The sequence below is a fragment of the Pan troglodytes genome, chromosome 9 (genome assembly GCF_028858775.2).
Source record: "Pan troglodytes isolate AG18354 chromosome 9, NHGRI_mPanTro3-v2.0_pri, whole genome shotgun sequence".
In the NCBI taxonomy this organism is placed as follows: domain Eukaryota; kingdom Metazoa; phylum Chordata; class Mammalia; order Primates; family Hominidae; genus Pan; species Pan troglodytes.
Genome location: NC_072407.2, coordinates 70,750,579 through 71,035,460, shown reverse-complemented (window position 1 = coordinate 71,035,460; position 284,882 = coordinate 70,750,579). Strand labels below are relative to the sequence as shown.

The following is a 284,882-nucleotide window of genomic DNA, read 5'->3' as shown; positions in this document are numbered from 1 at the left end:
TTGCTTGAGCTCACGAGTTTGAGACCAGCCTGGGCAACATGGTGAAATCCCATCTCTACAAAAAATACAAAAATTAGCCGGGCATGGTGGCATGCACCTGTAGTCCCAGCTACATGGGAGGCTGAGGTGGGAGGATGGCTTGAGCCCAGGAGATGAAGATTGCAGTGAGTCGAAATCATGCCACTGCATTCCAGCCTGGGTGACAGAGCCAGACCCTGTATCAAAAAAAAAAAAAGACAGAGAGAAAAGGATGAGAATTATTACAGACCTCTTTTCAGAAGTTAAGCAAGACAAAAGACCACAGAATGACATCTTTAAAATTTTAAAAGATAAATTTTAAAACTGTCAACCTAGAATTCTTTATCCAGAGAAAATATCCTTCAAAAAATGAAGGTGACACATTACCCACAAAAATTAACTTAAAATGAATCAATGACTTAAATATAAGAGCTAAAGCCTCAAAATCCTTAGAAAAGAACACAGAGGTAAATCTCCAATCTCCATGAACTTGGATTTGGCAGTGGATTCTTAGATATGACACCAAAGACACAAGCAACAAAAGAAAAAAATAGATAAACTGGACTTCATCAAAGTAAAAACTTTTGTGTCTCAAAGGACACCATCAAGAGAGTGAAAAGGCAACCTACAGAGTGGGAGAAAATATTTGCAAATGATATCTCATAAGAGTCTAATATATACAATTTTTATTTTTAAAAAACTTTGGCTAGGCGCAGTGACTCACACCTGTAATCCCAGCACTTTGGGAGGCCAAGGCAGGCGGATCACCTGAGGTCAGGAGTTCGAGAGCAGCCTGGCCAACACAGTGAAACCCTGTCTCTACAAAAGTACAAAAATTAGCCAGGCATGATGGCAGGTGCCTATAATACCAGCTACTTGGGCTGAGGCAGAAGAATCACTTGAATCCGGGAGGCGGAGGTTGCAGTGAGCCAAGATTGTGCCATTGCACTCCAGCCTGGGCGAGAGAGCAAGACTTCGTCTCAAAAAAAAAAAAAAAACTTTAACAGTTCAACAATAAAAAGACAAATAATCCAATTTTAAAGGAGAAAGAATCCGAATAGATATTTCCTCAAAGATATACAAATGACCAATAAGCATGTGAAAAAATGTAAAAATGTTCTACATCATTAGTCATTAGGGAAGTACAAATCAAAATCACAATGAGATACCAATTCACGCACCCACTAGGATGGCTACAATAAAAAAGACAGCTAATAACAAATTTTGGTGAGGGTGCAGAGAAGTCAGAATCCTCATACGTTGTAGGTGTCTACTTTATTCATGGAAAGGACCTGGACAAAGGTAAGAACTCACTGGGGTACACTGAATGAATGAACTACTGAATTAATAATTGAATGGAATCCATTAAATGAATGGAATCCCCCCAATGTCCAATTCATCAGCAAGACTTGTGAGCTCTACTTTTAAATTTTATTCCAAACCCAGCTGTTTCTCATGACCTACACTCCACAGCCACCACGCCAGTTCAGCTCCCACTAGCACCTGCATCAGACTCCTTACTTGTCTCCCAGCCTCTCCTCTTGTCCTTATCAGTCTATTCTCCATACAGCAGCCTAAACAAACTGAAATTTTAAATAAGTTATTGTCAAAATCATGGTTTTCATTTTGGATGGTGGGTACCTACATTAATATGAACACAAACATATATACACTAAAAAATAAAAGAGGGCAACCAAGATTAACAGGATGTCATGAAACAAGAAGTATTATTATTAATCCAATTCTATTCATCAGCTGTCCAATAAAAATGTAAGTAGGCTGGGCGCAGTGGCTCATGCCTGTAATCCCAGCACTTTGGGAGGCTGAGGTGGGTGGATCACGAGGTTAGGAGATAAAGACGAGCCTGGCCAACATGATGAAACCCTGTCTCTACTGAAAATGCAAAAATTAGCTGGGCGTGGTGGCATGTGCCTATGATCCTAGCTTACTTGGGAGGCTGAAGCAGGAGAATCGCTTGAACTAGGGAGTCGGAGGTTGCAGTGAGCCGAGATCTCAACACTGCACTCCAGCCTGGCAACAGAGGGAGACTCCATCTCAAAAAAAAAAAAAAGTAAAATTTTTTAGATGTAATAAAATACCATTTACAATGCCAGCAAAACCACTAAAACAATATCTAGAAATTAACACAATAAAGTGTACAGAACTTTTATGAGTAAAATTTCAATGTTATAGCCTGGTGCAGTGGCTCATGCCTGTAATCCCGGCACTCTGGAAGGCCGAGGCAGGCTGCATCACCTAAGGTCAGGAGTTCGAGACCAGCCTGGCCAACATGGCAAAACCCCATCTCTACTAAAAATACAAAAATTAGCCAGGTGTGGTGGTGGGTGCCGGTAATCCCAGCTACTCTACTCAGGAAGCTGAGGCAGGAGAATCACTTAAAACCAGGAGTTGGAGGTTGCAGTGAGCCAAGATCGTGCCACTGCACTCCAGCATGGGCAAAAAGAGTGAGACTCCATCTCAAAAAAAAAAAAATTCAATGTTATTATTAATTATTTTACAGGATGTAAGAAAGGATTTGAGAACAGAGAGACATTTCAGGCTATGGACATAATGACTTAACATTGTGAATGTGACAATTCTCTAATACAATAATCTGCAAGTTCTATGAGCTTCTACTGAAAACTTGAGAGTTTCTTTCTTTTAGGAATTCCAAAAATTTGCTCTAAAATTTTAAGGAAGAATAAAGATTCACAAATGGCTAATTCAATTTTGGCAAACAAAGTTAAAGAAGGGAGATGCATCTCATAAAATAAAATGACATAGCAGAAAGACATATTTAAAAACAAAACAAAACAAAACACTGTGTTAATGTAGGAACTGAGAGACAAACCAATGACACAGAATGAAGAATGAAATTAAAAACCCAGTCCCATGTGTAAATGGGAACTTAATAAGTCAATAGGGAAAGGATAGACTGTTTAGGAGACAGTGTTAGGAAAGCTGATCCATACTATGGAGGAAAAATCAAGCTCATAAAAAATAGATTCCAGTTGGATCCAAGAACCAAAATCTGAATGGGAAAACTATAAAAGTAATAGAAGAAAATAGAAAAGACTACATTTTTTATCCAGGGAGACAGAATACTTTCAGATTTAGAAGACACAAAATTTCAGAGAAAAAAATTCTGAAGAGTTGGCTATACCAAAATTTAGGATGTCTTCCAACCAAAGTTCACAATAGATAAAGTTGCCATAAAAAACAGAGCGTTCTCAGAGAAAAATATCTGCAATGTCTAAATCCAGGAAGGCATTAATACCTAGAAATACAAGCAACTCTTGCAAATCAGAAAGGAAAAGAAAAGAAACCCAATTGAAAAATGGACAACAGGTGTGAACAGACAATTTGAAGAAGGGGAACTCCAAATGGCTAACAGATATATGAATTGATGCTCAAACTCACTGTAATCACAGAAATGCAAGTTAAAACATCTACAGTATATCACTTTGCAACCATCAGGTTGGCAAAAGTTAGAAAAACAAATAACACCAAGTGTTGGTGAGAGAATGGGAAAACGTAAACATTCCTATTCTGCTGGTACAGGTGAAACCTGAAGCAGCCACTCAGAAAAAGAATTACCAGGCAATATTTAGTGAAACTAAATGTGCATATGTTCTATGACCGAGCAATCCTCCTCCAAGAATGTATCCCAGAAAAATCCTGAGTCAAGTCCAATGGGTACATGCATGAGGATCTCCAACACAGTGTTTTGGTGATAATGGGAATTTTGAAGCAAGCTGAGGATCCACAGTAAGGAATGGATAACAGATCAATGTGCATGATGACATTTTAAACCACAACTTTTGCATACAGCCACCTGGATATATCCTACAAACATATTGTCAAGTGAAAAATAAAAAACCCATCATTAATTCTAAATCACATTTATGTAAATTTAAAACACAATGGGCAACCACTCCATCTTGAAAGATATTGAGGTGTCCAAGGATTTGCGTGAAACAGGTTGGATGGATGCAAGCGGCAGGAGGAAAAAGGCAGCTAAGATGGGATGGGGAAGGAAACTTGAATAAATGGAGGGTTTTTAATGGGCTGATGCTCATGGTGTGTCTTAAACTAAGGAGTGTAGTTAATTCTACTCTTTGCCCTGAGGTCTAATTTTTTTTTTTTTTTTAAGAGACAGCATCTCGCTCTGTCTTCCAGGCTGGGGTGCAGTGGCGGGACCATGGCTCACTACAACCTCAATATGCCAGGCTCAAGCGATCCTCCCGCCTTGGCCTTTCAAGTAGGTGGGACCACAGGTGTGTGCCACCATGCCTGGCTAATTAAAAAAAAAAAATTGTAGAGATGAGATCTTGCTATGTGGCCCAGGCTGGTCTCAAACTCCTGGCCTCAAGCAAGCCTCCCAAAGTGCTGGGGTTACAGGCATGCACCACCACACCCAGCCCTAAGGTCTATTGTTTTTTTAATTAACTCACAGGGTTTGACAATTACAGGAGAAAAAAAAATGATTTCAAATGCTTCTATCAAATACTTTTTCTACATCTATTGATAATAATGATTTTTCTATAATAGATGTAGAAAAAGCATTTGATAAAATCCAATACTTCTCCATGATTTAAAAAATAATTCAAAGCAAGATAGAAGAGAATTTTTTAACCTGATAAAGGGTACCTATAACAGCTTTGTAGCTATAAAGGTGACCCTGGAGGCAGATCTGGGCTGAGTGAGTCACAGGAGTGGGGGAAGGTTAAGCCTCCCGGTCATGGTCTGTTACATAAAGAACCTGGAGGGGAGAGCTCTGAAGCTGGAAATTCGAGGGGCACCCAGGGGTCCCCCGTGGTCCCAGCAACACAGAATTTCACATTGGTGCATCTTCCTCTCGTAGGGATGAACCAGACTTTGAATAGCAGTGGGACCGTGGAGTCAGCCCTAAACTATTCCAGAGGGAGCACAGTGCACACGGCCTACCTGGTGCTGAGCTCCCTGGCCATGTTCACCTGCCTGTGCGGGATGGCAGGCAACAGCATGGTGATCTGGCTGCTGGGCTTTCGAATGCGCAGGACCCCCTTCTGCATCTATATCCTCAACCTGGCGGCAGCCGACCTCCTCTTCCTCTTCAGCATGGCTTCCATGCTCAGCCTGGAAACCCAGCCCCTGGTCAATACCACTGACAAGGTCCACGAGCTGATGAAGAGACTGAAGTACTTTGCCTACACAGTGGGCCTGAGCCTGCTGACGGCCATCAGCACCCAGCGCTGTCTCTCCGTCCTCTTCCCTATCTGGTTCAAGTGTCACCGGCCCAGGCACCTGTCAGCCTGGGTGTGTGGCCTGCTGTGGACGCTCTGTCTCCTGATGAACGGGTTGACCTCTTCCTTCTGCAGCAAGTTCTTGAACTTCAATGAAGATCGGTGCTTCAGGGTGGACATGGTCCAGGCCGCCCTCATCATGGGGGTCTTAACCCCAGTGATGACTCTGTCCAGCCTGACCCTCTTTGTCCGGGTGCAGAAGAGCTCCCAGCAGTGGCGGCGGCAGCCCACACGGCTGTTCGTGGTGGTCCTGGCCTCTGTCCTGGTGTTCCTCATCTGTTCCCTGCCTCTGAGCATCTACTGGTTTGTGCTCTACTGGTTGAGCCTGCCGCCCGAGATGCAGGTCCTGTGCTTCAGCTGGTCACGCCTCTCCTCGTCCGTAAGCAGCAGCGCCAACCCCGTCATCTACTTCCTGGTGGGCAGCCGGATGAGCCACAGGCTGCCCACCAGGTCCCTGGGGACTGTGCTCCAACAGGCGCTTCGCGAGGAGCCCGAGCTGGAAGGTGGGGAGACGCCCACCGTGGGCACCAATGAGATGGGGGCTTGAGAGCCGCCCACAGGTGCTTCCCATCTGTGCGAGCCCATGCCCTGGAGATTCCCAAGCCGTGAGCTGCCTCCCACCTCGTCCCTGCCAAGTGTCTGGCCCGCCTTCTTGGGGGAGCCCCAAGGACTTTGCAGCTGCATGTGGGGGTCACTTCCCTGCATGTCAAAACTCCCCACACCACCTGTGTCCTGGATCTCACAATGCAACCCCGCTGGAAGATGCAATTTATTTGTTTATAGCAGATCATCTGGTTGGGGGAAAATATTAGCTTTTAGCCCTACCCTGCTTTAAGCTGGTTATCTATGGGTGGATAACAGAAATCTCATTTGAATATGAAAGCTTTCTCCCACCCACCTTCTCTGCCTAAGACGGCATCTTTGTGGAGGAGGCAGGTGACCTCGGGTGATCTTTGGCCCTATGCTGGTCCTTGGGTGGCATCAACTGGCCACCAAGGTGGTGCCCCCGTGCACCTTTCCCCAGGTGTGCCTGAAGTCTGGCAAGTAAACGGTGTCGCCATCGCTGACCCGGATCTCGCTGGCTGTGGGCCATGAGACTCTGCCCCACCATCCCTCTGACCCCTAGCCAGCCCTTGACCCCTGGCATTTGCTATGAGGTCGCCTTACCCTGTCACCCCTCGCACCCAGGGCAGGCCTGTTCACTTTCCTCCAGGCCGCACTGGGAAGGGAAGAGCCTCTGCCTGGCTTCACTGGCAGTCACTCCAGCAGACGCTGATAGGACAGTGCCCCAGGCAGTGGAGGGCAGCCTTCCAGGCAGTGTCCCCCAGAGCCAGAGTCTCATACCTCACTGACTGTCCCTCCCAGGGCCCCCTCACTTTGCCCAAAAGCCCAACGACGGAACATCTGGGACACACATCAGCTGGCTCCACTCTCCTCCCTCCCCCTTTCCTTCCCACAGTCCCCTGGGTCCAGAACAAGGCAGATGTTTCCTGCACTTTCCACAAATCACAGCCCTTTCCTACCACCCAGCATCCAGCCTCGAGGCTCGGGGCTTGCATGGAGGGGGTGCAAGACAGGAGGTCCCTGCAGAGTCAGTCCTGGACTTAAAGAGGTGAGGGAGGAGGAAAGACGGAAGTGGAAAGATCCTGTCTCCAGACCACAGCCTGGCCTGCAAGCCTGGCACCTGGCTGCGTCATCCTGTTTTTCAGGTCAGAAGGTGAAAATGATCTTGTTCTTTCTCTTGGCATCTTTCTGAAGCAGTTTTCAGTCTCCTCCCAAAAGATGGAGCCTTCGAGCCAGCCAGGGCACAGGTCAGATCCTGAGACAGGAGAGGACAGCTCATCAGTAAGCTATAAAATACAGCCCTGGAATCAACTCTCACAGCCTGCAGTTCTGTGCCGTGGCAGGTGATGGTGTCCTGGGGACTCGAAGACTGTGCCCTGGACAGGACTCCCCTTCCTGGGCTCCCCCTGGGTGTTCATTGCCCTGGGCTGGGGGCTGTGCAGCCCTCCCAGAAGGAGAAATTACCTCTGAGTGCTTTCCCATCTAGGGCTCAGGCCCCCAGGTCTGTGTGTCCCAGAGAAGCATGCGAGGCAGAGTGGTGGCTCTTTCTCAGTCATTCCAGCATTTAGCGGAGCACTTGGTACCAGCACTGGCCTCAAATGCCAGATGCACTTAACAAGTGCTCATTTGGCCAGTAAGAGTAACTGATGCCTGTACAATGCTTTACAGCCCACGTTTTGTCCAGGATCCAACCCATATCTTCTGACTACAAACCCCATGCTTCACAACCCTTCTCCAACCTGGGCAGCCACGAGGTGGCCCAGTCTAAAGCCGACGGTTGGTAGGAAGACCATCTTGCTTCTTAGCAGTCAGTGGCTACCACAGGGCCCCTCATTTGCAAGGGGAGGAGCCCTAGAAATTGTTCACACGATGATGTTATGTTTCGATAAAACATATAAAATGATATATCTGTTAGACCTTCTACTCCGGTACCTCCATCACACTCCACTTTAGGTCAGGTGGCACTGGTGTGCCCACAGGTATTTGGGGGGTGGGGCTGAGTGGAAGAGGAGTTAGGGGGTCCCTGCAGTTTGGGCTTAGTGAGGTGCATTTATGTGGTTTCCGATCACTTCTGTGTGTGGTTAGGCAATTGCTAGCACCCCAGGGTAGGAATGGCTCCCAGAAACGTTGCCACTGCCTGCTGTGCCAGCTCCCCGGGCATCGTGGAAAGAGCTGCCTGAAAAAATGAACAGATGAAGGAAGTATGTGGGGGAGTGGGTAACAGAGAAGAAATAAGATTTGAAATGTACAGAATCAGAAGCTAGCTTACGGAAGAATCCTCCAATCCCCAGATGTACAACTCTAAGTGGGGGGTTCTGTTCTCACGGGTGCCTGCTCAGAGCAGGTCTCACCTGTTAGCAAGATCCTTGCTAATGCAGCATGTGTAATCAGAACACATACCATACCTCTTTTCTCCTGGGAAATGTGAAAGTACCATTCATGAGACACCCTGTTTTTGTATCCAAAATGCTGGAGCAGGAATACAAATGGCAAAAACGTCTCTGTGTGAAGTTGCATGTTTTATGTATCCAGCTATCACTCACTTAAAATAAATCCAATCAATGAGGAAAAACACAATTATCTTTCTCTTTTCTCCATAGAAAGTGTACAAAATTGATCTATGAAGAGGCAAGCAACAGTATGCAGCCAAAAATGTAGGACAAATATTAGAAAGGTTTGTTAAGCAGCTAATTATTAAAAATATTATAGGGCTTTTAATATTTTATGAAGTTTGTGTTACCTGCTCTTGCTTAAAAAACAATGTTTGATTTACTTTCTCATTCTAAATAAGTATTCATTTTCATACCTAATTTTGTATTTGTAACTTTCCTTCCTTCTTTTCTTCCCCCTTAAAAAGGGCCCCAAATCCTGTAGAAATTTTAGGTTCCATAAACCCTGGATCCAACCAGGAGCAGCAAGCCCTCTGGCCACACTAGAGCGCTGGAGATTTCCGTGTGAATAACCATAAAATTCCGGTAGCATAGTCCACACTGTCTGACAGCTCAATCCTTTGCTGAAACAAGTTTTCTTGTTGATCCCCCGATTTCCCCAATCCCACCCCAAGGTTCAGCCCTGTGGGGTCCCAGGTGGGAACCAGATGCGGAGGGAGGATGAGGGTCCTCCCACCACTCACTGATGGGGACAGGGCCTGGCTCTGGGAGTGAGGAGACGGGGGCTCCCCTCTGCCTTCTGGGTTCCCTCAGGCCAGGTATTCCCCCCTGTGGCCTCTTCTTCCCCAGCTGTGTAATGGGAACAATCAACCTCACCCTGCACTCCCCCTGAGGCCCCTGCGGGCTGCCGCAGGAAACTGGATCAAGAACACATGTTCTAAACAATCAAAAGTGATTCCAGAAAGGAATTCCTGACAAGAACAGCTTGATCAGGCCAACAAACACAGCTTGGTTTGGTTTGGAAATAGGTGGCTTCCAGATTGCTTGTTTAATAGAGATGAACAAAGCATACATAAATGCTGCCAGACCACAGCGTCAGGAGGCAAACAGTACCAAGTTCTTTATTTTCTATCATGGTACTTTCCTTTCTCTGGAGCCCCCAGTAGGACTCTTGGCAGAGACTTGGGTGCGGTCAGTTCAGGAAGGGCCCAGTCAACTCCAGGCTCCCCACTCCCCATCCCAGGAGTTGCCTCTCAGTCGTGGCCTCCCACGGACTGGACATTGTCTCCTCCATCCTTGTGGTTATCTACTTCCTGTGGCAGCCATTATCAGGTCACCTGATTTTTGTTCCCAGAGTCCCAAATTTATCTGCAACTTCCATCACCTCCACTGGCTAATTGCTGTAATAAAGCGTTCTCAAATCTCATGGTGCAGCGTAATGAAAGTTTTCTTGCTTATACCATAGACCAATGCAGGTGGATGGGAGGCTCTGCTCTACTCTGTCACTCAGAGACCCAGGCTTCTGATGATGTAGGACAGGTGAGCCCCCAAACTGGGGCTCAGCCAGGAGAGTTCTTGGCTTTGCCCAGGAAAGAATTCAAGGTGAGCCAGTGGTGCCGGGCACGGTGGCTCACGCCTGTAATCCCAGCACTTTGGGAGGCCGAGGCGGGCGGATCACCTAAGGTCGGGAGTTCGAGACCAGCCTGACCAACATGGTGAAACCCTGTCTCTACAAAAAATGCAAAATTAGCCGGGCATGGTAGTGCATGCCTGTAATCCCAGCTACTCGGGAGGCTGAGGCAGGAGAATAGCTTGAACCCGGGAGGCGGAGGTTGCGGTGAGCCGAGATCAGGCCATTGCACTGCACTCCAGCCTGGGCAAAAAGAGCAAAACTCCATCTCAAAAAAAAAAAAAAAGGTGAGCCAGTGGTGTTAAGACAGCAACTTTCATTGAAGTGGCAGAGGTACTGCTCCTCGCAGAGCACGCTACCCCATAGGCAGTGTGTCCAGATCAGCAGCTCAGAGGCTGTGCTGCACTCATATTTACACCCACTTTTTAAAAAAAATTTTTTTTTGAGACAGATCTTGCTCTGTTGCCCAGGCTGGAGTGCAGTGGTGCAATCTCAACTCACTGCAACTTCTGCCTCCCAAGGTCAGGTATCCTCCTCACTAAGTCTCCATAGTAGCTGGGACTACAGCCGCACACCATCACGCCCAGCTAATTTTTATATTTTTTATAGAAAGGAGGTCTCACTATGTTGCCCAGGCTGATCTTGAACTCCTGGGCTTAAGCAATCCACCTGTCTCAGCCTCCTACAGTGCTGAGATTACAAGTGTGAGCCACCACACCTGGCCTATACCCACTTTCAATTATATGCAAGTTAAGGGGTAGATTATGCAGAAATTTCTAGAAATAAGGTGGTAACTTCTAGGTTATCAGATCCTGGTCATGGAAAAGGGGCGGTAACTTCCAGGTGTTGCCATGGCAATGGCAAACTGACATGGCACTGGTGGGTGTGTCTTAAGGTCAGGTGCTTTCCCCTCTTCCCTGTCTTCAATCTGGCCAAAAGTCTTCCAATCTGGCCAAAAGTTCAAACCCTGCCTCTGGAGTCGTGGTCCACCTCCTACTTCACTTCTACCTTATGGCTCTGCCCTCTGCCAGATCCTCATGGCCTCTCATTCAGCCAGAGGATGGGAGGAAAGAGGAGAGGTCAAACATGGCAGGCCTCTATCATGAAGCATTCCACTGGCTGGAGTTCAGTCATGTGACCCATACCACAGCGGAGTCTGGGAAATGTAGTCCAGCTGAGAGGTGACAGTGTGCTGGCAGTCATCACAGCCCTCGCTCGCTCTCAGCCCCTCCTCTGCCTGGGCTCCCACTTTGGCGGCACTAGAGGAGCCCTTCAGCCCACCACTGCACTGTGGGAGCCCCTTTCTGGGCTGGCCAAGGCTGGAGCCGGCTCCCTCAGATTGCAGGGAGGTGTGGAGGGAGAGGCGCGAGCAAGAACCGGGGCTGCGCACGGCGCTTGCGGGCCAGCTGGAGTTCCAGGTGCGAGTGGGCTTGGTGGGCCCCGCACTCGGAGCAGCTGGCTGGCCCCAGGCAATGAGGGGCTTAGCACCCAGGCCAGCGGCTGCGGAGGGTGTACTGGGTCCCCCAGCAGTGCTATCCCACCGGTGCTGTGCTCAATTTCTCGCCGGGCCTAGCTCAGGGATTGTAAACGCACCAATCAGTGCCCTGTCAAAACAGACCACTTGGCTCTACCAATCAGCAGGATGTGGGTGGTGCCAGATAGGAGAATAAAAGCAGGCTGCCGGAGCCAGCAGTGTCAATCCGCTCAGGTCCCCTTCCACATTGTGGAAGCTTTGTTCCTTCGCTCTTTGCAATACATCTTGCTACTGCTCACTCTTTGGGTCCACACTGCCTTTATGAGCTGTAACACTCACCGCGAAGGTCTGCAGCTTCACTCCTGAAGCCAGTGAGACCACGAACCCACCAGGAGGAACGAACAACTCCAGACATGCCGCCTTCAGAGCTGTAACACTCACCGCGAAGGTCCGCAGCTTCACTCCTGAGCCAGTGAGACCACAAACCCACCAGAAGGAAGAAACTCTGAACACATCCGAACATCAGAAGGAACAAACTCCAGACGCACCACCTTAAGAGCTGTAACCCTCACCGCAAGGGTCCACGGCTTCATTCTTGGAGTCAGTGAGACCAAGAACCCACCAATTCTGGACACACAGCCATGCACTCTGGTGGGCCAGGAGAGGTGATATAGGCAAGTTCTCACTGTCTCAACCAGAGCAGCTCCTGCCTTGTTTGCAAGAAAGGAAAGAAAGGGGCAGAAAAGGACCGCAGGAAAAGCAAGGCACAATCGATACGCCAAAGCATTGTCCCACGATGCAAATTCATGCTGTTTTCTTTTTTCCTAACTCTTCATGTTGCCATTTGTGATACTGTCTAGGAACTGATGCTCTGAAATTAACAGGATGTTAACATAACTTATTCATGCACTGAATAAACGTTTCTCAGACCCCTATTATGTGCCTGTCTCTGTTGTGGACCCCAGGTGAATGTCTGAGCTTTTACTTTCTGTCCAGTCTTTGGGGCACACTGGCCAGTTGTCACGACCTGAGGCCTCCTCTCCCTCATCCATGCACATGAGACAGAACATCATGGTCTGATTTAACCTTCAGGTCACTCCCTGAGGTAGGTGGGAACATTGTCTCCCTTAGATAGTGACAGCTGCCAAGTGGCAGAACCAGCCCTGGAATCAAATTCCTCTGGCCGCTCCTTGACTGTTGGCTCCAGCTCCTTCTGATTGAAGCCGCCTTTGCAAAAATTATAACTGTGGAAATTATGACAGTGAAAGAAATCAGACCTAACCAACTCTGTCTTGCTTCGAACCTTTAAGCTGTCCTGTTCATTCCTGGGCATAGGCCCAACTAACTTTGGGAAGGAATTCAGTTCATGGTTTGACTCTGAAACAAAATTGATAACAGCCCTTTCCCAAAAAGACCCCCTTCTTGCCTGGGGACCAGTCTGCCTTTGCAGGACTAACAAATTAGCTACAAGATTAGAAATTACAGTTTAGGGGTCATGCAGTCTCTGGCTCCAAGAGCCTGAACCTCCCCAAATTGCTCCTGAGGATAATATCACTATTGTAAAACCTAAGATCAGTGCTTGAGATATTTTGCAGACCCTGCACTCGATGGACCAGTTGACACCACTCAGACCGGTAGTCTTGTTCAACCAGTTCTGCCATCCCACCCAGGAACAAAAGACGGCAAGAAAAACTTACTTTGACCCCCTGTGATTCCATCTCCAGCCTGACCAATCAGCACTCCCCACTTCCCAAGCCCCTACCCACCAAATGATCTTTAAAAACTCTGATCCCCAAATGCTCAGAGAGACTGATTTGAGAATTATTAAAACTCCAGTCTCCTGCACAGCCAGCTCTGCATGAATTACTCTTTCTCCATTGCAATTCCCGTCTTGATAAATGGGCTCTGTCTAAATGGGCTCTTGTCTAAATGGGCAAGGTGAACCCATTGGGCAGTTAGACTTCTACCATCTCAGGCTGAGAGGGTCAATAATAGGTGTCCACTATATGCTTGGCATGCAGCACAGCACAAGTGTGTCTCAGAGGAGGCATTAAAATAAAGCCATCCAGCACATTCAACAGGTCATTGCTGCTTTTTTTTTTTTTTTTTTTTTTTGAGATGGAGTCTTGCTCTGTCGCCCAGGCTGAAGTGCAGTGGAGCAATCTCGGCTCACTGCAGCCTCCACCTCCTGGGTTAAAGTGATTCTCCTGCCTCAGCCTCCCGAGTAGCTGGGATTACAGGCACCCACCATCATGCCCGGGTAATTTTTGTAGTTTTAGTGGAGACGGGTTTTGCCATATTGGCCAAGCTGGTCTCGAACTCCTGACCTTAAGTGATCCGCCCATCTTGACCTCCCAAAGTGCTGGGATTTCAGACGTGAGCCACCATGCCCAGCCATGCCTGCCAGTTTTAACTTGAGCGTGCCTCTTCCCTGTTTTCAGTCCACTGGGCTTAGGTGGGGTGGCTGTCACCCTTTGTTCCCTGTCCCTGCCTCCAGCTCTTATATTAAAAATATTTTTAATACAGGATTTTTAATGGAGATGTATTTTTAATGGAGATGGGGTTTCGCCATGTTGGCCAGGCTGGTTTCAAACTCCTGACCTCAGGTGATCTACCTGCCTCGGCCTCCCAAAGTGTTGGGATTACAGGCGTGAGCCACCGCGCCTGGCCAGGTCATTGCTTATTAAAGATGCACTGCATTTGCAGCAAAGGTGAAAAACAGAAAGAGAAACCATGGTCCTAGTTGTCAAAGAGCTCACTGACTAGTTGGGCAGACAAAACCAATCCACTTAAAAAGACAGAACAGAGCTGGGTGTGTCGGTACAAGCCTGTAGTTCCAGCTACCCTGAAGGCTGAGTCAGGAGGATCACTTGAGCCCAGGAGTTCAAGGCTCCAGTGAGCTATGAGTGTGCCAATGCACTCCAGCCTGGGTGACAGAGGTGGACTCCATTTCTTAAAAATTAAAAAAGAACAGTAAGGGCTGTAGATGTGATAAGGGGAATGGAGAGTCTCAGGAGAAGGAAGTGAGGGCTTGAAAGTCTGGGGGACTTCCCGGAGGAGGCAGGCACTGCCTATGCCTTGAAAGATAATAAGGATACACTGGACAAAGAGGAAGGAGAAGGCATCCAGATCAGGGAATCAGATGTACCCCAAATGCCCTTCTCTCAGGGGTGGTCTGATTGCCACTCTTCCTCCAACAGAGTCAGCCTCCACCCTCCTGATCATGCTGCGGGTCCCTCTCCGGCCGTGATCAAAGACCTGTATCTGATCTGGCCTACCAGACTGGGCACCAGCGCTCAGGGAGCTTGCCGATGAAATCAGGGAGCCCCAGGGCAGGTTGGCTACTGGGTCTCCCTCTGGAAGGCACCAGAACCTTCCAGAAATGGCAGAGGCACAGGAACTCAGGACCACCCTGCCCCCTGCTCTCACCACTTGCCTCTCTGTACATCGGCTCCATCCTTCTGTCTTGCACACGGGCCACCTCTGCCCCTGCATCCTGGAGGAATAGCCAGTTCCAAAGCCCAAGTTCTCCTGCCTCGGATCCAGTCCCACAGAAGCTGCATTTGCCCCTCAGGTCCAATTCTGGATTTCAAGGAGAGAGAATTAGAGTGACAAGTTGAGAAATGAAGAGGAACTTATTTTGTTATCTTTAAATTTATTGATTTCTTAAAGAACTAAGAGAAAGTTCAGGTAAAAATTAACAGGATATGAAACAGATGGGATAAAAGATGAATATTGAAATCAACAGAAATCAGTTTGAAACTGAGAACTGAATTGTAACCAAAAGCGATTCATTAAGAAGAGAAGATCAATTTGGAATAGAAGAAATCAGTAGGCTCCTGGATTTTTGATCGTCCAATTCATGATGAGGAGTACATTTTATGAACATATTGGGAAATATTTAAATTTCTTGCTGGTTTGACATCAAGGAAGACAACTTACATCTTGAAAAACCACTGCAGCACGGACATTGACAATAATGAATTAACGAGTGTTATCGCTTCAAAGACTATTTCAGATTAATCACTGCACAAGAAAAGCTGAAATGCCCTGAAATCTCACCAATTATGTATGAAAAACAACTTGAGAGGGGTCTTCAAAATTTGACAACAATCCCAAAAATGTACAGGACATTAGCAATAATCAGTTGTGAAGCTAAGAAACATCTAAAAACAATACAAAACACATTTTGATCACCCAGCTAAAACAAGATTGAATTAGCTTTTGATTCTCACTGTGGAAAATATTCAAAACCGTTGACATCTGAAAAGGATATCAAAGAGTGTCAGCCAAAAAAGGTAAAAAAATTATCACGACTGTTTTTCTGTATTATGTATTACTTGTGATATTTGTCAGCTTTTTAAAATCTGTAATTTGCTGTGATTTCTTTTCTCATTTTAAATAAGTGTTCAATGTTGTCCCTAATTTTGTATTTATAATTTTATATTCTTTTTTTTTTTTTTTTTTTGAAATGGGGGTCTCACTCTGTCACCCAGGCAGGAGTACAGTGGCACGATTACGGCTCACTGCAGCCTTGACCTCCTGGCCTCTAGTGATCCTTCCACCTCAAGCCTCCTGAGTAGCTGGGACTACAGGCATGTGCCAGCATGCCAGGCTAATTTTTGTATTTTTTGTAGAGATGGGGTTTTGCCATGTTGCCCAGGCTGGTCTTGAACTCCTGGGCTCAAGCAATCCTCCCGCCTCAGCCTCCCAAAGTACTGGGGTTACAGGCGTGAGTCACTGCGCCCAGACTGTATTCTTTTTCTTAATAAGCGCCACTCTTTGGATGGATAAGCTTTAGGTCCCACAAAATAATGTGCCCCCTGGATGGAAGGCAGAGGAGTTCCTTTCCAATTCCAGATGGTCAGGAGTTAACCGGGGACAGCTTGAGGGTCGACACTGGGCTTGCAGCTGCTGCCATACACGTTCATGAAAAGCAGGAGAATACCCAGGCCCTGGGCCAGGGTGGCGGCATCTGACTGCCCTGCATACCTTACTCAACATAGTGACAAGTCAGCCTCTAACTTCTTATTTTGAGATTCAGACTGAAGCTGAAGACTTTTTTTTTTTTTTTTTTTTGAGAGAGAGAGAGAGAGTCTCGTTCTGTCGCCCAGGCTGGAGTGCAATGGCGTGATCTCGGCTCACTGCAACCTCCACCTCCCAGGTTCAAGCAATTCTCTGCCTCAGCCTCCCGAGTAGCTGGGATTACAGGCACCTGCCACCACACCCTGCTAATTTATTTTTTATTTTTAGTAGAGACGGGGTTTCACCATTTTGGCCAGGCTGTTCTTGAACTCCTGACTCCTTGATCCACCCGCCTCGGCCTCCTGAAGTGCAAGGATTACAGGCGTGAGCCACCACGCCCGGCCGAAACCGAAGACTTCCTATGCAGTGCTGGAAGAACCACCTCCTCTGCCTGTTTTTGTAGCCTGGGCGCTGATTGATTTGGGAAAAGCAACTCTCACGATGCACTTCTGCAGTTGGCTAGATCAGACGCCTGTGGAATTCACAGCTTCATGGGTCTGTTATTCACTCCACAAACATTTCTGAGCACTCACCATGAGCCAGGCATTCCTTGTAAGAGGCTGCACATCCATCCATGGAAAAGGAGACATTCGGAAATTCCCGGAAGACACAGGACAGATCCTGACCCCAACCAGCCAAACCGTGAAGAACCACCCAGGGGCTTCTTCTGCCTGAAGGAGGTCGTCCTCCCCGATCTGAGGAGGCGGTCCCAGCCTTCCTAGAAGAGTTGCTGCCCTCTCCAGGGAGCTGCTGCCCTCTCCAGGGAGCTGCATTACAGGAAACAAGATTCCCCCCGCCCTACCCTCACAGTCATCCTTACCTTGGATCAGATCCCTGCGTGACCCAGGGTGGCTGGAGAGGAACGCAGGAATTTCATACTCTGCTGTTCAACATCTGGGTGATTTCTGTGGGAATGACATTTCGGGAGCGCTTAACAGAGGAGGGAGTCCGTTATTGAAGATCGAATGGAATGCGTCGATATGCGTGCATTTATAGAGCCCCTGCGTCCCACGGCCAGGCCCACAGGGTTGGATGTGGCCTAAGAATCTGGTTAGCATGGATCTGAAACTCACCCAGGCCAGGGAAGTCAGAGGACAGAAAGCCCGCTGCATAGAATGTAGAGGGAAGAACTCAAATACGTCAGAAAAAAACAGGTGAATCTCCCACGGCAGCCACTCTGCCACTCACCACTCCCCACAGAGGACCCAGAGGATGCTGTCCCCCAGGGACTGGGGACATATGTGGCGAAGGATGCGCCAGGACATTCTCGGATGCTCTGGCCATGGCGAGAGGGATATTTTGGAAGTGCATGCACTAGAGAAAGGACGTGTACAGATAGGTGGCCCTGTTGCCTGCGGTGGGTCCAACGTCCAATCCCCTTTCTAAAGCATCCAGAACACCCTTGGTAGGAACGGCCACCCTGACTTGATGAGAGGGTAAATCCAGTACCTCGTGCCCTGGAAGCATAAGGAACCCCTTGCTGAAAATCCTCCTTATCGTCTCATACAAACAGGGACAGGCGTGGCCTGCACTGGGTGAAAGGGTGTATCCCAAAATGCCGCACTCACCAGAATCTCAGAATGTGGCCTGATTTGGAAATGGGGTCTTTGCAGATGTACTTAGCTAGGATGAGGTCATATGGAGAAGTGAGGGCCCCAATCCAATATGGCAGGTGTCCTTATCAGAAAGCCATGTGAACAGACAGAGATGGAAAGGAGAACACTGCCTGATGAAGGAGGCAGAGGCTGGAGTGAGGCAGTTACAAGGCAAGGAACGCCAGGGTTGTAGGAGCCACCAGAAGCTGGGAGAGGGGCAAAGAGCGGATCCTCCCCTAGAGCATCCAGAGGGAGCCAACCTGACCCTGCTTTCATCTCAGACTTCTGGCCTCCAACACTGTGACAGAATGAATTCCAGTTGTGTTAAGCCACCAAGTTTCTGGTATTTATGGCAGCACGGAAAACCAATACACAGCCTAGGGCTGCCCACTGACACCTACACTCCCAGAGAACTGAAGCTCGACACAAGTAAGCCAACGAGAGAAGGCGCCCTGGCAACTTCTGGCCCTTGAGTAGCTCCTGTACTTCTCCAGCCTGTTCTCTAGGCAACAGTCAATTCAGCAGCTCCTTCACAGGCTTCCAATGAATGTCTATCTTTTTTATTTTTTCCTTAAGTCAGACAGGGCTGATAATAGCTGTCTCAACCAAGGAACCCAGACACACTTAATTGTCATTTGGGTAACTGCATAAGTGGAGATGTTTTGGGCAGCAAGAGAATGAAACTGAGGTCAAACTGGATCAAAGGGAAAGGAATGTATTTGCTTTAGTAACTAAAAGCTCCAAAATACCACGGCTTCGGGCATGGGTCGATCCAGGTGACCTAACAGTGTCATCAGGAACCTGTTTCTCTCTCTCCATCAGCTCTGCTCTCCACTGTGACCTTTTTCTCAGGGATGCACTCCCCCTTAGTTGGCATAATGGGTTCCCACTATGCAGACTTCCTTCCGTCCCACCAGCTCCGTGACTCCAGAAGGAGGAGAGTTCCTTTTCCACAGTACTTCCCAGAAAACTCCTGGGACTGACTCTTGTTGGATAAATTGCAATTGAGTCTTCTTGGACTAGAGACTGATGTACTTTTCCCAAAACGAATTATGGAGCCAATGGGGTGGAATAGGCTGATTGTCCAAGTCTGGAGCATGTTAAACTCAAGTGAAGCCAGAGGTGAGGTCACAATCCCCCACCGAACAACATCAGGGCCATGGACGTCATGGCCATTGGCTGGCCAGGTTTGGGATTTGGCTGGCCTCCAACTCTCTTAAAAGCATGGTTGTCTTGTGGAATATGTGCGTCCCATCAACTCCCATAATCAAAGCCAAGGCCTTGCAGAGTCACGGTCCTTCAATTGGCACCAGGGCCAAGATGTTCCTCTGATTTTCCCCAGCTCTTCCTGGTCTGCAACCTGGCTCTGTCAGTCATGCAATATCTGCAGGGTTGGGGGGACACTGCAAGGAACTGAACTGAATTTAATCCTCCTGAAGAATGTCAAAAACTGTGACTATAGGAGCACTGCCGGGACAGCCATGGGAGGAACTGATAAAAGAGGTAGGAAAATCAGGACATCACCCCGCGTCAATGTAACTACCAACACAAGCTGGAATAACAGCCAACTGTAGCTTTCGTTCCATAGAAACAGAGCGCAGATCCACTGTAGCTTTGTAGCCATGTGGGGCTACCTCCCCACATCCTGGGCTGGGCTGTTGTTTGCTGTTGCTGCTCGCTGATAAAATCTGCTACTTTTGTGTTTATGAGTCTGCGTGTTCCTTTAGGTCTTGATTTCTATTTCCCCAACATGGCTTATCTGCTCTGCTCCCATCCCCAGGTCACAGCTGAGGGGACAGATGGCTCTCACAGTTGGGATGACATCCAGCTTCTCAGGCAGGAAGCGTGCCCTGGAGGGACTTTCTCAGGTTGGCTGGCAGGACCCCTGCCTTTGCCGGGACTTCAGTGTGGAGTGGGGCATTCGTCGCTGCCTACAAGTTTAGCTCACTTGACTCTTGCTATAGTTTTGAGTGTATGTGTCCCTTCAAAATTCATATGTTAAAATTTAACCACCAGTGTGATAATATTAAGAAGTGAGAACTTTAGGAGGTGACTGGTGCCCTTATGAGAGGGATCGGTGAAACTAGCCAGCCCCTTTTGCCCTTCAGCCATGTGAGGACATAGGAAAAGGTGCCACTATGAAGGCAAGACTGGGCCTTCACCAGATACCAAATCTGCTGGCACCTTGATCTTGGACTTCCCAGCCTCCAGAACTGAGAGAAATAAATTTCTTTCTTCTTCCTTTTTTTTTTTTTATTTTTTTACTTTTTGAGACAGGGTCTCACTATGTTACCCAAGCTGGAGTACAGTGGCACAATCATAAATCACTGCAGACTTGAACTCCTGGGCTCAAGTGATCCTCCTGCCTCAGCCTCCTGAGTAGCTGGGACTACAGGTGCAAGCTGCCACACCTAGCTATTTTTTATTTTTTGTAGAGATGGGGTCTTGGTATGTTGCCCAGGCTGATCTTAAAGCCCTGGGCTCAAGCAATCCTCTTGCCTAGAAAGAAATTTCTACTCATCATTAAGTATAAGTACCAGGTATAAGGTATTTTGTTATAGCAGCAGGAACTAACTACGACAACTCTCAACCTCCTTGAATTGCTAATCCCTGTTGGAAGGGACCTCTCTGCACAGATCAGTTATTCCCATTTTCAGGTAATTCAGCTCCCAGAATACTGATTTTGTTGGATAGGACCCCCTACATTCTTTAGGGGGGTGATTAAGTTAACATGAGGTCATTAGGGTAGACCCTAATCCCACATGACTGGTGTATTAGTCTGTTTTCATGTTGCTATGAATACATACCACAGATTGGGTAATTTATAAAGAAAAGAGGTTTAACTGACTCACAGTTCTGCATGGCTAGGGAGGCCTCAGGAAACTTACAATCATGGAAGGCAAAACAGGCATGTCTTACCTGGTGGCAGGCAAGAGAAGTGTGTGCCAAGCAAAGGGGGAAGCCCCTTATAAAACCATCAGATCACACGAGTACCCACGCACTATCATGAGAACAGCATGAGCGTAACCACCCCCATGATTCAATTACCTCCTACCGAGTTCCTCCTTATGGAACTACAATTCAAGATGAATTGTACAAAGCCAAACGACATCAGCTGGTGTCCTTATAAGAAGTAGAGATGAAGACACAGACACACACAGAAGGACAACCTTGTGACTCAGGGAGAAGGTAGCAGAGTCTGCCAGCCAAGGAGAGAGGCCTCAGGAGGAACCAGCCCTGCTGACACCTTGATCTCAGACCTCCACCCTCCTGGACTGTGGGAGAATCAATGTCTGTTGTGTAAGCCACCTGGCCTGCAGCTTTGTAATAGCAGTCCCAGCAAATACATGTCAGGCCTTCCTCAGTAGACACACACAGTCTGAGCACAACATCAGAGTTTACACAAAGTAGAACTTGCATAACAACTTGCCACCTTCCCGCCAGCACCACAAATGGCACAGCTGGGCATTGAGAAGAAGCTAACTGTCCCCCTCCATACCCCACGCAGACCCCACCAATCCCACACATTAGTTTGCCATATGCAACACCCCACTCCCCGGTTGCAGTTTCCCCATCAGCAAGGAATCCTGCAGTTTTGAGAGATGGAAACCTTGTAACCTACACTAAGCATGCTCCTTCTCAGAGGTTATGGCACGCACAATTAGAACATCCATGGCATGGTCTTGTGTCAGGCATGGCTGGATCCTGGTGTGATGTCGCATCAGACATAGCTGGATCCTGGTGTGATCCTGCCTCAGGCATGGCTGGATCCTGGTGTGATCTCACCTCAGGCATGGCTGGATCCTGGTGTGATCCTGCCTCAGGCATGGCTGAATCCTGATGTGATCTCACCTCAGGCATGGCTGGATCCTGGTGTGATCCTGCCTCAGGCATGGCTGGATCCTGGTGTGATCCTGCCTCAGGCATGGCTGAATCCTGATGTGATCTCACCTCAGGCATGGCTGGATTCTGGTGTGATCTCACCTCAGGCATGGCTGGATTCTGGTGTGATCTCACCTCAGGCATGGCTGGATCTTGATGTGTTCTCACCTCAGGCATGGCTGGATCCTGGTGTGATCCTTCCTCAGGCATGGCTGGATCCTGGTGTGATCTCACCTCTGGCATGGCTGGATCATGATGTGATCTCACCTCAGGCATGGCTGGATCCTGATGTGATCTCACCTGAGGCATGGCTGGATCCTGGTGTGATCCTGCCCTGCAGGCATGGCTGGATCCTGGTGTGATCTCACCTCAGGCATGGCTGGATCCTGATGTGATCCTTCCTCAGGCATGGCTGGATCCTGATGTGATCCTTCCTCAGGCATGGCTGGATCCTGGTGTGATCCTGCCTCAGGCATGGCTGAATCCTGATGTGATCTCACCTCAGGCATGGCTGGATCCTGGTGTGATCCTGCCCCAGGCATGGCTGGATCCTGGTGTGATCCTGCCTCAGGCATGGCTGAATCCTGATGTGATCTCACCTCAGGCATGGCTGGATTCTGGTGTGATCTCACCTCAGGCATGGCTGGATCCTGGTGTGATCCTGCCTCAGGCATGGCTGAATCCTGATGTGATCTCACCTCAGGCATGGCTGGATCCTGGTGTGATCCTGCCCCAGGCATGGCTGGATCCTGGTGTGATCCTGCCTCAGGCATGGCTGAATCCTGATGTGATCTCACCTCAGGCATGGCTGGATTCTGGTGTGATCTCATCTCAGGCATGGCTGGATCCTGATGTGTTCTCACCTCAGGCATGGCTGGATCCTGGTGTGATCCTTCCTCAGGCATGGCTGGATCCTTATGTGATCTCACCTCAGGCATGGCTGGATCCTGGTGTGATTCTTCCTCAGGCATGGCTGGATCCTGGTGTGATCCTGCCTCAGGCATGGCTGGATCCTGGTGTGATCCTTCCTCAGGCATAGCTGGATCCTGGTGTGATCCTTCCTCAGGCATGGCTGGATCTTGGTGTGATCTCACCTCAGGCATGGCTGGATCCTGGTGTGATCTTTCCTCAGGCATGGCTGGATCCTGGTGTGATCTCACCTCAGGCATGGCTGGATCCTGATGTGATCCTTCCTCAGGCATGGCTGGATCCTGGTGTGATCTCACCTCTGGCATGGCTGGATCCTGATGTGATCTCACCTCAGGCATGGCTGGATCCTGATGTGATCTCACCTGAGGCATGGCTGGATCCTGGTATGATCCTTCCTCAGGCATGGCTGGATCCTGGTGTGATCCTTCCTCAGGCATGGCTGGATCCTGATGTGATCTCACCTCAGGCATGGCTGGATCCTGATGTGATCCTTCCTCAGGCATGGCTGGATCCTGGTGTGATCCTTCCTCAGGCATGGCTGGATACTGATGTGATCTCACCTCAGGCATGGCTGGATCCTGATGTGATCCTTCCTCAGGCATGGCTGGATCCTGGTGTGATCCTTCCTCAGGCATGGCTGGATCCTGGTGTGATCCTTCAGGAGGAATACCTGGATCCTGGTGTGATCAGCAGCCTGGCTCTCCCCAGCTCCCAGCTTTGGCTTCCTTTGTTAAGTCCTTTTCAGGCCGGCTCCAGCCTGTGAGGGCAAGTGTGCCGCCAGCAAGACCTGCTGGTCCTCTCCTCTCCAGCTGAAAGCCCAACACTTCTCCAAAACCCCATAAGAAGGTGGGCCAGGAGTGATGACAATTAGACCAGCTGGAGCCCCATGCCCATTCCTGAAACAATGACCTTGGTCAGGAGGTAGACTATGCTGTGGCTGGCCTGGGCCAAATGTCAACCCACAGAACCCCACCTGGAACCCAGAGATAGGGGAAACCCAAGAGGTCTCCACAGAGGAAGAGCAAATTTGTTCTGTGCAGGAAAAATAACCGTATTTCCCTACAGTGTCTGGGGTTGACTGAAGCACATTAGTCTCTGTATTAATTCTTCCTCACACTGCTATAAAGGAATACCCGGTGGGGCACAGTGGCTCACGCCTGTAATCCCAGCACTTTGGGAGGCTGAGGCAGGTGGACTGCTGGAGCTCAGGAGTTCAACCCGAGCCTGGACAACATGGTAAAACCCCATCTCTCCAAAAATCAAAAAATTTGTTTTAAATTCGCCAAGTGTGGTGGTGTGTGCCTGTAGTCCCAGCTACTCAGGAGGCTAAGGTGGAAGGATGGCTTGAGCCTGGGAGGTGGAGGTTGCAGTGAACTGTGATCATGGCACCACACTCTACCCTGGATAACAAGAGAGCTCAGGCACTGTCTCAAAAAAAAAAAGAAAAAGAAAAAGAAACACCTGGGACTGGGTAACTGATAAAGAAAAAGGTTGAATTGGCTCACCGTTTTGCAGGCTGCACAGGAAGCATGGCAGCGCCTGCTCAGCTTCCGGGGAGGCCTCCAGAAACAGTTACGGTGGAAGGCGAAGGGGGAACAGGTACATCTCATCTGGTGGGAGCAGGAGGAAGAGAGAGACAGGGGCGGTGCCTCACACTGTCAACCCGATTCCATGAGAACACTATCACGAGAATAACACCACGGGGGAAATCCACCCCCAGAATCCAATCACCTTCCACCAGGCCGCACATCCTACAATGGGGATTACAATTCAACATGAGATTTAGGCAGGGACACAGATCCAAATCATATCAGTCTCCAAGCACATGGACTACCAGTATCTCGGTATCTGGAGTCCTGGCTCTTCCCTTTTCTGCCACCTGGTGCCAGCATGCTCCCTGCTCTCCCGTGCCTGCCCTTCTCCAGCTGCGGGCCAGGACGGTGAGAACTCACATCCACAGCCTTCAAGATTCTCCATCACCAGCCAGCCCACGACATCAGGACTTTGAGCCTTTTATTCATTTCCTGTGGCTGCTGGAACAAATTGATGACATGCTTAGTGGCTAAGAAAAACACAATTTCTATTTTTTTTTTTTTTTTTTTTGAGACGGAGTCTCTGTCACCCAGGCTGGAGTGCAGTGGTACGATCTCAGCTTACTGCAACCTCCGCCTCCCGGGTTCAAGCGATTCTCCTGTCTCAGCCTCCTGAGTAGCTGGGATTACAGGCACCTGCCACCACGCCTGTCTAATTTTTGCATTTTTAGTACAGATGAGGTTTCACCATGTTGGTCAGGTTGGTCTCAAACTCCTAACCTCAAGTGATCCACCCACCTCAGCCTCCCAAAGTGCTGGGATTATAGGCGTGAGCCACTGCGCCCGGCCCACACAATTTTTCATCTTACAGTTCTGGAGGTCAGAGGTCTCAAGCGGGTCTTTGGGGCTACAATCAAAGGCCGTGCTCCTTCCAGAGGCTGTAGGAGGGAACCCACTTCCCTGTCTTTCCCAGCTTCTAGAGGCAGCCCCTGTTCTGTGGCTCAGGGCCCTGCGTCCTTCCAACCTCCACTCTAACACCACTTCCACGCTGACCCTCCTGCTTCCCCTTATAAGGACGCTGTGATTACATGCAGGGCCCACCCGGATCACCTCCCAGCTCAGGATCCTTTACTCAATCACTTCCACAGAGAACCTTTTGCCACATAAGGAATTAGAAATCAGGGCACTATATTTGTTGCCTGGGGCTGCCATAACAAAGTCCTACAATCTCCTTTGCTTAAAGAAGCAGTAATTTTGGCAGGGCGCAGTGGTTCACACCTGTAATCCCAGCACTTTGGGAGGCAGAGGTGGGTGGATCACCTGAGGTCAGAAGTTCAAGACCAGCCTGGCCAACATAGTGAAACCCCATCTCTACTAAAAACACAAAAATTAGCTGGGCGTGGTGGCACGTGCCTGTAATCCCAGCTACTCAGGAGGCTGAGACAGAAGAATCACTTGAACCTGGGAGGCAGAGGTTGCAGTGAGCCAAGATTGTGCCACTGCACTCCAGAGCCTGGGCGACAGAGCGAGACTCCATCTCAAACAAACAAAAAAAAGGAGCGGGCTCCAACTGGGGACAGCAATCCAGGGAGCCTCGCCCACCTGGCACTTGGCCACCAGGCACTTGGACACCCCTGTGGCCAGGAAGGGAAATGGGCCTGGCCTGCCCCAAAGGCCTGGGAGTGAAGGGTGTGGCCGGGGGTGGCCAGTGACAACCCTAAGGAGAGAAGAGGAGTAGAACCCGATGGCATGGGGTGACATCAGGGAGTGGTCTGGACAAGGAGCAGGGAGCCCCCGACCTCGCACCTGGGCTAGGAGGACTATGGTCAGAAAACTAAGCAATGTTCCAGAAGGGTCCTCAGCAGAGGGACCAGCTTAGTTAGGGCAAGAAGGGGTAGGGGCCACTCAGAGCAGAGGGCAGCATGAGAGGTTTTGCTGTTTGTCATCACCTCGGGATTAAAAGGATCCAGCCTGACTCTGGTGGAGGAGGAGGCAAATCTGCACATACCAGCTACCTAGAGGTGTCTTCACTCTCTGACCACACAAGGCTGTGCCCGAGCCCTTCCATCCTGGCGTCGTCACCCTGTGCATGCAGGATGCGGGAGACAGAGGCTGGTGCTCCTTGTGGGTGCCCTGACCCTCAGCGTCTCCAGGTTTGTCCTCTGCTGGGTGGACCTGCCCCAGCAGACACAGACGCATTTCAGCAAGGCTGGGCACCTCACCTCATCGGTCAGCAGCAGCACCAGCCGGTCACCTGCTTCCCTGTGGGCAGTCAGAGGAGGCAGAGGCTGCGGGAGCCCCTGGGGGCCGGGATCTGCCAGGCGGGGCAGAAGGAGTCCAAGCTGGAGGGGAGAGAAACACCCCCCACAGGCACCAAGAAGATGGCGGTCTGTGAGCAGTGCCTCCGAAACCCCAGCCCTGAGCCGCCCACCCCCGCCTCCTGCCCAGGCCTGAGGCCGTGGCCAGCCATGCACAGCCCTGCCCCTGGCTCCCTGCTTTTCCTGACCCCAGCATCCAGCGGTCACTTAACTGGCAGGTAGTTAGTGTGGGTCAGGCACGGAGGTGGATGAGAGCAAGACCTAGTGAGGAGAATGAGCTATGCAGGCCTGGCCATATGAAAATTCTAACCACCAGCAAGGCACAGGGACTGAGCAGCCGGCACAGACACCCATGGCCTCGGACAGCTGCTGGGGCCCTGCTGTGCCAGGTGCCCACCCTTTAGTCCCTGAGTCACTGAAAGAGAGGTCACAGGGGTCCTGGGGAAGAGGCTGGGGCAATGAGGGCCATGGGAAGGGGGATTCAGGGAGCTCAGGGAAGGGCTAGTTATCACCGGTACAGAGATGGTCCCTATTCTAATGGTCTGCAGGGCCTTCCTGTACGTGTAGCCACTGAATAGCAGTGTGGGTGAAGCGTCCAGAGCTGGCAGCCTGTGCTCAGCCATCTGAGCAGCACAGATGGCCCTGGACAGGGGGCGTGTTGGAGGGGCCTGTGGGGGGCCGCGGGCAACAAGCAAAGCTGTACCAGCTGCCTCTCCTGGCCTTGAATGGCAGCCGGGGAGACAGGTTGAGATCTAGGAGACCCGGTCAGGAGGTGGGGCAGGTTGATAGCGGAGGGGCACTCGGGCCATGGGATCCATCGGGACCACAGGTCTCTGCCAGCCCTGTTCACTCAGAGGCCTGCAGACCAGGAACAGGGCAGCTGGGGTGGGCACCCCCCCCTCCCAGGTTACTGTCAGCCCACTGGCTCAGTGCCCCCCAAGGAGACATGCCCTAACCCCAGTGGGCCCCTAGCACCCTGCACAGAGCATGCGTACAGCAGGCCTTTAACACATGCTTGATGGAGTAAGAACGGCGCTCCCTCGTGTGGGGTCCGACGGCTCTCCGCGCACTTGCACACGCAGTGGTCCGTCAGGTCACCCTCGCCTTTGTGCCCTTTGCCTCCTGCGTGGATCTGGGACAGCAGCGGTCGAGCCATGTGATCAGCACCTCCAGGCCGCGGGCCCTCATCTCCCAACCACTCCTCACCCTCACTCCAGGCCGCCAGCCCTCATCTCCCAACCACTCCGCACCCTCACTCCAGGCCGCCGGCCCTCATCTCCCAACCACTCCGCACCCTCACTCCAGGCCGCCAAGCCTCAGGGCCTCCACACTTGCTCTTCCCTCTGCCCAGAGCACCCTGCTCCCGCTGTGTGCAGGGCTCTACCCCTCACTTTATTTTTTTATCCCCAAGACAGAGGCTCACTCTGTCTCCCCAGGATGGAGTGCAGTGGTGCAATCTCAGCTCACCGCAACCTCCACCTCCCGTGTTCAAGCAATTCTCCTGCCTCAGCCTCCCTAGTAGCTGGGACTACAGACACCTGCCACCACGCCTGGCTAATTTTTGTATTTTTAGTAGAGATGGGGTTTCACCATGTTGGCCAGGATGGTCTCAAACTGACCTCAGGTGATCTGCCTGCCTCAGCCTCCCAAAGTGCTGGGATTATAGGTGTGAGCCACCGCACCCAGCCTCTACCCCTTCCTTTCTTCAGGTCACTGCTCAATGCCACCTCTTCAGAGAGGCCTTTGCCAACTACCTTTTATGAAATAATACAGCATGGCCAGGTGCAGTGGCCCAACCTGTAATCTCAGCACTTTGGGAGGCCAAGGCAGGTGGATCATGAGGTCAGGAGATCGAGACCGTCCTGGCTAACACAGTGAAACCCCGTCTCTACTAAAAGTACAAAAAATTAGCCAGGCGTGGTGGCGGGCACCTGTAGTCCCAGCTACTCGGGAGGCTGAGGCAGGAGAATGGTGTGAACCCGGGAGGCAGAGCTTGCAGTGAGCCAAGATCGTGCCACTGCACTCCAGCCTGGGTGACAGAGCGAGACTCCGTCTCAAAAAAAAAAAAAAAGAAAGAAAAAAAGAAAGAATGCAGCACGCACCCCCTCCCTCAATCCCCCCACCTCGCTTCATTTCTCCCTGGTGCAGTTATCACTGTCTGATATGTGACATGCATACACATCCACCAGGAGGACAGGGACCATGTCTGCTTTGGTCACTGCTGTGCCCCAGGCCTGGGGCCTTGCCTGGCACAGAGACATTTGCGGAAGGATACGTTTGGGGAAGGCTCCCACTTGGCAGGCCAGCCCTGGGCATCCGGGCAAAGATGGGGGTGGCAGCCTCGAGGGTAGAGTGGGGGTGGTAAACCAGGCGGCTGAAGCTCACACTCATCTCCAAGAGAGCCCCCTTTGAACAACATAACCCCATGGTGACTCTCCCCCCAACCCGGGTGGGAGCACCGGTGTTCATGTGGACACGCATGTGTGTGACTGTATAAATGAATGAAGGCGGGTGATAGGTGCCTGCCTGCCAGTGTGAGCGCCTACAATACCCGACCCACACCCTCTTTGGCTGGTGCTGGCCACTGGTCCCCACTAGCTGTTTCCCGCATCCGTGGTTTTCTCTCCCTGCTGCAGGGAAAACTCCCTGAGAGGAAGGCCTGACTCTCTGACTTTGCCCAAGGCTGATGGCAAAGCTGACAGTCAGTCAACAAAATCTGACTTCGGAATAAAAAAAGGCAGGTTGTGCAGGAGCTGCTGCTTTGCTTTATTTATTTTGAGGCTATGTTATTAGGAGCATACAAACACATGAGTGTTATATCTTCCTGGGAACTGGACCTTTCTTGATAACTTATGATGTTATCCTCCTTAATCCTAGTCATGTTATTTTCCTAACGGTCTGTTTTTGTTTGTTTGCTTGTTTGTTTTTGAGATGGAGTCTCGCTCTGTCGCTCAGGTTGGAGTGCAGTGGCACGATCTCAGCTCATTGCAACCTCCATGTCCCAGGTTCAAGTGATTCTCCTGCCTCAGCCTCCTGAGCAACTGGCACCCGCCACCATGCCCAGCTAGCTTTTGTATTTTTAGTAGAGACGGGGTTTCACCATCTCGGCCTGGCTGGTCTTGAACTCCTGACCTTGTGATCCACCAGCCTCGGCCTTCCAAAGTGCTGTGATTACAGGCGTGACCCACTGCGCCCAGCCAACAGTCTGTTTTGTCTGGTATTCGCAGAGCTCACCAGCTTTCAACTGGCTGGCGCTTGCACGGTTCATCTGCTCACCTCCTTTGACTTTGCTCTTTCTGTATCCTTATCTGTTAGACACATCACTTGTACACAATTTGGAATTGGGTTAAGCTGTGACTTCAAAAATTAAACCCACCATGGCAGTAAGCGGGTCTTTGGTGACTCCCCCGTTGCACCCTGGAGTCTACCCTCTGGTTGTGCAGGTGAACAGGGGGAGGGTCAGCCCTCCCTGAGGGGCCACAGTGATTGAGGGAAAGGACCAGCTCAGGACTGGCTCCAGCTCCACCACTGCTTCCCATCAGGTGCCCTCCTTGAGCCTCTGTTTTCTCATCTGTGCAACAGGGATACATCCCCCTCCCACCTCCAGCTGCTGTGAAGAAGGGATGTGCAGGTCCTGGGTCCATCTGTCACTGTCACTGGGCAGTGTTATCCCTAAGGTGGAACCCTGGGCCTTTTCAGCAAGAGGGCTTGCAGTAGGTGAGAGCTATCCGGGCACACCCTGCGGGTCAGCATGTGGCCACAGCCACCCTTTCGGGACCCAGTCCAGCCCAGCCTAAGCGGTCCCCCTCTGTCTTGTCCCTGGGCCCACCGAGGGTCAGCTGAAAGATGTCAACCCCACGAGGTACTGCAGGCTCTCAGAGGATGAGCCTTCATCCCAAATAAGGCCATGGTGTATTTGGCTCTCGAACCTAACTACATTTCATTTCCCATAGCAGGACTACTCCTGGAGTCCACATCAAACTTGGAGCATCCAGGTCACCACATGCCAGAGACAACCAGTCACAGGAGCCAAGGGAGGTCCGGGTGACCGGGGGAGGCTGGGGTGATGGAGGAGGCTAGGGTGACAATGGCCCTGGCCTGGCAGCCTCCCCTGCTCTACTGCAAGACCGCCCACCTCCACCCCCACCCCAGCAGCCCCTCTTGGCCCCTCTGCCGAGGGGAGTGCTGGCCTTTTCCAGACCCGCTCGCTGCAGTCTGACCTGGGGAGCCAGGAGCACACGGGAGAGGGAAGCACAGACAGAAAACAGAAGTGGCTGTCACCTCACCGAGGCTTCCTCCACCCCGAAATTCTTCTTTAAGCAGACACAGAGGAGGGGAAGGTGGGGGGCCACTAAGAGCCCAAGAGACACCACCATCGGGATGGATAAGCTGGCTGCCCCTCCCACTCACAGAGCAGGTGCATGGGCCGCCCCAACACCCCCCCCCACCACCACAGCGACCCCCAGTGGCGTGCCAGGGGCTCTAAGAGTGACTCGAGGCTGGCCCTTCACCGGGCAGGCAGCTCCTCCAGCTCGAAAACAAAATGGGCCATCCGGAAGAGGCAGCAAAGCAGGACCTCGGGATACACCACCCCCACCCTGCCCCCACCCCACCCCCAGGCCCCTACCCTGCCCCCACCCCACCCCCAGGCCACCACCCTGCCCCCCAACCCCCAGCCCCCCACCCTGCCCCACCCCGCCCCAACCCCCCACCCTACCTCCTCCCCAGCCTCCCCACCCTGCCCCCACCCTGCCCCAGCACCCCCATCCTGCCCCCACCCTGCCCCAGCACTCCCACCCTACCCCCTCCCCAGCCCCCCACCCTGCCCCATCCCGCCCAGCCCCCCCACCCTACCCCCTCCCCAGCCCCCCCACCCTGCCCCCACCCTGCCCCACTCCAGCCCCCTCAACCCTACCCCTACCCCACCCCAACCCTCCATCCTGCCCCCACCCTGCCCCACCCCACCCCCAGACCCCTACTCTGCCCCCACCCTGCCCCAGCACCCCCATCCTGCCCCCGCCCCACCCCAGTCCCCCCACCCTACCCCCACCCTGGCCCCCACCCTCGCCAATTCCCAAAGAATTGCTCCCCAGCGAGGCCCTGTGCAGATGGGCTGTGTGTGGCTGGGAAGGAGGGGGCCATGTACTGAGGGCCCTGGAGCTCAAAAGCCTCCCACGAGACCCCCTGCCCCAATCTCAGATCCCCCTCATGCAAATTGCTTCCAGCCATCATGTCCCCACCCAACCGGCTCCCACAGCCCCAGAGTGGCCTGAGACCAGGGGCCTCCACCATCCAGCCTGGACAGGGAGGCCCCTGCTGGATGAGGACCCCACTGCAGTAAGCAATTGGGGACCCCGGGCCATTGAAAGCTGCAGAAGTGAGCTGGCACTCCCTGTTCCCAGGAATTTCTCCCAGGGAAAAGATTTCACTGAAATGACCCCATAGAGCTGCCATGAAGATGAAAGGACACAGTGCAGGTGCAGGACTCGGCGTAACGCCCGGCACGCAACACAAACTCGAACGTGACTTCGCTAATAAAGACTTGGGTGCCGCCCTCTCTCAGGCCAGGGCGGTTCCTGGCGTCATAAGGAAGTTAATCATTCAGGCCCCCACAGCACCGGATACTACTGTTCCCAGCACTATCCTCGTTTTACAGGCGAGGCCACCTAGGTCTGGAGGGGTTGAGTGGCTTGTCACAAAGCCAGGAGGCAGCAGAAGTGGACTCTGCAGCCAGATGTTGGGGCTCCAGAGCCGTGAGCGAGCATAACCAACATGCTCTTCTCGCTCTCAGGGGTGGGTACTTGGGGGAAAGTGCGTCTCCTCCCCCGTCTCATGCTCTCCAGCCAACCCCAAGCCCAGCATGGAGCCTGCATCCAAAAACACGGGCGGATGCTTAGTATCCTCCATCTCCAACAAAGCTCAGGCCTGCACCCGGGGCACCAGGTGGGACCAGGACAGGGATGAGGTGCCATTCTGAACACTGGAGGAAAAATCAAAGCGCACGCTGGTTGGGGGAGACCTCAGCTCCCTGGGCAGAAAGTTAGAGGATTCTTTACTGGGTGCATTAGTTACCTGGAGAGTAACTATGGCTGCTGGAACAAATGACTGCCAATTTCACGGCTTAAAACAATACAAATGTGTTATTTTACAGTTCTGGAGGCCCAAAGTCTAACACAGGTTGGCAGGGCTGCGTTCCTTCTGTAGTCTGTAGGAGAGAATCTGTTCCTTGCCTTTTCTTTCTTTCTTTTTTTTTTTTTTTTTAAGACAGAGTCTCACTCTGATGCCCAGGCTGGAGTGAAATGGCGTGACCTCAGCTCACCGCAACCTCCACCTCCCGGGTTCAAGCGATTCTCCTGCCTCAGCCTCCCAAGTAGCTGGGATTACAAGCACACACCACCACGCCTGGATAATTTTTGTATTTTTAGTAGAGATGGTGTTTCACCATGTTGGCCAGGCTGGTCTCTAACTCCTGACATCAGGTGATCTGCCCGCCTTGGCCTCCCAAAGTGCTCGGATTATAGGCGTGAGCCACCACACCCCGCCTGTTCCTTGCCTTTTCTAGCTTCTAGAGGCCACCTGTCAACCTTGGTTGGTGGGCCCTCCCCCATCGTCAAAGCCAGCAGGGTAGCATCTCCAATCTCTCTCTTCCATCACCACATCACCGTGTCTGTCTCTTACATTCATGCCTCTCTCTTTTCAGGACTCTTGTGATTTGATTACACTGGGCCCACCACGATAATTCAGAACAATTTCTTTTCTTTCTTTTCTGTTTTTTGAGACAGGGTCTTGTTCTGTCACCCAGGCTGGAGTGCAGTGGTGCAAGCACGGCTCACTGCAGCCTCCACCTCCTGGGCTCAAGCCATCCTCCCACCTCATCCTCCCAAGTAGCTGAGACTACAGGCATGCATCACCACACTCAGATAATTATTTATTTTTTTGTAGAGACGGGGGTCTCACTGTGTTGCCCTGGTTGTTCTCAGTTCTCCTGCTGCAGCTTCAGTGCTGGGATTACAGGTGCCAGCCACCACATCTGGCCTCCTAAGAGTTTCTGAGTCTCAAGATTCTTAATCATACCTGCAAAGTCTCCTTTGCCATTTAAGGTAACAAATTCACAGATCCTAGGGATTATGACATGGACAGACAACGCTGGGGAGCTATTATTCTACCACACTGGGGAAAATGGCCTGCCCAAGAGGCAAGAACTCCAGACAGTGATATGAAAGGTTTTCCCCAACAAAATCACTGATGTCCTTGTAAGCTGACAATGAAACCACTAATCAACTCACCCTTCCCCCATCCGCACACCTAGAGCTTTCTGTGAGCTATTAGTGCTGTACTCTTAAATAAAAAGAGAGTCGGTTGGGCGTGGTGGCTCACGCCTGTAATCCCAGCATTTTTCGAGGCCAAGGTGAGCAGATCACGAGGTCAAGAGATTGAGACGATCCTGGCCAACATGGTGAAACCCTGTCTCTACTAAAAATACAAAAATTAGCTGGGCATGGTGGCATGTGCCTGTAGTCCCAGCTACTCCGGAGGCTGAGGCAGGAAAATCGCTTGAACCTGGGAAGCGGAGGTTGCAGTGAGCCAAGATCACGCCACTGCACTCTAGCCTGGAGACAGAGCAAGACTCCGTCTCAAAAAAAAAAAAAAAAAAAAAAAAGAGTCTGGCCGGACGCAGTAGCTCATGCCTATAATCCCAGCACTTTGGTAGGCCGAGGCAGGCAGATCACCTGAGGTCAGTGTTCGAGACCAGCCTGGCCAACATGGTGAAACCCCATCTCTACTAAAAATACAGAAATTAGCCAGGCGTGGTGGCTCATGCCTATAATCCCAGCACTTTGGGAGGCCGAGGCAGGCAGATCACCTGAGGTCAGGGTTCAAGAACAGCCTGGCCAACATGGTGAAACCCTGTCTCTACTAAAAATACAAAAATTAGCCAGGCGTGGTGGCTCATGCCTATAATCCCAACTATTCAGGAGGCTGAGACAGGAGAATCACTTGAACCCAGGAGGCGGAGGTTGCAGTGAGGGCCGGCAAGTCTCCCCGCTGCCCTGCACCTCTGTTTCCTCACCTGAAAACACAGACAGAACATCCACACCTCCCTCCCAGGGGGAGAGTGAGGGCCAAAGGAGACAGTTTTATAAAGAGTCTGGTTCAGAGGCTCGCTGCAAAGGCCTAAATCACTGCTGGCTTTTCAAGACATCCAGAGGACAGACTACCATGAAACCCCACATTTGCACTCCTAAGTAAGTAACCAGGAGAAGGAAAAAGACGTCCACATTAAAACTTGAACACAAATGTTCATAGCAGCATTATTCACAATAGCCAGAAAGTGGAAAAATCGAAATGCCTACCCTGATGAATGGATCAACAAAAAGCGGTGTGCCCACACAGCAGAATGTTATTCTGTCTTAAAAAGAAATGGCGAGGCCGGGCGCGGTGGCTCATGCCTGTGATCCCAGCACTTTGGGAGGCCAAGGTGTGCGGATCACCAGAGTTCAGGAGTTCAAGAGCAGCCCAGCCAACATGGTGAAACCCCGTCTCTACTAAAAATACAAAACAATTAGCTGGGCGTGGTGGTGCACACCTGTAGTCCCAGCTACTTGGGAGGCTGAGGCAGAAGAATCGCTTGAACCTGGGAGGCGGAGGTTGCAGTGAGCTGAGGTCACACCACTGCACTCCAGCCTGGGCGATAGAGCGAGACTCTATTAAAAAAAAAAAAAAAAAAAAAAGGAATGGTGAGCTGACACGCTGCAGCACCGATGAAGCCGAAAGACACGCTCAGTGAAGGAAGCCAGTCACAGAAGGCCACATGTTGTACAACTCTATGACAGGAAATGTCCAGAAGTGGCAAATCCACTGAGATAAAGTAAATCAGGCCAGGTGTGGTGGTTCATGCCTGTAATCCCAGCACTTTGGGAGACCGAGGCGGGTGGATTGCTTGAGCTCAGGAGTTTGAGACCAGCCTGGGCAACATGGTGAAACCCCATCTCTACAACAAATACAAAAATTAGCCAGGTGTATTTTTTAGCTGGGTGGCACATGCCTGCAGTCCCAGCTACTCAGGAGGGTGAGGTGGGAGGATCACTTCAAGCCAGGAGGTGGAGGCTGCATGCAGTCAGCTGTGATTGTGCCACCGCACTCCAGCCTGGGTGACAGAGTGAAACCTTAAAAACAGAGCTGGCACGGTGGCTCACACCTGTAATCCCAGCACTTCAGGAGGCCAAGGCAGGTGAATTGCTTCAGCCCAGGAGTTTGAGCAGCCTGGGCAACATGGTGAAACCCCATTTCTACAAAAAATACAAAAATTAGCTAGATATTGGTGGCGCATGCCTGTAGTCTCAGCTACAGGGGAGGATGAGGTAGGAAGATCGCTTGAGCCCAGAAGGTTGAAGCTGCAGTGAGCCATGATTGCACCACTGTACTCCAGCCTGGGCAACAGAGCGAGACCCTGCCTCAAAAAAGAAAGAAAATGTAAATCAGATCTTTCCCAGAGGCCCCCAGCCTCTGGGGGCCTCTCTCCTCTGTCCTCCACTCCGCTGTTCATTAAACAGAACCAGGTTCCCAGGTCCCCCTGGAATCAGGCTCCCAGGTCCACCTAGAATAGGCACAGGTCAAGGGGATAGGCTTGCCGTGACTGGCTGAAACCCCCAAAAGCCATTCCCTGGAGCCACACACCACACCTGGAACCACAGCTGGGTTCTCCTGGCCGGGCTGATGTCAGATGTCTCCCCCAGCAACCAAGGTGCAGAATGTACCAAGGTGTCATGACCTCTGTCAGAGAATCACACAGTTCTCCCAGCAGACAAGCGGGTACTGACACCTGTCATGAGACAGAGTGGGCCTGTGAGAGGAGGAGCTCAGCCCCTGTCCGGCTGACCCAAGTGACAGGAGGAACTCCGACCCTATCCGGCTGACTTGAAAAGGGCCAGGCTGAGAGCTGCATCCACCGCTGCTACAATGAAGACAAAGAGCTCCTACCCCAGGGGGGCTGCAGCCTTCCCTGCTTCTGCTCATGGCGAGGGGCCCCAGGTCTCAGTAGAACTGTCTGGTAGATGCCAATCAGGCTGACATCACTAGAAAACCCGGAATTCTGCATATACATGCATTTCCAGGAGTGTGGGACTTCTGGATAGCATATGTGCATTAAACAAGAAAGAAACACAATTCTTATTATTAAGAACATTTGGACAGTGCTTTGTGAGCCATTAAAGTCACTCGTCCCCCAAGCCAGAAGCGTGGGGATCTTCCCAGCCCCTCACCCCTGCAGGAGGCCAGTCTGCAAGTTCTGATGACTGAGCCCATGTATAATCAGCAGATGCGCCCCTGTGTACCCCACCTGACTCTGACTTCTCCAGACTATAGCTGCTGGCAGGTTTTCCACCTCAGACACCTCCTCAAGGCAGCCACCAGAGGGACTTTTCTAAGACACAAACTGGGCCAATTTCCCTCTCCTCACTGCCCAACTCTGGCTCACCCCAGCCCACAGCCACCGAGACCACACAGGCCTGGGATGGAGAAAGAACGTGGAGGACCCCAGACCCACTGGAAATCTGGCCTTTCCTTGGCACTTGCTGAAAAATGGGAGCAGCTGCGACCCCATCAGCTGCCTAACTGGAAAACCAGCAGGAATTGTCCTGTTCTGATTATAGAACCAACATTCATCATTGGAGAAACTTTTTTTTTTTTTAGCTATAAACGAGAGACCAAGAATCACACCAAATCCCAAAGATCAGAGGTGTTTACAATGGCCATACGCCTTCGTATCTTTTCTTTTTCTTTTTTTAATTTTAGAGCCAAGGTCTCACTATGTTTACCCAGGCTGGCCTGGGACTCCTGGGCTCAAGCGATCCTCCTGCCTTGGCTTCCTGAGTAGCTCGGACTACAGGTGTGCGCCACCACACCCAGCTCCATCCTTTCTATGCATATATGTGTGTTTGGCGTACGTTGAGCATGCTGATTTTGTAGTTTTATATCCAACTTTTGTCATTAAGCACTAACATTAAATGATTATGTAATATAATGTGATTATAAAATGATTCTACTGGTTGTTTACAAAGTATCTGCAAAGGGCCAGGTGTGGTGACTCACGCCTGTAACCCCAACACTTTGGGAGGCTGAGGTGAGAGAATCACTTAGCCCAGCAGACCAGTCTGGGCAACAAAGACCCTATCTCTACTAAAAATTTTTTTAAAAAATTATCTGGGCATGGTGGCATGTGTCTGTAGTCCCAGCTACTCAGGAAGCTGAGGTGGGAGGATCTCTGGAGCCCAGGAGGTCGAGGCTACAATGAACCGTGATTGTGCCACTGCACTCCAGCCTGGCCAACAGAGCAAGACCCTGTCTCAAAACACAAAGTCTCTGCAAAAGATAACTTAAATATTATAGAGCAACAGTCTCCAGCCTTTTTGGCACCAGAGACCGGTTTCGTGGAAGATAATTTCTCCATGGGCCAGGCCGTGGGGTGGCAGGGGGAATGATTTCAGGATGACCCAAGCGCATGACATTTATTGCACACTTTATTTCTATTATTGACATTGTAATATATAATAAAATAATTCTACAATTCACCATAATGTAGAATCAGTGGGAGCCCTGAGCTTCTTTCCCTGCAACTAGACAGTCCCATCTTAGGGTGATGGGAGACAGTGACAGATCATCAGGCATCAGAGTCTCATAAAGGAGCACGCAGCCTGGATCCCTCGCATGCGCAGTTCACAATAGGGTTCGCGCTCCTATGAGAATCTAACGCCGCTGCTGATCTGACGGGAGGCGGAGCTCGGGCAGTGACGCGAGCGTGAGGAGTGGCTGTAAATACAGATGAAGCTTCACAGGCGCACCCACCACTCACCTCCTGCTGTGAGGCCCAGTTCCTAACAGGTCATGGACCCGTACCCCTGGGACCCCCTGATCTAGAGAAACATCCATGTAAAGTTAGCGGATTGAACACACGCATCTACATAAGGCCACTAAATAAATTGATGCCACAGAATCACCTAAAGGCTCAGGAACTGGGGGCCTTGGGAGCCCAAGAAGTGGGGTGGGAAGGAGCTAAAATAAGGCGGGTGGATGGAAGTCTTTAAAAGAAGCAATCAGTCATGGAGACAGAAAATGAACAGAGATTCCAGGGGCTGGGGGGTTGGTATTTGATGGGGATGGAGTTTCCATGTGGGAAGATGAGAAAGTTCTGGAGACAGATGGTGGTGATGGTTGCACAATGCTGGGAATGTAAGGGATGCCGCTGAGTTGTACACTTGCTTACACAATGGTTAAAATGTTAAATTTCATGTTATAGATATTTTATAATTTTTATGAAAGCAGCAGCAATCAGATCTTCTAATCCCATCTGCTACTCAGAGAAGCCTCCTCCTCTACTCTGAGAAAAGACCAAATACCCGACTAGGCTCTGCAGTGGGTAAAACAGAATGAGTCTGCCCTAGGGTCCCAAGGCATAGCTGGGCGGGGGGACCCTGTACTGAGTGGAGGGTGATTAAGCAGGTGTATGAACAGAGACTGTGATTGCAACCTAGCACATCCAGGGGGAAAGACTTCTGGTCCCTGGCTCAACGGCCGGGCAGCTGATGCCTCAGTGAAGCCCACAGTCAGCGAGCCCTCCGCACGGTCTTGGAGAGTCAGTCCCTGGCTGATAGGAGGGGACAACTACCAGAATCTGCAGAAAGCCACGATGCGAAAGGCAGACGGAAGCCATTTGGAATCGAAACACTGCAGGAAAAAGAAAGCAGCAAACAATACAAAACCACACCCACAGACAGAAAAGAGAAGACGCAGCCCCACAGGGAGAGCACTGCAAAAAGGGACATGAGGGAAGGGCTCTTCGATGCTGAAAGGAAAATGGTGTGAATTTTTAAAACCTAAACAAAAATAAAATGGTTGGAAAATAAGGCTGAGGAACATCTCATTGTTTAAAAAAGGAAGAGATGGAGAGATAGAAAACAGGAAAAAAGATGTAAGAAGGCCAGAGGCAGTGGCGCACGCCTGTAATCCCAGCCCTTTGGAAGGCTGAGGCAGGTGGATCACTTGAACCCTGGAGGCTGAAGCTTCAGTGAGCTATAATCGCACCAGTGCACTCCAGCCTGGGCCACACACTGAGACCCTGACTCAAAAGCAGCGACGGCCTGGTGCGGTGGCTCACGCCTGTAATCCTAGCAGTTCGGGAGGCCGAGGCGGGTGGATCACTTGAGGTCAGGAGTTCGAAATTAGCCTGGCCAACATGGCAAAAACCTGTCTCTACTAAAAGTATAAAAACATTAGCTGGGTGTGGTGGCGGGCACCTGTCATTCCAGGTGTAATTCCAGCTACTCGGGAGGCTGAGGCAGGAGAATCGCTTGAACCCGGGAGGCAGAGGTTGCAGTGAGCTGAGATTGCGACACTGCACTCCAGCCTGGGCAACAAGAGCAAAACTCCATCTCAAAAAACAGCAACAACAACAAACCCAGAAACTGATTCTCTCTCTTCAAGATAAAATCTCGAGGGGCGGCCCTGTCCTGCCACTTCCAGCTTCTGGGGGCTCCACGTTCCTTGGCCTGTGGCTGCACCACGCCAGCCTCTGCCTGTGTTTGCAGGTAGCCTCCTTCTCTTCTCACATGTCTCTTAGAAGGACACCTGTTATTGGATTTAGGGACCATCCAGGTAACCCAGGATGATCTCCTCTCAAGAACCTTTACTTAATTACATCTGCGAAGACTCTTTTCCCAGATAAGGTCACATTCGCAGGTTTGGGGATTAGCATATGGATTTACCTGTGGGGAGGGAAGCACTCAGTCCACTCCCCGGGGCAGACCAGGCACTGGATTCTGGAGGCGCTGCACTCACCTGCCTACTAAACATCCCAGAAGAAATGTGAGCGGTATTTGGAGTGTGGGGAGGGATCAAAGCTGGAGATAATCAGCACATGACTGGCACCTAGGGCTGCGAGGCTGGGGACTGACGCTCAAGTCCGGTGCCCAGAAGACAGCCTGAGCCGGGGGCATGCGACTCACTGGGCGACTCTCAGGGTGGGTGCTGGGGAGCTAAGCAAACATGGGGTCTCAGCAGGGGACAAGGTCGGCCTGACCCTACCGCAGCCCCAGGGCCAAATTTCACCTCAGGGTCGGTGCCACCTTGAGACAAGCACCGGCCTCTCGAATCTCCATGTTCACTGTGCTCTGTCCAAATTCTTGAGCCACAGAACCCATGAATGTGACAAATGGCTGTTTGGGGTAGATGTGTTATGCAGCCATAGTAACTGGAACAGCTTTTTTTTTTTTTTTTTTTCCTCTGATGAATCAGAAAGCCCTGCCTTACCATCTAGTTTCATAGTGAGAGCCTGGCTCAGATCCCACTTCGTAACTGGCCGTTTTTGTTCCTTTTGCCCACAGGAAAAAAGGCTCCAGGCCGCCCCTGCTCCTGACCAGATGAGGACCCTAGCAGGTCCACAGCGTCCCCTCCTCGGCCAGCTGTTTCTTTTTCTTTCTTTTTTTTTTTTGAGACAGAGTCTCGCTCTGTCGCCCAGGTTGGAGTGCAGTGGCGCGATCTGGGCTCACTGCAACCTCCGCCTCCCAGGTTCAAGCAATTCTGCCTCAGCCTCCCGAGTAGCTGGGATTACAGGCATGTGCCACCATGCCCGGCTAATTTTGTATTTTTAGTAGAGACGGGGTTTCACCATGTTGGGCCAGGCTGGTCTCAAATTCCTGACCTCAGGTGATCCACCCGTCTCAGCCTCCCAAAGTGCTGGGATTACAGATGTGAACCATCGCACCCAGCCAGCCCTGTTTCTCTCTGTGGTCTGGAACACGGGGGTGTTTATCTTGAGTGTGGCTATATGTTTTCAAAACTCTTTCCATTTTTGCTGAGTCAGAGACGGGTTGGGGGGGGCCGTGCCTCTAAGTGTAAACTTGCAATGTCTCCATGACCAGAAGGCTGCCCTCATGATGGGGACGGGAGGAGCCTGTGGTATTAGCGTAAGGATGGACAGATGAATGGCACAGAACTGAGAACCCAGAAATGAACCCCTCCATTTATGCTCAAACAATATTTAACACGATGCCAAGGCAATTCCATGAAGAAACAGGAGTCTTTCAACAATTGCTGGGACAACTGGAGATCCGCATGCAACAACCAACCAACCAAACCAACCAACCTTTGGCCCTTGCCTTATATCAATACCATACATGAAAATGAACTCAAGATGGATCACAGACCTGAACAGAAGAACTAAATCTGTACAATGTCTAAAAGAAAACATAGGAAAAACCTCTGTGATCTCAATTTAGGTAAAGAGATGTTAGACATGACACCGAAAGCACAGCCATAAAAGAAAAAAAATCGATAAACTGGACTTTAAAAAATTAAAACTTTTGCACTTCCAAAGACAATATTAAGGAAATATTGAAAGAATCCAAAGACTGGGAGATAATATTTGCATATCATACATCTGATAAAAGACTTCTATCCAGGCTATATAAAGTTTTGTTTTGTTTTGTTTTGTTTTTTTGAGACAGGGTCTCCCTCTGTCGCCCAGGCTGGCGTGCAGTGGCATGATCTGGGCTCACTACAACCTCTGCCTCCCAGGTTCAAGCGATTCTCCTGCCTCAGCCTCCTGAGTAGCTGGGATTACAGGTGCACACCACCATGCCCCCGCTAATTTTTGTATATTTAGTAGAGATGGCCTTTCACCATGTTGGCCAGGATGGTCTTGATCTCTTGACCTCGTGATCCGCCTGCCTTGGCCTCCCAAAGTGCTGGGATTACAGGCATGAGCCACCATGCCCGGCCTAAAGATATCTTATATCTCAATAATAGGACACTTCAATTTATCTTAAAAATGAGCAAAAGATTTGAACAGAAATTTCACCAAAGGGCCAGGCACGGTAACTCACACCTATAATCCCAGAGCTGCCCAGAGGGATCCCAGAGTGGGCTGAAGGGCACCACGCTGCTTTGGGAGGTTTTAGGCCCACGTTATAGCCCTGGCACTTAAAAGGAATTGTGGTCACTGCTGGGAGCTTAGCAAAAGCTATATTCCCAGTATTTTGGGAGGCTGAGGCAGGAGGATGGCTTAAGCCCAGGAGTTCAAGACCAACCCAGGCAAAAAAGCAAGACCCTGTCTCTATGAAAATAATAATAATAAAAGAAGCCAGGTGTGGTGGCTCACGTCCATAATCCCAGCACTTTGGGAGGCCAAGGTGGGCAAATCACTTGAGCCCAGGAGTTTGAGATCAGCCTGGGCAACATGGCGAAACCCCATCTTTACAAAAAAAAAATAGCCAGGTGTGGTGGCACGCGTCTGTAGTCCCAGTTACTCGGGGATGCTGAGGTTGGAGGATCCCTTGAGCCTGGAGATCCCTTGAGCCCAGGAGGTCGAGATTGTAGTGAGCCCTGTTTGTGCCACTGCACTCCAGCCTGAGCTACAAACTAAGACCTGTCTCAAAAAAAAAAAAAGAAAAATTTACCAAAGGAGATATCTACATGTCCCGTAAGCGCATGAAAAGGGTGCTCAGCTTCCTTAGTCTTTAAGAAAATGCAAATTAAAACTACAATGAGATCATAGTATATACCCACCAACATGGCGGTAATAGTAATAATAATCAGACAATACCAAATGTTGGCAAGAACAGAAAAACTAGAACCCGCATACATAGCTGGCAGGAATGTAAAATGGTATAACCTCTCTGGAAAAGCCTGGTAGTTTCTTAAATGAATAAACTAACTTATGACCCAGCAATTCCACTTCTAAGAATCTACCCAAGAAAAATGAAAATGCATGTTTTCACAGAAGGACTTGAACGATCAATATTCATAGCAGCCTCATGGGTGAAAACAGCCAAAAAGTGGAAGCAATCTGAATATCCAATAGATGAGTGGATACACTAAATGGGTGTATCCATACAATGGGACATTGTTTGACAATAAAAAGAACTGAAACACTGATACACGCCACCACATGGGCAAACCTCAAAAACATCAGGTGAAGTAAAAGAACGCAGATGCACGGGGCTGGATACGGATGTTCCTCGACTTATGATGGGAATATGTGCCCCACAAATCCATGGGGAATTGAAAACATTGCAGACTGAAAATGCTTTCAATACACCTGACCTCCTGGGCATCGTAGCTTAGCCTAGCCTACCCTACACATGCTCAGAACGATTACTGAGCACACTCATCTAACACAGAACCTATTTGATAATATAAGTGTTGAATTTCTCATGTCATTTACTGAATACTGTACTGAACATGAACACAGAATGGTGGTTTCTACTGAATGCATACAAGCCTTTGCACCATTGTAAAGTCAAAAAATCGTTACGTCAAAACCACGGGGAGTTGGGGACAGTCTATATTTATATGAAGTTTCCAGAAAAGGCAAATGTATAGGGACAGAAAGCTGACTGGTGACTGCCTGGGGCTGAGGGCAGGAGCAGAGATTAACTGCAGACCAGCACCCAGCAGTAGGGACAGGTGGGGGTATGTGGCCCAGCCCCATGTGTACTAACATCATCGAATCTGAATCGTATATTTACAACGAGTGCATTCTATGGCATGACAATTACACCTCAATAAAGCTGCACAACAGAACAGCTCATTGGCAGCTGAGGGCCGGGGGAGATTGTGAGCTGCAGCTTCAGTGGAGAAGGCCAGAAGCCAAAACCAGAGCCAAGTGAGGTAGCAAAGTAATTCATATCCCTGGGTAATGAAGAACTGGCCCCAATCTGCCCACCCACACGAGAGGCTGCTTCCCCATTCTGCTTTTCCTGCAAGCAAAGAAGTTTCCAGACCAAATAAGGCTGCAGCTTTTGCTATGCTCCCAGCAGTGACCACAATTCCTTTTAAGTGCCAGGGCTATAACGTGGGCCTAAAACCTCCCAAAGCAGCGTGGTGCCCTTCAGCCCACTCTGGGATCCCTCTGGGCAGCTCCAAACAAACCAAGGTAAACAGAGCAGGCCTGCCCTAGGCCCGCCCTTGGCCCGCCCTTGGCCTGCTCGGCACAGGGCGGGGGCGAGCTGTGTTGGGTGCAAGGAAGCCAGGCAGACCCACACTGGGGGACCTGCAACTTCCACCAGCAGCTGACCGGTGGGCCCTTGGGACCTGGGCACTCTTGCCTCTGTCTCTGGTAGGAAAGGCCATTTGCTGAAACCCTTCTATAGGCGGCACGTGCCGTCTCGTTCCTCTCCACTGCTGCTTTGCAAGATGACGAGGAGGAGGGCAACACATTTATTAGAAGCCAGGCGCCGTACCCAAGGCCTTGTGTGTTTGATCATTTCATCTTCACAGCTACCTTGAGACAGGTCTTGTTACTTCCCCATGTTACAGAGGAGGAAACTGAGGCCCCAAGGCATGCAGCACATCCCAAGTAAACTCAGGAGCAAAGCCCAGAGCTGGCAGGGGCTCCTGCCTGTGCCCACTGCCCTGCCCGGCACCCCCGGAAAGGAGCACATGGCGGGGCTACCTCAGGGGAGCCGCACGGGTGGAGGTGGGCAGTTCTCCTTAGAAGGGAGTCCTCTACTCCCTTCCACCCAGTTCCGGCCCGGGTGGGCTACAGCCTGCAGCTACTGTCAGCAAAACCACACTCCAGCTGGCCAGGGAGACGTTTGGCTTGGGAAACTTTTTTCCTTTTTTTGGGTTACCCTATCCAGGCCAAACTGTAGGGTACTTTTCAAACAACCAGCTACAAATATTTTCCTAACAAGGCCTCTCTGGGATGAGAAATGTAAACTTTTTATGTTGCAACCTTGGGTTCTGGCATTTTAACAATGCATCACCAAGGGCCGCGGTGGTCAGCGCTGAAGGGGAGAAGGCTCCATGCAGGAGGCTGGGGGGCACAGCCAGGGAGACGACGAACCCGGAGCCAGGTCCCGCAAGGACGTGATGATGCACTTCATGTCTTCCACTTAGCACAGCTGGCGCGGCAGCAACTGTTCCCGTCCTGCTTCACAGATGACAAACAGGCTCAGAGAGGAGAGGTGACTTGCTGAGGCCACACCTCAGTGGACAGTGGTGCTGGCTGGCATTCAGACTCAGGTCCCTCCGATTCCAGAAGCTTCCACCCCCCAACCGCCCGGCCCACCGCTGATGCTGGCTGCCTTCCTCTACTTCAAGCTCCTCCTGGTGGGACGGCCCACAGAAGAACACCTGGATAAAGGTACAGGGCTTGGATTCCAATCGTGCCTTCTCTAATGAGTGGGGCGACACTAATTCCATACTGCCTCCATGCTGGGAGGGGTATGCCCGATAAGATAAACAGATGTGGGCATGACTGGGTCAGCAAAGATTCTTTGGCAGCAAGTGACAAAAACCCAAGGCAGACTTCTTCAGCTAAAAAAGGGGATTTACTAGCTCAGGACACCAGGAAGAATGGGGTGGAGGTCAGGCATGGCTACATCCAGGTGCTCAAACAGTGTCATCAGGTCACTCTCCCACCCCCATTTTTGGGTCTGTTTCTCTTTGGCCTCCTTCTCTCCTGCAGACAGGCTACCTAGGAGGGAGGGAGTGTGGCTGTCGGCTGTCTCCCACCCAAGAGCCAACATCTTTCAGCATCCGTGTCAACCCCAGGGCAGGACTCTTATCAGCTGTTTGGATTCTGGGAAATTAGGGAGCTTAAGCAGGCACCCCCGCCCCCGCCCCTGCAGGAAGAACACCTGTCCCTGTGTGCTGTGTCAACCGGGAGATGCTTCCAATGGTGCCCTCATCCCCCAAGAGCATCATTACACAAATGCCTCCCACAGCCACGGGTCCTCAAAGAGCATGAGAACTGCAGCCTTCTGTGCACGGTGCTCAGCACTTATGGAAACAACCAGATTAACTCTGCCGCACTTGACACAAAATGCAGTAGAGTCCTGGTCCCCTTCCCAAACAATTCAGTCCAAAAGCCACTTGACGGGAACAGACAAGGAAGGCGTCTAGGACAGGGGGAGGAGGAGGGGCTCTAGTGGCCCAGGGTGGGGTGTCAGCCCAGGTAGGAGGGGAGAGTCACCCAGGACCAGCAAGAACACGGCAGTCAAAGCGTGCAGGCCTGGCCTGAGGACACACTAGCCGAATGCGCTGCGTAAATGGCCTCTGGGGGACAGCCACCCTAGGTGCAGGTCAGGGAAGCTCAACCTCACTCAGAACCATCGGGGACATAAAAGGACATGAATGGGATTTAAGGAGAGAGGAGCCTGCACCGGGAGAGTCTGCCACAGAGAGGTCAGAAGGAGAGGGGGCTTGAGAGACGCGGCGGGGAGGGCACAGCAGCTGAGCAGAACAGGCAAAGGGCACGCCCCTTAGACCCGCAGCAGACACACTGGGGCAGTGTGCAACGTTTTCATTTAATTTTTAAATAATTTATATCCCTCTGAAACAAAACCCTGAGGCTCAGGTACATCATCTGAGGTTCTCTTAAATAGAAGAGTTGGTACAGGGCACCAGAGAAGGCCGGGAGGCTCTGGATCGGTAAGTGCTGAAGATGCTGAGGCTGTGGGGCAGCTTTCCCGGGACAGCCACATGGGAGAGCCGGCTCACCTGGTCCCCACGGTGAGGCGCAACAAGGAGGGGATGGCACAGGCCAGGCGCCTTTATAAGCCAGAGAGAGGTGCACAGGCCAGAAAGAGGTGCCCTCTAGACTCACAGGAGCCCCGTGGTGAGGAGGAGGGGGAACACTGCAGTCACCAGCAAACAGCAGACAGAAGGAAAGTGGCCCCAGCATCTGGCCGCATGGGAACGTGCAAGCCAAACGCCACTCCCTGCTCCCTGCCTGAGCGCCATTCGCAGAGTCTTGTTTCCTGTTTCCTCTCAGCACCCTCATCCTAATGGGCTGAGCTGGCAAGTCCCAGACATTGGAGGAGTGACTTCAAGTTTGAGGCCCTGGATATTCTCCAGGGACGGGAACCTTCCCCAGGATCCAGAGGCTGGGATGTGGGTTTTGGCGGGGAGTGAGGGGAAGGGACGTGCATTTCCCGAGCCCCACCTGCACGAGCACTGTTGTCCCCCAGGTGCTTTCCTCCACATTGTGACATCGGAAAAGCTCATCCCTGGGGTCCAAAAACCCAACCTTCCCCCACAGGGCCCTCCACTCCTCCCCCATAGGCCCCTCCGCTCCTCTGTGGCCCTGGTGGAGGCGGAGCATGGTCTGGCGGCGCCCTGGGCTACCATGGAGAGAGCTCCGCGGGGCGTGCGAGGATGCGGCCAGTCACGTCCCCCTCTCCTTCCTCCGGCTGGTCCTCTGGTTGCTGAGCTCGCTCAGCTTCTTATCCAGCCTCCTCTGCAGCTGGGCCCTCTTGGCTGGGTCCAGGGATCTGTCCTTGGTCCCGCTGCCGGCATAGAGGACCCCTTCCCGGCTGATTCTCTGCCGGGCATGGGCGCGAGCCCTCTCACCGCAGCCATGGATCTGGGGAGGACACAAGAATCACTGCTGGGCTCACAGGGGCAAGGAGGCAGATCCTGCAGCTGTGCCCATCAAAGAGCTGGGGGGCCACAGGCACCCCAACAGAGAAGGCCACTCCTCCCGCCATGTCAGTCCTTCACCCTGCAGGCTGCCTGGCGGGAGAGTGGTGGGGTGGTCTGCACCCTGGTGTGGTGGGAGCCCCCGAGTGTGCACACAGGAAATGGCACCACCCTGACTGACCACACAGTCCCTGCGGCCACTTCCCACTGCCTCCCAGCCTCCGCCTACCTAATCCACACTGCAGCCAAGACCAGTGACATCACAGCCCTGCTGACACCCTAGAGGGTGCCCCACTACCTTCAGATCAGGCCTGACTCCTCCAGGCAGCTCGCCAGGACATGCCCAGCCTCGACTCTAGCCATCCTGCCTCACATTATACTCCCAACTCTCTGACTGGGCCCGGGGCTTTATGCATGTTCTAAGGGTGGATAGCCTGCCTGCCCACCCGCCATCGGCCCTGTCCTCCCCAGCCCAGCTCCCACCTTCTGTCCCACAGGTCTCAGCCTCAGTGTTACTTCCTCCAGAAAGCCCACCCTGACTGCTGCATCTGGGTGGGTGACCCTGCTGCCACCCTAGCCCTGGGTTTTCTTCCTCGGAGCACTCAACACCTGGTACCGTATGCTGGTCTCTTACTCAGATCCCCCACCAGGCCCAGCATCCTCCAGGGTAGAGACAAGGCTGGTTCAGACCTCAGCTTCCCACAGGCGCCCACACCTGGCCCAGGGGATTCTCATCAACCCCGGCTCAAGGAATGAATGACACAGCAGCCGGGCCATGGCCAGCTCAGATGACGGGCTGCAGGCTCTGCCTCCCACCTCCCCTATGCCAAACAGACCAGATTAGGCCACTGACAGAACCCAAGGACACTGGGACAAAATTCCCTCTGCCCAGAATTCCCACTAACGTGGCTGCAGCTCAGCAAATAAGGCATTTTGTTTGCTTGTGCCCTGATGTGCTGAAAACCGATCATGAGTCAGTGTCTGATTTCTGTTTCTGAAGGTATCTGGAGCTCGTAAGGAGCTAACTGTTCCAACTGGAACAAGTCTGCCCAGGGTCTGCTTCCTGGAGACGGAACCCACCACCCCTCCCCACTGTCTGATCGCAGGAGGGGAGGCCGACATACCTCGGGCAGGTGGTGGCTGAGGCAGTAGCGGTGGCTGCAGAGCTCGCAGAACTGGCCCAGGGTTGTGACGCCGGCTGTGCACTTGGCAAAGCCGCAGGTGTTATCAGCCTTAACGGCGGCAGAAACCAGGGCCTCAAAGTCCTCCTCCGTGGGCAGAGCTGTGGCCGGATGTCCTGGAGAAGACCCGCGTCACTCAGGCAAACGGAAAGACAACACCTGGCCCCTCATTTAAGGTTTTAAAATCAATTCATGGCTAAGCACGGTGGCTCACACCTGTAATCCCAGCATTTTGGGAGGCTGAGGTAGGAGGACTGCTTGAGGCCAGGAGTTCAAAACTAGCCTGGGCAACATAGTGACAGAGTGAGACCCCGTCTCTATTAATTCTAAAAAAAATTAAAAAGCAGCTCATGTGTCTTCCCTCTGCTACCCTGTCAGTGCCTTGGGGCAGGGGTGGCATCACTCCTGTCCTCTAGCACAAAGCGTGGCATACAGTAGCTGCTCAACAAATGTTTGGGGAGTGAATTCCTCTGGAGCCCCAGGCTCTGGGAGGCCCCTTTCAAAGCCACCCATGTGCTGGTGTAGCTTCGCTTCAGGAATTCAATGAATCAATGCAAGCTGGAACTCCTGCATGCTCTTGCTGAGGAAAATGGCGGTAGCAGGAGATCCCCAAGACCGACCAGGTCTACACACTCTGCCAGCATATGCCTGGGCAACTCCCACTGCATGCCTAGCCAGCTCCTGCGGGGTGGGCACAATGCAGGATGTGGCAAATGGGGCAGAGCCCACCCAGGGACTCCACATGGCCCACAGGCAAGAATGGTTTTGCGCTCAGCCAGCCCCTGTGGTTCTGAGCATTTTGCCCATGACAACTTCCAGGCAGAGTGCACCCTTTCGCTGTGCAAGACCTCCACCCTCCAGGGCCACATGTTGCATGGGACCCCGTGATCGCTCCGTTCCCGAGGGGCTCCAGGGAGCCGTCCATGTTTGCTCTTCCAGGCCCCTCCTGCTGCCGCAGACATGCTCTGAGTGCTGCCTACTTGCTGAGTTCCACACAGGCTCTGGGACAAGAAGGTGCCCGTGACCTGATCACCGACCTAGGGGAGCCCAGACGGAGCTGGGAGTGGCATGACTGAAAATAAAGCTAAAATGACACAGGCACGGCGCCACCAGGAGGAAGCCCTTCCTTCTGTTGATGGTGGCAGGTGGGCTCCAAGTGGGGCCAGCACCAGTGAGGGGACACTGCCCCATGTTCTTATTAGTTGACTTACCTTTGGCTTCTTTTTTCTTTTTCTTTTCTGGAAGTTTCTGCTGCCCTGAGGCCTGCTGCTCCTTGCTGGCGGGCTGCCTCTGCGCGTTTCTGACTCTCTGCAGTCTCTCCAGGTGCAGCGTCCTCAGATCAGGCTGGTCTGGGCCACGCTGCTCCCTCGGAGGCTGCTCCGTCTGCGCAGGGCTAGCGGGCACTGGCTGGAGAGGGGCTGGGCCACCGGTCCCTGCTGGGGGTCCCAGGGCTGCTCGGGGTCGCAGGGCCGGCGGGGCCCTCTTGCTCACAGTGATGAACCTCCTCTTCCCTTCCCCGGAACTGTCGTGCCTCAGCCCGTGCTCCTCGGCTATTTGGTGGACCCGCAGCCTGTCGTGGGAATTGAGGGAAGGAGGAAACTCCAACTGCATCTTCTTGCTGGCCATGAACTCCACTATCATGGCCCGGAAGTGGTCCACGCCATCTTGGCTCTCCACTCCCTCTGGGCTGCCTCCGTTGAGGCTGGGCTGAGATGGGGCTTCAGAGGCCAGAGACTTCCCAGCCGGCTTCTTCCGGCCCTGTCTGGCAGGTGCTGTGGCCTCCTGGCCTCCCTCCTGCCGCTGGCTTCCGGTCCTGGTGGACGTAGCAGGTCCCTGGGGCTTGGTGGCAGCGTGGCTGGAACCCTGGGAGCTCTCATGGGAATAGTTTTCTGGGACAATATCGTCAAGATACTCAAAGGCCGTGCGTACTTCCCCATGCTGTGTGAAATACTCCACCAGGGTCTTCAAAAATGCATGGTTGTTGACAGTACGGGAGTCACAGATGACCGCCACGTGGCGTCGGGCACGGGTGACAGCCACGTTGATCCTCCGGTCCTCAGCAAGAAAACCAACTTCACCTACAAAAGGCCAGAGGGGAGTGAGAAGCAGGTTTCAGACTAAGAAACACAGTCAGGCTCCTATGCCCTTATCAGTAACCACCACCAAAAGTGTGGTCCCCTGTGCGTGGTCCACCATCCACACGGCTGCCCGGCCACGTGTGGCACCGTGATGCCACACCTGCCCTGGCATCTGGCTGCCACGGCTGACTGAGTGGGGCTCTGGGGAACCCAACTGGGTTCTGTCACTCCTTTCCTTCTAAGCCCAGCCTCAGGGGCCGCCTGGGGTGTGGCTGCAGCTGGCACCAGGGAGAAAGCACAAGAAACCTTCCAGGACCTTCCCTTCTTTCCCCCATAGCTTCTAGCCAGGCCTCATCTGCCTTCTGCCTTCTGAGAATGTCTCACAAAGCCCGTTCACTAAACCTGCTTCTGGGAACAACTCTCATCCCAAATGGGAAAGCCCACACACCACAGCAGCACAGAAACCACAGCCACGACCACCACACCCCGCGGCTCCGTGCATGGAGGCTAAAGGCCAGCTCTGGGCTGCAGGGGGCTCCACCTCCTCGGCAGGGTGTCCTGATCATTCCCAGCCCACCCTGCACCCCCAGCTGCCACCCCAGCCACCTGCTCCCTGACAGCACACTCATGCCTCTGAGCCTCCGCAGACTCTCCTGCCTGTGCTTTGCCTGACGTGAACTTACTAAGGACAGAAGCTGCACCATGAGCACACTGCCAGAAACCAGTGTGGCACCCAGCAGACACCCAATATGCCCCTCAATCAATAAATTCACTTCTGTGCTGTCCCCAAAGGACTCTGGCGAGGGCTCCGTACCTTTCCTGTTGGATCTGACGAAGGACAGTATCACGGCCTCCTTCTCTCGGCCTTGGAAGCCATCGACAGACTTGATTTCAAGCTCGGGGTGCCTGTGCACAAGGCTCTGTCTGAGCAGGTCCACCTGAAACACCAGCCGGGCTGTGGTTTCCTCACCCCCCATGCCAGCGCAGCAAGACCCTGCCCTTCAGCTCAGCAGAGGGCCTCACGCTGCGAAACAGCCAGGACCTGGGAAGCGGAGCCTGCAGGAGCCCCATGGGGAAAGGCTTCCCGTCCGCCCTCCTCACGGGCACGCATGCACGCCAACACCACACCCTGTCCCTGGCATTTGATCATTTCTTTTGGCTTATGACAGCCGCCAGCCTCAGACAGCCCTATGTGTGATGCCTGCACACCAGGAAGGTATGATGGCCACTTCCACAGATCCTCCCCATACTCCAGAAGGTACATTTTTCCTACCAAATGAGATACGCATGGGAACACGACCTGAGCCAGACCAGCAAGGCTCAAGGCTGAGGCTCCTGTGGGAAATGCCAGAAAAGGACAGGCTGTTCCGCCAGGGCTGCCTGTGGAAGGACTGTGTCAGCCTGAGGCTGCTGGGGTCACCCGGCAAATCTGGCCAGAACACAAGCCAGTGCAGAAGGCTGGGGCACCGGGCAGGGCAGGCGGGGCAGGGCAGGCGGGGCAGGGCGGGGCAGGGCGGGGCAAGGTGGGGCGGGCAGACGAACACGCAGAGGGGCCCCTGACGACATCATGTGGGCCCTGGATCCAGTCACAATAAGGTCAGCCCTACCCCTGAACTTTTCGGTCACCACAGCCAACAAATCACCCTTTTTCTTTCACCCTCTAGGTTGTGTGAGCCCCAGCTGCTCTGTAGAGGGACAAAAGGAAACCCTCATACCTGGAGGTTGTATGGCGAGACCACGGCAATGTCACGGGCTGGAACACCAGCGTCCACCAGAGCCTGGATGTGCAAACTGACGAGGCGGACTTCGCCTGGAGGGAAAGAAAGAACAGGTGAGCAGCACAAGGTCGCCCCAAGCGGGCATCCACCACCAACACATGTTTCGGGCACGTTTCTGTCTATCATGGCCAGCTGATCCTCCACTCAGGTGGCTTCCTGGGAGCTAATCATCTGTGTCCCAGGGCCCCAGGGCCCCAGGACCAGCCATGCCCAACTAACTTGAATTTCACATCAGCAATGAAGGCCTTTTGACTCCTATGGCCGTGCATCCTGTTCAATGTGGAACTGGGGAGATGGTGGTGTCAGCTGAGCAATGACAGTTCCCATCACCAGACCAGCCAGGCAGAGCTGGGCCACCATTCAGGAGAAGGCCGTAAAATGCTGCCAGGCCCATCTCACCCAGGAGCGGGCTGCTCACCCTGGAGAAAATGATGCTGCTCAGCCTCTTGCAGTGTGGGGCTCCGTTTTTTCACGGCCATCAACAACTGCTCTCAGCTCCTCCCGGAATTAGGCAATTTAAGTGCCTTTTATTTTTAAAGAGCTGGAGGTATGTTTAAACAAAAAAGCTGGCCATCTGCAAGCAAGCTCACCAGGGTTCCCTTTCGACTGTTCGTCCTCCTCCTCCAGCTCAAACAGCCCGCAGCCGGCGGTGTCCACCAGGAGCAGGGGCACACCCGTCTCTTCTGTGGCAGCCACACCTGGGAGGTCCCTGGCACACAGGCAGAGAGGGAGTACATCAGGGGGGCCACAGTGCAGCACTGAGGCCCCACCCAACAGAACCGACCCCTCCCATGAGGAAAAGGCTTAGGTAGGGGAGGACAATGAGCACATCAGGACATCAGATGGGAGGGAGTGGGCCTGACCCAGCTCTCCAGGGCAAGGCCACCCTCTCTTCCAAAAAGCTAGCCTCAGAGTCGACTTTCATGCAGAAAGCTTCACTTTAGCTTGCTGCGTAGAAACAGGTGACGCAGAGGATTAGCCAGGGCAGAAGGATGGGGCGGCGGGTGGGGCCGAGCTACTCACCTCAGGAGGTGCCCTGCCACGGAAGAGTGGGCTGTGAGCTGCCCAAGGTACATGGTGTCCGAGGCCCAGCGCATGATAGCCTGGTGCATGCGGTACTGCACCGTCAGTGTCCGCACCACCCTCGCGCCGTACTCCTCAGCCAGGCGTTCCATCAGGCTGAGCGACAGCCCTGCCAGCGCAGCCCTGCGCCCAGGAGGGAGAAAGGGGGAAGGCAGGCCTGAGCCCCAGAGTCCAGGTGTGAACCACAGCAAGTGAGGAGGACAGGCCCCAAACCTCAGGACCCAACTCTCCCCTGGATTCTGACCCAGAAGTCACCAAGGGGTGGGTTTGGCTGAATCACAGCCCCAAAGGCACCTACATCCAATCGCCAAGGCCCGTGAATGTTCCCTTACAGGACAACAGGGACGCTGCAGCTGAGATGAAGTTAAGGATCCTGGGATGGGGAGGCGACCCTGGATGACCCAGGTGATAACCCAAGGGTCTTATAAGGGGGCATACGAGGGTCAGTCAGAGAAGGTCACCGAGGGGAGAGATTTGAAGACGTAACACGGCTGGCTTCATAGACAGAGGAAAGGGCGACAAGTCAAGCAATGGCCTCTAGGAGCCGGAAAAGACTAGGAGATGGGTTTTCCCCTGGACCCTCCAGAAGAAGCAACCCCACCCACACCTTCATTTTAAGCCGGTGAGTCTGATTTTGGACATCTGACCCCCAGATTGTCGTTTCTGGAGGTCAGAAAATCTGTTGTTGTCAGCCACTAAGCTTGTGGTCATTTGTCACAGCCATAACAGGGAACGAACACACTCCAACATGCTCCAACTGTGAGCAGTCAAGTCCACTCCCACCAAGAACGGCTGCAGCGGCTGAGCACTGCCCAGGTGTCAGGCACTGCTGGGTGCGCCAGATGTGGATTAACTCCCTTCATCCTTATAACAACCTCATGAGGTGGCTACTGTTATGACTCCCATGTTACATGTAAGAAGGGTGAGACAGAGGAGGCTGCCAGCCCACAGCTGCCTGGGTGAGCTGCAGAGCCTGGACCTGCCCGGGCCACCTGGTGCCAGAGCCCACCCTCTGCACCACTACGGCTCACCAACCCCACCAAAACCCTGGGGCAGTACCCAGCTCCACTTCAGAGACCTTCCCTCTGGAAACTTACCAGACCTCTGTGATTAACGTATTTTTAATTCCAACAAAGTGAGGACAGGACACAATGATCAGTACCAATTGCAAACCCAAAACACTCAGCGCCAACGTCCTCCCCCAAAAACCATCCTACTCTCTGCAGGGAACGCCACCCAACGTCTTTCCCCGAAACCATCCTACTCTCTCCAGGGAACGCCACCCAACGTCTTCCCCCGAAACCATCCTACTCTCTCCAGGGAACGCCACCCAATGTTTTCCCCAAAACCATCCTACTGTCTCCAGGGAATGCCACCCAATGTTTTCCCTGAAACCATCCTACTCTCTCCAGGGAACGCCACCCAACGTCTTCCCCCAAAACCATCCTACTCTCTCCAGGGAACGCCACCCAACGTCTTCCCCCAAAACCCTCCTACTCTCTGCAGGGAACGCCACCCAACGTCTTCCCCCGAAACCATCCTACTCCCTCCTACACAACAGGGTCCCTGCTCAAGGGCACAGTTCCAAACTTCCCCCACCCAAAGGCTTTCCCGAGGATGAAGACCTCCTTTAAGGACATCTCGAGAACCTCTCCCTGGAAGAAGCCACTGAATAAGCGTCCTCCCACGCCTGTCCTCCCTGCTCCCAGGGAGGTTCTGATGGCAGTGGCTGCTGCCATCATGCCGGCTGCAGCAGGGAACCCTGGCTGTGGCTGCACACTCCATGAAGCCAGTGGGAGCCCCGCCCCTTCTGAGGTGGAGTGGCCGCTGCAGCCCAGACACAGGGTCACAGCTACAGACCCAGGCCTCCTGCTCCAGGAGGGCGGGGCTACAGCCGCCCAAACTGCAGCTGTGGATCTGCGTCTCCCGGTGCTCTTAGGGGAGCCGGGAACAGGTAGGATTTGCCTTTCCGCGTGCAGCTGCAGCCGCCAGACCTGTGGCTGCAGACCTGGGCTTCCTGCTCCACGAAGCAGGCAGGAGCCGGGAACAAGCAGGAGCCTGGCCTCTTCTGAGGTGGTGGGGTGGGAGCTCTTGGGTGCAGCTGTAGCTGCCCTCCCACTCTGCAGCCTGCACCCTCAGGCGCCCCAGGAAGGACAACCCCCCCACCGTCCCTGCAGGGTCATGGGTGTCTGCTTCCACTGCCTGGCCTCTCTCAGCTCCCAGCACCCACTCGGATCTCAGAGTGGGATTGGAGCCAAGCCCCGGGGCCATGAATGGCAGCAGGAGGCAGACAGAGTCCTGAGTGGAAGGGGACGGTGGAAGGCCAGGGAGGGCCTGAAGGCTGGCGGCTGGGCTGCCAGTCCTGTGGAACAGAGTGAGGACTCATGGTACCTATTCCAGGCCCGCCCATGGCCACCCATGGACCAATTGGCACATCCTTCCTTGCCTCTTGAGGTCCATAAAAGCCCTGGGCTCAGTCAGAGAAGGCGAGAGGACAGCCAGAGGACGGAGAGGGCAGAGAGGAGCTATGCTCTCTGCTGAGAGCTTCAGAGACCTGCAGAGATGTCCGAGTGACTTGCCTGCAGAGAGGAGCCACCCTCTCCAGGGCCTCCTCTGCTGACAGCTGAACACTCAACGGATGACCTGCCTACAGAGAGGAGCTACCCACTACTCTGAGCTGTTCTAACACTAAATAAAACTGTTCTTCACCCTTCACTAATCTGCGTACCTCATTCTTCCTAGATGCAGGACAAGAACTGGGGAAAAGGTGCTGCGGCCGCAGAGGTTTCCAGCCAGAAAAATCGACACCCCAGAGATCCCGTAACATTTCCACTCTAGATCCCCATGTGTCTCCCACCAGGACGATCTTTCAGAGCACCTTTCCCCAGCACTCCCCTTTCTTCCACCATCTTTATTTCCAACATCTTCCTCCCAAAGCTCACTCTCAATTACTATTTTTGACACCTCTCTCTACATACCCCCCAACTCCTGGGCTGCCCATGCCCCTGTGATGAGATTCTACTCGACAGGATTTCTTGCACATCTTCTTCCGGTCCTCGGAAAACAACGAAAGTTCCGAGTTCACAGCTTCTACACACCCACAGTGAAACAGAGAAGTGTTTCAAAAGGCAACCGAAATCAGAATAAATCAATCTTCCCCCGGTGGAAGTGAGGGCCAGGATGCAGGAGTCTCAGAAGCATTTCATTCCTCAGGGACAACTTTCTGAACAGGGACTTGTTCATAAGACAGCCCATGTGCCAGGCCCTGTTCACAGGCCTCGTCTAAGGGCAGTCAAGGGATACCATGCAGAGGGTTCATCTGGAGAGAGGGCACACCCGCCACACCCAGGCAGAAGTGGTCCAGGCAGAGGGGCCAGCGAGGCCTGTGTGGCTGGAGCAGTGAGTGCTGGGTAGTATGGGCAGAGGTGAGAGGGGGGCTGGGGGGGCGGGCAGCACTTTCTCCACCAAGACAGCCTGGGCCAGGCCACCGCATCAGGGCTCCAGTGTCTCCACCAGGACAGCCTGGGCCAGGCCACCGCATCAGGGCTCCAGTGTCTCCACCAGGACAGCCCGGGCCAGGCCACTGCATCAGGGCTCCGGTGTCTCCGCACGGCAGAACCATGGTTTGCTGAGTCTCTGCCCAGTGCCCTCCATCCAGGGATGTGTCTACAGATTGAAGACTAAAGAACCCACATCCACCCAGAGGCCAGTTAGCCCAGCCCACGGCTCTCACGGCACTCTACCATCAAACCTGCCTGGTTCATGAGGGGATATTCAACTCAACAAGCAGGGACGGAGCACCAGAAACGTGCCAGGCCCTGTGTCCAGTTCTGAGGCTACAAAGATGAAGGTGATGTGACCCCACCCTCGGGGAGTACATGATCTCACAGATGTGACGTCGAGATGAATGAATGCTGTAAGACGGGGTAGGAGCTGTGCCGAGAAACTGAGGAGGCACCGCAGGGGCTCTTGGTGAGCCTGGGGCTTCTGGCTGAGCGTGGAAGGACCGCAGGAGGGCGGGGGCAGAGAAGGGCATGTGAGGCAAAGGGGTCTTACTTGTGAGAGACTGTGGTGGGGGGCAGCTGCTTGTGATCGCCCGCCAGGATGCACTTTCTGGCCTTCAGCAGGGGGATCCAGCAGCTCGCCTCGAGGGCCTGGGCACACTCATCAATGACCACCACGTCGAAGTGGCTCTCGGGCAGCAACTTCAGGGGGCCATCGGCAGACGCACCTGGTGGAAACAGGGAGCCGGGAGTCTCCAGGGGCACAGCTGCTTCCTAACAGCGCAGCCACACCGGAGGAGACACCACCAAGCCGGGGTTTCATCAAGGCTTGCATTGCAACTGTGTGGGATAAATTTGTATCTTGTAATAAAAACTTGGCCAAGACATTTTAAAACTCATGGTTCCAGCTCACCTGTGTCTTAAGCAGTGGGTACTCTGGCCACAGGCCCCTCTGACCTTCAATCGGCAAAATTAATCACCCCTTCGGGGCTGTGACCCCAAGCCCAAGGGATGCTGTCTGAGTTCTAAATATTGTAACTCAATTATTTTCTAAATTTAGAACCTAATTCTTTTCTAAGGTGACTTTCTTGGACATACAGAACAATCAACTGCTGGGCACTCACCCAGAAAAAAGCCTCCATGTATTTGGCAACACAAACCCACTGCAGCAGCTTTTCCTTCCTGGGACACAGAGCAGCAGAGTGCAGCGTTCAGGCTGTGAGCAAGACTCAGGCCCCACGCTGTCTCCAGCCAACAGTGTGGGGCCTCAGGCAAGCCTCCCACCCCCAAGCCTGTTTCCTCACCCACAAACATGGACAATGACTGCATGTCATGCGATTGCACCACAAAGGGAGATAACATATACAGAGTGCCCGGCACGAGAAGGCGGGTTTCCATAAATGTGATCAATGTTAGTTCCCACCCTTTCTGCCTTTCATCTGAGTGAATTATGCTAATGATATGTACATAATGCCATGATGAAGACATACTGAGAAATTTCTCAAGATTGACTCTTCAGAGATGGCTAGAAAAAGCACCCACAGAGGAGACAGAACTTGGCTGGGCTTTGGATAATTAAGAGACATGTTTAGGTCACAGATGTGACTTCACAGTACAGAGAGAAACCAGACTTCGTGATGGAAAGGCACTTTCAGGAACTCACTCTACTTTTCCAACAACCAGCAGGGAACAGAAAGGCCACAAAGGCCACAAGCTGACCTTGTGGGGCTCAGGGGATACCTCCTGATTTCCAGCAAGTGCTGTCCTTGAAGCCAGAGAAGGATGTCAGCAAAGAGACTCTCACAAGCTCTGAGAATTCTCTCCTCCACGAAAGCAACAAGACATCGGCAAATGGTCAGAATCAACTTTCTCAGAACTCTGGAAACTCGCCAAAGGCTGCAGCAATCAGGGAAGTGTTCATTCCAGAAAAGCATCTGAATCCCCGTCAGCACGGGAGCTCGGTGGCACTGAAACCTGCCCTATTCCCAGCCATCCCTATGGCAGCCTTGAAACCCTCAGCCTGAAGTCAGGGTGAAAACCAGCACCTGCCAGCCCCGGGGGGTGCAGAACAGGGTTGGCATTCCTGAAGAGCCCCACTCCAGAAACTGTGCTTATCTCATCTGTCTGGGAATCCTCTGGTAGACCACACTCAAAAGACTTTATCTGAGCTCATGTAATACAAACAGCCTTTTCTCTGGTGGTGTTTGTCAAAAACAATCAGAGGTAACTGTTGAACATCACAGTTTTCTAAGACAGAGAATAATGGTCAGAGCAAATGATAGGATAACCAAAGTTTTAAGCTGGGGAATGAGATATCCTCAGGGGGCTTTGAAAAGCTCCAACATATTCCTGGGAATCTAGAAGGCCACACACATGTACAGGGCTCAGGAAAGACCTCGGGAGGCCCTCAGCTCTCACCTGTGGCTCAGCTCAACACACCACACAAACGGGAAGTGAAAGCTGAGAGTCACAAACAGCCTGGCTCTGTGTTGGAGGTGTGCCCAAGCACACACACAGAGCCACTCAGCAAAGACTGGGGCATTTATGGCTCCAGGAGTTCAGGGGGATTTCTGTCTAATCACTAGCTGGCCACTAAGTTGTATTAGACTTCAGTGGCCACGCAAGACAAAAAATACAGATTTTACAGAATTAGTCCAAAAAAGTCACTAAACAAACAACAAGTGGCAACAACAACAAACCCCGGGGTGGGAAGAGAACCTGACTTCCAGAGTTGCCACATTCTATTATTTAAAATCATCCATTTTCAACAAAAAACTACAAGGCACGTAGAGAGTCATGAAAATATGGCCAATATTCAGGGGAAAAAAGGCAATCAACAGATACTTGAGGCCAGGAGCGGTGGCTTACACCTGTAATCCCAACACTTTGGGAGGCCAAGGTTGGTAGATCACCTGAGTCAGGAGTTCGAGATGGTGGACGCCTGTAATCCTGGCTACTCAGGAGGCTAAGGCAGGAGAATCGCTTGAACCTAGGAGATGGAGGTTGCAGCAGGCCGAGATCACGCTATGGCACGTCAGCCTGAGCAATAGAGCGAGACTCCATCTCCAAAAAATCAAATAAATAAATAAATAAACTGGATACTAGAGAAAGCCCAGATGCTGATCTTACTAGACAAAGACTTGAAATATCAGCGATTCTAAGTATGTTCAAACAGCAAAAGGGAAACAAGTCTAAAGAAATAAAGTATGAGAATAATGTCTCACCAAATAAGAGAATATCAATAAAGAGACAGGAATAATTTTTTAAAAAGTACCACACAGAGGCTGGCATGGTGGTTCATGCCTGTAATCCCAGCACTTTGGGAGGCCGAGGCAGGCAGATCATGAAGTCAAGAGATAGAGACCATCCTGGCTAACATGGTAAAACCCAGTCTCTACTAAAAATACAAAAATTAGCTGGGCGTGGTGGCAGACGCCTGTAGACCCAGCTACTCAGGAGGCTGAGGCAGGAGAATTGCTTGAACCTGGGAGGCAGAGGTCACGGTGGGCCGAGATCACACCACTGCACTCCAGTCTGGCGACAGAGCGAGACTCCGTCTTAAAAAAAAAAAAAAAAGCACCACACAAAAATTCTGGAGTTGAAAAGTACAATAACTGAAATTCACTAGAAGGATTCAACAGGAGAGAATGATCAGCAAACTTGAAGAGAGGTCCATTGAGAAGATCCAGCCTGAAGATCAGAAAGAAAAAAATGGAGGAAAATGAACAGAGCTTCAGAGATCTGTGGGGCATTATCAAGTGAATCAACTGATTCATAATGGGAGTTGTAGATGGAGACGAGAGTAGAATAAGGGCAGAAAGAATACCTGAAAAAATAATGGCTGAAAACTCCCCAAATTTGATGAAGAACATGAATCTAAACATCCAAGAAGCTCCACAAACTCCATGTAATTTACTCACAGAGATCCACACCTAACACATGATAATCACACACTCAAAAGACAAAAGATGACACTTGAAAGCAGCAATAGAGTAGCAACTTGTCACATATAAGGAGCCCTCAATGAGATCAATAGCTGCTTTCCCATCAGAAAGTATGCAGGCAGTGGAATGACACGTCCAAAGGGCTGAAAGACTGTCAACCAAGAATTCTATACCCAGCAACACTATCCTTCAAAAAATGAAGGAGAAACTAAGATATGCCCAGATAAAGATGAGCTTAGAGAATCTGTCACAGCAAACCTGCCCTTCAAGAAATACCAAAGGGAGTCCTTTGGAGAGAGTAACTCAAATCTACATGAAGAAATAAAGGCAACTACATGAGTAGATATAAAAGACCCCATAAATGTATTTTCTGCTTGTGACTCTTTTTTTCTCCTGTCTGATTTAAAACACAACTGGATAAAGCAATAACTACAAAGCCAATTAGAATCTAGCCAGGTGTGGTGGCTCACTCCTGTAATCCTAGCACTTTGGGAGGCCAAGGTGGGCAGATCATTTGAGGTCAGAAGTTTGAGACCAGCCTGGCCAACATGGTGAAATCCAGTCTCTACAAAAAATACAAAAAAAATTAGCTGGGCCTGGTGGCATGCGCCTGCAATCCCAGCTACTCAGGAGGCTGAGGCACAAGAATCACTTGAACCCGGGAGGAGGAGGCTGCAGTGAATCAAGATTGTGCCACTGCACTCCAGCCTGGGCAACAAAGTGAGATGCTGTCTCAAAAAAAAAAAAAAAAAAAAAAAAAAAAAGAACCTCGACTCTGTTCCTTAGAGCAGCCCACCAGCTGAGAGGTTGTGGCAAACAGACTCTAAGGCAGGGATGTGCAATCTTTTGGCTTCCCAGGGCCATATTAAAAGAAGAAGAATTGTCTTGGGCCACACATAAAATATGCTAACATTAACAATAGCTGATGAGCTTTAAAAAAAAATCACACAGACAAAAATCTCATAATGTTTTAAGAAAGTTTATAAATTTGTGTTGGGCCACATTCGAAGTATCCTGGGCTACATGTGGCCTGCAGGCCTTCAGTTAGACAAGCTTGCTTTAAGGTATGCCCCAGGATCCTGGCCACTGGTATTCACATCTTGCATAATCCCTTCCCCTCGAGTGTGGGTGGGGCCTGAGACTTGCTTCTAATCCACAGAACAGGGCAAAGGTGATGAGATGTGTCACCCTCGATAACATTACATAAGACGATAACCCATTGTGCTAGGAGACTGTGTCTCTTGCTGGCTTTTAGGAAGCAAGCAGCCATGTTGGCAAGGCCTACGGGGCAAACAGCTAAGAGCGGCCTCCAGCCAACACCCAGCAAGAACCCACAGGGAACTGAATGCTGCCAACAACCACGTGAGCCTGACGGCAGATCTTTTCCAGGCAAGTTTCAGATGAGACTGCAGCCCCCACTGACACCTCGATCGCAGCCTTGTGAGATCCTGAGCACAGCACCTTGTTCAGCCGGGTCTGGGCTCTCTGCCCAGATAAGCTGTAGAATAATAAACGTGGGTTGTTTTCAGCTGCTACCTTTGTGGTACTATTATCACACAGGAACAAACCAGAGGTCTCACAAACACATTCCTAAACCCCAAAAGAGTGGTTGACAAGATTCCCACAACAGTCACAAGGTACACAGTTCTGTAACGGGAGTGCTCTCTCCTGGCTACAAGAGAGAATGTGCATCCTCCACCTCTGCCCAAGATGGAATAGCAGGGACTGCATTTACTCTCCCATCTCAAATAACAACCCCCCCGGCCAGTTATTTAAAATTTTTTTTAAATAACTGAAACCACACTCTTCAGGACACTAGACAACAGGTAACAAAGAAAAGTAACCCCTGAATAACGAGAGACAAAGGAGGTGAGCCCTGGGGTTACCCCAGCCTTCTGCCTTGAGAGTTTCCAGGAGAGAGTACAGAGAAGGGGCAGCCAGGTAGAACCTAGAAGGCTCCCTGAGTTGAGGAGACAAGGCTGAGAATCTGTGGCGACCAATGCAGGCAGAGTTTCCAGGACAAAATGCCAAAGAGACTGCTACACAGAAAAAACCCCAGAGATCTGCTGCGAGATTCCCTTGGGTATTGTGATTAGCACATGCTTACGAGAAAACTACTCCAGGCCTGGGAAAAATACCATCCAAAACAATGAGAGAAAAGTGCCCAGTGCTCACACAAGGCTGGGAACAGCACCTAATCCCACCAGTCAAACTCAAAAATCTCATGATGCAGGGTGCATTGGGTAGAAAGCTCAAATGGTCTTACCTCAGTACAGGGGAATATTAACCCCGGACTAAGCACTGATCCAGACCCTAACACATCTCAAAAGCAAGACTCAAAAGGATTAAACTGTTTACAAGTAACTTTACTGCTTCCCAAAACCAAGCACAAGAATATTATAGGAGACTGGGCGTGGTGGCTCACACCAATCCCAGCACTCTGGGAGGCCGAGGCAGGCAGATCACTTGAGGTCAGGAGTTTGAGACCAGCCTGGCCAACATGGTGAAACCTCGCCTCTACTAAAAATACAAAAATTAGCCGGGCATGGTAGCGCATGCCTGTAGTCCCAGCTACTCGGGAGACTGAGTCAAAAGAATCACTTGAATCCAGGAGGCAGAGGTTGCAGTGAGCCAAGATCGCACCACTGCACTCCAGCATGGGTGACACAGCAAGACGCTGTCTCAAAAAACAAAACAAAAAAACAAAAAAAAAAAGATTATAGGAATACAAAAATATTCAATATTCAGCATGCAACAACGTAAAATCCTCAATGTCCAGTATCCAAACAAACATTAGCAGGCCTACAAAAAGGTAGGAAAACACAACCACTCAAGGGGAACAGTTCATCGAAAGAGACCAAAAATGACACAGGTGATAGAGAAATAATAGTCTAGAGCATTCAAAACAGTTATTATAGTTGTATTCCAAATGTTAAAAAAATTAAGTAAGAACATCAAAGATATAAAAAGACTCTTATTTCTGGATGTCAGATGAAAGTTACACTGGATGGGACAGATGTGAGATTAGGCATGAAAGAAGGAAATTAGCGAACTCAGCAATAAGCAAGTATAAAGGTTCAGCTGTGCAAGATAAATTCTATAGATCTGCTGCACAACACGATGTCTATAGTTAACAATATTATATAGTACACTTAAACATTTAAGAGGGTAGATCTCATGTTGTGTTCTCACCACAATGTTAAAAAACATGAGGCCCGGTATGGTGGCTCACACCTGTAATCCCACCACTCTGGGAGGCCAAGGCAGGAAGATCACGAGGTCAGGAGTTCGAGAGCAGCCTGGCCAATGTGGCGAAACCCCGTCTCTACTAAAAATACAAAAATTAGCCAGGCGTGGTGGTGTGCATCTATACTCCCAGCTATTCCAGAGGCTGAGGCAGAAGAATCGCTTGAACCCAGGAGGCAGAGGTTGCAGTGAGCCAAGATTGCGCCACTGCACTCCAGTCTGGGCGACAGAGTGAGACTCTGTCTCAAAAAAAAAAACATGAAGCAAATAGCATCAGGGCAAATCAAAGTCAAGTTGCTTAAAACCAGTGATAAAGAAAGCATCATTTTCTTTCTTTTTTTTTTGAGGTGGAGTCTGGCTCTGTCGTCCAGGTTGGAGTACAGTGGTGCAATCTCAGCTCACTGCAATCTCTGCCTTCGGGTTCAAGTGAGTCTCCTGCCTCAGCCTCCTGAGCATCTGGGATTACAGGTGCCCACCACCACACCCTGCTAATTTTTTTGTATTTTTAGTACATGTGGGCCAGGCTGGTCTCGGACTCCTGACCTCAGGTGATCCACTCGCCTTAGCCTCCCAAAGTGCTGAGATTACAGGCATGAGCCACCACACCTGGCTGAAAAAATCTTAAATGCAGACAGAAGAAAAAAGACACGTTACATACAAAGGAACAAGGATAAGAATGACCGATTTCTCTTCAGAAATACTCAGGCAGATGACAGTGGACAACATCTTTGAAATATTGCAAGGAAAAGTGTTAATCTAGAATTCTCACGCAGCAAAAATATCTTTCAAAACTGCAGGTGAAACAAGATATTTTCAGACATACAAAAGCTATTGGACTGCATCACCGGCTGACCCACACTACAAGAAATGATCATGGATGCCTTTCAGGTGGAAGGAAAATGATGCCACGTGGAAATACATGACCTAAACCAAAAGAAAACAAAGCGCCAAAAGTGGTAACTACACGGGCAAATACGAAGACATTTTTCTTATTATTTAAATCTCTTTAAAGATAATTCACCATTAAAACAAGAACAAGTATTGTAAGGCTTAGAATATGCATATAAGAAAAATATATGACAAAAGCATAAATGCTAAGAGGAGAGAAATGTCAGCTTGCAATCATAAAGCCCTTATGCTATATGGAGGTGGCATATGAACAGACTATGATGAGTTGAAGACACATACTGTAAGGCCTAAAGTAACCACTGAAAGAATCAAATACAGATATATAGCTAACAAGCCAACAAAAACAAAAATAGGCCAGGAGTGATGGTTCATGCCTATAATCCCAGCACCAAGGTGGCCAAGGTGGGAGGATCCCCTGAGTCCAGGAGTTCGAGACCAGCCTGGGCAAAACAGCAAGACCTTGTCTCTATAAATTATCTTTTAAAAATAAATAAATAAATAAAAATAAAATCCTAAGAAATCTTCAATCATGGGGCATAGTGAGAACTTATGTAAAAAAAAAAAAAAGAAATGTTCAATTAATTAATTAAAAGAAAGCAGAAGAGGAGGAAAATATAACAAAGAACAAACGGCAGAAACTGTCAAACTGGATAATAAAGCAAGGCCCAGCTATATGCTATCTACAAAAAAATTCACTTTAGGCCAAAGTGGGAGGATCACTTGAGGCCAGGAGTTTGAGACCAGCCTGGGCAACATTGCAAGACCCCATCTCTAAAAGGAAAAAAGAAAAGAACATTTTTAAAATTAGCCAGGTGTAATGGCTCATGCCTACAGTACTAGCTACTCGGGAGGCTGAGGTGGGAGGATTACTTGAGCCAAAGAATGCAAGGCTACAGCAAGTTATGATCACGCCTCTGCACTCCAGTCTGAGCAACAGAGCAAGACTCTCTCTTTAAAAAGAAATAAACAGGCCAGGCACAGTGGCTTACACTTGTAATCCTAGCACTTTGGGAGGCAGAGGTGGAAGGACTAACTGAGTCCAGGAGCTCCAGACCAGCCTGGGCAACACAGTGACATCTTGTCTCTATTAAAAATCAAAAAAATGAGCAGGGTGTGATAGCACGTGTCTGCTGTCCCAGCTACTCAGGAGGCTGAGGTGGGAGAATCACTTCAGCCCAGGAGGTTGAGGCTGCAGGGAGCCATGATTGCACCACTGCAACTCCAGTTAGGGGTAACACAGTGAGACCGTGTCTCAGATATTTTTTAAAAGATCACTTTAAACATAAAGACACAAATAGGTTCTAAAAAAAAGGATAGAGAAAGATAGATCACACTAACACTAGTTGAAAGAAAGGTGGGGGCTGGGTGCAATGGCTCACGCCTGTAATCCCAGCAACTCAGGAGGTCAATGTGGGAGGATTGCTTGAGGTCCCACATTCATGGTTAAGGCTGGAGTACAGCTTTGACCGCACCACTGTACTCCAGCCTAGGTGACAGATTGGGACCCTGTCTCTTAAAAATAAAAAGAAAGCTGGACAACATGGATGAACCTTGAGGGCATTACACTAAATAAAACAAGCCAGTCACAAGACGACAAATCCTGCATGGTTCCACTTACTTGAGGTATCTAAAATAATAAAATTCTTAGAAACAGACAGGAGAATGGTGACTTCCAGGACCTGGGACAGGGAAAAAGGGAATTGCTGTTCAACAGATCTAGAGCTTCAGGTCTGCAAGATGAAAATGTTCTAGAGATCTGCTGTACAACAACATGCATACAATTAATGCTACTGTACTACAGACTTAAAAAGGGTTATGATGGTAAATTTTACATGTTTTTGACCATAATGAAAAGAAAAGCAAGCTGAAATGCTGAAATGATTATTTTAATATCAGACAAAGTAGATTTCAAAAAAGGAATATTATCAGGGATAAAGAAGGTCATTTCATAATGATAAATTTGTTAATTAATCAAGAAAACATAGCCCCACATTTATGACCCCAATAAAAGAGTTTCCAGAGATATGAAGCAAAAACCAATAGAACTGCAGGAAAAACAGACATGTCCAGTTATATTCAGAGATTTCAACATCCCTCTCTCAATACAGCAGACTTGAACCACATCATCAACCATCATGATCTGACTACTTACAGAACACTCAATAAAATCAGAACACATGTTCTATCAAGTGTGCATGGAACACTCACAAAGACAGATACCAGATTCTGGACCATAAAGTAAATCTCGATGAACTATCCAAGTCATGAGAGTATGTCCTCTGACCACATGGAACTAAATTAGAAATCAAAAACAGAAAGTAAGCCAGGTGCAGTGGCACATGCCGGGAGCCCCAGCTCCTCAGGAGGCTGAGCTGGGAGAATCACTTGAGCCCAGGAGTTTGAGTCCAGCCTGGGCAACATAGTGAGATCCCATATGGGGATGGGGATAGGGAAGGTGACGGGGATGGGGATGGGGACAGGGATGAGGAGAGGAGAGAAGAAGAGAGGAGAGGAGAGGAGCAACACAGTGAGATCCCACACAGGACGGGGACGGGGACGGGGAGGGGAGGGGAGAGGAGAGGAGAGATCAACAACAGAAAGATATCTGGACATTTCCCAACTATCTGGAAACTATATAACACTTCTAAAAAACCAAAAGGCAAATGAGATAGCATTTTGAAATGAATGAAATACAACAGATCAGAATTTGTGGGATGCCACAAAAGCAGTACTTAGGGAGACATTTATGGAGCTAAATGCTTGTATCAGAAAAAAAGAAAGGTCTCAAATCAATGATCTCAGCTTCTACATTAAGAAGCAAGAAAAAGAACAAGCCCAAGAAAACAGAAAACGATAAAGATCAATGTGGAAATACATGAAACAGAAAAACAATAGAGAAAAAGCAAAAGCTGGTTCTTTGGGAAGATCAATTGAAACCTCCAGCCAGGCCGGGCGCGGTGGGTCACACCTGTAATCCCAGCACTTTAGGAGGCTGAGGCAGGGGGATCCCTCGAGCCCGGGAGTTTGAGACCAGCCTGGGCAACATAGTGAGACCCTGTCTCTTTTTTTGTTTTGCTTTGTTTTTTTGGTTTTGGGGTTTTTATTTTTTTGAGGCAGAGTCTTGCTCTGTCACCCAGGCTGGAGTGCAGTGGCGCGATCTTGGTTTACTGCAACCTCCACCTCCAGGATTCAAGCAATTCTCCTACCTCAGCCTCCCAAGTAGCTGGAATTACAGGTGCATACCACAACTCCTGGCTAATTTTTGTATTTTTAGTAGAGACGGGGTTTCACCATGTTGGCCAGGCAGGTCTCAAACTCCTGACCTCAGGTGATCCACCCGCATTGGCATCCCAAAATGCTGGGATTACAGGTGTGAGCCACTGCGCCTGGCAGAGACCCTGTCTCTTAAAATATATATGTATGTATATATAAAATCTAAATTAAAAAAAAAAAAAAACCCTCCAGCCAGAAGAGCAGGAAAAAAAAGAGCACACAAACCAGTATCAGGAATAATACAGGTTATATCATGACAGATCCTGCAGACAGTAAAAGAAGAATAAGGGCATATTAGGAACCACTTCATGCCTCTAAATTCAACCGTTTACATAAAATGGACAAACTTCTTGAAAGCTACAAGCTCATGGAAGAAAAACAACCTGAACAGCCCTTTATCTATTGAAGAAGTTGAATTTGTAGTTCAAAACCTCTCTATGAAGAAAACTGCAGGTACGGAGGCCTTCCCTAGTGAACTCTACCCAACTTTTAAGAAAGAAATACCAATTCTAAACAAACTCTTCCAGAAAACAGAAGAGGGAACACACCCCAACTCCTTCTTCGAGGCCACACAGGCAGGATGGAGACGCCCCCTCACCTGTGTTTGTTGCAAGGACCACATTTGCCGAAGTGAGGCTCTCGAGCATAGCTGCTTCTTCCCTCTCCTTCAGTTCTTTTCTTAACAGTTTAATTTCATTTCGAAAATTACTTTTCTCTCTCTTATCCTGGGTCTTTTTGTTTTTCACCTATAAAGAAAAACAAAGGAGATACACTTACTTCAGTCCAACTTTGTACTTCTTCAACTCTATTTATGAAGTGCTTCTATCATTCGGTCCAGTTCAATAAACTCCGTAAAAAACACTCAGAAATCTTCCTTGAAAGAGACACAGATACACACACGCAACTAAGCACCTTACATCCTCACTTGCCTTGAAGTCACAGGAAGAGACATTTTAAGTCCTGGAAAGAGACCACGTTTTTAACTCAGAGGAGACCAGAAATTGGACCAGCCCTGCCCTGCACACAGGCATTTGATCTTGGGGAAGAAAAAGCGCTTGCCCACCCCAGGATTTGGGTTGTAGGAGCTTACGAATGGAGAGACTGAGCTTCACATATTATTCTACATTTTTCAAGAGATTAAAAAAATTTTTTTCAACCCATAATCAAAACCTCAACTTACTTTAATATCTCAAAAAGATGGAACTGGTCAGGCGCGGTGGCTCATACCTGTAATCCCAGCACTTTGGGAGCCCGAGGCAGGCAGATCACGAGCTCAGGAGATCGAGACCAGCCTGGCCAACACAGTGAAACGCTGTCTCTACTAAAAATACAAAAAATTAGCTGGGTATGGTGTGTGCCTGTAATCCCAGCTACTCGGGAGGCTGAGGCAGGAGAATTGCTTGAACCCAGGAGGCGAAGGTTGCAGTGAGCCGAGATTGCACCACTGCACTCCAGCCTGGGCGACAGAGCAAGATTCTTTAAAAAAAAAAAAAAAAAAAAGATGTAACCTTTCCTTATTTGTGATTTCTACTTTGGGGGATGGAGTTTTAGCAGGGGTGACAGGAGGTGTTTTACTGTGCATAATTTACAGAGAAAGAAAATCCTCAAAAGCACCAATTTCAACAGGAAATGAAATCACCCACATTTGTGATGAGCAAACATCACGCATATTCCTCCAGCACCTCGAACCTGCATGACATGCATCTATCCTTCCTCCACCTCCCAGCAGGCGGCCCATCCCCATGCTGCCATGCAAGCAGCCACGCAAGCAGCCTGGATGCCATGGGCCCATAGCAAAGACTGGCTCCCAGCACCCTCTCTGCTGCCGCCACTCCTCCGAGGTTAGGACACCGAGGGTGCAGGTGCCGACCGTGAGCACACAGGACAAGATGTGAGCACAGACATTAGAGCAAAGACTGGCTCCCAGCACCTGACCTGCTGCCATCACTCCTCCGGGGCTAAGATACCGAGGGGTGTAGGTGCTGACCGTGAGCACACAGAACAAGAAGTGAGCACAGACATTACAGCAAAGACTGGCTCCAGCACCCTCCCTGCTGCCATCAGTCCTCCGGGGCTAAGATACCGAGGGGTGTAGGTGCTGACAGTGAGCACACAGGACAAGAAGTGAGCACAGACATTAGAGCAAAGACTGGCTCCAGCACCCTCCCTGCTGCCATCACTCCTCTGAGACTAAGACACCGAGGAGTACCAGTGCCGACAGTGAGCACACAGGACAGGACGTGAGCACAGACACTACAACAAAGCGTCCACAGGAGAACCAAAGAGCTCAAAAGTTTCGGAGTGTCGGGCTGGGGGGAAAAGGCCCTCTCAAATGGAAGAAACCTACCACCGCCCTACTTCTCCAGCCGACTGGTGTCCTCTTTCACAAGGAGAAGGTGGAATGGACGGAAAGCTCTAGGAGGATGCCAATTTTTTCAATGTTTATGTTCAGGCTACTTTTCTCCCATTGCCACTACTAGCAAGACAACAGGACCAGACAGAAAGACACCCAGGAAAATGTTTGGTTTTTTTTTGAGACGGAGTCTTGCTTTGTCACCGAGGCTGGAGTGCAGTGGAGTGACCATGGCTCACTGCAACCTCCACCTCCCAGGTTCAAGAGATTCTCCTGCCTCAGCCTCCGAAGTGGCTGGGATTACAGGTGCCCGCCACCATGCTCAGCTAATTTTTGTATTTTTAGTAGAGACGGGGTTTCACCATGTGGGCCAGGCTGGTCTCGAACTCCTGACCTCAACTGTTCCGCCCACCTCGGCCTCCCAAAGTGCTGGGATTGCACGTGTAAGCCACTGTATCCGGCCGGAAAATGTTTTCTTTACAATTCCTCACACCTACTAACCAAGTGCTCTGAAGACAGTTGACACTCTGTTAAATGCTAAGTACAGTTCTCTATCAAAAATGGGCAGCCCTGGCTGGGAGCAGCAGCTCACACCTGTAATCCAGCACTTTGGGAGGCTGAGGCGGGTGGATCACTTGAGGTTAGGAGTTCGAGACCAGCTTGGCCCACATGGCAAAACCCCGTCTCTACTAAAAATAAAAAAATTAGCTGGGTGTGGTGGCACATGCCTGTAGTCCCAGCTACTTGGGAGGGTGAGGCACAAGAATCACTTGACCCCGGGAGGCGGAGCCTGCAGTGAGCCAAGACAGCATCACTACACTCCAGCCTGGGTGACAGAGCGAGACTCCATCTCAAAAAAAAAAAAAAAAAAAACAAAGGCCGGGCATGGTAGCTCATGCCTGTAATCCCAGCACTTTGAGAGGCCGAGGCGGGCAGAGCACCTGAGGTCAGGAATTCAAGTCCAGCCTGACCAATAAGATGAAATCCCATCTCAACTAAAAATAGAAAAATTAGCCAGGCGTGGTGACACGCACCTGCAGTCCCAGCTACTAGGGAGGCTGAGGCAGGAGAATCGCTTGAACCCAGGAGGCAGAGGTTGCAGTGAGCCGAGATTGCGCCATTGCACTCCAGCCTGGGCAATGAGAGCAAAACTCTGTCATAAAAAAAAAAAAAAAGGGGCAGCCTAATTTTTAAAATTATTAAAGGAATCGACAGAAGCAAGAGAAGATCAAGAGGAATGCAGACAGATAAATTTGCTCCTTAAAAAGACTGCAGATCAGAAGCCCACGCCCCACATGGACACTGGCCATGACACCTACAAAGACCTGGTCGATGTCCTTCCTGATATCTGCAACAATCTGGGCACTGTCGCTCCGCGCTAAAACCGCATCCAGGGAGTGCTGCTGAATGGACTCCAGGAGGCGGGCGGGGTGCCCCAGGCGCAGAATCCGCTGCTTACACAGAGCCAGGCGCTCCACCAGATTGTCCACGGCGATGTTGGAGGGGGCGCAGCACAGAACCTGGGAACCGCAAGTTAGGATCTGGTCATTTACTTTGTAATCAAACCACTGAAGTCGACACAAAAACAACAAAAAGCCTTAAAGGTAGAAAGAAGTACAAGGCATGTACACACGTGCTCTCAATCAAATCTTGCATTCATTTTCCAAGCCCACGTGTGATCCGATTCTTCAGGTACCCCAAGGTAAGAACCTGGGATACAGAAAGCCCTCTGTCCTTGTGACAAGGAAGGGGATCTAATTGAGTTGGTTAACATAAGCCACCTATAGACGGCAAACTAAGAGAGCACCCTGTAACTCACAGAGCTGTAAACATTCACCCCTAGACAATGCCATGAGGTCGGAGCCCACAGCCTGCCCATCTGTATGCTCCCCTGCAGGTCTGAGCAGCAGGACACTGAAGAAGCGAGCGACTCCCCCATCCCATGCCCTGCGAGGGGGACAAGGGAACCCTTCCCGTTTCAAATGGACTCAGAGTTGTCTCCCGAACACTGTAGCTCCACTATATTTTTCTTTCTTTCTTTTTTTTGAAACAAATTGCTCTATGGCCCAGGCTGGAGCGCAGTGGCAGGATCATGGAGAAACCGGCTCAATAGTCCCACGGACAGTTGTTTTTGGATAAAGAGAAATTGACCATCTGCTGTTAAAGCTTCAAACTTATTTATGTGAGTTTCTTCCTCAGAAAAGGACATTTAGGCCTCTCAAAAAAATATCAAAGATCTGAAAATCACCAGACCACTACGGGTGCCTCCTTGCCCTCCCTAGTTCCTGTTTTTTACACATTGCTACATTTCTTCCCTGCACTTAAACCCCTAGTTTTAGTCAGGGAGATGGGTTTGAGGATGAGCTCTCATCTCCTCGGCTGCACCATCTGATTATAAAGCCTCTTCCTTGGCAATACTTGTCCTCAGTAACTGGTTTTCTGTGTGGCAAGCAGCAAGACCTAGACCACACTCCTTGTGTTTCGTGACTTCCTGGGCTCAAGCTATCTTCCTGGCTCAGCCTCCCAAGTAGCTGAGACTGCAGGCATGCATCACCATACCCAGCTAATTTCTTCTATTTTTTGTAGAGACTGGGTCTTGCTATGTTGCCCAGACTGACCTCAAACTCCTGGGTTCAAGTGATCCTCCCCTCTTGGCCTCCCAAAGTGCTAGGATAACAGACATGAGCCGCCGCACCCAGCCACAGCTCCACTATTAAAAGTGAGATGCTGGCCAGGTACGGTGGCTCATGCCTGTAATCCCAGCACTTTGGGAGGCCAAGGTGCGAGGTCAGGAGTTCAAGACCACCCTGGACAACATAGTGAGACCCCATCTCTGAGGAAAAAAAAAAGAGGAGGTGGCAACCAGCAGAGGAGGCAGAGTCTCTACAGGCCCTTAAGCTCAAAACAAACAGCAGCTCAGGAAGGAGGCTCAGCCACCCACTCTCTACGCCCGGCATCGCCTCCAACCCCACTGGCATGTCCCAAGGCATATCTCCACCAAAGCGTGCACACAGGTGTGTCTTGGCTCACTTTTAGTGAATAGTCGGCACCCAATTAAAACCACCAATCTGCTCCCTTCCAATAAGTCATCTTTTCTTACCAGTTTTCAAACATGTGCAAAGACACTCACACATTGGAAAACCGCTGGACGTGATCTTTTAAGCAAGTGACAGGCTTCCCTGCGCTCTGCCTGAGTTCCATTGCTGGCTCTGCCACTCTGAGTGCTGGGCACTTGACCTTGTTTCTCAGTTTCCTCGTTTTTTTTTTTTGTTTTTTTTGTTTTTTTTTTCTGGAGATGGAGTTTTGCTCTTATTGCCCAGGCTGGAGTGCAATGGTGCGATCTCAGTTCACTGCAACCTCCACCTCCCAGGTTCAAGCAATTCTCCTGCCTCAGCCTCCCAAGTAGCTGGGATTACAGGTGTGTGCCACCACACCCGGCTAATTGTTTTGCATTTTTAGTAGAGACGGGGTTTCACCATGTTAGCCAGGCTGGTCTCGAACTCCTGACCTCAGGTGACCCACTCGCCTCAGCCTCCCAAAGTACTGAGAATACAGGTGTGAGCCACCGCACCCGGCTTCCTCGTCTACAAACTGGGGCCACTAACCACCTGCCTTGGCACAGGGTTTCAGTGAGGATTAAATGGGTGCTCAGAACGATGCCTGGTGGTAGGCAGCACCCAGTAAACATCAACCTACAAAACTGGCCATTATTCCAATTCTCATCATTATCCAACATTTTTATAAACCAGAAAGGTTTTTCAAAAAGCTCTTGAACTTAAAGTATAATTAAAAATAAATAAATAAATTAAAAAAAAAAAACTCTCCATGTGCCAAGATCCACAACGACTCAAGCTGATGCAGATCATGATAAAAGATCCTTTTTCAGCCATTAAAAATGTAACTGGGCCGGGCACAGTGGCTCATGCCTGTAATCGTAGCACTTTGGGAGGCTGAGGCAGGCAGATCAACTGAGGTCAGGAGTGAGACCAGACTGGCCAATGTGGTGAAACTCCATCTCTACTAAAAATACAAAAATTAGCCAGGCATGGTGGCGCATGCCTATAGTCCCAGCTATTCGGGAGGCTGAGGTAGGAGAATCACTTAAACCCGGGAGGCGGAGGTTGCAGGGAGCCAAGATCCCGCCCCTGCACTCCAGACTCTAGCCTGGGTGACAGAGTGAGGCTCCATCTCAAAAAAATAGAAATAAAAAAAATTTAAAATGTAAGTGAATAATAATGTACAATGTTATATTCCACATCTCAGAAAATCATTCATCTATGCACTGGACATGTGCATCGTATCCATTAACCAGACTATCTGATTAGCTGTTAACACCTCAACCAGACGCTGAGTTCCTGATGGGCACAGACTGGGCCCAGGCCAACTCCAGGCCCCTGCACGGGGGTGCACATGGAGGAGCACGAGCACAGCAAGCGTGGTGAGCAAATAAACCCTGACCCAGGGCCTGGCCGACACGAAGGCTGCCACGCCTCAGAGGGCTACAGGAGCCTTCCTCAACAACCCAGGCTACGGGTCCTGCGCGTGCTCCCCAAGACTCACGGGGATGCTGGAAATCAAACAGGGGCAGTCCAAGGCTCAATCAATAAATGCTCAGTAATGTTCCTGACCCATCCCACCAGAACTGAGGCTGGAAGGTCGCTGAGCACCCACTGAACATAACAGACCAGGAGCGGACGGGCTCTGACAGGGAGGTGGCGTGCACTGCCCACCTTTAAGCCTTGTTTCACAGCTTGAAGAATTATCTCAACCACAGTCGTGGTTTTCCCAGTGCCAGGAGGTCCATGGATGATGGCAAGTTCTTTCTGAGACAGCGCAAATGAAACCGCTTCTTTCTGGGAGGTGTCCAGGCAGGTGTTGAAGAATGTCAGCGGGTCTGTGGAAGAAGCAGCAGCGTGAGACTCAGGTGCTCTGGGGAGCTCTGTGGGTGTTCCTCCTCAGAGAGTGTGTGCCCCGGGGGATGAGTGATGCCTGTCAGGAACACGCCGGACCTCCCCAGGGGCAACCCAATCAACACAAAATTAAGTCTGCTTTATTTTCACAAGGTTTCTCCTTGAACAGGAATCGGCAAACTGTGGGCCACATCCAGTCAGCTGCCGGTTTTGGTGAGTTTCACTGGAGCACAGCCACGCCCATTCATTTACATACCGTCTACAGCTGCCTACTGTAGACGGTACGTATGATATGGCCCACAGAGTCAAAACATTCACAATCCATCCCTTTACGGGAAAAACCCCTGCTCTAGAGTAACAGGAATGAAGGAAATGTTTCCTAGAGCATATTCCTTTCTAACATATTGTCCCTCTTTAAAGTGCCCATAAAATGATAAAGACAAATGACAAAAACAATGATTAACAAATTCTAGGATTGTGTTTCTATTTTGAATCTTCCACGACCAAGACTAAAGACCTGCTTCTTTTTTTTTTTTTTTTTGAGATGGAGTCTTGCTTGTCACCCAGACTGGAGTGCAATGGCATGATCTCAGCTCACTGCAACATCCGCCTCCTGGGTTCAAGCGATTCTCCTGCCTCAGCCTCCAGAGTAGCTGGGACTACAGGTGAGTGCCACCACGCCCAGCTAATTTTTTGTGTTGTTAGTAGAGACGGGGATTCACCGTGTTGGCCAGGATGGTCTTGATCTCCTGACCTCATGATCTGCCGGCCTCAGCCTCCCAAAGTGCTGGGACTAAAGGGGTGAGCCACCGCGCCTGGCCAAGACCTGCTTCTTATGCTGTGCTCTTGAGAGCAGGTGGTGCTGTGCTCAGCCCTGCAGCCATGGCATTCGCTACATGGTGCCCACTACACAGAGACGCCTATCGGATAAGGAGCAGCTCATAAGCAAAGGGTGTTTGCTGACCCTGACTTGTGAGACTGAAGCCAACATGGAAGACGGCAGGGTGTGCAGCTAGTAACAGGCCATTGAACCCCACGTTCCCGTGCTCTAGCCAAGGCATTCCAGAGTCCCTAAGACACAGTAAATACATTTCTAATTCAGTCTGTGACGCATAGGAGCCCTTCAGTAAATATTTCATAGAAATAAAGCATTACTGAAATGTGACTGCATTTAGAATTTCCAAAGGAAAATGCAGAAAGAAAATGAGTATTTAAAAATAACACATCTTAAGGGACTGCATGCTGAAAGAGTGCTACAAAGTCGTCCTGTGTGTTTGAAGCTAACACAACACTGGCTTGCCTAGCACAGTATGATAGAAAATAGCTGTGGGGTAACCCTTGCATGAGGCTTGGCCAAAGCCACCGCTTTACAAATGGGCCAAGTCCAATACTCACAGGACTGTTAAATCATGGGCAGTGACTGGATGAGACAACAAACTCCTCCCAAAAATGACGTTCTCCAAGAACAGCAAAGGACATAAAAAGTGCACAGACCGGGCACGGTGGCTCACGCCTGTAATCCCAGCACTTTGGGAGGCCGAGGCAGGTAGATCACCTGAGGTCAGGAGTTCAAGACCGGCCTGACCAACATGGTGAAACCATGTTGTCTCTACTAAAAAATACAAAAATTAGCCGGGCATGGTGGCGGGCACCTGTAATCCCAACTACTTGGGAGGCTGAGGCAGGAGAGTTGCTTGAACCCAGGAGGCGGAGGTTGCAGTGAGCCGAGGTCGCACCACTGCACCCCACTCTGGGTGACACAGCAAGTCTCCGTCTCAAAAAAAAAAAAAAGATTTTTCCAACCTAAAATTGCTATCAAGCATAAAGTCTGATCAGCTTTCCTCTATTTTCACAAAGTACTAAGCTAAAAGAAATATCATTACATTTCAAAATAAAAGATTTATATACACTAAAAAGAACATTATTTTAAAACTCAATGGAGGCTAGGCACGGTAGCTCATGCCTGTAATCCCAACACTTTGGGAGGCTGAGGTGAGTAGATCACTTGAGATCAGGAGTTTGAGAACAGCCTGGCCAAGATGGCAAAACCCTGTCTCCACTAAAAATACAAAAATTAGCCAGGTGTGGTGGCCTGTGCCTGTAATCCCAGCTATTCAGGAGGCTGAGGCATGAGAATCACTTGAGCCCAGGAGGCGGAGGTTGCAGTGAGCCAAGATCATGCCACTATACTCCAGTCTGGGTGACAGAGCGAGACTCCACCCGCCCCCCCCCGCCAAAAAAAATTTTTTTTAACTAAAAACTCAATGGGGCCAGGCGCGCGGTGGCTCACGCCTGTAATCCCAGCACTTTGGGAGGCCAAGACGGGTGGATCATGAGGTCAGGAGTTCGAGACCAGCCTGGTCAATATGGTGAAACCTCGTCTCTACTAAAAGTACAGAAATTAGCCAGGCGTGGTGGTGCATGCCTGTAGTCCCAGCTACTTGGGAGGTTGAGGCAGAAGAATCACTTGAACCCGGGAGGCGGAGGTTGCAATGAGCTGAGATTGCGCCACTGCACTCTAGCCTGGGCAACAGAGCAAGACTCTGTCTCAAAAAAAAAAACCTCAATGGAACGAGCCAGTTCATTAGGACTGAGTACAAGGAGGACAGTCCAGTTCATGCAAGGCCCTCCGAGACATTCCTACAAAGATGTTCAGGGAGATTTCTTCTAGTCATACTTTCTCAAACTCTTATTAAAATGGCCCAAGGTCACACTGTTCTCTATACTTTCAGTAGTGATTTCAACCAAAAAAGAAAACTCAGAAGTTCTTACGTATTTCACTGGCAGGACTGGGAGCAGATCTGCCAAAGAGCACTTCTATGAGTGAGGAGGCTGGGCCAGAATGATACTTCTTCAGAGCAATCAGGGCTCTGCCAAGGGAGAAAACTAAAATTAGAACACCTGCAATTTAGTGCCCGAGCCTCTGCCCAAATGCTGCCACCAACTCCCATGAGGGCCACACCCACACCATGACTTGTTGCTCTCTTTTGTGCGACAGACATGGTAGGAATGGGTTAGCTGTGTTGAAGGAAGACGGTACTTAGGATTTCCAGTCCCATCCACTTACTTTTTCAGTCGCCTGTAAGTGACATCATTGGCAAGTTTTAACAGTCTGTAGGAATTCTCTCGGTCCAAGCTCAACTGGAAATCGTGGGACTCATCAAAGGCCACCGTGACCGACTTCTGGGTGACCCGGGTCAGGATCCCGGTGGCCAGCTGACTGCCCTCATTAGCAGCATCGTACAGGCCCACGATATCACCTGCAAAAACAAAGACTCAGTGATGCAAGACACTGGGGAAAGCTTCAATATCATTTTCTGTAATAAAATCCACTATACTCCAAATATTTTATCTTTGTTACTTTCTTTAGTAAATGCAATCAGTAACAGTTAAAAAAAAAAAAAGAAAGAAAGTTAGGCCGGGCACAGTGGCTCACGCCTGTAATCCCAGTACTTTGGGAGGCAGAGGTGGGCAGATCACGAGGTCAGGAGATTGAGACCATCCTGGCTAACACAGTGAAAGCCCATCTCTACTAAAAATACAAAAAATTAGCCGGGCGTGGTGGCGGGCGCCTGTGGTCCCAGCTACTCGGGAGGCTGAGGCTGCAGTGAGCCAAGATTGCACCACTGCACTCCGGCCTGAGCGACAGAGTGAGACTCCATCTCAGAAAAAAAAAAATCTCAAACTCTGCTCAGGTCTGACTCCAACCTACAGGTTCCCCTCCTGGCCCTCTCCTCTCTCATCTCATCTTCTCCAAATCCAGCCAGTATTCCAGTAATTGTTGGGCTAAAGTCTACGAAATCAAAATATGAAATTTAAAACTCCGTCACCACCAAAACAAGGCAGAGACACTTCCACAGTAAAAAGTACAGCCCTGGCAACGCTGCTTCCTCCAGGCTTCCAAGGCTGTGGTTGTCTAACACAAGCGTCCCAGGCGTGTGGTTAAGAAGCTTCTTCTAACTGCCCGTCCTTTCCAACCAGGCTGGCACAAGTTTAGCCAAAGCATGCTTGGCACAAGAAAGGGTTGGGAATACAGAAGTACACATCCTGCATGTTTACCAGCTGGACCAAGGCTGCCCATTACATAGAAACCTAAAGAGAGTCACGTGTAGTTTTTCTTTTGTTTTTGTTTGTTTTGAGACAGGGTCTCACTTTGCCCCCAAGCTAGAGTGCAGTGGCGTGATTTCAGCTCACTGCAGCCTCAACCTCCCAGGTTCAAGCGATCCTCCTGCCTCAGCCCATCAAGTAGCAGGAACTACAGGCACACACCACCACATCTGGCTAATTTTTCTATTTTTTTGCAGAGATGGGGTTTTGCCACGTTGCCCAGGCTGGTCTCGAACTCCTGAGATCAAATGAGCCACCCACCTCGGCCTCCCAAAGTGCTAGGATTACAGGCACCCAGTCACGTGTAGTTTTAAGTTTTCTAGTAGCCATATTAAGAAATTTAAAAGAGGCTGGGTGCACTGGCTCACACCTGTAATCCCAGCACTTTGGGAGGCCAAAGCAGGCGGATCACCTGAGGTTGGGAGTTCGAGAACAGCCTGACCAACATGGAGAAACCCCATCTCTACTAAAAATACAAAATTAGCCAGGCATGATGGCACATGCCTCTAATCCCAGCTACTCGGGAGGCTGAGGCAGGAGAATCACTTGAACCCCGGAGGCGGAGGTTGCAGTGAGCCGAGATCACGACACTGCACTCCAGACTGGGCAATAAGAGCGAAACTCTGTCTCAAAAAAAAAAAAAGAAAGAAAGAAAAGAAATGGGTAAATTATTTTAATAAGATATTTTTTATTTAACCCAATATATGAAAAATATTATTTCAACATGTAATCAGTATTCAGAAAAATTACTCAAGATATTCCCAATTGTTTTTTTAACATAATCTTCCAAATTTGGTGTGTATTCTGTATCTGCGGCAATTACAAGCCACACTTCAAACATTTGATGACCACGCATGGCTAATGGCTACCATTTTGGACAATGCTGATCTAGACAACTAAAACCCACATTAATTGTTGGACTTCTGATTAAGAGCTCTTCATTGCAACGCTTTATTCTCCAACTGGTCATTGTAATCCAGTCTTTACGAGGGTACAAGTCACGGTCTGAATGCCAGTAAATTTCAATGTCTGTCTAGGTCAATACGCACACACCAGAAGTAAAGCTGTTACTGGGAAGAGCTGCCGCGGACCCGCATCGCCTGGGCTCAAAGGTGACCAGCAGCCGTCCGTACAGCCCAGTGCGTTGGCTGGATACCTGCAGCTTCAGCAAACACACGCCTCGGCTCTGGAGCTCTTTCAGAGAGATGTTCTCCTGCCAGGACCTGGAAGACACCCGGTATTGATGCTTCAGGATTTTTACCAGTTTCTACTTCCACCCACCCAGGAAAAGTAAAAGAGAAAGAAACATAGATAAAGATCTACTCACAGGCACTAAATATGTCCCAATGGAACTCCGAATTGGCTCCACTCCCAATCCCGCTCCTCCTACATCCCCCTAGGGCAGTTAATGCCACAACCCTTCTCTCAGTTACCTGAGACAGATCTTTCAATCAGCATTCCCCTCTCTCCTCCCATCTGTCACTAAGTCCTATCAGGCCCCTCCCATTTCTACCTGGACTTCTCTGCCTCTCATCCTGGCTGCCACAGCCCCGGTTCAAATCCACATCACTGCTCACCTGGACTAAACAGAGCCTCTCAACTACCTTACCTCTGGCCTCTCCACGTCCAATCAAAAGCAGGAGACCCAAGAAATCCTCCTAAAATGCAAATCTATTCGCCTCCCTCACCTGCTTAACCCCGCTGATGGCCCACCCTTCACACACAGAACAGAAGACTAGCTCTTTAGCCAGGCCCTTCCCAGGCTCGCTCTGCCAGTCTGCTCAGCATCCTCAGAAAGAGCCACTGCCATGGGGGCTGACTCTGTCCTTGGCACCGTGCTGAGCACCTGACTGACAGGGGATCGTTTCATTCTCAGAGCAAGCCTGTGAGGTGGGAATCATCCCAGTTTTACAGATGAAGTAAGTAAGGCTCAGAGACAGAACCTGCAAAGTCACACAGCCATAAATGAAACAGCTGGGATTCTAAGAAACTCAACATAACTGCAAAAGCTCTCCATTGCCATGATCAAAAGCATCTCAGACAAATCCTACCCACATATGGCTGACTGCAAACTCTGGAAGCAGACTGCCTGACAGCAAATCGGGCTACAGTGTGTCACCCCGGGGCAAGTTACTTAACCCTTCTCTGTCTCCATCTCCTTAGACACAAAATGACAGTAACAGAAACCTACACTGCGGCCGGGCACGGTGGCTCACGCCTGTAATCCCAACACTTTGGGAGGCCAAGGCGGGCAGACCACGAGGTCAGGAGATCGAGACCATCCTGGCCAACATGGTGAAACCCCGTCTCTACTAAAAATACAAAAAATTAGCAGGACGTGGTGGCGCGCCTGTAGTCCCAGCTACTCAGGAGGCTGAGGCAGGAGAATCGCTTGAACCCGGGAGATGGAAGCTGCAGTGAGCCGAGATCGTGCCACTGCACTCCAGCCTGGGCGACAGAGAGAGACTCTGTCTAAAAAAAATAAAAGAAAGAAAAAGAAAAAAAAAGAAACTTACACTGTAGGGTTGGCATGGGATGAGGTGTAAAAGAATTAACGCATGGAAAGTACGTAAGTGTTAGCTCTGATTGTTTTGGACAAGTAAATAGTCCCATTCGGAAACAAGCCCGGCTCTCATGTACATGGCTCCCCACACCTCTCAGGACAGCTCCCCACCCTACCCCGCACCCACCAGCTTAACTCCAATTTTCCTTCAGGCACCACTCCCTCCTTGAAGCCACCATGACCCTCCCCAGGGAAGGGTCTTCCTCCTCCAGGCTCTTTCCCCGCGACACGCACGCAGCCGGCCCTGGACGCGCTGGAGGGGAAGGGACTCTCTGCTCATGCCCAGCCCGCCGTTGGCCGGATCGGGGGCAGCCAGTGCACCTGACTCATGCTGCCGGGGCCTGACTGAGAATGGGCGCAAACCATGTTTAGTGAATGAATAAGGGAAAGGGCTGCTAACTCGCTGCGGGTGGAACTGGGGTCGGGGCCAGGGCCCAGGAGTGTAAGCTTAGCGGGGGTCTCGGGTCGGGAAATCAAAGTGCTTCTTAAGGGTCCCCAAACGGAACGCGCTGCCCAGGAAGTGATGAGACTGACAACTCGGGAGGTGGCCAGGCAGGGGACGGACGATCCCTGCCCCTGACTCGAAGGGTCGGAGACGAAATTCCCGCCCCAGACTATGAGGCCGAGCCCCTCGGAGACTCTGCCCGGGACACGGCGGGACCGACCGCGAGGGAGCGGCGCCGGCGGCCTCCCGTACCTGCGCTCCTCCACCTCCGCGTCTCTCTCGAGCTCCAGCAGGTCCAGTTGCTTGGTCACGAAGCTCTCCACAGCTGCCGAGGCCATCGCCGAGGCCATCGCCGCCGCCGGCCTGGGCCGCGAACAGCCGACGTCCCGCTTCTGCGCCGGGCCGGTGTTACAGCGGGACCGGTGTTCCCCGCCGGGCCCGTGCGTTACGTACGCGGTTCGCGTCGTTTCCGTTTCCGGCCGAGGCTGCGGGAAGATGGCGGCGGCCATGGCAGCATCTTCCCTGACGGTCACCTTAGGGCGGCTGGCGTCCGCGTGCAGCCACAGCATCCTGAGACCTTCGGGGCCCGGAGCTGGTGAGACCTGGGATATGGGAGGAAGGGAGGACGCAGAGCGAGCGCTGCTCCCTGCGGTCTCGCTACGTATGTGCCTGGGTCCGACCTGGTGCCTTGTGTGTTGATCGCATTTGTGGTGAATATAGCACGGGTTTTGGAGTCGGGGGAACCCAGGTTCAGATTTTGATTCCTTCAGTTAGTAGCCTGAATACTGACAATAGCCCTTGAACTTTGGTATAGGCCCTATGTTATGGGGGAGAAGAGTGAGGCTCAGAGGAGCTAGGTAACGTGCCCAGGGTCACACAGCGGGGAAGTGGAAGAAGAGTACTTCAGGCGCAGTCATTTCGGCTCCAAAGCCTGTGCTTGAACCACTGCCCCCAGGCTGCGAGCTGGTCTGAAAAATGGTGATGGATATCCTCGCCTAATCTGAACTTATTCTGCAAAAGAAACAGCCGTATTTAAGGCGCTGGGCTGATACGAGGCTCCAAAAAGGTTATGTTCGTTAAAAACTCTATAAATCTCTGCCTGAAAATGGTTGGAGTGTGTATTTGTGTGCATGAGTGTTTATGTATGTTTTAAACCTGGGTCTCATGTCTCACCATGACCCCCAAAAATGGAAAACTGGATCTAACTCTATATTGGACGATATTAAAAGAATAGTACCATAATTCCCAAAACTTGGAAGCAACCCAGATGTCCTTCAGGAGATGAATGGTTACATAAACTGTAGGACATCCATACAGTAGAATATTATTCAGCAATAAAAAGAAATGAGTCATGAAGAGACATGGAGGAAACTTACATACATGTTACTAAGTAAAAGAAGCCAACCTGAAAAGGGGACATCTTGTATGTTTCCCACTATGACATTCTGGAAAAGGCAAATCTAAGGAGACAGTAAAAAGTTAGATGGGGGGGTAAGAGGATTGGGGGAGAAAAGGATAAATAGGTGGAGCTCAGAGGATTTTTAGGGCAGTGAAACTATTCTGTATGATATAATGGTAGATACATGTCATTATAAGTTTGTCCAAATCCATAGAATGTACACTACCAAGGGTGAACCCCTAATGTAGACTATGGACTTTGGATAACAATGATGTGTCAATGTAGGTTCATCAATTGTAAAGATTGTACCACTCTGGTGAGGGATGTTGATAGGAAGCTGTGGGCACATGGACAGGGGACATATGGGAACTCTCTGTACCTTCCACTCAATTTTGGTGTGAAACTAAAACTGCGCTAAAAAATAAAGTCTATTAAGAAATTAATAATAATCACAGAGTTGGGCCAGAGGCAATGTAGATGCCAAAATTGGCCATGAGTTGGTAACTGTTGAACCTGGAAAGGGATAATTGAGAGAGAGTTCACTATTCTGTTCTCTTTACTTTTGTATGCTTGACATTTTCCATAATAAAACTTAGGTTTAAGTAGGCAGGAAAGTTTTTACAAAAGCAGTGGGACTTACTTACTCCATTCTACCTACCTACATGAAACCGCCCCTCCAATGCTATGTTCAAGTACAGACTCACGCGTTAGGAGAGAAAGACACACAGTGAAGCGAGTAGAGACAAGGTGACCAAAACAGTGAGCAGCTGGGGCCTTGAAGAGTGAGCAAAGGAGACGTGATGGAAGTACACAGTCACAGTCTCTAGGACTACCTAAAGGAAATCCTGCGGGAGAGGAAGGAGACTGTTTGTTCCCTGTGGACCCAAAAACAAAGCTAGAAGCAAATTAGGTACAGAAGCCTGCTAAGTTTTTAATAGTGGGATGGATTTGCCAATGGGTTGACTGAGTAGTGTGCGAGAGAAGAGTCAAAACTGATGGAGGTTTGGGGCCTGAGCAACTGGGAGGATGAAGTTGCCCTCATGTGAGAGGGAGGAGTGTGGGAGAAGCAGGCATGGGAAGAAATGAGGAGCCTCTGGAGGTGTGAGGTGCTCGTCAGACATGAGTGGCTAAGGCAGATAGATAGGTGGGTATGCAAAACCAGGAGAGAAGCCCTGGCTGGAGGTGTAAACTTGGGAGTCACCAGCACATTGGGGGTGTTTAAATCCATCGGACTGGATGCAGTCACCAGAGGAATGGCCATGGGCAGAGAGGAGGTCAAGGCCAAGGGTTGAGCCCCGGATGCCCAAATGGGAGAGGAGAGGAGAAAGCAGCCGAGGAGATGCAAATGGGGAGCTGGTGCTAATGGGTGAACTTTAAAAAGGTGGTTTTTATGGTATGTAAATTATAGCTGAGTTTCTTTAAAAGTGGTTATTGAGAAACTGTTCTCTGCTTTTTACACCTAAGCACTTATTTTGATCCCCTGTCTTCTCAGTAGATTGAATGTCTTTGTTTCATGGTGTATTCCTGGTGTATGCGTTATCTACGGTTACATCAGAAATTACCCCAAAACTTAGCAGCTTAAAACATTTATTAACTCACACCAGTTCTGAGAGCCAGGAACACAGAAGCAGCTTAAGTGGCTGGTTCTGGCTCAGGGTATTAGCTTGCAGCAAGCAAGTCTGCAGGGGCTGTAGTTATCTCAAGACTCCACTGCGCCAGCGGCTGGAGAATCTGCCTGCAAGGTCGTTCCCATGGGTGTTGGCGATAGGCCTAGTTCTCCGCCATGTGGACCTCTAGGTAGGGCTGCTCACAGCAGGGCAGCCCTAAGGCCAGAGATCAGAAAGGGTGAGCACAGGCATCCAAGATGGAAGTCCCAGTTGGTTATCACCTCATCCCAGAAGCCACGTGCTAGCATGTCTGTCACTAGCTGTTGGACACACAGGCCACTCCCAGGGGGCTAACAGGGGTAAGAATAGCAGGAGGCGGGGCCCAGCAGGGCCATCTTGGAGGCTGCTCCCACACTTGGGCACAGATCGGAGTCTGAACCTACCAGGCACTTAGTCAAGGCATGAGTTAGTGGACGGGTGGTTCTGGTCTCAGGCGCTTGTAGATGATGTGGCTAACTGATCTCAACACATATAACCAGTAGCTGTAAGTGACGTTCTTGTAGTTTTGCTCACCTAGGTGTTTCTGTGGGCAGGCTGTCATGCAGTGGTTCATACCATGTACCAGGAGCAGCAGCTGTGCATTTAGCATCATAAAGGGCAGTTTGCATTTGTAGTATTAATGGTAATGATCTGTGTTTCTCTTCTTCCCTCAGCCTCCCTTTGGTCTGCTTCTCGAAGGTTCAATTCACAGAGCACCTCATATCTACCAGGGTAATATCAAAATGTGGGTTTTGGTGCCTCTTTTCCTTTCATTTGTAGAACCATCTTTCTAAAGTCAAAACTTCCTACCTTTTGGTTCTCAATAATATTTAAATTTCCTCTTTTGTTTTTAAGAGACAGAGTTTCACTATGTTTCCCAGACTGGTTTTGAACTCCTGGCCTAAAGTGGTCCTCCCGCCTCAGCCTCCTGAGTAGCTGGGATTACAGGCATGCACCACCACTTTCAACTTTAACTTTTTTGACGGTATTTTTCTGAGACCCTTAAAAGAAGACGTAACTGCAAGAGACCAAAGAGAAATTCCGTATGTGTTTGCTCTCTTTTATTATGGAGGAGCTTGAAGTCTTAACTCAAGATTTCTGATGAGGAAGTTTGTATCAGAGTCTCTAAGAGAAACTCATTATTTGAAAAAGCACATTCAGTGTTAAAATTTTATACTTGAGAAAACATTTTTAGGTATCATAAACTGCAGAAAACATTCGACAAAGTTCCACTCACTGGTGGGAGACACAGGAGCAGTGCAGGGATAGCAGTTACTGTAGGGACCCCCCCGGGGTGCAGTTCTGGCTGCCCCTCACAGCCTGGGACGCCAGGCTTCTGCAAGATGGAAGTAGTGTTCATTTCTATCTGCATGGGTGTTGGAGAGGATTAAGTAAATGTATACATTTAAAGTGCTTAGAACAGTGCCTGGCATACAGTCAGCACTCACAAAACATTGGCTGCTGGAACTGCTGCTGGGACTCCAGGGATCCTCTGCAGTGGGGAGATGTGGGAGTCTTTCTTGCTTCTCAAAGAAGCGGCAAAACATTCTGAGCATAGGAAGAAGTTGTAAGTGAGCATGTGGGTAGGTTGTGCCTACTACCCCTGTGTCCTGTGTGAGAGGTTAGCACCTTCCTGCCAGCGTGTTCTTCTCACACTGGGCACTGCTGGACCCGTATGGGGAGACTAGACATCAAACAGGTCAAAGACGTTTTGTAGAGAGCAGCACCTTCCTTGTCCTCCTTGTCTCTCAAGGTCATTGACCAACCACAGATCACGGAGTTCATGTCTCTAGGAGCTCCAAGCCCTACCCCACTGGGAAAGCATTCATTCCTCTCCCAGATTCGTGTGGAGCCCCTCCTGCGCGCCAGCCAACAGGACGGGTGGGCCTGGTCTTTGGTGTGGAGGCCGGTGCATTTTGCATATGGAGCAAGTCGTTTTCTTCCTCCTAATGCAACCCTGGAGTAGAAAGACTGAAATTTTACTTTGCAGTGGCAGCAGCAATAAAAGCTTAAAAACGGTTCTGAATAATTCGGTTTGGGATCTACCTACCCTTCCTCTTTGTAGACTACAGAAAGAAAGACCCCACCTCCTTTTGAATCTAGGCCCCCCCTCTTTCTTTCCTCCGTTCCTCTCCCCTCCACCGACCTGAGGCTGAGCAGGCAGGGGAGAGTTAGGAAATGAAGAAGATCTTGGGCTGGGCACGGTGGCTCATGCCTGTAATCCCAGAACTTTGGGAGGCCGAGGTGGGCGGATCACTTGAGGCCCGGTGGGCGGATCACTTGAGGCCAGGAGTTCGAGACCAGCCTGGCCAATGTGGCGAAACCCCATCTCTACTAAAAATACAAAAATTAGCCAGATGTGGTGGCATGTGCCTGTAATCCCAGCTACTAAGGTGACTGAGGCAGGAGAATCGCTGGAACCCTGGAGGCAGAGGTTGCAGTGAGCTGAGATCATGCCACCGCACTCTAGCCTGGGTGACAGAGCGAGACTCCGTCTCAAAAAAAAAAGGCATTGCCCGCACCAAGCTTGGCATCCTGAGGGTGGGGAGAGGAAGTGGCTGGGGACCGCAGTGCTATAGCTGCTGAGACTGAGCACTCCTAACACCGACCCTCACTGGCCGTGCTGGGACCGGCTGTGAACAGTAGCCATCTAATACCTAACACAGCCCTTTCAGGCGGGTGCTTGTTTTCCCATTTGCTCAGTTGTAGACACCAGGACACAGAATTGTCTGGGGTTCCGAGCCAGTTCTGCCTGGCACTCACCTGGGTGTGAAGGAAGAGCAGGCACCTACCTGGGAGGAGGTGGAGGTGGAGCAGGGAACGTCATGGTCCTGTTTGAGCAGGATGTGGTGAAGGGTCATTGGAGCTGCCATTCCAGGGCCACTGGATGCCAAGGGAGGCGGGAGAGCTGCTGGCCCTGTGTCCCGGGTTGTGGGGAAAGTAGAGGCAGCCTGTGCCTCCAAGATAAATGTGCCCCAAGACACCACAAGCCCAGCCTTCTTGGATGGGCACCCTTCCAGCACTGAGAAGTACCCAAGTGAGGGCTCTTTTGCAGAACAGTGAGAGTTCCTGCTTTGATTATTGAATGATGAGCCATTGTTCCCTGTGGCTCTAAAAGGATACAGGGAGCCTGTCCTCGGGGTTACCCCAGAGGGGCGGGGCCTGTCCGAAAGAGCGAGCCTTTTGTTGCCGGGGATCCCTTCCTAACATTTGTGTGTGGCCATTTCTTAGAGGATTTGAGCTGCCTTTTCAGGTGCTTGTGACATTTGTCTACGAAATGTGTTTTACAGATATGTTCCTAAAACATCCCTGAGTTCACCACCTTGGCCAGAAGTTGTTCTGCCAGACCCAGTTGAGGAGACCAGACACCATGCAGGTAAGACCTCCCTGGGAGAGAGAAGCTAGAGGGCACCACCTAGACCCTGCTCCAGTCAGCCACAGAGGTTGTCACCAGGCCACAGAACGAGGCTTCATGTTTCCAGATGCTCCCAGACACAGCACAGTGCCAGCACTCATGTCCATTTTCACCAGTTAACACCAGAATTTCAGATGTTTTTCATTAACTACTCCTTGAACACCTGCCACACTGCAGGCAGGTGGCATAATTGAGGGCAGGGGGCCCCTGCTCCATCTCGTCTGCTGCTGTTGGTGGGTGCAGCGACAGCTCTCCCCAGTTAGCACAGTTAAGCACAATTACTGGAAGCCGGTGCCACCCGGGCTGTTGGAGAAACATGCAGAGGTATCAGGACTCATGTCGACCTGGAGCCCGTGTCAGAAGGGACAGGATCATTAGCCACTCTTGCCATGATCCTCGCTTTCCAGAACACTGGAAATCAAGATCCTCGAGTGGAATCCTCTTATATGTTAAATACCGTTTGAGATTCCATGCGAGTGAAACAAGTCCGCCAAGAGTTTCACCCTCGGTGCTGGTGCTTCTGGTGTTGACAGTGTTTCCAGGGCAGGCACTGGGTCATCCCTTCTGTGTGTCTCGCCCTCGGTCAGGCCGGGGGATCGGTGCCCATTAAATGCTTGTTCAGAGTAAACGGTGCAGAAGAGAGGGGACTGTGACCTGGGTCAGAGCAGAGATAACAGGAACTGAGCACGGAGCCCCTCTGGGCACAGGCATGCAGGGGGAACGCGTCCTGCGCCGGGGGTGGGATATGGGGTTGGGATACAGGGGGCTCCTCATTGCAAAGTCCTCTCCTTTCGCTTCCTGGGATTTGCACACTTCTGGTCTGCTGGCTCCTCATTCTCATGAGAATGAACCAGGTGGAGGGTTTCGCCCACCCTAGAGTTGTAGAAACCTAGCCAGGCGTGCCGAGTGCTTAGGCAAGGGAGTTGCATGAGGCGGTTTGGGCGTTCTCTGCAGTCTTGGGGAGCTTCCTTCTGTGAAAGCCCCATGTGCCACAGTGCTGGTGCTCCTGAAGCAGCAGACTGACCCTGTGCCTGCCCTTGTGCCTGCAGGGGGTGGAGCAGGGGCTGGGCCGCCAGCAGTGAGGTGCTCACAAGGGGTGCTGGCTGTCAGGTCCACCCTAGGGCCCCACCACCAGGAGCTGCACATCACACTGCAGCGCGTGGGGGAGCAGGTGAGGGTGACTGCCCACCCACCCGCCTTCCCCTGCAGAGATCGTGAAGAAGGTGAATGAGCTGATCGCCACGGGGCAGTATGGCAGGCTCTTTGCCGTGGTGCACTTTGCCAGCCGCCAGTGGAAGGTGACCTCTGAAGACCTGATCTTAATTGGAAATGAACTAGACCTTGCGTGTGGAGAGAGAATTCGACTGGAGAAGGTGAGACCACCGAGCTTCTCTGGATATTCAGGGACTCAGCCACCAAGTATGTAATCCCCACGCCCCAGCTCACACGGAGGAGGGACCCTCGCCGACCCCGTCTCAGGTGGAGGCCAACAAAGCTGAGGCTCAGAAGGGACTTTGGGGGGCGCCCACGGCGGGGCTGGGGTCCAAGGGCAGGGCAGGCTTCCACTGCTCTGAGGGCGGTGCCTGGCCCAGCAGGTCTGCTCCCTGGAGGAAGGGAGACAGCACATAAAACAGTGCTGAGGGCAGAAACATGTCTTTATTGTGTTCCAGTCTTATTAATATATTCCCATAGAAAAATGCTTGATTGCAAAGATAATAAAAATCCCGGCTAAGGATGTAGTGCACTTTCTAGCCCCTGTCTATGAGGAAAAAACTGTTAAGTTTCTGCTAAGACAGTACTCTGTCATTAGCTTTGACAGCTGCTGCTGTTTTTCAATAGTAAACACTGGTTGACAGGCTAATTTACCTCACCGACCATTCAAAACTGCATGGTCTAGGCCAGGCATGGTGGCTCACACTGGTGACCCACCACGTTGGGAGGCCAAGGTGGGGGATTGCTTGAACTCAGGAGTTCAAGACTAGCCTGGGCAACATGGCGAGACCTCAGAGACCTCATCTCTACTAAAATTCCAAACAATTAGGTGGGCATGGTGGCACACACATGTAGTCCCAGCTATTTGTGGGGCTGAAGTAGAAGGATCATTTGAGCCTGGGAAGTTGAGGCTGCAGTGAGCCGTGATTGGCCACTGCACTCGAGCCTGGGCAACGCAGCGAGACCCTGTCTCAAAAAAAACTGCATGGTTTGTCTGTTTATTATTATTTTTCAGACTCAGTCTCGCTCTGTCACCTAGGCTGGAGTGCAATGGCGCAGTCTTGGCTCACTGCAACCCCCACCTCCTGGGTTCAAGTGATTCTCCTGCCTCAGCCTCCCGAGTAGCTAGGATTACAGGTGCATGCCACCACGCCCTGCTAATTTTTATATTTTTAGTTGAGATGGGGTTTCACCATATTGGTCAGGCTGGTCTCGAACTCCTGACCTCAGGTGATCCACCTGCCTCGGCCTCCCAAAGCGCTGGGATTATAGGCATGAGCCAACGTGCCTGGCCAGTCTGTTTATTTAGCTAGGCATTTCTAGCCTTCAGCTATGATTCTATTTGCTGGGGGCGTCTATTTGATTTTTGCCTACTCTGTTTGTTTGTTTGTTTGTTTGAGAAAGAGTTTTGCTCTTGTTGTCCAGGCTGGAGTACAGTGGCACAATCTCGGCTCACTGCAACCTCTGCCTTCCGGGTTCAAGTGATTCTCCTGCCTCAGCCTCCTGAGTAGCTGGGATTACAGGCATGCACCACCATGCCTGGCTAATTTTGTATTTTTAGTAGAGATGGGGTTTCTCCATGTTGGTCAGGCTGGTCTTGAACTCCCAACCTCAGGCAGTCTGCCCGCCTCGGCCTCCCACAGTGTTGGGATTACAGGCGTGAGCCACCACGCCCGGCCTGCCCACTCTTTTTATAAAATTATAATTACCTCTGCAACAGGTAATTTTTCTGGGATGCTTAATTATCAATATAAGTTACATGGTTTTCTTTATGAATTAAAGCTCCTCCTCTGAAGGCAGACGTTTGCATATTTGAAACATTTCACATTAACAAAAAATTCTAGAAAGCCCCTCCTAAGCAGATTGTTTTTTATAACAGGAAACCCAGTGGGAGTGCACATGTCATGCTGAAACAAACTCTAAAAATACTTATTTTATTATTTGTCACTATCTAATATGCGTGTCCGCTGAGTTTGTTATATGATATACTTTGTCTCTAGACATTTAAGTTGAGTATGATTGGATTTTTTCTTATCAGTAAAATTTAAGATGATCTCCAACATCTAATAAAAACACTGTAGGCCGTGCGTGGTGGCTCACGCCTGTAATCCCAGCACTTTGGGAAGCCGAGGCGGGCAGATCACCTGAGGTCAGTTTGAGACCAGCCTAGCCAACATGGTGAAACCCCATCTCTAATAAAAATACCAAAAAAAATTAGCCGGGGTTTGTGGCGGGCGCTTGTAGTCCCAGCTACTCAGGGGGCTGAGGCAGGAGAATCACTTAAACCTGGGAGGCAGAGGTTGCAGCAAGCCAAGATCACGCCACTGCACTCCAGCCCGGGCGACAGAGCGAGACTCTGGGTCACAAAAAGAAGAAAGAACACTGTTGCATTTGGAAGCAAAGATGTCTTCATCTGCAGCCACACTTGGTGTTGTGATTTCCCGGCATTGAGAATGGTTGCCTGGCTCTTGAGAATTTTGCAGTCGTTAAAAGAATACAGGAGAGCCTCAATCATTGCAATATTAGTAGAACTGTAAACTGCGCTAAGAGACACGATGGTATGATTTGTGCTTTTTCTCTCTATGTTATGCTTTGATGGAAAGGGTTTTGTTTTTTTTGTTTATTTGTTTTCTTTGAGACAGAGTCTCGCTCTTTCGCCCAGGCTGGAGTGCAGTGGTGCAATCTCAGCCTCCTGAGTAGCTGGGACTACAGGTGCATGCCGCCACGCCCAGCTAATTTTTTGTATTTTTTTAGTAGAGACTAATTTCACTGTGTTAGCCAGGATGGTCTCCATCTCCTGACCTTGTGATCCACCCACCTCGGCCTCCCAAAGTGCTGGGATTACAGGCATGAGCCACCGCGCCTGGCCGGAGATAGAAAGGGTTTTTGAAGTCACCGTTGGTATGAGGATTACAGCAGCTATCTGGATGCATATCCATGGTATCTAATAATCAAATTGTGCGTCTCCTCTGAGGGTTGGAGCGTTTCCCTTAGGCAGCCCCACGGCTGTGCAGTGCTGCCACTTGTCAGCTCACAGCCCCGGTTGTAGATATTAAAGAGATCATTAAACAGCAGATGAAATTCATGTCACAATGTTTTCAGTCTTTCTCATTTTGTGTGGTGTTCACATCACTACCTGTTATTAGCGACTGTTCTTACTCATCGTAATGAGCCACTGATGAAACACACCTGTTGAATTTTTTCAGGTCCTGCTGGTTGGGGCAGACAACTTCACGCTGCTTGGCAAGCCACTCCTCGGGTAATGGCTGTGAAGTGCTGGGCTTTGTCTGGGGCTCCAGGGCTGGACATGCAGACAGTGGTCACAGTGCAATTAGGCCAGGTGGGGAGTTGCATTCATATTCTTTGTTGACACCAAACACAACATTTATACTTAATAATAGTGGACATTTAGGGCCCATGAGAACATCCAGACCAAATTATTGGTCTCTTGCTGTTTCATGACAGTGTGGTCCTCTGAAGATTTGTTCAGACTCCCTGGAACTGTTCTTTGTGGTCCTTTTTCGTGGTTTTCAAAATGTTTCCATTGAGGGCGTATTACTTTTATAATCAACAAAAGAGAAAGTATAACTTCATTTTAGAAATTCTCACCTAAGGCATTTGAAAAATAATCCAAAAGGTACATTATTGTTGATTTTTCTTCCTTCTAGAAAGGATCTTGTTCGAGTAGAAGCCACAGTCATTGAAAAGACAGAATCATGGCCAAGAATCATTATGAGATTCAGGAAAAGGAAAAACTTCAAGAAGAAAAGAAGTAAGTTAGAGAAAGTACCGCTGGGCCCTGTTGCACGGTGCTGGTTGCCCAGGCGCATGTAGACGGAGGGTGTGGGGCACGTGGGTCTCGGGACAGGAAGCCCAGGCAGGTCTCAACCTGGCTGCCACTGCCCACTTGCCACCCTCATCCTAGAGGGAGCACCCAGAGGGTCCAGCCTCGCTCCCCTTCTCCTCCACGCTCCACGCGTGACCCCACCTCGCTCCCCTTCTCCTCCACCCTCTGCGTGTGACCCCACCTCGCTCCCCTTCTCCTCCACCCTCCACGCGTGACCCCACCTCGCTCCCCTTCTGCTCCACCCTCTGCGTGTGACCACACCTCGCTCCCCTTCTCCTCCACCCTCCACGCGTGACCCCACCTCGCTCCACTTCTCCTCCACCCTCCACGCGTGACCCCACCTCGCTCCACTTCTCCTCCACCCTCCACGCGTGACCCCACCTCGTTCCCCTTCTCCTCCACCCTCCGTGCGTGAACCCACCTCGCTCCCCTTCTCCTCCACCCTCCACGCGTGAACCCACCTCGCTCCCCTTCTCCTCCACCCTCCACGCGTGAACCCACCTCGCTCCCCTTCTCCTCCACCCTCCACACGTGAACCCACCTCGCTCCCCTTCTCCTCCACCCTCCACACGTGAACCCACCTCGCTCCCCTTCTCCTCCACCCTCCACATGTGAACCCACCTAGCTCCCCTTCTCCTCCACCCTCCACACGTGAACCCACCTCGCTCCCCTTCTCCTCCACCCTCCACACGTGAACCCACCTCGCTCCCCTTCTCCTCCACCCTCTGCACGTGAACCCACCTCGCTCCCCTTCTCCTCCACCCTCCACGCGTGACCCCACTTTGTTCCAACCCATGATGCCTAGCACTGTCCCCAAAGCAGCAGTGAATCCGCGAGCAGGTGTAGGGCTGTCCTAGCAGGTCTGCACTGAGGACATCCCCCACAGTGGGCATCCTGAGGGATGGCACCCACGGGGCATGGGCCACACAGCTGAGCGGCTGCAGAATTCTGTCCCTCACAGCTCTTGCTATAACTGCAGTTGCCGGCCTAAACCACCAACAGTGGGCATAGTTAAATATACCCAGAATACTGGTATTGGCTGTCACCTTAGAGTCATCTGGGTAGGGGAGCCTCTCGTGTACCTTCTGACACTTCCAGGTAGCCTCAAGGTCACTCAGGTGGGGCCATCCTCCCACGCACTCCGGAAGTCACAGCATAGACAGTGTGGGAGGAGAGGTGAGGTGCCAGCGCAGGGCACTCTTGGCCACGAGGCGTCTGGTGTCCCAGCCTCTGCACCTGCCAACAGAGTGAACGAACAAGCTAGCGAGACAGTCAGTGCACACCTGGAGATAAACACGGCCATGTGCAGCAGGGGACGTTGGCGGGGTCGCGCTGGCTGGGGAGGGCTGTGTGCAGAGCCCCTGCTGTAACTGATGACAACAGTCAGGGTCTGTGGTCAAGCCTGTGACATCCTTTCTTTCAGTCGTCACGACCCCGCAGACTGTCCTCCGGATAAACAGCATTGAGATTGCTCCGTGTTTGTTGTGATTACCGAGTTAATACTTACAAAAGGATAAAAATAAACTCCTGCTTCCCAAGGAGACCAGGTTTCTGTGTTCTGGTTTAAAGCCGTGCATGCCTGTTGTAGATAGTTTAACTGGAGCAGCATGTCTGTAAGCACCAGGCCCCCGAGCCAGAGAAAACAGGAACTCGGGGAGAATGACAAGCATGGCCCTCCCAGGGCTGGATAAATAGTATTCTTGGCAGCCCTCCACCCCATGTGGCGGCGGCAGGGCCCAGGGGAGCGGGGCGGGGACGCAGCTGGGACTTGGAGCTGACATCAAAAGAGGCGCAACCTAGATTCCACGAGATGGACAAGAACAGCAAATTCCATCTGAGTAATCGAAATAGATCTGTCGCCAGCGGGGCTTTTGTAAGGCTGGGGTTCAGAGCAGGTGGCCTCGGGTCCCTGCTCCTGGCCCTTCTGCCTCACACAGTCGAGCAGGGGCAGGGATCACAGTGCAGGGGGAGTGACACAGCGCAGCAGGGATCCAGGAGGGCTGGGCAGGACAGGAGGAGGGACAGCTGGGGAGTGGGCACAGCACATTCTGGGAGCTGACAACATCAGGGACAGAGCAGAGGCCCAGGCTGTGCTGAACTCAGTCTTGGAAGTAGCAGGCAGACCCAGAGGGCTTCGGCTGCTGGGATCGATAGGGGTGGCTGAGGCAGGCAGCAGGGCCTGCTGGGAGCTACCCAGGTGAGAAGGGACAGGGTCCTGGAGCCAGAGTAGCGAAGGAACCAGCAAAGGGAAGGGCCTGGGCGTGGGGATGAGGGGCTCTCAGATGATGCCAGGCCCCTGGTTTGGTTCATTCACAGAGACAGAGCCATCCTCCAAAAGAAGAGTTAGGGCTTCAAGTGACAGATACAAACCTGTAATCCGACCGGGCTAAGTATTTTCCCCAGGAGTCCTACGGGGAGTCGCTCTGAGATCTGGAGATAAGAAAACCCCTCAGGTGCCCAGCGCCCTGGTAGGTGCTGGCCCAGCTCCCCCATCGTGTTCTCCGCGTGCAGCAGGGGGCGCCATCCCAGTGGGCTGAGCGCTCCTGGTCCCGCCCATCCCGGGCATCCTGAATTTGGAGACGTGAGAACCCAGAGAGTCAGGCCTCCAGGGCTCCACATGGGTTGGAGCGAAGCTGGGGGTGGTGGGAGGGACCTGGGGCTGTGGTGTGCTTGCGTCTTTAATGCAGCCACATCTGGAAGTAATAAATTTCTAAATGCGGTAGCTCATGCTATCTCCATCTGAAAGTGATGTCTCTAGAATCATGAGGCCTCGCATCCTTTCCCCTTACCCACCCCCTCTCTAGGTTCTCTCCCAGCCAGCCCAGCAGCGTCTCGTGTGGTCTCTGTTCTATGTGGAGGATATAGGATGTTTAAGACGGGAATCGTTGGCCTATTCCATATTCTTTGACATAAGCACATCTCCATTTCTTACTATGCTTGAAATAAAAAACAGGTTCTGGAGACTCCTGCTGCAGTCAGGCAGTTCAGCTTGGTGGTGGGGTGGGGTATAAGCATGGGTTCTGCAGCTAGAGAGCTGAGTGTGAATCCCAGACCCACCGCAGTGAGCTGGGTGTGATCTTGAGCAAGTTACCCAGCCCCTGTCTCATCTGTCAAATGGGGGTCATCCTAGCACCAAACCTAATGCGTTGCTGTGAGGAATCCAGCAGTTAGCAAGCCACCCACAGCAAGTGCTCAGTCAGTGTTCACTATTTGTATTACCTACAGCCACTGCCGTCTGGGGAACTGTTTGGTGACATGCCTATAAAATATTACCAATATTGGCCGGGTGTGGTGGCTCACGCCTATAATCCCAGCACTTTGGGAGGCTGAGGCGGGCAGATCACTTGAAGTCAGGAGTTTGAGACCAGCCTGGCCAACATGGTGAAACCCTGTCTCTACTAAAAATACAAAAATTAGCCAGGTATGGTGGCGTGCACCTGAAATCCCAGCTACTGGGGAGGCTGAGGCAAGAGAATCGCTTGAACCCCAGAGGCAGAGGCTGCAGTGAGCAGAGATTACGCCACTGCACTCCAGCCTGGGAGACAGAGTGAGACTCTGTCTCAAAAATAAATAAATAAATAAATAAATATATAAAATATTATCAATATCAAACTGGTGAAAGTTAACTCCTTTTAAAAACTAGACAAGTTTCCTCAAATTATCATAGGATCCAGCAGTTCCACTTCTGGGGCTATACACAAAGGAATTGACAACAGGGTCTTTTTTTTTTAAGATGGAATTTTGCTCTTGTTGCCCAGGCTGGAATGCAGTGGTGTGATCTCGACCCACTGCAACCTCCACCTCCTGGGTTCAAGTGATTGTCGTGCCTCAGCCTCCTGAGTAGCTGGGATTACAGGCGTGCACCACCACACCCGGCTAATTTTTTGTATTTTTAGTAGAGACGGGTTTTCACCACGTTGGCCAGGCTGGTCTTGAACTCCGGACCTCAGGTGATCCACCGCCTCAGCCTCCCAAAGTGCTGGGATTACAGGCATGAACCATGACACCCGGCCAACAGCAAGGTCTTGAAGAGACATTTGTACAACCATGTTCGTAGCAGCACTGTTCACAATGGCCAAAAGGTGGAAGCAACCCAAGTGTCCATCCATGGATGGAAGGATCAACAAAATGTGGTCCATCCACACAATGGAATATCATTCAGCCATAGAAAGGAAGGAAATTCTTATGCATGTCACAACACGGATGAACCTTGAAGACACTGTGCTCAGTGAGAGAAGCCAGACACAAAAAGACAAGCATTTGTATGTTTCTGCTTACATGAGGTCCCTAGAGTAGTCGAATTCCAGCAGCAGAAAGTAGGATGGTGGGTGCCAGGAGCTGGAGGAGGGAGGAGTAGGAGGTGAGTGTTTAATGGGGACAGAACAGGCCTGGTGCTGTGGCTCATGCCTGTAATCCCAGCACTTTGGGAGGCCGAGGTGGACAGATCACCTGAGGTCGGGGGTTCGAGACCAGCCTGACCAACATGGGGAAACCCCGTCTCTACTAAAAATACAAAATTAGCCAGGTGTGGTGGCGCATGCCTGTAATCCCAGATACTCAGGAGGCTGAAGCAGGAGAATCGCTTGAACCCGGGAGGCAGAGGTTTTGGTGAACCGAGATCGTGCCATTGCACTCCAGCCTGGGCAACAAGAGCAAAACTCCATCTAAAAAAAATAAAAATAAAAAAATAAATAAAAATTGCTAAAGAGGAAGCCCTGAACTACAACCATTTGCTTCCTTTTTTTTTTTTTTTTGAGACGGAGTCTTGCTCTGTCATCCAGGCTGGAGTGCAATAGCGCGATCTTAGCTCACTGCAACCTCCGCCTCCCGGGTTCAAGAAATTCTCTTGCCTCAGCCTCCCAAGTAGCTGGGACTGTAGGTGCGCAGCACCATATCAGGCTAATTTTTTTGGTATTTTTAGTAGAGACAGGATTTCACCGTGTTGGCCAGGCTGGTCTCGAACTCCTGACCTCATGTGATCCACCTCTACAGTCTCCCAAAGTGCTGGGATTACAGGCTTGAGCCACCACATGTTGACATGATTTTTGCTGAGAAAAATGTAGAATTTCATTTACCTTTTAGAAAACTTAAAATTTCCCCAAATTTGCTCTTCTAAGACTCCTTCCTTTTGCCATCTTTGATACCACATGAAGAAATCTAGGGGAGACTTCTAGCAGCCCTGAGACCCCTTGAAGAACATAGAAAAAGGTGCCTTGCACATCCCCTATTTGGGGTCTTCTGTTTTCCTTGTGGAGCCCCAAGAGTCATGAGCTCCCAAGACCCTCAGGTCTAAAGCGCTGCTGTCTTCTGCATTGAGTTACCAGATCTCTTTGGCTTTTGAGATACCCAGGATTATTTTGTACTGTGAGAGAGCGCTTGACCTCTGTGTGTGCGGCAACTGGCAAGTCACTGGCAAGGGCTACAATTTTGGAGGTGGCTGACGGTGGTTGCAGTGAATAGTTATTACTGCAGGGGCTTCTTGTTTCTTTGTGACTTTCTATAAGAAAGGCACGATTTGAGGCCAGGTGCGGTGGCTCATGTCTGTAATCTCAACACTTTGGGAGGCTGAGGCAGGCAGATCACCTGAAGTTAGGAGTTTGAGACTAGCCTGGCCAGCATGGTGAAACCCTGTCTGTACTAAAAATACAAAAATCAGCCAGGCGTGGTAGCATGCACCTGTGGTCCCAGCTACTTGAGAGGATGAGGCAGGAGAATCGCATGAACCCAGGAGGCAGAGGTTGCAGTGAGCCAAGATCGCGCCACTGCACTCCAGCCTGGGTGACAGAGCGAGACTCTTGTCTCGAAAAGAAAGAGAGAGAGAAGGAAGGAAGGAAGGAAGGAAGGAAGGAAGGAAGGAAGGAAGGAAGGAGAAAGAGGAAGGGAGGATGAGGAGGAAAGGGAGGGAGGGAGGAAAAGAAGGAAGGGAGGGAGGGATGGAGGGGGAGAGAGAGAGGAGAGAGAGAGAGAGAAATACAAAGAAAGGAAGAAAAGGAAGGAAGGAAAGAAAGAAAAAGAAAGGGAAAGGAAAGGAAGGAAGGAAGGAGGAAAGAGAAGAAAGAAAGGTTAGAACACTTGGACGCAATGGAAACACCACAGAGGAAGAAGGCTCCCATGGTGGATGGGCTGATCACAGAAGGGGCTGATTGGCACTGGACCACACATCAGCCTTGGGGGATGCCTTTTCAGTGTGCTGCTTGTGGAAGCTCTGTGGAGGCCGGTCCTAGAGCATTTCCTTCTTATCGGGGACCCAAGTTTCAGTGTAAAAATGGAATCCTTCATTTCTGGGGGTCTAGATGCTCTGCCCTCCAGCTACACCTGTATTTTGCATAGATAAGTATCCGGCCCTGGAAACTGCAAAAGCTTTGTTGGTTCTGTTTGTTAATGGACTCCACCCTGAGCTCATTGGTCCAGTTGGAAAATAGAAATTAAACTAGAAACTATGTATCTATTTACGCACGTATACATACTGTGTGTGGGCCCATCCCGACTCACTGCAACCTTCACCTCCTGGGGTCAAGGGATCCTCTCACCTCAGCCTCCCAAGTAGCTGGGACTATAGACACGCACCATCACACCCGGCTAATTTTTTATGTTTTTTTGGTAGAGACAGGGTTTTGCCATGTTGCCCCGGCTGGTCTCAAACTCCTGGGCTCAACTGATCAGCCCACCTTAGCCTCACAAAGTGCTGGGATTACAGGCATGAGCCACTGCACCCAGCTTTTTTTTTTTTTTTTTTTTTTTTTTTTTTGGAGACAGAATTTCGCTCTTGTTGCCTGGGCTGAAGTACAATGGCGTGATCTTGGCTCACTGCAACCTCCGTCTCCCAGGTTCAAGCGTTTCTCCTGCCTCAGCCTCCTGAGTAGCTGGGATTATAGGCATGAGCCACTGCACCCAGCATTTTTTTTTTTTTTTAATAGAGATGAGATCTCATTATGTTGCCCAGGCTGGTCTCAAACTCCTGGCCTTAAGCAATCCTCCCACCTTGGCCTCTCAAAGTGCTGGAATTACAGGCATGAGCCACCGTGCCTGGCCACAAGTTACCTATATAAATGCAATAGTCTCTATAAAATCCTGTAGTGAAATCCTATGATTTTGTGTTATCTTGGCATTCATTTTTAATCTTCCTCTAACACACCTGAGCTCCTTTTAAAATGCTTACTTTCTCTTGTTGTGCTTTGAATGAAATATAAATTTGCTACCCTGGTTTCTCAAAAACTCTGTAAGGGCTTCAGCTATAACTTGTTCCATTTACAGTGGCATAATTTAGTCTAACTGTCTTTTTAAACCAGTGAGTTTTGCCTATCTTGTGGCTAAAATTTAAAAATCAAAGCTATAAGATTTGTATTTATGTTTGTTTGTATTTGTATTAATACATGTGTATACATGTCTGTTGGTATACTGTCTACATGGTACCAAACTGACTTACAAATAAGCAGGTCCTCATTATTAATAAGCCAAAGGCTGGGCGTGGTGGCTCATGCCTGTAATCCCAGCACTTTGGGAGGCCAAGGCATGTGGATCAGCCAAGGTCAGGAGTTCTTGACCAGCCTGACCAACATGGTGAAACCCCGTCTCTACTAAATACAAAAAATTAGCCAGGCGTGGTGGCATGTGCCTGTAATCCCAGCTACTTGGGAGGCTGAGGTAGGAGAATCGCTTGAACCTGAGAGGCGGGGGTTGCAGTGAGCCAAGATCACGCCATTATTACACTCCAGCCTGGGTGACGAGCGAAACTCCGTCTCAAAAAAAAAAAAAAAAAAAATAAGCCTAAATGCTTTTCAAGTTCACATGACTTTAGTAATCTTTGATAAATGAAACTAGTTTTAAAACTGTTGGTGCCCAGGCATGGTGGTTCACACCTGTAATCCCAGCACTTTGGGAGGCCGAAGTGGGAGGATCGCTTGAAGCCAGGAGTTTGAGACCAGCCTGGGCAACACAAGACCCTACCTCTATTTAAAATTTTAAAAACTCACAGAAAGTAGTTAGATGAAAAATAAAAGGCTAAAAAATAAAATGAAATAAATTTAATAACTTCTGGTAAAATAAGATAAAAATATCTGCAGAATTTCAAACATTTCTGCCTGGGTCTATAGGTCAGAGTAATTTATACAATCTTGGTTATATGTTTTAAGGTCATAAAACTGTTGCTTCTGTGATTTTTGTTTCTTGTTTTTTTTTTCTTTTTGTGAGAGAGTCTTGTTCTGTCGCCCAGGCTGGAGTGCAGTGGCATGATCTCAGCTCACTGCAACCTCCGCCTCCCAGGTGCAAGCAATTCTCCTGTCTCCGCCTCCCAAGTAGCTGGGATTACAGGTGTGCACCACCATGCCAGTTAATTTTTTTTTTTTTTTTTTTGTATTTTTAGTAGAGATGGGGTTTCACCATATTGGTCAGGCTGGTCCCAAACTCCTGATCTCAGGTGATCTACCCACCTCAGCCTCCCAAAGTGCTGGGATTACAGGTGTGAGCCACCATGCGTGGCCACTTCTGCGATATTTTTAATACTTGTTTGTCTGTGACGTCATGTCTTTGGTTTTGAGCTTTTAGATTCTAGGCTTTAGGCAGGTGGCCATGGTGAGTCCTGGTGACATATGCGTGTCCTCAGTGCCTAGGCCAGCAGCTGCTGAGCAGAGCTAAGCCCAATATCGTCCCATCTTCCCTGGCCCAGCTCTGCCTCCTGACCATGCTGGGAGGGGTTGGACCCTCCAGCCATGTCCTCACAGCTCTGTCTCTGTCTTGGGCTATGAACCTGGTACATAACAATTAAAATTACCCCCTAGGTTTTTCACTGGAAATCAGAGTTACTAAGAGTTAAAACTATAGTTAATACATGTAATTAAAACTGCTGGCAGGGCATAGTGGCTCATGCCTGTGATCCTAGCACTTTGGGAGGCTGAGGCAGGCAGATTTCTTGAGCCCAGGAGTTCAAGACCAGCCTGTGCAACATGGCAAAATCCCATCTCTACAAAAAAATACAAAAATTAGATGGGTGTAGTGGTGCATACCTGTAGTCCTAGCTAGTAGGGAGACTGAGGCAAGAGGATGGCTTGAGCCTGAGAGGTTGAGGCTGAGGTGAGCTGTGATTATACCACTGCACTCCAGCCTGGGCAGCAGAGTAAGACCCTGTTAAAAAAAACACACACACACAACCCAATAAGAAAAACCAGATAAAAGAAAAACAAATTCTGTATGCAAAGTGTACAGAGAAAGTAGGGTGTGTTTTTGGTAAGGAGGGTTACAAAAAAACATGAGAATGCAGTTTTGTTAAAGGAAAAGTAATTTTGTCTAGTTTACAGGTTATTTAAAGGTGGTTTTAAATTGAAAAAGTGAAAAATAAAACAATAGATATAGAAAGTTGGAGAAACAGACTCAAAAAGGTTTTTGTAAGAGGTTATAAAAGGTTTGTGGAAATCTTGTGTGGTCAAAGCTGATTAAGATTGGATGAATCTATTTTTGTTTTGTTTTGTTTTGTTTGAGACGGAATCTCGTTCTGTCACCCAGGCTGGAATGCGGTGGCACAATCTCAGCTCACTGCAACTTCTGCCTCCTGGGTTCAAGTGATTCTCCTGCCTCAGCCTCCCGGGTAGCTGGGACTACAGGTGTGCACCACCTTGTTCAGCTGATTTTTTGTATTTTTAGGAGAGACAGGGTTTTGCCATGTTGGCCAGGCTGGTCTTGAACTCCCAGCCTCAAGTGATCTGCCAGCCTCAGCCTCCCAAAGTGCTAGGATTACAGGCATGAGCCACCGTGCCTGGCCTGGACAGATCTATTTTTAAGCTGTTATTAAAATTAGCTTTAGGCCGGGAGCTGTGGCTCACGCCTGTAATCCCAGCACTTTGGCAACAAGAGTGAAACTCTGTGTCAAAAAAATAAAATAAAATGCAATAAAATAAAATTAGCTTTAACATACAGTAATATACCGATGCAAGGATAGAACTTGTTTTCTTTTGAACAAGATTTTCATGTGGTATTAATAAGAAATAGTAAATTTTGTCTTCACCTTTTGAGTAAACTGCCAAAAAAAAGGCAGGGGGGTCAGCATGTCCCTCTTGCTGTCTTTATTAGGTCTTTTGATTGTTTGGAAAACTCAGTCTCCTCTCTATCAAAAAGTAAAGATTTTGCTTTCTGATATCTTTTAATTGTCATTTTGGCTAAATGAATGACTATTATTTTACCATGACCCGTAATCCTATTTTGATCAAGTGTTTTTTTGTTTTGTTTTTTTGTTTTTTTGTTTTTTTGTTTTTTTGTTTTGAGACGGAGTCTTGCTCTGTCACCCAGGCTGGAGTGCAGTGGCGCAGTCTCGGCCCACTGCAAGCTCCGCCTCCCGGGTTCACGCCATTCTCCTGCCTCAGCCTCCCGAGTAGCTGGGACTACAGGCGCCCGCCACCACACCCAGCTAATTTTTTGTATTTTTAGTAGAGACGGGCTTTCACTGTGTTAGCCAGGATTGTCTCCATCTCCTGACCTTGTGATCTGCCCGCCTCAGCCTCCCAAAGTGCTGGGATTACAGGCGTGAGCCACTGCGCCCGGCCTGATCAAGTGTTTTAAACCTTTCTTATTTTGATATCAAGTGTTTCAAACCTTTTATACGTAACAAACTTCCCAAAATCAAATTTCAAATTCTAAATGCAGTCTGGTTTTGACCTCAAACTAACTTTTGGACGTTCCAAATAGGGCCCCTCCTACCCCCTCCCTGTTAAGTCATTGTGACAGACGAGGTCTGAAGATGCAACCGCACTTAGAAAGTCTTTTCCCCCAGATCGGCCGGGCGCGGTGGCTCACGCCTATAATCCCAGCATTTTGGGAGGCCGAGGCTAGTGGATCACGAGGTCAGGAGTTCAAGACCATCCTGGGCAACATGGTGAAACCCCATCTCTATTAAAAATACAAAAAATTAGCCAGGCGCGGTGGCGCATGCCTGTAATCCCAGCTACTTGGGAGGCTGAGGCGGGAGAATCGCTTGAACTTGAAGGGCAGAGGTTGCAGTGAGCTGAGATCGCGCCACTGCACTCCAGCCTGGGGGACAGAGTAAGACTCTGTCTCAGAAAAAAAAAAAAAAAGACTTTTCCCCCAGATCATGCCTGCCTCTTGGGCTCGTTCAGACTCCAGAGAGAATCATTTACAAGTTAATTTCTGTCTCCTGGGTCCGTTCTTTTTCCCTAATAACCATTTGCTGCCCCTCAGAAGAATCGTCCATATTCCCCATCTCCTCCCTCCTCTAGGAAAAGAGGGGATATAAGCTCCTATACCCCATTGCGGGGTTATGGTAATCATGGCATGAGTCTCCCTCACCCACATAATAAATTTGTATGCCTTTTCTCCTATTAATCTGTCTTTTGACATTTGATTTTCAGCAAATCTTCAGAGGGTGGAAGGCAGTCTTCCCCTTCCAAAGGGACATTCAAAGCATAGCAAGTCTTCATGGGATAAGATGTGTCCTGTGGTCCCAGCCACTCAGGAGGCTACGGCGGCAGGATCACTTGAGCCCAGGAGTTTTGAGTCCAGCTGGGGCAACACTGCAAGACCCTGTCTCTAAAAATAATAATAATAAAATTAAATTAAGTTAGAGGCCGGGTGTGGTAGCGCACGCCTGTAATCCCAGCACTTTGGGAAGCTGAGGCAGGCAGATCACCTGAGGTCAGGAGTTCAAGACCAGCCTGGCCAACATGGCAAAACCCCATCTCTACTAAAAATACAAAAAAAAAAAAAAAAAAAGCTGGGCATGCTGGTGTGTGCCTGTAATCCCAGCTACTCAGGAGGCTGAGGCAAAAGAATTGCTTAAACCTGGGAGATGGAAGTTGCAGTAAGCTGAGATGGTGCCACTGCACTCCAGAGCAGGACTCCGTCTCAAAAAAATAAATAAAATTAATTAATTAAGTTAGAATATTTTTTTGAATATGAAATAAGTGTTTTGGTTTTTTTTGACAGAATCTCGCTCTGTTGCTCAGGCTGGAGTGCGATCTCAACTCACTGAAACGTCTGCCTCCTGAGTTCAAGCAATTCTCATACCTAAGCCTCCCAAGTAGCTGGGATTACAGGCATGTGCCACCATGCCCGGCTAATTTTTGTGGTTTTAGTAGAGATGGGGTTTCTCCATATTGCCCAGACTGGTCTCGAACTCCTGGCCTCAAGTGATCCGCCCACCTCGGCCTCCCAAAGTTCTGGGATTACAGGCGTGAGCCACCACGCCCTGCTGAAATAAGTGTGTAGCTGCTATAGATCCTCCTCTCTAGCTTGCATGGGGCCCAGACCATTCCATCTCAGTAGGTGCCTCCCCAGGTCACTGTCTGCTCGCTGTCTGTCCGTTCCTGGGTCAGCAAATGTTATTCATATGTTCACAGGCTTCCCATCTTCCTCCCTGCCCTGCTAGGCTGTCAGCTCTGGCAGGGGGCATCTATCCATTTTATTCACTCGTGTTTGCTCAGCATCAACTACCACCCTGGGTGTGCAGTTAGCACTCTGAATGAATGAATTCTCTCTCAGAATCCCTAATTCCTCGCAGCCGATGAGCCAGAGGTTGGTTCCCAAGGTGGGCTGGTATTGCCTCTTCAGTGAGGTGCAGATGTCAGTGGGATCCTGGGCCAACTCAGGAAGGTCAGTGTCAGGCAAGACTGATGCCCCAGGAGCTTTGCAGAAGAGACCAAGTACCAGACAGGCCAGACATAGCTCTGGAGGCATCAAGCATGTCATTGTACTGCAATGCGTGCGGGGGGCTTGGTGTTATCTAAAAGATCCAGGAAGGGGCTGCATCAGGGGCCCAGGAGGGACAGCAGCTGCTTGTGATTCTCTCCCAGCATCTCCACACCCTGGGGGCCTCAGACTCCTGGGGCCTTAGCCACTTCTAAGGCAGGCCACAAGCTTGCGGTGGCTCACAGAGATAAGAGAAGCACACCTGGGGCTGGGAGCAGTGGCTCATGCCTGTAATCCCAGAACTTTAGGAGGCTGAGGTGGGTGGATCACCTGAGGTCAGGAGTTCGAGACCAGCCTGGCCAACGTGGTGAAATCCCATCTCTACTAAAAATACAAAAAATTAGCTGGGTGTGGTGGTGGACGCCTGTAATCCCAGCTGCTCGGGAGGCTGAGGCAGGAGAATCGCTTGAACTCAGGAGCGCAGGTTGCAGTGAGCCAAGATCACACCATTGCACTCCAGCCTGAGCAACAAGAGCGAGACTCTGTCTCAAAAAAAAAAAAAAAGAGAGAAGCACACCTGGAAGGCTGGGTGCTCTCCGACCCACTTCCTGCACAGACACCTCTTCCCGTGACTGGGCTCTGCAGAGTCAAGGCCCTGGCTCCCGGGGCATAGACCAGGAATGGTGCAGAAACCCTGGCTGACTTGTGTTCCTGAAAGGCGCCATCTTGCTTCCTTCTTTTCTTATTCCGGGTGATGCTACCAGGAGACACAGAGGTCCTCCCTCCAGAACCAGGCCAACGCTCAAAGGAACTGATGGATGGAATACAGTTGTGTAAAATAAAATCATATGGCACGAGGGCTGCCATGACTCAGCAGGACAAAGAAGAAATGGTCAAAGGGTGAGAAGATGCAGTCCTTTCCCTGAGTAGACAAAGGAACATGGAAAGCTAGGCACAGTGGCTCACACCTGTAATCCCAGCACTTCAGGAGGCTGAGATGGGCGGATTGCTTCAGCTCAGGGGTTCAAGACCAGCCTGGGCAACATGAAGAAACCCCATATCTACAAAAAATATGAAAGTTAGCCTGGCATGGTGGCACATGTCTGTAGTCCCAGCTACTTGGGAGGCTGAGGAGGGAGGATCGCTTGAGCCAGGGAGGTCGAGGCTGCAATGAGCTTGTGTTCACCCCACTGCACTCCAGCCTGGGAGACAAAGTAAGAACTTGTTTGTTTCAAAAAATAAAAAATAAAAGAGAGAGAAACAGGCCAGGCACGGTGGCTTACACCTGTAATCCCAGCACTTTAGGAGGCTGAGGCATGTGGATCTCTTGAGCTCAGGAGTTCAAGACTAGCCTGAACAACTTAGGGAGACTTCTTCTCTAAAAAAAAAAAAATTTAACTAGCCAGGTGTGGTGGTGCACACGTGTAGTTCCATCTACTTGGGAGGCTGAGGAGAGAGTATCCCTTGAGCCTCGGGGATGGAGGTTGCAGTGAACCAAGATTGCACCACTGCACTCCAGCCTGGGTGACAGAGTGAGACACTATCCAAAAAAAAAAAAAAAAAAAAAAAAAGATAAAGAAGAAAGGAAGAAAGAAAGAAAGAAAAGAAAAAATAAAGAACAGAGAGTGTGGTGCCCAGTGCTTCTGGGTCCAGTGGAGTAGGAAGGTCCCTGACTGCTGAAGGAGCTCACAGTGATGTTTGTTGAGCATTTCTGTGTGCAGAGCACTGGACCAGGCACAACCTGTGCAATTCACCTAACCCCCTTCCTAGGAGAAGGGCCTTGTGACAGAGGCTCTGGGACTTTTCACATCTTACACATGAAGAAACTGAACGGCACAGAGGTTCTGGTGAGTCTCGCCCCTGGCTGCACTTTATTTTTATTTATTTTATTTTAGAGATGGGGTCTTGCTCTGTCACCCAGGCTGGAGTGCAGTGGCACAATCATAGCTCACCGTTAACCTCCAACTCCTGGGCTCAAGTGATCCTCTCACCTCAGCCTCCCGAGTAGCTGGGACCACAGGTGTGTGCCACCAGGCCCAGCTAATTTTTGTATTTTTTTTGTAGAGATGGGTCCTTACTACGTTGTCCAGGCTTGCCTCAAACTCCTAACCTCAAGCAGTCCTCCCTCCTGGGCCACCTAAAGTGCTGGGATGACAGGCATGGGCCACCACACCAGGTCCCTGATGGCGCTTTAGAATCCCCTGGTGTGTTTGTCAGCACAGGGTACATTCTGCAACCATAACAAATAAGCCCTAGCCCTTGGGGGCTTTACTCTAAGATTTTATCACTTGCTCACAAAAATAAAACCGGCTCACATTAGACAACCGTGGAATACTGTGAAATATACTGGGTCTTTGTCCCCTGTTCCGGGCATAGAGCACCTAAAACCCTTGGAATTTCCAGAGTCATGGGATTGTCTTTTGTGATTCATACGGTGCCCTTTTGATCACAGCTGAGTTTATGCTAATGAGATAAATTAGGGTAGGGCCCCCAAATGGCCTCAGATTGGGGAGGGTTTGCAGTCACCAGAAAGACCAAAGGACTCCAGGGCTGGAACTTTCAACACCTCCTGCTAACCTCCAGGAAGGAGGGACGTGGTGACTAGAGATTAACCTCTTTGAAAACTTTTTTTTGGCCAAGCACGGTGGCTCAAGCCTGTAACCCCAGCACTTTGGAGGCCGAGGCGGGTGGGTCACCTGAGGTCAGCCTGGACAACATGGTGAAACCCCATCTCTAGTAATAACACAAAAAAATTAGCTGGGCGTGGTGGCAGGCACCTGTAATCCCAGCTACTCCGGAGGCTGAGACAGGAGAATCGCTTGAACCCGGGAGGCAGAGGTTGCAATGAGCAAATTCGGCACCATTGCACTCCAGTCTGGGCAACAGAGCGAGACCCTGTCTCATTTTTTTTTTTTTTTTTTTTTTTTTTTTTTTTTTTTTTTTTTGTCACCCAGGCCCACCAACTCACCTGACTAATTTTTAAATTTTTTGTAGAGAAGAGGTCTCCCTGCGCTGCCCAGGCTGGTTTGGAACTCCTGAATTGAAGGGATCTTCCTGCCTTGGCCTCTTCCAAAGTTCTGGGATTGCAGGCGTGAGCCACTGCCCTCAGCACTACAAAACCTCTTGAACAACTAGATCTGATGAGCTTCCAGGATGCTGAACAGGTGGAGATGCTGGGCAGGTGGCATGTTCAGAGAGGGGATGGAAGCTCGGTCCCAGCCCCGCCCCAGCACACCCTGCCCTGTGCATCTCTTCCATGTGCCTGTTCCTGAGTTTGTGTCCTTTCTAATAAATCGGTGAAGTGTTTCCAAGTTCTGTGAGCTGCTCTAGCAAATAACGGACCATTAGGAGAGTGTCGTGAGAACCCCCAACTGACAGGCAATGGGTTAGAAGTGCTGGAGGCCTGAGCTTGGACTTGGGATTGGCATCCGAACTGGAGGCAGTCTGTGGGACTGGGCGCTTAACCTGTGGGGTCTGTGCCAACGCCAGGTCGACAGAGGCAGCATTGGATTACATTGCAGGACTGCCCAGCTGGTATTTGGAGAACTGCTTGGTGTGGAAAAAAACACCCACATCTGGTGTCAGAAGTAAAAAAACACAGTGTGTTTTCCCCGAGTTGGTGTCAGAATTGTGAAAGGAAAATAAAATCTGGAGACCCCAAACCTGCTATGCCAAAGGGAAGGGCTAAGCTGGGAAGCCAAGTGACACAAATCCTGCCTTTCCTTTTGTTCCTAAACACAGAGCAACAAGATAAGAGGCCACCCGTGAAGAGAGGCCACCCTGACAATGTCAATTAACAGCTTATCTTCACAGGCATGGAACAAGAGGAGACTAGAAATGGTTCCCACTGGCCGGGCGCAGTGGCTCACGCCTGTAATCCCAGCACTTTGGGAGGCTGAGGCAGGTGGATCACCTGAGGTTGGAGTTCGAAACCAGCCTGACTAACATGGAGAAACCCCATCTCTACTAAAAATACAAAATTAGCCAGGCGTGGTGGCGCATGCCTGTAATCCCAGCTACTCAGGAGGTTGAGGCAGAAGAATCGCTTGAACCCAGGAGGCGGAGGTTGTGGTGAGCCGAGACTGGAAAGAGAGAGAGAGAGAGAGAGAGAGAGAAAGGGAGAGAGGGAGAGAGGGAGGGAGGAGGGGAGGAAGGGAAGGGAAGGAAAGAAAGGAAAGAAGGAAGGAAGGAAGGAAAGAAAGAAAAGATACCTGCCATCACCACCCACCTCAATGCATATTTGACTTCTTTCTCATAAAAGTGTAGTTTTATTGAGCTCGAGAAGAATACATAATGGACTGTTCCTCTGCCTCCTTTTCATATGCACCGTGTGGATTCAGTAGGTGTAACCAAAACCTCAAAACAATGTGACTGTACCCTCCCTCTTTTTTTGTTTTGTTTTGTTTCGTTTTGTTTCGTTTCGTTTTGTTTCTGAGATGGTGGCTCTGTGGGCCAGGCTGGAGGGCCGTGGCATGATCTTGGCTCACTGCAAGCTCCACCTCCCAGGTTGAAGCTATTCTCCTGCCTCAGCCTCCTGAGGAGCTGGGACTACAGGTGCCCACCACCACACCCAGCTAATTTTTGTATTTTTAGTAGAAATAGGGCTTCACCATGTTAGCCAGGCTGGTGTCAAACTCGCAACCTCAAATGATCTGCCCACCTTGGCCTCCCAAAGTGTTGGGATTACAGACATGAGCCACCGTGCCCAGCCCTGCCCTTTTTCTTTTTAATTTTTTTAATTTTTTTTTGTAGAGAGAGGGTTTTGTTATGTTGCCCAGGTTGGTCTTGAACTCCTGGCCTCAAGCAGTCCTCCCACCTCAGCCTTCCAAAGTGTTGGAATTACAGGCGTGAGCCACCACACCCAGCCTTATAGCTCACATTTTGATTAAAAGAGCCACATTCCACCTCATTTTAAAGCCAGAGCCCCACCCCAAAGTGAACATGGAATGTGTTACATGCATGTTTACCCATCGCACGTGCACTCAACCCCCATTATGAACAAATATAGCTTTTCCTCCAAACCTGCTGAATACGTGTGACTCTGCTGTGTGATACAGGCCCTGTGAGGCATCAACCTCACCTGCCCTTTCCCTCTTGGAAGACAGCAAACCTTCAGTCCACACTGGAGATGACCTCTCCCTGATTTGCAAGCTGAAATCGCCAGTCCAGCTCTTTCTACTCTCTGGCCATCCTGGTGGCCTTTTGGACGACAGGCTGCTAGCCTCAAAGCTGACTCCCAAGGGCAAAATGACACAGGAATAACAGAAAGTGCCTCTGAGAACTCTGGTCACCAACAAGGTGGTCCACAGCAGGGAGGACAGAACCAAGCGACTGCCAAAGCCAGGCCGTGGAGTGTGACGGAAGGGTTTCATTTTGTAGCTCCATGTTTTCTGCTTCCTGGGGCGCCTTTAGGAAAATGGATTCTGGCAGTAGCTGATTTAGGAGCAGTGTCTTCAGTTTTAAATGCTGCAGGGTGGAAGAGTGTGTTTGGGTTGACACAGCACCCGCAGCTCACCATGGGACAATCACGGGGAGCTGTCGCTGATTCAGACACGCAGGAGGTGACTCCCGAGGGGACAGCTGGACTGCTGGACTGGGTAAAAGTCACTGTAGGGTCTGTGTACCCTGAGAAAGGTCCCTGTTCCTTTCCTCGTGTACATGCCAAGTCAAATGTCCCAGACGGAGCAGCTCATCAGATTTGAACACAAGCCATTTGATGTTGGCTTTGTGATGAACAGAATGTGTTTCTACTGGACATGCCCATTACCCAGGTCATGGAAAACGCTGTGTGTAAGGGTGCTTGTTTGTTTGTTTTGTTTTGTTTTGTTTTGTTTGAGACAGAGTCTCTCTCTGTTGCCCAGGCTAGAGTGCAGTGGCATGATCTCAGCTCACTGCAACCTCTGCCTCCCGGGTTCTAGCGATTCTCCTGCCTCAGCCTCCTGAGTAGCTGGGACTACAGGCACACACCACCATGCTCAGCTAATTTTTGTATTTGTAGTAGAGATAGGGTTTAATCATATTGCCCAGGCTGGTCTCAAACTCCTAGACTCAGGCAATCCTCTCACTATGGCCTCCCAAAGTGCTGGGATTACAGGCATGAGCCATCACACCCAGTCCACCTGGGACTTTGGACTAGAAAATTTCCATTGGAGGGGCATTTACTAACTTGCTGTTAGACATTAATTGAAGCTACCTCATGACTGAAGGACATAAAATAATCTTGAAACCTGAAATACCTACAATACCTTGGGTGACATCACAGAAACCCTCTAATGGAGATGACAGCGCCAAGAAAAGTTCCATAACAACACGAAAATGGTTCATATAGGATGGTGAACCATCCTATATGAAGGCAAGGATGGGGACTCCTTGCTGGGGAAGGCAAGGAGGAGACTCACAAGCAGGGAGAATCCCCTGGGACTGACTCTGGAACTGTGTGAGGAGCTGCTGGATTTTTTTTTTAACTTTTATTTTAGGTTCAGGGATACATGTGAAGGTTTGTTACATAGATAAACTCATGTTGCAGGGGTTTGTTGTACAGATTTTTTTTTTTTTTTTTTTGAGACAGAGTCTCGTTCTATCCCCCAGGCCAGAGTTCAGTGGCATGATCTTGGTTCACTGCAACCTCTGCCTCCTGGGTTCAAGTGATTCTCCTGCCTCAGCCTCCCAGGTAGCTGGAATTACAGGCACCTGTCACTGCGCCCAGCTAATTTTTGTATTTTTAGTAGAGATGGGGTTTTGTCATGTTGGCCAGACTGGTCTTGAACTCCTGACCTCAGGTGATCCTCCCACCTCAGCCTCTCAAAGTGCTGGGATTACAGGCTTGAGCCACCACATCCGGCCTGTTGTACAGATTATTTTATCACCCAGGTATTAAGCCCAGTACCCATGTATCTCACGTTGCTGATAAAGACATACCCCAGACTGGGTTATTTATTTATTTATTTATTTAGAGATGAAGTCTCACTCTGTCACCCAGGCTGGAGTGCAGTGACATGATCTCAGCTCACTGCAACCTCTACCTCCTAGGGTCAAGTGAGTCTCATGCCTCAGCCTCCCGAGTAGCTGGGATTATGGGCATGTGCCACCACATCTGGCTACTTTTTGTATTTTTAGTAGAGATGGGGTTTCACCATGTTGGACCGGCTGGTCTTGAACTCCTGACCTCATGTGATCCACCTGCCTCAGCCTCCTAAAGTGCTGGGATTACAGGCTTGAGCCACCGTGTCCCAGGAGACTGAGTACTTTATTTTAAAAAGAGGTTTAATTGACTCACAGTTCAGCATGGCTGGGGAGGCCTCAGGAAACTTACAATCATGGCGGAAGGGGAAGCAAGCATGTTCTTCTTCTTATGGCATCAGATAGGAGAAGTGCCAAGCAAAAGGGAGAAAAGCTTTTTATAAAACCATCAGATCTTGTGAGAACTCACTCACTAGCATGAGAACAGCAGCATGGGGATAACCTGCCCCATGATTCAATTACCTCCCACTGGGTCCCTTCCACAACACGTGGGGATTGTGGGAACTACAATTCAAGATGAGATTTGGGTGGGGACACACCCAAACCGCATTAACCCGATAGTTATCTTTTCTGCTCCTCTCCCTCCTCCCACCCTCCACCCTCAAGTAGACCACCCTCAAGTAGGTCTGTTGTTTGCTTCTTTGTGTTCATAAATTCTCATTTGAGCTGCCGGATTTTATCATCGCTTGGGGAATGCCCCATACACAGCTGTCAACTGGCCAGGAAAGAGCTGCCTGGTTAGTGGTGAATAGGAAACATCCGGTCTGGAGGGATGCCACTCTGATCAAAGAAGGGTGGAAACAAATCAGCTTGGTGGGCTGAACTGCACACTGTTTTCCTGGCAGTGGTGGAAGAATTGAAAGGTAGGCCGGGCCCAGTGGCTCACGCCTGTAATCCCAGCACTTTGGGAGGCCAAAGTGGGCAGATCACTGGAGGTCAGGAGCTTGACAGCAGCCTGGGCAACACGGTGAAACCCCATCTCTACTAAAAAATACAAAAATTAGGCAGGCGTGGTGGCAGGCACCTGTAATCCCAGCTACTCAGGAGGCTGAGGCAGGAGAATTGCTTGAACCTGGGAGGCAGAGGTTGCAGTGAGCCGAGATTTCACCACTCCACTCCACTCCCTGGGTGACAGAGCAAAACTCCATCTCAAAAATAAAATAAATAACATAACATAACATAACAAAACAAAATAAAATCAAACAGTGGTGGGCGCCCCTGTGTTTGGGTTTTTACTGGCTCCTGGGCAGTGGCCGCATGGTCAGGCAGGAGGGTGGTAGAAACCTGGCTTATTGAAGGGGTGGCCACGTGGGGCGCGGCCCTGTGGAAATGTGGCGGTTCCTTCAAGTAGGACACATCGATGCCCATCAGAAGAACTCGTGCGTACTGGCTTAACGTGGCCACCACTTGGGACCGCGAAATGAATGGGTGTGGGGGGAACTGCCGCAGTGCAGGGATGGGCTGAACTGAACCCTGCTGATGAGTAGGTTTCCTTCCCCAGGTGGCACCATCCTGTACAAACCATTTCCATGTTGTTAGGAAACTCTTCTTGGCACTGCCATCCCCACTAGGGGGTTTCTCTGATGGCACCCAAGATATTTGTAGGTATTTCAGGTTTCAAGATGATTTTATGTCCTTCAGTCATGGGGTAGCTTCAATCAATGTATGACTGTTGCGGTAAACTGAGGAACAGAGGAACCAATACAGAGTACAGGAGGATTTGTTTATTTTAGGTACGCACCGGCTCAGAGGATTCACATCCGAAAGCTGAGCCCTGAACAAAGAGCAGGGTTTTTATAAGCGGTCTTACAGAAGCAAAATAAAAACAGTAGCAAAATAAAAGCAGTTACTCATACAGTAACAGGTCACGTAATCTATAGCATAACATAATTTGTGTCCTAGCCAGTGGCCTTGTAGCTGCATTAAAAGAAAAATAAGAACTGGCTAAATACAGACATTTGTAAAACATAATCATGCTAATCATGCTTAAGAAGCCTGAGAAAAGAATAACAGTAGAAGAACTTGTCTTTCTCTTTTTTCTTTCAAGCTTGCTCTGGAAGGGAGGGGGGTGTCTGGAGCCCATTCCTTTGGCCTTGGCTATTCGGACAGCGTTATCTTCTAACTGTCCTTAAAGTGAGCTGCTAGGCAAGAGGAAAACTTGTTCTTTTCTTTTTAGCCTTTGCCTTGCCATATTCTGGGCCTTAGCTTTTACTTTTCTTGGCGTGAATAAATGCAGTATTTATTATTATTATTATTTAAATTTCTGCCTCAGTTTCTCCCCTTTGATGCCTTTTATGAAATAAGTTTAATAAAAGGCATCACTATTACTTAGTTCTGCCTGAAGAGACAAGTTTTCTTATTTAGACAAAGGTTGATATTTACGCAGAGCTATTAGCTGAGTTGTAGTTTGCCTGGCTACTGTTGCCTCTATAGTTGATTGAATACTTCTAACAAGGAAAGGTAAGAGACAATGGAGTATTATGCAGCTTCCTAGTGTGGCCAGCACTACTCCTATTAAAGTCTTGAACTCTCCGAAAAATGAAAACCAGTCTCCAAAGAGAGAATCTGGGGATCACCTTTTCTAAGTTTGAACTGGAACACTGGCTAATTTTCTCATTCTTGCAGTTATTTCTATAATTGCTTTTCCGCCGTCATCGATGTCCAGGCAACAATTAGTTAGATTGAACTTTCCACATACTCCTCCTTCCTGGGCTAGGAGGTAGTCTAAAGCTAATCTGTTCTGATAGGTAGCGTTTCTCAATGTTGTGGTTTGCTGGGCCAGTACATCTAATGCATTTGTTGTTTCATTAGTGATGATTTCAAGTACTGCCTGCAATCTTATGATACGGTTAAGCATGTAGATAGGAGTGCGGTATCCCTATGACCTATCTTGTGCCCAGGTAGCTGGCCTATAATATTGAATTATTTTTTCAGGGGGCTAATCTGTGCCTTTTCAATCTCTTATTTTTATACCTCTTTGTGTCTGCATCTCTTTTGTTTCTTCTTCTAACTTCGTCATAGACAGGGTACCTTGAAGTTTTTCCCTGTTGCAGTGGGAGTAGGAAGAAAGATGGTCTAATCGTTCTAAGCACACCTCTGTCCATTTAACTGGCAACTGTCAATATGCCTGTAGCCTACAGATCCAATAAAGACGGGGGGTGCTTGCCAAGTATTTGGAGCTTCAAGTTGATACCAAGTGTGGTTTAGAGAAGAGAAACAGGAGAACAGATTTGGATGAGGTGCTTTGTAGTCATCTCTGCCCTGCCACAAAGTTTTCCTTAACGTTTCATTATAATATTGCTGTCTTAAGCAGGTTAGCTCTCCTACTGGGTCTGTAAAAACTTTTCCCTAGGGAGCAACACAGTATCTGCTAATAATAGAAGTTTTTAAGAGCTAGACGCTTGAACTTGTGCGTGTCTGGGGAAAGAGAGAGTCAGAGTAAAGTTATCTTGAGGCATTAACTCTTTTGCTTCCTGAGGCTATTTGTCTCCCATGTTAGTCCTTCTACAAACATAACGAGGAAATGCCTAGGCTGCATGCAATGTTTTTAGCCAGCTGAGCAAATAGGTTTTTGGCTAAAGGAGGAGGCTCTGGTAACTTTTGGTTTATATGCTCAAAGAGTGACTTAAAGACTCGGAATTGCTGCTGAGCTGACCGCTTGGTTTGAGTCCTCTTTAGAATATACAAAGTTATTTTAGCTTTTTGACTGTAGCTTTGTAATGCCATGGAGTAACCTGCAGTCTATATAGGTAGATCTGGCTTTAAGATAGTAAGATTTACAGGATTGCAAGTGCTTGTCTTACAATCCGGTTTTGCTGGCACTTTGATGAGCAAGATTGGCTTTAGCCTCGGTGATGATCGGTCAGTGAACTGCATTGTGCGGTTCCAGCAAGCTATCGCTAGGGCCTCGGAGGGGCAAACGGGGTGCACATGCAATTTTGTACTGGCAGTTTGTATAGTACCCTGTAGGACCAGAGATTGTGAGATAGTTCACAATCTCTGGTTCACGGATGTTAACTGACAAATATCAAAGTATATGGATATAGCCACCCCACCCCCCGCCCCCGGGAAGAGAGGCTTGGGTTCGACTTATAAAACTTCCTCCCTTTGACTCGGTATGAATCTCAAACCAAGTCCCAGGTAAACACTTAGGGTCATAGCATATATAAGGCTGGCCATTTCCTGGGTCACAGGTTGAATAGGTGGTTTGATTATAAGTACAAGTTCCTAAGCGAGTCCCCGTATACTCATAATAAGTATAGTGCAATAGGGTTCTAGTTATACTGTTCCCTGACCAAGTAGTATGTGTACAGTGGGGACACCTTCTGTAGGTGTTTCTTCTACATGGTTAAGGGGGGTAACAACAAAACAATGTACAGCATATTCATATCCAGCAAGGACAAAAAAGGTCCTTACCTGGGAAAAAGGTTGAGCACAGCGACAGAACAATAGTAAAACAGTTAGTGTACAGGAAAACCACTAGTCTTAAGATTTTAGCTACATTACTTGCTTGACAAGTCCTCAAGTTTCAGCCGTGCGTAGACTAGTCAGCCTCCAGAGTGACTAGAGCAGGGCTGTTGTCCTCAGCAGCAGCTCGGTCTCATCTAAGGATCAGCCAGGTTGGATGATCTGGGTCCTGCTGGCTGGTTCACTTGTCCTGAGCTGCCAGTGTTAGCCGACTGTGGTGGATCCAAGACATAACACCTGCAAGTTAAACAGCAGTGGGAATGGACAAGATTACGATATAGGACCCATCCTATATGGATCCTAGAGAAATTAGGTTTTACTTTCTAACCTAAACAGCGTCACTAGATTTAAAAGGGTGTCGGGCTTATAGGCATTTTCATGTACCTAATTATGAACACTTTGGCTGTTTCAAAAACCTGCATTTGCTTTCTTAAGGTTAATTCCCCTAGTTCCTGGAGGTCACCTTTAATTTGACCTATGATGTAGGAGTGGCCGACCAAACAAAATCTTATAGGGCAAATACCCAGTTTGTTTGGTGGGGGTGCACCTGACTCAGAGGAGGACCATAGCCAAAAACCTGATTCTATCTTAAATGAATTTCCTGGCAATATTTCTTCAGTAGCTGCTCGAGTGTCCGGTTCACGCCTTCCACCTTCTCCTGAACTTTGCAGCCAGTAGGCCGTGTGTATCTTCCATTTTATTTTTAACAGTCTTGTTAAATCTCGCACTATTTCAGCTACAAATGCTGGCCTATTGTCTGACTTTAAAGTTAGAGGCAGTCTAAACCTGGGAATAATGTCTTTTAACAGTACTTTAGTCACTTCTTGTACTTTTTCTGTCCTGGTGGGGAAAGCTTTAACTTACCCTGAAAAGGTGCAAACAAGCACTAGCATGAACCAATAACCTCCGGCACGGGGAGGTTCTGTGAAGTCTATAAGCAAGTTTTCACCAGGCAGGGCTCCTTCTCCTGCTGTTTCCCAGAGGAGGGGTTCTTTTTCTTCCCCTTTTGTAACTCCATCTAGTGGCTTAGCCATCAGTGAGAAATTGGAATCCAGATACGGCAGAATCCTGCTGCCTTTAACTTCTAATGTGACCATGGGCCCCTGGGTGCCTAATGAGAAGGTTCCCGGTCTGTCCTATTCCTTACGTCCTTCGGCTCCTGCCAGCCTGATCAGATCAGTATTTGGTTCCCCAAGGTGCGGCAGCCCTTGGCCGATGGCCTCTTTGTCTCGTGGTCTTGGCTATTTCCCTCATTGCCTTCTGAACACTCATGCTTCCAGTGTCCTTTCTTTTTGCATCGCGCACATTAATCTCTTTCTTTCTTTTTTTTTTTTTTTTTTTTTTTTTTTTTTTTTTTTTTGAGACGGAGTCTTGCTGTGTCTCCCAGGCTGGAGTGCAGTGGCGCGATCTCGGCTCACTGCAAGCTCCGCCTCCCGGGTTCACGCCATTCTCCTGCCTCAGCCTCCCGAGTAGCTGGGATCACAGGCGCCCACCTTGTCTGGCTCTTGAATCCATTCCTAACTTGACTTTTTTCCACGTCTACGTCCGCATCCACGTCCTCTCACATTGCTAATCTCCCTTTCCATAAGAGCTGTTGACAACAGATTGGCCTTTTTCTTAAGCCTTCAATTTACTTTCCTTTTTCTTTCCTGAGTTCTGCTCTTGCGGCCAGCCGGTGGGGCCGGGCAACGGCACGGGCCCCGCCCCCGTGCACTGCCGTCTGTCTCTCCTGTTTTTTTCTGATTTCCTTTTTACTTTCTTCTTTCCCTTCTCACACTTACTCTTACTTTCTCCTTTCCTTTTCCTTTGCTCTTCTCCTGGCGCCAAGTCCCTGGCGCCTTCTTTTTCCAGATAGAGCCGGGCTGGGGAGAGGAACTTAATGGTGGGCGTGCTTAGCTGCCGCGCTTGTGGCTTTTGCTCTTTCCCGTTTTGTTCCTTGGTCACAGTTAACATACACCGTGGTGGCCACTTTTATGGACTGGGTGGTATTCATGCCTGCAGCTTCCACTTGATGTCACCCTGGGCTTGCCCTACGAATGAAGTATTCCCCATAGGCTGATGTTCAGCAGCCTCACAGTTAAATGGGGTATAAAGCCGGAATGCTTCACAGAGTCTCTTATAAAACTGACTTAGGCTCTCATCAGCTCCTTGAAGCACTTCTGAAATCTTCTTTATATTCATTGCTTTCCTTCTACCAACTCGTAGCCCCTGCAGAAGTGCCTCTTGGTACCTCTGCAAACGCTGAAGCTGAGTTTCATCCTCCGGGTCCTAGTTGGGATCCTGGTCATCATAATAGATAGGTCCTCGCGTCCCCCTGAGAGGCATTTGCATAGCTCGAGCACGGCCAGATCTGAGATGGCCCACTTGACTATCTTGACCTCCTTCCTGGCCTCTCAAGGCTCTGATCCTCCCCTTCGAGGTGAGACCAGGGGCATGTTAGCTCCTGAATCTGGTTCCTGGGGGGGGCTGTCGGCCTCGGTAAAGGGGGTCGGTAAAGGGGGGGTAGGCTGGGATATATGGAGGAAGAATTTCTGTTACCTTTGGTGGCTCCTGTAAAACTGGCTTCTCTTGCTGTCTCTGGGATTCCCTTTTAACTCTGTGTCTGCCGGCAAAGCTGCTCTTACTTTCACTTTTGGCTTTTTTTTTGCAATAAGCCGTTAAACAGGCCTGGATCAATGCTGGGTTTGGCTATATTATATTTAACTATGAGTCAATATAAGGAAATTGATCCAGGTACACTGGCTGTTCTCCAACCCTTGTCACCACCTTGGCCAATTGTTCCCTGTCTGTAGTTCCTTCGGTCAGCCATCCAACACCAGAAGAGGGCAATTCTAATTCACACAGAGTTCTCAACCTCTGAGGGGGTTAACTCTATAATCCCCTGCAAAACCTTTCTTAAGGTTCCGTAACATGCACTCCCACAGAGTAAGTTTTGATGTTTTGATGACTTTCCTCCCATTCCTCCCTTTACAACGCAGCACATTCACTCTTGCCTACTCACTCTTCCTCTCGTTTCGACCAACCACACTGTCTCCTATTACGGGGGTTTTCAGATGCTGCTTGGCTTTGGAGAGGTCCTTATTCCTGCTACAACTCTGAGCTGTAGGGCAGCTCCTATTAGCCATATGCAGATCACCACTAGTCTTAGTCGGCCCCACACTTTCTCGGAGCACACAGTCTACACTAAGGGATCTGTGACTCTTCACTTCGCAGCTGATGCGCCTAATGAGGCCCTTTCATTCACACACTTCCACACACCTTCAGTTCCCATGTTTGTAACTGGGGGGGCAAGCCACTCTCGCCCCCTCTAGTTCCCAGTTGGGGTGGCGAGCCACTCTTGCCACCTCCAGTTCCCTAGCCGACTTGGCGAGCCACTCTTGCATCCTGTGTCGGCGGGGTGTGAGTTTCATCCGAATTGACAAGCCACTCCAGTCACCCCCAGCCCCTCTGGTTCGGACTATTTGGCACACCCCGGGAGATGATCAGGCTCCCTTTCTGTCCAAGGGACGGGTCCTGCCTTGAGCCCCCAAAACCTTACTGTGGTTCCTGAAGCGCGTTGTTTCTGAAATCATCCTGTAGTCCCTCTTTAGGTTCCGTTGCGCTGCTGGGTAGGGGTGCCGGGTCACAGGAGAGCTGATCTCCCCCCCAGGCTGAAGTTCTCCCGGTGGCACCTGGGGTCACAGGTTTCCTGAGACCCTCGCTCCAGCCCCCAGAGGCAAAGGAGACAGTAAGCCTGCCGTATCCAGTCCCTTCGTGGTTGCCAAAAATGTTGCGGTAAACTGAGGAATGGAAAAACCAATTTGCAGTACGGAAGGATTTGTTTATTTTAGGTACGCACCGGCTCAGAGGATTCACATCCAAAAGCTGAGCCCTGAACAAAGAGCAGGGTTTTTATAAGCAGCCTTACAGGAGCAAAATAAAAGGAGTAGCAAAATAAAAGCAGTTAATCATACCGTAACAGGTCACGTAATCTATAGCATAACATAATTTGTGTCCTAGCCAGTGGCCTTGTAGCTGCATTAAAAGAAAAATAAGAACTGGCTAAATACAGACATTTGTAAAACATAATCATGCTAATCATGCTTAAGAAGCCTGAGAAAAGAGTAACAGTAAAAGAACCTGTCTTTCTCTTTTTTCTTTCAAGCTTTCTCTGGAAGGGAGGGGGGTGTCTGGAGCCCATACCTTTGGCCTTGGCTATTTGGACAGCGTTATCTTCTAACTGTCCTTAAAGTGAGCTGCTAGGCAAGAGGAAAACTTGTTCTTTTCTTTTTAGCCTTTGCCTTGCCATATTCTGGGCCTTAGCTTTTACTTTTCTTGGCGTGAATAAATGCAGTACTGATTATTATTATTATTATTTAAATTTCTGCCTCATGATAGCAAGTGAGTAAATGCCCCTAGTCAGTGTCTCTCTTGCACCGTCTGAGGCATAAAATGCCAATAAGGACAGCGCTGTCAGCCAGCAACAGAGACAGACATTGCTGCTGGCTGTGTGGCCAATTCCCTGGGGTAGGCCCTGGACACAGCTGCAAGTCAGGCTGATGCGGGAGCCCTGGGTGTCGGCTCGGGACTGGGCTTGGCTTGCCTGGTGGTGGATGCAAATGCTCAGAGTGCATAAAAGAAGGAGAACAGAAGATACTGCACCAGTTTGGATGGTGGAGTCACATTTCCTCAGCCTGAGGAACATCCTGTGCACCCCATCATGTCCAACGATGGGCAGAGAGTTATCCTCAGGGGAATAGTTGGGCAAAAAATTGGAATGGGCAATTGAACTGAAACACTGGTTGTCTAAAACACAGGGAGATAGGCCGGGCGCGGTGGCTCATGCCTGTAATCCCAGCACTTTGGGAGGCCAAGGCAGGCAGATCATGAGGTCAGGAGATTGAGACCATCTTGGCTAATGCAGTGAAACCCCATCTCTACTAAAAACACAAAAAACAAATTAGCCGGGCGTGGTGGCAGGCACCTGTAGTCCCAGCTACTCGGGAGGCTGAGGCAGGAGAATCGCGTGAACCCGGGAGGCAGAGCTTGCAGTGAGCCGAGATTGGGCCACTGCACTCCAGCCTGGGAGACAGAGCGAAACTCTGTCTCAAAAACAAAAAAACAAAAACACACACACACACACACAAAAACACGGGGAGATAAAGCCATAAAGGGCTGGCCTACATGACTTCACGGGTGTGTGTGTGCCTGTGCGTGTGTGCACATGTGTGTGCATATGTGTGCATGCATGTGCTCACACTCGACATGAATGGGGCTAGAGGAGAGTCCCCACTAGACATTCCTCTAGTGGAATCTGGGGAGAAGGCAGGGGCGGATGCTGGAATGATGACTCTCTCTTTCTATATATATATATTTTTTTTTTTTTTTTTTTTTTTTGAGACGAAGTTTTGCTCTCGTTGCCCAGGCTGGAGTGCAATGGCACGATCTCGGCACACAGCAACCTCCGCCTCCCGGGTTCAAGCCATTCTCCTGCCTCAGCCTCCGGAGTAGCTGGGATTACAGGCATGCGCCACCACGCCCAGCTAATTTTGTATTTTTAGTAGAGGCAGGGTTTCTCCGTGTTGGTCAGGCTGGTCTCCAACTCCGGACCTCAGGTGATCCGCCCACCTCGGTCTCCCAAAGTGCTGGGATTACAGGCGTGAGCCACTGCACCCGGCTACTTTTTTTCTTTTAAAGAGTAAGAAATCAAAATGAAAGTAGGGCCCAGTGGTGTGAGAACAGCAACAAAAAGGTAGAGAGTAACTGACCAAATGCAGACAGAAGGGAAGGAAGGAAGGAGAGGAGAGGAGAGGAGAGGAGAGGAGAGGAGAGGAGAAGGGGAGGAGAAGGGGAGGAGAAGGGGAGGAGAAGGGGAGGAGAAGGGGAGGAAAGGAAAAGGAAAGGAGGGAGGGGAAAGGGGAGGGACGGAGGGAAGGTAGGAAAGGAGGGAAGATAGGAAAGGAGGGAAAGAAGGAAGCAAAAGGCATGGGAATTGTGGTACAGGATGTACAGTGTAGAACAGGCGAAAGGAAACTACCATATTGGTAATCCCCCGGAGCAGTTTACAGGTAAAGCAGCCTGGCGGGCTGTTGGCAGTGCCCAGTGCAGGTAGCAGTGGGAGGCTTTCAGGAAGGCCCAGAGCTCCCACAGGCCAGGGTGGTCAGAAGGCTGGGGCCGAGGAGGGCCTGCTGGCGTTGCTGTGACAAAGCACGGGCCCGGAGTCCTGTCCTTCATCCTGGCATCCTCTCAAGACAAAGCCCACCAGTGTTGACCCACCTGGACGTGGGGGACAGAGCACCTAAGGGCCTCTAAACACCCTGTCACCCCCAGAGACTCCTCCCCAGCCCTGCCTCCTTCTTGTCACGTCCGCAGCCTTCCACGTGGCCACGTGCACCTGGCACCTGGGACCAGTGGTCATTGTCTTTCCCTGGAGCGTGGGGAGAAGCTCAGGTCGGGTGTAGGGCTGGAGAGGAGGCCTGTTTTGCGGCCTCTGCAGTGTGTGCCCCTGCATGCGTATGCGCCTGTGTGAGGATGGGGCACCTGCAAGCCCAGGACTGCCACCTGCAGCCACCCATCTTACCTGGTGTCTTTGCAAGGGGGAAGGGCTTGCCCGAGTCAAGGTGGAGCAGTGAGGCCCCTGCCTATTTTCACTGTTTCTGTACTCTTTTGCAGTAACCTATGACCACGGGTGTGATCATTTCACACTTCTTTCATTTCTTTCACTTTTTTTTTTTCGAGATGGAGTCTCACTCTGTGCCCCAGGATGGAGTGCAGTGGTGCGATCTCGGCTCACTGCAACCTTTGCCACCCAGGTTCAAGCGATTCTCCTGCCTCAGCCTTCCGACTAGCTGGGATTACTGTATGCCCAGCTAATTTTTGTATTTTTTTTTTTTAGACGGAGTCTTGCTCTGTCGCTAGGCTGCAGTGGCGCAATCTTGGCTCACTGCAACCTCCACCTCCCAGGTTCAAGTGATTCCCCTGCCTCAGCCTCCCAAGTAGCTGGGACTACAGGCATGTGCCACCACACCCGGCTAATTTTTTGTATTTTAGTAGAGACGGGGTTTCACCATGTTGGCCAGGATGGTCTCGATCTCCTGACCTCGTGATCCTTCTGCCTTGGTCTCCCAAAGTGCTGGGATCACAGGTGTGAGCCACCACACCCGGCCTTTGTATTTTTTTAGTAGAGACAGACTTGCACCATGTCAGCCAAGCTGGTCTCTAACTCCTGACCTCAGGGGATCCACCCGCCTTGGCCTCCCAAAGTGCTAGGATTAGAGGTGTGAACCCAGCCTCATGTCTTTCACTTTTTAGCTTAAATCCCTCCTTTAACCTTGTCATACATCACTGCAGCTGTGAAATCATAGCCTCGATGTCACAGCTACTTATTGATACACATTAAAATAAATACCTGGCTGTGGATATAAAGCCCATGTGTTCATATCTCACCTGAGTCACATCTGGTGTCCCCAGCACCACTCAGACCACCTGCTGGGCTGTTGTGGCCGTCAGAGTGGAGCAGAGCTGGGTTGGGTTCCAGTTCTGTTGCTCATCTGCTATGGGACTTTTCAGCCAGTCCTCGCCCTTCTCTAAGCCTCAGTTTCCACACCTGGGAAGTGGAGGGCCCCTGGCAGGTAAGGTTACAGAGAGGCCAGTTCTCCCACTCCACCTGCCTTGGAACTATTGTCAGTCACTCTGGAGTTCCCTGCCTCCACCAGAGAAGCCTGCAGAGTTGAAGGGGGTTGAACTATCCTTGCTGCAGAAGCCTCCTGGATTCTGTAGGAAGGGAAATGGCTGAGGGCAGGCTATTGGGTGCTCCCACAGCAAACACCACCAAGGTACTGAGTACTTTAGGATCTGAAGGAAGAGGGAATATTTGTTTCCTTCACAGCCACAAAAGGACCTTTCCAAAAATAGCCACCTCTTAGGTCCAAGCAGAAACATCTGAGCCACGCTTGGAGGGTTAGTATTTTTTTTTTTTTTTTGGCATTACGATGATTCAACTTTTCAGAAAGAAAATCAAATGGAAAGTGCATGTCATACCTAGCAAGCCTTGTGAATAAGATTGGGCAAATTGCTTCCAAATTCTTAACATTCATAACCTTTGGTCTGGAGATACCAGTTCTAGAATTTGTTGTAAGGAAATAGTCAAGTATATGAAGATATCTGTATGTATGAGAATGCTCTTCCTAGCCGAAATAGCAAAAATGGGATAAACATGGATGTCTAACAGTAGAGGAATGCTCAAATAATTACAAGGCAGCCATATGGTGAGAAGCACCAGGCAATCATTACCAAAAAGCAGATGGGCTGCTGCCTGGGGAGGGGGTGGCAGGAGGGAAACAACCCAATGGGGTACGAGGAACTTTTGGGGGCGATGGATGTGTTCACTATGTTGGTTGTGGTCATGGTTTCCCGGGTATATACAGATGTCAAAACTTATCTAACTGTACACTCTAAATATGTATAGTTTACTATATATCAACTATATCTCAATAAATATGTTTTTTAAGAAACCATGCAGTTATTAAAAACCATGCTTCAGAAATATTTAATAAAATAGCAAATGATATGGAAATAACATCAAGTGAAAGGTGAGGGAAAATAATACAGTTTTTTGGAGAACAATTTGTCAATTTACAGCAAATTTTTTTTTTTTTTTTTGAGATGGAGTTTCACTCTGTCACCAGGCTGGAGTACAGTCCCATGATATGGGCTCACTGCAACCTCCACCACCTGGGTTCAAGTGATTCTCCTGCCTCAGCCTCCCAAGTAGCTGGGATTATAGGTGCCCGCCACCAAACCTGGCTAATTTTTGTATTTTTAGTAGAGACTGGGTTTCACCATGTTGGTCAGGCTGGTCTCAAACTCCTGACCTCAGGTGATCCACATGCCTCAGCCTCCCAAAGTGCTGGGATTATAGGTGTGAGCCACCACGCCCAGCCAATTTGCAGCAAAATTTGAACTGTCCATACCCTTAGGCCCCCCAGTTTCCCGTCTGGGTCTTATCTTATCAAGTGAACAGTTTTAAAGATCTTGCCTGCAGCTCCTCGGTACCATTAGAGCCCAAATCCAAGCCAGACTCCACAGTTACCTACTAGGTCCTACGTGGGCTGGCCCCTCCAGGAACCCATCCCTGTCCTCCTTGCTTCCCCAGCACCTACAGCCGCACTGGCCTTGCTGTTCTGGTAATGAGCTGAGCTTCCTCCCACCGTGAGACCTTTGCACATGCAGCTCTCTCCGTCTGTGGTCTCTGTGTATGGAGGAGACTGTGCCTCCTGTCTTCAGTCTCTGCAAATGTCACCTCCCCACACTGGGCTAACTGGCCGACCAAATCCTTTCCTCCAGGTTGCCAGGGACACACACGGCACAACCTTGGGAAAATCGAAGAAAGTTATGCATATTTCATGTCAGACACCAGAATAAAATCCACGTGGATCCAAGTTTTCTTTTTCTTCTTCTTTTTTTTTTTTTTGAGACAGAGTTTCACTCTTGTTGCCCAGGCGGGAGTGCAATGGCATGATCTTGGCTCATGGCAACCTCAGCCTACCTGGTTCAAGCAATTCTCCTGCCTCAGCCTCCTGCGTAGCTGGGATTACAGGCATGTTCTACCATGCCTGGCTAATTTTGGGTTTGTTTTTTTTTTTTGTCTCGCTCTGTCCCCCATGCTGGAGTGCAGTGGCGCAATCTCAGCTCACTGCAAGCTCCGCCTCCCGGGTTCACGTCATTCTCCTGCCTCAGCCTCACGAGTAGCTGGGACTACAGGCGCCCACCACCACGCCCGGCTAATTTTTTGTGTTTTTAGTAGAGACGGGGTTTCACTGTGTTAGCCAGGATGGTCTCGATCTCCTGACCTCGTGATCTGCCCATCTCGGCCTCCCAAAGTGCTGGGATTACAGGCGTGAGCCACCGCGCCTGGCCTAGTTTTGTATTTTTAAGAGACAGGGTTTCTGCATGTTGGTCAGGCTGGTCTCGAACTCCTGACCTCAGTTGATCCACCCAACTAGGCCTCCCAAAGTGTTGGGATTACAGACGTGAGCCACTGCACCCGGCCGGATCCAAGTTTTCAATGGAAAGCCTGAAAGCATAACAGTCCTGGAAGAGAATATGGGGAAGTTTGTTTTGAATCTTAGAGCAGGGACAATTTTATCTATGACTCAAAACTCAGACGCCATAAAAGAATAAAGTGTTTGACTACAGAAAAAGTCTACATTAAAAAAAGCAAATGGGCTGAGCGTGGTGGCTCACACCTGTAATCTCAGCATTTTGGGAGGCTGAGGTGGATGGATCACTTGAGGTCAGGAGTTTGAGACCAGTCTGGCCAACATAGTGAAACCTGTCTCTACTAAAAATAACAAAAATTAGCCAGGCGTGGTGGTGCATGCTTGTAGTTCCAGCCACTCAGGAGGCTGAGGCAGGAGAATCACTTGAACCTGGGAAGTGGAGGTTGCAGTGAACTGAGATTATACCACTGCACTCCAGCCTAGGTGACAAGAGTGAGACTCCATCTCAAAAAATAAATTAAATAATTTTAGAAAAAGCAAATAAAAAGACAAACTGGTTAGTTATTGGGGAAATGCAACTTGAAAGCATAATGAAACCCCCTTCACACCCACGAGGGTGGCTATAATCAAAGTTCCAGGTAATAAGTGTTGGTGAGGACGTGGAGGAAGTGGGGCCCTCATGTGGCCCTGCTTTTGCTGGCGAGAATGTAAAATAGTACAGCCACTTTGGAAAACACTCTGGCAATTCCTGGAACAGGTTCCAGCAATTCCATTCCAAGAGAATTGGAAACACATGTCCCACAAAAAAATGTGTGCACAGACGTGTACAGCATCATTACTCATAATAACCAGAGTGGAAACAACCCAAACATCCATCCATAGCTGAAAGGAGACCTGAAATGTGGTCCGTCCACACAGTGAAATATTATTCAGCCATGAAAAGGAATGAAGTTCCGATACATACCACAACCTGGACGGAAGCATTACGCAGAGAAACCAGACACAAAAGATCCCATACTGTATGATTCCATCTGTATGAAATGTCCAGAATAGACAAATCGATAGAGACTGAAAGTATATTAGTGGTTGCCAGGGGCTGGGAGAGTTGGGGGAAATGAGAAGTGATTTTGCTAATGGTACAGGGTTTCTTTTGGGGTAAGGAAAATTTTCTAAAATTGATTGTGATCATGTTGCACAATTATTTGAATATACTAAAAACCATTGAAATATACTTTAGAGGGTGAACTGTATCTCAATACTGTTGTTTTTAGGACATACTGGTAATAAATTTTTTTCAGCTCAATCTATAAAAAGAGCAACAGCCTAATAGAAAACTGGGCAAAGCATATGAGCAGTATACTGAAAAAGAAATACAAATGGCCCCCACATTTGTAAAAAGATGCTCAGTGATTGAGCCACTGCACTCCAGCCTGGCAACAGAGCAAGACTCCATCTAAAAAAAAAAAAAAAAAAAAAAAAAAAAAAGGTGCTCAGCTTATTTATTTATTTATTTATTTTGAGACAAGGTCTGGCTCTGTTGCCCAGGCTGGAGTGCAGTGGCACAATCACGGCTCACTGCAGCTTCAACCTCCAGGGCTCAGGTGATTCTCCTACCTCAGCCTCCCAGGTAGCTGAGACTACAAGTGCACACCACCACACCCAGCTAATTTTTGTAGAGATGGGGTCTTGCTATGTTGCCCAGGCTGGTCTCAAACTCCTGGGCTCAAGAGGACCTCCCGCCTCACCCACCCAAAGTGCTGGGATTACAGGTGAGAGCCACCGCGCCCGGCCTCAGGTTTACTTACAATGAAAATAATGTGCGTGCAAACTGCCCCCAAGATACCACTTTTCACTTCTCAGACAGAGGAATGTCCACATTTTGGTAGGCACTCTGGTTAGGCCTGTGCAAACCCTCACACCTGGGCAAGGGGAGTATGGAACAGGACAATCCCCACAGGGAGACGTGATGGTTACTCTGATGTGTCAGCCTGATGGGGCAACAGGGTGCCGAGATATTTGGTCAAACATGATCCTGGGTGTGCCTGTGAGGCTGTTTCTGAATGAGATGAACGTTGAAATCCACAGACTGAGGAGAGCAGAGGGCCCTGCTACCTCAGATGAGCTCCATCCAGTCAGTTGACAGTCTAAGTGGAACCAAAGGCTGACCTTCCCCCAAGCAAGAGGGAATTCCTGCTGCCTGACTGCTTTGGAAGGGGGACATGGCTCTTTCCCTGCATCTGCTTTCCTGGGTTTCTAGCAGCCAACTGCAGATCTTGGGACTGTCAGCCTGCGTAATTTAGGGAGTCATTTCTCAATTCCTTACCATAAATCTCAGTCTCTCTCTCCCCACCCTCCCATCTCTCTCTCTCTCTCTGTGTGTGTGTGTGTGTGTGTGTGTGTGTGCGTGCATATGTACACATATATCCTATTGGATTTGTTTCTCTTGAGGTCTTCACTAATACAGAGGGCAAATCGGTGAAGGACGTCAACACTGTCTGTACACATGGCCTTGACTCAGCAATCACAATTCTGGGAATCCACCCAAGGTATGAGGCCTACAGGTGAAAACCTGACCTTTGTACAGAGTTATTCATTGCAACAATGTTTATAGGAGCAAAAGACTGGGAAGACTCTTGTGTCACAGGGAACAAATGATTGTGGTAAGATAAATCCTTACGATGGAGCACTTTGTCCCTTTAGGCAGCATATATAAATAAAGTTAATGAACCTTAATGGAAATGAGCACCCAGACACAGAAGTAGATTCTAAAATGCAAGCACAGAGCACGGGTGATAGCGTGCTCCCTTCACCATGAGAAAGGAAGCAAACACATACAGGTACTCGTTTTTGCTTATATTTTCATAAGTAAATTCTGATGGATACACGAGAGACCACGTGTCATACAGGCCAGGGATGGGAGTAAGACTTTTCTCTAGATACTTTTTTCTTTCTTTTTTCTTTTTGAGACAGACTTGCTCTGCCACCCAGGCTGGAGTATAATAGCGCCACCTCGCCTTACTGCAACCTTTGCTGCCTGAGTTCAAGCTATCCTCACACCTCATCCTCCTGAGTAGTTACGACTACAGGACTACAGGCGAGCGCCACTACACCCAGCTAACTTTTGTAATTTTTTGTAGAGATGGGGTTTTGCCATGTTGCCCAGGCTGGTGTCCAACTCCTGCTCAAGTGATCTGTCCACCTCGGCGTCCCAAAGTGCTGGGATTACAGGCGTGAGCCACCACACGTGGCCTCTAGATACTGTTTAATTTTGCTCTGGTATTTGAACCATAGTAATGATCCCAATATATCCTCTTCTCAGAAAATAAAATACCCCCTCCTCACCCACCTCTGGTGTATTGGTTCATTGCCCTTGTAGGCCCAAGCCCCGCGATGGTGGAATGTGTCTGTTTGTTCCTGACTGCACACACTCCCTGCACCTAGGAGAGGCCTGGAGTTTAGCAGGTGCACACAGGGGCTGAAGGGTTGGATAGAGAAAAGCTGGAATCAAACTAAAAACAACAGAGAATGCTTGAAATAAACGAAGGCGCATTCCAGCTGTGAGTGGTACATCTATTACGCAGTCAGGAAGGAAGCAGGTCCCTTCCAGGCGCGGTGGCTCACGCCTGTAATCCCAGCACTTTGGGAGGCTGAGGAGGGCGGATCACGTGAGGTCGGGAGTTCAAGACCAGCCTGACCAACATGGCGAAACCCCGTCTCTACTAAAAATACGAAATTAGCCGGGTGTGGTGGCGCATGCCTATACTCCCAGCTACTTGGGAGGCTGAGGCAGGAGAATCGTTTGAACCTGGGAGGCGGAGGTTTCAGTGAGCTGAGATCGTGCCACTGCACTCTAGCCTGGGCAACAAGAGTGAGACTCCGTCTCAAGAAAAAAAAAAAAAAAAGAAACAAGCAGGTCTAGGCCAAGCAATTTCCAAACTCACTGTTAAGTGGGGGAAAGCCCGTTCTAGAACTGTATCTACAACCCCATCTGCTTTACGTTAAAGCGACCCCTAAATAAAACTATGTATTTCTAGATATATATACGGTACATAAAATGCGAAAAAGACTGGGAGAATACACAGCCGACTCACAACTGTGCTTATTTCCAGAGGGGGAGTGGAAGGGTGTGGGAGGGAGAGGGGCCACGGGGCTTCGCTGTTCAGTTTCGGTGTCTTCTCAAGAGATTCTATTTATTACTCGAGGAAAACAACGTTTATAAATATAAACGTTAAAAAATAACAAGCAGAAACGCTTATATACCAAGTGACTTCCATTTTGTTAGCGCGCACAAAAAGAGTTGAGAAAACTATATGGAAAGTAGCACAGACCAAAAACAGGAAGCAGAGCGGCATGCTAATCAGGCAACAAGATTCCAGGAGATTTTAATAAGCGTTTTGTTTTACAGGTCAGTGTTTCCTGTTTTTCCACAAGGAATGCTTCTAATAAAGGAGGCTCGGAGCAGTCAGCCCGGGGAGTGAACTCTCGCTCCAGACCGACGGGGTGGGCCGGGAGCCCCTGGGGACGCTGGGCCGGGCCGGGGGCGGGCCCGCCGGGGCTGGGCTGCGGGGTGGACCGAGAACACCCGGAGCAGGAAAAAGTGCTCGGTGCTGAGCGCCGGCAGGAGACCAGGGGGTGCTCGCGCAGCGCGCTCGGTCCTCCCTCCGGGTCTCGGGGCTCTGCGCAGCTCCGGGAAGCGCACCGGGCAGCGGGCGGCCATCCCCGCTCCGTCTCTCCCCACCCCCAGTCCCAGCCCGGCGTCGGGCAAAGAGGCAATTTCACACTCCGGAGGGGCGACTGAGGGGTTCACGCCAATGCCCGCTGGTCCCTCCTGCGGTCTAACTTCTTCCCCCCGGGCGCAGCCTGGGTCAACCTCCACCTTCAGCTATCGCCCCGGCGGTGGGGGGCCTCTCCTGCCAGCCGCCTCCGACCCAGCTGACTCAGGAGGGTATTCGCGCGCTCACCGAGGACGCCCTCCCCACTCGCCCCTGCGCCTCCTCGTCTGCAAAAGAGGAGCCGAGGATCCCAGCACTTTGGGAAGCCGAGGCGGGCGGATCACGAGGTCAGGAGTTCGAGACCAGCCTGGCCAATATGGTGAAACCCCGTCTCTACTAAAAATACAAACATTAGCCGAGTGTAGTGGCGAGCGTCTGTAATCCCAGCTACTCAGGAGGCTGAGGCAGGAGATTCGCTTGAACCGGGGAGGCAAAGGTTGCAGTGAGCCGAGATCGTGCCATTGTACTCCAGCCTGGGCGACAGAGCGAGACTCCATCATAAATAAATAAATAAACAAACAAATAAATAAATAAATAAAAAGAGGAGCCGAGGGAGAGCCTGGGACGGAACTGGGGCTCTCCATGGGCGCTTAGAGGAGCTGAGGAAGCCGGGGGACACCCGCACGCCCCCTCCCTAGCCTCCGCCAGCTCCTTCCCAGAGGGAAGGACCCGCGGCTGCGCGGGCGCCCTGGAACTGGACTGCGCCCTGGACCCCCAGCCCCTCTGCGGTCCTGCGCGGGCGCCGGGACCGGCAGGGGAGGGGGCTGCAGCGCCTGGACTGGCCATGGAATTATGTTGCATGAAAAACAAAGAAAGCAGCGCCATTCGGCCGGTCGGCCGCTCCCTCCCCACCTTCCCCGACCCCGGGCCTTAGAGGAGGGTCACTTCCTCCTCCCCACCGGTCCCTACCGCCAGAATACCCCAGCTCTTCTTTCCTCCGTCCGAAACCTGTGACTTCAAGGAAACAATTAGCTTCTCCGGCAGCCAATGAGCGCCCAGCCAATTCCCCATTTTTCCAATGCACAAACGTTTTGGGGGGTTGGAGACGCCCAGGACCCCAGAAACAGAACAATCGCAGTTTCGGACTGGAGCGGCGAGGGGGGAGAGACGGGTGGGTCTTAGACAAGGAAGAAGCCTCACTGGAAGCACAGCGGAGGAAGGCATTATGTCTATTTGGGGTAATGGGGGGAAGCAAGTGACCTCCGAGTGGACCTTGAAGGCTGAGTGGGAATCTTCCAGAAGGGAAAGGAGACAGCCATTGGGTTATATTTCAGGATCAAGGTCAGCGTGGGAGGTCCGGGCACCCACACCCACCTCCCAGGCAGACTGAAAGTGCTGTGCTGTGCGCATCTGTCGTATCATGAACGGACGCATCCAATGTGGTCTGTCCGGACAAACAGAGTACTATTCAGCTATACAAAGGAGTGAAACACCGACCCAGGCTACAACATTGGTGAACCCTGAAGACATGATATTCAGTGAAAAAAGGCAGTCACCAACGACCACATATTGTAGGATCCCATTCCTATGAAATGTGCAAAATAGGCAAATCCATATGTGAATTTGACAAAAAGTGGACTGGTGGCTGCCCCGGGTGGGGAGCATGGGGAGAATGGCTGCTAATGGGTTGAGTGTTTTGTTTAGGGGAAAATGTTTAGGAAATTAGATTGTGGTGGTGGTTGCACAACCCTGTGTATATACCAAAATCGATTGAATTGTACACTTGAAAACGGTGAACTTTACGGTATGTGAGTCAAATCTCAGTAGATTTAAAAAAAAGAGAGCTTAGCAGGGCCAGGCGCAGTGGCTCACACCTGCAATCCCAGCACTTTGGGAGGCCGAGGCAGGCGGATCACCTGAGGTCAGGAGTTCGAGACCAGCTTAGCTAAAATGGCAAAACCCCATCTCCACTAAAAATACACAAATGGCCAGACACAGTGGCTCACGCACGCCTGTAATCCCAGCACTTTAGGAGGCCAAGGTGGGTGGATCACCTGAGGTTGGGAGTTCGAGACCAGCCTGACCAACATGGAGAAACCCCTTCTCTACTAAAAATACAAAATTAGCCAGGCATGGTGATACATACCTGTTATCCCAGTTACTCGGGAGGCTGAGGCAGAAGAATCACTTGAACCCAAGAGGCAGAGGTGGCGGTGAGCCAAGATCGCACCATTGCACTCCAGCCTGGGCAACAAGAGCAAAAACTCCATCTCAAAAAACAAAACAAAACAAAACAACAACAAAAATTATCAGGACGTGGTGGCGCCCACCTGTAATCCAGCTACTTGGGAGGCTGAGGCAGGAGAATCGCTTGAACCCGGGAGGCGGAGTTGCAGTGAGCCAAGATTTTGCCACTGCACTCCAGTCTGTGCGACAGAGCAAGAGATCAAGACTTCATCTAAAAAAAAAAAAAGACAGCTTAGCAGAGTTGCACCTCAGATCCTGCATCGTGGTTCTTATGGCTGCTCCATTTTGCAGCAGAGGAAGCTTCTGCTTGAGCCTTGCAGTGGGGCAAGGCTGCAGCTGCCCTCTGAGAGTGTCTTCTCTGGAGAGCTGACTGGCCCTGCTTTGCCTCCGTCTCCTCTCCTGGCACCTGATCCATGGCTGTGCACAAAGACAAGAAGAAGTGAGTGGAAAGGCACACTGGGCAGAGGGAACAGCGAGAACAAATGCTCAGAGGCAGGAGGTGGGGTGAGGTCTTGAGTGGAGGGAGCACAGAGCCCAGTGAGGTTTGTGAGCCCAGGTTGGAAAGGTTGTTTGGGCACAGATCTCTAGGAGGTCTTTCCGGCCTGCCTGAGAGGAAGGGCCAGCTTCCGGGAAATGCAACTCGCACAGTCACAGAAGGGGAGAACTTAACAGGGCTTCGTGGTTAGTTTCATGCTCTGCAGTCACTGGCTTGAAATTCCTTTCTTGTTTTTTAAAATTTTTTTAAATTTTATATATTTATTTATTTTGGAGACTGAGTCTCGAGAGCTCTGTCAACCAGGCTGGAGTGCAGTGGTGCGATCATAGCTCACTGCAGCCTCGAACTCCTGGGCTCAAGCTCAAGCCATTCTCTTACCTCAGCCTCTCAAGTAGCTGGGACTGCAGGCACACCACCAGGTAATTTTTTATTTTTGGTAGAGGCAAGGTCTGGCTTTGTTGCCCAGGCTGGTCTCAAACTCCTGGTTTCAAGCGATCTTCCCACCTCAGCTTGAAATTCTTCATAGTTTTTGATCAAAGGTCTCAGCCTTCATTTCACTTTGCTTGACAAATTTTGAAGCCTGTTCTGCCTGGAGGCCACAGATTGCCTCAAAGATGTTGGGGCACAGAAGGTGACCGCGAAGAAGGGCACACATGGGGACAGTTTAGAGGTTCCTGTGGGAGACATGGAAATGGGGTGAGGGCCTGGAAGGGAAGGGCCAGATGGAGGGGCACCAGGCAGCTAAGCCTACAGAGCCCCAACCCTCCACCCGTCCATCCCAACCATCACTCAGTCATTGAGCTAACATTTCTGAAACCCAAGTTATGTATCTGGTTCTGGTTTCCAGGGTTTCCAGCCCTAGGGGGCTTATGGTCTATCAAATCTGTAAGCTAGTCCCCACCCACCCCATGCCAGAGCCACACTCTGCCCGACTCCCTGGTTTGTTTTTCTCCTTTGCTTTTTATTTTTTTATTTTTAATTTTAATTTTTATTTTTAGATGGAGTCTTGCTCTTGTCGCCCAGGCTGGAGTGCAATGGCACGATCTCAGCTCACTGCACCCTCCGCCTCCCAGGTTCAAGCGATTCTCCTGCTTCAGGGTCCCGAGTAGTTGGGATTACAGGCACCTGCCATCATGCCTGGCTAATTTTTGTATTTTTAGTAGAGACAGGGGTTTCGCCATGTTGGCCAGGCTGGTCTCGAACTCCTGACCTCGTGGTCCACCCACCTCTGTCTCCCAAAGTGTTGGGATTACAGGCTTAAGCCACCGCATCTGGCCTCCTTTGCCCTTTTCACATGAATCTGTTTCTTGACCACCTCTCTCACTAGAATTTGTAGCTTGGTTAAAATGCTCTGTTCACTCCCTGAGAGTCCCAGTGTCTAGAATAGTGCTGGCACAAGTATGGGGGCTCAATACATATTTGCAGAATGCATGAATGCATGATCCAATGAGTGAATATGGGTAAGACCAGGGCCAGATTCAGATCTTTCCTCTTTCCAGGACCTACAGACTGGGCAACATGGTGAAATCCTGTCTCTACTAAAAATACAAAACTTAGCCAGGTGTAGCATTCACCTATAGTCCCAGCTACTGGGGAGGCTGAGGCAGGAGGATCACTTGAGCCCAGGAAGTTGAGGCTGCAGGGAACTGAGATTGTGCCACTGCACCACTGCACTCCAGCCTGGGTGACAAAGGGAGACCCTGTCTCAAAAAACAAACAACAAAAAATCTTTCCAGGTCCTAACTGCTCAAAGGATTATGGCAACCTCTTCATATGTAATTTGAAAGGTGTCGACTAAAGAAAAAAAAATCAAGCTTTTGAAGCTTTAAAGTTAGTTTATTCAGAGATCTTGCTGAGGACTATTGACTGAGGCCTCTAGCCCGGAAGCAGTTCCATCATATTGCTCCGCCACGGTGTTTCAGGTCACACCTTATATACCTGTGGTGGAGGTTCCCTGTGTGCAAAATCACATCAAACTTTCTCAGAACTTACATTGACGCAGAATCACATCAGAAGTTGGGTTTGGCTATATTTGGTTATAGATTACAGAGGCATAATCACTAACCTTGTTAGATGTTATTTATTTTTATTTCTTTTGAGACGGAGTTTCGCTCTTATTGCCCAGGCTGGAGTGCAATGGCGTGATCTCGACTCACTGCAACCTCCGCCTCCCGGGTTCAAGCCATTCTCCTGCCTCAGCCTCCCGAGTAGCAGGGATTACAGGCGTGCGCCACCACGCCCGGCTAACTGTATTTTTAGTAGAGACAGGGTTTCTCCATCTTGGCCAGGCTGGTCTCCAACTTCCGACCTCAGATGATCGGCTGGCCTCGGCCTCCCAAAGTGCTGGGATTACAGGCCTGAGCCACCGCGCCCAGCTGACGTCATCTTATGTGCAGGAAAAGGCAAGAAGTAGGGTCACTTATCGTTTAAGAAATATAGTAACTCAGGCAAGAGGCATGGGGGCCGTGGACTCCGTCCTGTTTTGTCTTCAAAGCATCGTTCTGGAGAGCTGCAAGTCAGAATCAGGGTCTTTGTGAAATGACGCTGCAAACAGAAATGAGTAAACGCGGTTTCTTACATTTGCTGCTTTGTCTCATAAAGATGTGTGCTAAACTGTTAAATAAGCATAAGAAAGTCCATTGGCCAGGTGCGGTGGCTCACGCCTGTAATCCCAGCACTTTGGGAGGCCGAGGCGGGCAGATCACGAGGTCAGGAGATCGAGACCATCCTGGCTAACACGGTGAAACTCCGTCTCTACTAAAAATACAAAAAAATTAGCTGGGCATGACGGCGGGAGCCTGTAGTCCCAGCTACTCGGGAGGCTGAGGCAGGAGAATGGCGTGAACCCGGGAGGCGGAGCTTGCAGTGAGCCGAGATGGCGCCACTGCACTCCAGCGTGGGTGACAGAGCGAGACTCCGCCTCAAAAAAAAAAAAAGAAGTCCACCGAGGTTCTGATAGGTATTTGCTGCCTTCTTTTTTTTTTCTTTTTTCTCTTTTCTTTTTTCTTTCTTTTTTTCTTTTTCTTTCTTTTTTTTTTTTTTGTTTGTTTGTTTGAGACAGATTCTCACTCTTGCCCAGGCTGGAGTGCAGTGGCATGATCTCGGCTCACTGCAACCTCTGCCTCCCAGGTTCAAGCAATTCTCCTGCCTCAGCCTCCCAGGTAGCTAGGACTACAGGTGTGTGCCACCACACCCAGCTATTTTTTTTTTTTTTTTTTTTTTTTTGTAATTTTGGTAGAGACAGGGTTTCACCATGTTGGCCAGGCTGGCCTTGAACTCCTGACCTCAAGTGATCCACCCACCTCGACCTCCCAAAGTGCTGGGATTATAGGCATCAGCCACCGTGCCCTATTTGCTGCTTTAACATAGAAAACACATACACACACACACCCACACACCCTAATTTTTCTTTTCTTTGTAAGGTCCTGCTTTGCTGGCAACCGAGACTTGACTTCTCCCGGTGGGTAACTTGGCCCCAGGGAGCAAGTGAATGAAGTCATTTCTCTAGGGGTGGCAGTAGGGATGAGGGATAAGGGTGGGATCTAGTGAGGATTTAAGGGGATCAGAAAGGTGATGCCAGAGTGGCAGGGTGGGAGCTCAAAGGAGAGCCAGGCTGGAGACAGAGCCACTGAGCAGGCGGGCACCTGCAGTCCCAGCTACTCGGGAGGCTGAGGCAGGAAAAATGCTTGAACCCAGGAGGTGGAGGTTGTAGTGAGCCAAGATCACACCACTGCACTCCATTCTGGGTGACAGAGTGAAACTCCATCTTAAGAATAAAAGGGAAAGAAAAGAAAGCTGCCATAAGATTGCTACAAAACTGGTTAATGTCCTGCAGGGCAATAAAATCATAACCTTAGGGAATTCTTTTTTCTATCAACTGGAAATCCTTTGCATTTCTGTTGGGCAAAAATCTACCAGCTCACATGTAACTTCACAGACTCTGGGGCCTTGTCCAAGTTACTGTTCCCTAGAAAATGGGCGAATCCTTGAATGGGATGGTTAGGCAATGATCAAGTGTGACACTGAAATCACATTCAGACAAGCTTTTGCCTTATTTCCAAGTTTTGGATATTTTTTCTTAACCTGTGTGGGGCAGGAGGCTATAGACGGGTCTTGGAAGGGTCATGACTGGAGTGATTTACTGTATGTGTGTGCATGTGTGTGCACGTGTGTGCGTGCGTTCATGTGCACGCATGTGTGCGTGTGTGCGTGTGTGTGCATGTGTGTGTTTCCAGGGATAGCATTTGTAGCCATCATCAGGTTTTCCAAGGGTCAGTGACTCCCCGTTTCAAAATTTTTTTTTTGAGACGGAATTTTGTTCTTGTTGCCCAGGCTGAAGTGCAATGGCGCAATCTCAGCTCGCTGCAACCTCTGCCTCCCAGGTTCAAGCAATTCTCCTGCCTCAGCCTCCGAAGTAGCTGGAACTATAGGCGTCTGCCATTATGCCTGGCTAATTTTTGTATTTTTAGTAGAGATGGGATTTCACCATGTTGGCCAGGCTAGTCTCGAACTCCTGAACTCAGGTGATCCACCCACCTTAGCCTGCCAAAGTGCTGGGTTTACAGGCGTGAGCCACTGTGCCCAGCTCTTCCAAATTTAAAAACCATAAAGACTCAAGTTATTACCTGCCTCTCTTGTTCTCCTTCTACCTCTCCCTCCACCTCCAAAGGGGAGGATTTATGTCCTTAACATAGAAGACCTTTTGCCAATGCTCTCATTTAAAAACTCAGGTGTCTGCTAAAATGAGCTACAGGAGGGTCACCTCCTGCCTGTGCATGAAGTCCCAGTGTCTGGGCTGCCAGCACAGCAGTCAGGAGCAAGACTGCCCTGGCCCTGGTGTTGGGCAAGTCGAGATACCAACTTCAATAGCATCCATTAAGGCATTGCCTGCTCTGGGCCCAGCACGCTGCTCTGATCCCATGAAGAAGCTCAGGTCCTGGCCTGAACGCATACTCTCTAAGTAGGCTAGGTAGATGGGGGCCTCAGAGATGACTGGGGAAACTGAGGAGGGAGTAATAGTGACCTTTGAACTATTCTGACCACTTCAAACAGCCTTAAAGAGGCCCCTCATCTATCTGAAATTAACCTGTATAGATCAAAATGCCCAGCTTTTTGGTTCTTGGCTGGCAGTACACGGTGTCCTGGCAGCCACTGTGCTTATTGATAAGCATCTTTTAAAGGAATGAGGGAATTTTATGCTGGTTGTAGGCTCCAGGTGGCAGTTTTGCATATTTCTGCTGTATGCTCAGGGAAATTATTTATTCCCCCATTAAACGTACTGTTTATAGGCAACAGTGTTTGTTTATTCATTTAGATATTTTTTCCTTTTTTTCCAGCATTCTCTGATCTGGGAGGGCAACAGCTTTTAAAACATGGACTCATGACAGGATGTGGGGGAATAATAATCAGAGCTAAAGCTTATGTGGCAACTACTGTGTACCAGGGAATGCTCTAAGCACTCCCGGCAGTTACTCATCTTCATTACAACTCTCCAAGGCAGCTTCCATTTCTTTCCCATGTTACAGATGAGGAAACTGAGGTGCAGGGAAGTTTAAGATCACTCGGCTAGTAAGTGGCAGAGACAGGATTTGAACCCAGGCTGAGTGGTTCTGGAGTTCACACTCCCAACACCAGAATATGACTGCTTCTCCAAATAAATGAGCTAATCAGAATAAGATTAGAAAGAAAAGAGTGGTGAAAAGGTTGCTTATTAGTGCCCAGGGTCAATGTCCTCTCTTTTTTTTGAGATGGATTCTCACTCTGTTGCCCAGGCTGGAGTGCAGTGGTACAATCTTGGCTCACTGCAACCTCTGCCTTTTGGGTTCAAGTGATTCTCCCACCTCAGCCTCCCAAGTAGCTGGGATTACAGGCGCTAACCACTATGCCTGGCAAATTTTTTTTTTTTTTTTTTTTTTGTATTTTTAGTAGAGATGAGGTTTCACCATGTTGGCCAGGCTGGTCTCAAACTCCTGACCTCAAGAGGTCCACCCGCCTCAGCCTCTCAAAGTGCTAGGATTAAGGTGTGAGCCACCGCACCTGGCCATCCTCTTTTTTTGAAGTGAGGAAACTGAGGCCAGATGAGCAGTGAGGCACCCATGCAGCCAGCCAGACTCAGCTCTGTGCCCTGTGGCCTGCTGCACCCTCTCCTGACCTCCATTCTTGCTTCTTCACTGCGCTGCCTCCCCAGAAGGCAACCCCCTGCTGACCTTCCTTGTGCCTCAATGGGCCAACCAGGGTGCCAGGGACTAAGAGGTGCAGAAGAAACAGAGCGGAGTCCGGCTCTGAAGGGACGACGGAGAGTGGTGAAAGGTTTGCTCATGAGTGCCCTGGGTCAAGGTCCTCTTTTTTGTTGTTGTTTTGTTTTTTTGTTTTTAGACTGAGTTTCAATCTTGTTGCCCAGGCTGGAGTGCAGTGACGCGATCTTGGCTCACTGCGACCTCTGCCTCCCAGGTTCAAGCGATTCTCCTGCCTCAGCCTCCAGAGTAGCTGGGATTATAGGCACCTGCCACCATGCCCAGCTAATTATTGTATTTTTTGTAGAGATGGGGTTTCACCACGTTGGTCAGGCTGGTCTCCAACTCCTGACCTCAGGTGATCCACCCGCCTCAGCCCCGAAGTGCTAGGTTTACAGGCATGAGCCTCTGCACCCAGCTGGTCCTCTTTTAAGTGAGGAAACTGAGGCACAGATGGGCAGCAAAGCGTCTAGGAGCAGTGGGATAGAACGAGTTCTGGGCTGGGTGCAGTGGCTCATGTTTGTAATCCCAGCACTTTGAAAGGCTGAGGCGGGCAGATCACTTGAGGTCAGGAGTTTGAGATTAGCCTGGCCAACCTGGTGAAACCCTGTCTCTAGTAAAAATACAAAAATCAGCCGTGGTGGCATGTGCCTGTAATCCCAGCTACTCGGGAGGCAGAGGCAGGAGAATCGCTTGAACCTGGGAGGCAGACGTTGCAGTGAGCCGAGATCACGCCATTGCACTCCAGACTGGGTGACGAAGAGAGACTCCATCTCAAACAAACAACAACAAAAGAATGTGTTCTGATCCCGCGTCAGAGCAGACGTGTTCCGTTAAGAAAACAGTGCACTTGTTGCTCTGAGTCCTTTCCGTGCACGTCCTCTTGCTGCGTGCAGGTGCTTTCGTCTGCATCACCCTGTTCTGTCCTCATGAAACCCTGGTGATGCAGGCTCAGCAAAGTGGAACTGACCATATTTACTCAACACCTAGAGGCCCAAGGTGCAAGGTCAGAGGGACTACAGGCTTCGGAGAGGAGAGGGAAGCACACCACACTGAGATTTCAACACTGTTTCCTATGGGGATACCAGAGCTGAGTTCCAAAAAAATCGTACACACTTCTGGATCAGAATCTGCTGGGAGCTGCCAGCAAGAAATGAGGCTGGCGAGATCGAGTGGGGACTCAGCTGTGCTCTTGGCAGGCAACAGGGTTTACCATTTTCTGTCACAATTGTTCATCTATTTTAGGTGGGACAATGATAGTATGGTCATATTTTTTAGTTAAGAATATTTATCTTTTAGAGGTTTGTACTCAAGAATTTGAGGGCTGGGCGCAGTGGCTCACACCCGTAATCCCAGCACTTTGGGAGGCCGAGGCAGATGGATCACCAGAGATCAGGAGTTGGAGACTAGCCTGGCCCAACATGGTGAAACCCTGTCTCTACTAAAAATACAAAAATTACCGAGCATGGTGATGCACGTCTGTAATCTCAGCTACTCGGGAGGCTGAGGTATGAGAATCGCTTGAGCCCTGGAGGCAGAGGTTGCAGTGAGGTGAGATTGCGCCACTGCATTCCAACCTGGGGGACAGAGCAAGACTCCATGTCAAAAAAAAAAAAAAAGGAATTTGTGGACATAACGGTAGGATTTCTGAATTTGCTTTAAAATAAACAGTAGGACTGGGCAGGAGTGGGTAGGAACACAGGCATACACCTTGGCCCTAGCTCCATAATGGTTGACCTTGAGTTTTGGTTGTATAGGCCTTTATTATACTATTCTGGTTAATTTTTTTCAAAGGTTTGGATTTTTCAAAATATTAGCCAGGCATGGCGGGACTTGCCTGTGGTCCCAGCTACTCAGGAAGCTGGGGTAGGAGGATTGCTTGAGCCTAGGATGTCAACACTGCAGTGAGCTGTCATTTTGCTACTGCCCTGCAGCATGGGCAACAGAGAGAGATCCTGTTTCAAAAATGAATGAATGAATGAACGAATGAATAAAAAGGTTTGGATTTTTCCATTAAAAAGTATTTTTTGAGTAAAAAGAGAAATCTTAGCGGTAAACAAAAACATTACCTGCATTAAAAAGAAAAGTTTTCTTGTAGCTATGGTAGGCAGTTGCTACAGTATTCAAACTGGGGCAGAATTTGTAAAAAACAAGGCTTGAGAAAGATTATTCTAGTTTCAGAGGCAGACATGGAGACGTTTTTGGCCCCAGGGAACTGAGGCTCAGGCCCGGAGCTCCCCGGGAGGCCTCGTTCTCTGGTTCTTTATTAATAGACTCAGCTACGCGGCCGCGGGAGCCGCAGACCCGGGCAGGAGAGCTGCAGCGTGGTCGGCGGGAGGGGAATAAGGCCTCCCCAGTGCGGCTGCAGTTGCAGGCCGGCGCGGGCTCGTTGCAGCTGCCGAGAGCCCGGCCACCATGGCACAGGTGAGCGTGGCGCCTCGGCGTCCCCACAGACTGGGTCCCTGTCCCTGCCCCGCCCGGCCTGCAGGTGGCACCTAGGCGGCGCGCAGGGAAGGGCGCACGGTCAAGGCCGAAGAGCCCTGGGAACAGACAGGGCGCGGGGCCAATCCCAGCTGGGCGCGCACCGGGGCGCTGAGCGAGGGAGGAAATGACCTTGGAGCGGGGACCTGTCGGTGGCTGAGGTTCCAGGGAAAGGAGGGAAGGGCATTTGCGGTGAGAATGACAGTCCAGCTTCCGTAGTGCAAACCGCGAAGGCCCACGTGCAAGGAGAGCCTCACGCGCGAGAGCCGCCAGGGCTCGTGGGGTGCAGCCGCGCGTCAGGAACGTGTGCCCTGGCCCAGCCCACCGGCCTCTTGGGGCGGTGAAATCTGCGGGGGTCGAGTGCCTGGGCTCACTGGTGGTCCAGACAAGCGCAAGCAGGGGGACAAACCCCCAACTTCTAACCTCAAAGAAATGCAAATTAAAAGGAGAGATGAGAGATTCTTCCCTCCCCCACCCCTCCTTTTAGGATTGGCAAAGATTAAAATAATCCATAATCCGAGACAGGGCCCCGCTTGCACGCGCGGGTGGCAGTGGAAGTTGGTAAACTTTTCGGCATGGTAGCTTGGCCTGTGTCACCAAAATGTTGCACGTGCCTGGTTGCTTCCCCTCCAGGGATCTATCCTACAGGATAATCAGGAGCTCCAGGAGGTACATCGACGGCCAACGCAGCTTTTATTTATACCTGCAATGGTGGGGTGGGGGGCGGGGAGGAGGGCCTAATTGTCCAATGGGGGCCGCGTAAATGGATCACAGCATAGTCAAAGGAAATCTTATGCAGCCTTGGGAAGGCCGGTGGTCATCTCCGTCCCCCAACAGAGAACTGTCTACGACGTAAGCCAAGTGAAAACAATACAGCCTTACAGACAGCTTGCATCCTAGCCTTCCTTTAAAACAGCGAGCCCGGGAACCGCAGGGAGAGTTAACTGCAGCGGTGGTGGGGGGCGGGATCAAAGGAGAACTTTCATTTTCTCTTCTAAATTCTTCTGCGGTAACAACTAAATGATACAGAAAGAAGGATGGTTGCAAACATGGATTTTTTCATAACTAGAAGAAGTGGTCGAACTTAAAAAGAGCAGGGTTCATAAAAGAGGTTTAAAAGAGTCTTTGTTCATAACATCGGTGCATTTATGGAGCACCTGCTGTATGCAGAGCCGCCAGCTCGAGCCTGGAAGCATTGCGGGCAAAGATAGGGGAGGGGTGGCTCCCGGTCAGGAAGAGCCCCTTGGCCCTCCTGTTATGCTTGGGGCCCCTCTCCCTCCCCCTAAACCCCCTGGGTCCCCTGCAGCTGCGCTCGCCCTAGACTCCTGGGACCGGTGGATGTTCAGTTCCCGCTCCCGGCCCCTCTCCCGAGCTCCAGCACAAGGGTCTCTCGGTCGCTCTGCCCTGGGCTCCAGCTACTCCTCTCCCAGCACCTATTATGTTCTTGACGCTGGAAGAATTATTTTAGTAAATCTCACCAAAGCCCCCCAAGTGAGGCATTTTTATCCTAGCTAGATGAGGAGGAGCCACGCTGCCTCCGGATCGCGATGACTGCCAATCGTGGTATAAGGTCTGATTTGGGGCATGGGCTGTGGAATCAGATCTGGACCCAATGTCCGATCTATCACTTCCCCGCGCTTTTTTTTTTAGAGACGGGGTCTCGCTACGTTGCCCAGGCTGGCCTCGAACTCCTGGCTTCAAGCGACTTCCCGCCTCCCGAGTAGCTGGGATTACAGGCGCGCGCCACCACTCCCTGTGGATCGGTTGCTTCTCAGCTCGGTGATGTGGGGTAACTTATTTCCTGGCCCGCGACCCTTGTCTGCATGAAGGAGTCAGGGGTGAATACCATCAGTGGGTGCCTGGAGCATTACACGGGGCAATGCCGATAGATAAGTCGCGAGGATCAGCCAGGCACGGAGCTAAGCGATTTTATGCGCACGGCCTCCACGAGATGGCTCGTTTTACGGATGAGGAAACTGAGGCTCGGAGGGTGAGGAATCTCGTCCTAGACCCCATTCCGGCAGAGGTCGAGGACGCGAGCACCCGCGCGAGCCTCAGTTTCCCTCCCCTCCTAGCCCCGCGGACGCCCCGCCCCGCCGAGGCCCCGGGCCCGCCCTCCGCGCGCTGGGAGTCACCCGCCTGCAGGCGCCGCAGCCGGACCCGCCTCAGCCAATCCGCTGCTGCCGGCGTCGGGTGCGCTCGGCCTCGCCCGCGGCCCTCCTTCCCCGGCTCCCGCTCGCCGCTCGTTCACTCCACCGCCGCCGCCGCTGCCGCGCCGCTGCCGCTGCCGCTGCCGCACCTCCGTAGCTGACTCGGTGAGGCCCGGTCGCCCGCGGTGGGGAGGGTGGCGGGGCGGCCCTGCGGGTTGCGGGGGCCGGGGACGGGCGGGGCGCGGGGCTGCCGGGAACCGGAGCGGGTGGGGGACGCCGCCGGAACCGGGGCGCCGAGTGGAACCCCGGTATTCCCCCCGGACGGCGGGGTTGTGGAGATCCTGAACCCAGAAAGAGGCCGGGGCTCCCCATGTCCCCCAGGGGATTGGGTCTGAGGGTCCGCCGGGGGTCGGTCCATCCGCAGGCGGGTCCCGTGCGGCCGCGGGAGGGATGCTCGGCCCTCCGGACTTGGCTGGACGCCTCCGGCCCGGGGCCAGCGGGGCCACCGGCTCCCTTGTCTCCCACTCCTTAATCCGCCCCGGACTGGATTGAGTCTGAGGGTCTGCCCAGGGGTCGGTCAGCCTGCGGGTGGCCGCGGGAGGGATGCTGGACGCTCTGGATGCTTTCCAGGATGCCTTCGCCCAGGGCCAGTAGGGCCTCCGGCTCCTGTCCCTGCCCATCCCACCCTGGCTCTGGAGAGGATTGGGTCTGGGGGTCCGCCCGTGGGTGGGTCACCTACGGGCAGGTGCAGTGCGGCTGAGGGAGGGATGCTCGGCCCTCGGGATTCGGCAGGGCGCCGCTGACCCCATCCCAGCGTCCGTCTCCCCGGTCCCCCTCCCCATGCCCGCCCTCGCAGTGCAGCCGTCGGGACACGCCCTTGGCGCAGGGACTCCAGGCGCGGTCCGAGCGCTGCCGTGAGCAGGATGAGGGTGCCGGGCCCAGTGCCTGCTTGGGAGCGCCCCGCAGCCTCTCCCGTGCAGCGCTGGGTCAAGGGCAGGTGGGCGCGGAGCATGTGCCCAAGGTCGTGCCGGGCTGGGAGCGGCGGGGCCGCGGGAGGGTGGGGGTGTCACGTGGCCGTGCCCTGGCGAACTTGGCCTGCGAGCCCGACGGTGCGGTCAGGGCCACGCGGGGCAGCCCCTTCTCGGAGCCACCGCCGCGGCCAGCCAACAGCCGGCTTCTTTCGGTTTGTCAGGAGAGGCCATGGGTCAGCGTCTTTATAATGTAAATCCGCCCTTGGCTTTCGTTAAAGCCGCAGAACTCAAAGATGAGGGCCGATCTTACTTTAAAAAAAGAAAACAACTCAGAGAGTTAAAAATCCCAACTACCTACCAGGTTAAATACATAACAAAGTTAATATTCCCAACTCGGCACAGGCTTTCGGTTCCTCTCGGCTCCGTGTGTTATAAAATATTTAAGGGCAGATTTTAGTAGGAAGCTGGTAACTTTGTAAGTTACCGAATAAAATGAAAATCGGTTTTACCTTTTGCAACGTTGTATTTTGTTACACCATTTTCTTCCACAGGTGTCCGGTTTCTGGTCATTCCAGATATGCAAGCATGTTTATTTCATTCTAAGCCACAAACCGAGTGAATAAAAAATGGCTGAGCACTGGTCTTTTATTTATGCCAGGAAGCACCCCCACCCCCGGGCCTTTCCAAATTCTTTAAGGCGACTCTGACCGAGTGAACGTAGCAATAAATTGAGGACATTAGTGTCGCTGAGAATGCACACCGCTGAGGCCAGCGAACATCCAGCTGTCAGTTGGTCTGGGGACCATCAGCATTCACAGCTGGTTCTTTGGATTGGTTTTGCCTCAATACCAAGAGCCTGTGGACTGCTTTTCGCATGTAAATTACTGGTTTCCTTCCTGTGAAGCATTGCTAGCCTAGACCTTGCACTTGAACCCTATCTTAACGGTTGGAATCAAACAATAAAAAGGGCCAGGTTTGGGAGTGCACACACTTTGTTTCAAAGTGGCAGAAGTTGGCATCATGCACAGGCCAAAATAACGTTTCGAGTTGGTACTAAAAACAAGCCGCCTACCCCGGAGGGGAAGAGAATTAAACTGGGTCCCTTCCGATACTGCTGCGGCTGCTGCGTTTGGCCCCGGCCCCGGACCAGTGGTCACCGAGCGGTCAAGTTGGGCCTCCGGGGGGCCCTGGAACGAGGGCCTGCCCTTACCCAACCCTGGCCCCGAGTGCTCATTCATAAAAACACCGTCAGTTTTCACTGAGGCTTCACAGTGAGCCCCTTTTAGACGCGCCCTGGGCTCTTGAGCGCGGTGCCTGCGTTTCTGGCTCGTTGGATGCAGCATCTGTCATCAGAAGCACTGAGCACCGAGCTGTCCCCACAGCTGGGCACTGCAGGGCTCGACCTTCCCACGGAGAGGTGCGTTGCATTTCTCCCGCTGTCGCTGGGGTGGCCACAGGGACGCGCGCCAACTCGCTCCGGAAGGTCTCTGTGGGCACGGCGGGTGGAACAGGATCCGAGCGCCTGGGACGCGCCAGCCCGGGGGCGGGGCTGCTGCTGACCTTTCCCCTACTTTTCTCAGCCGTCACGTGACGCCGCCCGGGGCTTGGGGGAAGGGGCGGGGCGCGAAGCCGCAGTTGCTGGCGGTGCCCTTCCGAGGACGCTTTCCAAGCGAGCAATTAAACTTGCTGCCCGAAATCTAAAGGCGCAGGGGCGGTGGCAGCGGCGGCGGGAGGCGGAAACCGGAGCCTGCGCGGGCCAAGGGCTGCTTCTGCACTTTGATCGTTTGCATTTTTTCCTTTGTTGGAAAAAATGTTTAGTCACTCTGCATGGTTATTATTGGCAGGCCAGAATTCTGTTGCTGGTGGAAGCCTGAACTTGAATTCCGGAAGAATTGGTGCTTTAAGAATTAAAATGGCTGTTCGAGATTGTTTGTTTAAAGTGTGTTGGAGAGAATCTCTCGAGAATCTCTCTAACACACTTTAAAGAGGCCTCACTTGTCTTCTGCCAGTCTTGAGCTTTTCTTGTGAAGACTTTTGTTTTGTTTTGTTTTTACAAATAAGCGATATAAGCATACGATGCAAAGTTAAAGAGGCACAGATGGGCCCGGCCCCGTGGCTCACGCCTGTAATCTCAATGCTTTGGGAGGCCAAGGTGGGAGGATTGCTTTGAGGCCAGGAATTCGAGACCAACCTGGGCAACAGAGCCAGACCCCTGTCTCTACAAACAATTAGTAGGGCCTGGTGGAGTGCATCTGTGGTCCCAGCTACTCAGGAGGCTGAGGTGGGAGGATGGCTTCAGCCCAGGAGGTGGAGACTGCAGTGAGCTATGATTGCACCACTGCGCTCCAGCCTCGGTGACAGCCAGACTCTGTCTCTGTTTTTTGTTTTTTTTTTTTTTTTTAAAAGGTGCAGATACAGAGTAGAGTCCTTCTCACTTGGTTCCCCTCTCCAGATGCCACCACTATTACCAGTTTCTTTGACGACATGTACAGGATATGTTTTTTAAACAAATTGATTGCTTAACACAAGTAAGGACTTTTTTCTGCTTGCTAGCTTCAAATATTTGTTACCTTGTGTAAATTTCAACTTTTACCCCATCCAAATGTCAGGTGAAGGTTGGATCCCCAGCAGGCCCTGGGCTGAGGCCAGCTACCCTATTTGGGTATCTTGACGGCCTCAGAAGTGTCTGCCTTTGCCTTTTTTTTGGTGAGGATTGTTCTTCGGTCCAGGAACGTCTTTGGAAGTTAACAATGAAAGAAATCATGCTGCTGAGTGAGGCGTGCCTCTCCAGGGTGTGCAGGAGGGTCACGGTCACCTTGGAGGGTTGGGCAGTAGGGTGGGTACCGCTCTGCTTCCTGAGGGATATAGGTTAGGCATTGGACACCAAGTCCTTTATGTTAAGAAAGGAAGGCTTCATACTCCTGATGCGGGTGGTTTGTGGTACCCAGCCCAGGAGCCGGAGAGCCAGCCTGCATTCTTCCTGTTCCCTAAGCCCCCACATGCAGCCGGGGCTAAGTGCTGCTACTTCTTCCTAACTCACCCTTACATTCACCTTCCTCATTATTTCAGTGGCCCAGAGCAGACATTCAGATATGTGTTGAAGGAATGACAGAACATTTGAGACATCCTTTCTTTTTTTTTCTTTAGTGACAAGGTCTTGCTCTGTTGTCCAGGCTGGAGTGCCGTGGCGCAATCATAGTGCACTCTTGGCCTCAAGCGATCCTCCCACCTCAGCCTCCCAAAGCACTGGGATTACAGGCATAAGCCCCCTCGCCCTGCCCGAAGCACCCTTTTTCCACTCTGGATTGCCACAACCACCTGACGAGGGGCACTGTTATTCCTGTTTGTGTTATGGGAAGTTCCTGTGAGGGAGGCAGGGAGCAGAGGAGCATTTGGGTCCCCCCTCAATGCACCTTCCTTCATGCTGCTACTGTGGCTGAGGACATCTGGACCCGAGACCACGTCCCTATTCTCTCCCCACAGCAAGCTGCTAGCTCTCTGCAGTGATGTCTGCTTCGCCCACCAGCCCTGGCTCACTCAGGGGGTCCTGTGGTCATCAAGTCACATTGAGTCACCACAGACAGCTTTCCTAACGCTGTGTTCTGATGCCCTGGAGAAACTGTCAGCTAAGCGCAGTGGCTCACACCTGTAATCCCAGCACTTCTGGAGGCCACGATGGGCGGAACATGAGGTCAGGAGATCGAGACCAGCCTGGCCAACACAGTGAAACCTCGTCTTTACTAAAATACAAAAAAGTAGCTGGGCATGGTGACGCACGCCTGTAATCCCAGCTACTCGGGAGGCTGAGGCAGGGGAATCGCTTGAACCCAGGAGTTGGAGGTTGCAGTGAGCCGAGATCACACCACTGCACTCCAGCCTGGTTGACAGAGCAAGACTCCGTCTCAAAAAAGAAAAGAAAAGAGAAGAGAAGAGACGAAACTGTCATATGCTATCACTGAAATTTGACTTTTTATAAAATGATTCTTCATTTATAAAAGCATTTATCCCTGATTTGCCAACTGTCATCTCCTCTGGTGCCCTGAAAAAGATTTAATACATGGAGGTTTGCTTTCCTTTTTCTTTATTTCCTTCATTCCTTCCTTCCTTCCTTCCTTCCCTTTCTTTTCTTGGAGATTTTGTTTCATTTTTCTTTCTTTCTCTCTTTTCTTTTCTTATTTTCTTTTCTTTTCTTTTCTTTCTTTTGAGGAAATCTCACTCTGTTGCCCAGGCTGGAGTGTAGCGGTATGATCTCGGCTCACTGCAGCCTCTGCCTTCTGGGTTCAAGTGATTCTCCTGCCTCAGCCTCCCAAGCAGCTGGGACTACAGGGGCATGCCACCATGCCTGCCTAATTTTTGTATTTTTAGTAGAGATGAGTTTCACCATGTTGGCCAGGCTGGTCTTGAATTCCTGACCTCAGGTGATCTGCCTGACTCACCCTCCCAAAGTGCGAGGATTACAGGCATGAGCCACTGCGCCAGGAGTTTTTTTTTTTTTTTTTTTTTTTTTCCGAGGCAGGATCTTGCCTTGGTGCCCAAGCTGGAGTGCAGTGCCGTGGTGCCATCATAGCTCAACGTAATCTCCCATTTGGGCTCAAGGGATCCTCCTTCTTCAGCCTCTTACATAGCTAGGACCACAGGCATATGCCACCACACCTGGCTAATTTTTTATATTTTTTTGTAGAGACAGGCCTCACTATGTTGCCCAGGCTGGTCTTGAACTCCTGGCCTTAAGTGACCCTTTCACCTTGGCCTTGCAAAGCGTTGGGATTCCAAGCATGAGCCACCACGCCGGGCTTCCTGGTTTCTTTATACTTCTTCAAATACACACAGTGGCTCAATGTGATGTCCAGTACAGTTTGCACAAAATACAACCACAGATTGCTAAAAGGTATACATCGAAGTCAGAAGGTATCAAATGCTGGCATTGAGATTTGGCATGGGGTGGGGGTGCAACAGGTAGGAAGAGAAATCCACATTCCTAGAGGGTTTGCACTGGCACCACAGGGCTACAGTTGGAAAGGGACAAAGAACGTGTTCCTGCAGTAAAGACCTAACAGGTGTCAGAGCTGGCTGCCACGTCCTCCTGCAGTTTGCCGGAGGAGGTAAGGGCGTCCTGCATACTTTATGTGAGGCAAATACTTGCTCAAGGTCACAGGTCTGAGTAATTGGTAGAGCTGGGATTTGAACCCAGATCTGTGTGTTTTCTTTCCCTTTCCCAGGCTGCTTCCCAGACCACTGGGCAGCCAGAGGGCCTGGGTTTTGGAGGCCCCCACTCCCTACCCCATGCAGACTGGGTGTGGCACTGAATCCGCCTCTAGGGTTTCTGGGTTTCCATTTCCTCATCTGTAAGGTGGTGGGTCTGACACCTGTCATTCCATGTCACACGAGTTTTGTAAGGATCCAATCAGAGGTCAGATGTGAAGAGAGTTTTGAGTGTGTAAAGTAAATACAGGCTCTAGCAAACAATGTCCTGGCTGCAGGCGGCATTTAGGGACACCAATGTATTTTGCAGTCCCCACATTAGAAGTTCAGTTCAAGTTCAGTTTGAATTAGAAGTTCAAGTTGTTATATTCTGTGCAAAGGTGAAGAATATGCATGGGAGATACAGGGGACACCGCTCCTGTTGTCTTAGGGACATTTGTGGGAACAATATACTGGTACAAAGAGGGGGTTTAGGATGTCCTTTGGGCAGGTGCAGGTCTCCTCCTTGCAGTCTGAGCTCCTGCCCGAGTGCCGATGCTGGCTAGAGGCAGGGCAGGCACAGTGGGAAAGAAGTAGCAGCTGTTAAACTTCTGGTGGGCTTCTGAATAGCTAGGTCAGATAACTGGGTCTGTCAATACGTTGGCTATCTTCTTTATAAAATTGTGAATCTTTGTGGCTTTTCCAAATTTTTTTTTCTAAGATCATATTTGTCTGTATTTATCTAACCATTACTTATTGACATGGTGCACTATAAGGTCTAAATTTGAATTGGCTTAAATTTTTTTTTTTTTTTTTGAGATGGAGTCTCGCCCTATCACCCGGGCTGGAGTGCAGTGGCGCAATCATGACTCACTGCAACCTCTGCCTCCCCAGTTCAAGCAATTCTCCTGCCTCAGCCTCCCGAGTAGCTGAGATTACAGGCATGCACCACCATGCCCAGGTAGTTTTTGTTTGTTAGTAGAGACAGGGTTTCATCATGTTGGCCAGGCTGGTCTCAAACTCCTGACCTCAAGTGATCCACCCAGAATTGGCTTAATTTTTACAGTACTTGGTAAGACAGGATCTCGCTCTGTCATCCAGGCTAGAGCGCAGTGGCGTGATCATAGCTCACTATAACCTCAAACTCCTGGGCTCGAGTGATACTCACAAGTAGCTGGGACCACAGGCATGCACTACCCACACCTTGGCTAATTTTTGTATTTTTTGTAGAGATGGGGTCTTGCTACATTGCCCAGATTGGTCTCAAATACCTGGGCTCAAGCGAACTTCCTGCCTTCGCCTGCCAAAGTATTGGGATTACAGGCATGAGCCACCATACCCAGTCCAGAATTCCTTTTATTTTATTATTTTTATTTTTTGAGACGAAGTCTCCCTCTGTCACCCAGGCTGGGGTGCAGTGGCATGATCTCGGCTCACTGCAACCTCTGCCTCCCGGGTTCAAGCGATTCTCCTGCCTCAGCCTCCCGAATAGCTGGATTACAAGTGCCCACCACCACACCTGGCTAATTTTTGTATTTTTACTAGAGATGAGGTTTTGCCACGTTGGCCAGGCTGGTCTTGAACTCCTGACCTCAGGTGATCCACACGCCTCAGCCTCCCAAAGTGCTGGGATTACAGGCGTGAGCCACCGTGCCCAGCCCAGAATTCCTTTTATAACCTGACGACCCATTATATTGACCCCATAAATGTGAATAGTCCATTATGATAAACTTCAGTACAGGAAATCCACTGTGTGGCCAATTTAAATAATGTGAATATTGAATGATCAGTCATGAATTCAAGACGCAACCTTTCATAATGAAAGCTCCAGGCTGGGCGTAGCGGAGCACACCTGTAGTCCCAGCTTAGGCTGAGGCAAGATGATCTCTTGAGCCAGGAGTTCAAGGTCACACTCGGCAACAGAACAAGACCCTGTCTTATAAAAAAAATAATAATAATGAAAATCCTTCACCTTTCTTGTACATGAAACCCTCTGAAAAACATAAGGTGAGTCTTACATTCTCACTTCTAAGGTGCTTCTATCAGGTTTGGGAAACAATTTCTTTTTTTTTTCTTTTTTGAGATGGAGTTTCGCTCTTGTTGCCCAGGCTGGAGTGCGGTGGTGGGACCTTGGCTCACTGCAACCTCCGCCAACCAGGTTCAAGCAGTTCTCCTGCTACAGGCGCCCACCACCACGCCCAGCTAATGTTTTGTATTTTTAGTAGAGATGGGGTTTCACCATGTTGGCCAGGCTGGTTTTGAACTCCTGGCCTCAGGTGATCCGCCCGCCTTGGCCTCCCAAAGTGCCGGGATTACAGGCGTGAGCCAACACGCCCAGCCAAGTTTGGGAAACAACTTCTGTTTGTGTGTATACACATTTACTGGAAAAGCACAAGGGCACCATTACAGATGTGCATATCTGCAATTGAATAACGATGTGGCTCATACAGTGCAGAGAGCGCACACCCACACTTGCCTGGAGAAGAGGAGCTGCTGCTTTTCTTCCTTCCCATTATTGCTAATTTTTGCCTGCATCTCAGTTCAGAAGAGCCATGAACTTTACTGCTCATGTGTGCTAGTTCTAGGGAACCCCCTGGGCTGCTGCTGTCCTTCCAGAGCCTTCCTGGTACTTCCCTTGAAGTTCTTTGGGCAGCAGTGAGGAGGCCAGGCCAGATTTTTGCCACCTTGGAAATCATGCATGTTGTGAAGGTGGTTTCCCCGAGCTGGAGCCAGTCCCGGAGGCTGGCACTAGCTTTCTAGCGAAGCAGAATCTTCCCAGGCATTGGTCACCCGGGCATCCAAGAATGTGTTGTAGATGATGAGATAACTGCCCTGCCCTTCGCCAGAGACACTGCTTCTGACCCTGCCTACAGCGCCTTCTCCAGTTTTTCCAGGGATGAGGCCCATGTCATCCAGCCTCACACTTTCTCTGTTCCTAGAGGCCCTGCCTGGTATTCCTGTCGCTTCCCATGGGTAACATTTTCTCAGAGGATTTCCAACATAGTTGTTTACCGCTGGAGGAGATGGGCAGCTGTTAGCTAGGTTTGAATAGAAGGCAGAGCCTGCTCCTGTGTGCACGGGCACTGTGCAATGCTAGTGGGAAGACTGCAGCATGTGAATAATTTTACAGTTGGCACTGATGGTGTTTGTACTTACTGGAGTTTTATTGCTGGCTACAATCTCATCATTTTGGTTACAACAGTGACCTAATTTTATATCTGTGTTGTAACTTTAGGAATCCTAAGTAGAACTTTTTGTGTAGTACCTACCACTTTACTTTGGGAGTTAAGAGTATAAGTTTTGGAGTTGGACCTGGGTTTTTGTTTGTTTGTTTGTTTGTTTTTGAGACAGAGTCTCGCTGTCACCCAGGCTGGAGTGCAGTGGTGCAATCTTGGCTCACTGCAACCTCCACCTGCCAGGTTCAAGAAATTCTCCTGTCTCAGTTTCCCTAGTATCTGGGACTATGGGTGCATGCCACCACGCTCAGCTAATTTTTTGTATTTTTAGTAGAGACAGGGTTTCACCATATTGGTCAGGCTGGTCTTGAACTCTTGAGCTCAGGTGATCTGTCCGCCTTGGCCTGCCAAAGTGCTGGGATTAGAGGCGTGAGCCACCGCACCTGGCCTGGGCCTGGGTTTGATTTCCAGCCCTGCTATTTGCTGGCTGTGACACTGGGCAAGTTTCTTGACATCTAAGCCCTGGTTTTCTCATTAGTACATGGAGATAGCCCTAGTACCCATTTCCTAGGGTGCTAGTGGGAATTAAATGATCTAATGCTAGTCAAATACATCAATATAAAAATATATATGGGTCACATTGTCTAGCATATGCCAAAGGGTTTGGTAAAAAGAATGTTCTGGGTCGGGCACAGTGGCTCATGCCTGTAATCCCAGCACTTTAGGAGGCCAAGGCAGACGGATCGCTTGGGGTCAGGAGTTCGAGACCAACCTGGTCAACATGGTAAAAACCCATCTCTACTAAAAATACAAAATTAGCCAGGCGTGGTGGTGCATGCCTGTAATTCCAGCTCCTGGGAAGGCTGAGGCAGGAGAATCACTTGAACCCAGGAGGCAGAGGTTGCTGTGAGCCGAGATCATGTCATTGCACTCCAGCCTGGGTGATGGAGCAAAACTTCGTCTCAAAAAAAAAAAAAAAAAGGAATGTGCTGTAACTTCATTATTAAAAGCACAAAAAGGAATCTTTATGTCTTACCTACCTACCTTCCCACACACCTATCTATTAGTATCTCCATACGTGTTGATTGCAAGGCTGTGTTGAAAGACTTCTGCCCCACTCAGCAATTATTTACATATTTCAGTTGCTAAAAAGACCATTTTCTTGGAAGTCCGTTGTCACGTATCAAGTTTTATTGTTTGTTTTATATTACAGAGGCAAGTCCCATATCTCCATTTTCCTTGGGCGTGTTTTGAAACCTGGCAATGCACGGTGCATCAAGCTGACCTTTCACCTGCTTTCCTCGGCCACCTGCCTGTCTCAGCTCTGCAGGACTGGGGGTGCAGGAGTGGGGAGGTTTGCTCAAAGGGCATAGGGACCTGTGTTGAGTGTCTTCTTGATTACGTGGCCAGTGTTAGGATTCATAGGCCAATGACTTCGAAATAGGTGAAAGGTTTTGGTTAAAAGGAATTGATTATGGAGAAAGGGAACAAAGTGAACACTTTCAAAAAACAAAGTACCAGAGCAGTTTATTGGCCAAGGATTTGGGGGATATTGAGCAAAGTTGTTAAAATGAAGATAATCGTAAGCAAAATTGAAGATGTGTTATCACCTTCCCCCCCACGATTGTTGATGTAGCATTCAGCGTTGGAGAATTGTCCGTAGTCTTCAGGATTCAATTCGGATGACACAAGGATTCATGTCCTTGAGAAGTGTATTTGGAAGACTGGACACATAACTCACAAGTGAAGGTCATTTGCCAGCCGGTGCAGGTGACATTGCTAAATGTCTCTTGTAGAATTTCTTGGGGAGTTTGGATTCGTGGGCTGCCCCCTAAAGTGCTGGGAGCTTTAAGCTACGTATGAAGAAAGGAGAAAACAGAAATGGAAAAAGAGCTGAAGACTTCCCAGCTGCGAGCCAGTTAGTGGCATAGGTCAAGGCTGGTGGGCCTGGCGGAGGGGCAGGTGACAGGGAGAGCTGAGCTTGGAAGGCGGCGGGAACAACCATGGAATAGGTGAGCTGGAGACGGGACAGCGGATTTGTGACAATTGTGATGAAGGGGTTGCAGCCTTGGCTGGGGCCTCTTATTCTGCATCTCTGTGTGGTTCCGAGAGCAGATTAGCATAAGGTGCTTAAGTGCTATGGCACAGACCTCAGTGATGAGTCCCATCATAGCCTCCAGGATGGCATGTGGCCTGGCTCCCATGCTCCACCTGGGAGTTGGTGGGCACCCCGTGTGCTCCGGGCAAGGAGGTCTGTGTGAGCTCCCAGCAGGTGGGCTCCAGGTGGGCGATCTCCACCCCCAATCCCCCAACCCCACTCAGCCTTTCTTTTATTTTTTTTGAGACAGGGTCTCACTCTGTTGCCCAGGCTGGAGTGCAGTGGCACAATCCGGGCTTGCTGCAGCCTCAACCTCCCAGACTCAAGAAATCTTCCCACCTCAGCCCCCAGAATGGCTAGGACCACCGGTGTGCGCCACCACATCCAGCTAATTTTTTGTATTTTTGGCAGAGAAGGAGTTTTGCCACGTTGGCCAGGCTGGTCTTGAACTCCTGGACTCAAGCAATCTTCCCATCTTGCCCTCCCAAAGTGCTGGGATTTCAGGCGTGAGCCACTGCAACTGGCCTCCCATTCAGCCTTTCAGGGCTCGTGTCCACTTGGGGCAGAGGTACAGGCCAGGCCCCAGCCACCATGCCAGCTTCTCAGAAGTGATTTCTATACTTTCAGTGAAAATAGACACATCCGCGTCCCCATGACAATGCCAGACAATGTGTTGTTTTTGGTGTGGTGGAGGCCGCCGGGGTGTTGCCGCCACCTCCGATTTACTCCACAGCTGGCCTGGGGGCACACAGCAAGGAGGGGTCTTAGGTCAGGAACAGCACCCAAGGGTCCGCCTGTTTTACTTACCCAGAGCTACCTCCTCCATGAGTCCGTTCCCAGGGCTAGTTTGGGATTCCCGTCCGAGGGCTCCGCAATGATTTGTGGGAACGAGTGAGTGACAGGGGAGAGGTTAAGTTCCCTTTTCATCCATCTGTATTTTTCTGTATTTTCTCATTTCTTCCTTTTAACTTTTCTTCCTCCTCTTTTCTGCCTTTCCAGTAAAAGCGTTCTCTCCTCTAGCCATCCTTGAACTTGGGGCACAGGTGCACGCCCTGCCGTGCAGCTTGGATCCCAATAGTCACGCTGTGTAAACTTTGTCCCCCGGGACACCACCTTTTCCCACCAGGGCTGTGATATGTCTCCGATACCTGGGCATGGAAGAAAATCACAGAAGGAGAGGGGCTGCAGATAGGCCAGCCCCTGTGGTGACGTGGATTAAAGAGCCGTTGGGCAGGTCTCTCTGGGAAGTCTCTGTATGGGGGTGGCTTGGAGAAAGGAAGGCTGGGCTGTAGAGCAGACGTGTTGCTGGTGGGACACGCGGGCCCGGGGACCTTCACATCAGCAGGTTCTGGGGACTGGAGTGAACACCCCTAGTCCATCCCTGCTTCTTCCCAGGCAGGGCAGGTGCCGGCATTCTCAGTAAGAGAAACCCTGGGGAGGATGCGGGCACGTGGACAGGTGGTGAGATTCATTGTCAGCTGGTGAAGTTTTGGCTGGGTGAAGACGTGCTTGGAAGGTCAGGTGCAGTGTGCTCAGGTTGAAGCTAAAGTCCTGGGGGGCTGGCTGACTCCCAGGGTGCAGGGGGAGCCACCTACTAGTTCAGAAGCCAGAGGGGCCCAAGGCAGCAGCAGATGGACCGGGGCCAGCTTGCGTGCCTGGTGGCCTCCCCCAGGAGGAAGAAGGAACGGGAAGTGGGGCTGGCCCACAGAGACTAACGGTTTAGTTGTACACCGTGAGTGGGATGTGGCAGAGCCCCCACCAGCCAGAGGAGGCGGACGCCTGCTTGCCCAAGCCTCAGGCCATGCCATGCTCCTGCCGCCCTCCTCACTACAGCCTCAGGAAGGCTGAAGGGGTGAGCAAAGAGGCTGCCCAGTGTCGGTGGCCTGGATCCAGACGCAGGCCCGGCTGCCAGCTGGCCTGAGGGCCCTTCTCCCAGCGTGCTGGGGCTCCCAGCCACAGTGCCCAGTCTGGCAGGGTGTGCCCAAGACCCCAGGGAAGGCTTCCGGGAAGGGGAGTTGTAACACACGGGTGCCCTGGCCTCCTGCCCTCGATGAAAGGTGCTGGGGAGGGGAAGACGCAGTGAGCCTGGTGAGGGACTCCCACGCAGGTGGGAGGTGGGGGGCCCTGACCCAGGCCTGGCTGTAGCGGACAGGTGGCCCATTCTGGACACACAGAAGCGGAAGGAACACAGGCTGCAAAGTGGTGGAGTATGCCCCCCTCTCCAAGAAGCCCCTGGCTGGGGCCGATGTGGCAGCGATGGCGACACCTCAGGCACTCAGACGCCCTGGGAAAGCTGACTTGGGAGACACAGGGAGATGGGGTGTCGAGCAGCTGGTGGGACTTCAGCGAGGGCAAAGAGGGCAGGATGACCACATCAAGAAGGAGCTGGAACTTTGGTAGAGCAGGCAGGGCAGGGCAGGCATGAGGAAGTCTGCCCCAGAGGCCAGGGGTGCCCACGAACACCATGCTCTTTTTCTACCCCCATTAAAATACGATGCTGCAACATGGACAAGGCCACTGTCTGCTTCTTTGTTTGCAACAGTGAAAAAGTGAACAGAGAAGTTCCCTGAGCCCCAGCAGGGACACAAGAGCAGACTGGTTCCTGCCAGCAGGGGGGTGCAGGACAGCAGGGCCAGGGCTGTGTAGGTGGGCGTGGGGCAGCTTGGAACTCAACGTGGACGAGAAGCAAGTTGCAGGAGCGCGCACAGAGTAGGCAGCATTTGTGTGTGCCTCGCATGTGTGTGGTGGCACTGTATGCACTTGTAGATACTCAAATACATAGGGAAAGATGAGCCCTGCATTCTGGGGACAGGGAGAGGAGGTTGTATCTATTGCATCTTAAGAAATTTTTGCAGGGCTGGGCACCTGTAATCTCAGCAGCTTGGGAGGCCAAAGAGGAAGGACTGCTTGAGTCCAGGAGTTCAAGACCAGCCTGGGCAACATAGTGAGATCCCATCTCTACAAAAACAAAAATAAACAAACAAACTGGTGGGGGTGGGGTGGGGTAGGGGGGACATTCTAAATCAATGTAGCAAAATGTTAAATTTGTTGATTCCAGGAGGGTACACAGGTGTTATTCTCTGCTTGCCTGTGTGTTTGCAGTATCTTATGATTTAAAGCATTTAAGACAGAAAACAGTCTTGCTGTATAATATAGTAAAGTTCACTGGAGCTTGTGTATGTGTATGTTTTGAGACAAGATCTCGTTCTGTCGCCCAGGCTGGAGTGCAGTGGTGTGATCATGGCTCACTGTAGCCTCAACCTCCCGGGCTTGTGTGAGCCTCGCCCTTCAGCCTCCCAAGTAGCTGGGACTACAGGTGCTCACCACCGCGCCTGGTTTATTTTTGTATTTTTAGTAGAGATGAGATTTTGCCACATTGCTCAGGCTGGTCTCAAACTCCTGGGCTCAAGCGATCTGCCCGCCTTGGCCTCCCAAAGTTTTTGTGAGGCTTATCTGAGGTCCAGGAATTTATTAGTGACTGGCGTTCTTCCACCTGGACACCCCACCTCACCCCCACTCCTCTTCCCTAAGCACCAGGTCCTTGGAAGAGCTTTGCACCCTTGGCCCTGGGCTTGTCATCTGCCCATTCCAGTCTCAGCTGCTCACCTGCCTCACCTGGCTGCTGTCTGTTTCCAGGAAGGTGAGGTTAGCCACCTGTAGTCCCAGTCCTGTTTATGCCAGTGCGGTGAGGCCGCAGACCCGATTTACTTTGAGGGATCCCGTTTGTGCTAAGTAAAGTATGTTACAGAAAGTCACGCTGAGGGCCGGGTTGGTTTTCCTTTTTTTTTTTTTGACAGGGAGTCTCACTCTCTCACCCAGGAGTGCAGTGGCCTGATCTCAGCTCACTGCAAGCTCCGCCTCCCGGGTTCACGCCATTCTCCTCCCTCAGCCTCCCGAGTAGCTGGGACTACAGGCGCCCGCCACCACGCCCGGCTAACTTTTTTTTTGTATTTTTAGTAGAGATGGGGTTTCACCGTGTTAGCGACGATGGTCTCTACCTCCTGACCTCATGATCTGCCCCCCTCGGCCTCCCAAAGTGCTGGGATTACAGGCGTGAGCCACCGCGCCTGACCTTTTTTTTTTTTGAGACGGAGTCTCACTCTCTCACCTAGGAGTGCAGTGGCCTGGTCTCGGCTCACTGCAACCTCTGCCTCCCGGGTTCAAGCAATTCTCCTGCCTCAGCCTCCCAATTAGCTGGGAATACAGGCGTGCACCACCAGATCCGGCTAATTTTTGTATTTTTAGTAGTGACAGGGTTTCACCATGTTGGCCAGGCTGGTCTCGAACTCCTGACCTACAGTGATCCTCCCACCTTGGCCTCCCAAAGTGCTGGGATTACAGGCCTGAGCCACAGTGCCTGGCCTCAGGTTGGCTTTCAATGCGGGGGTACATCAAGGCAAGAAACGTGCTGACCACTCTCAGACTCTGGTCTGGGGCCCTCTACTCTCCAGGGCCAGGGAGGGAAGGGGGTTGTGGTGCGAATGGCTTTATCTGGTTACCATTCTTATGAGTTCCTCGGTTTTAGAGACATTAGGAACCCTCTGCCCTATGTCTGGAGTGAGTGAGGCTGGCCCAGGAGCTGGGTGGCACTCACTGGGGTGGGTTGGCCTCTGTGAAGCCATGGTGCCCGTGTCTTCTGCAGTCCCCCGGCTTTGTTTCCGGTGATTCAGAGGTGGGAGAAGCTGCCACTCTGCATCCACTCCCAGCTGGGTGAAAGGCAGGGAGCAGGTGTGCCCTCTTCTGGGGAGAGGTGAAGTCCCTGCGTGGGCCAGGAGCGTGGCCTCCTGCCTGAAGAGGAAGCACTTGGAAGAGGCTGGCTGGGTGAGGCAGGGGGCAGGCACTGGAGGGAGGCGGGCACTCGGGGAGGCGGACACTGGGGGGAGGCCCTGCTTTTCCTTTCTCATCCTTTTTACACCAGGGTCATAAAAATCCTGTTGGGTTGGGCAAGCAGGTGGTGACTGTTCAGGTATTTCCAGATTGTGGGTAGTGGGGACGGGGTAAGGGGACTTGGGCATGGCCAACTTCCCATATGCTCTGGCCCCGGAAACCTTTGCTCCTCCTGGTTTTATCTTCCCTGGCTCAGGATGGGTTACGCCGTTTCTCTGCTGCCAGCCCTGTTGTATTGGGTGGGCTATGGGGTGAGAAGTGTGTGCTTCCCTTCCTGGGAGGTGGGCACCTGGGGCACTTGGAGTATCTGAGGAGCTCTCCAAACATGAGATTTTTGAGCTCCAATTGCAGCAGATGAATGTTTCATTTCATTCAACACATTCTAAAACATCAGGAGATCTCAAACGTGCGTAGAAGAGACACTTGCCTACCGGGCTTGCACAGCCCTGCCCTTCACCCGTTCTCACACATGGCTCCTTCCTACCCGTCCGTCCATTTGTCCCACCCCAAGTGATTTTGAAGCAAGTCCCAGATATGATAAAAGATTAAATTAGGCTGGGCACAGTGGCTCACAGCACTTTGGGAGGCCGAGTTGGGCAGATCACCTGAGGTCAGGAGTTCAAGACCAGCCTGGCCAACATGGTGTAATCTGGGCTATATTGAAAATACAAAAATCAGCTGGGTGCAGTGTCGGCTGTCTGTAGTCTCAGCTACTGGGGAGGCTGAGGCAGGAGAATTGCTTGAACCCGGGAGGCAAAAGTTAACGTGAGCCTAGATCGTGCTACTGCATTCCAGCCTAGGCGACAGAGCAAGACTCAACAGTCTCAAAAAAAAAAAAAAAAAAAAAAAAAAAAAAAGATACAATTGCATGTAGCAATATGTTAGGATGTATCAATAAAAGATGGGAACGCTTTTTAAAAATAACCACTGCCTGAGTGCCATGGCTCACACCCATGGTCTCAACTACTCAGGAGGCTGAGGCAGGAGGATTGCTTGAACCCAGAGCTGCAGTGAGCTGTGATTGTGCCACTGCACTCCAGCCTGGGCAGCAGAGCAAGACTCTGTCTCTTAAAAAACATAACCACAATATCTTGTAATACCTAAAAGATAATTCACAGAAATTCCTTAATGCCATGAGGTAACAGTTGTTTTGAATGAGTCTTTTTTTAAATTTAATTTAATTTTAGATTTGGGGGTACACGTGCCTGTTTGTTACACAGGCATTTTGCATACTGGTGGGGTTGGGTTTCTGGTGTACCCAGAGTGCCCTCGATGAAAGGGAAGAGAGTGAACATTGTACCTGATAGGTAATTTTTCAGCCCTTGCCCTGCTGCCTCCCCTCCCTTTTGGAATCCCCAATGTCTGTTATTTCCATCTTTTTTCTCTTTTTTTTTTTTTTTGAGATGGAGCTTTGCTCTTGTCCCCCAGGCTGGAGTGCAGTGGCCCGATCTCAGCTCACTGCAACCTCCGCCTCCCAGGTTCAAGCGATTCTCCTGCTTCAGCCTCCCAAGTAGCTGGGATTACAGGCGCCTGCCACCGCGCCTGGCTAATTTTTGGTATTTTTAGTAGAGATGGGGTTTCACCATGTTGTCCAGGCTGGTCTCAAACTCCTGACCTCAGGTGATCTGCCCACCTCGGCCTCCCAAAGTGCTGGGATTACAGGCGTGAGCCACCGCACCCGGCCTGTCACTTCCGTCTTTATGTCTATGGGTACCCATTGTTTAGCTGCCACTTATAGGTGAGAACATGCGGTATTTGGTTTTCTGTTTCTGAGTGAGTTCACTTAGGATAAAGGCCTCCAGTTGCATCCATATTACTGCAAGGGACATGATTTCTTTCTTTCTTTCTTTCTTTCTTTTTTTTGAGACAGAGTTTTGTTCTTGTTGCCCAGGCTTCAGTGCAATGGCATGATCTCAGCTCACTGCAACCTCTGCTTCCTGGGTTCAAGTGATTCTCCTGCCTTGGCCTCCCGAGTAGCTGGGATTACAGGCATGCACCACCATGCCCGGCTAATTTTGTATTTTTTAGGAGAGATGGGGTTTCTCCATGTTGGTCAGGCTGTTCTCGAACTCCTGACCTCAGTTGATCCTCCCGCCTCGGCCTCCCAAAGTGCTGGGATTACAGGCGTGAACCACCGTGCCCGGCCAATTTCATTCTTTTTTATGGCTGCTGAATGAGTCCTTAATGTGACCAGAGCATTATGGTGGACAGGATATGGAAGAAAATAACAACATATCCACCCCCACCATTATATATTTGAGGAGAGAATGGTTAGGTGCATAGACATTAAATAGATAACACTTCTTCAGACAGTATTTTTTGGTAACAGCTTTATTGAGAGATTCATATACCATAAAATTCACCCATCTAAAGTGTACACTTCGGTGAGTTTGGGTTTTTTTTGAGACAGGGTCTTGCTCTGTTGCCCAGGCTGGAATGCAGTGGTGCAGTCACGGCTCACTGCAGCTTCGAACTTCCAGGCTCAAGTGATCCTCCCACCTCAGCCTCCTTAGTAGCTGGGACTACAGGCACACATCACCGCACCCATCTAATTTTTGTAGTTTTTGCAGAGACAGGGTTTCGCCATGTTGCCCAGGCTTTCAGTGGTTTTTAGTATATTCACAGAGTTGTGCAACTATCACCACAATCAATTTTGGAATGTTTTCATCACCCTAAGAAGATACCCCCAACTCCTTACCCATGACCTCCCTATCTTCCCATCTGCTCCAAGCCCCTGGCAACCACTAGTGTACTTTTTGTCTCTGTAGATTTGCTTGTTCCAGACATTTAGAATAAATAGAATCAGCAATATATGACCTTCTGTATGGCTTCTTTCACTCAGCATCACGTCTTCAGGGTCCATCCATGTTGCAGCAGGTGTCGGAGGTCCGTTCCTTTTCATTGCTGAATACTATTCCACAGTATGGATGGACCACATTATATTTATCCATTCATCAGCAGAATGTATTGCCACTTTTTGCCTATCATGAACGATGTTGTGAGTGTTCGTGTGCAGACTTTTGTATGGACATGTTTTCAGTTCTCTTGGGTATATATGTAGAAATGGAATTGCTGGGTCGTATGGTAAGTCTATTTTTCTACAATTTTTTTTTTTTTTAAGACAGGATCTCCCCTGTTGCCCAGGCTGGAGTGCAGTGGTGCAATCACAGCTCATTGCAGCCTCCACTTCCTGGGCTCAAGCGATCCTCCTGCCTCAGCCTCCCAAGTTGCTAGGGTTACAGCAATGCACTACCATGCCTGGGTAATTTCTTTGATTTTTAATAGAGATGAGGTCTTGCCATGTTCCCCAGGCTGGTCTCGAACTCCTGAGCCAAAGCAATCCTCCTGTCTTGGCCTTGCGAAGTGCTGGGATTACAGGGGTGAGCCACTGCACCTGGCCCAATTTTTAATTTTTTTAAAATTTTTGTTTATTATATAGAGACAGGGGCTTGCCATGTTGCGCAGGCTGGTCTGGAACTCCTGGCCTAAAGCAGTCTTTCTGCTTTGGCCTCCCAAAATGCTGGGATTGCAGGTGTGAGCCACGGTGCCAGGCCAGTAACTCTGTATTTAAGCTTTTGAGGAACGGACAGACTGTTTGCCAACGTGGCTGCACCATTTGACCAGCCATGCATGAGAATTCTGATTTCTCCACATCCTCACCAACACTTGCTATCATCCATCTTTGTGATACTAGCCATCCTCCTGAGTGTGAAGTGGTGTTTTCCTGTGGTTTAGATCTGCACTCCCTATTGGCCACAGGAGGCAGTCTTACACTTGCAGTGGTCCCCCCTTATCCTTGGGGGGATACATTCCAAGACCCCTGGTGGGTGCCTGAATCTGCGGACAGAACCAAACCTATACGGTCGGCTTTGTATCCTCAGGCTCTGCTTCTGTGGATTTAACCAACCAAGGATTGAAAACATTTGGGGAAAAAGAAAAAACCTAAATAATAACAAAAAATAATACAAAATAAAAATACAGCATAACAACTGTTTACATAGCATTTATAAGGTATTCATTATTGTAAGTAATCTAGAGATGACTTAAAGTATACAGGAGGGTTGGGCGTGGTGGCTCACACCTGTTAATCCCAGCACTTTGGGAGGCCGAGGTGGGTGGATCACCTAAAGTCAGGAGTTTGAGACCAGCCTGGCCAACGTGGTGAAACCAGGTCTCTACTCAAAATACAAAAATGTAGGCCGGGCGCGGTGGCTCACACCTGTAATCCCAGCACTTTGGGAGGCTGAGGCGGGTGGATCACCTGAGGTCAGGAGTTCAAGGCCAGCCTGGCCAACGTACTGAAACCCTGTCTCTACTAAAAATACAAAAATTAGCCAGTCGTGGTGGTGGGGGCCTGTAATCCCAGCTACTCAGGAGGCTGAGGCAGGAGAATCACTTGAACCCAGGAGGCAGAGGGTGCAGTGAGCTGAGACCGTGCCATTGCACTCCAACCTGGGCAACAAGAGCAAAACTCCGTCTCAAAAATAAATAAATAAAATAAAAATACAAAAATTAGCCAGACGTGGTGGCATATGCCTGTAGTCCCAGCTACTCTAGAGGTTAAGGCAGGAGAATCACTTGAACCCAAGATTGCACCACTGAACTCCCACCTGGGGGACAGAGCGAGACTGTGTCTCAAAAAAATATATATACAGGAGGATGTGTGTAGGTTATTTGCAAATACTACACTATTTTCTATAAGGGACTGCACATTCATGGGTTTTGGTAAGCGTGGGGGTCCTGCAACTAGTCCCCCTCAGATTCCGGGGGACAGATGTGTATACGAGGTGTTTTCCTGTGTAGTACTACTGTGTAGTAACTCCCTATAGGCAGGGAGTGTTGACAGCATGGGTAGCCTGGGTAAAGGGGTGATTCACGTCCCTGGAAGGAGGGAGTGGGACGGTGGGAGTTTTCATCATACTGCTCAGAATGCTGCACAATCGAAAACTATGATTTTTTTTCTTTTTTGAGATGGAGTCTCACTCTGTACCCCAGGCTGAAGTGCAGTGGTGCAATCTCAGCTCACTGCAACCTCTGCCTCCCAGTTCAGGCAATTCTCCTGCCTCAGCTTCCCAAGTAGCTGGGATTACAGGCATGCACCACCATGCCCAGCTAATTTTTGTATTTTTAGTAAAGACAGGGTTTCGCCATGTTGGCCAGGCTGGTCTTGAACCCCTGACCTCAAGTGATCCACCCACCTGGGCCTCCCAAAGTGCTGGGAATACAGGCATGAGCCACCGCACCAAGCCTGGAGTTTTCCATTTAATATTTTCAGATGGTGGTTGACCATGGATAATTGAGACTTCAAAAAGCAAAATCACTAGACATGGTGGCTCACGCCTGTAATCCCGGTACTTTGGGAGGCTGAGATGGGTGGATCGCTTGAGTCCAGGAGTTCGAGACCAGTCTGGGCAAGGTGGTGAAATGCTGTCTCTACAAAAAAATACATAAATTAGCTGAGCATGGTGGTGCATGCCTATAGTCCCAGCTACTCAGGAGGCTGAGGTGGGAGGATCACCTGAGCTTGGGGAGTAGAGGCTGCAGTGAGCCATGATCGTGCCACTGCACTCCAGCCTGGGCAATACAGCGAGACCCTGTCTCAAACAAACAAACAAACAAACAAACAAAGGTGCAAACTGTAGCTGAGAGGGGACTGCTGTAGGTGCGGCTATATCAGTGTTTTTAAGCATAAGGCCACTGATCCAGGCCAGAACCCAGGGTGGGATTTGCGCTCATTACATTTGCACAGGGAGCTCCTCTGGCCCTTGCTGGATTCACTCATTTCTGCTCATGGCTCAAAGAGGGAGAGGCTAGGTCAGGACAGCCCATCTCAGCTCCTGCAGAAGTAGAAAAACAAATTGTGCACCTTAGGGGCATTTAGAACTCTTAGGGTTACCCTGAACCAGTCCAAATAAACAAGTCCTTCATTAAACTCAGATCGCTCTGCGAGGGCGTTTCACTCCTAGAAAGGACACTATAATTACCTCCAGTCTGACTCTTCCTATCAGAGGTTAGATTTCTGAGCAAGCGTCGGATACATACCTTTGGAGGGACTTGGCTGCAGACGCTATATTTAATCCACTGCCATGAATAATGCCTTTGTGTTCTGTATGAAGCCCAGGAGATCTTATCAATCGTGCAGAGGTAGCCAGTCACGTCACTTTATTTGCCACGGTGCATGCTTTGCAGAGTCCTCTTCTGGGATGCCTTCCTCATGGTTACTGCGAAGGCTTTGATGGGGAAGGGGGCTAAGAGTTAACCTTGAGGCCAGGCGTGGTGGCTCATAGCAGTAATCCCAGCACTTTGGGAGGCCGAGGTGGGCGGATCATTTGAGCTCAGCAGTTCGGGAACAGCCTGGCCAACATGGTGAAACCCTGTCTCCACTAAAAATAGAAAAAATTAGCCAGGCGTGGTGGCAGGCACTTGTAAGCCCAGCTACTCGGGAGGCTGAAGCATGAGAATCGCTTGAACCCGGGAGGTGGAAGTTGCAGTGAGCTGAGATGGCGCCACTGCACTCCAGCCTGGGCGACAGAGTGAGACTCCGTCTCAAAAAAAAAGTTAACCTTGAGACTCCACAGGAGTCTTACAGCTGCTTAGATAGCTTTTTGAGAAATGGTTCAGAGCTGCTTGCTTTGATGCCCTCTTCAACCCATGGCAAACATCTGCTTGGTGATCTTGCTGCTTTCAAAAATGGGATCCATTCCTTTAAAACTGGCCAGGCCATGGGAGTTGGCTGCGTGCCTACTAAATAATATGTAAATACTGTTGTTTTGTTGTTGTTGTTGTTGCTGTTGTTGAGATAGGGTCTCACTCTGTCGCCCTGGCTGGAGTATAATGGCGTGATCATGGCTCACTGCAGCCTCTACCTCCTGAGCTCAAGGGATCCTCCTGCCTCAGCTTCCCAAGTAGCTGGGACTACAGGCCCATGCCACCACACCTGGCTAATTTTTTATTTTTTTCAGAGACGGGGTTTCGCCATGTTGCCCAGGCTGGTCTTGAGTTCCTGGACTCAAGCGATCCTCCCACGTCAGCCTCCCAAAGTGTTGGGATTACAGGTATGAGCCATCGTGCCTGGCCCATACATATTGTCGATTGCTTTGCAAATTGCTCTAAGCTGAAGTTATAGCTGGTGGAATGTAGTTTTGCCAAATTACTCTTTCCGAGTCATTGAGGCAGAGCTGGCAGGTTCTGTGCTGATACCTCCCGGGTGTGTCATCCTGCCCAGCTCCTCCCTCACTCTGGCGATGTGGGGCATCTCCACCCGGATGTCCTGGTGACATTTCACATGTGGCAGGTCCAGGCATGAATTCTCAGCTTCTGCCCCAGCCTGCCTCCTTCCCTCCCTGAGACTGTCCCTTGTCAGTACCTGGCTTCACTGAGTGGGTGGCTCAAGTCAGGAGCCCGAGGGCCCATTTCACCAGCAAGTGCAGCTCAAGGTGCCTCTGCAGACTGTCTTGTGTGGGTCATTGTCCACACTGTCACTGTCCCTGTCACTGACAGACTGGGCCAGGCCCATGCACCTTCCTGGAAGACAGCCTCAGCTTCTTAACTGGTCCTGCTTCCCCATCCCCATTCATACTCCATACAGCAGCCAGAGTGGTCTTTAGAACAGAAATAGTGGCAGGTTCCCCTTTCTCCGGGCCCTTGGATGCTTCTCCATTGCTAGCACAAAACCCTGCCACCTCCCACCGGCTGCCTCTGCCTTCCTCTCCAAACTAGGCCCCCTGTCCTTGAACCCAGACACCCTGTCGACCCCAGCCACCTGCCCTTGACCCCAGACAACCTACCCTTGACCCCAGCTACCCTGCCTTTGACCCCAGACACCTGCTTTTGACCCGACACCCTGCCCTTGACCCCAGCTGGCCTGCCCTTGACCTTAGCTGTCCCACCACTGACCCCCCCGACAGCCTGTCCTTGACCCCCAGCCACCCTGCCCTTGACCCCAGCCACCTGCCCTTGACCCCAGACACCTGCCCTTGACCCCCAGCCTCCTGCCCTTGACCCCAGCTTCCTGCCCTTGACCCCAGCCTCCTGCCCTTCCTGCCTCCAGCTCTTGCCTGCTCTTCCCATGGTTGCTCCTTCTCCTGGCTTCCCTGTCTCCTGAGAGGTCCCCTCGGCTTCTCCCCTTCCTGCACCAGAGCACTGCTCCTGCGTTGCTTGTTAGCCCGGTCTAAGCTGTGGGAGGGCAGAGGGACCTTTTCTGCTGGTGTGCAGCTCTTCTCCTCGGCTGGCACGTTGGAGGGAGTCAACAAATATTTGTAATATGGACAGATGTCTGAAGTTGGGTGCCTTTCTAGGGCCTGCCAGCGGATGGTTCTGTGTTTTGGCTGGTGGAGGACTGAGTCAGGCTGATTTCTGTAACAGGGGATCTTTGAAACTGTGATAGCCACTGATTTTGATCTCGCCTTCAGAGGGCATCAGTGGGCAAAAACAGGAAAACCATCCTGTGGTGAGAACACGCACACACACCCACACACACACACCACACACACACAACCACACATCACCACACACCCACCCCCCCACACATACCACACACACACCCACGCACCCCCCCACACCACACACACCATACACACCACACACACTCACCCCCACACAACACCACACACACACCACACACACACACCCACACCACACACACACACACACACACACCACACACACACACCACACACGCACACACCACACACATACACCACACACACCACATACACATACCACACACACGTATACACACACACACCACACACACACACACACACACGAGTTTTTGGATTTTTATTATGGTCCTTGATAGTTTTTTCCTCTTAGCTTCTCTTTTATCCATTTAGTACTTTGTGGCAGGCAGCTTGGGAGGAGGTGGAGGAGGCACCGTGAGAAGGGCAGGAGCCACCACCCCGGGGGGTCCAGGAGGGGATGGGGGTGGGCTGTGCTGTGCTGAGAGGCTGTGCCAAGGAGCCTCAAGGAAGGCGGCCGGAGCCAGGATGAAGGGTACAGGAAGAATGTAGCAGATCCGGAAGCAGTTTTCTGCAGCCGGCCAGGGGATGCTGTCCCCAGGGGCTGTGCTTGGGTCTGGACTGCAGCGCCCCGGAATCCGTTTAGCCCGTGGGGCCGCCAAGGCACGTTCCGGTTCAGCCGCTGCCTCCGAGGAAGAAGGCCCGCTCCGTCTGTGAACACCCATTCTTGAGGTGTCTGCGCATGTGACTCATGGAGTCTTCGTGGGTCTCTCTGAAACCCTAGAACAGTTTCTCGAAAGAGCAGCCACACAGACACCAGAGGCAGAGGCATTTGGGATTGATCTGCGCTCGAAGTTCAGGGTCTAGGGCTGTCGTGGGCTCCTTCATGGACTCCTGCGTGGACACTCTGGGCCTCTTCTAATGCCAGCCTCCAAGGGCCTGGCTGCAAGATTGAGATTTGTCTGTGCTGTGCGAGTTGCTGAAGCGCCTTGAGCTTTACGTCAGTAGGTGTGGCCTGGATGCTGGCTTGGAGGCGTGGTTCCGGGGAATGCCCAGGGCCAGGGTTGGGGTACCACGGGCCTGGATGCTGGCTTGGAGGCGTGGTTCCGGGGGACGTCCAGGGCCAGGGTTGGGGTACCACGGGCCTGGATGCTGGCTTGGAGGCGTGGTTCCAGGGGACGTCCAGGGCCAGGGTTGGGTTACCACGGGCCTGGATGCTGGCTTGGAGGCGTGGTTCCGGGGAATGTCCAGGGCCAGGGTTGGGGTACCACGGGCCTGGATGCTGGCTTGGAGGCGTGGTTCCGGGGAATGTCCAGGGCCAGGGTTGGGGTACCACGGACCTGACTCCTGATGATCATCTTGGGCCTCTAAGCAGAGGCGGCAACTGTCTTTGTAGCGGTGGACATGCAAGGGGGTGCCAGCTGTGGTGATGGAATTGGTCTGTTGATGAAAAGTATTAAATCTGTTAAGTGGCGAGGAAGAACTTAAGTTCAGAAGGAATGGCACTTCTGTATGAGGGTTTTTTTAGTGTCTGGTCACACGTTCCACTGTGTTACATTTTCTCCTTCTCCTTCCAGGTACTCTCTGAAGATGGCAGAAGCTCACCAAGCTGTGGCTTTTCAGTTCACGGTCACTCCGGACGGGATTGACCTGCGGCTGAGCCATGAAGCTCTTAGACAAATCTATCTCTCTGGACTTCATTCCTGGAAAAAGAAGTTCATCAGATTCAAGGTTTTCTGAGATTTGTTGAAATCTACACAGTATGCCTTTTAATATCTAAGAATGGGGCTCTGGCAGCTATTGAGGTCTACGTGTTTCAGACTGGCGACTGCATATCACTTACCTATTTCCATGGTACTTAAGGCTTGGGGGCACCGTCACATAGACTTTAGCTCACTGGATGCTTGGAGCAGTTCCATTAGGCAGGTGGAGGGACTTGGCATGCGTTAAAGCAGACTGGGAAATCGAGGCTTAAAGGGCCAGCGACCTACTTAATAGAAGGCAGAGTAAAGACTAGAATTCACATCTTCTGCTCTGAGTCAGAATCCTTTACACCTTGTTCAAATAGGATTTTTTCCAGGCCAGGTGCAGTGGCTCACACCTGTAATCCCTGCACTTTGGGAAGCTGAGGTGGGCAGATTGCTTGAGCTCAGGAGTTTAAGACCAGCCTGGGTGACACGACAAAACCCCATCTCTACAAAAAATAGAAAAATTAGGCAGGTATGTTGGCATGCACCTGTAGTCCCAGCTACTCAGGAGGCTGAGGTGGGAGGATCACTTGAACCTGGGAGGCAGAGACTGCAGTGAGCCATGATTGAGCCACCACACTCCAGCCTGGGCAACAGAGCGAGACTTTGTCTCAAAAAAACAAAAAAATATTTTTTTCCAAACTTCAGCAAGTGGATGTAATAACTACTTTGTTTATAAAACATTCACACATTAGAAACTCTCTGCATAAGGTCCGGGTGCAGTGGCTCACGCCTGTAATCCCAGCACTTTGGGAGGCCGAGGAGGGCGGATCACAAGGTCAGGAGATCGAGACCATCCTGGCTAACACGTTGAAACCCCGTCTCTACTAAAAAATACAAAAAATTAGCCGGGCGTGGTGGCGGGCGCCTGCAGTCCCAGCTACTCGGGAGGCTGAGGCAGGAGAATGGCATGAACCCGGGAGGCGGAGCTTGCAGTGAGCCGAGATCGCGCCACTGCACTCCAGCCTGGGTGAGAGAGTGAGACTCTGTCTCAAAAAAAACAAACAAAAAAAAGAAACTCTCCACATAAGTTCAAATACAGTTGAGTCCACATGTTCTCAATTCTGTTTATCTAAAGAAGTGGAACTTTGTTCTTTTTTAAGTAAGTGTCTTGTTTTTCCATGTATTTTAATTTATTTTAAACATCATAGAAGGAACAAGTGCATGTTTGAAAACACGCAAACTAGGTGAAAGTTCATCAAGTCAAAAGTGGAAATCCCCCCCGCCGACCCCCCTGCCAGCCCCAGCGGTAACTCAGTTCAGTTTGTGCACTTCCCGGTGCTCCTTCTCCGAGGGCGGCACTGAAGTGGGCCACTGAGAAAGGCCTAAGCTCAAGAGCAGGTGGCAGCAGGGACAGCATGGCGGGCAAGCCCCTGGGAGCCAGTACAGCTGCACGGGTGTCCCTGGGGCTCAGCCTGTGGGTTCTTGGGCCCAGATAAATAACCCACCAAGGTGACATCCGAGATGTCACTGAGGCACTAGCTCGGCTCGCCGAGAGCTGCTCTTTTTCACCTTGGAATCTGGGAAAATAGAAACTTGGATGCAGAGGCTTGGCCATCATATTCAACCCAGTGGGAATGTTGTTCTCCCTCTCCCCTCCCCTCCCCTCTTTTTTTTTTTTTGAGACAGGGTCTTGCTCTGTTGCTCAGGGTGGAGTGCAGTGGTGCGATCACGGCTCACTGTAGCCTCACTGGGCTCAGGCAATCCTCCTGTCTCATCCTCCCAAGTAGTTGGGACCATAGGTGCACACCACAATGCCCGGCTAATTTTTTTTTTTTTCTGGACAGAGCCTCACTCTGTTGCCCAGGCTGGAGTGCAATGGCACAACCTTGGCTCACTGCAACCTCCGCCTCCTGGGCTCAGTGATTCTTCTGCTTCAGCCTCCTGAGTAGCTGGGACTATAGGTGCCCACCACCACACCTGGCTAATTTTTTGTATTTTTAGTGGAAACAGGATTTCACCATGTTGGTCAGGCTGGTTTCAAACTCCTTACCTCAAGTGATCGGCCCACCTCAGCCTCCCAAAGTGCTGGGGTTACAGGTGTGAGCCACCGCACCTGGCCTGCTTTGGTCATTTTTAATCCATTATCTTGGTGAAATCAATATCTTATTAGGATGGTTTAGGAAGAATTTTTTTTAATTGGAGTTGTCAAACATACACAAGAGTGAAGAGGACTGATTAAAGATCCCCACCGTTCCCTTCCTTGTTTCAACAATTTTGCCAATTTTGTTTGATATAATCCTTTTTTTTTTTTTGGCTGGAGTATTTTACAGCAAATTCTCGACATGGGGTGAGGTCTCCCATGAAATCTTCAGGGTTAAGCAGCCCTTCTGACACAGGGGTGGCAAGAGGAGCAGTTTTGGAACCGGGGTCTCGGGGCATTCTAGACAGTAGCAGGCTGGGGACAGGACATCATGGTGGCTCAGTGACGTCCTTCACCAGCTAAACTAGTGCCTGGGCTGATTATCATGTCCCGGGGCGTCGACTCTTGGGGAAGCTTTCAGGGTGGGTTTTGGCTCAGAAGTAGTGGAAGGGAGGAAACTGGAATCACTGCAGGCTGTAAACTCTGGGGAGAGTCCCAGCTAGTGGGGTGTGGTTTCTCAGTGCACACACGCTGTCCACACCCTCTTCTCACTGCCTGCCGTCCCAGCAGCACTGCTGCCAGGGGCCATGAAGCGTCATTGCCCTGTGGGTTGTGGGAGGACACCGCTCACGGCCCGGGTGTCTGTCTTTAGAACGGCATCATCACTGGCGTGTACCCGGCAAGCCCCTCCAGTTGGCTTATCGTGGTGGTGGGTGTGATGACAACGATGTACGCCAAGATCGACCCCTCGTTAGGAATAATTGCAAAAATCAATCGGACCCTGGAAACGGCGTAAGTAATCCTGTGAAATCTCCAATTGTCTGGGAAGTTACCGATTTTATTGCTGTTTTTATGTCTCTTCAAATGTGATGATTGTCACTGTTCTGGATTCCATGTGAAGCTCCTGATGCTGTTCTCACGTCAGCTTTCTTCCCGTCTCCTGGGTGCTGTTAAGGTCCCCCTAGGAGTTTGCGGTCCCCTGCAGCCTTTCCTCTGAAGACCAGGGTGAGAAGAGTGGTAGTGGCCCTGGGGCACCCCTTGGAAGGTGTCAGGGCCCGAGGGTTTGGTCAATAATGACAGTGCCCTTAGCCTGGCCAATAGGGCTCTGAAATGGAATTTCTGCTCAAAGGGCTGATTCCCCATGTAGTCATTTCTTTGCACTTGGAGTCTGTTCATTCCAGAGTTCTGTGACCCTTGAACTGACTGCTGTGGGGTCCTCTGCAGGGACCTCACCCACTTAACTCTGTCAGAATGGTTTAGAAATCTCCAGGGACCCCCCGTCCCTCCTACCTCTAGGGTTTTGGATTTTCCTGGGGCTTATTTCTTGCTACCAAGAGGTAAGGCCCAGAGACACCTTAGGTAACATTCAGCACATGTTCATTTTATTTTTTTTTTCTAACCACCTGCTGCCTGTTGATAGCACATGTTTATTGCACACCTGTGATGTCCGTTATTCCATCCAGTTCTGGAGATGGCCCAGACTCCCATCTAGGAAGGTCAGAGCCTGCACTGCAGTGACCTCTCATTAGGGTCCCTTTTACCAGTGAGAAAGCATTCAGACAGGTGCAGGTGTCTGCCCAAGTCACAGGAAGAGGGAGCGGGGAAGCTAGAGTTCAAACCCAGCTCTGTGCAGCTCTGAAATCTGTGCTTTCTTCAGTGTAGCACTGAGGTCCCCCCACCCCCTGCCCCAGAAGCTTCTGTGAGACAAATGCGAGTGAACACCGCTGCTTTACCACCATTTGAACGTCCAGACAGTGGAACGCAGGGCGACTCAGCTTCCTCGTGCAGCCGTGACCCTTGGGCTTGGACACACATTTTACTTTCGGGTCTGAAAGCTCCACAGTGTCTCGGAAGTGTCCCTGCTGCCCCGTGCCAGACGTTTGATTCGATTTCTGTGCTGCTTGTTTACACCAATGGCATTTTTGCCATTTGGACACGGTGGTTCACACCTGTAATCCCAGGACTTTGGGAGACCGAGGTGGGTCGATCACCTGAGGTCAATAATAGCCACCAACTCCTCATAATTGGGCTTTGTTTTGGGGCCAGGAATTGCAGGTGGAAGGCACAATGCCGGGTCTGGGCTAAGCTAGAAAACGAAGCTCTGGATCTTTATAGTCACGCCTTCCAGGTTGTTTGCATATAAATATTGTTTAATCAGAAAGAAATAAGAAAATAAACCGGCAGAAAAAGAGACGTAAATGAAAACTCACTCACAGTTAACGGCTGAATTTGATTTTTTTTTGGAAATTGAGTTTTTGCTCCGTTGCCCAGGCTGGAGTGCGATGGTGCGATCTCGGCTCACTGCAACCTCCGCCTCCTGGGTTCAAGCAATTCTCCTGCCTCAGCCTCCTGAGTAGCTGGGATTACAGGTGTCCGCCACCATGCCTGGCTAATTTTTGTATGTTTTGTAGAGATGAGGTTTCACCATGTTGGCCAGGCTGATCTCGAACTATTGACCTCAGGTGGTCCACTCGCCTCGGCCTCCCGAAGTCCTGGGATTACAGGTGTGAGCCACCATGCCCAGCCTTGATTCTGATGACTAGAAATAAAAGATTAAGCAGATTAATGGTCTGAGTCTCCTGATGACAGCTTGAGCAAGTGCCCTGATTCCTGAACCTCTTTTTGCGAAGGGTCTGCAGAGGACCCCTCCACATCCTGTTCCTTCTCCAGGAAGCCCCTGGACCCTCCAGAGTCATCGAGCGTCCAGCTGAGTTGCTTGCAACCTTGAGGTAGCTCAGGAATGCTGGCTCAGGCCTCTATAAGAGTCTGCAAGAAACATAATAAAAGTTCCCAGTCATTTTAGCAGAAGCATGCCTGGCTGGGATGCCTGCCAGTTTCCTTGTCTGCCTGGGTACTTCTGTCATTGCTGTCACTCAGAAAGCAGCTGGCAGACCTGGGTGCTCAGGGCAGGCCTGGCTGCTCTCTTCCTTGAGGTCCCAGGACCCACAGGCCTGCGGTGGGTAGCTGCCTCCGAGCCTTGTGTCTGGAGCTGTTCCTACGTACTTTTCATTCTCTCATGGGGTTAATGAATATCTTTTTTTTTTTCTTTTTGAGATAGAGTCTCACTCTGTCGCCCAGGCTGGAGTGCAGTGGTGCGATCTCGGCGCACTGCAAGCTCCGCTTCCCAGGTTCAAGTGATTCTCCTGCCTCAGCCTCTTGAGTACCTGGGACTGCAGGCACATGCCACCATGCCCAACCAATTTTTGTATTTTTGATAGAGATGGGGTTTCGCCATGTTGGCCAGGCTGGTCTTGAACTCCTGACCTCAAGTGATCCACCCGCCTTGTCCTCCCAAAGTGCTGGGATTACAGGCGTGAGCCACTGCACCCAGGCCAGATCTTTAATTTACTCTCTAGTGTAGGCGCTCCCTTAAAACTGGATTATATTTAGAAGTGTTGACTGTTTAAAGCCCTTAATAATCTGGGTCTTTGTAAGATTTGTTTCTTTGTACCTCTTAAACCTATTTTGGTAAACTGGGCCATCCCTGGCCTAAATTTAGAAAGGCCGGGTTAAGGGCCAACGTCTTCCAGCCTCATGGGCCATTTCCTGTCCTGGAGGGGATCTGCAGTATCTCTGGGCTGCTGCCTTCAAAAGTGGAGTCAGGCTGGGTGCGGTGGCCTGTAATTCCAGCACTTTGGGAGGCCGAGTCAGGAGGATTGCTTGAGCCCAGGAGTTCAAGATCAGCCTGAGTAACATAGTGAGACCCTATCTCTTAAAAAAAAGAAAGAATAAAAAAGTGGAGTCATCCGTGTCATGTGAGGTTTGTCTCTGAGTTTGTCCCCGACAGCCTTGTAAGGAGCATGTCCTTTCAAAGAAAGCTTTTTGCTAACGTTTTTTATCTGAGTGCCTCTATGTCTATACTTTTAAAAATCTTGAATGTGTCATTTATTTGTTTATGCTAAAATATTTTTATTTTTGCAAATCAAGTAAGTATATAGGTCTTTTTCTTTCAGTAATCTAAAATGTAGATTATCTAAAAGATAGCTTCTTAAATCCCTAAACCCAAGTTTGTTTATAGGTTAGATGACCAGAAAAGAGTGTATAGGTTCAAAAAAGAGACTACAGTGAAACTCCAGTGCTAGATTTCACGGGTTATAGAAAGATATACATTTTGGAGCAAAGAGTATATAACCTTGAAGATAATTTGTTTTTGTCCACTTAAATATTATACAGTGTTAAATTAGTGGTTTTCTTTTTTTTGTTTCTTATTTTGAAGAAATATTTATTATTTTTTATTTTTATTATTTTTTATTTCTTATTTTATTTTCTTTTTTAAATTTTATTTTTGTATTAATGGGGTTTTGCCATGTTGTCCAGGCTGGTCTCGAACTCCTGGACCCAAGTGATCCACCCATCTCAGCCTCCCAAAGTGCTGGGATTATAGACTTGAGCCACTGCACCTGGCCAAATTAGTGCTTTTCAAATATTAGGGACAACTTTAGGTTATATATATTGGTGTTTTAATCATTTGAAGCATGCTTAAATAGTTTTCATTTAAAAAATATTTTGCAGTTCCCAAAACAACCAAAACTAAAACAAACCACAAAATAGCTGCATTTCTGGCCAGGCACAGTGGCACACACCTATAATCCCAGCACTTTGGGAGGCCGAGGCGGGTGGATCACCTGACAGGAGTTTGAAACCAGCCTGGGCAACATGGCAAGACCCCATCTCTACAAAAAATACAAAAATTAGTTGGATGTGGTGGTGCGCACCTGTAATCCCAGCTACTCAGGAGGCTGAGATGGGAGAATCACTTAAACCTGGGAGGTGGAGGTTGCAGTGAACCAAGGTCACACCATTGCACTCCAGCCTGGGCAGCAGAGCGAGACTCTTGTCTCGAAAAAAAAAAAAAGCTGAATTTCATCTCATTTTTAAAGTCCCATCTTTACCATAATATATACTACCTTCCTTCACAAACAAAAACATTTCCTGTATTTAAGTTGAATATTTACATGACCGTTTTACACAGTCCGTTTCTTTATTTGTGCTAAATATGCCTAAGTCAAAAACAAGCTCTTTTGATATAAATACTGGAGGTAACAGTTGTAACAAATAATTTGAGATTACGATTACATCTAAAAGTAAGTTTGAGAGAAAAAAATTCATCAAGAGCTGAAGAAAGTGGCCCAGAATCTCCTGCGCACCTGCCGGGGACGCACAGGTCGGCAGGGCATGGCTCTCATGGTGGCCAGGTCCTGGCCTCACAGCATCCCCTCTGCCGTTGGTCCTGAGGTCCTGGAGGAAGCTGTATCTTTTTCCAGAAGACACAAATTAGCCCTGGTTGGTTTCGAGGCCACCCGAGCAGATCGGGCTGAAGGGACCTCTGGGAAGAGAGCATACAGGCCCGCCCCGGGCGCCTGGGTCTGCCAGCTACTTTCGGCGTGATTGGTTTTGGGGTGAGGAGGAGAGTGCCCGTGAGTGTTTTAAGAGCTCAGTTCCTGCAAGTGCTCTCCCTCTGACTTTCCCGGCTGTACCTGGGGCAGGCTGCTGGGCCCTGCAGCACGTGGTGTCTGTGGCGTCACCGGTGGTGTTGGTGGCACCGTGTGGCCTCACGCACAGCCTCCCTTGTCTGGGTCTGTCTCCACAGCAACTGCATGTCCAGCCAGACGAAGAACGTGGTCAGCGGCGTGCTGTTTGGCACCGGCCTGTGGGTGGCCCTCATCGTCACCATGCGCTACTCCCTGAAAGTGCTGCTCTCCTACCACGGGTGGATGTTCACTGAGCACGGCAAGATGAGTCGTGCCACCAAGATCTGGATGGTAATTGCGTGTCCCTCTGGCTGTGGAGGGGGTGGACAGTTTGGGCTTTGGGAAGAAGGACACCCCTGCGGAAGGACACCCCTGCGACCTTTTCTCCCTCTATGCTTGGTTGGTGACTTGGGCCTCAACCTTGAATGGCTGGAGAGGTTTGAGTCACCATGACACAAAAGCAGGGGCCAAAGAGTGCTTCTCTTTCGTGACATTAGTGAGACCTGCAGCATTTTATATTGAGGTCTGCTCGGTTTGTAGTTCAGGTCATTCATCAAATAAAAGTGCTGTCCATCCGGTTCTTTGTAGCGTTCTTGACTCACTTGTTGTCAGGCATTAAATGGTTACCTTAGCTGACCCCTCGGACAGGCTCCCGTGACTCAGACTTAGCTTCTGGAATGTTCCTTCAGGTTGCTTTGGCCCTCAGCCCAAGGGTCCCTTATTTAAGGTAATGGCTTTGCCATATATGTGGATGCTTGTCCAAATTTCATGATTTAAATGTTTTTCTTTTTTATTTTTATTTATATTTTTTCATTTTAGTTCTTTTTGAGATGGAGTTTCACTCTTGTTGCCCAGACTGGAGTGCAATGGTGTGATCTCAGCTCACTGCAAACTCCGCCCTTCCAGGTTCAAGCAATTCTTTTGCCTCAGCCTCCCAAGTTTCTGGGATTACAGGCATGCACCACCATGCCTGGCTAATTTTGTATTTTTAGTAGAGACGGGGTTTTACCATGTTGGTCAGGCTGGTCTTGAACTCCTGACATCAGGTGATCCTGCCTTGGCCTCTCAAAGTGCTGGGATTACAGGTGTGAACCACTGTACCCAGCTTTTTTTTTTTTTCTTTTTGAGACAGGGTCTTGCTCCATTGCCCAGGCTGGAGTACAGTGGCACCATCACGGCTCACTGCAGCCTCGACTTCCTAGGCTCAAGTGATTTTCCCACCTGAGCCTCCTGAGTAGCTGGAACTATAGGTGCACACCACCATGGCTGGCTAATTTTTGTATTTTTAATAGAGACGGGGTTTTGTTGGCCAGGCTGGTCTCAAACTTTTGAGCTCAAGTGATCGGCCCACCTTGACCTCCCAAAGTGTTGGGATTACAGGCATGAGCCATCACACCCGGTCTCAATTTAAATGTTTTTATGGGGGCTGGGCACGGCTACTCATGGCTGTAATCCCAGCACTTTGGGAGGCCAAGCCCAGTGAACCACCTGAGCTCAGGAGTTTGAGACCAGCCTGGGGAACATGGCAAAACCCCGTCTCTACTAAAAATACAAAAATTAGCCAGGCAAATTAGCCAGGCGTGGTGGTGCATGCCTGTAATCCTAGCTACTTGAGAGGCTGAGGTGGGAGGAACGCTTGAGCCCAGGAGGTCAAGGCTGCAGTGAGCTGTGGTTGTGTCACTGCACTCCAGCCTAGGGGACAAAGCCAGACCCTGTCTCAAAAAAAAAAAAAAAAAAAATTTATGGGCTTAGTTTTTCTGAAAATCAACCCTCCAAGATGGGCATCGTCTCTGGACTTTCGAGGCCTCCGTCTGGGGGGCTGGGGCCCCTGTGACCCCCTGCAGGCGGGTGTGTGCCCCATGTACCATCTGCCCATTGTAGTCATGGCCCTGGGCCTTGGGCTTTGCTCGGCACCTCAAGCCCAACCTGGGTTTCTGGGGCCAGACGTGTGTAAAGAAACATCTGCTTTATTCACCCCTGTCTTGCCAAGTGGCCTAAATGGTTGTAATGGACCAGGTCATCATGCAAACATTTTCTGCAGAATCTTTCTCGAATGGGGCTGATCCGTGGGTCTGCCGGTGTATACGAAGCCGTGGGTCTGCTTTGGTTTCTTGTCTGCCCCGACCTTGGCCCCGGGGCCCTTCTGCTTGGTCGCCTCGGGATGGCCCCCACAGTGGTGCCTGCCTGGACTGGGCTGCTGTCCCAACCTCTGGGGGAGCCTGCTTGTGAGAGAAGCGTGGGAGTCGCTGCAGTGCCCACCACACACTGGGACTCCACTCTTTGCCAAACAAATTTTTTTTTTTTTTTTTTGAGACAGCATCTTGCTCTGTCACCCAGGCTGGAGTGCAGTGGTGCAATCTCAGCTCATTACAACCTCCGCCTCCTGGGCTCAAGCGATTCTCTCACCTCAGCCTCCACAGTAGCTGGGACCACAGGCATACACCACCACGCCCAGCTAATTTTTTGTATTTTTAATAGAGAGGGTTTCGCCATGTTGGCCAGGTGGTCTCGAGCTCCTGGGCTCAAACGATCCACCCTCCTCGGCCTCCCAAAGTGCTGGGATCAACAGGCGTGAGCCACCACACCCAGCCAAACCAATTTTTTCTGTCAAATCAATTTTCTACCATTTGGATATAAAATTTCTGATTTCTAGAGAAGCAGAATTTAACACCTAGAAGAGACTCAGGGGTGGCTCCCACACTTGGCAAAGCAGGCTAAAGGGCACTCCCTCCAGTGGGTTCACGGCTGAGGTTCAGCTGAGTCCCAACGCCCTGCAGTACCAGGACTCCCCGCCTGGGCCCGAGGACTGCCTTTGTTTTGGTTGCCATTGAGGTGACTGGTTATTATACAGGCTTGATCATCCAGCCTAAAACCAAGGGCCACAGATGTGTCCCCTGGGAGGCTTGGCAATGACTGAAGGAAAGACACTGCTTCCCCTCGGCTTGGCTCAGGGCCAAGCACGTTGACCCTCCTCACTGTTCCTAGAGCCTGGAGCCCATCCCGAAACTAAGGGCCTTGCAGAAGGAGGTGGGGTGAGACTCACCCTAGGTGCAGAAGCACGGTCAGGGTCCTGGCCAGTCACGACGCTGGCAGCGACATCTCACGGCCTCTGTCAGGCTTGGCTTTGATTCTACCTGGTTTTTTGGTTTGTTTGTTTTTGTTTTGCTTTTTGACATAGGGTCTCACTATGTTGCCCAGGCTGGAGTGCAGTGGTGTGATCATGGCTCACTGCAGCATCACCCTCCCAGGCTCAATCAATCCTTTCACCTCAGCCTCCCAAGTAGCTGAGACAACAGGCACATGCCACCATGCCTGGCTAATTTTTTGTAGAGGTGGGGTTTTGCCATGTTGCCCAGGCTTTTATTGGCATGGAGGGCAGGGTTATATGCTTATTTGCTAGAACCTGTAAGTATGGGGCAGGTAAAAGATGGACCAGATGAAAAATAAATCGACACAGAAAATCAGTAAGTGGTTGACACATTGTGCGCATGGGAAAAGTGGCTTCGGATCTTTAACATAGCCTTGTCTTTGAAATTGTAATTCTCCCATCCAAGTACTAACCAGGACTGAACCCTGCTTAGCTTCCGAGATCAGACGAGAATAGGTGCCTTCAGGGTAGCATGGCAGTAGTCTGATAATATAATTCTCTCTCTTCAGGGTATGGTCAAGATCTTTTCAGGCCGAAAACCCATGTTGTACAGCTTCCAGACATCGCTGCCTCGCCTGCCGGTCCCGGCTGTCAAAGACACTGTGAACAGGGTAGGTGTGGCTTAGGCCTCACACTGAAATGTCAGCCATCTGTGGATTAAGGCTTAGGTCTTAATTATGATGAACTAGGTCACCGTCATTTGGCTCAAGTAGCCTTCAGCGGTGTGCCTGGTAGGGTTCTCATAGGAACTCTTTTTATTTTTTTTCCAATGCATCACTGCTGCATCTTAGGTGTTTTTTAAAAAGTGTCAGGTTTCATAGAGAAACTGCTTGTGCATTTTTTAAAGCTTTATTTTATTTTATTTTATTTTATTTTTTGTGATGGACTCTCCCTCTGTCGCCCAGGCTAGAATGCAGTGGTGCAATCTCAGCTCACTGCAACCTCCGCCTCCCAGGTTCAAGTGATTCTCCTGCCCCAGCCTCCCGAGTAGCTGGGATTACAGGCACCTGCCACCACACCCGGCTAATTTTTGTATTTTTAGTAGAGACAGGGTTTCACCATGTTGGCCAGGCTGGTCTCGAACTCCTGACCTCAAGTGATCCACCCGTCTCAGCCTCCCAAAGTTCTGGGATTACAGGCATGAGCCACTGCGCCAGGCCAGTTTTTGCTACTTTACATAATTACTAAATACAACATTGTATTAAATGATTGCAGTCACTCCCCATTCTTCCCTCCCCCCACCTAGTAACTTCTCTTCTACTTTCTGCCTCTGGATTTGCCAATCTGAGGGACCTCATATAAGTGGCATCATATCATATTTGTCCTTTTGTGACTGGCTTCTTTCACTCAGCAAAATGTCTTCAAAGTTCATCTACATAACAGCTTGTGTCAGAATTTCCCTCCTTCTTATGGCTGAATAGTATTCCATTGCATGGCTAGACCATATTTTATTTATCCGTTCATCTGTTGCTGGGTGGCGAATGTTTTTGATCTGATTGGTGAGGGTCACCAGCTGAGGGTGGGGTGATAGTCAGCTTCTAGCCGGTCTGAGGACAGGGTGCTTCTTGACACAGCAGCCCCACTTCAAAGCCAGGCCCCCAGGGGCAAGGCACTACCTAGAAAGCCTGTCATTTCATCCTCAAAGCTACTCATTTCTTTTTTCTTTTTTTTTTTTTTTTTGAGACAGGGTCTCACTCTGCTGTTCAGGCTAGAGTGCAGTGGCGCGATCTTGGCTCACCACAGCCTCAACTTCCTGGGCTCAAATGATCCTCCCACTTCAGCCTCCTGAGTAGCTGGGACTACAGGTGCATGCCACTACATATGGCAATATTTTTTTTTTTTTTTTTGAGACAGAATCTCGCTCTGTCACCCAGGCTGGAGTGCGGTGGCGTGATCTCGGCTCACTGCAAGCTTCACCTCCTGGGTTCACACCATTCTCCTGCCTCAGCCTCCTGAGTAGCTAGGACTACAGGCCCCCACCACCACGCCTGGCTAATATTTTTTTTTGTATTTTTAGTAGAGACGGGGTTTCACTGTAGCCAGGATGGTCTCCATCACCTGACCTCGTGATCTGCCTGCCTCGGCCTCCCAAAGTACTGGGATTACAGGCGTGAGCCACCACGCCTGGCCCTATTTTTTTTTTTTTTCCAGAGACGGAGTTTCACTGTCTTGTCCAGGCTGGTGTTGAACCCCTGAGCTCAAGTGATCTACCTGCTTCGGTCTTTTTTTTTCTTTAATTGAACAAAAGGAGAGGGAGCAGCTCCATTTCTTTCTTTTTAAAAAAATTATGGTAAAATGTACACAACATGAATTGTACTGTTAACCATTTTCAAGTGTACAGTTCAGGGGCACTAAGTACATTTATAATGTTGCGCAGCCCTCACTGCTGTCTCGTTCCAGGACCTTTCATCCCCCAAAAGCTCATAGCCACTAAGCAGTCACTCCCCATCCTTCTACCTCCCTCTCCCAGCCCCTCAGAACCACTAATCTCCTGTCTGTCTGTATGGATTTGCCTCTTCTGGACATTTCACATAAATGGAATCACATGGCCTTTTGTGACTAGCATGTCTTTAGAGTTCACCCGTGTTGTAGGATGGATGAACTTCATCCCTTTTTGTGGCTGAATAGTATTCCATTGTATGGAAGGACCACAGTTTATCCACCTGTTCATCCGCTGTTGGGGACGTATCCAGGAGTGGAATTGCTGGCTCATGGGAATTCCGTGGTAACTCGTTGAGGAACCACGAGACTCTCACGCAGCTGCACCATTTTGCATTCTAACCAGCAGTGCATGGGTGCTTTAGTTTTTCCACATCCTGGGACTCCAATTTTAAAACTATAATAATAAGCAAAAACTTCTCAGGTTAAGGGTTTGAATCCAGGCTTGGTTACTGAGTCCCTAAAGGTTTGAATCCAGCCTTGGTTATTGAGTCCCTGTTGGCCTTGGTAAGTTTCTTCCCATGTCTGCTCTTTTTTTTTTTTTTTTCAGACAGAGTCTTGCTCTGTCACCCAGGCTAGGGTGCAGTGGCATGATCTCAGCTCACTGCAGCCTCTATCTCCCAAGTTCAAACAATTATCTTGCCTCAGCCTCCTGAGTAGCTGGGATTACAGGTGTGCACCACCATACCCGGCTAATTTTTGTATTTTTAGTAGAGACAGGATTTTACTATGTTGGCCAGGCTGGTCTCGAGCTCCTGACCTCAAGTGATCTGCCCACCTCGGCCTCCCAAAGTACTGGGATTACAGGCACAAGCTACCATACCTGGCCCACCCCATCTCTCCTCTTCTGTGCCCACACTTGCAAATCAGGGCTGATGAAGGCCCCTGTTCCACTGGCAGGATGGGGTGAGCGAGAGATGCTTGACCTTCAGTGACCTCTGTCTGTGTTGCGTAGCTCAGGGTTCCACTTCAGCTCATTCAGGGCATGATTTTCTGTCTCATTCACGGGCATTTTACTTTGAATAAGCCTCAAGATGCTTGACACCTGCCCCCTCCCCCTTTTTTCTGGAGACAGAGTCTCACTCTTTTGCCCAGGCTGGAATGCAGTGGCACCGTCCTAGCTCACTGCAACCTTGAATTCCTGGGCCCGAGTGATCCTCCTGCCTTAGCCTCCCAAGTAGTTGGGGCCACAGGTGTGCACCACTATGCCTGCAAATACTTTCTTGTAGAGACAGGGTCTTGCCATGTTGCCCAGGCTGGTCTTGAACTCCTGGGCTCAAGCAGTCCTCCTGATTCAGCCTCCCAAAGTGCTGGGGTTACAGGCATAAGCCACCGTGCCCAGCTACAGCTGGCCCTTTTAAGGGAGTGGGGTCTTACTTTTCAATGTACAGGGAGGGACCATAGAGAGATTACTGTTGCACCAAGCTTTGTTTTTTACAGCAGACAAACAACTTGTCAGATTAAAATATGTCATGACAAATTGTGGGGTTAGCAACAGTTTTACTTTTTGTTGCTGGGGGAAACAGCATCTCACCCAGGCTGGAATGCAGTGGTGTGATCATGGCTCACTGCAGCTTTGAACTCCTGGGCCCAAGTGATCCTCACACCTCAACCTTCCAAGTAGCTGGGACCACAGGCACATGCCACCGCACCCAGCTAATTTTTGTATTTTTGTATTTTTTTTTTTTTTGCAGAGATGGGGGTCTCACTCTGTTGCCCAGGGTGGTCTTGAACTGGTCAAGATTGCTTGGGCTCAAGCACTCTTCATACCTCAGCCTCTCAAAGTGCTGGGATTACAGGTGTGAGCTACCACACCTGACCAGTGTTACTTTCTGTAAGAGCTTGCTTAGGTGTGTAGCAGAAGCTTTTGAGTGTCTTTTTAAACAATTGCTCTCTGTGTTTCCACCTCTGAGCATTTGTTCAACCAAAGTAGCACGTGTAAAAGGACGAGGCGGGGTGGGGGCTGGAAACCCTGAACCTGGGGCACTGGCCTTAGCCTGGTTCCGTGACCTATTCCAGCCCCTCGTTCCCATCCTGCTGCCTGAGCACCTGCCCAGCCCCAGCACCCAGCTCTCAGCATGACTCTGCCCCATCTCATGGTCACCATCGCAGGTCATCAAAGCTTACTTAGGTCAGAACAGATCTTTTATTAAGGGCCAAATAATAGATAAGAGACATTCTTGAAATGTCCTTGTTAACTTTTCTTGTCAACTCTAGAATTTATTTTAAATTCTAAAAATTTAATGGTGATTTTCTGGTGATGCAGGATTTGGGACACTTTTAAAGCTAATAAAGGAAGAAAAAGTTTAATTGTTAAATTATCATTACCCTATGACACCATTTAGCATTGAAGGGAGTTTACCTGTCTAAGGACTGCCAAGACCAACTTGGGGGAAGAGTCTAAACTTTTTCTTTTTTTTTTTGAGATAGGGTCTCACTCTGTTGCCCAGGCTGGGGTGCAGTGGCATGATCATGGCTCACTGCAGCCGCAACCTTCTGGGCTCAAGCGATCCTCCCACCTCAGCCCCCCGGGTAGCTGGGACCACAGACATGCACCACCATGCCCAGCTAATTTTTGTCTTGTTTTTTTTTGTAGAGATGGGGTTTCACCATGTTGTTTAGGCTGGTCTTGAACTCCTGAGCTCAAGCAATCCACTGGCCTTGACCTCCCAAAGTGCTGGGATTACAAGCATGAGCCACCATGCCCAGCCTAAAACCTTTTCAATGTGTTAGAACTTTTCCTAAGGCACAAGTGAGGCAAACATAGGCTTTGATTAATATGTTTTAACTTGGGTGATTTTTTTTTCCCAATAATCCCAGTATCTACAGTCGGTGAGGCCTCTTATGAAGGAAGAAGACTTCAAACGGATGACAGCACTTGCTCAAGATTTTGCTGTCGGTCTTGGACCAAGATTACAGTGGTATTTGAAGTTAAAATCCTGGTGGGCTACAAATTACGTAAGTCTGTATACACAGTTTTTCTTGATGAAATTTTTCTGTATGAAGACGCTAATTTTGAGGGGCAGGGATAACAGGGCTGAAATGACAGTTTTGATTAGCCAAAATCACACCCTAGAAAGTTCCAGCTATAGTTTTACCTCTGTGCAGAGTGGAGTGTGTGTGTGTTAGGACTGACATGTAGTTACAGTGACAGTTTCTTGGTTTTTGGATTTTTTTGTAGAGACAGAGTATCACTATGTTGACCAGGCTGGTCTCAAACTCCTGGGCTCAAGTGATCCTCCCACCTCGGCCTCCCAAAGTGCTGGGATCATAGGCATGAGCCACCACACCCAGCCTACAGTGACAGTTTTACCCTGAGTGCAGGTACACCGGCACGATGCTGTGTTTTGCACGCAGGAGGCTTCTCCCTCTCCCTCTTCCCCAGAGAGTCCTCCTGTGAGCTGTTTCTCCTGCAGCAGTGCCATGCTGCCCCAGAGACCTGCTCCCATCCTCCTCTTTGGTTTATCTTGATTCCAAGGGCATCCTTCCCTGGTGGATGCAGGGATGGTGTGGGATAGGGCGGTGCTGATCGCCCCTCCCTGGGGTTGAATGTGGCTCGGTGGTCCCAGGAGCATCTCCTCCAACGAAGCGTCTTAGCTGGCACCCTGTGTGCGGGGAGCTGGCTGGGCTTCCACGTACTGGGAGGGCAAGAGCAGGCCTCCGGCAAACAAAGCAAGGGAGGGAGTCTAGCTTTGAGGAACAACTAACACGGAAGAGAAGGTGTCCAAAGCGACCCTGACAGAACCAGCAGGTGGCGCTAGACGTGGCATCATGGGTGGATGGGCAGTGCCTGGAGGGGTCTCTCTAGCCTCAGGGGGCCGGGCATGTTCGCTGGCTGCACCAGTGTGCTGGACTGGTAAACGTCAGCTCTCTGCACAGCTCTCCGCACACGAGGCCCTTGCATAGGCACTGTTCTGTAGGTACGTGTGTTTCAGCACAAAGCTGAAAGGAAGCGATCCCTGGGTCCAGCAGGCTGTGAAGGGACAGCAGCTGTGAGGTAGTTGGGGGGCACTGCCTCTGGGTGGCCTCAGGACACATGTGCCAGGGAATAGAGACAACGCCTGCGGAACACCAGGTTAGTGCCACGGACTGGGACGGTGGCTTCTTCAGGCAGACCTGGGAAGCAGTCTGTGGAGCAATTTTGCATAACATTGGTTTTTTCTTTGTTTTCTTTTATTTTCTTTAGTTTCTGAGACAAAGTCTCGCTTGTCACCCAGGCTGGAGTGCAGTGGAGCGATCTCGGCTCACTGCAAGCTCCGCCTCCCAGGTTCAAGCAATTCTCCTGCCTCAGCCTCCTGAGTAGCTGGGATTACAGGCGCCCGCCACCACACCTGGCTAATTTTTGCATTTTTAGTACAGACGGGGTTTCATCATGTTGGCCAGGCAGGTCCGGAACTCCTAACCTCAAGTGATCAGCCCGCCTCAGTCTCCCAAAGTGCTGGGATGACAGGCGTGAGCCACCGCACCTGGCCTTTGTTTCTGTTTTCTTTTATTTGAGAAAGGGTCTTGCTCTGTTGCCCAGGTGGGAATGCAGTGGCGTGATCATAGCTCACTGTTGCCTCGAACCCCTGGGCTCAAGTAACCCTCCTCAAGTCTTAGCCTCCCAAGTAGCTGAGACTACAGGCGTGAGCCACCACACCTGGCTAATTTCTTAAAATTTTTTGGAGAGATGGAACCTTGCTATGTTGCCCAGGCTGGCTTCAAACTCCTGGCATCAAGCGATCTTCCTGTCTCAACCTCCCAAAGTGCTGAGATTACAGGTGTAAGCCACCATGGCCAGCCCATAGTTTTGGTTTTTAAAACATGTTAGCAGTCAAACATTTATGATTTACTTTCCATTTGGTCTCTTAAACATTTTTAAATTTTTATTTTATTTATTATTTTTATTTTTAATGTAGGGCTAGAGCCTTGCTATGTTGCCTAGCCTGGTCTCGAACTCCTGGTCTCAAGCAATCCTCCCACTTCGGCTTTTTATTTCCCTTTTGAACCATCTACAAAATGAAGGTGATGTACCTTCTTTCTGCCTGTCTCAACTTAAAAAGAACACTTTTCATTTCCCACGGTGTCGCATTCCATCTAGTTAGGACTGCGTTCCCTGTTCTGGAATGGCCCCTGTTAGACGCCGAAATGTCTGCCAAAAGCACTGCCTGCCCTTCCCCGCGGCTCTGGGCTGCTGCCAGGGAGCCTGCCTGGCCCCTGCTGAGCCTGCGGGTTTGTCTGGTGTTTGCGCCCACTAGGTGAGCGACTGGTGGGAGGAGTACATCTACCTCCGAGGACGAGGGCCGCTCATGGTGAACAGCAACTATTATGCCATGGTGAGTCCACCCGCCCGGGCTGCTGTCTGACGAGGACGGTGGGGCGGCGGGTCTGTCCACAGAGGTGGCATCTTCACAGGCCTGTGGACGGCCTGGGAAAGCTCTGGGGATTGGCTCATGCTCCTCTCTGTCCTGCTTCCAGGCCGGAGAACCCTGTGAGTACCCTTCAGTGTTAGCCTAGTAGCCCAGGGTGCTCTGCTACTGCAGGGGGATTTGGGTTGCAAAAATAAGTTTCTGGCAAACAGGAATTCCTCACTGTGCTGTACCTGTCCTGCTGTTTTTTTGTTTTGTTTTGTTTTGAGATGGAGCTTTGCTCTTGTCCCCCAGGCTGGAGTGCAATGGCACGATCTCGGCTCACTGCAGCCTCCGCCTCCCAGGTTCAAGTGATTCTCCTGCCTCAGCCTCCAAAGTAGCTGGGATTACAGGTGCCCACCACCACGCTCGGCTAATTTTTGTATTTTAGTAGAGACGGGGTTTGACCATGTTATCCAGGCTGGTCTCGAACTCCTGACCTCAGGTGATCCACTTGCCTCAGCCTCCCTAAGTGCTGGGATTACAGGTGTGAGCCACCGTGCCCGGCCTGTCCTGCTGTTTTTATGGCTTAGCACTGGAACTTGGTGCCACAGCGGCCTTAAGATCCCTGCAGAACCCCTAGAGCTCAGGGACAGTGGGTTGGCCAAGATCCTGCCACCAGTGCGCTGCGCTTCACCCTACTGTTTTCTGAGACGCCAGAGGGGTGTGCATCGACGGTAGTTTCTGGTTTCCTGGGCTTTGTCTTTCAAAGCATGGATGGTTAGAAGGACTCTCAGTTTGGGTTCTTAACCACTGCTTTAATAACTGGCAAATAGAACTCTTCTCTTTCCTTTTCCTTCCATTCCTTCACTTCCTTTTATTTTTTTCCCTCGTTTATTTTTTAATCATTTACTTTTTCTTTTTTTTTTTTTTTTTTTTTGAGATAGAGTCTTGCTCTGTCGCCGAGGCTGGAGTGCACTGGTGCAATTCATCTCACTGAAGCCTCCGCCTCCTGGGTTCCAGCAATTCTCCTGCCTCAGCCTCCCGAGTAGCTGGGATTACAGGCACCTGCCACAACGCCCGGCTAATTTTGGTATTTTTAGTAGAAACGGGGTTTCACCATGTTGGCCAGGCTAGTCTCAAACTCCTGACTTCAGGTGATCCGTGCGCCTCGGTCTCCCAAAGTGCTGGATTACAGATATGAGCTCCCGGCCTATCATTTGCTTTTTCTTTCTGTTTTTCTTCGTTTCAAAATTGTCCTTTCTTTTTCTCTTAACTTTTTTTTTCCCATCTGAAATAATCTCAAACTGAAAGAAAAACCGTTAGTGTAGTCCATAGAACTTCTTTTCCTGCTCTATTTGGAAATGAGCTATTTATCTGGTGCCCTTCCCGCCAGGAGACCTTTGTTTATTTCCCACAAACAGAGGCACTTTCTACATCAATGGGGGCACGGTGTGTACATAGACTCTTCCAAAATGTAGGTTAGACCTGTGTTCCTTGGCCTTTTCTTCCAATTGTGGAAAATGTAGACATTTGGAACAGGGTCTCAAAATTTAGAAAGCTGCAGGCACAGCTCTATATAAACAACTATTTTAACCTTTCATTGTGTCTCATCTAGAAAACTTCCTGATAGTCTAATTGCTCCCCGACTAATTTTTGCTTTCCTTTCTCTGTGTTACGTGAGGGTATTTGGTGCAAATAGTTATCTTTAATAGCACAGAAGTTTTAGAGGACTTACGTTCTCATAAAACATTTACAAAGTCAAAGTGGAGAAAATCAAATTACCATTTATTTTGTAGCATTGCAGATGTAACCGAATATGTATGTATATTGATGCATCTCTAGAAATATTGTGACAGTGTGCAGGATGTGCTGTGATTATTTAAATTTGCTTATCTTTCCCTATGCAAATTCTCTCCACCTTTGTCGCTTTTCAGGATCTGCTGTATATACTTCCAACTCACATTCAGGCAGCAAGAGCCGGCAACGCCATCCATGCCATCCTGCTTTACAGGCGCAAACTGGACCGGGAGGAAATCAAACCAGTAGGCAAACAAATTGCTTTAAAAAAATTATTTTCAAACAGCTTTACAGAGGTATAATTGACATATTGCACATGTTTAAAATATACAGTTTGTGGCCGGGCACAGGGTCTCATGCCTGTAATCTTGGCACTTTGGGAGGCCAAAGCAGGTGGATCATCTGAGGTTAGCAGTTCAAGACCAGCCTGGCCAACATAGTGAAACCCTGTCTCTACTAAAAATAGAAAAATTAGCTGGGCGTGGTGGCACGCGCCTGTAATCCCAGCTACTCGGGAGGCCGATGCAGGAGAATCACTTGAACCCAGGAGGTGGAGGTTGCAGCGAGCCGAGATAACACCATTGCACTCTAGCCTGGGTTATAAGAGCGAAACTCCATCTCAAAAAAAAAAAAATTAAAAAATAAAGTGTAGAGTTTGATAACTTCTGATGTGTATATATTGATGCATCTGAGAAACCATCATCACTGCAGTCAGGATGGTGAATACATCAGTCAACCCGAAAACCCCTCTGCCCTTTGTCATCTCTCCCTCCCACCTGGTCCTGGACCCCTGGTCCACTATCTGTCACTCTAGATTAGTTTGCAATTTTTAAAGCTTTATGTAAGTGGAATCATAACAGTATGCACTCTTTTTTTCGGAATTCTAGTTTCTTTCACCCAGCCTAATTATTCTGAGATGTAATTCTCCTTGTGTCTCCTAAATGAATATACATCTGTTGTACTTTAATTCTGTAATCTGCCCTTTGGAGAAGCCCTTGATGTTTTTGAACTAATACTAGATGCTTAGTTGCTTATAAGAAACAAGACTTTTCTTCCTGGAATATTTCTTTGGTTTTAAGTGTCAGTTATCAATAATCAATTAGAATGTGTTATTTAGGATTTAACTGTGCAGGAAGTTGCACCCTGGCATGGTTTAATGAGTCCCCCAACGAATCATTCCAGGGAGCCACTGGAAAAGAGGAAGTCAAATGAAGCAATTTGCACAGAAAACACATTCAGCATTTCCATGTGGTCTTAACTTGCTTGCTGCTTGCTGCTTTTGTTTTCTTTTCTTTTTTTTTTTTTTTTGAGACAGAGTCTCGCTCTGTTGCCGAGGCTGGAGTGTAGTGGCACGATCTCAGCTCACTGCAGGCTCTGCCTCCCGGGTTCACGCCATTCTCCTGCCTCAACCTCCCAAGTAGCTGGGACTACAGGCACCCGACACCATGCCCGGCTAATTTTTTTGTATTTTTAGTAGAGACGGGGTTTCACTGTGTTAGCCAGGATGGTCTCCATCTCCTGACCTCGTGATCCGCCCGCCTCAGCCTCCCAAAGTGTTGGGATTACAGGCGTGAGCCACCGCACCCGGCCAACTTGCTGCTTTTCTTCTGTGGGATTTTCGTTGTTGGTTTGAAATATATTTTTGTTACAGATTCGTCTTTTGGGATCCACGATTCCACTCTGCTCCGCTCAGTGGGAGCGGATGTTTAATACTTCCCGGATCCCAGGAGAGGAGACAGGTGAGTCAAGCTTCTTCAGGGCCCCCTGGAGAATCGGCACTTTCCATCCCTATGCTCAGAATTAGGAAGTGTCAAAGGGGCCAAATTGATTTTTGCTGACCCTTCCTGAGATTGTAGGCTGGTGAACATTCCTTCTGCTGAATTTCCTTTGTCTTTCTTAGGCCTGGACACTGTTGTTGACTTATTTCCAGATTTTAATTTCTCTTTGGTTGAAGACTGCCGACTGTCTCATAGAGTGTTTGATTTATTTATTTATTTATTTTGACATGAGGTCTCTGCCACCCAGGCTGGCGTGCAGTGACATGATCACGGCTCACTTCAGCCTCCACCTCCTGAGCTCAAGGAATCCTCCCATCTTAGCCTCCCCAGTAGCTGAGACCACAGGCACATGCATCATGCCTGGCTACTTTTTGCATTTTTTTATAGAGATGAGGTTTTGCCGTGTTGCCCAGGCTGATCTCAAACTCCTGGACTCAAGTGATCCGCCCGCTTCGGCCTCCTGAAGTGCTGGGATTACAGGCGTGAGTCACGCACAGCTGAGTGTTTTTTTCCTGAGTCTGGATTCCTCAGGGGCATTTTACTCCGGCTCACAGTCAGCGTTTGTGATGGAACGCACACTGGGTCGTGCTCGGAAAGGTGGATTTGTGTTCCAGCCACTCCTTTATCAGCTGCCTGACCTGGGCAGGGTGGCCACGTAAGCCACCGTCCAAACCAGGACGTCCTTGAGAATGACAGGGAGGGAGAACAGGCACCGTGGGGAACATCCAGGCCAGGCCCGGGCCCAGGCTGTGCTGTCCATGGCCTCCATTTCCCCAGGTGCCTGTGGATGGGGAACTACCCAGAGACACTTGGTGAGCTAGAGCCCAAGACCATCATGGCAGGCCTGTATGACGGGTGGGCCTCGGGGCTGCTTGGGAAGCTGGCTGGAAAGGGCCAGAGCTGACCCGCAATTTTATTTATTTATTTTTTTTTAGAGGGAGTCTCGCTCTGTTGCCTAGGCTGGAGTGCAGTGGCGCGATCTCGGCTCACTGCAACCTCCACCTCCCGAGTTCACGCCATTCTCCTGCCTCAGCCTCCCGAGTAGCTGGGACTATAGGTGCCTGCCACCACGCCCGGCTAATTTTTTATATTTTTAGTAGCGACGGAGTTTCACCGTGTTAGCCAGGATGGTCTCATCTCCTGACCTCGTGATCGTCCCACCTCGGCCTTCCAAAGTGCTGGAATTACAGATGTGAGCCACCATGCCTGGCCTGACCTGCAGTTTTGAGTGTCTTGTTGCAGCCCAGTCCTTCCAGACCAAGCCCTAGTCAATATTCCAGACCAAGCCGTAGTCAGTAGTGTGCACTGTGGTGGTCGTTGGGGAGCCTTTGCTGTATCCTTGCACAAAAGCTGGCCTCTGAGTGGGCTTTCCTAAGCAGATTCTCCCCTTTCCTCTGATCCTGCCTTCAGAGGTTCTCTAAAACCCATTCTGGCCAGGCGCGGTGGCTCACGCCTGTAATCCCAGCATTTTGGGAGGCCGAAGTGGGCAGATCACCTGAGGTCAGGAGTTCAAGACCAGCCTACTACTGGTCTACAAAACCCCATCTCTACTAAAAATACGAAATTAGCCAGGTATGGTGGTGGGCACCCGTAATCCCAGCTACTTGGGAGGCTAAGGCAGGAGAATCACTTGAACATGGGAGGTAGAGGTTGCAGTGAACTGAGATTGTGCCACTGCACTCCAGCCCGGGCAACAAGAGTGAAACTTCATATCAAAGAAACAAAAAAGAACCCACTCCATGTGTGTTCACGGATTTCACAGTGTTTCTGGCTAAACCCCTCCTCTCTTCCTGCCACACACTGTCGTCCATTGTACTGTAGCTCAACATGTGAAAAACAGATGTGTTGGCCAACAGCAGTCCTGGGGCAGTTGGGCAACGAGGTGGAGGAAAGTGAAGTTGGTTCTCTCCATCCTCTCACAGTGTCTCCCTGATTGGAGGGGCAGTTGCCCCTTCACCGACCAGGGCAGGCAGTGTCCCCAAAGGGAAGTGGGTCAGGGTGTCCTGGGGAGGCTGTCACCTGCTGTCAGTCAGCACCGTGGTATGGGGACATCCTTAAGATCATTTAAGTTTGAGACATGCGGCCTACACTGACAGTGATTCCAGGAGGTAAATATGTATGTGTTTAAAAAAATAAACAAGGGAGGCCAGGCACAAAGGCTCATTCCTGTAATCCCAGCACTTTGTGAGGCCAAGGCAGGTGGATCACCTGAGGTCAGGAGTTCGACACCAGCCTGGCCAACATGGTGAAACCCCATCTCTACTAAAAATACAAAAATTAGCCAGGTGTGGTGGCGCATACCTGTAATCCCAGCTACTCGGGAGGCAGAGGTAGGAGGATTGCTTGAACCTGGGAGGTGGAGGTTGCAGTGAGCCAAGATCATGCCACTGCACTCCAGCTTGAGTGACAGAGTGAGACTCCATCTCAAAAAAATATGTATATGAAATAAAAATAAAATAAATCAATAAACAAGGGAAATGCTGGGATAAAACCTAGTTACTTAGTGTACCTGGACAGCCATTCCGAGCATGATACCTGAATCAGTTTCCTGGGGCTGCTGGAATAAATGACCACAAACTGGATGTCTTAAGACAAAAGAAGTTTCTTCTGCCACAGCTCTGGAGGCCAGAGTCCGAGATCAAGGTGTCAGCAGGGCCGTGCTCTTTTTGAAGGCTCTGGGGGAGGCCTTTATGCCTCTTCCAGCTTCTGGAGGGTCCAGGTGCTCCTTGGCTTGTAGGCATATCACTCCGATCTCTGCCTCCATGTCGCCTTGGCTCTCACCTCTGTGTGTGTGTGTCTCTCTTACGAGGACAACAGTCATTGGATTTGGGGTCCACCCTAGTCCAGTATGACCTCATCTTAATATTGAATTATATCAGCAAAGACCCTATTTCCAGGCCAGATGCGGTGGCTCATGCCTGTAATCCCAGCACATTGGGAGGCTGAGGTGGGTGGATCACCTGAGCCCAGGAGTTTGAGAGCAGCCTGGGCAACATGGCAAAACCCCATCTCTACAAAAAATACAAAAATTAGTCGGACATAGTGGTGTGTACCTGTGGTCCCAGCTACTCAGGAGGCTGAGGAGGGAGGATCACTTGAGCCTGGGAGGTGGAGACTGTAGTGAGCTGAGCTGTGATCACACCACTGCACTTAGCCTGGGTGACAGAATGAGACCCTGTCTCAAAAAAAGAAAAAAAAGACCCTACTTCCGATTAAGAAATAAGGTTTTCACAGGTACCAGGGCTAGAACATGGACATATCTTTTGGGTAGAAACAGCTCAACTCATTACAACAACGGAAAAATCCAAATATTGTCATGTAAAGATTTTAGTTTTCTATATTTCAAAAATACTTCAAACTGTTTTAAAAGGTAGATAACAAATTGAGGGTAAGTGCTCACAACAGAGAACAGGGTTAATATGTAAAGAGTTCTTATAAATCTGCCAGAAAACCATGAAGATCCTAATTGGAAAGGAAATGATGGGCACCCCTGGAAGGAGAAATGTTTAAGGAGTTATAGAAAAGCATTCAACATCACTGGGAATGAAAGAAATGTAAATACAAAGCCTGGGAGTGGTGGCTCACGCCTGTAATCCCAGCACTTTGGGAGGCCGAGGCGGGTGGATCACTTGAGGTCAGGAGTTCGAGACCATCCTGGCCAACATGGTGAAACCCCACCTCTACTAAAAGAAACCCACAAAAATTAACCAGGTGTGATAGCAGATGTCTGTAATCCCTGCTACTCAGGAGGCTGAGGCAGGAGAATCACTTGAACCTGGGAGGAGGAGGTTGCAGTAAGCTGAGATCACACCACTGCACTCCAGCCTGGGTGACAGAGCAAGACCCTGTCAAAAAAAAAAAAGAAAGAAAGGTAAATGTATATGAGCACGTGCAATGCCATTCGTTGGTGATCGTCGGGCAAAGCCCCACCCACTTTCTCAGACATCCCCACCGGAGGATCCCATCAGTCACAATCCTCACTAATTAGACCATTCAAATTCCCCAAAATAAAAAAAGGGAAAGAGGTATAGACTTATCTTAAGGGTCTTAAGTTCTGGCATTTTTCTATTTAATAATATATATTGCTATATAATGGAATTACTACCAAAATTTAGAAAATCTTTTAGCAGAAGATACAGCCCTAATCTTACCACTCCAGTACAATCATTATTGACATTTATGATGTACTTCGTTATAGTATCAAAACAATTCCAGTATGTGAACGCTTTTCTTTCTTTCCTGTTTTCCTTTCTAAGTGACGCTCAGTGAATTCTGTGTATGTTTCTCCCCTGCATGCATTGGTCAAACAGTCTGTAGAGCAGGCACCTAGAATTGGCTTGCCGGCTGCCCTGGTGGACATTTCCAGTCTTACTGGCATGGACAAATTACCCTCAAAGTGATTTTACCAACTTTCACGTCCCCAGCAATCTATAAAATACGCTTTTCCCTTCATTTTTGCCAAAAGGGTTAGCAACTTTTAAAATGTTAACTGGACATTTGGGTTTCTTCTGTTGAGAATATTGTTCTTATATTTTGTATGTTTTTTAAAAATGGATGTGTATCTTTTCCTTATTGATTTGTAGAAAGTCTTTATATATTCCAGACATTCTGCTTTTTTTTTTTTTACTTTTGTTTGTTTGTTTGTTTTTGTTTTTTTGAAACTGAGTCTCACTCTGTTGCCGAGGCTGGAGTGCAGTGGTGCAATCTTGGCTCACTGCAAACCCCACCTTACAGTTTCAAGCGATTGTCCTGCCTCAGCCTCCCTAGTAGCTGGGATTACAGGCATGCACCACCACACCCAGCTTACTTTTGTATTTTTAATAGAGACGGGGTTTTGCCATGTTGGCCAGGCTGATCTCAAACTGTTGGCCTCAAGTGATCCGCCTGCCTCGGCCTCCCAAAGTGCTGGGATTACAGGCATGAGCCACTGTGCCTGGCCCCTTTTTTGTTTTTTAGGCGATTTTAATAAAATGTCATACTTTTCTCCATGAAGTCCTTGCAGCACATCATTTGTTCGAGCTGTTTCTAAGCACTTTTATTGTTTTGCTCCTTTTCAAGAATATTTTCAAGGTGTTGGTTATGCAGCATGTAAGTTTGCCCAGGCCACCCATAACAAATACCACAGACTGCACGGCTTAAGCAAGACAGCGATTTTCTCACAATTCTGCAGGCTGGAACTCCAACATCAAGGTGTTGGCAGAGGTGGTTCCTTCTGTAGGCCTCTCTCCTTGGATAACCATCTCCTCCCTGTGTCCTTACGTGGTCATCCCTCTGTGCGTGTCCTAAAGTCTCCCTTTTTTTTTTTTTTTTTGAGACTGAGTCTCATTCTATCACCCAGGCTGGAATGCAGTGCACAATCTCGGCTCACTGCAACCTCCACCTCCTGGGTTCAAGTGATTCTTCTGCTCCAGACTCCCAAGTAGCTGGGACTACAGGTGTCCGCCACCACGCCTGGCTAATTTTTGTAATTTTTTAGTAGAGACGAGTTTTCACCATGTTGGCCAGGCTGGCCTCGAACTCCTGACCTCAGGCGATCTGCCCACCTCGGCCTCCCAAAGTGCTGGGATTACAGACGTGAGCCACCGCACCCAACCCTAAACTCCTCTTCTTAAAAGGACACAGTCACATAGGATTAGGGCCCACCCTAATGACCTCATTAAAGACCCCATCTCCAAATGAGGCCACATTCTGAGGTGCTGGGGGTTAGGATTTCAATATATGAATGGGGGGACACAGTTCAGCCTGTGCCCTGGGGTATAGGAACATGAAAGGTTTTTATAAACTGTGTTTCTACCCAGCTGTATTCTTTTTTTTTTTTTTTTTTGAGACAGAGTCTTGCTGTCGCCCAGGCTGGAGTGCAGTGGCAGGATCTCTGCTTACTGCAACCTCTGCCTCCCGAGTTCAAGCTTCTCCTGCCTCAGCATCCTGAGTAGCTGGGACTACAGGCACATGCCACCATGCCCGGCTAATTTTTTGTATTTTTAGTAGAGATGGGGTTTCACCATATTAGCTAGGATGGTCTTGATCTCCTGACCTCGTGATCCGCCTTCCTCGGCCTCCCAAAGTGCTGGGTTTACAGGTGTGAGTCACTGCACCCAGCCACTACCCAGCTGTATTCTTATTGGCTTAAACAGCTGATAGGTTTTCTTGGATTTTCCACATGCTAATCATAGCTGCAAATGACACCTTTGATATTTCCCTTTCAATCCTTTATCTTTTATTTGTTTCTTATTTTATTGCCCGGCCAGCATCCTGAGTGTAATGTGGAATATACGTAGTCATGGTGTGCATTCTTGTCTTGTTTGTGACTTTAAAGCGAAGGCTTCAAATGCCGTTTGGTCCAAGTTTCTGGTAGGAACCCTTCAGCAAACCAAAGCAGGTCTCCTGCATCCTTGGTTTGGTAAACATTTTAAAAATCAGAGCGGGAGGCCAGGTGCAGTGGCTCATGCCTGTAATCCCAGCACTTTGGGAGGCCGAGGCGGGTGGATCACCTGAGGTCAGGAGTTTGAGACCAGCCTGGCCAACATGGTGAAACCCCATCTCTACTAAAAGTACAAAAATTAGCCGGGCGTGGTGGCGGGTGCCTGTAATCCCACCTACTTAGGAAGCTGAGGCAGGAGAAGCTTGAACCCGGGAGGCGGAGGTTGCAATGAGCCGAGATCGCGCCACTGCACTCCAGCCTGGGCAATAAGAGCGAGACTCCGTCTCAAAAAAAACATGAGATTGGGCATAATATTGATTAATTCTGTTCTTCATCTGGCGGGGTTCTTCTTAAACATCACTTCCTTAGTGGGGGTGGAAGGGCTTTCTCACATCTCCAGGCTAGGTTGGTCCTAGTCCTACACTTTCTAGCCTTTTGTGACACTTGTCCTATTTTGTTTTTGTTTGTTTGTTTGAGATAGGATCTTGCTCTGTCACCCAGGCTGGAGTGCAGTGGTGCAATTTCAGTTCACTGCAGCCTCTGCTCCCCAGGCTCAAGTGATCCTCCCATCTCAGCTCCAGAATAACTGGGACTACAGGTGCACACCACCACACCCAGCTAATTTTTGTATTTTTTTTGTAGAGATAGGGTTTCGCCATGTTGCCCAGGCTGATCCCAAACTCCTGGGCTCAAGCAATCCTCCCTCCTCGGCCTCCTGAAGTGCTGGGAATACAGGGTGAGCCACTGCTCCTGGTAGCTTGTCCTATTTTTAATCATGCGTTTATTCGTCTTCCTCACTAGACGATCTGCCTTGATCAGCTGTCACTGTGCATCCCCACTGAGCAGTGCTTAAGAGGACTTGATAAATATTCGTGGAGTGAACGTACTTCATCACATTTCTGTGATGTTTAAGCTTACTGAGGAGCTTAAATTACTCTGTTTTAGTAGTTTTTACGGAATGGCTTGGTTTCGTAATTTTCCACTTTCTTTCTCAGAACATTTCTCGGGTTCTCAGAAACAATTCTCGGAATGTTTCTCAGCATATTTTCTAAGTTGCCCTATTGTCATTAATTAATAAAAAGTTACTATACGGATCGAATGCCTATTTACATGGGCTTTACGGATATCGTCTCTTAATTCTTGCACAGTGCATATGGGGAACATATGACCTCCATTTTACTGAGGAGAGGCTTAGGGAGGGTTGGGTAATTTGTTTTTTGTTTCTTTTTAATGATAATATTCCATTTTGCTAAGCATGCTTTTTTTTTTTTTTTCCTGAGATGGAGTATCACTCTGTTACCCAGGCTGGAGTGCAGTGGTGTGATCTCGGCTCACTGCAACCCCCACCTCCTGGTTTCAAGCGATTCTCCTGCCTCAGCCTCCCGAGTAGCTGGGACTAGAGGCGCATGTCACCACACCTGGCTAATTTTTGTATTTTTAGTAGAGGCAAGATTTCACCATGTTGGCCAGGCTGGTCTCGAACTCCTGACCTCAAACGATCCTCTCACCTCACCCAAAGTGCTGGGATTACAGGCGTGAGCCACCACTCCCAGCCTCCCACTGCACCTGGCCTCAGGTAATTTGTTTGAGGTCATAATCTAATGAGTGACTAAGCTGAGCTCAGAAGTCAGGCCTCTCCGATTCAGAGCTTTAACTCCAAGCTGTCCTTAATCATTTAAAACGTCTTGAGGAATAGGTTCCTGAGGCTGCCTGGAGAGACGCAGAGCAGGGACTCCCATGCCCTTTGCAGAGTCAGGGTACGGTCGTCTCAGCACGTGCTGAACTTGGGACTCTTGGTTTTGTGTCTCCAACCTGCGGCCGGCTCAGACACCATCCAGCACATGAGAGACAGCAAGCACATCGTCGTGTACCATCGAGGACGCTACTTCAAGGTCTGGCTCTACCATGACGGGCGGCTGCTGAAGCCCCGGGAGATGGAGCAGCAGATGCAGAGGATCCTGGACAATACCTCGGAGCCTCAGCCCGGGGAGGCCAGGCTGGCAGCCCTCACTGCAGGAGACAGGTGCGCAGCCTAGGTCCCTTGTCCTGTTTTGGGGGGTGGTGGAGGCACTCTTCCTCACCGGGGCCCATCCCCACCGGGGCCTGTGGGAATCCTGGCACGGGATTCCCCACCTCGGCTCTGTTTTTCTCTGGGGTCTCCCGGCTTGGCAGGTCTCAAGAGCAATGGGGACATGGTGGGGGGTCCCTGGCCACCCCTGTGTGTGTGTCAGGCAAATGTGTGTGGAAACACTCCAGAGTCCAGGACAGGGAGAAGTGAGGATTAGAATTAGGCTTTTTTTTTTTTTTTTTTTTTTTTTGAGACGAAGTCTCGCTCTGTCGCCCAGGCTGGAATGCAATGGCACTGTCTCAGCTCACAGCAACCTCCGCCTCCCAGGTTCAAGCAGTTCTCCTGCCTCAACCTCTCCAGTAGCTGGGAGTGCGCCACCATGCCTAGTAGAGACAGGGTTTCACCATGTTGGCCAGGCTGGTCTCAAACTCCTGACCTCAAGTGATCCACCCACCTTGGCCTCCCAAAGTTCTGGGATTACAGGCATGAACCATATGCCTGGCCAGGATTAGCCTTTCTTACGGGGCTGTGGGCATATTTATTAATTTAGGAAACAGAACAAATGGAAACCAAGGCCCCTGTGTTAGGGTTACATTTCCTTGCCTCAGTGAAAAAGAATCAGGCCGGGCGCAGTGGCTCACGCCTATAATTCCATTGCTTTAGGAGACCAAGGCAGGAGGGTCACTTGAGCCTAGGGGTTTGAGATGTGCCTGGGCAACAGAGTGAGACCCCATCTCTACCAAAAAATTAGCCAGGCTTGGTGGTGCGTGCCTGTAGTCCAAGCTACTCAGGAGGCTAAGGCAGGAGGATTGCTTGAGCCCAGGAAGTTGAGGTTGCAGTAAGCCATGATCAAGGCACTGCACTCCAGCCTGGGTGACAGAGTGAGACCCTCTCAAAACATAAAAAAGAAAGCGAATCAGCCCGAGCTTGGTTTTCTCGCGGGTGTGGTGTGTATTGTATAGGAGGGTTTCTCACCTCAGCGCTGTGCACACTCAGGGCCGGGTACCTCTTTGTGGGGGGCACTGCCCTGTGTAGCGTTGGATGCTGAGCAGCAGCCCTGGCCTCTGCCCACCGACTGCCAGCAGCAACCTGTATGACAACCAGAAGTGTCGCAGACATTGCCCAGCATCAGGGGGACACTGTTGTCCCCAGCTGAGAGCTGCTGCGTTCCAGCAGTGTGACAACTGCTACGCTATCGCTGGGAGTAAGGCGGGAGGGGCAGGTGTTGGGGCCCCTTCTGCAAAGATCAGGAAAGGTTCTGTGCTGCGTGGAGGGGCCGCAGGTGGGCTGTGTCTTGCAGAGGGTGGGAGCAGACCAGGAGGACAGTGGGTGTCCAGAGGGTGGAGCCGCATGCCCCGGGGCAGCAGAGCAGGCAGGAGCCGTGGAGTGGGCTGGGCAGCTGGGCCACGGTGCCAAGCTGGGGAGGGTCCCAGGCACCCAACCATATTTGAGCTTGATTCTGCGACTGGGTGCCGCTTCAGGTGGTGTAGGGTGGGGTGGGGCCGGGGGTGCATGAGTAGGTTAATGCGGGAGATTCTTCTGGTTGGGCAGGGAGGAGGGGCCCTGGACACAGGGATGCTTTTCAGTGGCCTGTAGTGAGGGCCTGAAAGAGGGCCAGGCCCGGGAGCAGGAGCGGGATGGAGGAGGATGTGTGCGGGGAAGCCGGCGTTGTTCGGTATCCGCTGTGGTGTTGACAAGGCTGGAAAGAGCGGCGGCAGGAGATGCATCTCGGGTGAAGATGCGCTCATCCGATGCGCTCCTCTCAGAGCCTGGAATCCCCAGCGGAGGAGACGTGGGGAGCCTGAGCCGGCGCCGCGGGGCCTGGGCTCCCTGTGGGTCTGTAGGCGCCTCGGTCCCGATGCCCCCTCTGGATAGGGCCAGATCAGCATCTTACCCACGGGAGTCATTCACAGGAAGGGCTCCCTACGTGCCGGCCACCGTCACCGTCACCTTTGTTCCCCGAGCGGGGTGCACTGAGGCCTGGCGTGTTTCTAGGCTTATTCGCCCTGCGGGCCGCCATAGCCAAGCACTCCTAGAGAGAAGAAGGTGGGGAGAGAGCCAGATGGCCCCGATCTGGAAGGGTGGGCAATGGCAGAGGGCCCTGGAGGAGCTGGAGTGAGAGGGACCCGGGAGCACTCGAGGAAGCCCAGCTGGTGGGTCTTCCAAGAAGGAAGTGGGCATCACACCAGTTCTGTGTATTCAAATAAGACGGGCACGGAGACCTCCTTGTGGAGGGGTCACATGGGCATCTGTGGCATGCACCTGGGGGCTGATGGCCTGGGTTCCGACTCTGCCTCAAAATAGCTGTGACCTAATCTTTCCGTGCTTCAGTTTTCTCATCTGAAAAATGGGTACAGTAGCATTGAGAAGATCAGTAAGTTGGTACACAGAAAAGGTTTGGAGCAGAGCCTGGCATGAGGGATGCACTCTTATGCACTTACTGTGACCTGGGCTGCCGGAACTTACCTAGGGTGGTTCCTGTAGAGGGGAGGGAGGGTGTGTCAGGGAGCATGGAACAGGGTGATCTGGGTCTGCTGCTTCCTGGCGGCTTTCCCCACGGGGCCAGCCTGCAATCTGGCCGTTCATTTAGTCAGCATTTATTGAACAAAAAATACCCACCGCTCCCCATGCTGTGGTCTGGAGACCAGGAGCAGGTGAGAGTCCTTCCAGCAAACAGTCTCAGATGGGGAACATCATCAACATGGAGTTTTCCTTCGAGAAATTCTGAAAAACTGCAAAGGTTTGATTGTGTCATTTCAAACATCACGCTCCATCGCTGCAGGTCGGGCTGCCTTTAATCATATTTCATCTTCACTGCAGAGTTCCCTGGGCCAGGTGTCGTCAGGCCTATTTTGGACGTGGGAAAAATAAGCAGTCTCTTGATGCTGTGGAGAAAGCAGCATTCTTCGTGACGTTAGATGAAACTGAAGAAGGATACAGAAGTGAAGACCCAGATACGTCGATGGACAGCTACGCCAAATCTCTACTACACGGCCGATGTTACGACAGGTACCGTCCTTACCTTCTGAGAGACAGGAGTTTGCCCATGAGCTTGGAAGAAATACCCTGTGTGCCTGACACTCACCCCTAAGTATCTATAATGCTAAGAAAGAAGGTGGCATAAAAATATATCCTTCAGTTTTATTTTATTTTATTTTTTGAAATGGAGTCTTGCTCTGTCACCCAGGCTGGAGTGCAGTGGCTTGATCTTGGCTCACTGCAACCTCCGCCTCCCAGGTTCAAGAGATTCTCCTCCTTCAGCCTCCCAAGTAGCTGGGATTACAGGCGCGTGCCACCACACCTGGCTAATTTTTGTATTTTTAGTAGAGACAGGATTTCACCATGTTGGCCAGGCTGGTTATGAACTCCTGATCTCAAGTGATCCACCCACCTCAGCCTCTCAAAGTGCTGAGATTACAGATGCGCCTGGCCAACCTTCAGTTTTCTTCCCTCTGCCAAAACTATCACACATACACAGCCTGAGCTGCAAATCTGAGATTCTTCCCTCCTCTGTGCATGACCACCTTTGTTTGGAGATGCTCATGAGATGCAGGGCTGCCAGGTCCCTGGACTCAGGCAGGGGAGAGTGGCAAACAGGGCTAGGCACAGGGTTAGGCCAGGGTGTTGGCATGTGGCTATCTCAAGTCCTCTTTTTCTTATCTGTAAAGTGTTGGCCAGCCCCGCCCCCTGCAGGGTGGAGCCAAGGATTGGCTGATGAAGGGGTCATGTGCCCACGGGAAGAGCCTCCCACCTCTCCCCAGTTGCCTTGCGATAACAACAGGTCCTGACTTCAGGCTGCCAGGATATAAGCGCTCATCTTTGTGTCTGGGACAGGGAAGAAATGAGTGATTCAGTGTCCTGTTTGTACTTTCACCCTCACTCCACAGAGACTGAGTGTCTGCTCACTGTTAGAGGGACAGGTGCAAAGTGAATTAGTCCATCCAGGATGAAGCAGAGAGGTGCAATGTCTCCTCATTTTTGCCTCTTTAAACACTTAAGTTCCACACATGTGTGTTTCACGTAGGTGGTTTGACAAGTCGTTCACGTTTGTTGTCTTCAAAAACGGGAAGATGGGCCTCAACGCCGAACACTCCTGGGCAGATGCGCCGATCGTGGCCCACCTTTGGGAGGTGAGTTTTCACACTTTTCACTTGAATGTGGAAGTTGCTTTTGAAAATCCAAACCTGGCCAGGTGCAGTGGCGCACACCTGTAATCCCAGCACTTTGGGAGGCCGAGGCGGGCAGATCACCTGAGGTCAGGAGTTCAAGACCAGCCTGGCCAACATGGTGAAACCCCGTCTCTACTAAAAATACAAAAATTAGCCGGGCATGGTGGTGCATGCCTGTAGCCCCAGCTACTTGGGAGGCTGAGGCAGAAGAAATCGATTGAACCCGGGAGACAGAGGTTGCAGTGAGCCGAGATCGTGCCACTGCACTCCAGCCTGGGCGACAGAGCGAGACTCTGTCTCAAAAAGAAAAAACAAAAAAGATAATCCAAACCCCACAGTCAATTTAGTTTTGTAATATTTGCGTGATTATAGAATATGAATTTTTCACTTGTACTAGTAATGCACATGAAGTTAAATCACTAGATTAAAGGCATCCCTGTCTTCCTTTCCCATAACTTAGGTCCCTTGAACAGCAGTGCATCTCCTGCCATCTCCTTAGGGAACAAAAGAGTGAAATGGCAGTTGACTCTCAGGCCGCAGCTTCACAGCAGAAGTGAAGCTCGGTTTTTCCTGGAATAAACTATCCCTTATGTGCTGGATTTCCTAGTGTTTCCTACCTACCGCATTTTTTAGGCCAAATAGAAGCAAGCATGTGAAAATCTGGGTTTATAAACATGCAGCGTGTTTTTTACCTAAGACATCATTTTAATTCTTAAAATTACCAGGTTATTTGAAAAACACAAGCCCCTGTCCCCCTGTCTGCACCTGTGGATTGGCCTCTACCATTGTTTTTTTTTTTTTTTTTTGAGACAGGGTCTTACTCTGTCACCCAGACTGGAGTGCAGTGGCACAATCATAGCTCACTGTAGCCTTGACCGCCCAGGCTCAAGACATTCTCCCACCCCAGCCTCCCAAGTAGCTGGGACTACAGGTGTGTGCCACCATGCCCAGCTAATTTTTGTATTTTTTGTAGAAACAAGGTTTCCCCATGTTGCCCAGGCTGGTCTTGAACTCCTGGGCACAGGGGATCTGCCTGCCTGGGCCTCCCAAAGTGCTGGGATTACAGATGGGAGCCACCACACTCAGCGTTTTTGTTTTTGTTTTTGTTTTTTTTTAATAATTCGTTACTCTGAACTGTTTGACCTGTTCCATGTTTGGCATGAGAAGTTAAATGAAAGTTTTGTTTCCTTAACTCACCGGTCAGGTTCTTGTTTAAAGTTGCTAAATTCTAGGATCATCATCCGTAGACTTGACACAGAAAATACTGTGGTCACTTGTTGTGATGAGACTTGAGATCTTTTTCTTTTAAAGCAACAAGCCCCTTTGAGATTCACATTGACTATAAAGACCATCTTTTTGCAGTGTTTTAAATTTTCCTGCTGGCCTAATAAATGAAGTGGAATAAAATGACCTGAAAGTCACAGCGTGTGTGGGAGACAGGGCCCAGCTGCAGGCTGAGCACCTCGCTGTTCTTGATAGGGCATGGAGCCGGGTTTGTGTGTCTGAAATTAGAAATTAGTAGTGGCTGGGCGCGGTGGCTCACGCCTGTAATCCCAGCCCTTTGGGAGGCCGAGGCGGGCGGATCACGAGGTCAGGAGATGGAGACCATCCTGGCTAACACGGTGAAACCCCGTCTCTACTAAAAATACAAAAATTAGCTGGGCGTGGTGGCTGGCACCTGTAGTCCCAGCTACTCAGGAGGCTGAGGCAGGAGAATGGCGTGAACCCGGGAGGCAGAGCTTGCAGTGAGCCGAGATCACGCCACTGCACTCCAGCCTGGACGAAAGAGTGAGACTCCGTCTCAAAAAAAAAAAGAAAGAAATTAGTAGTAAACTTGTGAAGACATCATAATGTATGACCTTCTTTTTTCTTTAAACTTCTGTGAATGTTTTGAATTTTGACTTTTTTTTTTGAGATGGCGTCTTGTTCTGTCACCCAGGCTGGTGTGCAGTGGTGCGATCTCAGCTCACTGCCACCTCTGCCTCCCCGGTTCAAGTGATTCTCCTGCCTCAGCCTCCCGAGTAGCTGGGATTATAGGCACACGCCACCATGCCCGGATAATTTTTATATATATATAAACCTGACCTCAAGTGATCCACCCGCCTTGGCCTCTCAAAGTGCTGGGATTATGGCGTGAGCCACCACGCCTGGCCTTGACGTTTCTTTTTATAATATTGTGTCTGTCTATTTTTTCCCCTAGAGATAAACAAATTCTGGTGCCAGTTTTTTCTTGCAAAGTCTTCGCACTCACCCTCCTCTCTGCCTGGAAGGCTTTTCCCCCTGGCTTCCCCTGGCTCCTGGCCCCGTCAGGTCTTCCTTAGGTCTCAGCTGACCTCACTTCCCCTAGGAATGGCACTGCCCTGCTACCCTCTCCCAAGACTAGGCTAGGGGCTCCTGTCTCATCTTCCTCTACCTCTTTTAATTGTCTTACTTCTGGTTGGAGTCTTGGCAAAACCTCCAGCCACTCCTTCAGCCAAGGGAGGTTTTCTATGTAGGAAAAAGGATAAAAAGGAAAAAAAAAACATAGTGCTCTAGGCTTTAAGACACCAGTATGACCCTAGGACATTAATACCTGATAAAAAGCAGCCAATATTAAAAGGGCTTTTCACCACCACCAGGGTTCTTTGGCGATGCCGACAAAAGCTGAGAGAGCCTTTTAGCTACAGAGTGCACTGAAGATCAAGCTGCCTTCAGTGTCTCTGGACATAGCAAGAAGGCACGCTTTAATAAATCTCTGCACAGCATAATAGCCCGGGCTTGTTATACCCCAGGCCAAGGACTTCCCGAGTCCTATATGCCAAAGAGCTGTTGTTTGGCAAAAGAAAAAGAGTCGGGACCATAGGCAGCTGGATCACACAGGGTACATTTATCAAGTAGAGAAATCTACTGGATATTTACAAGATCAGGCTTGTTTTTTAAAGTTCTCCGGATAAGGATAAAGGGATTTTGTCTTAGACCAGGGTGGGCACATAGAAATAGTGGTGTTTAGTTGTTAGCGTCCAGCAGACAGGATGGCCTGACTCCAGGGACCCCTGGCTGGGGGCTTATGTGATCCATACACAGATGGGGACTGACCTAGTCTCACATGGAGGCCCAGTGCAGTCCCTTAAAGACAGATCTAGTCAAACTTGAGTCTGTTTGTTCTTGTTCTTGTTCTATTTTTATTTTTTATTTTTTGAGACAGGGTCTTTCTCTGCCGCCCAGGCTGGAGGGCAGTGGTGCAATCTCAGCTCACTGCAACCTCCAACTCCTGGGTTCAAGTAATTTTCCCACCTCAGCCTCCCGAGTAGCTGGGACCACAGGTGTGCGCCACCACGCCCAGCTGATTTTTGTATTTTTTGTAGAGACGGGGTTTTGCCACATTGCCCAGGCTGGTCTTGAACTCCTGGCTTCAAACAATCTGCCTGCCTCGGCCTCCCAACATGCTGGGATTACTAACATGAGCCACCACACCCGGTCTTGCTCTTGATTTATTTCTGATGTTTCTGTGTCAGGCTCTTCTGGAGCTCTGACCCAGAGCAGGTGGAACCTGATCAAGTCTGTTCGTTCGCTGGCTCAGGTCAGCCTGGATTGTGACCCCCACGTATTAGCGGCGCCTTCCACCCGCCCCGCCCCGCCCCCTCGCCAGCCGACAGTCACCCCGACCTTGTGTTGTTGTTTTTACCTCCCTCAGTAGAATGTAAGCTTCCTGAGCACAAGGATTCCTCTTTTAAAAAAACTTAATTTTTTTAGTTGAGATATAAGTCACATACCTTAAAATCCACCCTTTAAAAGTGTACAATTCAGTGGTTTTTAGTATATTCACGAGGTGCTTGTGCAACAGTCACTGCTTAGCCTCCCGAGTAGCTGGGATTACAGGCGTGCATCGCCACACCCACCTAATTTTTGTATTTTTGGTAGAGGCGGGGTTTCCCCTTGTTGGCCAGCTTGGTCTCGAACTCCTGACCTAAAGTGATCTACCCGCCTTGGCCTCCCAAAGTGCTAGGATTACAGTCGTGAGTCACGGAGCCCAGCCTAATTCTGTACTATTTTTATCACCTCCAAAAGAAACCCCTCATTCCTTTCTCCCCCAGGTTCCTGATGACCACTAATCTTTCTGTGTGTATGTATGTGCCTATTTTGGACATCTTATATAGATAGAATCATACAATATGTGGTCTTCTATGTCTGGCTTCTTTTTTCTTTTCTTTCGCTTTCTTTTCTAGAGACAGGGTCTTGCTCTGTCGCCCAGGCTGGAGTGCAGTGGCACAGTCATGACTCATTGAAACCATGACCTCCTGGGCTCAGGTGATCTTCCCACCTCAGCCTCCTCAGTAACTGGGACTACAGCCATGTGCCACCACACCTGGCTAATTTTTTAAATTTCTTGTAGAGATAAGATCTCACTATGTTGCCCAGCTGGTTTGGAACTCCTGGCCTCCAGCAATCCTCCCACCTTGGCCTCCTAAAGTGCTGGGATTACTGAAGTGAGGCACCGCGCCTGCCTGCTTCTTTTCACTCAGCATAATGTTTTCAAGGTTCAGTACGTTGTAACACATACCTGGAATTCATTCCTTTCTAGGGCTGGATAATATCTCATTGTATGGATTGACCACACTTTGTTTATCTCTTCATCAGTTGATGGGCATTTGTGTTGTTTCCACTCTTTGGCTATTATGAATAATGCTGCTCTGAACATTCTGTACAAGTTTTTGTGTGAGCATCTATTCATTTCATTTCACTGAGTATATACCTAGGAGTGGAACTGCTGGGTCATACAGGTATATTTCACTTTTTAAGTAAGGGCAAGAATTCTTGTCTGTTTTGTTTACAAAACACAGTTCTTGTCTGCGCTGTCACCAGGGCTTGGATGCCGCTGATGCTACAGTGGTTCCGACCCATAGTAGGTGCCCAATAAACACCGTTGAATAAATTGGCTTAGGTTTACTTGCCAGTGAAAGGAGAGCATCACAAACTTGAGCAAGCCCTTAGCCCTCTTCTGTCCTCTCTTTGTCACATCTGACATGGAGATCAGATCCACCTCATTAGGTGCTGAGCATACTGGAAGCCTTAACAGCTGTGATTCAAACTTTGTAACATCTCTGCAAAGAACAACCCTCTTTTCATGTTGGAGGTTAATGTGTTTTATGTACCACTGTTAGTTTTAATAATTTTGTTCTATTTTTGACAGTACGTCATGTCCACTGACAGCCTCCAGCTGGGCTATGCGGAGGATGGGCACTGCAAAGGCGACACCAATCCGAACATTCCGTACCCCACCAGGCTGCAGTGGGACATCCCGGGGGAAGTAAGTCCGGATTATCCAACCATTGTTACTTACCTGGGATGGGAAACACATTTGAAGTCTTACAGATGAATTTTCCAACCGTAGTTCCTGCCCTATCATGAGCTCAGTTGAAGACCACTAAGGCTGAAAGTTGTTTGCTCAGGGAGTTCCGTGGGTCTGCGGGGCTGTCACAGCTCCTGTTGCCTCGGAAGCCTCGGTAAATATTTCTTCTTCTTTTTGAAGCTGCTGGCTAAGACTGTCAGCGCTATTTCCAGCTTAAACTTAACTAGACATCTACAGAATGCTCATAATCAAAAACTAAAAGCCAAAATCACATAGGTTAGAGCTGAAAGCCTCTAAATTGCTCATTTATACTTCTCAAAGTTTAATTCATTTTGGCACCTCTTAAACACGCTCAGAGGCAGCCCATTCACAGGAGCCCTTTTGGGAAGGAATTTTAGGGTTGCAAATACCAAATCCTAGTTCACTTAATCCAAGGAGAAATTCCCTGGAGTCCAAGATACCATTTTCTTTCTTTTTTTTTTTTTTTTTTTTTTTTTTGAGATGTAGTCTCGCACTGTCACCCAGGCTGGAGTGCAATGGCGCGATCTCAGCTCACTGCAACCTCTGCCTCCCAGGTTCAAACGATTCTCCTGCTTCAGCCTCCCAAGTAGCTAGGATTACAGGCGCCTGCCACCATGGTGAAACCCCGTCTCTACTAAAAATACAAAAATTAGCCGGGCATAGTGGTAAGTGCCTGTAGTCCCAGCTACTCGGGAGGCTGAGGCAGGAGAATGGCTTGAACCAGGGAGGCAGAAGGTGCAGTGAGCAGCGATGGTGCCACTGCACTCCAGCCTGGGCAACAGAGGGAGACCCTGTCTCAAATAAATAAAAATAAATAAATAATAAAAAGTAAAAAAATGTGTTTCTTGATTGCCACTGTGTGATGACGTTATCATAAGATGACGTGTGACTATTTGAAACACCCTTTGGGGTCTCACTGGAAGCCAGGGTGCCCCCATCCCCTACCCGTGTTCCTGTTAGCGTCAGAACATATCTGTACGGGTCTGCAGCAACCTCAATTCTTGCCTTCTCAGAACGAATTTGACTGTGGGGCAGAAGGCAGGAGAGACCAAGTTTAAAAGCGGGAAAGTTTATTTTAAAAACTTTAGGAACGAAAGGAAGGAAAGTACATTTGGAAGAGGGCCAAGCGGCCAACTTGGGAGATTAAGTGCGAGGTTTGACCTCTTGACTTGAGGTTTTATACATTGGCATGCGTCCAGGGTCTTGTGTTACTTCTCCCAATTCCTCCCTTGTTGTGGGCTGTCCGCATGCACAGTGGCTCCAGCGCTTGGGAAGGGAGCATGCGCAGTATGTTTACTGGCGTTGTGCGCATGCTCACTTGAGGTGTTCTGCCCTTGCCTGTCTAGCATTGCTGGAGGAAGCTCATATTCCAGTTAGACGCCGCCATTTTGCCTCTCAGTGCGCATGCTTCAGCCCACTCGCCCAATGCTTGAGATGTTATAGGGAAGCTGCTGGTCACCAGCTCCATTTCTATCTACTGAGAGACTGCCTTTCCCTGGCACCGGCTGTGACCGATTATTATTTTAGAGAGACAGTTCACAACCACCTGACCATCACTGATGGTCGCCTGATATTCCCAGTGTGTGTCGGAGGAAGCCCTCTCCTGGCCTGCTCATGTCAGACCCGCTACCTGCTATAACATTGCAGCTGCTCCTCCGGGGTCAGGGAGCCATGCCCCTAACTTACTAGGGCTTCTGGGTCAGGAAAACGTTTGTGTACTTCCCAGTACCGAGTTTGTAGCTGCACTAAAAACCAGCCTCCAATTTCCTTCTGGGTGTGCGTCAGTACTTTTCTCCCCTCGTTCTGTAAAACCTTTTTCTTCTTTCTCTCAAGTGTCAAGAGGTTATAGAGACCTCCCTGAACACCGCAAATCTTCTGGCAAACGACGTGGATTTCCATTCCTTCCCATTCGTAGCCTTTGGTAAAGGAATCATCAAGAAATGTCGCACGAGCCCAGACGCCTTTGTGCAGCTGGCCCTCCAGCTGGCGCACTACAAGGTAAGAACTGACCGCCTAGGGTTTTGTCGTGAGCACTTTGGGGGTTCCTACACCTGCCCAAGACTGTTCACCCAGTGGGGAGGGAAGGCCCGAAACCCGGCATAGGAGAAGCACAGCTCCCCCCCCACCCCGGTCTCCGGGGGCCGGGTGGTGTTGGGTGTTTCACCACGCATGCGGGCAAAGTTCGCAAATCCCCCTCCAGCAGGCGTAGATTCCCAGCTGACACGGGAGAGGGAGAGTCTGGGGGATGGGGACAAAGTGAGATCTCATCACTCTACAGAGGGAGAGTTAAGCCCCATAATAAGCCCCGAATCCTAGCATTTGCTAAAGTGGAAATAGTGTGGGCAGGTAGGGGAATAGTCAGTTACGTATTCGTCTGGCGCTCGGTAAATCTGCACTTTACACAGGTCAGGTGAACATGGTCCACGTTTCATCTGTCGCTGTCTGCTTGGGAACAAAATAAAAAGCTTCTTGCATGACTTAGCTTTCAGCTTAATCCTTTCCTTTTGGCAGAGTAAATCTTCCTTTCACCATACTAAATTAAATTATGGTATTTTCATACAGTGGAATATTATATAGCTATTAAGTGATGTCTTTGGGCAAATTACTTAACGTCTCTGGCCTTTGACATCTCCTTCCATAAAAGGAGAAACTCCAGCCACTTGGAGGTGCCATGGGCTGGATCCCCTGTATACACATGGCATTTCCATCTCCCTTTTCTGAGCACTGGCCATATTTTGGCTTGCACCTGGCAACCCCTGTTGGAGGAGCAGCCTGCACCCCTAGCAGGGACATAAATGGGTCTTCTTGTCCATTGGAGGGAGCATTCCATCCCAGAGAGGGGGCCCTTGGTTTCTGGGGGCAGCACAAGTCATCGTGGCATTGGCTTGAGATATTCCCAACTTTTTTTTTGAGACAGAATCTCACTCTTGTTACCCAGGCTGGAGTGTAATGGCATGATCTCAGCTCACTGCAACCTCCACCTCCTGGGTTCAAGCAGTTCTCCTGCCTCAGCCTCCCGAGTAGCTGGGATTACAGGTGTGCGCCACCATGCCCAGCTAATTTTTTGTATTTTTAGTAGAGATGGGGTTTCACCATGTTGAGCAGGCTGGTCTCGAGCTCCTGGCTTCAGGTGATCCACCCGCCTTGGCCTCCCAAAGTGCTGGGATTATAGGCGTGAGCCACCGTGCCCAGCCTTGTTTTAAAACTTGAGTGCTGTACACATATGCAGCGTGTGGCACTGCCCCCCCCAACCTTGGTAACGATTGTGCCATTGTTGAGTTTTGCTTGGTGCATCACGTACCTCATACTTCACTGTCTCTGCACCTGGGAGGCACTCTTGTTATCCCATTTTTAAAAATTTACAAGTCCCCATTATGCCTCAGAAACTCTTGTTATCCCATTTTACAGGTGAGGAAACAGGTGCAGAGAGGCCAGGTGCTTGCCAGGGTGGCACTAGGCAGGGATAAAGCCAGCCAGCGGCTCCAGAGTCTATGCCCTCTCCACCTAAAGTTAAGAAAACAGTTACAGAGAAGTAAGAGGCAGTGTTAATATCAGATGAACTGGAATGAATGGGCCAAAATCGTATTTAAAATGCATGCTAATACAGTCTGTAAAGACTGTCACAGTTATGAAGCCTTGCTTTCCCAAGTAACATGCTCACTATGCGTAAACCAGAAGCAGCTGGGCAGAGTACCAGGAGCACAGTGACAAGCTCCTGTCTGTGACAGATCGTTGACTAAAGATCATGTGATTAAAAGGTGACGTGGAATAGAGGCATCGCATCTCAGAATCAATGAGCTGGATTTTGAGAATTGATGAGCAGATTTTGCCCGTAAACGTGCAGTATGAGGGCATGCAAGCAGTTGATACCTTACCTACAGAAAGGATGTTATTTTATCTTTTTAAATTTTTTTCTTTTTTAAAAGAATTCCCTGCAAGTAAGTGCAGGACTCAGGAGTCTAGTAAGGAAATGCCACGCTCCAGTTTAGTACATTTTGAAACATGCTGAAATGACTATTCTGCAAGCAGTACAAATTGGTGACGTTGACTCAAGGTAGAAAACCTGAAAAGGTCTCTGGTCCATGGACCAAAGTGAGAGGTTGTCAGGGAGCCACCCTCGTGACTCCAAAGAGCTTGCAGCTCAGAGACTCCACAAAGGAAGCCACCCCATCTGCTCCCCAGAACCCACGTGGCCCAGGTGTGGGAATGAGCTGCAAGGGGCACCAGCCACTGTGCCATGTACTTGGCAGGAGCGAGCGAAACTTCAGGACGGCCCCGAGGAAGGCATCTCTTCATCTCTGCCCTCCACACTCGGAAGTGAAGCATCTTGCCTGAGGGCTCCAGCTCATACGCAGCAGGACTGAGATCGGAAGCAGGCAGGCTTGTTCGAGAACCTGTGGCTCTCATCACTGTGCTGCAGCTAAATGCAGAAAAAGGAAGCACAGACCAGCTTCCCGCATGAATGGAAGTGCAGAGACCCTCCATAAAATCTTAGCAACTAGAATCCAGCACTGTAGGAAAAGAATAGTCACCCACAGTGGCGTACACCAACGGTGAGAGGCTGGTTTTGTGTCAGTAAATCCAGTCATACACTAAACCATACTGTTGGGTCAGAGAAGAGCCTAGATAGTGAGTTTGACAGATCCTAAGAAGACGTTTCACGTTTAACATCCATTCCTGATAAGAGCTCTTGGTCAAGGGGCTTAGTAATAGGGCTCTTTCCTTAACAGGATAAGTGGCATCGTGTATTAATAGCTAGCTACTGCTTCAAAGTAAAAGTGTGGGAGGCAGTCCCCTTAAAACAAGAAAGATGAGGATGCCTCTAGCAGATGACAGGGTAATTGGGCAGGAGGAACATTTATGTCTGTTCAGGAGATGGAACAGCAGAAAGGCTTTGACGATTAAGAGGCACACCCAGTGAGCCGGCCCAGCGCAGAGTCGCACAAAGACCACCAGCTTTCTTGCACAAGGATGATGGCCAAGTGGGAAATATAATAAGAGAATGTAATAGAAACGAGAATCTGGGGCCCCACCTTCCAGGCATACGTGTATAAAGCAGACTGGACTCTGGGAAGAAGGCCGAGGAGCACTCGCCCCCCAACTCCTCCCCAGGGAGAGGGAGAAAAAGCCATGATTTTGGATGAAAAAAAACTTCAGAACCATAGAGGAAGGGATGTTCCCAGTTCACACTGTTTTTTTTTTGAGACGGAGCCTTACTCTGTTGCCCAGGCTGGAGTGCAGTGGCACGATCTCGGCTCACTGCAGCCTCGGCTGCTCACTCGGCTCCCAGGTTCAAGTGATTCTCCTGCCTCAGCCCCTCGAGTAGCTGAAACTACAAGTGCCTGCCACCACACCTGGCTAATTTTTGTATCTTTAGTAGAGACGGAGTTTCACCATGTTGGCCAGGCTGGTCTCGAGCTCCTGACCTCAAGTGATCCGCCTGCCTCAGCCTCCCAAAGTGCTGGGATTACAAGCCTGAGCCACCATGCCTGGCTTAGTTCACACATTTAATATGAAGACAGTGAGAGGTCAGGCAGGGGCTTCAGGAGAGGAGCTTGCCCAGTTGATCTTGAGGCTTGAAAAGGCTAACATTTGAGAGTCACCTGTAACATTTTTGAAAAGAAAAGCAATCAGGCGGAGGCAGGACAGGGGGAGGTGGACATGTACTTTTTCAAATCCTAAAACTCAAAGTGTAGGAGTTAGAAGACTGTTGTGATTAAAGTGGTCTCACTCCTATAATCCCAGCACTTTGGGAGGCTGAGGCAGGTGGATCACTTGAGTCCAGGAGTTTGAGACCAGACTGGGCAATATGGGGAGACTCTGTCTGTACAAAAAATACAAAAAAAAAAAAAAAAAATTAGTCCAGCATGGTGGCGCATGCCTGTAGTCCAAGATACTCCGGAGGCTAAGGTGGGAGGATCACTTGAGCCCTGGAGGTGGAGGCTGCAGTGAGCCGTGATCGTGCCACTGCACTACAGCCTGGATGACAGTGAGACCCTATCTTTAAAAAAATTGTTTTTAATAAAAATAAAATGCTGCAGTCCTCGTACAAAAGCAGGCCCGGGAAATAACGTGTAATGGAGGGAGCATTTGACATCAGTAGGGGACAGGGAGCTGGTGAGTAAATGGAGTTGGGAAATCTGGCTAAGTGGTTGCCTTTGGAAAAAAATAATCCAAGAGAAATAAGGAGTCAGACCAGAAACTGTGGTTCACAAGAGAGGAAAAATACGGTCAATGAGTGTAGGTAATAAGCTTAATCTTACCAAGAATCTAACAAGTACAACTTAAACAAGACTAGATTTTTGCCTACGGGGTTGGTAAAGGCTTTTTTTCATGTTGGTGAGGGTGGACTGAGGCAGGGATGTTCATAGAGCAGCTGGGAATAGTTTTAATAAATTTAGGAGCCCCATGGCAGGACTGGGAGCAGCACAGACCACACAGTTGGAAACATGCATCGGGGAAAAATAACTTTGACCCTGCACATGATCCATGAAAAAGGGTAGGTACACAAAAAACACGTGTGAGCAAGCTTACTGTAAAAATGTGAGGAAATCTGGCCAGGCGCAGTGGCTCGTGCCTGTAAACCCAGCACTTTGGGAGGCCTAGGCAGGTGGATCACTTGAGGTCAGGAGTTCGAGACCAGCCTGGACAACATGGTAAAACCCCATCTCTGCTAAAAATACAAGATTAGCTGGGTGGTGGTGCACACCTGTAATCCCAGCTACTTGAGAGGCTGAGGCGGGAGAATCACTTGAACGTGGGAGGTGGTGGTTGCAGTGAGCCGCCAAGACCACACCACTGCACTCCAACCTGAGCAATAAGAACAAAACTCTGTCTCAAAGAATAAAAAAAGAAGAAGAAATCTTAAAAGTTAATGCTGGCAGGCCGGGCACAGTGGGTCATGCCTGTAATCCCAGCACTTTGGGAGGCTGAGGTGGGCGGATCATGAGGTCAGGAGATCGAGACCATCCTGGCTAACACGATGAAACCCCGTCTCTACTAAAAATACAAAAAATTAGCCGGGCGCAGTGGCGGGCGCCTGTAGTCCCAGCTACTCGGGAGGCTGAGGCAGGAGAATGGCGTGAACCCGGGAGGCGGAGCTTCCAGTGAGCCGAGATCGCCCCACTGCACTCCAGCCTGGGTGACAGAGCGAGACTCCATCTCAAAAAAAAAAAAAAAAAAAAAAAAACTGGAAACTAGAAAGTGTCTGAGACAGGTCTCAATTTATTTTGAAGTTGATTTTGCCAAGGTTAAAGATGCGTGCCTGGGAGACAGGCCTGTGCCTTCCTCCAAAGGTGGTTTTGAGGGCTTCAGTATTTCAAAGGAAAAGCAGGCAGGAGGGGAAGGAAGGGAGGGCGTGGCCACGTTACGGAATTCCCATGATGCAAGAGAAAAGGGGCAGTAGGGGAATCGTCAGTTACATATTTGTTACACAAAACCCGGTGAACCCAGAGTGGAGACATTTCGCCTTTTATCCGTCACTCTGTGCTTGGGAACAAAAGAAAAAGGCAGCTTCTTGCACGAAGCTTTCAGTGTAATCCTTTCCTTTCGGCAGAGTGAATCTTCCTTTCATGATACTAAATTAAAATAGGGTATTTTCACACAGCGGAATATTATATAGCTATTAAGTGATGTCTAAGGCATATATATGTGTATATATATTTTTGAGACAGGGTCTTACTCTTGCCCAGGCTGGAATGCAGTAGCACAATCACGGCTCACTGCATCCTCGACCTCCCTGGGTGCAGGCGATCCTCCCACCTCAGTCTCCCAGGTAGCTGGGACTATAGGCATTTACCACCAGGCGCGTCTAATTTTTATGTTTTTTGTAGAGATGGGGTTTCACCTTGTTTCCCAGGCTGGTCTCAAACTCCTAGGCTCAAGCAATCCTTGGCCTCCCAAAGTGCTGGGATTACAGGTGTGAGCCACCACGCCCAGCCATCTATGGCATATTATACGGAAAAATATTTAGTCATAAAACAGTATGTGAAAGTCAGGTGTTTCTTACAATGATCTGCAGACTGTGGCTCATAGGCCAAACCTGGCCCTTCAATGTTTTTGTTTTCATTTTTGTTTTCATGGCTTAGAAAGCTAATGGCTTCACATATTTAGTAGTTGAAAAGCAGTCAACAGGTGACCAATACTTTGTGACATGTGAAAATTACGTGAAGTCTCAGTGTTCATCAGTGAAGCGTTCTGGGCACGGCCATGCACGGCTTTCACATGTTGTCTGTGCTGTTCTCACTCCAGTGGGAGAGCGGAGTAGTTGCCACAGAGAGCACCTGGCCCGCACAGCCTGTTCTGCATTTTACAGAAGTTTCCCAACTCTTGCTTTGTTATATGCAAAGTCTAGAAAGGATAAATGCAAAATATTAGCAGGTGATGTTGTGAAGTTGCCTTTTTCTTTTCTTTTTTTTTTTTTTTTTTTCCTCCTTGACAGAGTGTCACTCTGTCACCCAGGCTGGAGTGCCGGGCGTGGTAGTTGACGCCTGTAATCCCAGCAGTTTGGGAGGCCGAGGCGGATGGATCACCTGAGGTCAGAAGTTCGAAACCAGCCTGGCCAACATGGTGAAACCCTGCCTCTACCAAAAAATGCAAAAAATTAGCCGGGCGTGGTGGCAGGTACCTGTAATCCCAGCTGCTTGGGAGGCTGAGGCAGGAGAATCCCTTGAACCTGGGAGGCGGAGGTTATAGTGAGCTGAGATCGCACCACTGCACTCTGGCATGGGCGATAGAGTGAGACTCTGTCTCAAAAAAATAAAAAATAAAATAAAAATGACAGATCCATTAAAGTGATCTATTAAAAGTATACATCAGATTTATTCATTCAAAAATTAACATTCAGACTGATCTCAACCCAGCTGGGAGCTGCAGAGCCTCCCTGTGGTTTTACATAAATCCAGAACCTTGCTGTGGCCCTGTGGGTCTCTTCTAAGCTTCTGAACCTTTTTTCTGCCCTGGACCCCTTGGGCAGCCTAGGAGAGCCTGGGGACCCCTTCTCAGGGGTCCTTCAAGGTTATACACAATATAACCTTGTGTTATATTGACCCCTTGAAGGGGTCCTTCAAGGTTATGCACAATAACCTTGTGTATTTCATTTTATAAAGCATAACCCCAGCACTTTGGGAGGCTGAGACAGGTGGATCACTTGAGGTCAGGAGTTTGTGACCAGCCTGGCCAACATGGGGAAACGCGTCTCTACTAAAAATACAAAAATTATCCAGGTATGGCAGCACGCATCTCTAATCCCAGCTACTCAGGAGGCTGAGGCATGAGAATTGCTTGAACCCGGTAGGCAGAGGTTGCAGTAAGCCAAGATCACACCACTGCACTCCAGCCTGGGCGACAGAGTGAGACTGTCTCCAAAAAAAAAAAAAAAAGGTAGCCCCTCCCCCATTGTTCTGTTCCCTAGTTCCCTGTTCCTGTGTTATTTCTATTCAGTGGCCTGACTTGATGTGATAGAATTTTTTTGTTCATCCCTGTCTCCTGCTAGAATGTTTGCTCATTGAGGGCAAAGGCATGATCTGTCTTACAACAGTATTTCCTGTGCCGGGAGCATCAGTAAATCAGTATTGAATATTGAATATGGATTGAATCCTGACACTAGACAGTGGTGTTAATTCTAGTCTGCAGCAGTTATTTGCCTCCTGCTTTGGAAGCCCTACCAACCTGAATCATTAGCCCCATAGTAACAGTGCTAGTGTGTGATGCCGTATATGTCAGTATATCTATAGACTGTCTTTGAATCCTGCTTCTTAGAAACTGGAGATGTTTTGGTGGCAGCGAAGGGCCATCCTCCTGATGGCGGCTGGTCACAGTGGGTCAAGGGTGCCGCAGTTGTAACCCGGTTTGGCTCTCTGATGGCGTCTGAGCTCCAGTGGGGCTTGCACACTAATATTCAATGCATTTGCCAAGAAGTTTTTTAGATGACTGTCTTTTAAACTGTGGGCACAAGGCATGACTTGTTCTCATAACTTACACAATTAAAGTTTGATATTGGAACGTTGATTTCAAATGAATCATTGCATCATATAGTTCAAGTTTACCTTTATTAAATAACTAAAATGCCACATTTCCGCTTTCCCTTTTATCTGCTTCTCTCCCTCTCCCCACTTCTTCATCGTGAGCGCCTATGAAGTGCTCTGTAGTGAGGAGATGCGGGAAGGGCTCTGAAAGGCGCGTTTGCTATCAGCATGGGAAGCAGGAGGCCCCGTGGCCTCATGGCAGGCCCCAGGCCTGTGACCCCCACTCCCAAGGGAATCTTGAGTGTCGTGTCATGCCACCAGGGTTGGTGGCATCTGTGAGTTGGGGAAGAGAGCTCCCCAAGGCGGCCAGCTATGCTGGGGGGATCCTGGGGGCTCAGCCAGGTCCTCACTGCAAGTGCTGCTTAGCGCTGGTGTCCAGCGTGCTCCCACGGTCTCTAGACGCTTCCCTCTGCAAAGCCGCTGCTCTTGTCGACGCCTTCAGTTTCCTTTTTCTGCTGGCTGATGCACTCTCATTTCACTGGTTCTGGACGCTTCCTTCTGCCTTTCAGGGGCCCTGGTCCTGGACGCTACCTTCTGCCTTTCAGGGGCCTCCTCTCCTCCAGAGATCTTGGCTGCACTGTGAGGAGCCTGACTTCAGCTGGGCCTGTGTGCAGGTGCCAGGCCTTCCCCAGCTGAGTGGGTCCTGTGCTCTGTCCGGCTCCCCGTTCCCCAGCTGAGTGGGTCCTGTGCTCTGTCCGGCTCCCCGTTCCCCAGCTGAGTGGGTCCTGTGCTCTGTCCGGCTCCCCGTTCCCCAGCTGAGTGGGTCCTGTGCTCTGTCCGGCTCCCCGTTCCCCAGCTGAGTGGGTCCTGTGCTCTGTCCGGCTCCCCGTTCCCCAGCTGAGTGGGTCCTGTGCTCTGTCCGGCTCCCCGTTCCCCAGCTGAGTGGGTCCTGTGCTCTGTCCGGCTCCCCGTTCCCCAGCTGAGTGGGTCCTGTGCTCTGTCCGGCTCCCCGTTCCCAGGCTGAGTGGGTCCTGTGCTCTGTCCGGCTCCCCGTTCCCCGGCTGAGTGGGTCCTGTGCTCTGTCCGGCTCCCCGTTCCCAGGCTGAGTGGGTCCTGTGCTCTGTCCGGCTTCCCCTTCCCCAGGCTGAGCGGGTCCTGTGCTCTGTCCGGCTTCCCCTTCCCCAGGCTGAGCAGGCCCTGTGCTCAGCCCAGCCTTGCCTCTGGCACCCTCTTCTGGGTTCGTTTGACAGTATCAGCCTGCCACACGGTGTCCTTTGCAGATGGGTGGGTCTGCCACCCTGGGGCCACCAGGGCCTGTGCCAGGGTGCACCCTAATGTGCAGGGATGTGTCTGGTCAGGAATCATTTGGGTCCATAAACTGCTGCTTATCACCTTCTCGTCCCTACTTGGAACCTGGTCCTCTTTGAGCTGGCCTGGTGGCCCCGGGCCCCTTCTTGGGGCAGCACGCAGATGCTGTTCCTCCCACAGCCGCGTGCTGCCTTGGACTCAGTCTCTGTCCTTATCCACCATCTGCTGTTCCCAGCAGGGGCCCTTGCTGCACTATCCTGTCATCTCCACCAAGGCTCAGCCTCAGGGGCATCAGCCCCTCCTGCCGTGCTGTCCTCTCTAGGCCCAGATGCCCACGTTCCTTGACCCCATCCCCTTGTCCCTCCCTGCCCTCCCTTTTCTCTTCTCTGGGCGTGGGTTCCATGGTTCTTTGGGACCATCCCTTACCTTGACTCCCTGGTCCCCCTGAACTTACCTGGGGAGCCTGCAGAGGCTCCCGGGTTCAGCCCAGCTCTCCAGCTGCTGTGATTCTGTTCCCAAGGCACCGGCCTAGCTGGAAAAAAAGCATTCAACAGCTGCCTCGTCTCCCCTCCCCACGAGTGAGCGCTGACCCCAGTGGGCCCGGGCACCATGTTTCCATGCCCCTGAATGCCACATCACACCCTTCTCCCGCTGCCAGCACCTCCTCTCCAGCCTGGCCCTCAGCAGGCCCGCTTTCTTCTGCTTCACCCAGAAAACAGGAGCTTTTGGAAGAGACCTTCCCTGTGCATCTGCCAGCCCACCCGAGGCTTCCTGTCTAATGGGGCAGTGGCTGTGCTTCAGGCTCCCGCCCCACCCACTTCCCGCCCTCCTGCTAAAGACATTCTTCCTGCACCCCAGCACAGTCTCTCCCAGATCATTCTCACCATCTTCCAGACGCAGTGGAATTGCTCCAGGCAATACGTTGTGTCTTTAAATCATTTCAAACACAGATCCCCTGCTGTGCACGGCATTCCTTCTGTACACTGCTGCAGGCTGCACCTTAGCCTGAAGGGAATGCAGCGGAGGTGTGTTGGACTCGGGGGTGGGTGGGGGGGGTGTCATAGTATCAGTTGCATCTTGAAACAGAAACCTGGTTAACCTAGAAACTGACCCACCTCCACCAGGCCCTTCCTGAAGCCATTGACACCTCTGTCTGCTGCCACGTAACTACCCACATGTAAAAGCGGCCAGAGACTGAAAACATGATTCGACAATAGGCTGGGCACAGTGGCTCACACCTGTAATCCCAGCACTTTGGGAAGCCAAGGCGGGTGGATCGCTTGAGCCAGGAGTTTAAGACCAGCCTGGGCAATGTGGTGAAACCCTGTCTCTACAAAAAAAATTTTTTTTAAATTAGCATGCACCTGTAGTCCCAGCTACTCAGGAGGCTGAGGTGGGGGGATCACCGGAGCAGGGGGAGGTTGAAGCTGCAGTGAGCTGTGATCATGCTACTGCATGCCAGCCTGGGCAACAGCAAGACCCCGTCTCAAAAAAATGTTGAAAATGAAGTCCACTTCTCCTTGCCAACCTTACCCAATCCTTCCTTACGTTTTAGACATATCAGCATGCCCTGCCGTGCACTAAAGTACTTCTCTTTCCCCAGGACATGGGCAAGTTTTGCCTCACATACGAGGCCTCCATGACCCGGCTCTTCCGAGAGGGGAGGACGGAGACCGTGCGCTCCTGCACCACTGAGTCATGCGACTTCGTGCGGGCCATGGTGGACCCGGCCCAGACGGTAATGTGCCATCAGGCTGAGGACACAACGTGCTTGTCACACTTCCCTAAAAGGCTTCTGGAGGCCATCACTCCAGCTTCTCTGATCTCATCATTCCTGTACCTTCTTCTTCAGGGGTGCTCGATTCAGCTTCTTTCCTCTGCCCCTTTCAAGGGTACAGAAGGTATTAAAATATTAAAAGGTAAAGGTAGGGACAAGGACAGAGACGCATGTTACAAATGATACTTCTCCAAATCATATTCTACTTCCTGAGAGTCTTTAAATTAGGCCAGGACACACAATGAGGAAAGGCATAGCAGGTGGCTGCTTTGGAACTGAACAGGTGGTTGGTGTCAGGGTAGGCGAGCTGTGACCGTCGCACGGAGACCTTCCATTGGTTATTAGAGCCATTGCCACGCTGGGCCCCAAGTGCCAGGCTGGGGCCTGGGGGTTTTCTGTACATTGTCCTTTAAATTTTCTTAGCAGTGGTCCTGAGAAGTGTCATCAGTTCATTTCCATAGATAAAGAAACAGAGGCCTAGATGAATTCAGCAGCTGCTGGGCCATTCTGCTCACTAATGGCTGAGGTCAGACCCAGGCCACTGGGTCCGCCTGACTCCAGCGTGCAGGTGCTTTCTGCTGATCCCCAGAGCGTGCAGGTGCTTTCTGCTGATCCCCAGAGGAGACACCGGCCAGGGCTCTTTTTTCCGAGACAAACTTCATTCTGGAAAGGCTGTCAGACCGGGCGCGGTGACTCACGCCTGTAATCCCAGTACTTTGGGAGGATGAGGCGGGCGGATTGCCTGAGCTCAGGAGTTCGAAACCACCCTGGGCAACATGTTGAAACCCCGTCTCTACTAAAAATAACAAAAAATATTAGCCGGGTGCGGTGGCTAACTTAGATCCGTAACTGCTCAACTTGAGACACGCAACATATGTCCTTCCCACCTTTTGTCACTCAGGTGGAACAGAGGCTGAAGTTGTTCAAGTTGGCGTCTGAGAAGCATCAGCATATGTATCGCCTCGCCATGACCGGCTCTGGGATCGATCGTCACCTCTTCTGCCTTTACGTGGTGTCTAAATATCTCGCCATGGAGTCCCCTTTCCTTAAGGAAGTAAGTCTCTTCCACTTCTTCCGTCAGTTGTATTGGCTAGACCAAAACTTAGTAAATTACTACAGCCTTGCATGAACATATTTTAATGTCAGAATGGGCATTTGAAAAAAACGGGTCTGTGGGCGTAGCTGTCATAAAATGGAAAATGTGAGCAGCGCGTTTAGTACTGCGTTTCTTCAATAACTTCACTGTCACACGTAGCCCCTGACTTAATAGACCCGAAGACCTCGAGAGCTTACGTCACAGTAAGACGCACGGAAGTAACTAGGGAGTGATGAGCTGTGAGCGCGTACCACCTTTGTTTTAAAAATCCTTTTATTGTAAGTTTATGAAATATATTATTATTGTTTTTTGAGACAGGGTCTCACAGTGTTGCCTAGGCTGGTCTCAAACTCCTAGACACAAGCAATTCTTCGTCCTTAGCCTGCTGAGTAGCTGATGTGCACCACTGTGCCCAGCTCAAATTTAATTTAAGTTTTATTTATTTATTTATTTATTTATTTTTTATTTTTTGTCACCCAGGCTGGAGTGCAGTGGTGCCATCTTGGCTTACTGAAACCTCCGCCTCCCGGGTTCAAGCTATTCTCCTGCCTCAGCCTCCCAAGTAGCTGGGATTACAGGCACACGCTGCCATGCCTGGCTAATTTTTTTTGTTGTTGTATTTTAGTAGAGACGGGGTTTCACCGTGTTGCCCAGGCTGGTCTCGAACTCCTGAGCTCAGGCAATCCACCCGCGTCGGCTTCCCAAAGTGCTGAGATTACAGACATGAACCATTGCGCCTGGCAAATTTAATTTTTAATAGTGGCTGTATTTAACAGCCAGCTTGAAAATTCTCTGAAAATATGGCAGCTGGCTCGTGGGAGTTGGTACAAGTCTGACACCTCTGTCCCCGTTCCGAATCTTACTCCATATATCTTCACTGTCTGAGATGCTATTTGCTGGTATGCCCCCACCCCCACCCTGCACTCCCTGCCCCAGTCTGGGGGCCCCACCCACCCCGCATGCTCTCTGCAGATACGCTGCCCAAGCCAGCGAGGCCTGTGGAGACATAGACTTGTGGTGTGTGGAACAATCAAAAGACCAAGCCAGGCTTTTCTCGTCTTCCCAAAGCGACTCCTGAGGGACGGTAGAGGAGGGGATTAGGAAACATTTCCCTGTTTCACTCAATAGGTTTTATCTGAGCCTTGGAGATTATCAACAAGCCAGACCCCTCAGCAGCAAGTGGAGCTGTTTGACTTGGAGAATAACCCAGAGTACGTGTCCAGCGGAGGGGGCTTTGGACCGGTGAGTGCGGCGGGGCTGGGCGAGGCACAGTGGGGCGTGGTGATGGGATGGGTAATGGGGTGTGATGGGCCCATCTCCGTGCTGGGTGCCCCCGTTACCTTGCGGTTCTACCGCCGTAAAGGAATTACTGCTGATCATTGCTATGGATGTCCTTGGCAGTCTTGCACTTATTTTTTATTTTTTTGAGACAAGGTCTCGCTCTGTCACCCAGGCTGGAGTGCAGTAAGCATGATCACGGCTCATGGCAGCCTGAATCTCCCCCATCTCAGGTGATCCTCCCACCTCCACCTCCTGAGTAGCTGGGACTACAGATGATGCCACCATGCCCAGATAATTTTTTTGTGTGTGTGTATTTTTTTGTAGAGACAGGGTTTCGCCATGTTGTCCAGGCTGGTCTCGAACCCCTGGGCTCAAGTGACCCGCCTGCCTCAGCCTCCCAAAGTGCTGGGATTACAAGGAGGAGCCACCGAGCCCCGCCAGTGTTGCATTTAGAACATTAGAAAGTCCCTTTTTCACGTCGTCTCATTTCCCAGCAACAAATTCAAATTTCCTTGTCCTCCAGGTTGCTGATGACGGCTATGGTGTGTCGTACATCCTTGTGGGAGAGAACCTCATCAATTTCCACATTTCTTCCAAGTTCTCTTGCCCTGAGACGGTATGTATGAAAAGAAGTTCCTTTTTCTGAAGATGGGGTATTTTTGCTTTATTCTTTTTAAGGAAACACATCTTTAATTTGACAGAAAAAGTCAATTCAACTGCCTGCTTTTACTTGGTTTGGGCATTTTCACATAAATGGACTGCTTTTTAAAAAAAATTTTTTTTTTTTGGAGACACAGTCTCACTCTGTCGCCCAGGCTGGAGTGCAGGGGCGAGATCTTGGCTCACTGTAACCTCTGCCTCCAGGGCTCAAGTGATTCTCCTGCCTCAGCCTCCCAAGTAGCTGGGACTACAGGCACCCACCACTACCCCGGCTAATTTTTTTGTATTTTTAGTAGAGACGGGGTTTCACCATGTTGGACAGGCTGGTCTCAAACTCCTGACCTCAGATGATCCACCTGCCTCGACCTCCCAAAGTGCTGAGATTACAGGCATGAGCCACCGCGCCTGGCCTAAATTTTTTTAATTAAAAAATTGTTTGTACAGACAGGGTCTCCCCACATTTCCCAGGCAAGTCTTGAACTCCTGGGCTCACGCGATCCTCTTACCTTAGCCTCCCAGTGTTGGGATTACAGGCTTCAGCCACAAGTGAATTTCAAAATTCTCTTTACCTAGTTTTAAAGAAATGTATCTCAGCCAGGCACGGTGGCTCACACCTATAATCTCAGCACTTTGGGAGGCTGAGGCTGGCCAATCACTTGAGGTGAGGAGTTTGAAACCATCCTGGCCAACATGGTGAAACCCCGCCTCTACTAAAAATACAAAACTTAGCTGGTGTGGTGGCACACGCCTGTAATCCCAGCTACTCAGGAGGCTGAGGCAGGAGAATCGCTTGAACCCGGGAGGTGGAGGTTGTAGTGAGCCAGGATCATGCCACTGCACTCCAGCCTGGGTGATGGAGTGAGACTCCGTCTCAAAAAAAAAAAAAAAAAAAGGAAATGTATCTAATTTGGTTTAACATGTTTACCTCTGTTGGCAGCAATGGTTTTGAAGCTTAACGTTGGAGTGCTGCTGTAACTTTCAGACTCTTTAGCACTTGGAAGGTGAACTAAAAATAATGGGTACACACTAAGAAATCTGCATACAGAGCAGGGGACCCCCGGCTTCCTCTGTGGATGGAACAAGGGACCTCCTCCCTAGCATGGCACATTGCCCTTATTTATATTCTGCTTTCCTTGTTGTACATAGCCTGGCAACCCATGCCACTGTCGCTGTTAACAGAGGAAGTTGGGGTTTATTTGTTCACTGTGGTTTTCTTTTGTTGTTTGTTTGTTTGTTTGTTTGTTTGTTTTAGACAGGGTCTCACTCTGCCACCCAGGCTAGAGTGCAGTGGTGTGATCTCGGCTCACTGCAGCTTCAGCCTCCTGGGCTCGGGATCCTCCTACTTCAGCCTCCTGAGTAGCTGGGACTATAGCGGAGTGCCACCACACCTGGCTGATTTTTGTATTTTTTGTAGAAATGTGGTTTCACCATGTTTCCCAGGCTGGTCTTGAACTCCTGGGCTCAAGCGATTCCAAAGTGCTGGGATTACAGGCATGAGCCACCATGCTCAGGATGGTCATTGTGTTTTCCGTGGGATAAACGCATTGGCATTAGGGGAAGGCTTAGATCGACAACACACCCGCACAAACACATCAGCTGTCATCTCTTTACCCTCAGCATTTCTCTGGAATGTCTAAGTTAAGCTTTAAGACGTTGGTCAGATCTTAGAGAACTGGCAGAAAGGAATTTCAATGAAACATTGGGTCAGATTGCAAATGAAAAAGCTTGAAATGTGGGGATGGCCACGTTTTAATAGGTTTTTGGGTTTTGTTTTTACATGAAAGGATTCTCATCGCTTTGGAAGGCACCTGAAAGAAGCAATGACTGACATCATCACTTTGTTTGGTCTCAGTTCTAATTCCAAAAAGTAATTCCACTGGAGCTGCTGGGAAGGAAAACGAGCTCTTCTGATGCAAACCAAATGAAAAATAGGCATTAATCCTGACCTTAGCTCGGGATGAAACACTGCTCTTAAAAAAACTCAGTTTTCCTCCCAAAAAATGTGGGTGTTTTTTTTTCCTAGAACAGTATCTCTCCCCTGTGAAGCATAACCCCACTACTTCCAGACTTGCCCTCCCTTGGGGGACATCTGATAAAGTCTCCCCTGATGTCTCCGCATCGGCTTGGATTTATTAAGGGATGCAAATCTTGTTGAGTTAATGAAGGAATTAGTAGGGTTGTGGCTTCACACACAGTGGAATGGAAATGGTGTGCTTTCTCAGTGGCAACCGAAGGCCTAGTGCTTAAGGGCATTTAGCATCATCCAAGCAGGGTAAACTTTTGTTTTGTTAAAAGAAAAATGTGTTATTCAAGTTGGTGTCCCCAGTTGTAGCTAACACATCTGGAATGCACTAACCAAAATGCTGTGCTTTGGAGACCTGCTTTTGTCACCATGGGTAACCGTTCCCGTCTGGTCCAGTAGCCTGTGTCTGCCTCTCCACATTTGAAGCAAGCAGGATGCAACATCTTCAGTTTTACTGACCTTGTATGTCTTCAAGTCTTCACAACCCAGTGCCTTAAAAATGAAAGGCCCTAAATGTAAGGGAGATGGAGAGAAAGATTTATTTTGTGGAGTCTTTGGGTGGAATTGTGGGTATACTGTTCCCTTCACAATTGACTGAGTATGGATAACCATACATAAGCATTTGCTACACCCCACCAGCCCCCTCCCCCTCAGAAACACCAGTTCCTTCCCAAGGGCAGCTGTGCCAGACTCCCCTCCCGGGACTGCCTTCTTGTCATCATAAGCAACAAAAGAAATAACAGGCACATGTCATAAAAGGGGAGCAAGGGCCGTGATGGTCAGATAATTCACTCAAGAATAAAACATGACACGTGCCTCAGGAGGATCTCTTTCCCAAAGTGACAGCAAGGAGGGCAGGGCATCGGCCACCAAGCGGGGACTAGCAAGTGAGGAAGGGGAGGGCAGCCCACCGTGGTGAGGAGAGAGTGGCTCCACGACCCCAAGGGATGGCCTTCTCCTCCCACCCGGTGAGGGGAAAGACTCACCAGAGGGTGATGGAGACAGTAGGCCGGCTCACCTTGGTGACCGGCCAAGATGTCTCAAGTGACGGTGCTAGGTATTCACCCAGCCTGTCCTTCAGATAGGAGTGCCTTCATGAAAGCGTCTCATGGACCACAAAGCAATTATGCACTGAGTCATCTTCAGTATTTAATGCAAAAATGAAGCATCATGGAATGAAATTCCCACTGTCTGTCATGACAAGCTTAGCTGTCCATTGTTTTAAATTGTGTATTTATTTTTTTGACCACTTGGTTCTAGTTGGGCCTGACTCTTTCAGAGTCCTGCACCCCGACAGTACAACAGCGACGGCTGAACTGTTGGAGTCGATGGAAGGTGCTTGCCAGAGAACACATGCCTTTTTTTTTTTTTTTTTTTTTTTGAGATGGAGTTTCACTCTTGTTGCCCAGGCTGGAGTGCAGTGGTGCAATCTCGGCTCACTGCAGCATCTGCCTTGCAGGTTCAAGCGATTCTCCTGTCTCGGCCTCCCAAGTAGCTGGGATTACACGCCCAACACCATGCCCTGCTAATTTTTGTATTTTTAGTAGAGACGGGGTTTCATCATATTGGTCAGGCTGGTCTCGAACTCCTGACCTCAGGTGATCCACCTGCCTCAGCCTCCCAAAGTGCTGGGATTACAGGCATGAGCCACGATGTGCGGCCCACATGCATGTTTTATGTATGTATACTTCATGATGTAAAAATCCCACCTTTATGGGCCAAAGATTTTTTTTCTCCTGAAAGCAAGAACAAATGAAAACAAAAGACAAAAAAAAAAAAAAGTGTCCAGGCGCGGTGGCTCATGCGTGTAATCCCAGCACTTTGGGAGGCCAAGGCGGGCGGATCACGAGGTCAGGAGATGGAGACCATCCTGGCTAACACGGTGAAACCCCGTCTCTACTAAAAATTCAAAAAATGAGCCGGGCGTGGTGGCAGGCGCCTGTAGTCCCAGCTACTCGGGAGGCTGAGGCAGGAGAATGGCGTGAACCCGGGAGGCGGAGCTTGCAGTGAGCCGAGATCGCTCCACTGCACTCCAGCCTGGGCGACAGAGCGAGACTCCGTCTAAAAAAAAAAGCAAAAACAAACCAACAACAAAAGACCCTGACTGTCTGTCAAGCAGGCAGGGGGGATGTAGCTCTCTCTGCCCTGGGCAAGAATAGCACTTCCCGTTAAAAGCCAGCAGCCGGCGTCAGTCCCTATCAGAGCCAGCTAGATCATGCACTGTTGACCACTGAGCAATCTGTGTTACAGTAGAGTTCACAGGGCATTTTGAGTGTAGACGTGAGTGCTTAAACATATTTGGGTTTCTCTCTCAGGTTTTAAATGTTTCAAATGTAATTGTTGCTCATCAGTGCAGTTATCAATGCAATTTTATATTCCTTGAGGGGAGAAAGAGGGGTCTTATTGTACATGTCCAAGGGGGGTGATAAGAGTATTATCTATTTAATTTAATTGGAACAAACCATTGTCTTAACGCAGCCATGGTTTGAATTTGTTATCTTGGGCTGACCGGTGCATGTAAATACAATATGCTCTTTGGATGTAAATCTTAGAAATGCAGTGTGAATGTAGGTTATCATTAATAAAACATTAACCCCAGTCTACTACAAGATTTGTTTCTGTCTCTTTTGTTATATTAAGGGGATTATAAGTCAAGGACCAAGTTCAGATACTTGAGACAAAGTGGAAAGTCTCAGCCTATGGAAACAAGGCCTTGGAGGAGACCATGGACATCACCAAGTTCATGTGCTGGGCTGGAAAGAAAAGCCTGTTGATTTTCACTTGCTGTGCATTTATTCATCCATTCCATTGCCTCAGTGCTGAGAACAGTGCCTGACACATAAAAGATGCTCAGTAAATATGTTAAAGTAATGCATGAATTCCATTTTTCTGTTTTTCTTGAGCACCTGTATTAGGCCATTCTCACATTGCTGTAAAGAAATAGCTGAGACCGGGTAATTTATAAGAGGTTTAATTGGCTCTCAGTTCTGCAGGTTATACACGAAGCATGGAGGCATCTGCTTCTGGGGAGGCCTCAAACAGCTTTTTACTCATGGTGGAAGGCAAAGGGGGAGCAGGCATTCTACATGGTGAAAGGAGACAGAGAGAGAAAGAGAGGAGGTGCTCTCTTACACATTTGCAAACAACCAGATCTGAGAGAGAGAGAGGAGGTGCTCTCTTACACACTTGTGAACAACCAGATCTCACAGGAACTCACGCACTCTATGGTGAGGACAGTAGCAAGAGGGATGGTGCCGTTCATGAGAAATGCACGGCCATGATCCAGTCACTTCCCATCAGGCCCCACCTCCAACATTAGGGATTACCACTGAACCTGAGATTTGGGTGGGGACACACATCCAAACCATATCAGCGCCTGTTCTAGGCACTGGGGAGACAGCAGTGACCCCACCAGGTTCTGGCTCTCTCATTAGTCCATTTTTACATTGCTGTAAAGAACTTCTTGAGACTGGGTAAGTATAAAGGAAAGACAGTCAATTGACTCACAGTTCAGCATGGCTGGGGAGGCCTCAGGAAACTTATAATCATGGCAGAAGGTGAAGGGGAAGCAAGAAACCTGTTACATGGCAGCAGAGGAGAGTGAGTGAGGGGGAATTGCCGAACACTTTTAAGCCATCAGATCTTGTGAGAACTCACTTCTTATTGCAAGAACAGCGTAGGGGAACCGCCTCCATGATCCAATCACCTCCCACCAGGTACCTCCCTTGACACAGAGGGATTACAATTCAAGATGAGATTTGGGTGGGGACACAGAGCCAAACCATATCACAGAGGAAAAAGAGAACAAGCCAACCAGTTGAAGGATTTTAAGTGTTCTGAGGCAACTAAGAGGATCATTGGGAGGGGGTGGTAGCTGGCAGGGAGGGTGACCCACTTAGAGTGGGTTGAGCTGAGACCTGAGAGACTCGACGGAGCCAGCCCAGCCAGTGCAGCAGGGCAGCAAGCATCTAGGAGCAGCAGGTGCAGAGCCTCCAGGCTTGATTGCAACCCGTGGGTGACCCCCACAGGTGGCTGTGTATGCCTGGCATGATGCTACTCAGTAGACGTCTGATTCTGATTAGTAAACGAATGAACGGTGCAAACTTGTGGGTTACTCTCTTGCTTGGGCCACTCAAGCTATGCATAATTCTTGGGCTCTTCGATTTATTATTTTTATTATTTTTTCTGCTTTTGTGAGTGTTTTTTGTTGTTGTTGTTTTTGTTTGTTTGATTTTTGAGATGGAGTTTCAATCTTTTTGCCCAGGCTAAATTACAATGGTGCAATCTCAGCTCACTGCAACCTCCGCCTCCCAGGTTCAAGCAATTCTCCTGCCTCAGCCTCACAAATAGCTGGGATTGCAGGTGTGCACCACCATGCCTAGCTAATTTTGTATTTTTAGTAGAGACAGGGTTTCACCATGTTGGTCAGGCTGGTCTTGAACTCCTGACTTCAAGTGATCTGACACCTTGGCCTCCCAGAGTGCAGGGATTACAGGCATGAGCCACCACGCCCAGCCCCAGGCAAAATTTTCTTGATTTTTGAATGTTAAATGTACAACTAAATAGTACACGGTGTTGCTGTGCCTTGGGTACTACCCTTTAAAAATTTAGAAAAGTATTTAATTTTTAAAAGCTGATGTTTTACATTCTTTATTTTTACCAAAACAGTACCTGAGTAGACAGTACCTGAGGCTGTCTCCCCAGCACCCACTCCCACCAGTCCCTCTACACCCTTTGCAGGTTTCGCCATCACTTGAATTAAACTTTCACCTCTTCTCTTGATTAAACAGTGATATCTATTGACTCCTTAAAGATGAAATAGCTCATTCCCCACCCAAAATTTGAGACTTTCATTGTATTTGTGACTTTTTTTTTTTTTTTCTGAGAGGGAGCCTTTCTCTGTTGGTCAGGCTGGAGTACAGTGGCACAATCTCAGCTCACTGCAACCCCCATCTCCCAGGTTCAAGCCTCAGCCTTCTATGTAGCTGGGACTACAGGCGTGCGCCACTACGCCCAGCTAGTTTTTGTATTTTTTAGTAGAGACGGAGTTTCACTATATGTTGGCCAGGCTGGTCTCGAACTCCTGACCTCAGGTGATCCATCCGCCTCGGCCTCCCAAAGTGCTGGGATTACAGACGTGAGCCACCACGCCCAGCCGTATTTGTTACTTCTATTTCGGGACCAACTCCATCAATTGCACCTGTAAGCTGCGTCACCAAGGACCGGGAGTGGGTGCGAGGCTGGGAACGTGCGGTGCAAGCCCCTGCCCTCTGTCCACCCGCAGCGTCCCAGGCCGGGATCTGTCTTGAGAGCTCGAGTGTAGAAAAATGTTTTATTTTATTTTATTTATTTTTTTGAGACGGAGTCTAGCTCTGTGGCACAGGCTGGAGTGCAGTGGCGGGATCTCGGCTCACTGCAACCTCCACCTCCCGGGCTCAAGCGATTCTCCTGCCTCAGCCTTCCAAGTAGCTGGGATTACAGGCGCGTGCCACCACGGCCAGCTAATTTTTGTATTTTTAGTAGAGACGGGGTTTCACCATGTTGCCCAGGCTGGTTTTGAACTCCTGACCTCAAGTAATCCGCCTGCCTCGGCCTCCCAAAGTGCTGGGACTACAGGCGTGAGCAACCACGCCTGGCCAGAAAAATATATCTGAAGCCCAAGGTCAGAAGCCAAGCTAGGCAGTCCCACTTAGCGCTGCCCGAGTTGATGGGGACCTCAGTTTCCCCACCTGAGCCTGGATCGGCTGAACCCTGGGAGTGCCTCCCCTGACCCGCTCTGGCAACAGCGGCAGTCCAGGCCCCGCCCCTCGCGACTCTGTCTCCTCCCGCCCCAGACCACGCCCACCACACCTCCCTGGCCCCGCCTTTACCTCCCCGCCCCGACCTCGACTCCGCCCCACGCCCAGGCCCCGCCCACTGCCCGGGCGCCTCTTCCCCTCCCCCCAGGTTCCTGTCCCTCACCCTTCCCCCTTCTCCAACCGCCAACGGCCGCCTGCGCCTGAGGCCCGGCCCACGCCCCATCCCGCTCGCTCCACGCTGCGGCAGCCCCGGCGGCCCCAGGTGCGTCCCTCCGAGGAGGCATGACGGGGCGGTCCCCGGGCTGGGCCTCGGCTCTGCAGGCGGGGATGGGGGCTGCCGGGCCGGGTCGGGCCCCTGCGGGTGGGCGGCGGGCGGCGGGCCGTGGGCGAGGCCGCCCCTCACCTGGCCCCCCCTCCCCTGGCCGCTCCTCACCTGACCCCCTCCCCTGGCCGCCCCTCACCTGACCCCCACCCCGGCCGCCCCTCTCCTGGCCGCCCCTTACCTGGTCGCCCCTCCCCTGACTCCCTCCCCTGGTCGCTCCTCACCTGGCCGCCCCTCACCTGGCCCCCTCCCCTGGCCGCCCCTCCCCTGGTCGCCCCTCCCGTGACCCCCTCCCCGGCCGCCCCTCCCCTGGTCGCCCCTCACCTGACCGCCTCCCCTGGTCGCTCCTCACCTGGCCGCCCCTCACCTGGCCGCCCCTCACCTAATCGCCCCTCATCTGGTCGCCCTCACCTGGTCGCCCTTCCCCGGGCCCCTCACCTGGCCCTCCCTCACCAGGCCGCCCCCTCCCCTAGCCGCCCCTCACCGGGTCCCCTCCCCTGGCCGCCCCTCCTTTGGCCGCCCCTCCCCTCGTCCTCTCCCCTGGCTGCCTCTCACCTGGCCGCGTGTTGCAGGTGCGCGGCCCCCGCCATCCCGCCCCGCCGCCCTGCGCCATGGAGGAGGGCCCTCTGCTGGGCGGGCTGCCCAGCCCCGAGGATGCGATGGTGACGGAGCTCTTAAGCCCCGAGGGTCCGTTCGTTTCGGAGAACATCGGCCTGAAGGCCCCCGTGAAGCACGAGGAGGACGAGTTCCACGTCTTCAAAGAAGCGTACCTGGGCCCGGCGGACCCCAAGGAACCCGTCCTGCACGCGTTCAACCCCGCGCTGGGCGCCGACTGCAAGGGCCAGGTCAAGGCGAAGCTCGCGGGGGGCGACAGCGACGGCGGGGAGCTCCTCGGGGAGTACCCCGGGATCCCAGAGCTCAGCGCGCTGGAGGACGTCGCGCTCCTGCAGGCCCCGCAGCCGCCCGCCTGCAACGTGCACTTCCTGTCCTCGCTGCTACCCGCGCACCGCAGCCCGGCGGTGTTGCCCCTGGGCGCCTGGGTCCTGGAAGGAGCCGCCCACCCGGGCGTCCGCATGATCCCAGTAAGAACCGCCTGGGGAATGGGCACAGCTCCCCCTCCATCGCTTCCCCAACCCATCTGAGGCTGCTAGTGTACCCCAGGATTTCCCTCTACAAGCATTTTCCCTGGTGACACCACACACAGCCCACCGGAGTCACTGATTCTCGGCAGAGCGTATACTCTTTGTCGTCTTCCTAATCCAACATGCATCGGCCCAGCCAAGCCCTTTCCCCTGGAGGGAATTCTGCCCTGCACCAGTCGTCCAAAGCTGACCTAACCATGCAGACGGCGGACAACAAAAAAAGAGGGGGAAAGCTAGGACGTAGGTTCCCTTGGGCCCTGTTGCTATCCTTGGCTTAAGGAGAGAGGCCCGCTGTCTGCTGGTAACTATTGTCTGTGAAAACAAACGCAATGTGGTGGAGGGTTGGCGTGTTTGCATCTTGCATTTTTTTTTTTCCCTTTAACTTTACCAGGCTTGGACTCCACAGCAAGGACTCAGAGTTAATACTTGGATTTTCCGGGCCTTGAAGTCAAGATGTGAGATCTTCCCTTTGCTAATCAGTAATAGCTCTTCAAGCATATGCAGTGTAAATCAGAGCCTAAAGAAATGCTTGCCAGCTCTCAGCCGACTGCCCTCTCTAGCTGTAGATGACCGCTGATAATTTTCCGTTTTGTTCTTGCCAAAACTAATGAGTTTTCAAAGGAAACAAAGGGTCCCAGGAAAATGTGTTCTCGACCCCTCAAAAAGGACCCAGCTCAGAAAACGAGACCACTCAATCCATGAGGTCATTTTAGTAAGTTGTAGATGAAGCGTTTGTGGGACACAATGCTTGAGTCAGTATTGAGATGGCTGGAGCCTGACCCTGTATCATAAGCCAGAGCAGCAGGAGCTTGGATTTCTGCTCTTCCGGTTTTCTGTTATGGTAATTGCCACTCCTTAGTGTACAGGAAAAGGATGGGCAGAGGCTGGGGCCTCCACTGACCTCTGTTTGTCCTCAGAGGAGCCATAGAGCTCACCAGTCCCCCCAGCCTTTTCCCAGGACAGAGGTCTTTCTCACAGCCTTTCTCAGAGGGCTTGAAATGTTAAGAACTGCATTTTGCTGCCCAGCCAGATTGGTGTCCCACGCCTCCTGCCCGTAGGTCCTAGCTTGGCTCATTTCCTCACAGAGTGGAGTCAGAAAGCATTAATCAGAACAGGGAAGATAATACAAAAATTAACCGGGTGTGGTGGCGCACACCTGTAATCCCAGCTACTCGGGAGGCTGAGGCAGGAGAATCGCTTGAACCTGGGAGGCGAAGGCTGCAGTGAGCCGAGATTGCACCGCTGCACTCCAGCCTGAGCGACAGAGTGAGACCCTGTCTTAAAAAACAAACAAAACACACACAAGAGAATTCTCTGATGTTAAAGATAGTAAAATTCTCTTTAATCCAATTTTAAGAGATTGCTGGTCTGACAAACTAAAGGAGAGACTTTGCTTTTTAAATTTTTATTGACTGCTTTCTGATTCATTAATAAAATGGACCAGATACAGCACAGACATGTTTATCGTTTAAACAGAATGGAATTATTTTCAGTAAATATTCAGGATCAGTTGCTAATTTCCTTCTTCTAGAAATTCATTCCCACATGTTGACCTTTGTTTTGAAAGGTCAGAAATGGAATTTTAGTATAAGTAGTTCAGATATTAGTTGCATAGGTCTGAGGAAATGATATATTTATTATAGTAGTATTTGCTGATTACAGGGAGATAAGTTAAATCTAAACTGGGATGACGTGCATAGCACATCCCCCAAAGCAGCAAGTAGAAGAAAATTTTATGTGTATTTAAATGAAATTTAAAATTTCTAAATAAAGCTACTTAAAATATAGCTAAACTTTATCTCTTTTAAGATTTATACCTAGATGCTAGTCTGCTGTGCTGAGTGATTTGCCCATACATGGGAAATATGATTTGTTTGGGCCTCTGATTTTATTGGGCTGGACAAGCTCCAATTTGAGTCACGATCTGCATTTTGAAAGATACCTGCTCTGTGATTTTTATTTGAGGTCTTCAGTATGTTACCTTAGAGCCACCATCTTTTTGGAAGGGCTCTGTGGCCTGCCTCCTGGCCTTTGGGGAGCCCCACTGTCCTCTGGTCCAGGCAGCTCGGGCAAGTGTAGGTGGAGGAGGAAGGGAGGGGAGGATGCAAAGCGTGGGTTTCCCAGTCCTCCTCACATTCCTACAGATTGTAAAAAGTAGCATCCCAATGTTGAAACAATCCTGATTGTAATTTTTTTTTAACCACGAGGATTCTTACTTTTAAAAATTCTATTGATTTTCAGTATTATCCCTGTATTTCTCCATATCTTTGGTAATTTTGTCATCGGGTTGACAGTTGTTACAGAAGACAGCTTGAACACAAAGCTGGCAGCCACTCCCTACTCTCCACCATTTCACGTTCATTGTCCTACTATTAAGGCAGGAAAGGGCTACTACCTAATTACAAATCTTCCTATAAACACATCATAAATAATATTAAAACGTTACCAAGGATTTTGGGCTTTTTGAGGAAAAAACAATTGACTAGAACATCTAATTCAAACTACTGAGCATGCTGGAAGAATGTGTGATGGGGCTGGGCTGGAATGCAATGGCACTGTCTTAGCTCACAGCAACCTCCGCCTCCCAGGTTCAAGCAGTTCTCCTGCCTCAACCTCTCCAGTAGCTGGGAGTGCGCCACCATGCCTAGTAGAAACAGGGTTTCACCATAACTTCTACTTATCACTGAGATTTCAATTTTCTAGATTATGCAACTGCAAGAGCCAGTGTCCACCATGTGTTCTCTAAAATAATTATTGCTTTTTTCTAGGTTGAAATCAAGGAAGCAGGTGGTACTACTACAAGTAATAATCCGGAAGAAGCAACTTTGCAGAATCTTCTTGCTCAGGAATCCTGTTGCAAGTTCCCATCGTCCCAGGAACTAGAGGACGCCTCCTGCTGTTCTCTTAAGAAAGATTCCAACCCAATGGTAATTATGCTAAAGAAGATGTGTAGGACTAACATTATACTAAATGCTGGACCCCATCATTACTAAGTCGACTGATCATTTCACTCGTTTTTCATTTCACGTATGTATTGTATCAGGATTTTTGGTTGTCTCATTAGCAAAACAGGGACATGAGCTACAGCCTTTCACATCTCACCTCTAAGATTCTCATTTCTACTCCATCTTAGCAAATCGAACAAAGATGAGGACATTGCTGTATTCATTAAGGAGAGCAAGCACAAATCACATCATTTAGTGCGGTGCTGGGGTCAGGGACTGCAGCTGAGCCTCATGGTTTGGCATATTGGTGTGGGGCGCGGTTCTGTGGCTTCAGGGCAGAGCCTGCTTCCTTCGTGTCCCAATCTCTCATGATAACAGGTAACGCTTGTATAGGGTACATAATCAGTCACAGCTGTGGTTTATGTCATATTTTTGCACCTTTATTTAATCCTCCTAACAACTCTGTAGGATAGGCATTCTTTTTATCCCCACTTTATGGGTAAGAAACAGAGATGTTACATCATCTACATTGGTCTTCATAATTAAGTGGTGCATCTGGGACTCCAGATCTCACGTGGCAAGGACTAGGAATGGGGAGAGTGTCGCCCACAGCATTCCCTTAGCAAAGCACCCAGAGTCCAAGAACTGATCATTGCCTTTCCCCCAGCAATTCTTTATTCCTAGAAATGAGGCCCTTGCTGTAAGGCATAGACGTTAACAAGCAAATACTTGAAAATGAGCCTGTCATGAGTTTGGTTTAGCTGTGGTGTACACTAACATTAGCCTCTCCATCGGTGGTTCTATTTGGGGCTGTGGGTTCTGATAGCAGTTTTTCCAGGACCCTAAAAGCAGGTCAGCAGGATGAGAACTCTCTGACTCCCCAAGACCGCAGAGTGATGTTAGCACATTTCCCCAGAGGGCAGAGCCAAGGCTCCCATGTGGATAGGGCCCAGGAGTGTGCAGTAGAGGCAGGTCTGCAGAGTTCACTCTGAGCCTTTCCTGTGTGTGTGTGTGTGTGTGTGTGTGTGTGTGTGTGTGTGTGTGTGTAGCTATAACTTTATCCTCCAAATACAAATACAACTCCAATTGAACATGAATGCTGGCCTCTCATCAGATGTCAGGATGATGTGGAATATTGATCCAATGACCATAGTAGGTCCAATGTGTATTACTTTGATAACATTGGTCCTTTATGGTTCTTTGGGTTCTCCTATCTAGATTATAAGCAACTTAAGTGTATAAAGCACAGCTGCTCTGTGTAGTTGTGGTTCTGCCAGCAGAATTGGAAGCTGTGTCCAGGCAGAAGCCACAGCATCTCTCGCCTTTCTATCCCCACATGCCACAGCCTGAAGCAGGGCTGGGCACACAGTGAGTTCCCTCAGTGCTTTTGCTTGACTAATGGGATGGACTGGCAGACCCACCCGGCTTGCGACCATTTATTTACGGTCAGTATCCAAGGGGGGTCTGACAGTGCTGCTCAGGCCCAAGCAGATCAGTGTGGCTTCTTAGAACTTTATAGTTCTTGGACTAACCTTTCTAAGCTGTACTTGTAGGAAATAAAATAGATGTGTTTTTAAAACCCCATGTGTTAAATAATGACATGTGTGTGGCAGGAAAGAACAGTTGGAGTAAAATTAGAGAGGATTTTAAGTGCGTGCCCAGGGACTCAGGGACATGCCGCCAGGGCCTCAGTGCCCACTGGGACTGAATGGGCTGGGGCTTGGCAGAGCAGCACCCTCTTCTGCTCATGTCAATGGTGGAGTGAGGACAGGACAAAGGAAGCTCTGGGGCATGGCTACCTGATCCCCAACTAAATCAGACACCTGTGGAGAAAGCCAGGCACAGGAACTTTTTTCTGTTCACACACTGGACGCATCTCAGGAAACATTTCTGGGTTTTTCTTTTTCTTTTTTTTTTTTTTTTGCCCTTTGGTGTCTCCAAAGAGCATGTTAGTGTAGAGTAAGAAATCGAAAACAGATCTATAGTTTTCTATCTTCCATTAAAATGTAACTTCTGGATTAAAGCCATTTTCTCAGATTTAAGTTTATTTAGGTTCATTATTACTGGAATTATGTTTCAAAAATGAAACCTGATTGTTCTTTTTCATTTTAGGTGATATGCCAATTGAAAGGGGGCACACAAATGCTATGTATAGACAATTCTAGAACAAGAGAACTAAAAGCACTCCATTTGGTTCCTCAGTATCAAGATCAAAATAATTATCTACAGTCAGGTACAAAGTTAATTAATAAAACTATGTCATATATGTAAGTCGGTAAATGAATATGTTTGGCTTTGTATATAAAGTGAAATGGCAACCAGGATATTAAATAGGAAATTTGGCAAACCTCGTAGTCCATATTAGTAAGCTAAGAATATAAAAATGTATATCTATAGACTAATTTTTGTACCCTGTACTGACTGTCTCAAATTCTTGGATAGCTGTCCCTCATGTCACCTAGCTGCTGAGAGCTTTGTGATCCTAACAGGTGATGACTCAGACCAACACTGCATTGGTAGGAATTCCACAACTAGGTGCCTCGATGTGCCTAGATTGAAATATCAGCCTTTCCCAGACTGACCTGATGGGTTGACTTCAGGTGTGGTGTAAACACCTACATTTTAATGTAAACATTTCAGTATAATCAATGAGAACTATCATTCTGCTTTAATCACCATGAGTTCTGAAATAACAAAGGATTTGTCTGACATTCATTCTAAGAAATTCATTCTTATCTGACTAAGAAACTTTTTTAACCTGGCACAATAATAAGAAATGACCTGTAAGTACTTGATTGTTCTGAAATTCCTTATGCATGATTAGAGAAAGAGTAAATGACGTATTTTAGGATTGTGTTTAACAAAAGTGAGATGCTAATTCTTGAAAATTAGGCCTCTCTATGGGGACTGCACGTAATCACATTACCCTAGATCTTGAGTTAACGAGAGAATATTCACTGTCAGGTGATTCACTGACCTTGCCTATAACTTGAAACCAATAGCAAATCCAGATGTAGTTTCACTGGCCTTTGAAGTCCAGGGCAAAAAGACAAAGCGTGACTCCCTGTCTCCCCATTGCATCCTGATTGTCTCCCTGTCCAGGGACAGAATAAATATCCTCAAGACATTGACTCTTTTCACAGTGAAGAAGCTGAGGTTGGAGCTTTGGCCTCATCTCCTATAGGTTCATGCTGCATCTCTGATCTCTACAGGCAGGGAGAAGGTCTTTCCTGCTCCCCTTCCTCCTGGCACATGACAAAATCCTAGTGCCTTAAGGTCTGCAGGAGGAGAGAGTTTATATAGTGTTTTCCAGTTCAAGTTCCTTATCATATAATCATACTCCCCCCACCTGCATCTCCTTTGTTACACTGTGCACATATTAAACATCACCATAAAGTACGTGCATCCTGCTGCCTGCATCTGAGATTCCTCACTCAAAGGATGCCTAGGCCTGGAGAAGAAGAAGTGTTCAGGTGCTTCTGCTTGAACTCATGAGCACAGAGGCTTACACACCCTTAGTGTCTCAAGAATGTTTTTCATAGCACTTGTAAACCAAATAAGTACCTATCAGTTCCAGTACTAAGTAGTTTAGTCTAAATAGCTTAGTAAGTATTTATATCCAAACAACTTAGTAACCACTTGAAAAAAAAAATACACATAAATCGAAAGTAGTGCTGGCTGCCGTGGCTCACGCCTATAATCCTAGCACTTTGGGAGGCTGAGGCAGGTGAATCACTTGCGCTCAGGAGTTCAAGACTAGCCTGGGTACCATGGCGAAACCCTGTCTCTACAAGAAATACAAAAAAAAATGAGCTGGGCTTGGTGGTGTGCACCTGTTGTCCCAGTTGACTGGGGGGCTGAGGTGAGAGAATTGCTTGAGGCTAGAAGGTTGAGGCTGAGGCTGCAGTGAGCCAACATCGCACTACTGCACTCTAGCCTGGGTGACAAAGTGAGACCCTGTCTCAAAAAAAAAAAAAAAAAAAAAAAAGTAGTTCCTGTGGTATCCAATAGATGTCCCTGGGCTTTCTTTAAAATCATAAAATACCAGCCTGGAGTGCTGGCTCACGCCTGTAATCTCAGCACTTTGTGAGGCCAGGCCAGAGGATTGCTCGAGCCCAGTAGTTGAAGACCAGTCTGGTCAATGTGGCAAGATCCTGTCTCTACAAAAAATGAAAACATTAACCAGGCATGGTGGCACAGGCCTGTGGTCTCAGCTACGTGGGAGGGTGAGGATCACTTGAGCCTAGGGGGGGTCAAGGCTGCAGTGAACCGTGGTAGTGCCACTGCACTCCAGCCTGGGCAACAGAGCAAGATCCTATCTCAAAAAAGCAAAAAGAAAAAAAAAGAAAAGAAAACATAAAATATCCAGCGAAGCTGGGTATGCCTATAGGCTCAGCTACTTAGGAGGCTGAGGCAGGAGGATTGCTTGAGCCCGGGAGTTTGAAGCCAGCCTCGCAACATAGCGAGACCCTATCTCAAACATTTTTTTTCCTAGTGAGTTTGCTGTGGCTACGCAGGGCACCTTGGCACACAATTTGGGAACCAGAGCACTAACAACATTGTTTTAGCCTAGTAGACCAACCCTGGAAGCTCAGATCAAGTAGCTTTATGACCATCTCCCCAAAAAAGAAAAGAAAAATGAGTATATTAAGTAAAATACTGACTTGAAAGGTTTTAGAGAATAAAATGTGTAACTAGCATCAAGATAAGTTGAAATAACTTTGCACAGGACACATCCATAACAGACTTTTGTACTTTCATCCAAGTGTAAGTGGAAGAGGAACGATAGATGCTACAATTAATTTTTAATTATCTTCCTTACAGATGTCCCTAAACCAATGACTGCTTTAGTAGGGAGATTTTTGCCAGCATCAACAAAATTAAATCTCATTACACAACAAGTGAGTCATTGTTTTAATTTAAAAAATACAATTTTGCATTATTGTCTCTTAAAATTTTGATTGTTATGGTTGGAATTACTCAGGAAATATAATTTATTTTCCATTTAAAAGTCAAAGTGAAATACTTACCAAGTGTTCAGTCCCTGCCCCACTGTGTCAGACACTGTGGGCTGGAGTCAGTCTCGGACACAGTTATTCTTCACCAACTTGATGAAGCCCTTTTGCCCTTTCCTGCAGCCTCCAGACCGGCATTCTGCCACGCTTGCTAACTTGTCCTCTGTGACCCCACCAACAGCATATTCCACCTCCTCGGTCCAGAACACTCCTCACCCTCCTCAGTGTTATGGAAATACTTTTTTAAAGTTTGCTTTTATGATTACACCATGATATGTGTATATTACATAAAAGTAGAGGACAAATACGTTCTTTTTCCCGAGTTTTGGTATGAAGTGTCACCTCCCCGGAAGAGCCTTCCCTAACTCCCCAGCGTAGACATCCAGCCACAGTCACAGTGCTGTCTCCTGCTCTGCATGGCACTCTCACTGGCTTGCGTTTCGTGGTTGGTTGGTTTGTCTGCATCCACCCACAAGAATGCAGGCTCCATGGGGGCAGAGGCCATATGTGTCTCGTTCATCTCTGTAAAATAAGAATCAGCACAAAGCCTGGCCCATGTAGGGCACCCACTCACCCTTCAATAAGGGCAGGCACTGATCTGTGAGGTAAGTGAACCTCAGAAAACAAAACACACAACTCCGCCCTCCTGCAGCTTACATTTTACTGCAGGAGATAGACAATTAGCAAATCTAATAGGAAGCCAATTACATCATCTGTTAGGAGAGCGAGGAAACGGATTGGGGGGATGGGGATTTGATGGGGAAAAAGCCTAGTTGCAGGTTTAAAAAAGGTGATCATGGCTCCGTTGTGAAGGTGACATTTGAGCAAAGCCTTTAAAGAGATGAGGGAATGAGCCGTGTGAAGCAAGCTGTGGAACATCCCAGGCGGGCCTTGGATAGGGTCATGCCTGCTGTGGTGGCAGCGAGGAGGCCACTGGGCCTGGGATAGTGTGAGCTAGGGGAGCAGGGCAGGGAGGAAGTCAAGGCACTGGGAGGATTATGGCTTCCACTCTAAAGAGGGGCTGGTGGGGAGGAGGGGTCAAGGAGAACGGTGAGCCTGTTATGGCAATAATCTCGGGGAGAGATGATCACTCAGATCAGGTGGTGGCAGTGGAGGTGGCAAGAAATAGCTTCTAGGGATACTTTGAAGGTTGAGTCAACAGGATTTGCTGATGGATTGGATGTGGGATGTGAGAGAAAGAGAGGAGTCAAGGATGCGCCCAAGGTTTTCAGCCTGGATGATTGGAGAGATGGAGTTTCCATCAACAAAGATGAGATGGTACAAGTTTTTCAAAGGCGTCCAGGAGTTCCGTTTGGATATATTAAATTTGGGATGCCTCAGAAGATGTTGCGTAGGAGTTTAGAGTGAGGAAGGGCTGGGCAGGAGGGCTGAGATTGGGAGTCCTAGTGTATAGATGGCGTTGAAAGCCATATGAATAGATGAGATCTCAAAGGAAGTGAGTGTAAATTGAATTAGATATTTGTTGAATGAGTGAGTAAATACTTCTCAAGTGATACATTGGCCAAGATAAAAGAGAGTGTTATCAGTGCAGGAGGTGAGTGTAAGTCGGGATCTGGCGAGCACGCAGATGGAGTCTGTGTTGGAACCTCATAGAACCCTCCTACCCTCTGGCCCCCTCCACGCTGCTGGCCTTCCTTTCTCTGCTGTTTCAGCCACCAGTCCAGAAGGCACACATTGCACTTGCTCTTTCACCTCTAAGATCTTCCATGAAAAACACCCATTTGGCCACAACTTGCTGTCTCCCCACCTTCCCCCACCTTTCCTTGACTGTTTATTATCGTCCCCATTTTGGCCCCTTATCCAGCATGGACCTCAAGGACAATTCTTTTAGCAACGCATTTGCTGCTTCTCGAGAATCGTTTGCTTCCTTGCCAGACCCCAGTTCTGTATATTCTTTGGAGTGTTACCACCCAAAGTGTGGTCCATGGACCAGAACTGTTGGGATCACCTGGGAGCTTGTTAAGAAGTGCAGAACCTCAGGTTCCACCCCAAACCTGGGATTCAGACCCCCTGAATCAGATTTGCATTTTCATAAAGGCCCCAGGTGACTTGTGCACACAGCAGAGTCTGATAAGCCCTGCCTCCAAGTTGACTTCCTTCACTCCAAGACGACCAAACATTGCTGAAGAAACTCATGGATTCCAGCATAAAGTTGCCCTGGATTTACAACCTATGGAGTACATAAGAGATGTCTCTGCTTTACTTTGGGGCTAAATAAGCAAAGGGGGAAAAAAAGTAATTTTACCTGGTTTATGCAAATAATTGCCTCAATCCTGAGAACTATGACATCCTTTCTCCAAAAGAATGCAAAACTCTTCAGACTGACATTTGAAGACAGGGGCCTAACAATTAGGTGTCCAGGTGAGGGCAAAAGGGACACCTGTCTCAGGGCCTTGTGAGCACTCCCTTCTGTGCACGAGCAAGAGGAGAGCCGGAAGGGGTTTCCCGGGAAGAAGCCTGGGGACTTAAGACTGATTGTAAATGAGGCAGTGGGACCCAGGAGGCTTTCTCAGTGTCTTCCAGCCGTAACGGATGGTGACGACACACAGTTTAAACTGGGCACAGAATGGAGGAAGTGCAGAGGATGAATACAAGACGCATTTTTTTTCTAAGACTATACTTCTTAAAGCTTTAAAAATAAATTTATTTAAAGATACATTTCCATTTTTGGACAGAGGAAGGGACAAGGATATGAGGTTTAATTGTGATATATGCAAATAATCTGAAAACCTAATTGTATTTAGTACTGTTAATTTCTTCAAGCTACTGAGTAGAAGAGAAGTAGGCCAGTGATGGCTTTGCTGCCTGTTCCTTTCCCTGTGAACAGCCTCCACAGGCCATGCTAATGAGTAACATAAAGAAAGATGAGACCTGGGAAAGCAAAGAACATGGACAATGCAGAGATGATAACATTGCTTTTGAATTTGTTAAAACTGGTTACAAAATATTTTTTTGAATGCATGAAAAATCATGGTTGCCAACAAGACTTCAAATGTCAAGATCTGTATAAGAACATTTCTAGTTTATGGAAATTTGTCATTAAATTTATTTCATAATTGATAGTCTATAAAAATGAAAGGAGTTCCATGACAATACCCCTGGCCAGCTGAGTGACAGCTATGGACGGCCTCCAGCCTGTGGAGGCCCGCCCTGCATCTTTGCACACTTCCAGACATCTTTGCACACTTCCAGGCAGGCCTGTGACACACCTCAGCACTAGACCTTCCGAATGTCAGTGGATTCCTTGTGGTAATAAGGCCAGACATGGTTATAAAGGGATGGTGATGTAAACCTTTAGGGAAAAAAAGAAGCATTTTTATGTAGGGGGCTGGCTGACTGGAACTTTAAAAATCCTTGCTAATTCAAAATATCCTTGCCTTTGACTTTGAACAGCTTGAGGGAGCCTTACCATCGGTAGTCAACGGGTCTGCTTTCCCCTCGGGATCAACTCTTCCAGGACCACCAAAAATAAATTTGGCTGGGTAAGGATTAGAAGCAATACATTGTCACTCTAATGTAATAATTTAAGAGACTCTTGGATACATTCACGATTTTCTTCTATACTATAAAATGAGCTTCACTGCACACCTTCATGACTTCTGAGAAATGTTTTTACCATCAGCAATGCCACTAACAGTGTTGCTGTCTGTGTCTGGTTTCACTGGGGCTGCAAAGGCTGCTGGAAAGTCTGGCCCATAACCTGCATCTGTCCCCGTCCTCCTGTCCGCTGTCCTATGTTGGTGTTTCTGAGGCTTGTTGCCATTTATAGCTCTGTCTTCATTCCATGTTGATTCAAACTGTGCTGGCCTCTCTTTTTTGCTGTCGTCCGTGGAAATAATGGTGTGGCAGCCATGCAGCATGAACGGGGGGCTGCAGAGTGCCCTCCAGCTGCCTCCGCCCGCTGCCTTCCATGCTGAGTTGGCTCGAGCTCTATGGCAGGTGCTAATGCATGATCTGTCTTCACATCTCCAGGTGGACATAGGCTGCACTTATCTGGGACCTCATCTTGCTATTTCTTGCCTGTCTTGTGTTTATAATCTTGCTATTTCTTGCCTGTCTTGTGTTTATAATTGTTGCTAATTAAACTAATCAGCTGGTTGAAATTATCAGGTTAACATTTATGTATTAACAGTGGTTTGGGCAACCCTCTCCATTCGTTGAGCCCTGTAGTTGATTATGGAGATCAGCATATTCCTGCCTCCAAGAGGTGTTTGTTTGTTTGTTTGTTTTTTCTTTTTGTTTGTTTGTTTGTTTGTTTTGTTTTTTTGAGACAGACTCTTGCTCTGTCACCCAGGCTGGAATACAATGGCATGATCTCTGCTCACTGCAACCTCCGCCTCCTGGGTTCAAGCAATTCTCCTGCCTCAGCCTCCCGAGTAGCTGGGACCACAGGCGCATACCACTATACCAGGCTAATTTTTGTATTTTTTAGTAGAGACTGGGTTTTACCATATTGGCCAGGCTGGTCTTGAAATACTGACCTCAGGTGATCCGCCCATCTCAGCGTCCCAAAGTGCTGGGATTACAGGCGTGCCCGGCCTGCCTGCAGGAGTTCTTTGGGCCCACAGTCTAAGGCAAACACACACCCTGGGCCTGAGAGACAGCAGTCAAACACCTTACAGGATACAGCCCGCAGCCTCCAGTGCTTTCCAGGCTCCTGCAGAGTTCTGCCATCGGGCATGGCTTCGTGATGGCCTTGGTAAGTGTGAGGAGAGTGGTTTGGGGCTGGAATGAAAGGCCGTGAATCTGGAAACACACTGGAACCGATCAACGCTATCAGCCCTCATGGTCGCTGAAGGGCGTTGGTTGCTCCTGGGCACCGCTGCTTCAGTTTCTGCAGTGGCTCTTTCAGCTGTTGTAATTCTGTGCCTAGGCTGTTGACAACTTTTGCTGAGTTGGACAGAATAAGACTGTGGGCCATGCTGCTTGCTTCACTCTCTGGGTGTGATGGATCGGTGAGGGTGCAGTTGCTATGATTGTAATTGGTCATCTCATCATGGCTGTTAACATTTCTGGACCAAACAAAAATGACTTCAGCTACTTCCAGATTCTGCTGATACATTACACAGGATGATCTAAAAGGCTACAGTTCTGAAGATACTCATCTTTCTTGTAATCTGGGGGCATCTGGTCAATAATATTGACTCTGTGCTGTATTGTGTCTAGAACATTCAAGGACATTTGATACTTCTCATGCTTTAATTGCGTGCTCTCCCAGTTGCAGCACCCTCTGAGGCTTCTATGTGGTGCAGCCAATGGGCATTTGCACAGAGCAGCAGTCATGACAGCGTTTTCAGGGCAGCTATTTCTCCTTTTCCCCCTTTTCCTCTCCCCCGGCTTCCCATTCTCCTCCTCCTCCTTCCTCTTCTCGTCCCCTCCTCCTCCTCTTTGTTCTCCTCCCCCTGCTCTTCTTCCTCTCTCCTTTTCTTCCTTCTGTGTCTATACTAGATTTTTTTCAATCAGTCACGTTTTTCTTTATTTTGAATGTTACAAAATATTTCTCTATTGTAAACGGTGTGCCAGGAAAAACATGAGATGTGTATTTGTATTTTTTATGCACATAATTACTTAATCCAATGCCTCTCCACTTAATTGGGCCTGATGATTTTTATCTCGACATCTGCAATACTGATGATATACTGGAATCTCTACCAATTTATTTTTGGTGGTAAGAAAGCAGTCAGAGAACGTTTTGCTGGTTATTTCATTCCGTGTGAGTTCCCAACCAAGACTGTCAGCCCAGTGTGGTTCAGCCATATCTAACCTAGTAGAGGCCATAGAAGCAGTTCAGCTTAGGCTGGAGGCCAGCAGGCTGAGTGTGCGAGCTGACCCGATGGTCATTTGTTAGGGTTGGGGGGTGAACTGGCTAACTTATTAACTAGCTTATCATATTAATAAAAACTCTTTAATACAAATCCTTGTCCTGACACTCTGTAGCTTTAATAATCCTATTACCAATCTGGTAATAAATGTGAATTCTGACACATTGTTGATGCTACTGGTTTTAGTAACATAATGAACATCATAATAAAGAATATTCAAGAGTCTGCTTCTCTGGAAATTTTTTTCCTAAAGATGAGGTTATCTTGTTGTGGTGTAGTTTGTTTAGAATGCTTTTCTGAGGCAGTTGTCCACATCTCTTCTAACTCTTTAATTTTTAGATGGGCACTGAGAGAGCAGTCCATCTGGAGCCATGGAAGTGAGTTTCCACTTAGTGTCCACTGCAGTCAGAGGCCCTCACTGCCCCTGCACCCCGTGCTCATTCCTGATGGGTGTCTTTACTGGTGCTGTTATTTCAACTGGGTCATCCTGTTGAGTAATAGTGAAGAAACCTTGCCGCCTTAAAAGTTGATGTCAAGTTCCACCTCCTTCAAGAGCATTTGGTTTTCACTTCTTCCATCTGTGCCGAACTATGCTGCCTCTGAGTTCCTGCAGTGTTTACAGTCGGTGTAGCACAGTGTGCTGGTTGATTATTCTGAGTTCCTGTGGCATTTACAGTCAATATGGCACCATGTGCACAGTCAGTATAGGACAGTGTGCTGGTTGATTATTCTCTTCTGTGCTCTAATGTTTCCATTGCCTATGTCTGGTGTCCCTGCTGACTTGGTGGACTCCTCCAGGACAGGCACTGTATATTGAACAGATAGTTATCCTTGGTGTCCCCTGAAGCACTGACCACAGTCCTGGCCACACAGTGATTTATAGTAAATGCCTGCCGGCCTCCTCCTGACTCTGTAGATACTCGTGGGCCTGTCACCCTCCCTCCACAGTTACAGTGGGTCCCCACTGGACTGCCTCCACAAGCCCCCACACCACTTCCTCAACGGAACAGTTTTCGTTCCTCTGGACAGGAAGTGCCGGGCCACCCTGTGCCCCAGCTCAGGGCAGGTCTGAGAGGGCCGAGGGCAAGAGCAGTGAAGTAGCTGTCAGAGCCCCCCCTCTGAACAGGCCCAGGTCTGACCCACAGGTGGACAGGCCAGGTGGCAGGATAGCTAGACCTGCCACCTCTAGGCACCCATGAGGGCAGAAAGCTGTAACTGTTCTGTCTCTAAAGGAAAAACAGAACTAGATGAATTCTCAATTAATACAGCATTCAGCAACATTGTCTTTACCTCTAAAATGGGAGCTCTCTCCAGAAGCAGTCAAAGTTAGCAGCTTGCCCCCATGTCAGGTGCCATGAGCTGTTTCCCATGGGGAGTGGGATGGGTCACTAAACAGAGGCACAGGTGGTGAGAGCAGGGGCGGAAGACCAGAGCAGTGAGGTGAGGGCAGGCCAAGTGGGGGGGGATTTGGAACTGACCTCAGCCCCGACAGCCAGCCAAGACTGCTGAGCGTGCGGGCGCTCGGAGCACAGAGGACAGGGCAAAGACTTTGCCTCTCTTTAGGGCGTTTGTATTAGTTACCAACCCCTATGTTCCATGAGATGGCGCGAGGCTGACAGCAAGCACGGACTGTGTGCCAGGTGCTCTTCTAGCTCTGGGAGAAAACCCAAGACTAAGATGCAGCCTTGCTCAGAAGTGGCCAGTGCGTTGCAGAGATGAGGCCTGTGTACATGACCTCAAAGAGCACACTGACAAAGATGCATGCCCCCACTGGGCACAGGGACAGCCCTGTCACAGAATTCTAAATTAAATGCTATATTCGTTTAGAATTCATCTAGTTTGGTTTTTGTCACCTGGTGTTTTGTACACGTGCCCCTCCTTGTCATCACAGCCTATTGAACCACTTCCATTGCAAATGTTCTAAGCTCCTTGGTGAGTGTCTCTTCTGAGCAATGCTTGGGAACTTCTCCCGATGGTTTAATGTGCAGCTGCCCTCACATTTAGCAACACCCAGAGACACGTTAGAGGAAGAGTTTGTTTCTTCTCTAATGCCCCTGAAGATGACTTCTGAGCTAATCGCCAAATGCAGTTAGGAGGGAGTTGTAATAATCCCTTCCTAAAATGAGGAAAGTCCCCAGTGATCACATGGCACACTTAAGTGATTACTAACATGCTTTGATATTGTTAGTAATATTACAGCGTGGACTGCTTTAGCACTGGTATATCTGAAGATGAACGACGCTTTATCTATTGTTCTTTAATTTGTACTTCCCATTAGCATTCAGATTTTGGGGGGGAAAGAGCTGTTCAGTGGGGAGAGAAGCACAAAAAATACAGATTTAAATAGGTCAGGGGGAGAAGAACTCCAGGAAGACATCTTGGGAAGGGTGAAGAGCCTTAGGACCCTGCTCTGCATGCACACTGGCTCCATGGGCATGTGTGGCTGTGTTTGGTGGTGCTAGTTCCATCACATTGGAAACTCCCACTTCATGATTAGGCATCTGTCAATAATACCTATAACGATCTGGTGTTGAGATTCTCACAATGTGTTGAAAAACACCAGATGCTTAGCTAATTCTCTATATAAGGAGTAACCAGCTGAATACATTTTCTTTTTAAATCTTTATAGAGTAACTCTTAGTTCATGGGACACAAAGTCTAAAAAGCCATGTAACTGTACCAAATCCCAGTGTCTGAAATTGTAAGTAATCACAAATCCTTCATTATTAAATATGAAATAAGGTTGCTTAGAAGTCAGTAAGTGGAGCATAGTCTAGAGAAACCGGAACGGCTAGCACTGCACGTGTTACAGTTACTTCTCAGCAACCTTGTCCTAATGCTTGTTGTCAACCAAAACAGCGAGAAGCAGCCACTTTTGCATGAAGCTGGTATGAATTTTTGGTATTATCTTGGCCAACTAATTTAGTCAAGATACTGGTGGCTCACACTTCAAGGGGCGTAATTTTTCTTGGGTTTTGGTTTGCATCCTCTAGCCCCTCAGACAAGTGCTAACCATGCCATTGTTGAGCGTTAACTGTAATATTTCCACATCCCATTTTTAAAAAGTTTTATGAATTGGTTTATTCTACATTGAAATTTTATCAGAAAGTTCTCCCCCAGTCAGGAGGTGTGGTCAAGGGATGGTAGGGCCAATTGTCACGTGGAGTCGGGGGCTGGAAGTAGACGATGTGGCTGAAGTAGGAGGCAGACCTCATTGCCATGCTTGACAGCACTAGGGGCATCAGTTTCCTCGGCCACCCTGCCAAAGCTGGCGTCTGGTGTCTGTGCTGTCTGTCCTCCCTCAGCTCTTGCTGTGGGCTGCTCACTTTCTGCTCTTATGTCTGCCTAGCCTTAAGTTACACGTTGAAAAGGGAGAACATGTCCTAGTCCCAATGTCTAACGACCCTAACCACAGTCTTCACGTGATTTTTCCATTGCAGAGCTCCTGCTGAAGTCACTGAGAGCCCCAGTGATGGGACAGTGATGTGGGGGTGCACCAGTGGGTAGAAATCCAGAAGTCCGTGAAACTTAGTTCACACAACCAAAGTGGAAAAACAAATTGATTTTTTAAAAGTAATTGCAGACAGTCTAGGGTTGACTGTCTGAAAATGTTTGAGCTCTCATTGGTTTAGTCTATGAGGCCATATACTTCTCTGAACATTGGAAATGCCATGACATGACTGATGGGGAAACTAAAGACGCAGCTCTGGGTAAGGAGGAGGAAGGACAGTGGGAGAAAGCCTGGACCCTGTGACGCTGTCAAGCCAGAGCAGGCCTTCCCAGATGGAGATGTCAGATGTAGAGGAGGACCAGGTGGTGGCATCCAGAGGACAGAGCTGTGCAGGGTGGTGGGCTCCTGGGGATGGGAGCTGCTCAGCTGCTGGCTGGGTGTGGGGACCAGGCAGGTCAAATGACCATGAAGCCTAAAGCAGGGTGTAGACTGTAACAGGACAAAATGAGGTAACTCCTAAGGACTTGGAAACGAGATGACTCTAAGAAAGGCTTAACTTGAATTACGTCAGAATGGAAGGCCAAAGAAACAGGTTCTTGTCTAGAAGCAGCTTCCTAGCTTAATTGGTGACCGACACATGTAAGAAAGAATGTACCATCACGAGGGCACTCGGTCAGCATTGGAACAGAGGAAAGGAGGCCCCGAGTGTGTCCAGTGCTGGCAGGTGACAGAGCACTGTCTGTAAGGGCACGGAGATGCCTTCTCCACGAAGTGCTGTGTGCAGTGGGCAAGAGACTTAGAGCCCTCCCAATCTACTCGATGTCTACACACCTCGAATTCTGTGCTCAACATGCAACTGTCTGGCCATTGACTTAGCTTCCTAGTAGCTCCATACTGAGAAATGAGAGGCCTTGGAGAGACAACGTGAACATTTTGGGCACTGGAAAAGGATGTTATTTCCATCATGAATTGATGCATGGCATTCTGATCATGCATTGTGATTTGGCTGGAATCAATCCATCACTGAGAAACCAGTTATCTCTGGAAATACTAATAAAGTTTGTGTTCTGTTTTTGGAAAAGCTAAGGAATAGGTAAATTCACCCAAGCAGTGAGGTCTGTTGGTGGCAGACCCCTGACCTCGTGCTGGTGTCTCTCCATACATGCCACCTGTCCTCATGTGGAGACACTTGGATCAGGTGAAGGAACATAAGCTGGGGATCCTCCGTTGCTTGCTTCACTCGCACTTGTGGCATCATCGCCATCAATAGCTTTCCATTTCTTTTACCTTTTTATTCCCCGCAACTAAGTCATGAGCGCAAGGCAATGGAATGTAATTTTCTTAGCGTGAGTTAGTCCTACTCTCATGGGAGTCTCTGCTGTATACAGGCTGTGAGGGATTATTATTATAATTGGCCATCGATAGAGATAAAAACACATGACAGTATTTTTTTTTATTTTATAACTTTTTTTTCAGACAGGGTCTCACTGTGTCGCCCAGGCTGGTGTGCAGTGGCTCAATCGTAGCTTACTGCAGCCTTGACCCCCTGGGCTCAGGTGATCCTCCCAGCTCAGCCTCCAAAGTAGCTGGAATTACAGGCATGCGCCCTCATGCCCAGCTAATTTTTTGTATTTGTTTTTAGCGATGGCATGGGTAAAAATCGATTACCACAGTCAAGGCTCCATGGAAAGTGATAGTACCCTGCTCCACTTCTCCCATAGTCTGTCTCCCTCCAAGAAGCTTCCACTCTTAGCAACTTCTGCTTTCAGGTTTCCTGGGGGAACCTCCACACCTGTAAAGATTGTCTCCTGCCCTCTTCCTGTGGTAGACAAGCGTTTTACTCGTTCATCTTCCTCCTCCACATAGAGCTGGAACTACCCTTTTTAGTTCCTCTCTTAGTTCCTTACCCCTGAAACTTGAAACAATGTACCCCAACCTTTTGTTGCTATTGTTTCAGTAGCCATAAGAAGTTGGGAATTATTTTTAACTGATAAATTAATCTGGATGATTAAAATGGTGTTGATGTAAACTGAAGAGGTAGTTAAATGCTTTCTGATTATTTTATTGGAAACTTACTGATGGATTTTAAATTTTTTTTTTTTTTTTTTTGAGACGAAGTCTGGCTGTTGTCGGCCCAGGCTGGAGTGCAATGGTGTGATCTCGGCTCACTGCAACCTCCACCTCCCAGGTTCCAGCAGTTCTACTGCTTCAGCCTCCTGAGTAGCTGAGATTATAGGTGCCCGCCACCATGCCCAGCTAATTTTTGCATTTTTAATAGAGACGAGGTTTCACCATGTTGGCCAGGCTGGTCTCAAACTCCTGACCTCAGGTGATCTGCCCGCCATGGCATCCCAAAGTGCTGGGATTACAGGCATGAGTCACTGCGCCCAGCCAGATTTTTAAAGTAATTAACATCTACCTTTCCAGCACTGTTACAAATGTCTTTCTTAATCATTTTTGTATATGTTAAACATTGATTTGCTACATCATTTTTTAAAGCAACTGTAAAATATACAACTTAAAAATTTAACGTAAAATATAAAATATTAAAACGTTTATAACAGGCCTATTTTGGTATAGGCAACAACATACAGGCTTGCGTTGGAGGTACTGCAGCTTCAGCTCCACAGCCACAACAGAGCAAATCACAATAAAGCAAGTCACACAAGGTTTTTGGTTTCCTAATGCATGTAGAAGTTATGTTTATATAACTATAAACATGCTGTAGTTGAATCAGTGTGCAATAGCATTCTATCTAAAAAGTACATACCTTAATTTAAAAACACTGTTTCTAGGAAATGCTAACAATCATCTGAGCCTTCAGCGAGTTGTCATCTTCTAGCTGGTGGAGGGAGGGTCTTGCCTTAATGTCGTGGCTATTGACTGTTGAGGGTGGTGGAGGACTGAAGGCTGGGGTTGCGGTGGCAGTTTCTGAAAATAAGACAACAATGCAGTTTGGCACATCAACTGACTCTTCCTTTCAGGAAAGATTTCTCTATAGTATGTGATGCTGTTTGATAGCATTTCACCCACAGTAGAACTTTCAAAATTGGAGTTAATCCTCTCAAGCCCTGCACTGCTTTATCCACTCAGTTTATGGAATATTCTAGATCCTGTATTGTCATTTCAGCAGTGTTCAAAGCATCTTCACCAGGAGCAGATTCCATCTCAAGAAACCGCTTTCTCTGCTCATCTGTAAGAGGCAATTCCTCATTCATTACAGTTTTATCATGGTAATGAAACAATTCAGTCACATCTTCAGGTTCCATTTCTAATTCTAATTCTCTTGCTATTTCTACATCTGCAGTGACTTCCTCCACTGAAGTCTTGAACCCCACAAAGCCATCCATGAGGGTTGAAATCAACTTTTTCTTTTTTTTTTTTTTTGAGACAGAGTCTTCCTCTGTCACCAGGCTAGAGTGCAGTGGCATGATCTTGGCTCACTGTAACCTCCACCTCCCAGGTTCAAGCCATTCTCCTGGCTCAGCCTCCCAAGTAGCTGGGATTACAGGCGCCCACCACCACGCCCAGCTAATTTTTGTATTTTTAGTAGAGACAGGGTTTCACCATGTTGGCCAGGATGGTCTCAATCTCCTGACCTCATGATCCGCCTGCCTCGGCCTCCCAAAGTACTGGGATTACAGGCGTGAGCCACCGCGCCCAGCTGGTTAGAATCAACTTCTAACCTCCTTTCAATGTTGATATTTTTACTTCCTCCCATGAATCATGAATATTCTTAATGGCACACAGAATGGAATAATTTCCAGAAGGTTTTCAATTGACTTTGCCCAGATCCATCAGAGGAATCACTATCAATAGCAGCTATAGATTTATGAAATGTATTTCTTAAATAATGAGACTTGAAAGTCAAAATGACACCTTGATCCATGGGCTACAGGATGGATATTGTGTTTGCAGGCATGAGAACAATATTAATCTCCTTGCACAGCTCCATCAGAGCTCTTGGGGGGCCAGGTACCTGGTCACTGAGCAGCAATATTTTGAAAGGAATCTTTTTCTGAGTAGTAGGTCTTCACGGTGGACTTAAAATATTCAGTAAATCATGCTGTAAACAGATGTGCTGTCATTCAGGCTTTGTTGTTCCATTTGTAAAGCACAAGGCAGAGTAGTTTTAGCAACATTCTTAAAGGGTCTAGGATTTGCAGAATAGGAAATGAGCATTAGCTTCAACTTAAGGTCACCAACTGCACCATATCCCAATAAGAGAGCCAGCCTGTCCTTTGAGGCGTTGAAGCCAGGCATTGACTTCTCTTCTCTAGCTGCAGAAGTTCTAGGTGGCATCTTCTTCTAGTAGAAGGCTGCTTCATCTACACTGAAAACCTGTTGTTCAGTGTAGCCACCTTTATCAGTGATCTCAGCTAGATCTTCTGGAGAACTTGCTGCAGCTTCTCCATCAGAACTTGCTGCTTCACCTTGTACTTTTCCGTTATGGAGATGGCTTCTTTCCTTCAACCTCATGAACCAGCCTCTGCTAGCTTCCAATTTTTGATGTACAGCTTCCTCACCTCTCTCAGCCTTAACGGAATTGACAAGCATTAGGGCCTTGCTCTGGATTAGGCTTTGTCCGGTTTCATCTTCTCTCCAGACCTCTCAGGCTTTCTTCATGTCAGCAGTGTTTTGCTTTCTTATAATTTGTGTGTTCACTGGAGTAACACTTTTAATTTCCTCCGAAAGCTTTTCCTTTGATTCACAGCCTATCTTGGCTTTCGACATGCCTTCCTCACTAAGCTTAATCTTTTGATTTAAAGTGAGAGACGTGGGACTCTTCTTTTCTCTTGAACACTTAGAGGCCATTGTAGAGTTGTTAACTGGCCTAATTTCAATATTGTTGTGTCTCAGGGAATACGGAGGCCTGAGGACAGGGAGAGAGACAGGGAACTGCCAGTTGGTGGAGCAGTCAGAACACACTCAGCATTCATCAGTTAAGTTCATGTTCTTACATGGACATGGCTCGTGGTACTCCAAAACAATTGCACTTAAGTTCGTGCTCTTATATGGATGTGGCTTGTGGTACTCCAAAACAATTACACTTAGTGACATCAAAGAACGAGGATTGCAGATCACTATAACAGACATAACAGTAATGAAAAGGTTTGAAACATTACAAGAATTACAGGAATATGATAAAGAGACATGAAGTGAGCACATACTGTTGGAAAAATGGAGCCGATAGACTTGCTTGATGCAGAGTTGACACAAACCTTCAATTTGTTTTATTAAAAAAGCATTACCTGTGAAGCCCAATAGAACAAAGTGCAATAAAATGAGGTTTGCCTATAAGTGTTAAATTGTACATTTTTGGACAATTATTTCATAGAGTGAGAAGGAGCACTGTCCACTAGGATGGAGAGAGGTCTCTTCCTCTCAGAAAAGCAGGAATTGGTTTTATACCATGAGTGTAGATATTTTTTAGGACAGTTTTTTTGTTTTGTTTTTGTTTTTGACACAAAGTCTGGCTCTGTTGCCCAGGCTGGAGTACAGCGGTGTGATCTTGGCTCACTGCAGCCTTCACCTCCCAGGTTCAAGCAATTCTCGTGCCTCAGCCCCCTGAGTAGCTGGGATTAGAGGCATGCACCACCATGCCCAGCTAATTTTTGTATTTTTAGTAGGATGGGTTTTCGCCATGTTGGCAAGGCTGGTCTTGAACTCCTGGCCTCAAGTGATCCGCCCACCTTGGCCTCCGAAAGTGCTGGGATTACAGACATGAGCCACTGCACTCAGCCTTTTAGGACAGTTTTAATTAGCCCTTTCATATATTGATTGACTTTAAGAAAATCCAGACTCAGTTTCATTTCTTTTTTTTTTTTTTTTTTTTTTTTTTTGAGACAGGATCTCACTCTGTCACCCAGGCTGGATGAATTGATATGCAAAGGTGGTATGATCATAGCTCAATGCAGCCTTGACCTCCTGGGGTCCAGCAATCCTCCTGCCTCAACCTCCTGCTATCACAAGCCAGCTTTTTTATTTTTATTTTTTTTAGAAATAGGGTCTCATTATGTTGCCCAGGCTGGTCTCAAACTCCTGAGCTCAAGGAATCCTCCCACCTCAGCATCCCAAAGTGCTGGGATTACAGGTGTAAGCCACTGCACCCAGCCCAAACCCTAAAATTTCAGGCATAGATTGTACAGTCTGTGATATTGTTTCTTCACGTGGCCTTTTGTCTCTAATTAACTAGATTAATTATTGCCACCAGAATTCTGTGGAGTAGAAGGTGAAATCTGGATGGTCATTTTTTTTGGTAGTCTCTTGTTGCTTACTCACACTTTTGATTTCTTATTTTAAATTTAAAAATATTAAATAATTATCTTCTCTGTAGCTCATAACTATAGTAAAGTCTCTGTCTCATTCTGTGTTTGTTTCATCTCTTGAATTTTTCTCCTTATGGCTTGGAACCTCACATATTTTGTGATTTTTTTAAACTGTGAATTATAATCACTGGGGTTTTCCCTGTGGGAGTTCTTTGAGGCTTGTTTTGAGAATGTGCTCTTCAGAGAAGGTTTGTTTGCTTCCACTTGGAGCTTGGTGGCACTTCCAACTTGGATGACTAACAATTTTTGGCTAATTTTTTTTTTTATTAGGCTGCACAGTATGAATTCAGATTTCAACCTGAAGTGAGCCTCCTCCCCTCCCACCAGCCAGGATCACACGCACATTTCCTTGCCATTTGTTTTCAGGGCATTTGTTCCCAGAGTAGATAGAGCCCTCCGCAGTTCTGGTCCATGTGTGGATCCTGCAGCAGACCTTCTACCCTGAGTGTGCCTTCGACTGGGGTTAATATACGTAAAGCACCTAGAGCACAGCCCAGCAGATCACACATGTCCTTGTAAGTGTTTGCCACAGTTAGGGTTGCCATAGTTCCCCCTTTCTCCTCCACGCAGCAGGTAAAACCAGTGCCTTTGGTTGCTGGGATCAGCAGATGCTTCAGAGGTCACTTCAGGCTTCAGTTTTAGCTTGGCCCTCTGAATTTTGCCCTCTGTTGGGTTTCCTTAATTTTTTACCAGCTCAAGTAGCCATCTAAAAGGTTTTAAATATTTAATTCAATGTTATTAAGTGTTTTATAGCAAGCAATATGTCAGGATGGCCAATGAATTAAGAATGAGTTTAGAATATATGTCATTGAGCTGGGCATGGTAGCTCACACCTGTAGTCCCAGCACTTTGGGAGGCTGAAGCAGGAGGATTGTTTGAACCGAGGAGTTCGAGACCAGCCTGGGCAACATAGTGAGAACCCGTTTCCAACAACAACAACAACAAAAAACTGTCATTTTAGGTCTTTTCAACCACCAAGACTAAAATTTCACGATTCAATATGCCTGTGGGAAGTGAATCTGACAGAGGGTATCATGAGTATTTCCTTGAACAGTATCATCACCCTCTCAGCAAGCCACAGGGCAGGATGACCCAAAAAGTGTTGCAGTGTTGCCAGTGTGCCAGCATTGAGGCAGTCTGCACCTCCAGGACAGCGTCTTTAATGGAATGATGCTCACTGCAACCTAAATCAAGGTGGGATATGTGATGTTGGAATTTCTACTAAAAGTTTTACATTTCTGCTTTTGTCATTGAGCTTTAAATCACCTGGAATTGATTTTCGTGATTGGCATTAGGTAGGGATTCAATTTTATTTTTTTCCATACGGACAATTAATTGTCTAGCACCATGTATGGCAAAACACAGATATAGTCCACGATATCTGCAGTGCAGCCCCGTCAGCTCTCACGGTTTGATTACACATGGGTCTGATTTGGGGTTCTCAATCCTGCTCCAGACATGAATTCTGCTTCTTATTTGTAATGATTTGTCTGTGGATTTCCTTCAACTTTCTATTTAAACAATGATCTTATCACAGATACTGGACCGTGATACCTTCCCCATCTTTGTACTCTTTTCCCTTTTCCTTGCCTTATTATACTGGCTAGAACCTCATAGTGATGAATGGAAGTTCTGGTCTGGGGCACTGTTGAATTCCTCCTAAATTCTAAATATTTCTAAAATTCCCTTGCCTTGCCCTAAATAAGATAGTTGCTGTAGGTTTTTGAGAGATGCCCTTATTAGGTAGAATACATACTCAGATGCTATAACAAAGACTCAAAACTACAACCATTTCAGGACTAATATGGTGGCTAATCAATGTTATTGTCTCAGATTTCTGTCTTAGTTGCCCTGACATCTTCAATGGAGGGCTTGCATTTTGTGGTCTAAGAAGGCTGCACCAGCCCCTACCCTTATGTTCATCTTCCAGACACTGGGGAAGAGAAAACAGGAGGGCAAGTGCACACTCCTTAACCTTTCATGGCAAGACCGGCATTGTCATAATCACTTCCACTGATAGCCCTTTGGCCACAGCCTAGTCATGTGGTCGGGCCAACTAAATAGGAAGCTGGGAAATGCACTCTTGAGGTGAGCCAACCATATGCTCCACTACAATTGCTGCCACTGTAGGATAAGGGGAAGTGGCTGTTGCAGGACTGACTGGCTTCTCTGCTACGTGCCCTTCTCAGGTTAAGGATGCTTCCTTCTATTCCTAGTTTCCTAAGGGATTTGCTATTATTTATAATTATCGGAATTATAATAAAGGACTGGTGAATTTTATTGAGTGCCTTTTTATGTATTTGTTGAAATGATCAGATTGTTTTCCTCTTTTAATCTCATAATATATCTATGACAACAAACTTTCCAATGTTAATCTGCCTTTGCATTCCAGGGATTAAGCCCAATTTGATTATTATGTACTGTAAGATTTAGCTCTTTAGGATTTTTGAATCTTTGTTCACAAGTGAGATAGACCTGTAATTTTTCTTTCTCATATATTCTTTCATTTTGGTATCAATATTGTATTGCCTAATAAAATGCGTTAGTTAGGCTTCCCCATCCCCACCCCACTGGCTTCTTTTTCTCTAGCCTCTAAAAAAGTTTGGGTAAGGTAGGATTTATTTGTTCATTGAACGTTTGAAAAAACTTGTCTGAAAAACTGTCTGGGTCTGATGTCTATTGGAGTTGGAGTGGTGAAGGTGATAGGTTACTCATTCACTTTCTTTTGTAGTTTGTTTTCTTTTTTATGTTTTTTCTTGAGCCAATTTTGATATTTTATATTTTTCTTAAAAAGTATTGAATCCTCAAAACTTTCAAATTTATTCATATATTCATATTCATATATTCTATATTTAAAGATGACCTCTGTATCTATAATTATGGCCTTTGACCTTTTCTAGACTTTCTCGATCAGTTCTAGGAGAGGTTGTCTATTTTGTCAGCCTTCTCAGAGCACCAGCTTTTGGTTTTATTGATTTTCTTGGTTGTGGTTCATGAAGTACATTAATTTCTGCTTTTTACTGCTGTCTTTATTATTTCCTTCTCTTGTTTTGCTAGCTTTTTGTGTTAACTGCTTACCTTATTATTTTCAATCTTTAAATTTTTTTTTTTTTTTTTAGGAAATGCACTTAAAGCTGTAAATTACCCCTATGGACTACTTTACTGCATCCTACAAGAGTTGATATGCAGTACTTTCACTATCATCCGCTTGAAATAGCTTGTCGTTTTTATTGTAATGTTCTCTTTACCTCATGAGTTATTTAGATGTACATTTCATAGTGTCCACATTTGTATTATATATACATATATGTGTATGTATATGTATATATTTTTAAATGATATTTTAGTTAATTCTTTTCATTTAATTACTCTGTAGTTAGATAATGTAGTCTGTACATCAATTCTTTGAAATTAATGAAGACTTCCTTTAATGAAGACTTAATACAATCATTTTTGAAAATATTCTATATTAATTTGAAAAACATGTATATTCTCTATTTGTTAGGGGCAGTTATCTATCCATTCACTGGCTTATTTGGTTGTTTAAATCTGCTAATTGCTAATTCAATTTTGTGTGATTTTTATGTTTTTGCTAAAAATGTGTTGAGATCCCTCACTTAAGATTATGAATTCGTCTCCTTTTTCCTTATAATTCTATTTTGCTTTATATATTTCAGATCTATAGCATGAAGGTCATACAAATTCATGATTGCTACATCTTTTTGGTGAATTATTCCATCAGTTGTTAATGACTATGCCTCTGTATCTTGACGCATTTTGCCTTCAGTTGTTTTTCTGTCCGACGGTAATGTTGCTGCACCATGTTTTCTTTCTCTAGTGCAGTATTAGTGAGTTATGCTTTATAACATTCCTTTAGTTTTGCACTTTCTGTGTGGCAGTTTTGTTTTAGGTGTGTCTTCTGTAGGTTAAATATAGCTGAATTTTTCAAAAAGCAAATCTAATAACCCATGTTCAATAGCTTTCTTTAATCTATTTGCATTCTTTGTCTGATTATTGACACATAGGGACTTATTTGTAACAACTTTTTTTTTTTGAAGTTTTAAGTTTTATTTAGGTTCCTTTTTCCCATTCAGATGGCAGCATTCCATACATTCTGCTCTGTGCCTTGTCTTTTAAGATAGTGGCAAAATATGCATAACATAAAATTTACTGTTTTAAACTTTTAAAATATACAATTCAGTGGCATGAAATATATTCACAGTGTTGCGCAACCACCATCACTGAATTTTTCCAGAACTTTTTCATCATCCCAAACAGAAATTCTATACCCATCAAACTCTCCATCATCCCCTTTCCCCAATCTCTGGTAACCCCTATTTTACTTTCTTTCTTTTGACTATTCTAAGTCCTTCACATAAATGGACTCATACAATATCTGTCCCTTTGTATCTGGCTTAGTTCACTTAGCATAGTGTTTCTAAAGTGCCATCCATGTTGTAGCATGTGTCAGAATGTCCTCTCTTCTTATGACTGCATAATATTCCATTGTATGGATGAATCACATTTTGTTTACCCTAATGCTGCAATGGACACTGATGTAGCAGGTATCTGGTTGAGTCCCTGCTTTCACTCCTTTTGCGTACATACCCAGAAGTGGAATTGCTGGATCATATAGTAACTTTCTGAGGAACTGCCGTATCTTTCCATAGTGGCCATACCATTTTATACCCCCACTAGGAATATACAATACCATCTTATTTTGCATTTTCTGATTACTGCTTTTTCGCTTGCTTATTTTTGCCTGATTTATGTTTTTGGAAAATTAGTGCTAATGGCAAAGTGGAGGAAGTTGAAAGCGAGGTTAATTAGGAGGCCACTGCAGCAGCACAGACCTGAACCCGGGCAGGGGTGGTAACAATGAAGGAAAAAACACAGATTCCAGAGACATTTCCAACATATGCATTGTATCATTTTTTCACTCATTTATTCATTCATTCCATAAATATTTTTGAATGCCCATGATCTCAGGAACAGGGAAGACAGAGTGAGCAAGAGAGTTACGGTCCCTGCCCTCCCAGCACTCACAGTCTAAAGTGACTATTCCCATATGAATCATCACGTAATTAAAGGTCGGAGTGGAACCATGGAAAATGTGGCAAAGGAGCAGTAATGGGCTGAGGGGGTGGGACGTGTTGAGCAAGCATGGCAGTCGGGGAAGGCTTCCCTGAGGAGGTGTGTTTGGATTAGGGGGAGTTCATTGGGTGGAAGTAGATTGAAAGTGGATGCTAAGAGTGTTGTAGGCAGAGGAAACAGCAGGTGCAAAGGCCCTGTGGCAAGAGAGGGAGGGTGGATGGTTCTAGGAACAGAAAGAAGACCAACACCACTACTATAGTATTGTTTATATTTCCAAGATATATAAAACATCTACATGCTCAGTATAAAGTGAATTATTAAATAAATCAAGGTGCTGCTATAGTATGGGGTATGTACAGCAATTAAAATGGTATGTAAATCTATTTACATGGGAAACATTCATAACATACTGATGAGTAATAAAAGAAAGATGTTATCTTTATTACTTCTATTGATAAGTAATAAAAGCATACTGAAACAGTTTGTAGAATATGATCTTCTTTTTGTTTACATATAATCTGTAACCAAACAACATATACTTATTTCAGTATGTATAGTTTTACAGAAAAAGTCTGAAATATATTCATCAAATGATCATCTCTAGGGAATGAGATTCAGATTGGATGTAATTTGTTTCTTTTTACTTATTTGTATTTTTAAAAATTCCACAATAAATATGATTTACATTTATCAAAAATAAAGTTAATAAAAGACATTTCTGAGCCAGAATCAGTAGATTTGGCAACCCTTGGATGTGGGGAAACAGAGCAAGGTAATTGTCAGAACCAACACAGGGGCTGTGTTATTGGGCAGATGGTAACACCATGGATGGAGAGCAAGCACAGGAGGAGAGAGTGGCTGGAGCAGCACGAGGGTTGCAGATGAAGACCGTGGGTGGAGGGGTGGACACACTGAATTGAAGATAGAGATTTCTGACTGGAAGCTGGGATGTGGTTCTGGAACACAGTAGGGTCTAAAGCTCTCAAGAACAGTGAAGAGAGCCCTGGGTTTTCCAGGAGCTGGTTGATTGCCTTTGAGAGTCTGTGGGCAGGAGGAGGAAATCTGAACGCAAAGGTTAAAGAATGAATGGGAGATGAGGAATGATAAGAGCACATGTGGACAGCCCACCCTTTCATTATGTTTGGGAAATAAAACAATAAGGATTTTAGGGTCTGGAGTGTGGGAGAGAGAGCAGGTTTGGTGAAAACAGATTTTAAAATCTTCAAAAGATTAAAAGGGCAAGAGTTAATAAAATCAGTCAGCAAAAGAGTGTACAGTGAAAAAAAGAAGTGTGCCTAGCCTGGACCTTGGTGAGTAAACATACTTTTACTGGGTATGCAATTCTAGGTTGTCAGGTTTTTTCTGCCAATGCTTTGAAAACAGTCTGCTGTTTCCCATTATTTCTAACAAGCAGTCAGATGCAAGTCTAGGTAATGTATCTTTCTTCCCTAGTGCATTTGAGATTTTCTTTTTGTCTTTGGTTTTTCTTTTTGTTTGTCTTTCTTAGAGTTCATTAGGTTTCCTAAATCTGAGCATCCACAGTTATCATCAGTTCCGGAAAACTCACGGATATCCTCACTCCAAAGATGCCTCTCCCCCATTTTCTCTCCTCTCTCCTTCCGTAATGCTCACCAGACAGACACGTTAGCCTTTCTAACTCTTGACTGTTTCTCTTAACCTCTCTTGTATATTTGCAATCTGTCTTCTGTGCTGCATCTAGACTAATTTCTTTATCTTTTATTCTGTCTTACTCTCAGTTTATTATTTTTATCCAAATCACATACACATATAATTTAGAGAGCCACATAATTGTACCAGGCTCATGACAAAACATAGTAGTACCCTGACAATTGTTCCTTATTTTCTGCCCCCCAGGAACTTTCAACTCTTCTAACGGAATCTTCTAATATTTGCTTCCATAAGTCTAAATAACAGGTCTGAATTACTCCTCGGCTTTTCAGTTTGGTGTGATCTATTGTTTTTGTACTGTGGGAAATGTGGATTTAGCTTTATTTCCTCTCCCACTCACACACCAACCCCTACCAACACACACATTTCCCACACCCAGACATGAGATAGACTTGGTTAGATTAGCATTGAGTCTTTACATTTTTATGACGATGAAAACTCTGGTCCCTGCTGAGCCTTCATGAATTATCCTTTCCTGAACTTCTTTACCTTTCCCTTTCTGTTCATACCCAGTACTTAGTCTTCTATGCACACAACACTAACATAACACTAACCTCTCCTCTGGTTGTGTAACGGTCTTCTCAACATGCCCAGAAGTGGGGGCACTGTCAGTCCTGTCATGAAGGCTTTTCCTGAGCTGCCTGGCCTGGCCTGCCATGGAGGGGCTGGTTTCCAGGCCTGCGTGCAGCTCCCGTCTTGGACTCCCCTCTACTATCATGCTAAAGGGTTCACCAGCTTCTTTGTCATGTTTGGGCTCCTGACTCCTGGAGCCCGCATCTTCCTTGTGGGATTCACGGCCTCATTTTGGTGCAGTGCCTTCTCCAGTAGCTTCCATGAGGAAGAGTACATGGGATGTAATTTCTTCAGACCTTACGTGTCTAAAAATGTCTTAGTCTATCCTCATGCTTAGATGATAATTTAGATTGGGAGTATAACTTCAGGTTGGAAATGGTTTTTCTTTGGACTTTTGAAGGCCTTACTGCATTTCTTCTAGCTTCCAATGTTGCTAGTGGAATTTTAACATCATTGTTTTTCTTGATCCTCTGTATGAAAACTGTTTTATACTTTCTAGAACCGTAGAGGATCATCTCTTATTCCCAGTGCTGCAGAATGTGCTCATGCTGTCTTGGTTCCAGTCTCTTTCCTAGCTACTGTGCAGAGCCCAAGGCAGGTCCTTTCCCTTCAGAAACTCATGGGCTTTAGTTCTGGGAAATGTTCTGGAATTATTGTATCCCCTTCATTCTTAATATTCAGTATTTCTGAAATTCTTACTATATAAATGTTGGATTTTCTAGTCTGGCCCACTGTTGCTTTCTCCTCTGATTAGTTCTAGTTTTCATACCTTCTAGGTCTTTCATCACTGTGATTACTTTTTTGCTTCCTAAAATATCTTTTTTCATATCCTGAGATTTTTAATAAGAATTATTTTCCTGTTTCATCGATCAATAACTTTTCTTAGTCTCTCTAAGGCTGTTGATACCACTTTCCTCCTAGTTTTCTTTTCCATGCATGGTCCATTTCTCTGGGCCCCTGTCTTTCATACTCTGGAAGATTTCTTAACGTGTCTGTGGATCCCTGGGCGTCACTCTGCTCATACTTAAGAATGAGGTGTGGGCTGACTGGGGGCTATAGGTGAGGCGTGGGCTGACTGGGGGCTGCAGGTGAGGGGTGGGCTGACCGGGGGGCTGTAGCTGAGGAGTGGGTTGTCTGGGGGTTGTAGCTGAGGTGTGGGCTGACTGGGCCTGCAGGTGCACTGCTGAGGGCTTGGTCACTGTAGCTTCACCACAGGGTGGTCACTTAGCTATTTTATTGGGAAAGCTCAATGTCAAATTCTAGATATTTCCTCCTGGGCTGGTCAGAGTCCTCAGAGGAGGCTTTTCTAGTCTCCTGCTAGAATGCTAGAAGCTGAGTAGAAGAAACCTAGGGGTCTCAACAATCACTTTTCTCGGATTTGTTCATTATCATATCCCACGCCCAATGGTTTTGCTCCAAGAGAGTCACTTTTAGTCTCTGCCACGGTGGCAGGGGGGTCCCAGCTGCTTAGGAAGGAGGAGTCATCTGGGGACTCATGCCTTCCTGCAGAGATTCCCCCTGGTTCTCTTCTTATCTCACCTGGCTTTGCTCTCCCTTGGAGGACCCTGGTGCTGCCCATTCCAGAGCCTTCCGAAGCTCCTTCCCAGCTCTTTCCTGCTGACCTCAGGTTCAGCATTCTTGAGCCTGCCACGCCAGTTCTCTCGCCCCTCTGCTATCTGGTGTCCAAATCTTCTGTCACTGTCCCCTTTCCCTTCTTTCCATCTGCGTGGCTTGCAGGCTCAGGAGAGACCTCTATAGTTCCCCTTTCTCCCTGCAGGGGATGTGTCTCTCCTCTCCCCTGTTGTGGAGTGGAGTTGTCTCTAATAATTCACTCCTTGGGGAGCTCGCCTTTCAGGGATCCACACTTTATGAGGGGTCTCTGGTCTGATGCCCAGACTTTGTCTCCTGTCTGCTGCACATTGGAACCCAAGCTCCTGGTCCCTAGGGACTGGCAGATGCCCCAGGGCAGCACTTAGCTGCTGCAGAACTCGCCTCTCTGGGTTCACAATTTCTTGTCTTTTTGGCCTCTAATGATCCTCTTTACTTTCCTGTTGACTTGACATTAAAATATTATTTTAAAATATTAAAATAATAATTATGAAAAGAATTGTGTTTGGGAATTCTGCCCCAGAGAGGTTTCTGCAGACCTCTGGTCTCCTGCACGGCCCTCGCCATGTTCCTGCAGCACTATGGGAAGTTTCACACGCCCAGGGTTTCCCTCAGCAGCGCTTTGGGACTGGGAGGCTGAGCACCACGATTCCCACTCTACAGCTTGCAAAGCTGACTGGCACATGGGGAGAAGGCGGCAGAGCCGATGTGGAAAACGAGTTGGAAGCTCTTTTCAATGAACCATGCACAGAAGACAGCGACAGGGGTCTTCTCTGGTCACAGGTGGAAGCCATGGGGTGGCTCTCTGGGGTGTGGGTCATAGGTGGCACAGTAGGAGTCCTTGCCTTGATGCTACATTTTCACATGAGTTAAGGAGAGCGTCGCCCTTGCCCATCCCGGTAAGGGTAAAGCGCGTGCCTGTAAACACCTCTCTGCCTTACAATGCAGGAGCAGGCGTCTTACAAGACCTTGGGAGGGGGACTGGCTGCCAGCACTGGCGGCTCTCCCAGGAAGCCCTCAGAGCCAATCCACAGCACTGCCACCCACCTGTGTGGCCCCAGGAGTCACAGGGCATGGTGGTGTGCACTCCAAGGGCTTCACTAGACTCAGGATTCTCGAACAACCCTCGCATTACAACCAAGAGGTGTGACTGCAGCCGCCTCATCCATTCCTTTCCTCTGCCATTCACTTCCCCCTCACAGAATGAAAGCGAGTTAAGGCCTAGGCCAGGTTCCACCTCTGGGTCCCATTAGTTTTCACTCAAAGTCAAGGTCTGGTGAAGAAGTGAACACACCTTCAGTCATGTTGGATGGACTGGGGAAGTTGATGGGGACAGCTCTTCATTACTTGATGTTTCTGCCCACCAAACTTATTGCGCTCCTGGGAAAATGGCGGAGGGCAATTAGGGGCCAGGGAGGATTGATTGATGCAATGGATTTGACAGGAAATTGTTTTGCTTTGCAAAATCCTATATTATGAAACAAATGGTTTTAACTAGTTTTACTCCCTTCTGTGTTAGTCACTGGTGAGCATTATCCTAGTTGATCTAGTTCTCATATAAAAGGAGTCTGAGCCGTCTATGAAAGTGTTCAGTGTTCTGACTGCAGCACACTGCCCGCTCTTTCCTTACACGTGTGTGCTCTTCTTTTCACTACTCACTGTGCCGTCTGTGCCTGCCACTCACTCTGTCCTTTCCTTCACAGGTACTGTGACTGCTTTGCCAGTGGGGACTTTTGCAACAACTGCAATTGTAATAATTGTTGCAACAACTTGCATCATGATATTGAACGGTTTAAAGCCATTAAGGTAATAAATGTCCATTAAATGTATGCATTTTAAAAGCATTTCAAACTGTTTGAGATGTTCATAAAATCACCTTCAGAGATTCCTCATTGGAAAAAACCCACAGTTTTGAAGAATTTACATTGAATACAACTTGATTCCTGCCGGTGGGGGTATTGAACCACGACAAGCGGCTGTTGTAAAAGTGGTAGGCAGAGAAAGGCCTTTTCCCTTTTATTATGTGGGAAGGCTTCAGAGATGCAGCAGTCTAGGAAGGTTCTGATTCAAGAACATGCGAATGTCCACTTTATCTTGGAGTTTAGACATTTGGGGTCATCTTACATAGCAGATAAGCATGAGCTGGAGCAGTGTAGCCGCAAAGGTGTAGACAGTCCACTGTGTGAGAAGGCTAGGGGAAAGTGATCAGGCAGCCTACATTTTCAATTGTAAAATTTAACAATTTAAATTTCACCCCTCAGCTTCCAGAAAAAGAGAAGAATCTAGGTTTTCCCAGAGACACAAAAGGTTACTTTGATGGCCCCGATGGCCACTCTGCTGAAGGCTAAACACAGGAGCTTGCAGCTTTTATCCCTTTCTTTAGGCACAAAAGATAATCAGGGATAAGGGAGGGACAGTTAGGCTCAAGGCTGTCAACCTACTCCAGGGAGACACTTCCGGTGCCCACTCATTCCCGAAGGGAAATTGAGAGCCATTGACTGTAGACCTGAGATTGTCCTGTGCAAATAGAACACAATTATAAGGGTGTGGCTGCTCTCTGCATTGTTTTCTAAAATAATTTAATTCTCCTCTTGAATTATGGATAAATGACTTGAAATATCTTACCAATTTTGATATAGCCAGAGCCATAGGACAGAAGAAAATTGTCACGCATGTAAACTTTAGTACATTTTATTTAGGGATAAAGAATAGTATCTACAGTTAAAACTGTAAAAACAAAAAGGGTTGGAATTTTCATACATTGCTGATAGGCATATAAAGGGGCACAACCACTTCAGGAAACTGTTTGACAATAGCTACCAAAACTAAACCTTTGTATATGCTATGATCCAGCCATTTCCTTCCTACAAATATAGCCAATAGAAGCAAGCACCAATGTCCACTGGGAGACTTGTACGGGAATGTTCACAGCAGCTTCATTCAGAGTAGCCAGGCACTGGAAACAGCCCAAATGTCCATCCGTGGTAGAATGGATGAATTGATGCATTGATGAAAAGCAGGAGCTACAGCTAAGCGCAGCAGTGCGGACGGACCTCCTAGTTGTTATCTGAGGGAGGCAGCCGACACGGGAGTACAAGCTGTGGGATTCCACTTACCTGAGGCACCAGCATAGGCAAACCTAAAGCCCTCTATGTCTGAAGAGCATTCCCCGCGGGGGTGCACCGCTGAGGAGGAGTCACAAGGCAACCTGTGGGGCCACCTGTCCTCTAACTTGACCTTGGTAGCAGGTACACAGGTGTGCACACATGCACAAGATCATCATGCCACAGCTGCAGATGTGTGCCTCCACTGCCTGTCACACTTCAGTGATCCGTGAAAATGCCTAAAGCCGCGCACCGCAGGCTGGGGCTGTCCAGCAGCACATTCTGCAGCGATGGCCCTGTGCTAGGGGCCGTGCTGCTGGACAGCACCGATTCCAAATGTCAACCCCAGGAGGCGGAACGGAGGCCACGGACTTCCACTGTGACCTCTGTATTTGAATTTTTACAAAGAGCATTGAATCGTTTTGTATGTAAAGATATGTATGTATTTGTGTGTATAGATAGATTAAAAAGGGACAACAAATAGACCTGGATAACATATCGTGTGTATTGCTTGAGAAAGGCATGGCCCAGCGGTTGAGACCTGCTTTGAAGTCAGCACAGGGACTTTGAATCAGGATCTCGCCACTTACCAGCAGTTATTTAACCTCTCGGTGCCTGGGTTTCTCCGGATATAAAACAATCATACGTTAGTTGCTGAGGATTAAATGAGAGGGCATGTATATATAAATCCCATGGAAAGAAGCCTGGCACATGGTGTGTTGAGTTGTGATCAGGCAGTGTGAGCTGCTAGTATGGTCCACGGTCTCAACCATCTTAGGAAAGAGGGCCCCAGAAATGCTGGATGGAAATGTGTCCACACGGAAATAATGATTTTCTTTGCATCTTTACCATCTATTATTTTTTTACAGTAAATATGTAAGACTTGGAAACTCAGAAAACAAAACATGAAGAAACCTTAGCTACAATATATCTTTTTGTGTATGGAAACAAATTGAAATCAAACAAGAAGGGGCTGCACCTTCTGAACCATGTCAAGAGACTCTGTTTATTGTGGCATCTTTTACAACAATCAGATTCAAATGAGATGCCCTTCATTGAGCTGAGTTTTAAATGATAAAATCCATCCTGATGGAGCTTCCCGTTCTACCCTAGGCATGTCTTGGTAGAAATCCAGAAGCTTTCCAGCCAAAAATTGGGAAGGGCCAATTGGGCAATGTCAAGCCCTGGCACAACAAAGGGTGCAACTGCAGGAGGTCAGGCTGCCTGAAGAATTACTGCGAGTGCTATGAGGTTAGTGCCCAGCTCCCTAACTCACTAACAAAAAACACAGGTAAATATGTTGAGTAACTTTTGTGGTTAAAAAAACTTTGCTGTAATTTAAAAAGATAAATATAATTATTTTTTTCTTCCAGAGTTTCTAGAAGGACACTTACATTAATCTGAATTAATTTCCCAAATACAGCTGAGCTTTGTGAACCAGGTCAATTTGCTGAGGGCTCCTTTTGGAGCATGTTGCTTCCCCTGAGCCCAGCCCTGAGTACCCAGTGAGGGTGCCCTCTGCGTGGCTTTGTCCCTCTGCGGCCACTGATCCACGCTGGTCCTCCAACAGGGTGGAAGCTCCCGGAGGGCAGCCGCGCCTCTTCCTCCCTGAGCAAAGCCCAGGTGCTCTAGGTGGGCCGTGGGGGACAGTTTGGCCTCAAAGTCTCAGTCAGTTCCAAGTCCCTGTGGCGCTTGTCCCCAGACATCCATTCACCTGGTGCTTTGACCAAGGGTAGCTCCTCCCTGGCTCACAGCCCTATCAGAGACCAGAATGGACAGCCAGCCTAAGCCAATGGAGAGAGGCTAACAAAGCAAGCTGCAGATCACGGCCTGGACAAAAGATTTTTCTTTTCCCAAAGATTAATGAGGACCCACTTTCCCCTTCAGTGCTGTCGCTGTTTCACCTCTCTTTGCTATTTCTCTTTTCCTTTGTGTTGAGGGAAAGGAGGAAAGAGAAAGTGAGGGAACCCTTAGGCCCTATCAGGGGAACAGCCGAGCATACCTTCCTTACAAACCTCTGTTTTGGTTTGCTTGAGGTCTTTTGGGGGTTCCTGTGAATTATACTTTTCAAAGGCTGTCTGTCACAGAGGGTTGGGCTTGAGAACAGTCCACCTGATTCTGGAGACATGCACTGAAAGACCTGGGAAAGTGGACCCCACACTCCCCAGCTCGGATGTGGAAAACACAGTCAAAACACGACAGAGATGCACAGTTGAGACGGGACTGACATCACCCCCGAGGAACCACTTCCAATCGCACCCACAGCAGCTCCTCTGTCCTGCAAAACACCTTCACTGGCTGCCATGGAACTGTGGCTCAGCCCACTTCCCCAAGGCAGAGCCTGTGCTGGGCACAGCCCACAGAATGTGCAGGCTCAGAGGAAAGGGATAGCACTGCCCTTTAGTCTCTGGCATTCGTGTAGACTAGAAACTCTGAAAAGCCTCCTGCTTCAAAACACCCAGAGGTGCAGATGAAACAGAACGCATCCCCCTGAAGATGCATCTCTCAGCTGGAAAGAACAGAGGGAAATCCCCGGGGGGCTGAAGGAAAGAGAAAGCCAAAAACCATAGTGATTGGCAGTGCCAGCTCTCGGTCAGCCCCTGGGGCCCACATGAGCAAGAATTTGGCATGAGGGGGCAAGAGGGGGCTTGCTGGGTACAGATGGGACATACCGGCCCCCTGAGCATCACATTGCCAGGAAAAGCTTGAAACAAAACCCACCCACAAGGCAGCAGGAGAGGTCTCCCCTGACAGCTCCCAGCCACAGGCCTGCTCTCAGGCAGGTTTCGAATTCTACTCTCTTGTACATTCTCTGCACCCATAGAACCAGCATAATAGCCTCACATGCTGAAAGAGAACCATAAGCTAGAGTTTTATAATCAGCTAAGGCAGGCTTTCTTCAAAACAAGTCAAAGAAGCAGCCTGCTGGCTCCCGGGTAGAGAAGGGAGAGCAACACCCTCTCTCTGCTTGGGACTCACACCCATACACTCGGCCTCCACTCTGTCAGCAGCAGGACTACGGCATCTCCACAACAGCAGCACGTGATGAAAACTGCAGGTCACACACACACACACACTCTCAAACGCACACATTCAAACACACACAGTCACACACACATTCACATTCACTCACACATATACACACACTCACATACCCAAACCCCACATACACTCATGCACACACAAGCACACTCGACACACACATACCCCACACACACTCATATACATGCTCAACACACACACACTCTTACACATTCACGCTCAACACACACACACCCCACACATACTCATACACTCATGTTCAACACATGCTCTCACCCACACATTCACACTCAACACACACAGACACACACACACTCTCTGTCATGGGCAAATATACGCGAAGAATTATTTAAGGTCCAAATAGAATTTGTCAGTTTTTGATGACTTGTGAGACAACCTAATTTTATTGAAGCATTTTATATTACCAGGCCCAAATTATGTGTTCTTCTATTTGCAAATGCATTGGTTGCGAAAATTGTGAAGAAAGCCCAGAACGAAAGACACTAATGAGCGTGCCAAACTACATGCAGACTGGAGGTTTGGAAGGCAGCCATTACCTGCCACCAACGAAATTTTCAGGACTTCCAAGATTCAGTCATGATAGGTAGGTACTTTGAACTAACCTCTGCTAATAGAGGGAACAGAGGTTAATTTGAGAGGAGAATTAAGGACAATTTATACACTGGAAAGAATGTGTGAGCCTGCAGGGGCGGGCGTGTGTTTGGGGGCAGAGGGAAGCCGTTCCTCCCTCCATGGGCTAATCCTGGGTGGCCACTGTGTTTCCTTAGAGGCCCCGCTGCAGAAACCTGTTTTGTCCTCTTTGTCTTCTCATCCTCACTGTCTGAGTTACTCCCGTTTTGTACCAGACAAAAGAGCCCTGCTGCCAGGATCACCAGCAGGGCTAGCAGAGTTCTGACACTGCCTTTGCGTTAATATAGAGCCACAACGACCCGGCGCAGCAAAGACAGCGCGTACCTCCCTATCCTTTATCGTGGGAAGTGGCAGCAAAGAGCTGTACTTGGTCCAGATTGTTTTCCTTACTAAGCAGTTGTGGATCCGGATTAGTTGGATAATTTTGCATTTATCAGTTTTGAAGCCACATTGTAATCCTAGTAGTTCTCAAAGTTGAGTCATAGTTTTACTATCTATTAGATTCCATTCATTTGTTTAAAAAAAACTTCTTTGAGTTCAATGTAATGGTCATATCATGATAAACTACCAGATGTCATTAATTAATATTTTGCAAAGCCAAATTCATGCTTATTTGGTTAGAGAGATATCAGAAATACTCATGATTATGACCTACAGGGGTCTTTTTTTTGAGACCAGGGTTTTCACTCAGTTGCTCAGGCTGGAGTGCAGTGGTGCGATCACAGCTCACGCAGCCTCAACCTCCCCAGGTTCAGGTGATCCTCCCACCTCAGCCTCCTGAGTAGCTGGGACTACAGGCACGCACCACCACATCCGGCTGATTTTTCTACTTTTTGTAGAGATGGGGTCTCGCCATATTGGTCTCGAACTCCTGAACTGTGATTCATCCACCTCTGCATCCCAAACTGCTGAGATTACAGGCGTAAGCCACCGCACCCAGCTGACCCACAGAGGTCTTTATCAGTAAAAATTTACCAAAACCTGGCTGCGTTGTCTATGAAGTGATGTGTGAAAATGTCATCGCCTGCAGCAGGATGTGTGTTCTGTGGAGTCCAGCGGGGGCCTGTACATTGGAGCCTGGTCTTGCAGTGTTAGCAGCCCTTCTTTTCCCAAGGGCAGCCCTATCTTTTCTTCTTCAACCAAAGTCATCGTGTATTGTCTTTATAGAGAGACTTTAATCCAACATTTTGCTTTATTTTTATAATCCAACACTTTTTAATGTTTTATAAAGCTTTCCTGAAAATTTTTCGACTTAGCGCCACCTGGGTTGCTATCTAGCTAAGCCACAGTTGCCCCCTGAGCTCAGTGGGGAGAATAGCTGGCGCTATGTGATGCGGTTCAACTTGTCTTCCAGAACCTCTTTCACCGCTCCAAGCGGCATTGATGGGGAAGGCTGTCCTGACAGCAGGACCGCAAGGTTTGACAGGCGAGTCCTCAGAACCTTGGTCTTCTCTGGCTGCACGTGGGCCTGCGGGGAGGACAGGCAGACACCCAGCGTGGACAGGACTCAGAGCAAAGCTGCTCGGCTTGTCCCCGTGTCCTGCCTCAGCCAAGAGTCCTGCTTCTGCAATTTCCTGCCTGGCCCACGTGCTTGACACTGTAGCCCGGGATCCTCTGGGTTCGTCAGTGAATCTAATTTTGAGGAAATTTCAAACCCGCCATGAGAGGCATGTCAAAAACGGACAGATTTACTTGTCCTCTGTGTTATTCTTCTAAAACCAGTTAATCCTTTCTTTCTTTTCTTTTCTTTCTTTTTTTTTTTTTTTTTAAAGACAGGGTCTCCGCCGGGTGTGGTGGCTCACGCCTGTAATCCTAACACTTTGAGAGGCTGAGGAGGGCAGATCATGAGGTCAGGAGATCGAGACCATCCTGGCCAACATGGCAAAACCCTGTCTCTACTAAAAATACAAAAATTAGCCAGGTGTGGTGGCGCATGCCTGTGATCCCAGCTACTCAGGAGGCTGAGGCAGGAGAATCACTTGAACCAGGGAGTTGGAGGTTGCAGTGAGCCGAGATTGTGCCATTGCACTCCAGCCTGGCAACAGAGCAGGACTCAGTATCAAAAAAAAAAAGGGTCTCACTTTGTTGCCCAGGCTGGTCTCGAACTCCTGGCTTCAGACCATCCTCCTGCCTTGGCCTCCCAAGGTGCTGGGATTACAGACCACTGTGCCCAGCCTAATAGTTTCCAGTATGAGGAAGACAACGTTAGATTTTAGTGGATGATGTTCTTTAAAATAACATGGACAAGCAATGTTCTGTTGAATATAAATAGTACCGTAGGTAGAAACGGTGCACTGTTGGGCGGCCTTTAACTGCTCTGTTTCTGACAGGCGGCCTTCCTCATGCATCTCCTGGGAGGTGGTGGAGGCCACATGCGCCTGCTTGCTTGCTCAGGGAGAAGAGGCCGAGAAAGAACACTGCTCCAAGTGCCTGGCAGAGCAGATGATCCTGGAGGAATTTGGAAGGTGCTTATCACAGATTCTCCACACTGAGTTTAAATCTAAGGGATTGAAAATGGAGTAGAGTATAAAGTGTGAATGCATGTTGATTTTGTCTTAGTCTAGAAATCTCTAGTTTAGAAAGGTTGTTTAGGGGAACATGAGGCTGGCTCTGCAGCAACAACCAGGCTCCCCTGCATCCCTGGGCCCAGGGAGTTTACTCAGAGCTCTCTGAAGATGTGGCAACCCATGCCCCCTTTTCTGAGGAGGTGTGTGGCCTGAGCATTGTTTGTCTGGCCCAGAGGAGAGAGCTTGGGTTCCCATAGTCCTGGGAGAGTGTCTGCAGGGCAGCGGAGGGCAGAGCAGGGCAGGGGAGGGCACAGCAGGCCCTGCAAAGGGCAGAGCGGGGCAGGGGAGGGCAGAGCAGGCCCTGCGGAGAGTTCACTCTGGTCGACTCTTCCTCTCAGAGAATGTTGCTCTGGAGGCTGCTCTGCATGAAAACCCTAATGGTTTCTTGTTTGTTTTTCAAATTATTTAGAAATAAGTTCTCCGGATGGGCTGTTGTGATACCACTTAAAATCTCTAGAGAACTACTGAACACCTAAAGATTTTCTGTAGCGTAGATATTTCCCCAGAGGCACGCGAACTGTCAGTCTTTCCTAAGGCCCCCGGGAGACGCAGGCAATGGGGCCTCGCAGGCCGGGCTTGCACCAGCATGTCTTGAGTTAGAGGACTTAAAATTATCCAGTTTCTTCTGTGTTTCTACTTGAATTGTGGAAAAGCTCTATTATCCAATTAACTTCTCCATAATTATTGTTGTAATATTATTATTGTTTGTAAAACATGGTTCACATAACTAGCTTGTGGAAACCAGCAGGTAAAATGAATTCTTAAGTTGACGCTTTTGGTTCTGTTGTAAAGCAAAGATGAATAAAAATTTCCAATGTCTTCAATTGTTGTCATTAACTTAGTAACTGAAAATGTGTTCATCTGATGAGTACCCACCCTGAAATGTATTGAGAGAATATTCTTTCATGTTTCTGCATTCATTACTAGTGTTGGCCACTTAGAGGGTGTTCAGGAAACTCAAGTACAAATGCAGCAGAGACAGAAGTGTGGCTGCCGGGCCCAGGCACTGGGCACATAAGTGAGCAAGCAACCAGGGAGGAAGCTGTCTTTTGTGGAGCTGTCTGGAACAGTCTAGTTGCAAACACAGCCACAGGAAGCCACAGAGGAGAAAAGGAAGACTGAATTCTTCCCCTTTGCAATTCCCTTTGGACCCCTGGGATCCAGAGTCTGTGGCAGAAAACCAGAGGTAAAGACATGCATTGTGAGACGTGGAACCCTCAGCCAGCCGTACACCGCACTTGCTGTGTGTGCTTTCAGTCCCGTCAGCATCGCGGCGAACAGGGAGGCGCACTGCTGGGGGAGCCACCTGGCCTCCTTCACCCTTGGGAGCTGGAAGGTGACCTGGAAATGGGGACTTTGGGAGCTGCCTCTGCGGGGGCTGCCTCCATCCTGCTGTCCCTCTCGGCAACACTGCCAAACAGCAAGATCTGCCAGCCACATGAGTACTGTTAAAGTTTCTAGTAGCTACATGTAAAACTTTGAAAAGGAGCAGGTAAAATTAGTTTTAATAATCTTTTATTTATCCCAATGTATCCAAAATACTATCGTTTCAATGTGTAATCAAAATGAAAATGATTGAGATTTCACATTCCTTTATGTGTACCCAATATTTGAAATGCAGGGTGTCTTGTACTCACAGCAGGTCTCAGTTGGCACCAGCCACACCTTAAGGGTTCGGGCGCCTCAGCACAGCCCTGGGGCACCGAGTGGAGGGAGGAAAAGGGAACAATGTCCTCCAGCATTCTCCTGAGGCAACGGCTGCCTAGGGAGATCCTGAACCAGGTGTGGCCCACCCGTGGAGCCCAGAGGAAGTGTGAGCAGGGAACTCAGTGTGGGGCTGGGGATACCGGCCCCCCACATTGCACAGGAGCCTGCGCTGGCCAAGGATGCTCTGACTGTGGCCCGGTGTACTGAGCTAATGCCTGGAGGTGAGGGAAGAGCCAACCTGGGCAGGCACGAGCCCTGCAGGGTCTTCCGGCAGAGAATAATTCACTGAGTAGGTGCCACTTGCAGGGAATCCCGTCTGAGAAGTGAAAGCCGAGATACAGACGTGCATAAAGCCACTATGCTGACCAGAGACAGTACAGAAGATGACTACAAAGCTAGAAAATCCCATCTCTTATGTGTTTGGCGGACAGCCAGTGCTATTTTAAAACGATATACAAATTAACATATCATGTTCTTATTTGAGAGTGTAGCTGTGCAAATTTAACCATATCTTTTTTTTTTTTTTTTTTTTTTTTTGAGACGGAGTCTCACTCTGTTGCCCAGGCTGAAGTGCAATGGCACGATCTCGGCTCACTGCAACCTCCGCCTTCTGGGTTCAAGTGATTCTCCTGCCTCAGCCTCCTAAGTAGCTGAGATTACAGGCGCGCACCACCACACCCGGCTAATTTTTGTATTTTTAGTAGAGGTGGGGTTTCACCATGTTGGCCAGGCTGGTCTTGAACTCCTGATCTCAGGTGATCCGCCCCCCTGGGCCTCCCAAAGAGCTGGGATTACAGGCGTGAGCCACCGCGCCCAGCCTTAACCATATCTTTCTACTCTGTACCTATTAAATAACTCGGACCACCTTTGTGATTAAGGTTAGATTATCTGTTGGTTTTGGGTTTTTGTTTTGTTTATCCGAAAGAAAAAAAAACCTTGTTTTTTCATAGACACGGAGAAGAAATCATTGTTTAGAATGACACGCGCTGAAATCGCTCTTTCCTGTCAGTGAACACAGGCTGCGCACTGCACAGAAAGTCTGGCGGCCAGGGAGCATCCTTAGGAGAGAAGGTGCTGTTGGCGGCGGAAGGTCAGCAGAAGGCTTGGTGTATTTTTCATCTCGGCTTGGATGCTCCTATCCCTTTACAAACCTCTCACCAGTACCTGAAGTTCTGCCAGCACTGGTCCCCTTTCAGTGTGGGCGCGGTTTCAAACCATAATAAACAAGTTATCGTAAGGAGTCAGTTAAAATACTGTCTTAGGGAATTCAAAAGTTGAACCCTCATCCAAGATAAAATGATCAGAGCAGCCAGAGGATCCAGAGAGCAGGAGGGGGCGCAGAAGACGAAGCAGGGAGGAGGCCTCCCGTTCTGCAGGCGGCGCGCTCTTTGTGCATGGGGCCGGCTGTGCGGTCTCCGTGCTGCACTCTCTCCCCAGGAGTCCCTAGCCTCAGAGGAGGGAGGAAGCACGACAGGAGGGATCACCGAGAGGCATCTTCCCCCAGCCCTGCCTCCATCCTGCGCCCAACCCCCGGCCCCCGGCAGAGACTGGAGAGCCACAGGGAGCACTGCCCGGCCCCAGCCACCGATAAAACTGGAATTGAAGACTGTCATTGCGTGGATGTTCTCTTCATATATTTAAAAATGACTATCAGGAAAAAGTTTGAGCCTCCTAAAAATGGTAGCTGGTTTGTTTTTCAACAACAAACTTTAATAAAAACTTTAATGTTTGATATTTTAAATTTTGCTTTGACTTTCAGGAAATTCAAAAGTAAATCTATTCAATACCAGAAATCACATTAGCCCAGGTTTAGGATTAACTGTCCCTCTCTTTTTTCCATACAGCTTTACTTTTTTAAACATGCTTTTTATTTGTACTATTACATACATCTTTTACTGTAAACCATTTCATATGTTTGTTGGAAATAGATGGACTGTAGAAACATTA

General features: G+C 49.2%; 4 protein-coding genes, 2 long non-coding RNA genes and 1 other non-coding gene across 21 annotated transcripts; 5 read left to right on the top strand and 2 right to left on the bottom strand.

Moving 5' to 3' along the window:
- The first annotated feature begins 4,174 nt into the window (after window positions 1–4,174).
- On the top strand, window positions 4,175–8,516 carry MRGPRD (MAS related GPR family member D). The gene has a single exon (XM_016921423.4). It carries the CDS (start codon window positions 4,885–4,887, stop codon window positions 5,848–5,850), a length of 966 nt encoding a protein of 321 aa, XP_016776912.3. The 5' UTR covers window positions 4,175–4,884; the 3' UTR covers window positions 5,851–8,516.
- A 36,134-nt stretch (window positions 8,517–44,650) lies between these two features.
- LOC134807357 (uncharacterized) lies at window positions 44,651–56,898 on the top strand. 3 transcript variants are annotated; one of them, XR_010147581.1, is made up of 6 exons: window positions 44,651–44,755; window positions 45,538–45,784; window positions 48,561–48,675; window positions 49,064–49,420; window positions 50,184–52,538; window positions 52,987–56,898. It is a non-coding gene; the product is annotated as an uncharacterized LOC134807357 (long non-coding RNA). The 3 variants fall into 3 exon arrangements; XR_010147580.1 differs by lacking the exon at window positions 44,651–44,755 and having other exon boundaries at window positions 45,705–45,784; window positions 52,115–52,538; XR_010147579.1 differs by lacking the exons at window positions 44,651–44,755; window positions 48,561–48,675 and having other exon boundaries at window positions 45,697–45,784.
- Window positions 45,340–84,375, bottom strand: IGHMBP2 (immunoglobulin mu DNA binding protein 2). Of its 2 annotated transcripts, none has more exons than XM_054662474.2 (15): window positions 83,689–84,375; window positions 81,482–81,651; window positions 79,389–79,581; window positions 79,094–79,191; window positions 76,142–76,305; window positions 72,731–72,931; window positions 69,657–69,804; window positions 58,240–58,414; window positions 54,124–54,306; window positions 53,691–53,809; window positions 53,038–53,132; window positions 52,137–52,260; window positions 50,456–51,322; window positions 49,188–49,360; window positions 45,340–45,774 (listed from the first exon to the last, which is right to left on the bottom strand). In XM_054662474.2, the coding sequence occupies exons 1-15, from the start codon at window positions 84,003–84,005 to the stop codon at window positions 45,574–45,576; spliced, it is 3,228 nt and encodes a 1,075-aa protein (XP_054518449.2). In that variant the 5' UTR covers window positions 84,006–84,375; the 3' UTR covers window positions 45,340–45,573. The 2 variants fall into 2 exon arrangements, with proteins under 2 accessions (XP_054518449.2, XP_508608.7); XM_508608.9 differs by lacking the exon at window positions 45,340–45,774 and adding an exon at window positions 46,931–48,007.
- MRPL21 (mitochondrial ribosomal protein L21) lies at window positions 84,007–91,142 on the top strand. The gene is made up of 4 exons (XR_010147582.1): window positions 84,007–84,031; window positions 87,156–87,226; window positions 89,772–89,857; window positions 91,106–91,142. It is a non-coding gene; the product is annotated as a mitochondrial ribosomal protein L21 (transcript).
- Window positions 91,143–116,315: 25,173 nt separating this feature from the next.
- On the bottom strand, window positions 116,316–121,509 carry LOC134807358 (uncharacterized). The gene is made up of 2 exons (XR_010147583.1): window positions 119,937–121,509; window positions 116,316–119,309 (listed from the first exon to the last, which is right to left on the bottom strand). It is a non-coding gene; the product is annotated as an uncharacterized LOC134807358 (long non-coding RNA).
- A 25,839-nt stretch (window positions 121,510–147,348) lies between these two features.
- On the top strand, window positions 147,349–234,664 carry CPT1A (carnitine palmitoyltransferase 1A). 2 transcript variants are annotated; one of them, XM_016921421.4, is made up of 19 exons: window positions 147,349–147,536; window positions 173,721–173,874; window positions 176,627–176,766; window positions 181,565–181,736; window positions 185,103–185,204; window positions 189,853–189,990; window positions 192,270–192,347; window positions 194,297–194,404; window positions 195,811–195,898; window positions 204,186–204,381; window positions 207,247–207,435; window positions 208,451–208,556; window positions 213,766–213,882; window positions 215,779–215,943; window positions 226,822–226,956; window positions 227,897–228,049; window positions 229,220–229,333; window positions 229,896–229,988; window positions 231,817–234,664. In XM_016921421.4, exons 2-19 carry the CDS (start codon window positions 173,734–173,736, stop codon window positions 231,901–231,903), a joined length of 2,322 nt encoding a protein of 773 aa, XP_016776910.2. In that variant the 5' UTR covers window positions 147,349–147,536; window positions 173,721–173,733; the 3' UTR covers window positions 231,904–234,664. The 2 variants fall into 2 exon arrangements, with proteins under 2 accessions (XP_016776910.2, XP_016776911.2); XM_016921422.3 differs by lacking the exons at window positions 147,349–147,536; window positions 173,721–173,874 and adding an exon at window positions 173,904–173,997 and having other exon boundaries at window positions 231,817–232,934.
- Window positions 234,665–237,907: 3,243 nt separating this feature from the next.
- TESMIN (testis expressed metallothionein like protein) lies at window positions 237,908–284,676 on the top strand. 11 transcript variants are annotated; one of them, XR_010147577.1, is made up of 13 exons: window positions 237,949–238,115; window positions 238,748–239,257; window positions 242,086–242,244; window positions 244,375–244,495; window positions 247,087–247,163; window positions 250,692–250,780; window positions 255,750–255,821; window positions 273,568–273,670; window positions 276,082–276,219; window positions 278,439–278,614; window positions 280,992–281,126; window positions 282,156–282,720; window positions 283,886–284,676. XR_010147577.1 is itself a non-coding variant. In XM_063784224.1 (12 exons), the coding sequence occupies exons 2-12, from the start codon at window positions 238,787–238,789 to the stop codon at window positions 282,244–282,246; spliced, it is 1,632 nt and encodes a 543-aa protein (XP_063640294.1). In that variant the 5' UTR covers window positions 237,948–238,115; window positions 238,748–238,786; the 3' UTR covers window positions 282,247–282,819. The 11 variants fall into 11 exon arrangements, 9 of the variants coding, with proteins under 9 accessions (XP_063640292.1, XP_063640294.1, XP_063640291.1 ...); XM_063784224.1 differs by lacking the exon at window positions 283,886–284,676 and having other exon boundaries at window positions 237,948–238,115; window positions 282,156–282,819; XR_010147578.1 differs by lacking the exon at window positions 255,750–255,821.
- Window positions 284,677–284,882: the final 206 nt, after the last annotated feature.

Excerpts from the sequence above, each read along its gene's own strand:
- IGHMBP2 (XM_054662474.2), bottom strand. The coding sequence starts at position 84,005 with ATGCTGTGGCTGCACGCGGACGCCAGCCGCCCTAAGGTGACCGTCAGG. Across the intron at positions 76,306-79,093 it reads CAGTCCTGCCAGTGAAATAC|ACCCGCTGACATTCTTCAAC; the intron begins GTAAGAACTTCT and ends CTTCTTCCACAG. Across the intron at positions 53,810-54,123 it reads GTGGCAGGGCACCTCCTGAG|GGACCTCCCAGGTGTGGCTG; the intron begins GTGAGTAGCTCG and ends CCTGTGTGCCAG.
- MRGPRD (XM_016921423.4), top strand. The coding sequence starts at position 4,885 with ATGAACCAGACTTTGAATAGCAGTGGGACCGTGGAGTCAGCCCTAAAC.
- CPT1A (XM_016921421.4), top strand. The coding sequence starts at position 173,734 with ATGGCAGAAGCTCACCAAGCTGTGGCTTTTCAGTTCACGGTCACTCCG. Across the intron at positions 195,899-204,185 it reads GATCCCAGGAGAGGAGACAG|ACACCATCCAGCACATGAGA; the intron begins GTGAGTCAAGCT and ends CGGCCGGCTCAG. Across the intron at positions 228,050-229,219 it reads AGTCCCCTTTCCTTAAGGAA|GTTTTATCTGAGCCTTGGAG; the intron begins GTAAGTCTCTTC and ends TTCACTCAATAG.
- TESMIN (XM_063784224.1), top strand. The coding sequence starts at position 238,787 with ATGGAGGAGGGCCCTCTGCTGGGCGGGCTGCCCAGCCCCGAGGATGCG. Across the intron at positions 255,822-273,567 it reads AAATCCCAGTGTCTGAAATT|GTACTGTGACTGCTTTGCCA; the intron begins GTAAGTAATCAC and ends TTTCCTTCACAG. Across the intron at positions 273,671-276,081 it reads AACGGTTTAAAGCCATTAAG|GCATGTCTTGGTAGAAATCC; the intron begins GTAATAAATGTC and ends GTTCTACCCTAG.